General features: G+C 39.3%; 4 protein-coding genes across 7 annotated transcripts; 1 reads left to right on the forward strand and 3 right to left on the reverse strand.

Moving 5' to 3' along the window:
* Window positions 1-19,757: 19,757 nt before the first annotated feature.
* On the reverse strand, window positions 19,758-98,554 carry IPO11 (importin 11). Of its 2 annotated transcripts, XM_062513079.1 has the most exons (32): window positions 98,531-98,554; window positions 97,978-98,044; window positions 90,862-90,946; window positions 90,433-90,576; window positions 87,021-87,121; window positions 82,241-82,313; window positions 78,623-78,826; window positions 77,359-77,491; window positions 76,369-76,427; window positions 76,211-76,259; window positions 74,960-75,030; window positions 73,365-73,557; window positions 72,421-72,573; window positions 72,109-72,152; window positions 71,117-71,207; window positions 69,540-69,587; window positions 68,828-68,933; window positions 64,852-64,978; window positions 63,679-63,712; window positions 63,457-63,497; window positions 62,301-62,417; window positions 60,802-60,915; window positions 59,455-59,570; window positions 57,865-57,941; window positions 53,351-53,430; window positions 52,692-52,772; window positions 50,243-50,338; window positions 48,632-48,745; window positions 47,570-47,691; window positions 28,491-28,586; window positions 24,991-25,075; window positions 19,758-20,033 (listed from the first exon to the last, which is right to left on the reverse strand). In XM_062513079.1, exons 4-32 carry the CDS (start codon window positions 90,568-90,570, stop codon window positions 19,869-19,871), a joined length of 2,928 nt encoding a protein of 975 aa, XP_062369063.1. In that variant the 5' UTR covers window positions 90,571-90,576; window positions 90,862-90,946; window positions 97,978-98,044; window positions 98,531-98,554; the 3' UTR covers window positions 19,758-19,868. The 2 variants fall into 2 exon arrangements, with proteins under 2 accessions (XP_062369063.1, XP_062369064.1); XM_062513080.1 differs by lacking the exon at window positions 69,540-69,587.
* Window positions 35,001-38,104, reverse strand: LRRC70 (leucine rich repeat containing 70). The gene is made up of 2 exons (XM_062513082.1): window positions 37,966-38,104; window positions 35,001-37,467 (listed from the first exon to the last, which is right to left on the reverse strand). The coding sequence occupies exon 2, from the start codon at window positions 37,455-37,457 to the stop codon at window positions 35,529-35,531; it is 1,929 nt and encodes a 642-aa protein (XP_062369066.1). The 5' UTR covers window positions 37,458-37,467; window positions 37,966-38,104; the 3' UTR covers window positions 35,001-35,528.
* Window positions 98,555-99,684: 1,130 nt separating the features above from the next.
* Window positions 99,685-105,738, forward strand: DIMT1 (DIM1 rRNA methyltransferase and ribosome maturation factor). The gene is made up of 12 exons (XM_062512916.1): window positions 99,685-99,797; window positions 99,934-100,007; window positions 100,680-100,766; window positions 101,279-101,340; window positions 101,451-101,544; window positions 101,643-101,692; window positions 102,504-102,627; window positions 102,738-102,830; window positions 103,541-103,605; window positions 103,888-103,951; window positions 104,444-104,550; window positions 105,251-105,738. The coding sequence occupies exons 1-12, from the start codon at window positions 99,743-99,745 to the stop codon at window positions 105,291-105,293; spliced, it is 918 nt and encodes a 305-aa protein (XP_062368900.1). The 5' UTR covers window positions 99,685-99,742; the 3' UTR covers window positions 105,294-105,738.
* Window positions 105,739-108,771: 3,033 nt separating this feature from the next.
* On the reverse strand, window positions 108,772-171,482 carry KIF2A (kinesin family member 2A). Of its 3 annotated transcripts, XM_062514001.1 has the most exons (21): window positions 171,419-171,482; window positions 154,218-154,312; window positions 146,902-147,021; window positions 146,411-146,465; window positions 144,266-144,388; window positions 143,615-143,715; window positions 135,609-135,704; window positions 134,780-134,834; window positions 131,650-131,812; window positions 128,226-128,316; window positions 128,010-128,073; window positions 127,513-127,604; window positions 127,135-127,277; window positions 126,217-126,421; window positions 123,381-123,491; window positions 119,104-119,171; window positions 117,312-117,425; window positions 115,977-116,127; window positions 112,706-112,807; window positions 110,697-110,832; window positions 108,772-108,893 (listed from the first exon to the last, which is right to left on the reverse strand). In XM_062514001.1, exons 1-21 carry the CDS (start codon window positions 171,480-171,482, stop codon window positions 108,808-108,810), a joined length of 2,235 nt encoding a protein of 744 aa, XP_062369985.1. In that variant the 3' UTR covers window positions 108,772-108,807. The 3 variants fall into 3 exon arrangements, with proteins under 3 accessions (XP_062369985.1, XP_062369987.1, XP_062369986.1); XM_062514003.1 differs by lacking the exon at window positions 117,312-117,425 and having other exon boundaries at window positions 144,323-144,388; XM_062514002.1 differs by lacking the exon at window positions 117,312-117,425.
* Between the last annotated feature and the right edge of the window lie 116,876 nt (window positions 171,483-288,358).

A 288,358-nucleotide genomic window follows, 5' to 3' on the forward strand; every position in this document is an offset into this window, starting at 1 on the left:
GTTCTTCTTGTGCTATGGGATTTTCCACTTCTTTTTGTACCTGTTCCCGAAGGAGATCAATAAACTGTAAAAAAAACTCAGAAGCAAACTGTTTAATATCGGTATAACTACCCATGGTCTCTGAGGTAGGCAGCTGGTTAAAAATCTTTTCTGCTTCACAGATTTTTGCTAGAATAAATTATGTTAGTACTCCAGCTTGATCATCAGGGTTAGACCACTCCCTTTCCCCACATAAATGTTCTAAAGTTATGGGACTTCCATCTGTGTCTAGTGCACTTTGGCTATTTTGTAAAAGTTCTTCTAGTAGTCCCTTCAGAGATCTCTTCCAAGTGTTTTCCCACAGATCAAACTCTGAGTGGCTCAGGAGACACTTGGAGAGATCTTGAAGATCAGCTGGGACTAGTTCGTTGGATGTTAGGGTAGCTTTCAACATCCCTTTAAAGATTTCACTATTATGGCCAAATTATTTTTGAACTTTGCAGAGTTCCCTAAAATTCTGGCATGAAAAATTTTGGACTTTTCTAATGTCATTTCTTCTTCCTGTACATATAACAGGAGCAATTGATGGTATGGTTTCTAGTTCCAGGTTCTGATCCCTGGGTTCCCGATTCCCAGGATTTCCCCGTGGCACACGCCCCCCTCTGGCCCTCCCTAGACAATCGGGACCAGGGCCACCCCCTCCCCCGCAGGGGCCGGCTGGGTGGACAATGTCCATTGCCAGCACCCCCGGGGCAGCTCAGAGCAAGGCTACTCCCTGCCCCGCAGCCACAGCAGCCCGGGGGTGAAAGGCTTCCCTCCCCTGGGAAGCGGGAAAGGTTTAACCCCACCCCGCATGGCAGCCGGGGGATGGGAACCCCCCTCGCCCGTCCCCACACTCGCGGCAGCTCGGAGGAGGACCCGTTCCCCCCCACCCTCGTGGGGTTCCGGGAGCTGCTGGCCATTCCCCCCTACACCGCACCCGGGAGGCTGCGGGACCCCCGCCTGCCGTGTGGACCGGGAATGGGTTTGTTTCCCCCGCTTGGGAATCCGGAGGCACAATCCCCCCCACCCCGCAAGGTCTGTGAGGGGTGATGGCCCCACCCCTCTCCCCGCTCCCGCAGCATCTCAGAGGGCAGGCTCCCTCTGCCCTGCCCCCGTTCCTGTAGCAATCCTGAGGGAAGGCATAGGAAACCTGAGCAGAGGAGGGGCCGGAGCCACCCAGGTGGGAGGGGGGATGGTGGGAACTGGGATTGCAACACCTGGGGGCGAGGTTGCCGGGTGATGCCATGCAGAGCGGGCACTTGGAGGAGGGAGGGGCCGGGTCTGAGGGACGGAAAGGGTTATTGGAGGAGAAAGGGTTAGGGGTGGGTACGAGCGGGAAATAGGAATTTTGGGAACAAGTAAGGTAACCTGGGGGATCAAACACGTGGCCACTGCCATTGTGGACCCTTCCCCCCCCTCCCCCCCCCCCCCTCGGTGGCCAGCGACCCCCAGGGGCTCGGCCACATGGCCTGGATACTGTTCTGGAAACCACGGCTATGGCAGGCTTCCTGAACATTCTGGGGAGACCCATGTGTCCTTTTCAATTCAGGGGCAGAGGGGGAGAGAGGAGAAGGGGTAGAGGAAGTCAGAGGAGTTTCCTGTGGCTGTCTTTTCAGTTCTCTCTTAATTCTTTGCGAACTTTCAGGAATATTGGGAGGAACTGAGAAAGTGTTTCCATTTTCTATTTTTGATGCTAAAAGATCCCAAATTTTGTCCCAAGAAGAGCTCAAATTTACATTCTGCAGGGTAAACTGAGGGAACTGAATAGACAGCCAACACACAAAATGTTTTAAACATCTTTTAGAGGTCCTAACATTTCCACTATGCAAAATTTCCCGAATCTGGAATATAAGTTCCTCTGTTGCGCACAAAGCTTACAGCCCATATTGATAAATGCAAACTACGTAAGCAATCTACTTTTTCTTGCAGTCAGAAAAACCGGAAAACAGGCAGCTGTTCCCCCCTGACCCCGGGTTAGAAGGGGTCACACACTGGCTATGCTGCCACACCCGTGTTCCAGCTCCTTTTGGGGTCCCTGGCTGCTGCAAAGGTCACTCACCCCTTCCTGGAGGCTTGGGTCGTCCAAACTGCTGCAAAGAAAAGTCCTTTGTCCCAAACTGACTTGCTGTGGGCTGAGAAAAAGCTACCAGTTTGTCTCTTTTTAGCAGGATTTTGTGCAAAAAGCAATTTCGTGCTAGAAAGGTGCTGAGCAATCCAAAAGGCTTAATGAGTCCTTAGATAGGACTCCAGCCAGAGCATGAGGCTCTCAAACTTCTGTGAGAAAGCCCCACATTGGGTGCCAGCTCCTGGAGTCCCCAAGGGTCTCTCTGACCTACCCCGGCTAGCTTTGGGTCAGAGATGGAGGATTTTTCCAGCAAGGACAAAGATAAAAGATTAGAGAAGGCTCTCCTTCCTGGCATAATCCAAATTTATTATACTGAAGGGTTCCAGGGAGAGAGAGAGAGAGTATGGGAAACATGGGACTTTTTCAGACGTCGGTAAGAGGCGGAGGAACCCCAGGTCACAGCAATCAGATCTGGCCGGCGGGGGGAAAAGGGACGGATTAAAGGGAGAGAAGAACCACACTACAAAGTGAGAGGGGAAACAGAACAAACCATTTCCAGTGCAATATAAAACCCTGAATGTGCATTACAACAACTATCAAGAACAACTGTATGTTATTAGTACATTCTGTCCAAAGTTCTGGGATAAACAATGACCCTGCAGTAGCTCAGACACTGGAGGAGACCTGAAGCAAGAGCAGTGTTAATTTGAACTTGAAAATTTAAGTTGTATTTCATAGAATCATATGTCTGGGTTGGAATAGGCTTTAAAGATCATCTATTTCCAACCCCCTTCCATGGGCAGGGACATCTCCTACTACAGCAGGTTGGTCAGAGCCCCATCCAGTCTGGCCTTGAACACTGTCAAGGATGGGGAATCCACAGCTTCTCTGAGCATCCTATGCCAGTGCCTCAGTGCCACCCTCCTTCAGTAAAGAATTTCTTCCTAATATCTCATGTAAGCCTATCCTTTTATAGTTGTGTTGAGGGTTAGTTCTCTCCCTTTTTTTTCCCTCTGTGGAATTTTCCCCATTGTCATGCTAAGATACCTGTTGACTGGGCCCTGGTGACAAGGGGGAGGGGACGGGAGGGAAGAGGGAAAGCCCGCGAGATTCAAACAGCCAGAAGAGGAAGCGGAAGGCTGGGCCTCGGCCCATTTCCCCCGCGGAGTTCGGATGAGAAGGACGATCGCCGCCTGTGTCTCATCCCTGCCATCCCAGTGCCAGGAAACTACTATCGGACCCTGCCCTGCTGCCTTCTCGCTGTGAACTACCACCATCCAGCACTCTGCTGAGCACCAGGACCCACACCGTGAGCAGAGGGCTCTCTCTCCATCTCTCTCTCCCCCTGGGACAGCTCTGCCATCACCCCCAGCCCTCCTGCGGCTCTGCGGGACCCGCCCGCCCCCAGCACCGGGAACTGCAGCTCAGGGAAAAGGTGCCTGCAGCCAAAAAACACTGGGACTGAGTTACTGTTCTGTTTGTGGGTAATTTCATAGCTGTTGTTGTTCCTGTTTGTCTTGTTAGATATACTAGTAAAGAACTGTTATTCCTACCCCCATATCTTTGCCTGAGAGCTCTCTTAATTCCGAAATTATAATAATCGGAAGAATCACCTTTTTTTTCAGTCCAAAGGGAAGCTTCTGCTTTCCTTAGCAAACACCTGTCTTTCAAACCAGGACAAGTTGAAAGCCATTGTACCTAGTCCTGTCACTGCCTGCCCATATTAAAAGCCTCCTTCCAGCTTTTTTTGTAGGCCACCTTAGGTACAGAAAGACTGTTAGGAGATCTCCCCAGAACCTTTGTTTTTCCTCTGATTACATGACTCAGCCTACCTCAGGTAACACATTGGTGTTGGAAACATATATATGCTAGAGCATGTATATATATCTCTGCAACCCTTCTCTCATTGCTCACAGCAGATACTTTTTAATGCATAAAACTCCAGTCCAAGGATATATGTGGAACTCACATAATTCTGTTTTGAAAGAGAAATAAATTTAAAATTGAGTGTCATGCCATTTGTCAGAAATTAAAAACCCAAACTATGATACTTCATGTGAAACACAGAGCTTGATTTTTGTCCCAAAATATCAATTCCTAAGGTCATTACATCACTACAGAAAGAAAAGAAGCAATAAGAAACCCAGCTGAAACACTTGAACTGTTGAAGTTATATCAGGTAATATATCTGACCTTCTGAAAAACACCCCTAAACCAAGTACATATATTCTGCAATATAATTTGCATAATACTTGCCTTTTTCAGATATTAATTCCAGAAAAAACAGTAATTTTGGTACTTATAGAGCCAAACCAAAACCTCACCCATGAAATCTCCATGAGACAATTTTTCACCATGTACATTTCCCACATATGAAAAAATTACTAATTTGTGACACAAAATATTACATAGAGGAAAGTATGCATAGGATTCTGATACTGAAGCTTTTAAGGGGTTGGTAGGGTGTTTGTTTAATTAGCAGAACTTCAGCTCTGCCAACAGCTTCTATATTTCTGCAGAAGCACCACAGCAGCAGTGCAGTGGAACATATGATGGATTGGTGATACTTGAGGTTAATGGAATTGACCATATTCAGCTGCAGAGTTGAATAACAAGGCCTGGTAAAGCCTGCTAAAGTAAGCAAATCCATAAGATTTATCCCCTATCCTCCTTCCTGAACACCAAAGAAATAACCTCTCGGGTAAAATTTTTATTTTGTATTTGGAAAGATTCCACCCGAAAAAAGAGCATTTTTCAGTTACATAGACAGAAAACCTTATTATGCTGTTAGGGCATGCATTCATCTGCTATGATAATATATTTAATATAGGATTATACCTTCTCTTCCTGTGTGCTACCATTAAAAACTAACATTATCCCATTTTTACTGCATTTTTTCTTTTCTTCTTCTGGTCCCTTAGAAGAAAAATTTGCTCAAATGAGGCTCTCCTGCCAAAAGAGAGGTTGTTCTCTGATTATGCGTAGTGTGAGTAGGCAAACATGCTTTCAGCAAATTGTACAGCGTCTTGCTAAATCCAGGACAAATGCATATGTCACCCCTAAATCAAACACTCTCTATGTAATTTACAGTCTGCTTCCAATTATAGCAATTCAACCGAAAGAGGAATTTGCCTTAGGACTTCTGGGATTTTATGGTAGACATAATTAGTGCAACATCATTTAATAGATCGCGTTAAGGCAATCCAGTTCATTTTTGCTTGTCAGTTTAATGTGATAATAAGCAAATATCTGATGATAAGCTTATCCTGTAGAAGAGAAGGCTCAGGAAGGACCTTATTGACCTCTACAACTGCCTGAAAGGAGGATGTAGCCTGGTGGGGCTCTTGTCACAGGTAACAAGATGCAAGACAAAAAGAAGTAGCCTCAAGTTGCACCAGAGGAGGTATAGATTGGATATCTGGGAAAATTTCTTCACATAAAGGGCTGCCAAGCATTGCCTAGGGAAGTGGTGATGTCACTGCCCTCGGAAGTGTTCAAAAAACATATGGATGTGGCACATGGAAACATGGTTTGGTGGTGACACAATGGTGATATGGTTGGACTTGATGACCTTAGAGGCATTTTCCAACCTTAAAAATTCTATGATTCTATGAAAGCAAGAAGCATCATCAGTCTCGTAGTTTTAGTTATATTTCTTGAGCAGTAATGACCCTTACTATGAAGTATGACACAGAGAAGAGCACACCATACTATTCCCAGGAACAGTTATGAGGTCCAAAAAGAATCTCAAGCCAAATAAAAAGATGGGGAAAGTGGCATTTCTGTCTTCTGTGCCTTAACCACCACCTGTCACCACAGTGAGGATGAACCATATGGTGCATTACATCAAGGCCCTGCAGCTGCCTAGCCTCAGACAGCAGTGCCCAACACGTCTTTCGTCAGCAGTGGCTAAAATACTAAAAAAAAATTCTCCACACAGTACGAGTATGAGTGAGCATAAAGCAGTGTTCTAATTATCTGCCCTGTCCATCCAATGCATCCTGCTTGGGTTTCTCCAGGAAGGGTGTCTCCCCTTAGGGCATGAGTCATGGTTGCATTTCACAAACCACCTACTCAGCTCAACATCTTCCAGCAGCCACAGTACAGAACTGGTCTTCTAAATTTCACTGTGCTTTCTGGGAAAAAAAAAATAGATCCCAAACATAATTGGGCTGACTACAAATGAAAGGATTACACTACATATTATCTGGACCCCTGTTCCCTACAAGTGCAGGTCAATTGTGGACAAGTTAGACCTCTCCAGGCACTTTTAACTGGGCTTTAGTGTTGTTGAGTCACCTCTGAGATATTCAGGCTACCTGTTAAGAAGGCAACAGGTAGTAGAAACACCCTAATTGCCATACTGTTGGCTGAACATGGTTTGACAAAGGTTTATTAGCTCAAATATGGACTAATTTGAGCATAATTTATAAATTACAGGCCGATTTAGACAGATAAGTGTGGCTGATGCATCAGTGCTATGATGAGCCAGAACTAAGAGGACCTGTCTCAGCCTGTGCAAGCAGATATAAACACAGTATTTCTGGTATTCTCGCACTTGAAAATGCTGCATGCAACAGCACAAGGGCATTCGTGGCAAAGCCAGCTCTGGTTTCAACAAATACCATCAGTTTTGGCTCAGCTAGAGCTGAATTAATTTTTGCAGAGTCTGTTCATATGAGCCAGGTTCCAGAAAAGCACAAAGCAGTGGAGACTGCATCCAGCATGGACAGGGAGCTATCAGAACTCCAGAAATCAAGCCCTAGAAGGACAGCATGTGAAGCGGCTCTGCAGAAGAAAGAACAGCCAGCTTTGACTTGGAGCCTTAACAACCTGATAAAGCTCCACATGGTATAAGAAAACATTTCTGCACCATTTCTCACTATGTTCTCTAATAGTAACATTATCTAAGCAGTAAACTACAACTGTTCTGCAGTATGGGGCCCCTAAACAACTCTATGGGGAAAAAAATCAAATCCTCCCATCTCTTACCCCAAGACCACACAATTTGTCTGTTCCTGACCTATGCTTTGTAATTTCACATCATAAAAGACTGGAGAGGAATGGATGCCCTGGGTTAGGTATAATTTATCTCTACTACAGTACTTAAACATCTTATAGTAGGGATGTATGTTAGCTTAATAATGTCACAGCCTTTTCACTTTAAATTGTGTCTCTAGAGCCTCAACTGAAAGGTTTTGTATTTATGGGCACTAAAGATTACATTAGTTACTTTATCCAAATTTACTGCAAAATGAAGTTGAGTTAAAATTTCAATTTAACCTGAAGCAGCACACAAAGTCCCTTGTACTTGCCTGAATGTAAGATTGCTTAGGATTTTATTGCTGTAGATTTTATTGACTTTGAAGTGTAAACATAACTGTGGGCAAAGGGAAATAATATAGATTTTAATATAATTTCTACTGAAAGGAGAGTTAAAGTAATAACTTTGAGCAAATTTAGTATTTGGTCGACTGACAACTCCAGAGATAAGACTACACAAAAAATCCCACTCTCTGAAGGGGAGGCAAATGTAACTCTGGGGTTTGTTTGTATTTTCTTAATCATAGTTTCAGAGTCATATTTTTCATTGGAGATGCCTAGAGTAAGGCTTTACATCCATATTTGGGGGTGCAAATCAGGTGAAATTGTGTTGTTGCCGCTTGGTGACTGATCACTGATCTGCTGCTGTTAAGCTCCGAAGCTTCAAACCTACACATATTTAGTAGGACCTTATAGTGTTTCAAGCAATTGTATTGTTTCTTATTTAAAACAGGAGGACAACTTACACCAACAGCATACCAATTCTGCCATGATTTCTACTGCTTCTCTAAACTATGGCTGCAAGCAACAAATAGCTTCTTGCTCCAAAACAGGAGAAGTTCTAGCAAAAGTTGAAGGTCCAAGATACAAGCTCAAAGGACTTATTTCACTGGGCAAGCTCTGAGAAATAAAATAATCCTGGTAACTATGACAGAAACACAGGTCAGTGCACGCACACTGAACAGAACATTACTACCCTGACACTGTTACCTGTGTTTTTCCTGTTTTCCATCCCATTGTGTTTATCATTTTCATAATTTAGTATCATTCACTTCTTTTGTCTTTTCCCATGTAAACTCTCATTACCTTCCTTTTTCCTTTTCTTTTCCATTACATTTTTTTCTCCTAAACACACCTTTTCTACCCTCTTCCACCCTAAGGCAGTCCATTGCTCTTCGGCTCCCACTGAGGAAATCTTGTACTCACCTGTTTTCTGTAAGCAGGCAGTTAAAATTGTCCTATCCCAAAGGTATGAAGAGAAATCACACAGCAGACAATATAAGCTGGCTGTGGTCAAACTCTGCTGAGTCACTGGGAGTAATGTGCAATTCAGACAAAATTAATCTGCATGGGCAACACTGTGAGGACCATGCTATCATCCTAATCTCCAGGCCAGGGAGAATTAGATTTAAAATACAGTGAATACAAAGGTACACTGGAAATCTTAGAACCATAGAATCATAAAATGGTTTGGGTTGGAAGGGACATTAAAAGCCATCTAGTTCCAACCCCCTTCCATGGACATAGAAACCTTCCACTATACCTGGTCACTCAAAGCTTCATCCAGACAGGTCTTGAACACTTCCATGGATGGGGTATCCACAGCTTCTCTGAACAATCTGTTTCACCCTCACAGCAAATAATTTCTTTCTAATATTTAATCCGAACCTACCCGATTTTAACTGAAACATATTTTCCTTTGTCCTTTGACTACGTGCCCATGTAAAATGTCTCTCTTCATCTCTCCTACAGGCTTCCTTCAGGTACTGGAAACCTCCAGTTAGGTCATCCTGAAGACTTCTCTTTTCCTGACTGAACTATCCCAATCATTTCCTCACAGGAGAGGTTCTCCATTCCTCTAATCAACTTGTTGCCCCCCTCTGCACTCTCTCCAGCAGGTCCACGTCCTTCCTGTGCTGGGACCCCAGAGCTGGGTGCAGCACTGCAGGTGGGGTCTCAGCAGAGCAGAGCAGAGCAGAGCAGAGGGGCAGAATCCCCTCCCTGCCCTGCTGCCCACACTTCTCTGGATGCAGCCCAGCACACCTTTGGCTCTCTGGGCTGGGAGTGCCCATGGCTGGGTCATGTCCAGCCTCTCACACACCAGCACCCCAAGTCCTTCTGGGCAGGGCTGCTCTGATCTGTTCAGATTGATACTGGGGTTTGCTCTGACCTAGGTGCAGCACCTTGTACTTATTCTTGTTAAATCTCATTAAGTTCCCATAGGCCACTTCTCCAGCTTGCCCAGGACCGTCTTGATGGCATCCCATCCTTCAGGAATGTGAGCTATACCACTCAGTTTGGGGTCATATGGAAATCTGCTGCAGCACCTGTTAGGGTGCACTTGATCTCTCTATGCCATTAAAGAACATATTAAATAACACTTGTCCCAATGCAAACCAATGGTCACCACTTTTCACTGATGTCCATTGGGACTGAGCGGCTGACCACTGCCTGCTGGATGTCACCATCCAACTAATTCCTTATCCACCAAACACCTCTCCTATTGAATTCTTCTCTCTCCAGCTTAGAGAGAAAGATGTTGTAGGGGACTGTGTCAAAGGCTTTACAGAATTCCAGATAAATGACATCCACAGCCCTCATCTTTTCCACTAATATGGAAAAGTCACTCCATCACAGAAGGGCATTGGGTTGGTCAGGTGGGACTTGCCTGTGGTGAAGCTAAACTGGATGTCCTGAATCACCTCTCTGTTCGCCATGTGCACAGCTTCCAGGAGGAGCTGTTCCATCATCTTCCCAGGCACAGAAGTGAGCTGACTGGCTGGCAGGTCCCAGGGTCTTCCTTTTACCCTTTTCTAAGATTGGTGCCTTGTTTCCCTTTTTCCAGTCACCTGGGACTTCACCTGACCCACATCACTAACTTCCTCAAGTGTCAGCTGAAGTAAACACAGAATATTTCTAAAAGTCTGAGAAAATCTTCTCAATTTCTACCTAACAGTTCAAAGTCTTCCAAGATTTAGGGCCAGCAGAATTTTCTAATGCCACTTAGTTTTATTTAGTCGCAGGTTGTGACTAACCTGCATATTCTATATGTCAGTAAAGATAACACAGCATATTAACAATGGCCTAAGAAATTCACATTGAAGATAACTCTTTAAGAAAAAAACCCTTTTGAATCTGGTAAATAGAATAGGAAAATGCCTAACATAGTGGTCAATTAGGAGCAGCATCCCAGAATTCTTCACAATAAATAGTAAAAGAGGTTAAAAATAAAATATAGAAATAGACAGCCTCTGATATGGTCTGCTAGGTCTATGTGTTCTGTACTACTCTAATGTTATTTCAAAACAGTGAAGTGACTCAACACACTAAAACTGATAAGTTTCTAAAGCCAGATTATATCATTACTTTTCTATTTACAAAGTGATTTGGCATAAAGTGCAAATTAAAATAATTCCACTCAATGCCTGTGGGCAATAAGACATTAATGACTTCATTATGTCTGCTTAACTCCCACTTATATGCTTATGTATTAAAACAAGAGCCTTGAACTCCAGAGAGCATGCTGTCATGAAAAACAGTCAACATCTCCATCTCAAATGAAGGTAAATGTCTTCCTTGCTGTTTTACAAATGGGCCAAGCCAACACTGCTGGTTTTTGTAGTGATGAAATATGCTCATGTCTGGGAATATGTGATGCCTCCAAACAAATTCAGGGTTCATGTGTCTTCAGTTGTGCAAGTTCACCTAAAAAATGGGTCAAAATTATTATGTTCTTCATTTTTCCATCTCAGGGCAGATTTTGAAGGCAAATTCAATGCTAGACATTACAAGATCGGATCACTCCTTCCACAATTAATTTGCCAGCTCTAGGTGTCAAGGCAAAAAGTCTTTTCAAATTTTGCCTTTCCCCAAATTAGTCCTTCCTCCCTTTACAAGAAAACAAAATAAAATGCAACCTCATCTCTCCTGAAGAGGTTCTCACCTCCTTCTGGTCTTGCTCCTGACATATCCTCATTGTGAATGTTCAGATATTTCTCCTTCCTAATGACAAGAACACCTCTAAGACCCCTCCACTGTGTGGAAATTAATATCCTCTTCTTATTATGTGTCCATGCAGTCTCCAACCCAAACACTGACCAGTTGTCCTGAGTTACAATGTAGAGATGTGCCCAAAAGTATGTATTCTATCACCATCTTGAAATCAGGTGGGGCAGTGATCCTTATCTCTGTGGGAGATATCCTCTGTTAATGGGCCAGCTGTTAAAACCAGGTGGGGCAGTGTTCTTTATCTCTTCCATGAACCATCCCTCATCACTCCAAGGGGAATATCTTCTGTTAATGCACCAGGTGTTAAAACCAGGTGGGGCAGTGTTCTTTATCTTTTCCACAACCCATCCTTCCTCCAGGGAGATATCTTCTGTTAATGGTCCATTGAGTCCCACTGCATGACTGATAAAATTACATCATCCCCTTGGGAGATGCTCCATCCAAGGGGAGGAGCCAAGCCTTTCCTACCTAGATAAAAACTGGGATTTGGAACACCAAGGTGGCCCTTACCCACTGGTTTCCAGAGGACAAGAGCTACCAGACTGTTCTACAGGATCACTACTTCAGCAAGACCACTTCATCTGGTCTGCTACCACTGCCCTAACTAGCGGGGTGTCAGGTTGTATTCTGACTCTGTCAGTGGTTTTTCTTTCATACTATTGCATGTATTTTTTTTTAAATCTTTTTTAACCTTTTTAATCTTTATTGTATTTCTGACTTGGAGTGTCTCACTGGTTTTGATTCCAAACCAGCACACCACCCTTCTGCTCCAGCCCATGAAAAATCCTGTTTCTTTTTCACACCAAGTAACATTAGGACCCACTGCGTTTCACCATTTTATCTTCCTTGAGAGAATTTTTCCCCCAAACATGCTCCACAGAAAGAGATTGTCAAATTTTGAGGGGTCTTGGCAGTATGTATAAATACCCAACAAGAAAGATGAAGAAAAGGGAGTTGAATTCCTCTCAGGCACGCTCACTGACAGCACAAGATGCAGTAGACAAAAACTGAAATGTGAGATTTTGCTTGAATACAAGATGCGAGCATGGTCAAAGAGGCTGCTCAGTGGGCTGTGGAGCCTTCATGTGTGGACATATTCAAGAAACAACTGGACATGGTTCTGGGCAATCTGCTGCAGGAGGGTAAACTAGAAGATCTCAAAAGAATATTCCAACCTGGATGATTCTGTGAAATCCAATTTAAAGCTGTGTGAGTTTGTCCAGATGCTTTCCATCAACAATGGGACCCTCTAGATTTTCATTTCACATGGCCTGAAGCAAAGCATGACATACAAGGACTGACTGAACCTCAGTATCCTATAATCTGTCACCAGGCAAAACAGCATTTTCTAGCTCTAGAGCTACATCCACCTTTGTGTTACTACATGCATTGGTTTTGCACAACCTTTTTTTTTTTTTTTTTTTTTTTTGTAGCAGGGGGGCCCCAGAGGCAGCTTCTGTGAGAAACTGCCAGAAACTTCCACCATGTCCACCAGAGTCATCCCTGATGACTCTAAGGATGGACATGCTGCTGGTCAAAGCTGGGCCAATTAGACGTGATGGCAACATCTCTGTATTAACATGTTTAACAAGGAAGTAAAACAAAAGTAGTGGCACAGTTTTAATTCCAGCCAGAGAAGAGGAGGAGGAGGAGGTGAGAATGTGTAAGGGAAACAACATAGGGATACCACGGTCAGTGCAGAAGAAGGGGAGGAGGTGCTCCAGGTGCTGGAACCAAGATTCCTCTGCAGACTGTGGTGAGACCATGGTGAAGCAGCAGTGACCCTGCAGCCATGGGGATCCACGGGGAATGCAGAGATCCACCCACAGCCTATGGGGATCCATGGGGAATGCAGTGATCCACCCACAGCCCATGGGGGAGGTGGCCATGCTGGAGCAGGTGGATGCCTGGAGGAGGCTGTGATCCAGTTGGTGACCCAGTAGAGAGAGCCCTGCTTCCAGTCTGGAGCAGCCTGTCCTTGGAGGACTGCATCCCATGGAAGAGTGACCCACACTGCAGCAGTTTTGGGAGGAGTGCTGCTCGTGAGATTGGAACCATGCTGGGAAGTTCATGGCGAGCTCTGTCCCTTGGGAGGAACCCCACAGTCTCACAGGGGAAGGACTGCTCTCCCTGGGCAGTGAACAAGAATCTCAGGTGATGAACTGACCAACCCCTGTGCCCTTTCTTCCTGAGCAATTGGTGGGAAGGAGGGAGGGGTTGGGGAAAGTGGTTTTAAGGGCTTATTTTATTTCTCATCATCCTCCTGTGATTTTGTTATAATAAACTTACTTTGCACCTCAAAGTTGAGCCTATTTTGTCCTTGAAGTGTTTTCTGGTCCTTATCTCAACTTATGAAGCCTTCCCAGCTGTGGGAGTTTGGCCAGCGTCATACCACAACACTACTCTATCCTGCTCAGTTACATTTTTTGCCATTTCTATTTCACTGGCAGTTTTTTTCATCAGTTCTCCTAAACCATCCATAAAGTTTGATACAACTTCCCAATATAGAAGCTTTGCGGGATCTTTCTTCAGCGAGGTTGAAAACTGCTTATTCACTTTCTTGATTTCTGCCTGTTACTTAGATGTTAGCACTTCAGGTCTGACTGCACCACCACCCAGCTTCCCCAGGAGCCTCTGTGCTGCAGCCTTCCGAAAGACCAGCTCCTTTCACTCAGCCATGCATTTGACACTGTGACACTGCGCTTGCAGAATCTCCAGAAAGAGGCTGAGATAAATTTGTTAGTTTCTTCACAAATACTTCAGGAGGTGGAAGATGAAAAGGAAGTTCTGCAGAGCAGAACAATTCTGCTTGCAAGGCTCTCAGAGGGATTCTCAGGAGAGAGACAATTATACATCAAAATGCTTCAACAAATGGGTATGGCTAGCAGCAAAAACTACATGAGGACTCCTGGGATCCAGGGTCTATCCACACATGAGGCATTACAGTACTATTGAATAAAATGCTTAAATAGTTTTAAAGCCAGGTAGGATGGGAGTCTGACCACTTCCTTCACCCACAGCTGTTAGACAAACCAATCTGCATATTTTATTCCTCACCAGAGTGCTTGATGACAAGCACACAAGGATTTCATTTATGTATTTAAGAACTGAAAAACACAAGTGCTTGTGAAACATGTAGTAAACCAAAAAGCTACACTTGATAGTGTGAAGTATGGGAAAATACAGGACAGAACATTTCAACAACTGAACAAGGTGAAAAGCTGTTCGTGCATGTAGTTTTTGCCTGTACGCTTCCTTGCATACCTGCCTGATGTTTAAACTTGGGTTGGTGAAGCATCACAGTGAAGGAAATTTTTAAGTCTCTATTCTCTTGAAAGCTCAGTTAGTGAGTCAGGAGTCATTCCCACAACCTAGAGGTATGAGAATTACTAGATTTTCTCAGTATCCTATACAAAAATATCTGCAATGTATCTCATTTTAGTTAAAATAAAAATCAAACTAACAATTAATAAATATATTATTTGCTATTAAAATAAAGATTACTTGGTTTAAAATACTTTTGAAATTACTCATGGTGTATCTTCGAAACACTGCTAAGCAACAAAATAATAAGGTGTACACTTTCTCTGCTCAGAATTCACCTATAAGCAACTTCCATTTTCTCAAGGTGGTAAGTTATTGGGTGTTTGTTAGACTGTATTTGTATGACTGATTCAGTTTTTTGTCATCTTTTTAAGCATTATCTCTTCATTAGCACTACAGTCCATTACAGAATTGGATAAGCTTTTGAGAGATTAATATAACAAATAAAACCTGAAAACTTTCATACTACTTGAACCAATATGCACATTCAGCAAATTGTTTTGTCGAAGAACATTTATTGTGAACGTTTTGGGCTTTTCACAGGTTTTGAAGGGACAGCTTGACCCCGAAATTGTATTTTATTAAAAGCAGGTTAAGAAGTCTTCAAAAAGAAGGAAAGACAGCATTAAACCTTAGGTAAGGTAATACACTTCTATTGAGCATTTTCCCTTCTTCAGAAAGGGAATGAAAAGTCAACTGATTGCTCATCTCAAGCACAGGTAAACTTCTTTGCCACCTGCTAACATCCGCCGCTTACTTCAGAAATGACACACACCTTGATGTGGGTTGTGATTTTATTCCCTATAATCAACTTCTAAGAGGCATGTTCTAGTTACATTTATGTATTGCTGGTGGAAATTACTTGTTTGCAGAAAATTCTTTTAATCCTTTTCACTACATTTTAGACCAAAACTGATCATCCATTCTGTGTAAAGTTGAAAACTAACACCTTCATAATCAGTATTTTCAAGCATGCCATATATACTAGTTAGTGCAGTAGTACACACAGCCTAACAAACTGCTGCCTGGCCACTGTGAGGAGGTGAGGATGTAACATTTGTAAGCACTCCTTATTACATTTTTAATAGCACACCCAATTAAATTTTTAAGGGGGTTGTCTCCACTTAATTTGATTTCATTTTCCCAGTAGTCAGCAAAATGTGTTATGAACAAGCTATTGAACCTTATGAAATGTTTTTACAGAAGTAGTTGAATCTGACTACCTGGTGATTAGTCATCATTATTAATCATCGTTAGCAGTTAAGATGGAAATTGTGAACATTTTAAAATTAGTAATCATTTATTTTTTGAAGCAGCGGCATTGAAGTGAGACAAGTATATGAGTTTGAAGAGCCTTCAAAATGTGTATTTTAGTTACAAAGATGCTGCTTCTGTAACGTGAAGATGTGGCATTGAAGATGCCACATGAAGATGTTCACTGTTCTAACACTGTGATCTGCAATTTAGGACCATTACTGGAGTTTGGAATTTATTAAAAACTAGGGGAAAAAAGTCAAGCATACTAAACAGTATTGAATATTAACTGCAAACCTGTGTTAATATGATGTAAAGAAGTGATTTTATCATTGCTGAATCATCAGAGAAAAGAGCATATCTGTTACAATTTATAGCTATGAGCTATGATTCTGCTTAGGACTTTACCCTCACTCCAGATATCCTCGGAGAACGTCTGAACACCTGAGTTTCCCTTCTGCAAATCCTCTAAGGCTTAGAATCGTGGAATCATAGAATGGTTTGGGTTGGAAGGGACCTTAAAACCATCTAGTTCCAACCTCTCTGCCATGGGTTGACACCTTCCACTAGACCAGGGTGCTCAGACTCCCATCTGAAATAGTCTCAGTAATTTAGGGAAAATACACTGGAAAAGCTGATGAATTATATTTGTGTATGCAAAGATCCTGAAGAGAATGAAGTAGACATGAATGGCCTTTGTAGAGTGTTCTTCCCTGGAATCATGGAACCCCATCTCAGTGAAGGCACAGTGGACAGAACACCCCCAGCCAATCTGCCAGCTATGCTGCAATCAGTGCTATTCTTGCAGCGATGCTGGCAAGGAGCAGGGCTCTCAGCAGCAGCCCTGCTCTTGAGAGGCACCCCGCACTCCCTCTGCACCTCCTGGGACACAACCATGGCTGAGGTCTCTAGCACACAGCCTGATTCTGGCACTTGCTCACAAATGATGCCAAACCCTCCACCACTTCACTGCAGGGAGGGTGGGAGGCCATGGCCTCACTGCTGGCAAGGCAAAGAGCACTGTGAGAACACAAGACCCTGTCCACAGGGTCTAACCTGAAAACATCCTTAGAAGTTATTCCAGTCATAGTTTTTATTAGACAAACAACTCAACTATTAAATAGAACTAAGTTAGAGCTTGGACAAATTTAGTTTCTAAAGCTGAACAAGATTTAACAGACTGCAAAGAGAGCACATGATTTATTAACACTTCATTTTGGCCAGGGACCTAAAAATGGTCATCATCAATACACCAAAGCTAATATTTTGAAGGTGGAAGCAACAGAATTAGTCCTCTCATTTAACTCTATAATCAGAAGCAGAAAGTTTCACCTTAATCATTGTCTTTTCTGAAAAGTAAACTGATAGCATTTTTAAGTATTCAGATGTTACGCATCAGGAAATAAAAAAACCAAAAAACCCTCCAATTATTATTTTCAAGACAAAAATTATTTTTGTCTTGAAAGTCAAAGCCTAGAGAACAAGAGAACCCAAGATCCTTCCTCATGAGAATTCCAGGAACTGTATTATACTGCTTTGGTGTGAGGCCAATTGCTATATTTGGTTTCCATTTTTTCCCTAGAGACTGGAGTTAAAATTTCTCCATCAAATTCAAAAAGGCTATAGCTTGCTGCAGTCCTAATCCATACTCTTCCAGTGAAAATTTAATCCTATGTACTCTTCCAGTGAAAATTTAATCCTATGTATAAGGATTTAATGTATAATGATAGTATGTAAGAGATTTTCTGTTGTTTCATGCTGAAATTTCTCCACATCAAGTACTAGATTGTTGCTGGCTGCAGATGGCCACTTGTTTGGCATTGCACTCATTGACAATGGCTGTCATATAAACAGTTAACAGATAATGATGATTGCTATCAATTATAGTCTGAGCCTCAAAGTAAAATATTCCAAGACCACAAGCCAAACACCCAGTAACCAATTTAGCTCGTTCCCTAACACATATGAAAACAAACACATGCAGTTATACAGAGACATTACTCAGAAAGTTAATCACAATTTACTGTGCTGTTATTAGCTGAAAGTATGTCCATCATTCTCCACAGGGTCTCTGCCACCACCATGCATTAACATAAACTGCAGTTAACACTCCACCACATGAGGCAACAGGGGAGGAGCTGCTCTGAGAATGATGCAGGCAGGCAGGTCTGTCTCAGCCACGATGACAGATCTGACCTGTGAGATGCTGCACAGGGAGCTGGGTGGCTTGGGCACACAGCAGAGAGCAGCCTTTAGGCCAGGCTGGACTACAGCAGGTAGGACCTGCCTCCTTCTGAAACTTCAGGGAGCGCCATTTGGCGCTGCACAAGGGATTTTACAGAATGGTGGAAGGACAGTACTGCTTCCTTCCAGGATGTGTTTCTGGGCGCTAGGCAGTCATGCCAGGTGGGGTCAAAGCTAGCAAGGGTGACCAGATCTGCATAGATTTTATACTGCGCTAGAAGCTTAGGATGTCTGCAGATTAACTGTGCAACAAATCCAAATTTAGACAAAAGCCAATAGGTTCTGGTGATTGTGGTTCACAGCTGAATGGGACCATCAGCACACTGAGTCTCCTCCCTTGCAAGTACTAAATGTAACCAGATAAGCCTCTTAATTATGAGATTATGATGGTGGATGATTGAGAAATTACATACACATAACACACAAATAGTAGCAATTCTGGCAATCCTCCCTATGCCAAAGTAAAATGCAGGAAACAATGAGTTGAGTTCTCACACAACACCTCCTGACAGACACTGGCAGCAGGGGACAAGGGGAGGTTTTACATTCATAACTTGGAGAGCCCTACCAGTCTCTGACACTAATGCCAAAGGAGGAGATGAAAGAGGAGTCTTCCTCTGCAAGCAGAGGGAAGGTTTCAAACAAGATTACTCCCCAGAAGATCAGTAAAAAAAGGCTCATATTTTTAAAAGCATCTGGTAAGACTGTCAAAAGCTTGTAGGTGTCTTTAAAGAGCTAATCCCCTCTGGAAAAAAAAATAAATCAAAATAAACTGGATTTAATAGCTGAATCATCCCTTAGTGAAACAAAGTTAATTTCAACTTTGAAGATGGAAGATCAGTACTTAAAAGGAAAAATCTGAAAACAGAAATTTCTTCCTGCTACCACCTGCAAGGTACAAAAGACAAAGGTACATAGAAAGGAGCAGCTTTACCCTGCAGGTAAGTAATAAATAATTAAAAGTAAGCCCCATGTTTGTAAATAATTGTTTTTACTGTGACCATTTGGGCTTAAACCCTTTATCAACAATTATCCTCATGAGGATACATCCTCCTGAAGTATCCTCATGACATGTCTTTGATGAAAAAACACAAAGAATTGAGATACAAGGTAATTTTAAGCAGTCCAGGTATGGCCATTAATTAATTAATTAATTAATTAATTACTTGTCTACCTCCAATGAGTTTCTCTATATAGAAGGAACGCAAACTAATGTTTTGGTAACAGAAATAAAAAAGACTTGGTGATAAAAATGAGAACTCACATCTCTGGACAGAAATATATACTGATGTTCTCTAACAATTCAAATACAATTTAAGTGTTACAATCAAAGTTTCTTTTTCTCTGAGACAATTCAAATGGGAATTATCTTTCTCTTATGAGGGACTATTTCTGTTCAGTCTTAATGCTTTCCTAAATCCTTCTGTTTGTAAAGTCAAACATACAGGCTAAAAAGAACAATAGAAAGGGAGCAAGTTACAGATCTACAGTATTAAAGGAAGCAGCTTCTGATACTGAATTACAGTGTTGATTTAACAGATACTTCCCATTAATATACATAAGTAAGTTCCTTCAGACCTCTGACTTTGTGACATACCTTTGTGAATGAAAACCACGATTAAGGGTACCAAAAAATGGTACTACCTAGGGCAGCATATACCATGCTAGGAATCATGGAAATGCTAGTTAATGATAAAACCATTAATTAACCCTTTATTATTAAAAAAAAAACCCCAAAAAACAACAAACCAAAAGAGAATAGTTTAAGAGCAACAGCAGAAACTTCTTTTTATTCCTTGTCACAAGTTATTTTCACCTTTCATTAGACTCATTCATACAAGATAAAAGGCAAGAGTTCTTCCATATTTTTGAAATAAAAATTTGACATAGAAATTTTTTTTCTGCTTATTTAGAAGCCCTGTAAAAATTCTTGTAGTTGGGCAACTATTTCTGTATCCACGGTTTCCATAAGGGCATGAAAACCTTGCTCTCCCAGTAATTCCTGCTGTGCCTTTAACTTCTCATAGATGAACTGGTGCAGTGACACAGTGTGTACTGGGTCCTTCAGTGCAAGCTGTGGAAAACATGCAGAAGAAAAATGTATAACAATGCAATAAAAAGTACTCTTTGACTTACGCATTTTTATTATAACCTCAGCTCAAGAAAGAAATCTGTTTTTGCTTTCTTTCTACTTACCTGAGAAACAAGAGAAAACACTTTTGCAAAACAAAGATCAAATTAATTATTATCAAGGCAAATATCACTTTAAAACTATTTGAAACAGTGTCAAATCCTGAGTCTTATACCTTGCTCTAAGGTGTCATGCTTCTGCAAGATTAAACCATTTCAAAGCTGCTTTATTAGTTACCACTGAACTGTAACTTCTAAAAATCAGATCAGATCTTACCAAGGACTTTAGTGATGGTATGTACTATAGTCAGTTTTATTTTGTGAGTAAGAAAAAAACCCATCAAAAATGTCAAATTTGTTTAGACTATATAACAAACAAAATAAACTGTCCACATGTATAAAGAATAGACACACTTCAGTACTGATACCTATAAACCTTATAAATCCAGCTGGATTATACAATTTTCTTTTGGGCAGGAAAGGAGAGGATATTTGTCTATTTCCCCACATTAGATGCCTTTTAATGAAAGCAAAAATAGGTAAAAGAAGAGGCTACATTGACAGAAGATGTATTGCAAATTTCAGTGTCAGAGACACACTGGCAAGCTCAGGATATTGACAGTTATGCCACATTTGTCCCTCAGTCCACCAGGCTGGACAGAAGGGGAAGGGAGATGGGGACACCTGACATTTGCTGCATCATAAAGAAGTAGGATGCTGAAATCAATGGCAATTAATGCAGATCTGTTCATCTCAGTATCAAACCCAAACAACAGCACTGTTTATGCTGGAAGGAAACTATTTTGCTATTTCAAGGTAAGACTTGATCATTTTATTATCTATTATTATCATTACACTCTTTAAAAAGGGGAAGTAATTGCAGTAACAGTTTGGTACTCTCTAGGAGACCTTTTCTTCAGTAAAAGTAATTTTAATCTCTAGAATATAATAGATTGTTCTAATGAAATTTCTAAATCACAACTACTCTTATCAATATTTGCTGAAGTTGGTGGCATTTTTTTCCTGCCTTGCCAAGCAAAGAATCTACCAGTTTCTGAATGATTGGCATTTTTTCATATAACATTGTAGTCTGGGACATATAATACATTTATAGTTAGTTTAAGATCATAGCTCTGAATTGTCATGTATAACATTACTATAGGGAATTTTGCACAGAAAAAACAGTTATTTAAATACAAGTGTTCTCATCCTTGTAACCCTCACCAAAGCTACTCAATCATATCCTCCACAACTGGGAGGGGGGACAGGGGGAGAGAAAATACAAAGAAAGGCTTATGTGCTGAGGTAAGAATAGGGAGAGATCACTCAACAATTTCTCAAGGAGCAAAACAGATTCGACTCAGAAATTAATTTTACCACCAACCAGATCAGGGTAATGAGAAATGAAACAATCTCAAAACACCTTCCTCCTACCTCTTCCTTCTTCCTGGGTTCAACTTGAACCCTAAATTCTGTACCTCCTCTGGACTTGCTTGAGGGAAAGGGGAATGGGGATTGCAGTCAATTTATCATCACTTTATGCACAATTTATCATGCTGTCTGTGGTGCTCTATCTTCCTCACTCTCTTACCCTTCATCATGGGGCCCCACCCACAGAAGACAGTACTCCATTAATTTATCCCATATGAGTGCATCATCGGAGTGCAGTCCTTCACTAACTGTTCCAGTGTGGATCCCTTTTTTTTCCATAGGGTACAGTCCTTCAGGAACAGGTTGTTCCAGCATGGGGTCCTCTCTGCACATGGCCAAAGATCCTGACAGCAGCCTGCTCCAGTGTGGGCATTCCACAGGGTCAGACTCCTTCAAGCATCCACCTGCTCCAACATGGGCTGCAGGTGGATCTCTGTTCCACCACTGACCTCCATGGCTGCAGGGGCACAGCTGCCTCACCATGGGCTGCACCACAGGCTGCAGGGGAACCTCAGCTCTGCCCCCTGAAGCACCTTCTCCCCTTCCTTTCTCACTGACCTTGGCTGCCGATTTGTGCTCTCACTTCTCCCTAGCTGCCTCATCATTCAAAGTAGCAGCACTCGAAGCCAGTAGAGACTTCTGTAGCATGACTGATGCTTGCTGCTAGAAGCATCATCTACCATCCCTAAGTCAAATGAGACTTTAGAGTCTTCAGACTTAATTAAGTAGTTAATACACTAACTTGTTTTCATTCAAATAGTCACATCAAAAGTATTTCAAGTAAATGGAAGTGTTCCCTGCAACAAGAAGTTGATTTTCTTTTGCGCTACTTTTTTTGGAACTTGTATTCAGAACTAACAAAACAAAGGCAATAGTTTGATACAATGAGTTTGTCAACAATATTCCACAGACAGCTGCAGTCTTCACTGACTAAGCAAACAAAATCGTAAGTTTGGAAGAAAAGCAAGCACAGCTGGCAAAGGACTATATATTAACTATGCATTCTGAGTTCCTAGGTGTGTGGCCATAGCTGTTCTATTGAAAAGTGCCTGACCCTGATAAGGCAAAACAAATCTATTTTCCAGTTTAAAAAAAAAAAAAAACACTAGTAATTTCCAACAGCGTTTTAATCAAAACAGATACAGAGAGGAAACAAAAATTTGGCCAGTAACTATTATTGAAATGTATTTTATACTGCTCAGTGAAAAACATGGATTTGACTAGTTTTTCAATCTCACTACTTTACAAATTGATCTTGAAACTGGATACAGGTGCCCACATTGAGAATGGACTGAAGAAACTAATCTTCCACCTCACTGGCTGTAAACACTAGCTTGAAGCAGATGAATAGTTCAGAGGTTTTGCTGATTCCCTTTAGGTTGCTCTTGATTTTCTTATCACATTATATATTTATTCCCTCTTTTACTTTATCAGTGGTATCGGCTCCTATCCTACAGAGAGGGGGAAACTTCTATCACATGTAGGTAAGAATGGGCCCAGGTAATGTTTGTTTTTAATCCAGCTTCTAAAACCAAATGCTAGCTGTGCTTTCAAAGCCATGATTAAAAATTCTGATTATTATCAGACACTTCTGCTATTAGTGACCTACCCAAAGGACCTGTACAATTTTGAAATAAATAGCCAGGTGTCATGTCTCAATTTCTGCACCATCTGCAAAGTTATATATCAAGCTATTTCAGCTGGGATTCAGAATATATGTATAGCAAGCATTCATAACAACTACAGTTCACTTGCTTTCACAGCTGCAAGAAATTACATTGAACAGAATAAGAATATAGTGTCCACTAAAGGTAGTTGGAAAAATGACAGCATAGAAGGCTTAAGTCAGAAATGTATCAGGGAAAATTAAATATAAGAATATATAAGAATAAGAAGACTAAAATGGACAGCTATTCTTACAAAGAAGGCTTGAAAGGAGAAAAACAAAGGATTTCCATAATCCTTAGGAATCTAGAAAACACAGCAACCATGGAAATAGTTAAATTTAGACTATGAGACTCAAAACAAAACTGAAACTTTGACATTCATGTATGATAATTTACTCTCCATAAACATTCCAAGAAAACAATATATTTAAGGTTAACATTAAAGAGAAGATGAGGATCAAACCTCAAGCAATTCCTTAGAGAAAGAAGAAAAGTGATATGCAAAGGAAGATATACAAAAGTGAAGATACAGGCAAGGGAAGTAAACCAAGACCTTTGATGTGGTGTTACTAGTTTGGTGAAGCTCCTCCTTATCAAAGCACATTTATCTTTATTCAAATGACCAATGACACTGTATCACGTGTGACCCCAGAACAGTACCCTCACTATACCTGTGTTCATCAGCAACATATTGGTGTGCTGTACCATGTAATGACACAGGATAATTCAATGTGTCCTGCTTTTCATTTTGCGTGACATATCCACACTGAATGTAGTCCATTACAAATCTAACAAGTCTAAATTCATCAACATATATCTAAATTATTAAACTTAATCTGCAAGAAAAAGATTAAGGTCTGACACAAAGCTATTAAAACTTTAGCCAGACAGCACTGTAGTCTGAGTATACTCAAAAGTAAGAACATAAAAGCATTGTAGATTTAAATTTACTTTTGCTTTTTACATCTGATTATCAAACAAAACATGTCTCTTTCCCTGCTGATCTACAGACAAACCAACCCCTATTGATAATGATATGTACATATATATATATATGTCTAGAGAAAGAGAGAGAGATTATACAAAACTGCTAAGAATAGACACTACCACTCTGCAACAGACAGCTAGAATTTAAACCCACAGGCAAGAAGGAAATTTAACAGAATCTAGAGTTACTTTTAAGAATAACAATTACAGAACTGTATAATACATTTTTGGCACCACAGAAAATTATATTTCTGCTTAAAATTTTGTTCAAATCTGAAATTGCAAGACACTAGGAATTTCTCTTAGGCATTTCTAATAGCAGAAGAATATGCAAAGGTTTTTGCATTTTTTTAAAAAAAGATGTATTATATTACTTTTATAAATAAATCCTTAATTTAGTATTTAAGAGAAAAGTTATACAAATATACACTGGTCTCTCTGTAAGAGTTCTTTACACTACAAAAAAATTCTATGCAGGCACATTGATTCTTTTAAATATGAGAAATTTGGCCTGCCATGACATTTCAATAAAGTTTAGCTCTCTGCTTTTTTCAGTAAATTCCTTCTATATTGTGCCAGTATTGTGATGCCCAGATTTTGCAAACAGATGATGTTTATTTTGATAACAGTTGCCAAGATGAAAAAAGCAAGCAGAAGTGTGTTGTGGTTGCAAGGTTTAGCATCAAATGTTCTTTTTTTCATTCAAAACATGAATTTTCCAAGAACAATAGATCAACCAAACCTAAAAAGAATTTAATGTGACAGAAGTGAAGCACATAATCAGGTCTACGACTGAAAAACAGATCTAAAACTTACAATTTTTTTCCTTTTGTCTTGTTCTGTGGGAGGTTCTTCATCTTCTGTAGCCTTGGGCTCTTCAAAATGAGACATTAACATGCAGCTAAAAATGGGAATAAGAACAATTTTAACATACCTTATCATTAAAAATTATTTTAAAGCACTTTTGAAAACACAGAACAGATATAGGAGTTTGCTGAAAGTCAGGCAATCTAATCACCAGTAAATTTTTTTCTGAGAACAGTGAATCTAATGAAGTGTGAATGCATGTTCTCTGTCACCTCTACCCATGTAACAATCTCAGTTATCCTCTATATTTTAGCTTAAGTTGTGGGTTAAAACACATTTGTGCGCATAGAAAATAGACTACATGGCTTTTAAGAAAAAATAGAAAAACCTACTGATCCTTACAAGAATTTCCCACTCTTTTCAAGAAAGCGTTATACAAGCACTCCTTACTAAGTCAAAGTGGCACATATACAAAGATTGCAAGATGTCTCATGGCATTCATGTTTTTCTCTGAGATCTTTGACAAAAGGACCTGAAATTAAGTACGAACAGTGCAACTGGTTCCACAACAAAATCTGCAAGACACTGAACAAAATTTTTTGTTTTGCTGAAACCCAGCCATATTTTAACTTTTATTTTTGAAGTAAGTATAGAACCAGAAAATATGAAGAAAAAAAAGCCAGTTTAAAAGTCAGAGGTTTCCCTGCCTGCTGAAATGGTTTGAATAGACTTTCTAGAGACATTAATGAAAGCTATCCTATAGAAAACACGTCTTTCACTCATGTTGCATGCTCTATGCTGAAACAATAGACTCACTTTATCAAATCTTTTCCTGGAATTTCTGCCTTAAAAACCAAAATGATTTAAAAAACACCCAGGTGATGACAATTTGCCACCATGTATCAGGTATGACTTAAGACACGAAGGACACAATTCATATATTTCAAAGCACCAAGGCAGATGCAGATTATTTTCAGACCTGCACTACTGTGCATTTTTAATTGCTGCATTCCACTAGCATGCGAAATGCTCCATTAACTAAAAGGAATAACCCATTTTAATGAATAACCCATTTTAATGTTACTAAAATGAAAAAAGGGTTGTGATTTTATGTGTTTTCATATGATTCTATACCACTTTGTGAAAATGTTCAGACTTGCTCTGTTTACATATTCCATTTCCTATTAATGTGTTTAGAGGTGTATGAAACACTTGCTAAACAGTATGGCAAGCAGGGCCAAATACTAACACAGAAGACATTTTCAAAAAAGGGGTTAGTTATTTCAAAATAATACAGCAAATTGCATATCTCCTCTGCTCACAAAAGGCTGCTTGCATCTCAGTTTATTAAAAGAAAAGGAGATAAAAGTCTCAATTATCAAAACATACAAGACTGAATTAACTTTTTCAGACCTTCCTCAAGTTTAGGTACCACAAAATTCCAAACACAATGAGAGCAGAGAATAAAAGAAGAGAGAGTGATAAAATTGGGGAAAACCTGACTATTGGTGAAACAAGTCTAGAGCAATGGAATGCTTCCCTTTCCAGAAAATCTGAGGTTTGTAAAGCTCTCTAATAATTATCACTACAATGTGAAATACAAATTCTAGGAAACCTTGCTGGGTATAACCCATTTGTATCTTAAGACAGCACAAACATTTCCATAACCTGATTAAAATTCAATATAAATCTAAAAAATGACAAGGTTTTTACCATTTCCAACTCCCACTGCTCTAGCTAGAACAGTTTCTTTAAAATTCCAGTTTAAATTTATTCATTAAGTGGTTAAGCCACTTAAGCCATTTCCATTGTTTACCCTTTGCGATTTTCCCTGTACATATTTACCCTCTCTTCATCCTTCAGTGGCTCAAGTTCTATAGTGTTTCAGGTTTGATTTCACTGTGTTAAACATGAATGTAATTTTACTTTCTGCACTACAACAATTACCTAATATGACAATCAGTGGACTACATATTATCCCTTTTCTGAACCAGTTCAGAGTTAAGCCATTCTTCTTCAGTCTGAAGAGCCCGAACAATGCACATGATTTCAGATGACTGCTCTCACTTTACCTTCCAGAAGATGTCAAAATATATTACGCAAAAATAAAAATCTTTCAAACAGCTCTTTCAGAACCTGTCAACATAAATATGTCCTTGGTTCAATGTGACTATACTTTATGAAGTAAAAACAATGCCCAGAGTTTTGGAAAGTTCTACAAGTTCTACAAGCCTTCAGGCTTAAAATATGAAACTAGGATAAAGTTTATTTATTTCTCAGTGAGAACTCTCTTCAACAAGTACTAGCAAAGCAACATGTTTAGAAATGGAAGGGCTCTGCAATGTTGCCTCCAACAGTAAACAAAACACAGTGCCAGACATTGTGCATATTGCCAGACTTTGGAGTTACACCTTCTTTACTGAGTTTGGTGGGAAGTACTTTGGCAAGCAATTCTTTGGCATAGTTCAGGCTCAGTGTGAGTGTGGACTGTTCTCAACACAGACTTGTGCGCATACCACCCGTTTTAAGAAAAGAATTTAACAGACTGCATTCTGGTTGCTCTGTGCCACCTAGTTTCAATGGCAGCAAACACCCCCTTAAGTAGTTAATATTAGTTAATATACAGTCTGTTCCATCACCATGAAATGATTTGAAAGAAAATGTTTGATTCTTAGCATCAGAGCATCAGTAAATTCTGTTATTAGGTTGGTCTGTAAGAATATCCTGCAGAGCACCTGTTTTTAATGTCTTACAACTAGATTCTAAAAGTAAGTAATCATTACAGAGATAAAAATGACACTAGTATCTCTGTCCAAAAGATAGCTTCTTTTCATTAGGGTGGGTTTCTCACCTGTCCCCCAGCTTTGATGTACTACAACCAGTAACCAGGGAGCCATCAGGAGATGAATGAGTGTGGTGCTGGGTAGCAGCATACTCTGGACACCTCCAACACCCAGATTCCTGCCACAAGCAAGCCCTTGCTCCTAGCTCTGTAAACTGTCTTTTGAGATATATTGTGTAACAGTACATGTGTTAAACAGAACAACTGGAGAACTGTCCTCCTGGGATACGTTTTCAAGTTCTCTAGGCTGTGAAATATTTTACACTAGGTAAACTCACATGAGGTTCATGTCACACTTAAAGAAACTCTGAGCTACATGTGAGCTAGGGTGGTCCCTTATCAACACACAAGCTTGTTGTATTGAAATTTTAGATATAACAGTCAAGTAAGCAAAAAACAAATCTAAGCATATGAATATTTTGAGACATCATCTAGTAAGTAACATAATGAACAATATAAAATTATACTACCATTTTAAGCTCTTTCCCCATTGGAAGTATTTTCTTTTAAGACCAAAAGTTTTCTGTCTTCCTAAAACACTCACTCATGAGAAAATAGAACTCCAACAACCATGTCTTAACTGCCTACAGATTTTTCAAATGAAAATACTTCATATAAAACAGTACTGCTACTGTTAAACCCAGTTTAAATTAGATTTTCCACTTACTCTTTGTATGTTCCTGTTTCAGAATCTTCAGTCATAACATCATGTAGTCCTTCCACTGAAATGTTGATGATACCACAAAATTTATCTTGGACAACACTGTAAAAGAACAGAATTTATTTTGGCTAACATTGGGAAAGAACAGGAAAGTGACTTAGCTAAAGGAACTGCACAGGAAATTTGCTCAGTTGTAGAGTACATTTACTGAGAGATATTTTCCTTGCTTACTGCTTAGCTGAGCATGCTATGAAGCAAGCAATTCAGCATTTTTTTAAATTACCAAATGGCTTCAAAATATCCAAGGAACATTATTTTTAAATATAACAAAACTTAATATGCCACTGAAAACCTAGAATTAAATTGCAAATGGAATAGAAGAAAATATACATAAACAGAAGTCAAGAACTGAGTGGGAAGGGCGTGCCCCTGATAGCAGGGAAGAGAGTAGTGGCTTCTATTCTGAACACATTTACACCTATTGTACCGTCACTATTCAATGCATAAACCTACACAACTCTTCGAGCAATGGCTGCTTGTAAAGAAGGTACACTCCCCTACTTACCTGCATTTCTTCACCCTCCTGGGTAGCCAGCTGCCCAGAGTGGGTAGAGAAATCCTGCACTCAGTTCTGCAAGAATGTGACTTTCCTAACTGTACAAAGAAAGGGCAACAGGATTTATCTGTTTAAACATGGGCACCTTCTGCCATTTGACACATAAGGCTATTTTATACCAACGCAAAGGGCTGCTTGATATCACTTGGGAGTTAAAACACATGAGTACCTTTAGTTAATGTGACCTGAAGGCTTGACTAGATAGGCCCTCAATGCCCAAAACTACACTGAACACATTTACATTTGCCCCTGCCTTGCCCTGCCCCTGTAGGGTAAGGGCACAGAAACATGATCTCCCCGTGATGGATAAAGTAGGTGTCACCAGTTAATCAATCTAGTTAAGGGAGAGCAGCCAACTGCTGCTTCTGCTCCACTTCCTGCTACTGTAGATCTAATGCCAGAGACATGCTATTGTAGAACCTGGGTTCTCAGACTCCTACTCCATGAACTGTGAAAGTGCAAACACAAACTGCAAATGAAAATATGTTCATCTCAGGAGTACCTTGAGCTATACTCAGCAAAGAAAAAGAACCTAACTGGTGACAGTAAACTACAACCCTTTTCCTGTGACTGACACTGACTGAAGCAATTCATTGCTCTCTGTTTGGAATTTCATCCTAAAAAAGATGCTGCTGGTACTGCTCCATAAGAGGCAGAGGCAGAAGCAGACACATTCCATTTATTTACAGGTACCAAACATGAAGTTCATATATTGTACTTTGATTGTAGTTGATCATTGTTTTAACACAGAGAAATTTACTTCCTAATATCCTTTCATTTCCTTTTTCTTTTTTGGGATGAAAACTCAAGACATGGATCAACTGTAGCTCCTTATACAATAGCAACTGCTTTTGAGAAACTTCTTGTCAGACACACAACAAAGTTCTACACATATGACAAACAGTTAAACAGCAACAGATACCTCAGAAAAAATGCTTATCAAGTTAGAACACTAAGCATAGAAAATATTTCTTTTATATTTGTTCTGGTAAAAGTATAATTTCATTCACAATCCCTGTTTCAAAGGGATTAGTTTCTGTTCCCATTTTTAAATTCAGATACTGTTATATGCCAGAATCTGAAGTGTATTTTGTATCATCAGACTTGAAACTCCTGAATTCCACAAAATGAAAACTGATGTAATTTTTACTGCCTGACTGACAGCAGTCTATTTTAAAAGACACTTATTCTTTTGCCAAAAGGCTTTCCCATCACATTCAGAACAGCAAAGCATTACATGTTGTGAAACATTCTCTGTGAAGCTCTGCAGACAGCAAGCAAACAACCTACTGACCTCATAGCACAGCTGAGAAAGTGAACACTGCCTCAGCCACCTGTACAATGAGCCCTCTGAGACAGAGCAGGTTTCCCCAGGTCAGAGGTCCTGCCTACCACACCCCCATTAAGACTCTTGCCTCATCCTTGCTTTTGAAACACATTTCTAGGAAAACGCCATTAACACGGTTAATATTTTCCAGTATAAGTAAGGTTAGTGTTTTCCAACAAGTGCCCTCAGATTTATGTCAATAGTAGACAACAGATATTCAACAAAGAACAAACATGAACACTTTGAGCCCTGGAGAAGCAACCTATGCCCTGTTCATACAACACCATTTAATTAATAATACAGGATGCTGTCCAACAGCTTTATTATTCCTTCATTCCAAGCTGCATGCATCCCAGAATGGTTTGGGTTGAAAAGGACCTCAAAGGTCATCTAGTTCTGACCCTTCTGCTACAGGCAGGTCACCTTCCAATGGCCCTGGCTGCCCAAAGTCCCATCCAACTTGGCCTTAAACACTTCCAGGGATGGAGCATCCACAGCTTTTCTAGGCAGCGCGTCACCACCCTCACAGTGAAGAATTTTGTTCTAACATCTAATTAAAACCTACTTCTCACTTTTAAGCCATTCCCCCTCATCCTGTCACTGCAGTTCCTGATGAACACAGTCCCTCCCTGGCTTCCCTGCAGGCCTTTTCAGATACTGGGAGGTTAAGTCAGGTCTCCACACAACCTTCTCCAGGCTGAACAGCCACAAATTTCTCAGCCTGTCTTCATAGCGGAGGTGCTCCACTCCTCTTATTAACCTTGTGGGTTCTGAACTTGCTCTGGAAGTATCAGATCCTTCTTATATTGAGGGCCCCAGAGCTGGATGCAGCACTCCAGCTGGGGTCTTGTCAGCACAGAGCAGCAAAAACATTTTTCTTGACAGTTACTGCAAAAGCACATAGAGAAATCATTAACTTCTTGGAAAGGATATTCTTACTTTATGACATCAATGAGAAACAGTATTTAACTTCTTTCTTTAGTGGAAGATTCATGAGAGTTTTTTGTTTTGTTTTTTTTTTTTTAAGGAAACAAAGAATGTAGAACACCTTTCAAAATGTTATTTGCCTGCAGCTTTCAGTAAATATAATACCTTTTCTTTTTCCCCCCTTTATATAGGACATACAGTTTCTTCCTACCAAAGACCCACTGAAATATTTACCAAGTACGGAGCCAATGAACAGTGCAACTGTTTCTAGAACACAAGACGCATGCTGGTGAAAAATAAAGACACCACAGACTCATGCTTCAAAAAAAAAACTTCAAAGTTCAGCAGCAATATAAAATGCAGCAGGACTTATTTTCACAGATGAGAAAGCAAGCCATGCCACTCAATGTAATAGCTTTTCAAAGAGACTAAAATTAGCCTGCTTATTTCAAGAAATAGAGAAGTCATGAGCGGATTCAAAGAAGACAATGCTGTATTCACATGAATTTTCAAAACAGAACACTTAATATGTTTCATACTAAAATCTTACACCTGGAGGAAGGCAATTCCCCCCTTGAATTACATACAATCCAGATTAGCAATGAAATAAACAAATGCATCAGGCTATGAGTGGTTTTGTATCTACCCAGTCTTTCTAAATTATTGAGACAAAACCCCTTTTGGTTTTCTTAAAGGCCCACAGTCAGGACCTAAAACACTCCATAATCCAGTTTCAAAGATATAATAATAAGACTACATTTTTATTACAGAAAGGATGTTTTATGCTACCTGTTAATAAAATTCACCTTACCAATAAAAGAAACAAAATATAGCATTCAGGGCAGCTTCCATATGAATAATCCCAAAACTTCTATTTCAAAGTTTGCGTAAGTTTTTAGATAAAAGAATAAAAGCTTTGCAAAGGACAAAACAGACCTCGTATGTTCAGAAAGTGAAAAAGGTAAGGGTTTGGGGTTTTTTTCATTCTATAATTTCTAATGCACATAGCTATCTACACAACTTACTATCCTGAGGTTTTATGTGAAAATCCACAATTTTTACTTCAATTATATAGCCAACTACTGTAGACAGAACTCTATCAGCATGTTAAAACATGTCTTGACATAGTTTTAGTGGTGCTTAAATAAAAAGGACCCCGTATCTACTTTGCATATCCCTGAGAGAAAAAAAAAATTATGTGAGAAAAAACACTTTTTCAGAGATTAAATTTAAGATAAAACATTTTTTTTGCTTTTCTACATTCACCAGGATGAAGCAATGAACACTAAAAAGAGTTTGATTTCATATCTTTACCAGTGTACATACTGAGAAAGCTTAATTAATTCTTTATTCTAATCTCATTAGGCAAGGAAAGAGGTGGAGTAGGACAAATAGAGATGACTCTGCACATACTGTGACATAAATGATTATTACACACACAGCCCTTAGGAGCTGCACAGTTCTAGGGAGTTCCTAAAGCAGTGAAGTAGCAGCTAAGACAATCTTTCCAGGGGAGTCCTGTGACTGACCATAAACCTGATCTTCATGAAGCACCACTTTGCTTCATGAGGGCAGACTCAACTAAGGCTTCTAAAGTATTCCCTAATGATTTTAATACACAAATGAACCACACATGTACATGAAAGAGTTAGTTTCCTGATGTGAACATTTAAATACAAAAGACACCGACTGCTAAAAAAAGTAATTTCCCTCACAACTGCATAATAAATCTCTCAGTGCCATGTTAGTCTAATCCCTGCATTGGAGAGCTGAATATTAGAGGATGTCTTCACTCCAAAGGATGGCTTTCAACTGCTCTAACTCTCTGCAGCACAAACAGCTGCAACACCAGTTTCCTAACATGTTCCACCACTACAGATGGTGAGACACACCTGGCAAACAACTCCCACAGCACCTTGTCAGTGAAAAAGATGCACCTACTGAGAGAACCTCTCATGCCTTTCTGTAAAGAGCAGCTGCGGAAACCAGAGCCTAAAATAACAGAGCTGTTCCCTGCCAGATTTGAGAATTAGGTTTATTCAGTTTTTAACCTTTGTGCACTACCAAAACTCCTCTGTAACAAAGGCACAGCAGCATTTCTAGCAAGAAAAACTTAACTAGTTTCTACTGCATTTGAAGTCCATTATTTCTGAAGGTGTCCATGTAAAATTAAAAATTTAGAAATATAGCACATAAAATTGCTGAACCTATTACTGTGCCATCATTGATTGTGCAATTGTTACTAAGTGAAAACAAAATTAAAATTTATCACAACGTGTTATGCAGGGGAGACAAAGTAACAAAAATGGGTTAAAGAGGAAGAGACTGCAGTGGATTAGCCTCTGGAAGAAAGTGCATAAATTACAGCCAGTGTTTGCCCTTCTTAAAAGATATTTGCCATTTATATTTAACATCTTATCTTAAGTTAGAAAATTATTTAAAAAAATAGTTTCTACTCAAGCAATACCAAACAGTTTAAGTTTTTGTCCAAGAAGCTGAATTGTGTGTTCTTTAGAAGTATTTGATCTGTGCTACAGTAAATTACAGTCAAATATAGCATTATTTCATTACATTAATAACAAAAAAAAATGAAGTCACATTTGCACATTCTTACCCACTAGGTGCAGTCAAGATTTATGTATGTCCTGGTAGCAGATTACAGATTTTTCCCTTTTGGAAAAGAACTGCAGATGGACAAACAGGACAACTGGGACCTGCGCAGCTGGGATATGCACAGGAGTTACACCAGCAGGAAAGAGGAGGATAGAACAAGAATGCTGAGGGCAGCTCTGGCTCAGCTGGAAAATAATACGGACTCCATGCTGGAGCCTGGAACAGCAACATACTTCTACACAAATTAAATCAACACCATGGAGAAAAGTCTATCAAAGCATTGTTCCTCATTTTTCCCTGAATCTAGCTGTAAACTGTGTAACTTATAAACAACACGGCTGAAATCTCTAGAGCTGTACATGATAAACAGTATCTACAAGACTAAGTCCCATTAGTTGGAAACTCTACAATATTGGACTATTTGGAACATAGTTTTATGACTTTTAATTCCTGAATAAACTCTGAATTATTTAAGTAACAAAGAGAAAAACAAAAATTGCAGGAATTCAGCTTGAAAACAATGGTACAACATACTAGACATAACATGACAACAACAAAACACCAACATCTGAAATGTAAATAAAAAGTTAAATGCAAACCATATAGGGAAATATCCCTATTTTGAAGATGAAGCCTTCACTAAGAACACATATCTAGACATGACACATCCAAATATAAACCAAGTATGTAAATTTTTTCAGCCATTAATTTAGCATTATGTATTTACAGTGTACTGTATTTCTTAAATTTGTACCTCTTACCTAGATAAAAAGTCCCTCAAAATATTACTACATAGATGACATAGATGATGATCTTTTACTGACAATAATTAACCAGCTCTATTATCTTAGACATAATAGATTTGGTTGTTAAACTTTGGTAAATTTCAACAGAAATTTAGTTTTTCTTAACTCAAATTTGGGTTGTTTCATAAAATGACACAGATACACACTAATAAAAAAGTAACTTTAATATATTCATTATACAGACTGAACATACAACTTTGTATATTACAATATGTTACAGGTATGAATAGAATTTGTATAGTTAGAATTTTTTCTCTAACTTGAGAGGTTGAACATACTAGTTATAAATGTGCTTTTTTCCATTGTGCTTTATTTAATAGAGGAAGAGTAGAAACTCTATTACAATAAACACACAAAACACTGTTTTCTGATTTCCCAAGATTTCTTGGCTTCATGATCCTACTAAGAACTGATGTTTGATTGCTTCACAACAGCTATGGAATTTTTATAGGAACTTACTTCATTAAATACTGCAAAATAAATTAAAGTGTACTTTATATTTCATGTATACTTGAGCAGAGGCGAACAATTACTACAAACAGGGACTGAGGCCATGTTAGATTGAAATGCCATATAATGAAATAATCAATTCCAAAACATTCAGTAAGCAAATGGTGATGCAGAACCCAAATTGTGCTGTTTTCCACAGTTTTATTAAGCAGTTGATATTAATTGGTGGAGGTATTTCTACAGAATTGAATTCTTGATTCCTTGACCTTTCATAGCACAGTTAACATCAAATAAAACGAGGTAAATTACAATGATGAATGTTCAAACAAGATGACCTGTGCCTGACTTTCTGATGCTGCTCGCTTGAGCAGCCTTATTTGGTCCAGTTCTGAATGTTCCACTGATTTCTGAGTTAGAGACTGCACTGAGTCACTTATGTTGTATCTGCTAGGCTGATAAAAGCCATAATATTCTATACTCTTTTCCCCTGAGTTTTCCAGCACCTTTAGTTTCTGCCTAAACTGAATAATTTTACAGGTTAAGAACAGTATAACAGCACAAGCCAGAATGAAAAAGGCTAGTAAAATGTCAAAAGCTTGATTCAGCTTTTCAACCTGTTGTGTACAAATCAAGGCTGTTTTTAATGATACAGGAGCAGGATCTGTTGTAAACAACCATTCTTCTTCTACATTTCTATTAGTAGGTGTAATTTTGGCTGGCATTTGCACTGGTAACGTTGATAACACTGTAGCTGCCTGTGATGGCATTTCAACAGCATATTCCTCCTCATAAGGTGATGGGGTAGAAGATGCAGCTGTAGCTCCTTCCCAGAAATCAAAATACTTAGCTTCTGCAGTGACAAACTGTTCCAACATGTTATGCCTGTTCCCTTCATGCCAGGCCATCAGCACAGTGGTATTGCTGCGGTGGACCCCAACGGATCCCAGACTTGGGCCAGAGCCAGGGCTGGCAGTGGGGCCAACGCAGCTTGGAAACCAAGCCAACTTCATATAATGCACAGGTCTACCACGCATACTCTGGGGATTCTGACAGTGGATTTTTGCAGAAATGGAAGATGATGCTAGCCAATTAAGTAATGCAAGCATTTTGCAGCTGCAGTTCCAAGGATTAGAATGTACCTGCAGATGGGTTAAAGATACTAAGGGCTTGAGCACTTCAGGATGTAACTCTGTGATATTATTAAATGCTAAACTGAGTACTTTAAGTGACTGCCCCATTTTTTCAAAGGTACCATCACCAATACTGGCTATTTTATTTCTGTCTAGCTGTAGATACATTAAATTGTTCAATAAAGTAAAAGTGCTGGAATTTATATTTTCTAAATCATTATAACTCAAGATGAGCTGACTAAGGCTGTTTAATCCAAAAAATCCATTTACAGCAACACATTTTAGCTTGACATTTTTCAAAGACAGATATCTAAGCTTGTTAAGTCCCTTAAATGCAAAAGGCTGAATTGATCCAATGGGATTGTGAGATAAAGAAAGTCTTTCAAGATTTTTGAGCCTTCCAATAGCATTTGATGGCACTAGTGTTAAGTTGTTACCTTCAAGAAACAAATACACAAGATTTTCAAGATGATGAAATGCTGAATCTGATATCCGTGAAATCTTATTATTCGATAGGTTTAGTGTCTGGAGACTTATCATGCCCCAGAAAGTCCCACTTCCAAGGACACTGAGACGATTTCTTTGAAGTGTTAAATATCTAACAGAAAGAAGCTCACTAAATAATCCTCTAGGGAGAAAAGCTATTTGATTATTCTGAAGGTATAAACAATGAAGATTGGAAAGGCCTTCAAAGATTCCGGGATCCAGGCGTTTAATATTATTGCTATTAAGATGCAAGTAACTGAGTCTGGGGACTTCCACAAAAGCTCTTGGGTGCACATACAAAATACTTGAGTTATCCATGTAGAGTGCAACAAGCTTCTGAAGGCCTCTTAGATCATTTGGAGTGACATGTGATATATTATTTCCACTGAGGTAAACAAGAATTGTTGTTTTTGGAAGATCCCAAGGGATGCTCGAAAGCCCTGCATTACGACAGCTAACTTGTGTCCCCGTGCAGAGCTGACAAGCAGATGGACAGCCAAAAACCTCTTTCTGGAGCAGCAACAAAAGAAAACAATTAAATATGTACAGGAATGCTCCTGGGCAGCGTGGAGAACTCTGCAGAACACACATATCCCTGTCTTTGGCCTTCTTACTCATCCTGACTTCACTAGTAGAGATAAAAAAGAAGTATATAAATATTACTATTAATTCAAATATATTCATTATATACATTAATTATTAATAATTCCGTGAATCTCTATGTACAGTCTTAAAAATACCAGCATTTCTCTCAAGATTGGTATTTTACATATTATTCTCTCATGCCAAACAAGCAGTTTAAAACTCCAACTTACTAACTGGATTCCACTGCAAACAATTTTTGCAAGTAAATAGACAATTAAATATAGTGCTAACATAGCCAGAAAATATTTAATTAGCTGTAGCATAAAAGCATCTAAGGTGCTGAAAATAACAGCTTCTATTAAACTAAAAATACTATATATTAACTACTTGTTATAGTTAACCATCACTAAGAAATGTTTCCAAAGCATTCAAGAAGTGCCAACAGTAAACAAGTTACCTTTTACTGGCAGCTTACTTATAATTTGAATTTTACTTTTATAAAGCTGAGTTACATTTAAAATAAATAGAAGCATTTCCTTACCCCTAATCTGAAGTTCATTATTTCCGTTATTTTGCAGTCTGCAGTCCACTGGACTATGTTATAAACTGACCAACTACACTCATCTGTGAAACCTTTGGAAAAGCAGTATTGCTGTGTATTACAGCACTCACATTTTTGCTTCAGGGTTTGAACAGTTTGCTCAGGAAACTAAGAAAGAAGTGCCTAAAGTCAGGTTGCCATGGATACAGGAAACCCTGGGACAGGAAGCCATTTTATCTGTGCTTCAGAAGTATTGTTGGAAAGGAAATCTCAATGATTTGCTTCTAGAAAACCAAGCACTATCTTGGTCTGTAACTGCTGGGTTTTCCCTGGTTTTTTTTTTTTTTTACTGTTGTTGTTTTGTTTGTTTGGGTTTTTACTTGTTTTACATCTACTGATTTATCTAGGAGAGCTCAGAAGAGTTTTATCTTAGTTAAGCATAACTTTTAGAGTAAACCGCAAGTATTTGTAACAGCACTGTTGCATTACCTGCAATTCCCTTATCTTTCAGCCCGAACCTGAAATGCTTTATTAAATTGGAAGCAACACTAACACAGTTCTCTGTCTACAGAGACAAATTGCTGCCATATGCACACACATCCCAGTGGTCTGGCCGAGAGGGAAAAAGACTTACACTCTGGAGAGAAGAGTTTATTGTCTCCTGCCCTCTGGCAAGGCATAACCTGCCAGCCATCCCAGAGAAAACTATGAAATCTTAGGACATGAGACCCACATGATGTGGCACTAAGCTGCTATGTCCTTGTATTTCAGCCCTGACACAAGCACTTTGTTAAGTCTCACTTTAGGGCACCCTTTTTAAAGCAAATTTATCCACAGAGGACTGTGAGATGGTTTCTGGTTCTGAGAGCCACACCTTTCATGCACAGCTTTTGCTTCCTGCAGTGCTCCCTGTCTTTTGTTTCCTGCAGTGTCCCCAGTGCAGAAAAACACTACATGGGCTATAAATATCCCTCTTGCTTAAGTACCAAAGATTACTCACTCAGTTTATCCATCACAGGGAAGAAATACTTGCAAAGCTCAGTCACATCATCAAAGGGGGAAAGGGGAGATTAAGCCTACAAATAGCAAAGTAACTAAAACCCCATGATTTTACTGCAACAAGACCTTCTGCTCAGCAAAAGAAAGATGACAAAGCCCATCAGTAGCCAGAGCCAGAAAGGAGGTGCAACAGCAGGAACATCAAGTCCCTTCAGCTACAGTGATCTCACGCAGGAAGCATGAGTTCACATAAGCAGTAAAATGTAACACAAATGTCTTTCTCCATATAATCCAATCTGAAATGCAGGACACACACTAGAAATGGAAGCAGAATAGACAAGGACATGCTTTTGAAGCAGCTTTCTCCCAAATATCTAGTCTAAAATAAGAAAGCAGCAAGTATAATTGGTCCATGGGCCATTTTAGACAAAGCCTGTATCAGTTACAACCCAGAATGAGGACTGCATTTGTTTATTTTTTGCTGAGACCAACAGATCAACAGGAAAACTAATTCTTCTTCAGATCTGAATATTTATTTTCACGCTTATATTTTTTCACAGTATTTAACATAATTGTTGACATAGAGAAAAGTAAAATAAAATGTCATGTCATTTACTTAAAAGGAAAACACAGTATAGTTCACAGGAAGGCTGGTGAAGTATCCTGGATGTGGAGGACAGAACAGTAAGAGTAATGGAAAAAGATTATCAATAGAGTCAGATGAGGAAAAAATGAGAGAATGGCCAAAAATGGAAAGTGACTTAAAACAGGAAATTGTCTTCTACCTAAACTTCACTACCTATAGTCTCTTTATATTGAAACCTATACGTGTACAAAAAAAACCCAACAAAAAAAATTATTCTTCCAAGGTGTGCTGTATGGAACAACCCTTTATAGCTACAAGAAGCCAGTCAAATTTAAAAAAAAAGTCTTAAAAGGCAAATGCTCATAGACCTCTTCTTTTGCAAAATGTCAGAAGCAACACATTTTGAAAAACTAAAGGAATAAATGAAGCTCTGTACAGTATATCAGACAGCATCAGACTTTAGAAGAATCAGTAGAGCAGTGACCAGATAAGAGAAAGCTGATGACCAGCAAGTGGCTGAATGCCTCTGTGGTCTTGCACTGAAAGTACCTTATGAACACTCACAAAATTTTGGCATGAACCCTAGCTCAACTGTGGTTCTGAGCACACTGAAGACTCTCCTGATAGTTGAATCCCATGCCCAAAACGGGGGGGAAAAAAAAATCTTAATCCAGATCATGGCTCCTTCCATTATGCATTAGGAAATCTAGAGAAAGTGCTGCTTTACACTTTGTCGATACTGCACCCGAAGGCTTGCAGATCTCATTGCAATGTAATTTAAAGCTGTTATTTCATTAATACCATATATTGTTAAAGTATCTGAAAGCAGTATCTGTTAATAACAAGATGCAACATTATGTGCCACATAAATTATACCATTTTGGGGAAAACCATAAAAATGTCTGGGTGGGATGCTGTGTAACTTGGATCAGCATTACTTAAACTGGCTCGTACCTAAACAGTAACATCACTTTTTGAAAACTGTATGAAAAAAATACAGGAAACACTAACAAGCTTAGGCAGCTCTCATATTTTATTCACGGCAAATTTTCTTCTGCAGCAAGAGAACTACTAGGTTTGTACCTGAATACAGCTTCACATGGTAAAAGAAAAAAATTATTTTTTGAACACACAAGTGAATTTGATTTTAATATACTACTATTGATGAAGTTACTAATGCTATTGGCTTTTTAACATTAAAATCTAGGTCAACAATGACTCCTTGTAAATACAAATCATGAAGCCTGAGTAACAGCAATTTGTCAAATTGTGCACAAAATAACAGGTCAAAGTAATTGAAAGAACATAGATGCACTGTACCCATGTTACACTAAAGCCAATATAATGAATATTAGGTGGCACAAAGCAGTCATCCAAATCCCACTTATGTATAGCAGAAAACATGCAGTAAGTTCAAAACCAGGGTCTAAAGTCAATTTTTGAGAAGGGATTTAATTCTCATAATCTCTACAGAATTATGTTAAAGCCCACAGACTAGGACAACCAATTTTTAGCATTGTAATTATTATTTTAAGTTTATAGGAGTGAAACAATTTATTGCCTTCCCATTGTGTACTTAGCAACAATCTGCTCTTGCAGGGCTTTCTTCCTTCTACTTTTATTCTCCACAGGTAGGCTATTGTACAACTTTACTTTTCCTAATACCTACTTCCTTCTGCCCACATCATCTCTAGATATGACCATAAATCAAAGCAATTCAGGAACTAAACTACTGCCTAGGTAGCACAGACATAAACATTCAATTAACATGCAGTAGGCAGGGGAACTGTTGATACCTTATTAACTTATCAGATCCCAAAATATTTTTCTGTTTTTCTCATTATTTAATTTACGTAAACATTTCTGACTGTCTCAAATATTGTAGATTCCTTCTAGTATTTGACAATTCTGTTTCAGTAAGAATCCTAACTTGCTGCTCCATGTACCAAAAATTTCTCTCTTCTACAGCATGAAAACTAAAGAATTATTTTTCCCATTGAGGATAGGAAAATAAGTTTCTATTCTACAAACCTAATTTGACCTTACATACCAGTAAAATGATAGAAAGCTTTTGTGCAAGTAAAAGCTCACTTTGAGAAATTGTTAGAATTAGTTTCCTCTCTCTATTCAGAAATCTAAGTCTTCTATGGAGCAACCAAGTTTGTGAACAAAACAGTAACATTAAAAAGGTTGGCCATGAATGTAATGCACAGATGGGACATGCTGACAATAACACTACAGCTTTAGCCTTCACTTTTCACTGCAATATTTAGCAATTCTGTTCAAAATATGAAAGAATTAATGTACTCAATATGAATGCAATTCAAACCAAAGGGTCTAAAGAACTTTAATTTCCCAACTTTCAACTTCCAGAAATTTAATCAAAACTAAATTCTATTGCAAAACCACAGTCTGCCTGCTAGTTTAGGAGATAGGATTGGCATACAGTTGGCATTAGCAACTGATAGCTCCAATATTGAACAGAAAGAGAAAACTTCAACAGTTCTTAACAATACTACAGAGAATACCCACACACAAATACAACAGCTATTTCTTAAAGATACAAGCTTTCTTCACAGTTAGGCATTTTTTAATACCAAAACCTGATGTTTTGTTTTAAATACTCACTTTCTCATTAAATTGTTTGAATGTGAAACATTATTTTTAAGACAGAATTTATTTGCAGAAGGTCTTGTAGAGACATGGGTTGTGGTGTTTATTATTTCTGGTATCTTATCATAATAGTCTGGCACAGTTAAAGAAAGTCACTGGAAAACCTCAGCTCCTCTCTGGTAGTCACAGAGTACAGCACAGAGAGATAAGCAGATGCACCAAAACAGCTCAAACAAACCCAGGTGCAAAAATAGCTGTAAATCTATGTTTTGGGTTTGGGCTTTTTTTTCTCTTCTGTCAAAATCTTGTGATTTTTCCCACATTTTTAGTAAAATGCTATACTTCAGTCATACTTAAGTATCTTATTTGCAAGAATGTAAACCATATATTGCAAACAGTTTGAAGGAACCTAGTTAGTCTGTTACCTTTGGCTATCTTTTATATAATTAAAATCTTAAATTTTACAGTAAATCGTAATTAGAATAGTTTCAGGAAAGTCTTCTGAAATATTTTATATAGACCATAAACAAAAACAAGGTATCAGCAGCAACCAAATCCTTATGACTGCAGGTTATTTTTTTGCAGCAGTTTAGCTGCAGTTAGTGACATAATTCCTTGCTATCACTTGGGACATTTTCCCTTGAAATCAAGCGTTAAGGGTCTTAGGGAAAAGATAAAATACTCCTGACCAGGCCATACTAGCAATCAAGTGTAGGAGAAAAATTGATGGAGACTGTGAACAAGGAAAGTTTAATGAGTGCATCCTTTTGCCAATGCCATGATGTGACATGCAATTAAAAAAGCTGGCAGTGCTCTCTGTAACCTTCTGAATATGCAGACTCTGATAGCCAGACTAAGACCAAAGCCACATTTTTCACTCATCATTAAAACTGTGCTGTTACCTGTCAGGCAAGCTAAATAAATCCAAGGCCAAACACTGATGACAGCTGCAAAATCATAATTTGCAGAGCTCCTTTAAATGCTAATAGTCTGTTAGAGGTGTGGGTGAGCATACCTTTAAATAGAGAGATTAAAAAAAATGGAGCAGTAGATGAAATATCTTCAGAGTATCATCCCTATAAAGAAAGGAGGATGTACAAGTAATTATGTAAGAAATTCTGACTTTATAACTGAGGACATAGCTATCCTGAGGAGAACATGACATTTTATTAGGCACTTTCTTGCCATTTACTAACATTACATATAGACAATTTGAGAGGAAAATTAAAATTTCTAACTAAGTAATTTTAAAAAATGACAGAGGCAAAACTCTATAATAACCTAATGAAGATTTATAATCGCATACTGTAAGTACTTACACTCATAAAATGCCAATTATCTAACTGGCAGAACTCATACTGGCTGACATATCAGACTTGATACACAATGAAGAAAAGCAGACATTCATTCACATAATGATTAGAAACCTGGAGAATCTCTTAACCCTTTCCCCACAATATAGAAACATATTTGACTCAAAGGGGCAAAATGAACACTACTCATGTACCAGAAACCAAAATGATGAAAAATAAATTAAAATACTTCATATTTTAAGCTTAGTAGAGTCTCCTCTACTTAAGAATAGTACCACTCTACACAGGTAGGTCCACCAAACTGAGCCTATGCTCAAGGACCACAGTTAGTGGCCTGTTTTGGAAAGCTGACTTTAAGTACAATTAAACTTGACAATCTCCCATTCAAGAGTGACAGGCGTAGCAGAAATAACACTCACCTGCAGAACAGGAGTGCTTAGTTTTCAACATGGTGTTAAATGCTACCTAACTGTGCATACAGTTAGGTACCACCCCAAATCAGGCTGATCATTGACACTATAATCATTCCAAAACCTGTTTCCATTTCCTTAATGGAGAATAAACGTTCCTATCATTGTACAGCATCTTTCAGTTTGTTTGTGTTCTACTAAAATACATGCAACTGTAGGAATAAAAGAGATATCTACTTTGCTAAATAAACCATTAAAAGCTTTCAATATCACCAGAGAAGGACATTCCAAAACACTGTAATACTGACATCACACTGCAATTAAGCAAGCTAATTATTTCCAGACAGACAGATATAGGTAGGAGAAGGGGACACAGTACTGCTTTAGCATCAAAAACTACAAAGCATGCTAAAGAGCTCAAAATGCAGAACCTTACATAGTGGTGGAGGCCCACACATTTTCCACAACAAATAAGTGGTAGAATGCTGCTATTGACCATATTCACTAGGGACTAAGAGTACATCTAATAAAACTCAACTCAGTCTTGAAGAGTACTCTTGCAGCTGTATGTTCACAAACAAGCCATTAAGGTGGAAGACAAGCACAAACACGACTGAACTATGACAGTAGGAAAATCACAACATTTGTGAATTTACTTATCCAGGTTGCTGTCACATGTCATGTCTCACACTCTAGCTCAAATACAGTTTTCCTCCAAGAAACTTCAAGTCCTTGCATGTTCTGCAAAAAGCCATTCCTGTTAGAGCTACTGTGTGTCTATCCACACTTTCCTCATGTACTGAACATGGAGACACTGTAACTCCACAAGTGCATCCTTACTGCCTGAATGTTAGTGGTTCCCACTGCTATACAGAACAGTTTAAAGACAGAAGTCTTTCACCTATTTTATGAAATAGTAAGATTTTTTAGAAAATGAATAAAAACGCACGTGGATGGAAGAGTGATAAACAGTAAGTTTATCAGCAGTAAGAATACAAAATACAGAAAATATTGCCAATGTATATATTTGTCAAACACACACACACACAAAAAAATCTATCAATTGACCACACTTGGATAACAAAAGCAGACAATTGTATCACATTTAATTTGGGCAAACTCCTAAGTAATACCAGGAAATTACTGTTCTGTGAAAAGGTGCTGCAACATACTAATCAGGAAAGCAGCACTTATTGTTCTTTTTTAAATATGAATTTCTAAGCACTAACACGATGTGCAGCTGTGGGAAGATAAACAGGATGCTAGATTGAAGGATATGCATACATGAATAAAATGCAGCACTACTGTTGATACCAGAAGCATGCCATTACGTCTGTCAGTGGATGGTACTGCCTACATGAGAAAATTATAATGTGGCTAACAATTTTTCACTTTATAACCTGCTTACTAGTCAGCCCAAGAGCCACTGTGAACAACTGCTCTGCAGTGAATCCCATCTTATCTGCTCTAAAATCCTTCACTCATGATGAAATAGAAAATTATTTGTGCCAAACTAGCTTTAAATTAGTAATGAAGTTTAACCGTCTTCTAAAATGCAGAAAGTCCAGAGTTCCACATATTTGTAATTATAAACCTGATCACTAACTAGAGAAATATTTAAATTTGTGAAGTAATACTATAGAGTCTACATGGAGAACAAAAAAGGTCACTGTTTAGTACTTTCCCCAGCATTTTATCCATAAACAACTCTGAGGGAGAATGAAAACATGTTACCTTCATTTTCCCCCTACTATTTTTGTCTACTACTCTCCTTTCTCTCATTTCAAAAGAAAAAAAATCTCAGAGAATGTTAGACACAGCACAGGTGCCTGTTTTCTTTATAGAAGAACCTTGAAAATCTGAGCTTGCTACTGAGCAATCTCACCCTCACCTTGGCCTTCCCAAGACAGCCCATCAGTCATGCACAGGAGACTAAATTCTTTCATGCCTCTGCAGTTGAGAAATCTTGAACTGATCTTGGATACCAAAAGTACAATCTAATCAGGAAACTGGTTAGTGAGAGATTCCAACAGGAAAAATTACTTTACGTTTTCTTGGAAATAGTTATATTAATCAAAAGGTTTTCTTTAAATACTGTATTATATTTAAAACTTTTTTTTTTTGCCTCAACTGTGCAAATGGACCTGTACAAGAAGCCTACAGATATAGGATGCAGCAAGCCTGTGTAGTATAATCCCTGAGATACAGGAAAACCAGAATGACTCATATTGTTGTAATAAAAGAAAAAATCAATTGACAGAATCCGTTTCACATACTCTGTCTGAAGGTAAGTTTGGCAGTCTGTCAATTGTATAAGTGAAATTTTCATAGCTTTGACACAAATACATCCACTAAAGAGAGTCTTTTTATTTGAGAAGCAGCTTTTTTAAGTGATATGAGTAACTGAAAAATAAAGCTGTCATTTGCAGAAGGCTTTATTATGTTAAGGATTGCCAGAAATAATTGGCTTTTACAGCAGGAAATCTGGAGCAGCTGAACATAGTTTAAAATAACACGGCTATCTAAAGGAATTTTTTTTTCCTTCCTCTAACAGAAACTTCACAGGAAGACAGATGTAGTTCAGCACCTTAAATTTTAGCTAACACATCTTTGAAAAACATTTCAAATATACTTACAAACAACATAATACTGTTATATTTACTGGGAAAAAAACCTTTTATAAAGCAGCTGCTTGGTTCACCTTTAGCTGGATGGCTATCCTGACTATCCACCTGACAAAAGAAGGAAAATTTTCCTTGCATATAAAAAGCAATGAAGCTGCTAAAGTACACCTAAGTGTTCCCTCCTTTTTTATTTTATTTTTTTTTAAAAAAATGACTACATAGTCTACAGCTTTGACAGATACTAACATAGCTTTTAGGATTTGGGAGCAACATCTAAATTCCCAACAGACAGACAATACTTAAGGACTGCTCAGGAAACACAGCAGACTAAATGTAAACTCATGCAGTGTTGTCTTCCTGTATGTCAAATAGATAAAAATAATCTGAAGGTAACTATGGACTGAAGCCTCACCTAAACGTGTTATACATGACATCTAGTATTGACAACTTAGAAGTCAGTGCATTCAGCATTTTCATCTAAAACTTCCATTTTCTATGTATATCCAGCAATGATGTTGGCTACTGAAAGGATAATAGTAAAATCTGCTTGCTACAATATCTATACTGCAAAAACTGTTCCACAGCAACAACACGGTCTTTCACAGCAAGTCTTTATTCCATTTAATGTCATAAAGGAGAAAACCAGGATTAAAGTTCAGATCACCTACAACAGGAAAGAAAACTTAACATTGTTCCCTGAAGAGACACCAAAATAGTAACATGTGAACCAAAGCAATTACTTAATCACATATGAGAGAAGCAGACAGTTCTAAGTTAACATGAGAATCAACAATAAAATCTGCAGTGCTGGTTCCTCACTTTTACTTCATATAATGGAAGAAAGGTTACTGTAATGCTATGAGTTAATGCTAGTTAATGCTATAAGTTATTATAATGTAGCACGGAAGTTCTATCTTTTTAAGGCTCTTTTGGGGGAGAAAAGTGAGTAAACAAAGCTACTCATATTGGAGTATTTAGCTGAAGAATTGTGAAATACTTTAAAAATAATTTCCAGAGCCATTGAAACACTCTTATTTAAGGCACTGCATGTTTGCTTACCCATTCAATGATGGCAGAAGAGACAGCAATGCCAAAGCAGAAAGTTTTCTTCTTTCTGGTTGAGTGATGTTATCCATCCGATCAACCCACATTTCAATCATGTTAGCAAGAATTTGGTCCAACTGCATTGGGAAACACAACAGTCCTTTTCAGTTATGACTACATCAGTATGTTTAGAAAATAACTTATTTTTTCTTGCAACTGAATACATTATTTAGTCTTGGAAAGACTCCATACAGTTGTATACCCAATAGAAGTAACAAGCAGCAGGTACTTTTAAAAATCTTCTGTGACAATGCTTCCAGACCCTGAACCCTCCATTCCATTAGTTGTAACCTAGATGGTTGAAATGCCCTTCATTTATGAAGAGGGAACTAATTCAGGACCGCAGATTATTCAGTTTTCCCCAAACAGTCTCACAGAAACCAAGCACATGGACTTACTTTGTTCTATCTACACAGTGACAAATTAAAAAACAACAACAACAAAAGAACCCCAAAAAATACTTGTCCTTATCTGTTTGAAAACTGTATTACACACCAGAAAAGCAAATTACTAAAATTTCACTTAAATATGTAATAGAACACCTGTAGCAAAAGATCCACACTATAGCAAAAGTAACTTCATCAGTGAAACTGAAGCATACCACCCGATACTCTAGAAACTCCAGAGAATGTTTAGAACATTCTCCATGTGCAAGACCCATCAAGATGACACAGGGAAAGAAATTTTCACCCTACAATGGCATGTCAACTAAGGGGCTAATTTTTACACAGCTTATTGTGGGATGCAGCAAAAAGAGAATTTAAGGACTACATAAAAATTTTAATGGGATGTTGTAAGTAATTATGGCAACATGTAAAAGATGCTACAAGGCATTCAGGGAAAGGAGAAAAAGAAGGGGAAGAGACCCTTTTCAAGATTAAATGAGCAGGACCAAGCATGGGTAACAGAGGGGAAAGTTTCTTCACATCAAAAGAAAGCAAGACTTCCTAATGTAACACTGCTGAAATACCAAGACACAAAAAACCCAAAAGGACACAAAAGGACAATAAACCTTACCTCCTGACCCAATTCACATGCCATCTGGCTCAAAAGTAATGAAAAAAACCTTGCATTTTGTAGCAGAACTCTACCCATGATCCCCAGATAAGTAGACATCACCACTGGGTACCTCTGAAACAGAAATAAACCAAAACAAATTGTGCTTATTTTAAATAAAAGGAAAATATTTGACACATACAGCAATATGTGCTTGTATGTGAAAATACTTGTACGCGTCCCTTATGATTTTACTGGTTTTTAATAAATAAATTGCAATTTAAGAGGCTCTAGGATCAGAAGACTGAATAAGCAATCTTCACCAGAGTTCTCAGTCCTTACAACAGGAAAACTATGTCAATTTCAAAGTCAATTTCATTCAAACAGCCAAGACAACTTGCAAGGTGACTTTAAAATCTGTATCTTAAGGAACTAACAGTCTACTGTACTGTTAAAAATTACTTTTGAAGTTGATTATGGTTTCAAGTTACTGCTTACAATTTCAGTAACATTAAGAATACTTAGTATTTCCGAAGTTATTTTTTCAGATAGAAACTATAATACATTTGCCAATAACTAATCCACAGGTGTCTCAAAATTAACTGGACACAGTAATAAGTTCGTTAGTTTATCTCTGGTTATTATTTTTAAAAGAAGCTATATATTTTTTCACATTAAATTCAGCAAGTAACAACATAACTGTATTTTGTAAAATAGCCTACTTGAAAAACAAAATGCCAACATTTACCTGAAAATGCTAACCCACATTAACACATTGTGAATTGGGTATAATGAATTTATTAGTCTTAAATCAGAAGATATTTTAATAACCCACTCTCTGTCTTTGTGCTTTGAACAGCAAAAAGTACTTTGCTATATAGTACTACTTGGCTTAAATTTGGAAATCTTATTCAACTCAGTAATTGGAGCCACATATTGATATCTGAAAGTCTTCAAATGGGAAAAAAACCAAAGTTTTTGATAAAAGAAATCAAAAAAGCTTGGAGAATTCCACCCACTGATTCCTGCTAGAACTGAAAGGTTCAACACAATTAAAGCATATTTGATTTTACTAATTTTTATCCAACATAGAAGTTTGTTGAATACAAAGAGAAAAGTGAGAAGACATATAAGCCAGCAAAATCCTAAAGACTCTGTCTCACACAAACCGTCCTTCACACCCTTCAACTCTTAGATATGTTAATCAGGAAAAGAAAGTCAAGTTGATCTTCCCCTGGTTCAGTTTGTTTTTCTCTGGTCCAGGTAGAATTAAAAATGAATAGTATGTGTCTTCACAAAAATACCCAACAAAAACTCCAACACAAACTAAGGATTAAACTAGGCCTAACCTAACGTTATAGCTCTTAAAGGTGTTGATAGTGAAGGAATGGTGGAACAGCAGAATAAAATTTGTGCTATTTTATTAAAACAAATATTAAAACACTACATGACAAAACAAGTGATAGGTTGCTTTTTCTTGTGTTACTTTTAAAGACTTTTAAACTGGGTGTCAAAAATCTATCACATGCTCTTAAAACAAGAGAAAATACAACAATATGAAAAATATGGAGATGATGGAAAGTACTGTCATTTTCCACAGGAAAAGCAGAGACTAGTTAAATTAACTCTTACCTCCCCTTCTATAATCCCCCTGAATACTGATGGCAGAAGGGGTTGAAACATTTGAGGACCCAACACAGGGTTGACTTTCAAGACATTTTCTACAACCTTAAGAACAAAAGCAAATTAGACCATTAGCAAAGTACATTCATAAATCTTAACCACAGCTTTAAAAACATGTGTACTGGTGTGCACATAAAAAATGCTCACAGGATGCTTACTATTAAATACCAGCAAACCCCAGATTGCTGAAACTATATTCTAGCAAAATATTCTGCAAATCTGAGCTGCATAAATGCACCTCATGAAAGCTGACAGGTCAATGAAACCCACCTAGCCAAGCACCTCAGAAGCCCTCCCATGGCCCAGGCAGTGATGAGGTGGTTTGGAAAAAAAGGATCTTGTTATGGTTCCAGGAAAAGCAGCAGACTGAGGTGGTTGGTAGGGTGAAGTACTAGCAGTTTAGGGCTTATTTCCATAGCTGTGTCATGTTACTTTTTTGACAAACCACTATTTAAGACCTACCAGCTCTTTACAGGTGTGTTCTCAGAGGTCTTATTCTGGGTACCTTGCTCTGGTTCCCAATGTTTAAACTCTTTACCCTTTGTTATTCGTTTTCCCCCCATGTGCTGTTCCCTGAAGTAACTTGTTTTCCTGCCTTCTTCAGTTTTTCTTTTGTCCAGATGTGCCCTACCCTTGCACCAAGAGAGTTGTGAAGAGGCTGTGAGAATTAATGGGATGAGGGCTCCTCACTCCTACTTCCATGTAAAGACAGTGATGTCAAATGCATTAACACGCTGATGTATTTATAAAGCACACAAAGGTATCATAATGGTACCTCACTCAAACACACCTCATCTCCATTTACTTCCACCTCACAGGAATTTCAACAAGGACCAACCCTTCTGTGCTCTTGACCAATCTCTCCTTAATATTTTTTCTCCTTTTTGAACCTTGTTACCAATAGTTTCATTTAATACTCTATTTTTTTGCATTGAGGAAAGTGTTAAGCAGTTGACCTTTCTCAATGCCTCTCAGTTTTGTAGACCTCTAACATGTGTAGATATAAAAAAGGTTTATCATACACAAAGGTAAACATAACTCTTCCCCCACTCATCTTTCTGAGTACTGGAAGTTTTGGCCAACTCCTTTGCTCCCACAGTCTTTTTAAACCTTTTATTGTCTGTGTCAGATAATTAGAAAATCAAGTCACATCAAGCCTCAGCAATCTCACAACAAAGTGTCTTATCAGCCCAAATTAGTATTTTTCAACCTTATTAATTTAATTACTGTTCTAATGTCTTTTTACAATCCAGCCAAAGCTGTTTGCAAGAAACTATTTCAGAGAACACCTCCGGGTGTTTCTGTTCCCAATGCTTATCTAGATTTTGGCTTTTTTTTTTTTTTTTAACAAGTCAGCATAGTGAAGCCTGACAGAACTTTTACTAAAAATATTTACAAGGATGATAGCTCAGTTATCCCTCTGGAATCAAGAGGGCATACTAGGAAAGTGTTCCAAGTATACCAGACAAATCTTGTAGCTAATGCAGGGCCACACTGGGACCCAAGTGCATAAATTATTCCGTATTAACAGTACAATTCCATTTTAGAAATCTGATTAAAAGCTGCTGCATAAAATGTTTGCCCAACTACAGACTTTAAATAATATCACTGATAGACTGGAATCGACATTTTAAATTTCAGAATTAGAAACATTAAGCTTCTTACAGCAGTAACTACAAACAGGGAAGATTATCAATTTCACCAGTTGTTTTCTGTCCTGGATTCTGGAAGCAGTGGTGCGATCAACCACAGAGACAGGTGGGATCCAATTTATATCCTCCATCATACTTACAATTAATTTAATTCAAGTCCAAGTTTTCATAAGCAACACAGAGTCCCCTGCTAGTGCAACCACTAGAAATGTTAGAAGTAATACACTACAGCTACTACTCAGTTATCTTTCAATGTATATTCCAACTTAATTTCCTGAAATTCTTCAAAAGACACATTCAAATTAATGTTATTAATATTTCAAAAGCTTATGAGCTACACAACACCATTTGAAGGCTGGGTGAAAATATAACATTCTGGTGCTTTGAAAAGCCTTTAGCAACTCTATTTAAGCACTTATGGCCATTACAACAACTTACACCAAAGGCAGACAAAGACTGTTTGAACTCTGGTACAAATGGAAGTATGTACACAAAGGAATTTCATGGAGACCGCATATATACATACTACATTCAGTGAAGACTGGAAACGTTTGCTCTACACTCAGTAGGTCTCTACACACAAGCACAGGCTTCAAATAAATAGTTAAACCACCACTGATGGTTTAACTCCAATGTCAAATTCTGCTAAATACATTTGTCTTTATGTTCTACATGTTCTAAATTCTACTTGAAAAGATTACATGTACAGAGCTGAGCCTCTGGATATTACTTTCATTACACTCCACCTTTAAAACTTGAACTTGACCTTCAGTAGTTATGTCCTTCAAAAGCTCACAAAATGACCGACATAAATCAGCAGCATACATCTGAAATAAAATGAAAAACAAGGCATTATGCAATGCATTTGTATATATTTCAAAACTCAGTTCCTTAGAGTCTGCATATTCCTAAAGACCCAGCTTCTCTTCAATAATCAAATCTGCTAAAATGTTCATCATTCTAAGCTAATTAAAATCTAACCTAAGCATTTTGTTGTGTTTTTAATGTTGAAGGACATTTAAACAATCAATCTTAAAGAATTTTCTAATGAAGAAGGTGTAACAACACAGCATAATATCTCTAGTTGAGCTCTCTCTGGAATGTACATTCATAATTATAATCTGGTAGGATAATAAGAGTAAATATTATTACCCAACATAGGAGCTTTTCAGCTATCAAACTACTAAATCAATCTGCAAAGCATTAATTCTAAATAATATTTGTCAAATCTGGGCGTCCACTATGCACCATAAAGAGCTAACATTAGAACAGTATGTTTGTATACCCATAAATGAATAAGAGTATAAATGTTTGTGTGTATGGTATGTTCCAAGATGAGAGAAAAGCCAGTTTGCCAGTAAGGAACTGAGGTGGTCATATGGATCTTTATGTTATGGTAACATACCTGCAAAAATTCAGACGATGATAAGAAAATATAAGCATTGATGATCTTAAAGCAATTTTTGAGGTTTTCTGAGCTTAGCTCTGGAAAAAAAAACAGAAATTACAATCAGAACGTGACCACCAAACTGAAGTACAGGCAAGATGATTTGCTTCTAGAAGTCTTTTTCCTCTTGCAGCTTGTAATGCCAGATGCCAACAAGTAGAAAAAAGATCTTAGATCCAGTGCCAATCAGGTTCTCTCTCCCTGCAGAGACAATTACAGAAGTGGGATGAGAGCTCTCATGGCTCAAATGGAAGCACAAGAAATCCTACAACCTCAAAAGCCCATGCTAACTAAAAACAAAAAACAAACAAAAGTCAGGTATGGATGTAATGCTGGGCTAAGAAGATATTTAAGACAGAAAAAATGAAACACGTACTTTAGAGACTTGCAATTATGCATAAATGGTCTCTCTCACACTGAGTCAGTAAAAGCTGAGCAGAAAGAATGAAATACAGATTGCAGTTCTGCACTACTGACCCAGGTGCCATATCAAATGGCATTGAGCTGACACACACTGAGCTGTAGGGCATAGCTTGAGTATTTCAGTAAAGAGAGCATACCCATCTAAGAGATAGATACACACAGAGGACCATATACAGCAGCAGTTTGAAGAGAGAAAAAAAGATATATCTACAGGAACTACCTGTAGGACAGTTTAAGAAAAAAACAACACTCTGGAACATGTATAAGCAGATTTTCTTCTTTTGCCCACCCATTAGGTAGGACATTAATGTTCTGCCATTTGATATGGCCATAGGACAGCTTTTCATTTATGAGTATGTTCAGATGTCAGTACTCAGATCATATCTTGTAATCATTTATTATGATTATTTTTGTCTCTTGACTTGAAAAGAGATCACCTATCAATCCAACATGACTGATATCAATTATCAAAAGATTCCAAGATATCCATGAGTTTAGCTTTAGTAGCGTATTACTAGAGTTATACATGGCATTCTCCTCACAGGTCTGCATTTGTGTTTTTTTTCTTTACTGGATACAATCATATTTGAAGTTTCAGACATTGAAGCAAGTAGATAAATTCTAAATAAATGGCCATATAAACAGGAAGTACTACTAAGTTTTCCATAACTTTCCATTCTGTGATTCTGTGATAACTGATAAAAGGTAAAAAACTGTGTGTAGTAAAAATAGTACGGCAGGTTAAAATGAAAACAGGTATGTCAGATGCAATGGAAATGACAGAACTTTCATAACTCATCTGCAGCTCAATGTTTAGCAAAATTTTCTAGAAAGATCTTATGTTGGACTAACTACATTTAGAAACAATCAATTCTCTTGCCAGGTTTTCCTGAATCAAACATTTTTCTGAACTGTTAATGCTCTCCTTTGAGTTATGTTTGGATCAAAGGAGTTGGTCCAGTTCCAGTAACCTGGCTTTTGCCAGTAACTTTACAAATACAGCACATGCACGTTAAACTTGATGCTTCTTGGAACAGGTATGTCTAGATTCTGACCATATTCCCAACCGGAAATTGTATCAGATTCAACTGTCATTTTAAGTAGCCTCAGTGCAGAAATGCGTCCATCCTCAGACAATTAATCCATTTCTTCATTCTGCATTATTTAATACATTGCAAGAGATGTATTAAAGAGACTGTGCAACCCCTCCGCAGGGCAGTTACACTTCAACAGAGTTTAAACCATAACAGCAGTGCTGAACTGCAAACCAAGTATGACAATTATGCTGTAAATAATCACTGTACATCAGTGATAGTGCCATAATCTTTGAAGGTCGGTCACTTATGCATGTGAAATAAAGCCTTTACATCAAATGTAACATTCTGCTCCTGAAGGCAAATCTAATTGATGTATATAACTCTTCTGACATCTACTTCCAACAACAGCACTATCCTGAAATAGGTACAAAAAGATTTTTTCATAAGGACAGGGAAGGGAACAACTACATGTTATTTTCAGATTAGTTAACAAAGGAAAATCAAAAACCTATCTTTCCCCTTCAAAAATCTCACATATTAATTCTCCTCTCCCTGCCCTCCAGCCCTATTCTAGCTCATCCATGTTGACCTCTGACATATTTTCTGAATGACTTACATGCTGATGTAGAACCAAATATAACAGAAAAATAGTTACATTACCTGTATATTACAGCAATTCCATTCAGTAAAAAAAAAAAAAACTCAGAAAACAAAGGTCAGGTGGTTAATATTCCTTACACTATATTTTCAAGAACTAGTTTTCTGGAGCATCTTGTTGCTAGTTTTCCACCCTACTCCAAAAGACATAAGCATGGTAGTTACTTTTTTAGAACTTCTCTTCATCTCATCTGTCCTTTGACTTTTACTGTGATGACTTGAGACTGAATTGAAAACCAGACAATCTTATCTCAGACTGTTAAAGCACACAAGACTTTGCAATTTTAACTTCTCAGTTAAAACCCCTTGTTCTGACAGCTACATCACCATGCTAAGAAGGACAGAGGAGTCCGACTAAGTGCTGGAAGTTTCACTGCTACTGGTGTACTGGAAAAACTCTGCTACGGGTTTAAGAACAGTTATTTAATAAACTAGCACAGTTGATCATGACTGATCAGTACTTTTTCTTTTGCAGCATGCTGTACCTTAAACTATACTGCTGCACTTGATTTAAGTGAAGAATCTCTTTGTGAAGTGTCCTGAATGAAGTAGCTTCCTGAGGGGTAGTGGATAGCAGTATTGTACAGGCTTTCTAACTACCATGTTTTAAAATAAGGTTAGTACTACTCCAGAATTCCAGCTCTATTTAAACATCATAATACCATGTCTATGTCATGTGGAGGCTGTCTAGTCAGATGCTCCTCATGTAAACAGATAGAATTTGTAGGCAAAGCATGTACCAGAATGGTTTCCACTTCCTGACAAAATATCTGTCATTTTGCAGCAATCAGAATTTTTAACAAACATGACACTCAGAAAAACAGTTTCTCAGAAAAATGCTCAGGAAGCATAGTACAGAAGCCTATAGGATGAAATCACTCTGATTACACATCAGCTGCTGTGTTTTTGCCACTCACTCCCAAACCTGATAAAAAAAAAGATTGACATAAGCATGTTTGAAGGCTTGTGTTAAGGAAACTCTACACAGCTTTACTGTACTATTTACTCTACAAGCACCATACAGCTTTCATTATTTAGAATAAATAAGTTTTTTTGAGAATGTAAATTGTTTCAAAACGAGAGCATCAGTATTCTTCATGATTCGTTCATAAAAGATAGAAATCATTACAAATATAGAATATTCCAGAATACCTCCACTTTTTCTAAGAAGAGTATGCCAAGATTTCCATTTCTGCTCATCTCTACTCTGAAAAGCATCACAGGAGGACTGGGGAGAAAGTATCAGCTAACAAACAAGCCACAAATACAGAGTATTTCTGAATTTAACTCAAGAAGATGAGCAGTGTGACAAACCATGAGAACCACAGCCATTCATGCAGTGCAGGCTTCCTGCAGCAGATATCACCTCTGATTGACACAGAACAAGAAGGTGGAAGGGTAGGTGTGTAGTTATGAATGATGACAACAGTAAGGACTCAGCAGCTACAGAATTTTAGTGGTAGCTGTGGAGTATTTAACCATAAAGCCACTACTAAACAGAGCAGTTTTGTCATTAGACATCTTGTATACAAGGACAAAACTGAAGACATCACCATGCACCTACCTACCATGATGAAACTTTCTACTGACCAGTAGAAATAGAATAAAATATTAAGTCCTGAAAACAATTATAAATTAAAAAACTAACTTCTGTGATTCTGTGAAGACATTTCTCTAAAAAAATAAACCGTTTGCTACATTAGTGTTGAAATCTCAAAAGCCCAGCTAAATATAGCTCAAGCATATGTCTGATTACACAAACATATTAACATAAAATTAAACCACAGCATTTTTATACTCCCTTTAATTACGAAGCAAAAGCACTTGAAATATTGTTATTTCCTAAGCATTGAATCTTAATTTTCATTATTAAATTTATATTTTGCCAACAAACTGCTGTTTTTAATTTCAGTGCTTGACCTAAATGTTTATAGACATGTTTAGGTAGTTTGAAAATAACCTACATTGTTATTAACTAAATAAGGGAAAAACTAGTAATTTCATTCTGATTATAAGCATAACAGGCAAGTATTCCATATAATCAATATCAATAAAACTTGGCACATTTGGTGTTAAAGTTCAGAAACTTCCTACAATAACCTCTGAAATGATAAACTGAAATTTGTCTTATCATTCATGTACAGCAGCTCCAATTTATTAAAAAAAGAGAACCAGGGCAAGTAGATCATAAATATTTATAAAAATGACAAAGTCAGACAATAAAAACCTGTTCCTCAATTTTTGTTACAATTTTGCAATCTCCCTTAGTACCTGCAGCCACAGGAGCATTGCTTATTGCAAGAACAACAAGCAGCAGTGAAAAAAACCCTGACATTTTATTAGTAAAAGACTTACCAAGAAGGGCAGACATATTCTGAAATATTCTCAGGAGTTCTGGTGTAAGACATGGACTATTCTCCAATGTCACTAACCTAAGAACAGATTAAGCAAAGTATTTCAGATGATGTATGAATAACACTGAGCAATCATTTTGACAGATGTAAACATTTTAACTTCCAGAAACCATCTATATTATCAACTATGTGTAACAATTACCAGAAGCATACTTCAAGCAGAGCAATAGTCCTTACAGTACACTCATCAATATAGGCACAGGTCTTGCCAAGGTAGGAAAACTAAGAAAAATATGCTACTGTCTTTTTATAGAGAACATAAGCTCTAAAATGCAACAGCGAGCACGTCAAAGTAGCCAGCCAGGAAACTTGGAGAAGGTGGGTAGAGTGGGGTATTTGCAGTGCAAGGACAACACATGTTGTGTTCTAAACTTCAAAGGAGAAGCTGTGATGGACCAGCTCACACGTTTATGTTTTTTTATGTCTGGAATGATGCATTGTCTTCCATACATTGTTTCTAACAATTTAAAATTCCTGGGATTTGAAAGCAGGAGTTATAAATTAAGCTTGCATTCAAAGACACAGCAACAAATTCCATTTTTTTCCTAGAACTTAGGCCTGGGATTACCATATTTCAATATGTCTGGTTATGTGAATTATCTTAGTAGTTTTCCTGCTCTTGGTTCAAGAAGCCCTCAGAATCCTAACTGTCTCTGCCAGCCCCCTATATTTCTCTGATGCTCTAGGACACCTTAAAATATTCTTCTGCACAGACATCAGAAAAGTAACCTCAAGATCAGTTTTATTAAGAAGATATAAAAATTCTGAACTGTTACATGTAAAAGGCCACTATGCTAAATTTTAAGAAGCTCTTGAGAAGCACTTTGATTTGCTGCCACCAGCATTATAAAACTTAGATTTGCTGTACATATAACAGATTGTTTGTAGGTTAAGTATTTGTAATTGAAACGCTAATTTATGGTTTAGATCAAAAGAATCACTCACTATTTTAAGACAAACTCTATGTAATTCCTATTCTTCAGAATTTAGTCCAGGTAACTATTCTCCTCTCTTTTAGCATCAGTTGCACCAGAAACAAATAAACCGGGGCCATGTCAAACTGAGCACAGGGTCACTTCTCTTTTATGTTCAGACACCATATAAACTGAGATATAGAAAGTAACTTCTACATTTTAACCTTGTAACTATGACATTTCTTCCTGCAACCAGCTCTGATCCATTGGCTCACTGTTCTCCCAAAGTCAACGACACCAAATTGTTACATCAGCATGTAACATACACATTATAGTGAGTCTATACTTCTTGTCTTGCTGTTAGTTATCACTACAGAATGGTATCTTCAGTATCAACTGGCTGAAAAATGAGTAATAGAAGAAACACAACAACCAATAGCTAAGTATATAGATTTCCTAACACCCTGTCTTCTGAGAAAAGTTGCAATATAGGTGATGTCAAGGCAAGGTAACAAGAACATATCAATTTTAATATTCAAAGCTTTTTACAATTTCTTTCTGCTGGGGATACAATAATAACTGTTTTGAAATTAGAAACAGAAAGAAAACATTCTTACCACAGCTCTAAACCATCTTCCAGAAGATAGACATGTGGAGGCTGAGAAACATCTGTACTTAGCTGGATAACTGGAAGCAAAAAAGGGTAGAGATTTTTGCTGTCTGCTCCCAATCCCTACAAAATAAGTAAGAAATGTAAAATATACCAGAAGCCTTGAATCAAGCATTTCAAAAATAGCACAGAAAAGATCTACACTGCTGTTACATTCATATATAAACATGCATTCAAGAAATCGAAGATTGAACTTGCGTCCATTTCATAAAACAACAGTCTGATATTCCTAGGTTTTCTCTCAACATGTCTTGAGAAGGTCATGTTTTTTGAAAACAATCCACTTTTTAATAATCTGCAAAAAAATATTATAAAGAACATATACTCCTAAAAACATTCACTGGCCATTTTCTTTCTTGGAGAATTTGCAAGTCGAACAAACCAAATGACTAAAAGCTGCATGTTTTACTGGTTAAGAAAATAATTACTCCCTGGTTCTTAAAATTCACAAAATCATTTGACATATTCCAATATTCAGGAGAAGGGTTTGTTTTATTACTACACAAAGATTCACAGACTGATGACAGTGATTCAGTTTTTAAATGATCCATGAGTCTTTTGAATAATGAGGAGTAAATTAGGAATGACTGCCAGTCATTACAAAACATTGTAATATTACTACTTAAGAAAATTGTGACTAGTGGAATGCAGAACTTGCATAATTCCTGTAATATGATAATGGAAAATTTTAAATTACTATTTCTAAGTTGCAGTTTCTTTCTGGATTTATCTACTTGTTTACAATAAACATGCCTTTAAAGAAAAAGACTGTTCTACAAATTTGTCTCAACTTTTTGTGCCTGTGTACACCAAGAAATACACTTTTGTAAAAAATACTCATATTTTGGCCTCCGCAGGGGACAGGAAGAAGAATTTCCACAATTTCTTTATGGTAAAAATCTATTGCCTCTTCGTTTAAAGTTATACCACGTTGGAAAGAACACTTATTTCCCCTTTTAAATATCTGTCATTTTCCTTTCACTTTCTCTCCACTGTTAACCTCTACAATACCATCCTTTTAAGTCATGCATTTCCGCAAGTTCAAGACTGCCTGCATATTAAGTCTGTTCGTGTATAGACACTGTCATAAGAGCACTTCTCTTGGTCTCTGCTAGTCCTACTATATTTTCTTTGAGATGCAGCAGGGGTTGTAGAAGGTAGTGTGGCATATAGTGTGTATTAAATAAGTAGTTAGTACCACAGATTCTGCAGACAATAGAAGCACGTACTGGTTTATTATCAAGAAAGAACCGTAGGAGGTACTGACAATGTTTATGTGACTCAGATTCCTTACCTGGACAAGATGGATTAGGGTGGTTAGAATGGCACATCGTAGCATATTGTGCTCCTCGCTCTGCTTCCAAAGGAGTGGTAAATACTGAACCAAACATCCTACATATGGTCGTATCTAAAGTTCAGAACAAAAACTGGTTCCTTAATATGTGAAACAAGACTAATAATTCATGCCAAGCATAGTTTTTGAAAAATACAGGAGCTTTTATCTCAGTAAAATCAGTTTGCTTAAATATTTCTAAAACACAGTAGTCTTTACTTGGTGACTAAAGTAACTCCTGACTGCAGAGTAGTTTGAAAAGAACATATTACTTACAGTGACATTTGTGCACAGGCAATCAAGTTTATGCAATACATAGGACACAAACAATATTTAAAACTTGATATGCATAGATATTTTTATATTAGTATATTCTTCACTTAGACAGAATTCCTAAACAACAGCGTTCTTTAAAACCAGAAACAGTCCCAGGGAAAAAAAAACAACCAACAAACAACCAACAAACAACCAACAAACAACCAAACCCAAAAAGCAGCTGAATATCCTCTGGAGTCATCTAGCCTTTGAGCAGGAGTTAGACTATGCAACTTGAAGAGATTTGTCCTAGCGTTTATTTTTTTTCTATTATGGTCTTCAATACTAAAAGGTTAATCTGTCTTTGAAAGTATTTAATTAGGAATTAACCTTAACATAATTCAAGGGTTCTTCCTCTATTTGTTTTTAATGCTGCTTCTCTAAAACTGCAAGGAAATCTGCTGTCATGTTGACTTTTTCTGCAAGGGAAAATTATGAAAGCTTCATCTGATTCTCAGACAGGATTACTTGTAGAAAGATGAGATAAAAAACATGCATTATCTTTGTCCTTAATACAGTAATGCTGAAAAAAAACCCAAACCAAACACACCACAACAAAACCTAAGACAAAAGCAGTCAAATATTCATTGTTTAATTCTGCAAAACCATTTTCAACTCCTTTATGCAAAAGCCAAAGCACATACTTTAACACTATAGTACTGAATTCATAATGTGAATGTGAAACCCATCAGGCAATTAAAGTGAGTGCTGTAGAGGCAACTGTGACCCATATCAGTATCAATAAGAAATTACAAACTTAACTGCACACTCCTGATGAGTGCAAAGCATTTTTTGCCAAAAATGCCTTTTTAATATGTATGGTAGATTAAAATATTAGTATAGATTTGAGACAATTAGAATAAATCACAAATATAAAAAATTACAAGAAATGTCACAGAATCTAAAAATCCTTTGAATTTCTAAAAGCTGACTCAGTACACAAAGACATAGTAACATAAGAAAAGCAAGTTAACACTTCACACGAAAGATAAATGAGAACTGAAAAGAGTACCAAGCAGTGCCAACAGTGCAGGCATCTTTGACAACAGCCAGTCTATTAATTGATGACATTTTCCTTCCACAACAAGTCCTCCTCTGTGTGCTCAGGACAAAGCTAAAACTGAAATATATACATAAAAAAATACCTGTATATTGACTCTTTCGATCACACAGGACAGAACATGAAGAACATGCATTTTGGTGTCACACTGTGTTACTTCCTGAAGCAGCTGAAAGAGCAGTGTAAACATGGACTCCAGGTACTAAAAGAAAAATAAAGAACTACAGATTAGACCATACAACTGGTCACATGAACAGGTTATTTTCCTGTATATTTTCCCATTTCCTTAAAACTCTAAGGCATCCACAAAATTTGAAAGACACTTACAGAGTGTGCAAAATGTTACTCTTTCACTTGGAAAAAAGCACATTAACCAATTACTGTCTAAGCAAGGTCAAAAAATTCAGATTAAAAATGACCAGCTTAAATGTATATAATTTTCACATTCTGGTAAGTGTAAATATGATTTCATAGGTAAAATAGGCTGTCTCTCCAGAAGGAACACTTTGTTAGAGTCAAACCAAAGGTTCAGTCTTCAGCTTTTGGCCCAGTCGTTAAAAGTTATATATTGAACTGAAAAAGGCAACTTAGAAAATGCCAGTGTTTACAGTCTAGATGAACTCTGCATTTTTGGTCTGTTTGTTCTCAGGTGAGTTGAAATTAACATGGAAGTAAAAATGAAATGAGAAAAAACATCTGCTAAATTTGAATAACCAAAATGAAACTTTGGTGTACTTTTTTCTTTCCACTGTTTACTTAATGACAACAGTAATGACCATGATAAAGAAGACAAACATAGAAGCACCAGAAAGTAGTGCCTTTTTAAGGCACTACTGTAACCACATACTTGTATTTAATATTTTTAAGTAGCATGCATCAAACAGGCATGTGGGAAAGGCACAGTGATGTGGAGATGTATTTGTTAGATACAGTTTTAACATTTTCTTATCATAAAGTAGCTCACTATCTGGTAACACTGAAGTATAGAGAGCACTAAACACACTGCTATGAAGTTATAATAGCATAACACTAAAATGCTTTGAATTATGTAACTACACATTAGCAACCTTAACAGCAGCAGTATGAGTATGTATTTTGGTCTCTGAAGACTGAACATACAACACAGACATGCACACACATAGATTACTAAACAGTGTCATTCAAAATCAAATTGGAAAATATTTTTCTTCTGCTTTTCTCTACAGATTTATCTACTCTTCAGAAAATATAAATGCTCTTACTGGTAAGAATTGGTCAGTTCTGAACTCAAAGTCATCTACAGGTAAACAAGCATTAAGGAAAAACGATACAGACTGCAGATAGATACCATGCCTCAAATGAGCAAATATTACATGGATACTCAAAGAAGAAAACATGAAGAATTTGATAGTAAGTTTTAAATTAATTATTTTTCAGTAATTCAGAATTAATAACTAATCAAAGAGGTTTGCAAATAAGGATATTTAACTTCAGTGTCGTAGCTGTCTCAATACGGACCTGAAAGAAAAAAATCAAGAATCATGCATACGTCCCTCAAACATTCTGAATATCCACAGTGTACCTGACAATATCATATCACTTGATGTTTTGGCAATTGAATCATTCTCTGTTCTATCATCCTCTAAGAAATCCACTTAGTTCACTTTCATTCACTTTCATTTTAGTATACTTGACATTTTATTTGTCATTGCTAAGGTGGTAGAAATTGAAAAAGCTACTCAGGCAAAACCTTAAAGAACAAGAAATAATTAAATAAGAAGATATCTACCTAGACTGATAAAAACTCTTGCAATAGAGGAGGAGTTTTATTTATTTGGAATTATGTCACTGCTTGCTGTCAACTGAGAAGCACAGAATAAACAAACTCCCTAAGTTAGACTGTTCTTCCTGTAGATGCTTAGAAATGCCTTAGAGAGCACTAAATAAAACAGCTGACACAGAAACACAAGCTGCTCTGCTAAAGCTGTTTGGAATCACAGAAATTACTGTTATGACTGGCAGTTATTAACTAATATGTACCTACCAAACTAGCAAAGTTCAGATTGTTTTTTCTTTTGTTGGGCTGCTACCCTAGTTTGTTTAAAAACAAAAACAAAATAAACAATAACAAAACCAGCATCTTAACTTTGTCTCACCTGCTGGTAAACTGAAGTTGTAGATAAAAACTTTTTAGGGTTAAGTGCATGTTTGGGTTTTGCACTTATAAAAAAAAAAACCCTTTAAAAACTTACATGCACTTACCCTAAAACTACTCTGCTGTATAGTAAAAGGACTAGTCACAGAATAACTTTGTTCTATCTACACAAAGTAACCATTCATTTATAAATTACTGTAAGACATTTCATAATTTTATTCCTATAAAAAACAGATTGCTGCTCTTGCAATTCATTTTCCCACCACAGCCATCACCTATTGAACATCTTCAAGCCTCATTTAATTTCTTTGACATTATTGTTCAGCATCTCCACAATTAAACATCACTCCATCTTCCCAATGGTTTATTTTTGCAAGACACAATAGACTTCAAAGCATGGTGTTGTGAAATTCTCAATCAAGTTTACACAAAGTGAGCTATTTCTGTCTCATCCGTGGTTACAACAAATGTGGAGTCCAAAAGATCAGTTATTTATACTTACCACTAAATCACGGTCTTGAAGCAAATTACGAATTGCTTCATATAAAATAGGTCTCAAATCTGATTTGAATTTTACAGAAATCCACTGTCCAATCAGCCATATTACTCGTCGGCGTATTGGTTTATACCTTTAAAAGTAGAAGGAAAAGAATTACACTTGTTAACTCACTTCACTAGTTGTTATAGAATACTTTGATGAAAAAGAAATCCAAGAATCATGATGAAAATGTATAGCCCAAAATAATTAAAAGGTTTAGTTTGTCAAGATCAACTTCAGCGCAAAAAACTTTTCCATGAAAATTTTTCACAAGAAGGCTCAGGAAAAACCAGCTTAGTCTGAAAAAGATAATTTTCATTCCAAATGACTGAATCTTAAATGTCTCTCTGGAGATACAGTTCATTCTGCACTCAGCACATCAATTTCAAAATGAATGTTACATTACTGCAATCATGTATCTACTCCTTTCACTCTAACTCCCAGCAATTCCCTTGACATTCTGTTTATGCTCAAAAATTTTAAGTCAGATACAATTTAAAAATGCTAACTTAAGGATAGCACTACAGAAACTGTCAGAGTAGTTCACTTCATCAGTCTAAAGCTATTCTACGAACAGACACTACCTAATTTTGCAATAGTGCCACAACAAGGGCACAAATCCAACAGCTTTAGAGTTGATGGGAAGAACAAACCAGAACAATGACTGAGAAAAGCATTTCACAGTGTGGCTACTTTTCTCCACTGATGAAATAACTCAGATTCATGTTTAACTTACAGATGTATAAAGTCAAAAAAGATAAACCATATCTAGAGAATTTTAACTAATATATTGTTATTATAAATGTATTTTTCACTTTTTTCATTTGATGAATTACTGCCTTGCAAACCACCAAGAAGCCATTTAAACTGAAGTTATTGAGGTTTCTCTACATTTAGTAAGTGTGTTTTATTAAACATTGTCATAACACTAAGACCATAAAAAAAGTACATCTTCAGAGAACATGAAAGTTAAGACTGGAACACATATCTAATGAAGTGTAACAGTCCAGTGTTTCTTGATGTTTACTGAGTAGCAGTGGAGCACAAATAATGCATGCTGAAGTATGACTTACACAAAACATTGCCTTATTAATACACCCTTCAATTTGTTCAAGAAGCTGTGATGATACAACTTTTCCTACTCTTAGAAGGCCTGTATCTGACACCTTATCTTGTAAACATCAGAGTCATCAGACTATTTTAAAAAAAAGTGATTTTCTTGACATTAGAATTGGATAGTTTTCAAACCATTATTACATAAAGAAAAGTTTTAAATGACACAATGTAAATACACAGCTGTCTGCTGACAGCAAAGATTTTCAAGTTTAGTGGTATCTATTGTTCAATAGATACATCCTACCTCTGCATTTCAATACTATTTTTCTCTCACTCCATGGCAGAGAAAATACAGCATGCTTTTGAGATTTTTAGGGTAAGTGCATGTCTGGGTTTTGTCTGGGTTGAGTTTTGTTGTCTGGGGTTTTTTTGGTGGTTTTTTGTGGGTTTGTTTTTTAATTCTGAAGTTTCTCATAGATGCTCATTTTTAAGGTGCTATTTTTTCTACATTCACTACTTTTGGGAAAAGTACCCCTCAGAAGATTAGCTTTTACAGAAAGAGCACACAGTGACTGAACACAGGTCCACCAATAAGCATAGTGGACCTAAGGCTCACACATGAAAAGTGAGCATATTCCAAAACAAAGCAACCTCTGCTGCATTAGTCATAGGACAGTACCTTTAAGCAGTCTGGACTACATTAGATACTCAAGTCAAAAGTACTTTACTTTCTCTCTCAGCAGGAAATGTTGCTCTACAAATGAGTTATTTCAACAAAAAAAAAAAAAAAAAAAAAAAAGGTACTTAGTAAACTACTTTCACATTACGGAGAAGTTTCTCATGAATCAGTACAGAACTAAGCATCATGGCAAGTGATAAATTTGGCAATGTACTCTTTCTAAAAATCTTTTAGAACTTATTTTATGAATTTCATATTTCTTCTATTGCTATGGTCATCATTGAAGGGTTTACTATCAATGGGTAATGAAATACTCAGAGAAAACAAAACACTGCAAATTCCACACTCACTGCTGACAACACATAGCTTTGTGTTTCCAAACATCAACCAGTTCTGAACAAGCATACTAGTGACCATGGGACATTCTGTGGGACAGCAGAGGGCACCCTCCAACCCACTTTAACTTACATGCATGTGTATTCCCAAAGCTGCTGTTAAAGCAGTACTCCATTCAAGCCACTAACCCTGCCTTCCCTTAGTGCCACGGTGATCTCCAATGATGAAGGCAGTAGAAGCAGTTCAAGCTAACAGGGCTTCAAAATTTCAGATAACTTCTACTCCAAGCTTCTGTCCCCATAAGAATTACATTCTGGGATATCACAAATGCCAACCAAATGGTTAGATCAGGTGTCTTCCAGTAATACAACTGTATCAACAACACAAAACCTGTCAGTTTTACTTACGCTATTGGATGAATAGCATAAAAATGCCATAGCCAGCATGAGCTGCAAATATCATGGCAACTTTATTTAGAGACTGCTGCTGGTAGAGCACAACAGCAAATGAACCTTATACAAGATCTCCCATTTTTTCCTGCTCCTCTAATATTTAGCCTAATCATTGGAGTACTTGGCCACTAGTAAATACTAAGTGAAATCTTAGTTAAAAAAATAGTCTAAAGCGAAAAGGAATAAAAACATCAGGAGACAGCAGGTAAACAACTGCGGCAATCATTATTTGACACTAACACAAGGTTATATATCCAAAAGTAAGTAATTTTTTTTTCAAAGTTTACTGTAGTGGAAAGAAGCCTTTTAATATTTTAAGTTCCACTCTGCAGAAAACTGAAATCTCTTTGTAAACAGAGCATTCGGAAATAAAAGAGCTGACTAGCAACCCATTATGGAAAATAATTTAGAATTTATAGTAGCTCCTAAGGGTATAAGGAAACAAATTAGTTCATGTTTCACATAAAAATTGCCACTGGTAATATGAATTGCAAACGTAGAAGAAAAACATAGTAACAGTCTTCAAAGGACATTCGGGTCACTGCTAATGACTACATTGAGAAAAACAGGACATACTTATTGAGAGTGAAAGGCTGATTTGAACTTGTCTGATAACAATTAGCATGCACAATAGTGGTCACTGTCCTTCCCCTGGGGAAGAGTGAGCTTGAGGGAAAGGGAGGAACACAGTCCTCCAGATAGTTATGAGGAACGACACATCTGTCTATACTAAGATGCCAAAAACTATCTTTCAAAATGCCCCATGATATCCACTAAACAATAGGAGGTACCCGTGTGAAGCCCATCCAAGTGAGGGTGACCTTGGTGAGAAGGAAACACTGTGGCAGGATGGATTGTATAAAACTCTTAATGTAGAACAAACTGCAATCATTCAGACTTTACAACACAACCCAAACCCTTATTTCCCCTCTACTGCAGCAAAATAAACTGAACAGAATTACAGAGGACTTGTATTTAAACTTAGAGAAGAACAAATCGCTGTCTTGGCTAAGCTACAGTTTAACAGGGATTATTTCCACAGATTTCAGTTAGACTCTGCTGCCTACAGGACTCCAGGGTCTCTGGAGGTCTAAATATCTTCTTTCAAATGAGCAAAGGTGGTTATCATGGGACGGTTTAGTCAACTCTAAAGCATGCAACAAGACAGACAATATACTTTTACAGAACCATGGAAGAATTCACCCCACAGTAATTTAAGCATGAACTGTCAAGAACACTGTCACTTCTGTGACTGCTATCAGTTATCTGTATGCATTTCATACCTTTCCTCATTTAGTGGGTATATTTCAAGGTTGAGTATTTTTCAGCTCGGCAATTATTATGCGTTATATATCATCAGATTTGTATCAACAGTTTGTATTTAAATGACGAAGTTATAACAAACCAAAGTGTTTACCTGTCATGAGAAACCTGTAGTTCTGCTAATAGTTGATTTTTAAACCATTGATCAAAATCCACACTATCAAATAGTTCATAAGCAGCCAGTCCAACCGCATTATACACTGGGGAAAAACAATAGTTATGCTTACTGTTTGCTTAAGTGCTAGTTTTTTAATGCTAAATAATCAGATTAGTCTAATATTCAAACCACATTTTGGTAACCTGAACATAATAAAGAAAAGAAAACAAAAGCATATCTTTCTTTAGAAACTTTTATCAGACCATGGTGAAAGGAGTTGAGGTGGAAATTATTAGTAAAAGAAAGACACTACAGATGAAAATAGCTAGAAGCCAAAAGAACAATGAAGATCTTATTCTATCATCAAAGAGAGTTCCATAAGAAACAATTATCTTCTTTTCTCATAAAATCTCCTCACTTGTAAAATGGACAGAGTATCTCCATGAAAATACTGAAGGTAAATATTTGGTACAGCAGAAAGAACAGGACAGTAAAAGAGATTGCTTGTTTCAGAAAAAAGCCAAAAAGCAGTGCATTTTTACATAAACATTTTCAAAACTGAAGGCCAACAGCAATTAAAGGAGAATTAGGATTTAGGTCCCACTTTCCAAATGACTTTAAAAACATCTTGCAAATTCTTCATGCAATTTTTGAGAGGTAAAACACATACACAAATGCTCTGTTAAAGATAAATTAAAACTTAATTTACCAGCATCTTTAATCAGTATAGCATTGGTATTTTCCATGTTGGTAGATCCTACAAGCCAAAGTTAAATAAAAAAGTGTCACTAAAACCAGGAATGAAAGCAACTTTGCACTTAAATGCTTTAAGAAAAGAAGACATGAATTAAGACTGCTTTCACTGCTTTTACTCAATTTACAAATTCAGTCATTTCAGTTTTGATACTTTGCTCAGTGAATATATCAAAATCAAATCTCTGCTTTCACATCCTATTTCTGACTTACTTCTTTGGATAACATTTTTAATAACAAATAATGAACATTTTTCATACCAACATACACGTAAGTCAGAAGCAAGTATTTTAAATGAACACTCAAAAACTGAAAAATGCAGACAACTGTCAGCCTCAGAGTACTACATCCAAAAGGGTCCTAGACCTAATTCCATTATTTTTTATATACGTGTGCCTAAAGGTTAGTATTTTCTAAATTTTTTAGAATTAATGGATTGTTCATAACATCTAGTACCTTAACAATAAATTTCTAATTGAAAACATGAAGACAAGAAGAAAACTGCTTCGGGCCCCAGGATAATAAAAAAAAAGTACTGGTATACCTTTTAGCATAGTAATATTAACTTATGCAATTTTTGGAAAACAAAACCACACTAACTGTCAAATTGTTTACTACTCCCCATATTACAGCACAACAAGCCATCCCAAAACCTATGTACACAAAGTACTTTATGAACAGGTTTGTGAAGTCAGAAACCACTCTCAAAAAAATGAACATTTATTTTATTTTAATAAAAAGTAATGATCTTTTCTGATAAGCTTGAGTACAAAATATTGTAGTTCAACTAATTCTAATTCAACCAGGGGAAACAACCTGAGCTGAAATGACAGGGAAAAAAGCCACTCCCACTTATGATCTTTCCTGGCCATTATAAAACTTAGTTTATGGGCAAAGAATCATGAAGTAAAACAAAGAAAATATTAATCATTCCTCAACCTATGAATAATTCAGTCTTCATACAGAAAACCTTTAATTTTAAAGCAGATTCTTCAGATCTGGAAAGTCATGTTGTCATTTTGGAGAGTCTAGATGACTTAAACCTTTTCTTTTAAAGTTTTTTTTTTTCCCCTCAAGATTTGGGCAGAGACACAGCATGAACTGCCTTGCAACATTTGAACAGGAAGTTCCCAACTAAAAACAACCCAATAAAATTAATTAAGCTAGCGGATCACTCCCAAGAAGGCCTGAAACCTCATGATATTAGAAATGCCACAACATTTGTCAATCATCTAGAATAGTTAAGATGAAAAACAAACAGCCTTTACAACCTCCTCCTCCTCCTAGATCCACAATGCATTCTGTTATGGTAGGTTTAGAAATAGTTTTAGAATATTAACATGTCCTTTGAAAAATACATCAAGAATGCACTATATAAAATTAGATGTTACAAGATCAAATTGTTTAATAGTTGACAAGAGTATGTTATGTATTTGTCCTGGTTTAGGGCAAATTTGGGAAGAAACTTCCAAAGGTGTCCCTCTAAACAATTCTACATTTTATACTTCCCTCTTTTTTTTCATAAGAGCTTACCTTGTAGACTGTGAACCATTTCTAAGAGAACTGGGGTAAGAGTCTGATTATATTCATGAAAAATATCAATAAAAAGAACTTCTGTGCATGGCTGAAAAATCAAAAGATCTGGTTAGAATCTATTAAAATAAAGGCAATTAAAATACATTTTATGCTACAATTTAAAGCGCTGAATACCTTGCACTGAAGGTCACAATTTAAAACACTATATATTGTAGCAAAATTAATACTGGAAGAAATACTACTCTTTCTATTATATATTGTGCGCAACTCTAGCAAGAGTTTGATGGCTCCATCTATATCAACCAGTTCTGAGGCAGAAGAGTAATGCCTCTGTGGAGTGAAACAGATGGTGCTGTGCCACCAGTGACCACATTGTAGCTATGTCACAAGCTGTTTTTGTGTTGGCCTATTGGTTGTAGGTCAAGGATTTGGACTGAACACCCTTTTACAACTGGAACAGGCTATATGTACCACTCTTGAGTTTTTCAGTTCTAAAATAAAAGTAATCCAGCAAATAAACTTTGAGATCTCCCTGCACAGCAAACCGCACCAGTTACAGTAGGGAGATACACTACAACACCATAATTCTGTTCTGAGCTAAATTAACTAATATAGCAACTAATTAATGAATATAATTAACTAATAAAGATGCATCTGGAACTTCCTTCACTAGTCTTGTCTACTAACAAAGTCATAAGTGGTTACATCAGTTATCATTTTAAAAAAGAGAGAGCTTCTGCTGGCTTTAACCAGATGCTACATAATTCAAATGGTGAAGCAAATACTTTTCCCTTCTTCCTAAAATACTAAGTGCACAGATTCCCATGTATTTCAGCAAGTTTGAACACTGAAAAAAAAGCAATGTTAAACTTTGCTAAATCTGAAGAAACATAAGGATTTTATTTCAAATATTATCTGTCTTGGTTACAAAACTATCAAGAATTGCATTCAGGAATGTTTAATGGGTTTCTTTAAAATTGAACACTTACTCTGAGACTGTATTTCCAGGAATCTCCCCCAGTCTCTTCTACAGCTATTATTTCCCAAAGAAAAGAAAAAAAAGTATTATTTCCACTATGGATCAAACACAGTTTAGTGTTAGGATAAGAGGGTATCACAGACTACAGAGAAATCTTTAATTACAAAAAGAATGTCTAGAGGGAATATTTGTCCATGTAAGAAGGCTGCAGGAAATAAAATGGCCAATATGGCAGCAGGCAATTTGTGGAGAAAATATAGATATGAAGCACTTATACAAACATCTCATTACACTACAACCAACTATACAGCATGTTTCTTACTGAAGCTTTCTGGATCCTCTTCCCACATGGTCAATTCTTCCTTTGTCAGCAGGAAATAGTGAGTGACTAATCTCCTACATATTTCCATTAGTGTTGGGTAAGTGAAAAAAGCTGTCTTTATCTTATGTGCTTCAAGGGTTTCAGGACTGCTGTCTGAAATAAAACGTGAAGATTTCAGATTACACTTAAGTGACTTAATGATCAAAGACTAGTCTAGTAAAATCAGAAAAAAGTCATTAAACAAAAAACTCTTATCCTCTAAGAAAAACAGAAAAAATGCATTTTCATAGCAGACATTAACTGACTTTCAGCTGATAAGATAGGTTTTTAAGCAATTAATCCCTTCTGACACATATCAGTATGTATATAAAACTTCTTCACAAATTCATAGAGAATGCTAATTGTTATCTTGTCACTGCCACATGTAAAACCAATGTGAAAGGTTGAGGTATTTTTTAATTCACACATACAGCAGTGTAAGAAGTTTCAAAATGAAACACAGTCTTACAAAGCAAAACAAATGAACTCCTTTATTGGACTGCATCTCCAATCCACTGTGTTTCTGTATTTCATCGTACTGGTATTAGTTAATTACAGAAAATACAGCATTTTATTAGATGTATCTCATGGGAAAGATGGAACAAACTAGTTGATGAAAATAAATCAAACTCTATACCTCAGCATTTTTTAAAATTAGTTGAATGGAAACTAAAACAACCAAAAAAGAAAATATGTTTGTGCTCCTTTTGCATTTAAAATTCCTTTGGAATGTCATTATTTATATACATTAATACTTTAAAAGTTAAAACAATTGTCAATAAGGAGGCAGAACCATACATTTTCAACAATTATTAAAACATTAACAAAGGAGTATTAACCATTGAGAATAGCTAGCAAAATGTTTCTCAAGACAAAAAAATAATTTTAGTAAATAGTAACAGTACCTTCAATATTTTTGGATGGCTTGTATGCATAATTTTTTACAATCATCTTAATGAGATTCATGCATTGTACAATAAACTGCTCAAATACAACTCCTTCACCAGCTTCTGTGAAAACATAGCTTACAGAGAACTCCAGTGATCTCTGAATCAAAGCAGTGAATGAGAAAGGATGTTGATCCAAGAAGTCCAAAAGCTTTAAAAATTGAAGCACAAAAAGAGAAATCAAAACACTTTAAGTGAAGTCTTATTAAATGCTTCAGTAAACTAGTTATCAAAAACAGGTGCCAATTTATACAAAATTTTAGAAAACTGAACATGGACAGGAAATTAGGAAGAGATCAGTATCAATTGGTAATAAAGCATAATTTAAGACCAAATTCTTGATTTGGGTTCAAATTTTTTTTTTTTTTTTAAGTATGAGGAACAATGCCCATTTTCAAATGGACCAGCTTCCTAGTAGTAAATAAAATGTATCAGCCACACTTAAAACAGTGAGTATTTCAGCAGATAATTCATCCCTGTTAGTATTAGTGTAAGCAAAAAAGGATATATAAATTCCCACCCAACACCACCACTGCAGTACAAGCACTTTTTTCCTCAATTTGTCTTTTCCAATTAGTGATCTAAAATACACTGGCGGATTCCTTTAACCTCCTTTATCGCTGCAAAAACGCCTGTGTATGCTTGCATGTGAATTTCTATAGGTGGTAGATTACCTATTACTCAAGTTTTCTTTCTCTTCAGGTCTGTGAAAAAAATAGGCACATATGGAATCAAAATACTATGACAAAAATAATGTGTCAGAGCATCTTCAGCTCAATTTTGGTGAAGCTGATAGGTGTTTTTTACCTCTGATAACTAGGCTGAATATTTAAATTACACCCATGGTCTCTAGATAGAATCTGAAAACAATGGGAACTCTCTAGATTTTGTAATTTCAAAAAACCAACCAGCCAACCAGACAACAAACAAAACTAAACAAAATAAAACAAAAAACCACAAAAAAACCCCAAAAAAACAAACAAACAAACAAACAAAACCAGACCAAGTGCCTATGTTAAAATTACCTTCAATACAATATGCATTTAACAGAGAATCAGCTGGCAAGTCCAATTATCACACTACACAAGCATCACCTCATAACAGAATATGTTCTTCATTTTCTTTTGATTAATTCGTGGCCAGTAATCCCAAAGAACTAACAAAGCCACTGAAACAGTGATCTAACTACCTATAAAAGATAAGATGAAAAGCCTATCTCTTTATTCCTTAATGCCATTATCGTTGTTTTACCAATGCTTCCAGAACTCCTCTTTAAACAAATTCTAGCTAAATAATTTACTTACAGAATGCACTTAATTTTGTTTGAGCTAAGAAAATGTATTCTTCGCTGCTGCAACTTACATGAGCATGAGTAAGCAGATAATGTTTTGTTCAAAAATATGACTTATAGTAAAGAAGCTTTAAGTTGCAGTTCCCTTCATTTCTTTGAAAGGTCTGAAACAGATTCACTTTAAGGCACATTATGTGTCTGGATGGGGACTGCTCCTCCAGAACTAGAAACTATACATTAACTGACAGGAGATTTTACTTACCACTTTAGTGAACAGAATTATGGTCTTTTCTAGACGATCTCTGCATATGCTTTCTGCTCTTATACTTCTACCTGGTAAATCAGATATTTCACGACTATTATTTTTTAGACTTTCATTTTCTTTCTGGATAGCTAAGTTTAAAATAATAAACACTGGAGAACAACTTATTTTTACCGTAGTTAAGGGAACAAGTTAAGCCTGAAAGTTCTAGGGCAAAATAAATTCCAAGTCAAATTCAAGGTAATGAGTACTTGGAATAAAAAAATCTTAAACTGTTTCTCTCAACTACAGTTGAGAAATTATTTGATCAGGCTATAACAATTGTAGCATCATTACAGAAAATTCAATTATAAAAGGCAGTTAAAATAATGCAAGCAAATGCAATATAGACAAAAATAATAATACATTGAAAATATAGAGATGTTGTTTTAATAAAACTATTACCGCATACTATTATGTGCTTTTCTAACAACTCTATCTTAAAGAATAATTTATTATGGACATCAGAAAATATTCTGAAATGGGAAAAAAAAAACAGACAAAACTTTTATAAAGCAAAAGAAAACCACAAAGGGCCATATTGAAGGCATACAGGCAGAAACATGATATAACAAATGTAACCACTAATCCTGTAAGGTAGTTGTACCTGCTTTTGCAAAACAATTTACTGATTAGAGAAGTGGAAATGGGAAGGTTCAGATCAGTCCTTGTCTTAAGACACAGAAACCCCAAAGTTTTCATACTCTAGAGGACAATAAACATCAAACTTCAGTATAGGAGGGCCTTCAATTTCTTCTATTCAAACTCTGCACCTTTCTTGTCAAAAATGAAAGAAGAGCCAGAAGGAGATTGACTGTAGTACAGTGAAAGTGGCAAATGGGGGCAGTTTCCATCTCTTTTACAAATGAGCATCAAAGCCCAGATAAGCCCTCTTACCGAAGTACAGGCTCCTGAACCCAGGAACTTCATCAAAATTCCATATAAATTATTTTTTAAAAATTCTTCCTATTCACTTTAAAAATCTGCTCTCATAAAAAAGTGTTGTTGAAGTATGACACCAAATACAATTTTAGCCCATTGATACAAAAAGACACTTTTTCTTCTTCTTTGATCGTTTCAGCAGCATTTAAAGAAATAGTTTCCACTTCCACAAAAAATACCTTGCACCTAAATGATTACTGATGATGTATTACCCTGTATATTTGCATTCAGCTTCCGATCTTTAACAATGAAAAATACTCAGATACTTACTACACTCCAGAAACTGTTTCAGCCGTTCAAATACAGCATGTAGAAAACCCTGAAAAACAAACATGTCTTTGAAAGATGAAGCTTATTTGGCATTATACTATAAGAACATCTGAAATCATCACAGAAGATTTCTAATCTAGAACTAGAAATGCACTTACCATCACCTCTGCATTCCAATGAGGTTCTACAAAGCCATGGACCGTTAGTTTCCGAAGCACTGGGAAAAAAAAATTACTTGCGTAGCTATTTATTAGCTCTTATTTCTACAAATTTCAGAATGCAATTGCAACTTCTCTTTCCATGCCTTTCTTTCAACTCAACACTTTAAAACATACACATAGTTTTAGGTCCTGGATGCCTCATCTGTACCTAACATTCACCTTGTGAAATTACTTTAAAATACACTTTGTATAAAATAATGAAGAGAACTCCAAGAATTACTCAATCCGGAAGAATTCTGCCAAAACTCTAAGTAATCAAGTCCCAAAAGATCCTGAAGTAGGAAAAGAGCCAAGTACAGTCAAGCAAGACACATAAGCCACTTGTAAATTCTCTCAGGTTTATCACTGCCAGTAAGCCAGAAAAGCTACAGGCTTCATCTTCTGAAACAATTCAGGACATGTACAATCTACATTGCGTACAAAAATCTCAGTTGCTCAAAGCAGCAAAGTAGTCAGGATATGCATTTATTCCACCCATAAGCCTTTGAGCATCAACCTAAAACATGAACTAACTGTTAAGGCTGGCTTCTTACTGGACACAGGGTGAACTTAATGGAATGAAACTTGTAGCTCATCTTCCTCAATTAAGTGCTAAAGACATGCAAGCCTAAATTCCAACACAGGTAAGAAAGCATCCTGTTTTGCCACCCACTTTCCAACCTCCTAGACATTGCCTTCTTACAACATGCACAGTGGAATGCACAGCTTCTCACGTAGTGAGAAACAAGACTACTCTCTTACCCTTCTACATGAGCAATCCTCCTTCTGACTTGCTAACAGTACAGGTAGAATAAACCAAGAATACAGTTATTCCCAATGGATATGGTTCTATTAGAGAATGGGAACTATTTACCAAAGAAGTTCTAAACATTCCCTGTGAAGAAAGTTATTTCATTCCTTACACTTAACATCATTCTCTATTATTACCTTTCAATGACAACAAGGTCCTTTCTAGTGAATTTGCAGCTGCAGCTTCATCCCCTGCACAAATCTGCTGTAGGAATGTATCTGTATGATGATTCCACAAGGAACAGGTAAAGCTATAAATACTTGATGTAAGCTGAAAAAGGAAGATCAAGAATAATAGTTTCTAATCAGGTAGATCTGAACAAATCGCAAACTTAATTCACATTACAGTTCACACAGTACTTAACTGATAAAGATATCTGAATTACAAACAGAATATAAAGGTTTTCTCAGTTATGGTAGTACTTGATGGCTTCGTAACTGTAGATTTCAGTACTTAGTCTGCTACACCTTGTATAAATGGAGTCAAAAGCACATCATCTGATTATTTAGTTACTTTGACTGAATAAAGGTTAATAAAGGTCCCATTTACAAATCAGTCTTCAATGCTTCAGTCTCCTGATGGTTAAAATTTCATCTTATTGATTACATAGACAGAAATTTCTACATAGATAAATAGGTAAATCTCCACAAACATTCTTAATTTTGGTGCTCACTCCTCTTTAAAATGAAGGAATAAACTAAAATTCAACACATTCAAAAGTAACAGATTGGAAAAAATGTTTAACTCACTAGATTCAGTTAACAGTATTACACTGTTGTCCAACTCCAATGGGTTTGGAGATGTACGGCCTGCAGCCAAAGTTAAATCTGTGCTCTAATCAGTGGATTTTTACAGTGAAGAATGTAAGCTGAATGACAGGAAATTTGACATTTGCCTTCACATTTTGCCTTTTAAGTAACCTGAAGAGATGGCCTGGAAAAAACCTCAAACACATTCCTGCTGATGATAAAAAACTGAAATATGGTAGTATAGAAGTGTAAATTCCAGTATTTCTTAAAGACTATATTGACTTAATAATTCAGGACACACTTCCAGAAGTACTCTGTAAATTCCTAGAAAGTGAGATCATGTACATCATAAGGCTGATAAGCAGATACTATGTTCTATGTTCTGTAGATGAAACTCTGTTTCATTACAAAAATTAAGATAATGTTCAAGCTGTATGCAAAATTAATAAAGGTCTCAAACATCTCACCCAGAAACTGACTTCCAGTTATTCCACAGTACACAGATACCACAACATAACAGCACTTCTGTTCCAAGGGCAGACATTTAAGTCCACAGACATGCCATTAATGCCCTGCCAGCTAAACTCAGGAAAAAGCAAGCATACACAACACAAAGGCTACATGCTCTACAACACTGCATCACATTACTTACATCATAGAAAAGCTTCCTATCTGCAGCAAGCCTTTTGGATGCCAGGGTCTTTGTAACATGGTAAAACGTAAGTAAAGCCCTGTGCTGCTGAAGATCATCCTGCACCTTCACGGACTCTACAAGAGTGGGTATAAGTTCTGGCCATTGCCTTGGGCAGTCCACTCTGGCAACTTTAGCAATCAGTACAGAGATCTGAGTCGCTATCTGCAAAAAATAAAAAAAAAAAAACCAAAAAAACAAAACAAAACAAAAAAAAAAAAAACCCACACCACAGACACCACTAAGTCAAAGGGCATTTAGAAAATTAATAATGATGAGATCCACAGCCAAAATAAAACCTGAACCAAAAAAACACTAGTATTGATAGCTAGGTTTTTGTGTGCTTTTTCCTAAGCTGTTTTTAAGTTTGCTGAATGCAAATAAATGCAGAGGAAAAGCATTCCATTTTATGTTTGTAGCAAGGATTTCCATAAAATACTAAACTTAATACCTTGTTTAAATTTTACATGAAGACAAGTAACTATATTTATTCTAGAAATCATATAAATGAAGAAACGACTACTTGGGAACCACTTTTTACTCAGTGATCTTTTCTATCACTTTGTATGAACATACACTGCTGAATACATATTACCCTTAATTCTGCTCTACCTGACTTTTAGATACAGCCATTCCCAGCCTCAGGCACCCTTATATGTAAGCCTAAGCCCCATCTCAGTAACTGGAACTGAGACTTTCTCTTGCTCCAGATCTTCAGAACCACATGCCAGGGGCACCTGCACTGCTCATGCCACCTGCCTTTGGTTGCTGGGCCCAAATCCCACTCGCACCAATGCTGTCAGCAGCTGGAACCTGGTCCTTGCAGTACACATGCATGATGAACAGAGTGAGATTGCACAGTAAGATGGGTAAGGGATGTAACCAGAACACAGGACAGGCAGTGTTCATCAGTCACAGCATTTGTTTTGACACAGGTACAGACCACCCGTGGTTTACAGGACTGGCCCTTCTTATGCCCTTTCTGTCTATTCCACACTTGGCTGCTGTGAAACTCCCTTCCCCGTAACATTCCTTAACACATTTTGCATGGTTCCTCAAAACCCTACCACAAATATACAAAAATTTCACATTCATGTCTTCCCTGTTCTTATCCCATTCTAATTGAAAAGGTCCTTGACTGGATTAGTGAAGCAGACTCTCTCCTTCAACACACTAGAACAACCACACTTCCAGCCTGGGGAAGAAGGCACCTTCTTAGGCTACCACAAGGAATCCAAGCAATTCACAAGCCTAAGGAAGATAGAGTTATGCCCTTCTCTTTCTTTTCTGCTTCCTGACCTGTTTCATTTAGAGTCTGATAACCCCACAAAGTCTTCTGTAATATTTATTTCTACCATGCTACTTAGTGAGAAGAATTGCTTCAGGAAAATGATGTCAATATTTGCAAGGAAGAGTTGGGAATCCTACTTATTACCAGACCAAATTATGTCAACTGACAGGGGAAATTCCTCAAATTCAAATAAATTCTTCTCCATATACAATACAAGAAGTAACCTCTAAGAAAGGCCAAAAGTAATTTTATCTTGAGGACCGGCTTTTTTAAATGGTGAGAAAGAAGAATAAGAATTTGCTGTCATACATCTGAGCAAGTATTTTGTTCCACTGTTCCCCCCATATGATAAATATCTTCAGAAGGCATGGAAATAATGCTCTTAGCAAATGGTATGTTCTCTTTTTCTCCTCCACCTCCCCTGGAAGTCAATTTATATCATCATATCTCTGTAATATGCCTATTTCTCACTTTTTGGTGTTGTTTTTCTTTCTATACAGAAATCATACTTTTTTCTGCCTTCAGGGATGCAAAAGGCACAAGCAGATAGCAACTGTGTTATGAACTATCTGTGACTGGAGAAGTGCAGTTATCAGGAACACAGGATATCAAAACTCAGACATATCAAGCAGGCTGGGAACTAAACGAAGATTCCTCTGAAAGGACACCTTAGGATACCTACAACACAGACTGGGGAACAAGGGGAAAGAAAGGGATATGGACTCTGTAAAAATATTTCAACATCACACCTAATTGTTTGGGCAATTACTTAGACTGCTGCCAAAAACAAAATTCTCCACATCTTAAAAAATGACATCCCAGAAACATCATAAGGACACACAAATCAAAGCATGAAGCTTCTAGTCTTTAAAATGTCCGTTGAAAAGGTTCCAATCTCAACTTCAACTATGGGCAGAGAGCTCCAGAAATGTTCATCAACAGTGGCATTTTTAATTACAAAACATGCTGTGCTAATCTTAGCAGGCAAATTGGTGAAATACTTATGAATGTATGGAAAAACTATTGATTAAAAGTTTTAATTGCTTTACAAACAATGTAATTAATCTCAGTTTTATAATTAATTTACCTATTTATATGTGCAAAAACATACAAACTTCAAAATTAAATATTTGATAAATTATATGCTGCCTAGTAGAAGCATAAAAGACACACACTATGGTTCAGCTTGACATACTTCATAGGGCTTTTTTTGTTTGTTAAAATACAGAAACAAGTAATATTTGGTCATGCTGTTTACATTGAAACTACACCTGCATAACAAATCTTGAAATACCTCATATGCTTTTTAAAAAGCTGCATTCGCAATGAAAATTTTTAACTCTAGTCAAAATTGTCACTTCACAATGTGCTCCTGCAAAGACTAAAATACCATAATTTTGATAAATTGCTCTAATCCTAGAAGTTACATTAATCCTGCCAAAAAATCCCAAAAAGTTAGAACTGAACTGTCTGCAGAACAGCAGTTTATTTGTAATGCCTTTTCTTTTTAATCTTTACCTTATGCCTATCATTTCTGCATTTCCTTGACAAAGTTTAATATCCAACTCAAAATGTTAGCAAATACTTCCTTGAAGAATCTTATACCTACATGATGAAGAAGTTAGCAGAAGTAAGATTGATTTGTCTAGTATGGGCATATTCTGTGCCCCTAATGTTACTTCTGTACTCAATATAACGATAAATTCTTACTCTAATCAAAATCATAGCTTACAACTTATGTAAGAAAAGACACTATCACAGTAAATCTTTATTAAACTGATTTAAATTCACTAATGATGTAACTAGACATGTGAGAGCAATACTGCTTAGGTGGATTTATGCAGCAGCAATCTCAAGAGCTCATTCCTGCTATGCCACTGCCACACTTCCTTGTATGGCCACACTGGGAATTGGGCAAGAGAATAGACACAACTGAAAAAAAAAAAAAACAAACCCAAAAATCACTCAGGGAAAGTTTATTTTTGAGCTACATCCTAACCCTGAACCATTTCACCAAACGGTTGGACAAACAGCAAGGCACAACAAACCACCACTGCAACACCAAGAGATACAAACCACAGAGACAAAACATGTTGTTTCCAACAAAAGTGGTTCCATAATTCAGCGCATTATGATCTATGGCAAAAGATCTAACTCCAATATCTGTCTGAATAGTAATATGTAAACTGCAACTTTATTACAATAAATACTTTGTAACAAAAGAAACCAAGCTATCTATCAATACAAGCATTTCTTGGGAAAGTAAGTAATAAACAATCACCACTAACCTGATTCACTGGCTCATTAAAGTTGGTGATAAGTCCAGCACGCAATGTAGTTTTTTCTTCTTCAGAAAGAGCACTGCCAGGATATATTTATAGAAATATTATTTATTTCCAATTAAAAACTACTATCAATTAATATGTAATTATCAAAAACACTATCAAAACTTAAAGAACATTATTTTTTCTTCCACTGTCTCAAGTATCTCTAAGAAGAGAGGGAACAGTGAAAAAAATACTTAAGGCATTTTAGTCTCATGATTTGAGACCAGAAATGACCTTTTTAAAGATAAATGGCAAAAGAGAGTTGAGAGAGTGAGATACAGAGAAACACAGTGAAAAAATGCAGAGCATACTAAGTACAAATGGATTTCTCATATGCAATTGTTATAGAGTTATTACTGCCAGCATTGAGGATCTGAACATGAATTTCCCCATGTATACTAATGGACAATGGCCAAAAAATTTCCAGAATAAGGTAATCACCATATCACATGACAGCTCTTCTTGTCAAAGGCGTAAGTCTTCTCTATTGGAAATCCTTTTCTACAAGCAAGTAATATATTTACACTTAAAAGTACAGAACCTTTGAAAATTACACCTTTGTGTGAAAGGTATGTTGATACACTCTCGATAAAAAGCAGGGGAAAATAGCAAGCAGGGCAGATTCTAAGCCATAAAGGTTAATTTTTATTCAAGTGCAGCATTGTGGTATCTTACTATTTCATTTTAAGTGACCTCTATCAGCTTAAGACTACAAGCTACAGTATGATATCACTTGTGTATTATTTCAGACTTTATATGATTCATGCAATCTTCTTGTTATTTCCAGGCAGGAAACACAACACACTGCTTTAAAAATGTTTTGCTGGTATTTATAGATTATACTATCAGGGAAAAAGAAAACCAAAACCAAACCAAAGCAAAAACACCAACACATTTTCATTTACTGATAGCACCTAAAAGCAGCTGCTTCTTCATAAAAAGCCTGTAAGTTATCACCCAAGGTTTCTCAGATGGAAGTTTCACCTAACACTGCCATGACTTATAAGCATGCATGCAAGCATCACATCTCAGTGAAGACCAGTGGCTGGATATTAAGAAGATAAAACACACCAACACAACCACTTCCTCTGTCTGACCTCAGGCACAGATATTAACCAGCTAGTTTTATATATTGAGATTTAAAATTATGTCTAAGCTCCCTAAAGCACAGGTTTTACACTAATCTAGACAAATACTAAATATAAATCTCAAAACAATAAAATAATAGAGGCAGGAATTGCCATAAGAACAAGCATTTCCAAAAATGTTCTAGTTTTCACTTTCCCTTCACCCTTGCACAAAACACAAGTACTCACCATTTCCTACATCAGACTTAGCTTTTGAAGTATATACAAAAGGGGAGCAATTCATTGTTTCACTGGTGACTCAGAACTGTACACTAAGTCTTATCCTCCAAGGCAAATGTAGCATCCAGAAGCCATGATTTTATTTTTTTAATCAAGACACTGGCTTTAAGATCTTTTCTGCATAAAATTAAATTATGTCCAAAACCAATTTGGTTAAAATTTAGAGTGATTTCTGCAACAGTAAAAACTTTCCTGTATGTTAACTATTTAATTAATTAAACTAAAGCCACAAGACGACATTCCAGAAAAATAAATTTCTGTGGGATTTTGGTTTTTATTTTTTAATAATGTGAAAATGCAGTATATAATTTCCACACATACAGGAATCCTCTAAGTAGTTTCTAAAACCTAAAAGCTCTTATTAATAATTTTTTTAAATCTATTCTTAATTAAATGTAGACTGTATAATACCTCCGTTTCAGAGACAACAGAAAACACCAAAAACCTAGTTTGTAAAGAAAAAAAATACTGTTTTACTATATTACTTAATTTACTTTGTGGGCTCATAAGACTCCTGGCCTTAAATAACTGATCATATGCACAGTCTAAGACCACCAAGGATTCAGTTCATTACCTAGTGTAAATAAAAATGATGTAATTAAGTTTTTGCCATTGCAGGCAAAAAAAAAGAAAGAAAATAGATTCACTAGGATGAACACCTCAAATACACAAGCTTGCGATAAGCAAAACTGGAAAATAGTAATGAAAAAAAATCCAGGAAATCAGTGCAGTGTCACACAGCACTGTGTGACAGAGTCCCTAAGGGTCTGCCTGGTGGAGGAATTCAGCGTTTAAACAACACGAGAGTGACATCTGCAGGAGAACAGGGACACCCTCAGCCCCTGACCGAGACACAGACCGCCACCACTGCCCTCAGCCTCCCTTAATGCCTTGCAAGAAAGCAAATTCCACAATTCCCTCCATAAAAGTTACAGGCAGGCAAGAAATTAGGAAGCATGTGCCTCACTCAGCCAGTTATTTTCCTTCAACATTGAACTATGCGTGCCCAAAAATTAAAACAACTTCATCTATGCACAAATTTCTAAGTACTATCTACTATGCTGCAGCCTTCCACAATTTGCAAGTACATTATTTTGATCTTTCTCTGTCTGTTTGTGGTATAGAGAAATACACATCCAAATACTTCAAAAAATTATTTTCTATTTTTATTCTATAAAGTCTGATATTCTGGATTTGGATTTCTGGCTTATGAGGAGTCATCACACAAGTAAAAACATATATCTGAAAAGTATTGCTGAAGTTGCTAACACAGTACTCAAGTAAGAGAACGAAGTCCACAAGAGACAAAAGCAATTGTCTGTAAAATCAAAAACATGCTCAACTCTTGAAATCAAGACAAACCATTTCTGAAGAAAATAAAAATAAATACAAAATCATCCTGTGAGACCAGCTTTTCAGGAGACTGACAGCAAATTTCAAAAGAAAAGGCCAAATTGTGCCTGAAAGAGTCTATGACAGCTCTAGACTTCACCAGAGCTATATGAAAAGCTGCCTGAAAAAGCAGAAAGGAGAAAGTTCACAGGCTCATCTTCAAAATCACTCACTGGAAAATGTCGTTTTTAGCCTGATCTGAATGTCATGACATGCTTTGACATACTACTATGGATGGAGAGCGGACAGCTGCTAAAGTGACACACAAGATGAAAGACAAGAATTTTGCAAACACAACAAAAATGCAGTAGCTACAACAAAGCCTTCAAAAAAATCATGCCATTCAAAATATGACTGGTTCACAAAATAATGAACTAAGAATTTAGTTTAAAATCACGATTTCTCAAAATGACCTCAACATACTCTAAGAGAAACGTGATCTGGGTGAGCTCTGACAAAAAAATCAAATCTAACAAATTTAGAAAGAAAAACAGTTGGACACAGACTAAAGATTTAGTATGCATTACTCCAGTGAATCCTTAACAGCAGCCAACAATTTTAAAAATTCATTTTATACTTTAATTACATTAAATTAGTGGCAGAAAAATTGCAAATAGAGAAAAATACGGTTGCACTGGAAATTTAATATAGATTTAACCCATGGAATCTTTAATAGCCAAGAAAAATCTACTTTCAAAATTACATTTCATTTAAAACTACAGGAAAACTACATTAAAATATTTTTATTTAATTTTTACCTCAAACAGTAAAATTCTAGTCTTTAGTTCTGCAAGAAATAAACTATGCTTTTTTACCAGAAATGCTACTAGTGTCTAAAAATATTAACAAATTGAAATGATGTTTGACTTCTTCCAACAGTTCTTGCTAAGTACCAGTATTGTAAGCAGAATCCTGTTAACCAGAAATGTCAAAGATGACATCTCTCATGAACAAGATGGTATTTTCCTTACACATAAAAAAGAATCCAAATGCTTGCAAATGTTTTGCAATTATATACTAATTCACACATAGACATACCCTATTTCTCATGCAATAATGAAGGAGTACTACACTACTTATGATGTACTGTGGATACAGAATTTTATAATTTTTCCCTCTTCTGGTACATCTTTGGAAAAGCTTACAATGCAAGGCAAAATACATTGAACTATCTCAAACAATGAAAATCATACTTTGTATCATAACACTAACTTAGATTTGTGATCCAGAAAAATTGTACCTAGAATTCCATTTAATACCCTGCATCTGACAGTGACAGTTCCACCTATTACTAGCATTTAAGAGAGACTGAATACTTGCAAGCCTTTATGAGTTCTGGAATTGAAACTCTTTGTGGAATCACAACTGTTTTTAAAAGAAAAATAAGCACTTCACATAAGAGACAGGAAAGTACATAATTCCACAGGTTACATATTAAAATGGCACTTTTTGTAATTTTTAAGTAACATATAGGGTGCTCATGAAAAGTGCTTATATTTCTCATCTTCTTTGTAGACCTATTTGTCATTTATTATCAGAACCCATGTATCAGAACAATAAAAAAGCAAAGACCAGAACTTTTTAGTATGATAACTACTGCCTCTTTCCCACACACACATTCAATACCAATCAGCTTAAACAAAATGAAATGTCTTTCACTCTCCAAGAGACTACCTTTCACTTCTGCCACTAACAGTAAATCCAGGTCGTGATGTTGTAACCCTTACTGCTTCGCTTCAAAACCAATTATCTGTGAAATAACCTTCTAACGCAGTTCTCAAAACTAAGCCATCAACAGAGTCATAAGAAGCAATACAGAGACAGAATGTTTTACCAATAAGTCCTCAAGTTTGAAGCATGTTGTCAGTTTCACCATAAATTCTGAAGTAAGTTCTGTGAACTAAGCATCTGCTGTTTTTCCAGCCTGACAACCACAACCAAGCCAACTTTAAGACACTTAAATGGAAGAACTCAAAACTTACTGTGGTGCAACCCGTCTCCAGTAGCGATCAATTCCATTTTTAAAGTACAGCACAGCCAACCATCTTACATTCACATCCAGGCTGTGATTTGTAAAGATATTCTGTTTACAAAAAAAAAAAAAGTTAAACACTGCTCAAGACACCACAAACAAGACAGAAATTATATCAACATATGCCCTTGCATATGTAGAAATACACACACCATGATATAGGGGTACATAAACAAAATGCCTTAATCATCATTTGATCATTTGACAGAAAAGAGAAAACTGTGTGCTAAACAAATTTTTAGTATTTAAAAAAAATGTTTACGACTAGCCAAATATCTTGATTTATTTACAAAAAATAATATATAAGGCAAACGTATTGCTAATCTTGTCTTGCAGAGAAGGAAATGTAAGGGTAATAATTACTAGAATCTAACAATTTTTACATTTTTTTAATGACATAGCCCTCAGAAGTTTGTGCCACTCCTTATTCTAGTCAGAATCCGGTCTTCAGGTTATTTATTCATTATGTTGTCATATGCCAAGCACCATCCTGTCTACCAATACTGTTTATAAAACAGTGACCTGGTAGCTCTGCAATTTTCAAATTCAACTATGCTTATTCTAGGAAATTAGTTTCTACCAATAAAGCACTACATATCTATAGATACATGCATATATATGTATGTATCCATATACGCTTTTATTAATCTGTATGTACATACAAACTCAGAGGAGTTATTTTGTACCATAATGTTGCAAAGTTAACCAACCAAGAGAAACAAAATTAGACTATTGAATCTGAGCATGTTCTGACTGCTCTGAACAGCACTTCTCCTGTCTTCTACTGCATCAGATGGATCCTTCTCAAGAGGTGACACATCATTACTGCCTCCTTTAGAGAGCAAGCATGTGTGAGTTCAGTGTTCTTACTATACAGTGCACTGCAGAAAGAGTGCACCACTTGCATTCATTGCTTTCAGAAGTCCAGTATGAAGGGACTGGAAAAATGCAGGGATTCTTATCAAAAGCATCTGCTACTTTTGGGCACCATGCCTGCAGATGTATAAACAAATCTTTGAAATGATTTAGCAGTGTAGAAGTCTGGGACCTCATTTTCACTACAAATTCAAAACCTAACTTTCTCTTGAAATCTATTTCTATTAATAGTAACATCTTTCTAAAGGTAATGGCCAACCAAAAAAAATAAAACCCTAACACACTCAAATCACTAGAAAGTAAACAGACTTACATGCCTACAATTATATCAACCTCAAAACTAGCCAATTGTACAAAAATATCAGAAAGGTGGTAACCCACCAATAAATACAACACAACATGAAAATGACCCATATCTAATATGCCCTCCTTTCCCAAAGCTCATTTAGGAATACAGACTAATTTCTAAAAGACTTGACTTTTCCCAAATGCAACTTCACAGCATATTAAAATACAAACAGGTAACTTCAAACACCACTTCCGTATCATGAAAAAAAAAAAAAAAAACCAAAATAAATGAAACACAGAAAATCCAAACTATTCATCCTGAAACTTCCATTGATCTTACAAACAAGTATTCCTCTCCTTGCTAAAATATTTAGCAGAAACAAAATTTCCACAGATAAAAAGACCTCAAAACTAGACCAGGCCTAGGTAAAAAAAGAAAATACAAAGAATCTACACAAAGACAAGTACAACTTCCCCTTATACTCTGTATCTTCATATGAACTTCCTAAAACATTAAGTATTTAATATAACACAATAATGCTGCCATAGAAATAACAGGAATAAAGCCAATATACAAACTGATGTAACTTGTGCAGAAGTTCTTTTCAAACCCTCCGATTTATCTCTGAATCAAAAGAGATACATGCAATACCTTCAAAGAGAAACATGGAAAAGTAATGATAGCAACACCACTAGATACTAAAAATGGTAGTATCAAAGATGCATGTCTCATGCTTCTTTATGATTTTCTCTGCTCTGATTGTCCCAGAAGCAAGTGTATCCCACAGTAAATAATAATATTACTTGCTACATCCCACAGATATCAGTTGTCTTACCGGTTCTCCATTTACATTTACCTGCTTTCCTGCACCCTTTTCTGCTCCACTAAGAAGCTGCCAACTACTTTCTCTCCCAGACAGCCCACCCATCATGACCATGTTAAACAAAGAAGCAGATACTTCACTTGTTTAGTTTGGAAAACTATGTTGATATTTCACACTTAAAGAAAGGCTGATGTGGCCCAAACAAATCCACCTAACCATATAGAAGGAATTATCAGCATTTGATCTTCTTTGATATGCATCTAAACCCCTGAATTTTTAGCCCTTAATTTTAAAATTAACTTGCATCTGTTCCAGTTACACCTGTGAATGCTCAACATGTCTACACCCTGAGGCATAAGGTCTCAAAGCAAACATCCAGAGAAAAAAAATGTCACTAGTGGCAATTTCTGCTGTTTACTATCAAGATCATTTACTACTGCAGCTATTCTACAGCAAAGGCAGCGCATAAAAGGAATTTTGACAACTCAAAGTATCTTCTTCTATCCCTTTCCCTAAATTCTTGGGCTTGCCTTCAACTTTCCAAATGAATGAGAGGGTCTACAGATCCTCAGAGAACAGAACGTAATCCTACAAATCTGAGTCATTCAATCTATGCACTGAGGACAGATGTTTGTAGAAAAAGCATTTTACCTGTGTTTTAAAGACTATTACGAACATGCATAGATACTGGAGAATAACAACAGAGTTAACTTTCAAGTGTCTTTGCTGAAACTGTTTCATTTCCTTTTTGTCATCACATTGACCATATTAATGTATCGATTTCACCAACAGTCATAGTACTTTCAGAAGTATTCACCTTCCCCATTTCAGGATCTTACTACCACAGCCAGGTCAGCTAACCTCCATGGGAGTCTCCCCCCACTAACAAAAAGGAAAGCAATCCCAGAGAGGTATCACACAATGCAATGGAAGATATGAGGGACCTTCTATTAAAATGCTCATAAAGCATCTCCTCCACTAAAAAGAGGAGGTTATTACTGCCTTGGTATATAAAAGGGTCCCTGCCTCTTGAGGTAGTAAAGGCAATTGCTTTGACAAGGGCACTCTTGGCCTTCTACCATCTACAATTCGTAACAGGTCAATAGAAGATTCAGCAATACTGCCCACTCATACTGCTAGAGGCTGTATTTCCACCTTCTGAATGCCTGGGAAAAGAGCTTACTTTGAGACACAGTGATGACAATGTCTATCACTGTTATACCCTACCTACCATATCCTACAGCATAAGGATTCTAGTGGTTGGACCATGACAACTCAGGGCTTCTCCCAGCCACAGGCCATGGCTCAACAGTGTTCTAGAGACCAGTACTCAAAATTATTCAGAGTTTACTTAGTAGCACTTTTCCTTCTTACCAACAAGACTGAATAAAAACCTGGCTGTGTCTCCCACTGCTTCAGTTGTTCCTCAGCTGGTTTCAACACTGCAGTATCTTGGCTAGTAGCTTGTGTCAAGACTTGCAAAACAACAGTGCTAGCACTGTTGAGATCCATGAAAATCTGAAAACATTTAAAAAGGAGAAAAAAATACGTAAGGAGAAAAAGATAGCAAATATAGACATATATATCATATCATATTATCCAAACACCCCATGCTCATTTGTCATTAGACTACACAGTGTAAAAACAGCATAACACCCACTCACAGGCAGTTGAGGTACAGCGATAGAACTATTTGCTTTCAGAAATCTCCCAGCAGAAGGAGCAAGCATTAAATCTATCATTACAAGCACATTTGCTAGATTTGAGGCATTTCAGGAAATATTTTGATTTTAAAACAGTTACCTCTCTTGTGAAACACAGCAGCAAAGAGCAAAACTGCAACTAGAGACAATCACTCAGCTGTAAGCAGAGTAAATCATGGGGTTGTCTGAAACAGGCAAAGATGCAGATTATTAACACTTTTGCATTTTATTTTTCCTTCAGGAGAGAAAATTACTCACATAGTTAAATTCCATAATTCAAATTCATCAAAACAATTCATATTAATTAAAAAAGAAAGCATTAAGTCCCATAATTAGTCCTATATGAAACAATTTTCCTCAACATATTTGGTTTCCTTCTTATTTAGCATATAAATACTAACCAGCTGAATGCATATTGCCACATTTCCAATGTATATACCATATATACCGTATTCCAAAGTATATGCACCCTTGTACTCTATGAAAGGAAAACAAAACACTGCTCTCCAGATGACAGAGATTACATTTATGTTTACATTATTACATTTATTTACATTACTGTTTAAAGTGTATGTTAATTTTTAACAACACATACACAGTTAAATATTCATATACTTAGGTCTTCTAAATAAACAACAAAGAACAGCTTCCCTTCAAAGAGGAGAGAGAGGGAAGTTCAGGTGGGCATGAGCAGGAATTCCATCATGGAAAAGATTGTTAATCATTGGAAAGGGCTGCCAATGGAAGTCATTGACCTGTCATCCCTGGATGTGGTAAAGAAATGACTGGATGTGGCACGTAGTGCTGCGGTGTAGCTGAAAAGGTAGTGATTGGTCAAAGGCTGGACTCAGTCTTGGAGACTCTGATTAATGACTCTGATTGGCTTTTGATCAATGGGAAAAAAAGGTTTATTTTTCCACCTTCAGGGCAAAAATTCAGACTAAAATTGTTACAGCAATGGTAAAAGTGGGAGAAATTAAATTCATTCTGACATAGGTTTAACATTTTGATTATTTTTAGAAAAATCACCCTAACAAAACTAGCCACAATACTGAAGACCTTTTATACCATTAACAGCATTGTCCAATTGAAAAAAAAAAATTCACCCCTAAAAAAAAAGTTCTTCATCTCCAAATCTCCAACCATCTTCAACAAAAGATGACTAAAATTTGAAGGTCCTAAGGTTAAAGAAAGTCTACTTGCAAACAAATTAAACAGAAAATAACATCTCTCTTTACAGCAATAATTGAATAGGTGACTCCATCTCTGCTTTATACTTCCAAGTATAGTGATGAATCTTCCAGTCCTTCTGCTTTAACCAGCTGTGCACAAGGTAGTTGTGGGGGGGGGAGTTATTACAGGGTTGTCTTCTGTGAAAAGGTTCAAGAACCTTTCCCCATGACTAACAGAGCCAGATGGCTCCAAGACACACCTGCCACTGGCCAAGGCTGAACGCAGCAGCAACTGTTGTAGCACCTCTAGGATAAGAGTGAGGAAAAGCCGGCAGGCTTCTGCTTCTACAGGAAATTTACATACTTTGCATAGAACAATTCTCATTAGAACATGTACTTACTTAAGTTAGTAAAATGCAAGCACAAAAAACCATATTTTTCTGTTCTTTATCTCAAAACAACTAGCTGGCAGTTCTAAGGACAACAACAAAGAATGACAACAAAAATCAAAGTGAAAGATTAGTTTCTTTTTTTAACAATGCTTAACAATGGTTTGTATTTCCATGTAAAAACTGGAGCAGCTACTGTTTGAGCTACTGCTAAAAAAAAATCTCAAGAAAAATAAAACTAAGATTAGTGGGTCAAACAAAAATTTATTTAACCCAATGCTCTTTCTCTGTCAAAACCACAGCCGATACCCAGGTCAGGACATTTTTACATAAAGATGGCCTGTCATCCAGAAAACTCTGGTTCAAGGATTTTCTATTAAGAGGCAGATAATTTAACAGCCCTCAAGATTCAGTCTTCAATGAATTTGCACAGCTGGTTTTTGATCCTATGTAAAGAACAGTCCTCAAACAATATTGGATGAGGCTGTCACAAGCCAAATAGCAAAAGTGAATTAGGAAATAAGAATCTCCATGAAAACTCAACTTTTAGACAAGATTTATAAATACTGTAAAAATATTTAGGAAGTGGTATATTCTGTATGATTTGGATAGCAAAAAAATAACTGGAAAAATGTCTAATAAATGTGTAGCAAATATAAATGGCAGAGGTGCAAAAAAACTCTGTCTATTGCAACTGATTTTTAAAACTTCCTCTGAACAGTTTCTGTTTTCTTCTAGTAAGTCACTAGTCTTACATGTATTAATTTCAATTTTTTAAAAAACAGAAAGAAAATAAAAATTAAAAAATATTTTACCAAACTAGTTTCAATCAATCCTTACTGCAAAAAACTCAAATTTGCAGTTTAAGCTAGGTACAAGTTAAGCTAAAACACAGAGCTATGTTCACCAAAATAAATAGTGTAACCCTCTACTTCCCCCTGGACTCCTTAAATACCCAAGGAAGGAAGGAGAGGGAAAAATACAGGTTTTGGTCTGGGTCAAGTTTTACAATCATTTTCACACCACACTGCTAGACAAGTAAATGTGCTAAGCATAAAAAAGCAGACAGAACAGCAAGCAGCTTTTATTTCACACTTTCTGGAACCCTGGTCACTGAGAATTTTAGAGTTTCTATGCTGACACGCACTGACCCCCAGGGGAACACTGCATTTGACCTGAGGCTGTGGAGAAGGTTCCAAAATTGAATGACAGAACTGGGTTTATGGGTGTGCAGTTTGAATAGAAGTGTGTAATATCACATGGTGGAAAACTTAAGAGTTTAAGGTTTTAGCATATAGTGATATATATAAAGCAAGATGGGAGGTTTTGGGGCAGAGGCTAGTCCTTCTTCACGGGTTTGGATGATATTGTATAACTGGATAAAAAAGTCCGCATTGCAGGCCATGGGTGTTTGAAAAAAGAAAAAATAATTTAGGTGTCATTTCTTAATTTATCCTTAGAAGGCCTTATAGAGAAAGACAGAGAGATCCATTTTTAGTTTATTAGCTTGAAGTGCTGTAGAACTCACAGTTCATGAGACTGTAATATAGATAAGGACTAATAAACATCTGAGTCCAAATAAGAAATACCATCTCTCTCATTTAATCCTGACCCTGGCAAAAAGAAGATAAAACTCAATACACACTCTTGTCAAAATGTGATGCAAAGTTAGAGCAGACTTACAAATTGTGACTAATCCATAACTGCCTGCCAAAAGGCAGGGTTTGGATACTGGGGGCACACACATACAAGCCAAAAAGTCGAGCCATCTAAGCACACGATTCCACAGACACCAGAGGACACTACAGGAGCAAGGAGGAATACCTGACTTCCAACAATGTCAAGCCATTATAGGCTCAGGTCCTAGCATGTAATTTCAACTCTGACAAAGTCCTCATTAACAGGATTTCTATAGGGAAATTATTCTCTGCATGCCCCCTGTAAAGACAATTGACTCAGGAAGGGCATCGGCTCCTATCTTAGTAGGATATGCTCAAAATAAAATTTTAATTACTGCCATGTACAGATGCACATATCAAAGTTATTCCTGAAGACAGACACAGCTGTACTTCAGAGTTTCAACCCAGATCTCTCCAATCTTGGTTTGTTGTGATACTGCCCTCCTTTTTTTTCTTTTTAAATTGATGAAGCAGGGCTCTTCAGACCCTAATTTACACGGAGGATATAACTGCAAAGGCTATGAATATTGACTCTAATACTATGGGATAGAGACAATCTTCACCTCTTACATATCTGACTTCACTGTCACATGGGAAAGGCAAAAAGGGACATGGGTTACACCCCACAGATTGGTTAAATCACAGGGACAAGGACTTTCTCCATAATTCATGGGACTTCTGCAGCTTTACTCACTACTGAGCTATTTCTACAAGACTGTCCTAGAGATGAAACTCAGGAGGTGAGCATTAAAGAACTATTGTCTTTTGGGTACTTTCAGAGACACAAGGCATGTACAGAAATTTTGGCACAATCTGTCAAAGTTAATAGCCACACATTCTTAGAAGGAAGGTAAGGTCTGCATTTTTGTCACAACAGTCAGAATTTCCAGGTTTGATTACTGAGTAAGGGTGCCATTTCCCTTTTTTGCTTACTAATGTCAGTCTGTGTCTTCGCAATAAAGACTGAACAGTATCAAGAATGTTTTTGCTTTCTCCTGCTTTTCTGTGGTCCACACTAATTGCTATAATAACCAAACTGTACACAAACATTTTGGAAGAAGTAAAAAAAAAAACCTTTCACTAGAAAGTGTCCAATGCCATCAGCTGTAAATCCAAGCATGACTCTTACTGCCATGCCAGAAGTCTGTCCCACAAAAGGAAAAAGAGACTATCCACACCCCACAAGAAAAAGCTTCTCTCCAGGATCCCACTGGATACAACAATACTGAACTTCTCAATTTCTCAGCTGGCAGGAAAAAAAAATAAGTGCAGTTACACCTAGAATAAAAACGACATATCAAATGCCACCCCTTAGCACAAATGAGTAAGTGTCATCAGAGACCACAAATACCAATTAGAGTTCCCCATTATCATCCAATGTCCCATACCTCTATTCCCACTTTCAAACTCCTTTATCTCCTTTAAGTGGCAAATATCCAAGCCTCATTTCTGTTCTGTACTTTATTCTTTAACTCCCTTTCTAAGGGGGTATCTGCAAACACATTTTACCTTTCAAGACTATTCCAAGTCTCTTAAATGTTCTAGTTTTATACCAGCCATGCCAGTTCAATGTTTTTTTTGAAGAGTCAATGCTCTGGATACAGATAGAAAGCTATCTAGGTACTTTTCCCATCACACTAAAATACATCCTAATTTTAAAATCACATCAGCTGTGAAAAGAAATCAGTGACTGCTAAATATCTGAAGGGGTACAAAATGAAGGATTTTGCCACTAAACACCTCCTTACTTTACTTTTTCTGAGAAAATGCAGTGTAACAACTCACTCTTATCTAGACAATTAATTCTGTGTATTTTTGTTCTCTTTTGTTAAGGTTTCCATTAATTCTTTCCCACTGTAAGAAGATGCAAGAATAAATTCAGTTAAGATCTTATGAAATCAGAGGAAGACAAAGCCATAAACTTATTACACAAAACACAGTGTGCTCTCACTGATCATAGTGCAAATACATACTGGGCTATTTCAAGAGCACAGCTAGCTCTATGGATGTTGTTACCCTTATCTATGCAGTGTCTGAGACAGCTTCTAGGACACCATTTCCAGTTTGGTTCTCACAGTTCTCCCTTTCCTCAGTTCAAGAAGGAATAAACTAAAGGAGAGAGGCCACAGCTACCAGGAGAGTCTGTGGTCTAAAGTAAATTATTTGTGAGGAGAGTTTGAGGACTCGTTTAAGACGGTGGAACCTAAGGAAGACTTTGCAGACACTAACTCCCTGAAGAGCACTTACAAAAGAACACATACCACTTCTCATTGGCAGATTATACAGCTAGCTAACAACTATAAAGCTACATCCTACAGCTCAGAAGGTTCAAGTAGAAAACTGGGACTGTCCTTTACAGCACATTTGTTTCAAAGAAAACAGGAAAAACAAAGTTTCCATGCTGAAAAGCCAGAGGAACTCCTGAAATAAGTAACACAAATGCTGACATTCAATCATATAGATATGACACATTCACAAGGATATTGTCACCTTCAGGAAAAGTTGGTAGTTACACTGATGTCTCTCCAGCTTTCTAAAAAGCTGGAGAGCTATCCATGAAGCTCTTTTCTCGCATTTTAGTGTCGGTATCAAACATGCCACATGTTAGTAGTCCTACCGAGTGCACCCAAAAGAACTAGAACTATTCTGGTTATTGAAGGTACTACTTAAACTCACTAATAACTGCAGCATCACCAAAACCAACACAATTACTAATGTTAAGCATTACTAGGATTTTTTCAAAACCTACGTATTATTCTTTTCCTTATATAGTTGAACCAGCTTATCTATAGTTTGCCCAATTAAGGCCACAGTAAAGAAGACAAAAATGTCTGAGAAGGAAAAAGTCAGAGGCATTTTTTTCCTCACACTGCTAGTGACAAGAACACAGGAACAGAATCTCCAAAATTTCATTTTTACAAAAATTTAACATAGAAACTAAAACGTAGGTCTGAAAAAAGCGTGCAGAAGACACGAAGGATACAAGAAATAAGAACAATGAGGACCACAGTAATAAAGGACAGCAACAAGCAAGGCTCACAACGTTTAGGAAAGTCAATCTTACTAAAAATTCTGAGAAGAATAACCTTTCACATTAAACAGAAACCACCAAAGAGAGAAAAATTCCCAAAAAAAACCAAACCAAACAAAAAAACCCAAACAAACAAGAAAAAACCTAAAAAAAACCCGAAAACAGGGGACAAAGAAATGAGTGAGACAACTCCAAGGATTAACTTAAAAAAGATTCTGTCACAGGATTCAGTACTGATGACATAGGAATAACCAAATGGGTACAGAGAGAATGTAAAAATATTTTTAATGTTTTATAGTAAATTTCTAGAATGACAAATACAAGGTCAATTTCATTCCTTTGACGTCTTAATTTACCTAATTTAATGTATTTTCAAGAAGAGCTGAGAGACCATTTAAGAACAAACTAGTGCCAAACAGCTGAGCTGGAAAGGCAAGTTTCAGCCCTCATGCTCTGGAACAGATTTAAACCCTTTCATTTAACTACGGTTAAATCCCACTTCTGATGATACAGTTTTGAAATGTTATATGCAAATTATGAGCGACAAAAACCTTTATTTTATCATTTATACACCTGACAGTAAATGCCCTTGATGAGAACAGCACAATGAAAGAATGAGAGAAGAAAATCACAGTGCAGTGACAAATTTGGTGTTGCTATCAAGTCTGAAGAAACCAAACACCGTAAGGAACATGCTATTAGCAAAAACTGAGGTTTATCTTATATACTATGAATGTAATTTGAATTTGGCAGCATTTCGCTCTGTGGGCTAATTTAAAAACCATGTCAAATATGTTACAGACATGACTTCATGTATGAGACGTGGGAAGCCAGGCACATGGAAGCATAAGTGGGAAGCAGCATCACTATTGCGCTTAGGGCCTTGTCCTTGTATTTTACACACACTGCTGTCTTCTACGGTAACAAACTGGAGAAATAACTCACCACTGCTCCACTGAGCCTATCTCTGATTAAGGGAAGACTCTGCTCAGCAGAAAAACTGTTCTTCAGCCTGCAGGAAGAAAACAACCACCTAGAATAAAGGCCAGTACGTACCCCTTCCCGCAAAAGCAAGATCCGTCAGGTTAACGCCTTATCCTCCTCCCATGCCTTCCTATTAATTCTATCCTGACTAAAAACAGTTTCAAGGAGAAAGCGGGAAACTGTACCCTGGAATTAGGTAAGTTATTTCGTTCCAGCTCCGAGCAGGCCCTTTGCCGCTACCAGTATAATACGTAAGGAAGGCCTCGCTGCCTTAACCCCGGGGGCAGTGCGCCGGAGCCGGCACCGTGGCGGGCACTCCACGCCGGAGCCGCGTTGGCTCGAGCAGCGCAAACGGGGGCACAGCCGGCGGAGCAGCAGCCGAAGCGAGTGAGTGGGAGCAGAGCTGCCCGCAGCGACGCAGCCCTGGGGCTCCGCGTTCTCGAGCGCTGCCTCGCTGGAAGCCGCGGGTGCCTTCCCCCCCCTCTCCCCCATCCCCTCCCGGCCTCCCACGAACCGGGAAACAGCGAGCGCTTCGGCGGCACCACCGCCTCCTCGGCGCGGCCCTGACGTCACTGCCCCGCGACACCAGAGCGCTGCTCGCGCTGCTCCGCCGGGAAAGGCGGGACGGGGGCGGGGCCTGAGGCGGAGGGGGCGGGGCCCCGGACGGCGCTGCCCGTGACGTCAGGCGGCGGTTGCGCGCGCGCAGGGCGGCTGGCGCGCGGGCCGCGGGGAATGCTGGCGTGCTTCGTTGATTGGGCTTCAGGGGCTTTCTGGGCGGCTGCCGCTGCGCAGAGCACGGCCGACATACTTGGGATTTATGTCAGAACATAACGCTAAAAATATATATGAGCAAGTAAAGGAGAAAATACAGAAAGTATGTAAAAAAGCAAAGTATATTTCACTGGCGTGCCAGCGGCTGGGAATGGCTGCACGGGCACTGCGACTCCGGGCCATGAGCGCAAAGGCGCTTTGTGCAGAGCCAGGGCTCTAAAGCGCCGCGTTACCTTAAAGGCGGAAATTGATAAGAGTCGCCCTGGAAAATCCTTTTTTTTTTTTTTTTTTCCCCCTCCCTCTCTCTTACCCTTTCTTTGTCTCTCGCCCCCTCTTTCATTCAACCTCTCGTTTTCTCTTACCCTTTCCACGCTGCCCCTTTGTCCACAGTCCACTGTCATGTGCTTAACGGACTAAGGCAGGGTACTAGAGACACCCATTTTTAGGCCCCGTGTCATTTACTAATAAACTTCGGAAAGCTTTTGTGGCCCTGTTGACCACTGTCACCTAGGCCTCGCGGCGGCTCCTATGCCTCGAAGGGCGGGACGATCCCGCTGTTCCCGGGAGGATCAAGCGCGCGCGCGAGGACCAGGGCACGCGCACTTCGTGCTGCCTCCGCCGCGGTCTGCCGGCCCGCCAGGGGGCGCTGCCCCGCACGCCGGCTGCACGCGGGGCCGCTCGCCGGCTGCAGTGCCGCGCGGCACGTGGGGCGCGGGGCCGAGCCGGGCCGAGCGGGGCCGAGCCGGGCCGAGCGGGGCCGAGCCGGGCCGAGCGGGGCCGAGCCGGGCCGAGCGGGGCCGAGCCGGGCCGAGCGGGGCCGAGCGGGGCCGAGCCGGGCCGAGCGGGGCCGAGCCGGGCCGAGCGGGGCCGAGCGGGGCCGAGCGGGGCCGAGCCGGGCCGAGCGGGGCCGAGCCGGGCCGAGCGGGGCCGAGCCGGGCCGAGCGGGGCCGCCGCTATGCCCAAGGCGCGGGCCGGGAAGCGGCAGGAGGGCCGGGAGGGCCGCGCCGGCGGTGAGTGTGAACCGGACCGGGCCGACCGGGCGGGCAGAATCACGGGAACCGAGGGCCGGCGCTCGCACCCGAGAGGGGCCGGAGGGGCGCCGGCGGATCGCGGCAGTCCGCGGTAACACGCCGATCTCTGCCCTAGGCATTCTCTTCAACACCGGGGCCGGGCAGCACATCTTGAAGAACCCTCTCGTGGTGAACAGCATCATCGATAAGGTGGGAGAGGCGGCGGGCCCGGGAAGCCGGGCTGACGGGACGTGCCGGGAAAGCGCGGTCCCGCTCCTGGCTCCGGCCTTCCCCGGCTGCTGCTGAACAGCGGCTACGGCCATCGTGCCGCCTTGTGTCTGGGGGTGTGTGTGTGTCTCTGTGTGTGTGTGTGTTTGTGTGTGTGTCTGTGTCCGTGTGTGTCTCTGTCTGTGTGTGTCTCTGTGTGTGTGTGTGTGTGTGTTTGTGAGTGTGTGTTTGTGTGTGTGTCTGTGTCTGTGTGTGTCTGTGTCTGTCTGTGTGTGTGTTTGTGTGTGTGTGTGTTTGTGTGTGTGTGTGTTTGTGTGTGTGTTTTTCTGTGTGTGTGTGTGTCTGTATGTCTGTCTGTGTCTGTGTGCATGTATGTTTATGTGTGTCTGTGTGGTGGCCTTTGTGTTTATTTTTCTCTTAAGGTGGCTGCTTGCTGGTTCTTTGCACGTAGCCAGCGATGCCACATAATCCAGCACCAGGACATTCTTGTTCTCCCCATTTCACACCTCGTTGCTTTCTAAACAACTCTCACGGGCCCCTGATTCCCAGTTCCAACTTTTTACTGTGTAAAAAGGTGCTTGCTTTCATCCTAAAGTTAAATGACTGCACGAAATCGGTGCTAGTTAAATACTCGAAATGCTGTTTGTCCTTTAGGCAGCCCTGCGCCGCACAGATGTCGTTCTGGAAGTGGGCCCGGGAACTGGGAACCTGACAGTAAAGATGCTGGAGAAAGTCAAAAAAGTAATTGCAAATTCTCTCACAATCCCCCCTTTCGGCAAGCTCGTGAGAACACTGTGGCTTAGACTATGGCAAACAGAAGGGTCTTCAAAGGCGTGATGCACATAAGTAGAATTACTCCACTGATACTTAACATTTAAATAATCCCAATGGGTTTTTAGCTGATCGTGTAAATTTTGTGTGGTTTTATCAAACTACATTGCAATTACCCATTTATGTGGTAAGGCTTGCTATATAAAATGGCACTTATAAAGTATGTATATATATATATATATATATATATATATATGTATATATATATATATATATATAGTATGTATGTGTGTATATACATACATTATAAAATGTATATATACATTATAAAATGTATTTGGAGAGGGAGGAAGGTGCATAGCCTAATAGGGATTTTTAAAGGATTCCTTATGCACATAGCAACAGGTACAGGGTTGGGGATTTTATGATTAAATTCCAGCTAGGAGTTGCATGGAGTTGCAAATACATACATTTTTTTTCAGGTTATTGCATGTGAAATTGACCCTAGACTTGTTGGTGAGCTTCAGAAGAGAGTCCAGGGCACGTAAGTATCAATTATGGAAACAGGGAGCACTTAAAGCAGTGGGGCTACTTTGGTACAAATTTTGGCTACCTGCCTATCTGAGGATAACTACAATGTATCTTTTCCCCCAGGTGTCTAGCAAACAAACTTGAAATCAGGGTTGGAGATGTCTTGAAAACAGACTTACCATTCTTCGATGCATGTGTGGCTAACTTGCCTTACCAGGTATGGGCCAAACAACATAGCATACAACAACATTAAAAATTATTTTCGAATGCTCATTTCCCAGAAATTATACTAACATTATTCATTTTTTTTCTCAGATTTCTTCACCTTTTGTTTTCAAGTTACTGCTTCATAGACCTTTTTTCAGGTATGTGGAAGAATAGAGCTCTGTATTACCTGGGAAGAAGGAAAATAGTTTTAAATATATTTTCAAATCCAGTATTTTTTACTTCCTAAAAATAGCAGTTTGATGGATCAGATCCGCACTAAATTTTTTCTTATATGCATAAATACATAGCCCTACAGTGCCTGGAAATTAAGTTTATGTTGATGTATTGAGCATGAGGAGAAAATTTAAACTTGGCAACAGTGAGTGCCCAGCAGATAAAAACAGGACTTACACCTTCTTAGTATTATAGCTAAGTATTATTCCAGGGATAAGCAGGGCATCATAGTATTTCAAATACCTTCCTACCTAAGTTAGGCTGGAAAGGGTAGAGTCAATGCCAAGTCACTTTCTTGTCGTCTGATCTAAAAATGTAACTGCCCTGTCTGTGGGTCACACAGCATTAGCAGCTCTTGATTTCTCTCAAACATTGGTAATGTTACTGGTCAATTTTTGGAAAGCCTGGATTTGAAGGACTCAGCGTAGAGTTATTCAAAATTATTTATTCAAGTCAGGCAACTCTGAGACTAGACTGTCTCTTTGATCCTGATCCATTTAGCAGTATAAATAATCAAATTATATAACAGCTTTAAGGAGACTTAGATGGCTTCACCAAGTTCTGTTATGTGTTTTGGGTTTTTTGCAACACACTAATCAAGGCAGAGTTGTTTATTATGAACGTTTGTTCTTCATAAGTGCTGAGGCAAATTCTGTGTTTTCTAAGTGTGTTAGTTGGCTTCTGACACAAAAATTGGTTACTTAGAATTTTTTTTCTCATTTCTGTTATTCTCAGGTGTGCAATCCTGATGTTCCAAAGGGAATTTGCACTTCGTTTGGTGGCAAAACCAGGAAGTAAACTGTACTGCAGACTGTCTATTAATACACAGTTATTGGCTCGAGTGGACCATCTGATGAAGGTATGTCATTCTGCACTTAGGTAACAGCTGTCAAACACAGAAGAGTGTTGCAAAGGATGTGAGGAATTTGCTGCTTATTCACACAGCTGCTGACTGCTCTTAATTAATAGGTTGGAAAGAACAACTTCAGGCCTCCTCCCAAAGTCGAATCCAGTGTTGTCAGAATAGAGCCAAAAAACCCACCACCACCTATCAATTTCCAGGTGAGCAGTGTATACTCAACATAACATTCTAGTGATAGTACTTAATTTCATTTTTCTTTCTCTTACTACTCAATTCCATGTTCTAACTCTAGTACAAACTACCAGCTATTCATTGGAGTTTCCAAAATGTTTATTTCTCTGTTGATCAGGCTTGTGTTAGGACAGTAACAGACCATGTCACCATCATCTGGGTGCAGCTTTGTGTACAGTATTTTTCATAAGATCAAGGTTGGTTGGAGAACTTCTAGTAATAATGTCCCTTTCGTAATGGTTCATATCTCCCAGAGATATTTCTGGCTGATGACTTTGCAGGTTTTGATCAAAGGAATATAGGAGATTTATGTTCAGATGAGTGTGTGTAATCTCAGAAGACAGATGTTACAGAAAAGTAGTCCTAATTTTTAGAACACTTCAAGACCATTTCAGCCTTGCCCAGGGTTAGCCAGATTTTCTTCAAGTATCTGACTTTTCTGCATGTAATAGCACCTAGGCACAAAAAAGTACAGTTCAAAGGGTTTTGGGAGTGAAGTATTTCCTCCTCTTTTGTATTGCTTTGTCCAAGACACAACTGGTTTTGTGTTGTTTAGAAAGATATTTTCATGAAGGATTTTCCTTTGTGTTCAGTACTATTCTTAAGTTGTCAGTAGTGACTGTTGTTGTTTGCAGTAGCTGTATATTACTTTCTAAAATTCTGAAATTTTTAATTTCAGGAGTGGGATGGCTTGGTAAGGATAGCCTTTGTTAGGAAAAACAAGACACTCTCTGCAGCATTTAAGTAAGTAACTTCTGTCAAAGGAAATATTTTTAAAGTTTGAAAGCCTATCCAGTTAACCATTTCTTTTGTGCAAATGCATAGCAGTGTTATGTAGTCAGTGATACACTGTGCAGAAGATTTATATTAATGTCACAAGCCTTTTCTCTTAGAAGAAAACTAGGTAGCTGTTTAAAAAGAACAGTTCTATGTAATCATTACATTTTTTTGTAATAGATATTAATAGCCAATGAAGTGAACATTAGTTACAGCTCAGTTTTCATGCTAAACATGTATTTGTTTCAGGTCAAGTGCTGTAGAACAGTTGCTGGATCATAATTACCGAATTCATTGTTCCTTACATAATACAGTAAGTTTCTTCTTAATCTATTACATTCTATTTCTTTGTACTGTGACCTACATACTGACTTTTATAAAAGTAAAAAATTAACATTCAAAAGCTCAACATATCAAAGGTTTTACAAAAGAGTTTGAAGGTGGAGGAACTTGCCTCTTTTCGTAGAGAAAAATCTGAAACAGTTATTAAATCTTAGTGAAAAATCTTAAAATTAAGTATATTATTACTATGTTGTCTGTATTTAATATATATAGGTCTTTTACTAATTTAATAAAGAATGTCTGCTTTTCAATACTGTTGTGATTCATATATAATGAGTTAACTGAGATAAAAAATTCAGCTACAATAGAATAATACAATAATCCATAATAGAAAAAGTATAACTTACTTTTTATCACTTGAAACAAGAACTGTTCTAAGAGCAAGAAAGAATTAGATTATTTAAATGAACCTCTTTCTGTGTTATAAGTAGAAAATAATTTCTCTCCCATTTTTCATTGACAGGAAATCCCTGAAAACTTCAAAATTGCAGAGAAAATACAGACAGTTCTAAAAGATACAGGTTACTCTGAAAAAAGAGCCCGCTCAATGGATATAGATGATTTCATTCGGTATTATTTTTTTTCTTTTTGCCTTCCTTTTAAGCTTCTTTAAATTCTGACTGCATCTGTACCTGCATAGCAGATTAGCATTAGGTTGCACAGGAATAGCACAGTTTCCCCACACACTCCTTGCTTCTAGTCCTGAACATGAGCAAACATTTATGGCCTATTTATATATTTTAAATGCTCTTTATAATATTGAAGAGCAACTAGCTGAGTATCCCTATTTCAGGTGTTTGTGTACTAGACCTTTCTGTGTCTCCTTTCAAAATGGCCATAGTGTAAACTGGTTATTAAAATTTCCTTGGAGTCTTATACAGCCTTTCTCTGCCTTGAGGATTAGGCCATAGTCTGTAGCATAATTTTAAATATGAATTATTAACTGCTGTATTCCGCTCTTACTTCCCATGGCATCTCTAATGCCCTCGTAATTCAAGATAAAAGTTCCTAGGTGTTTCTCATTCTGAGAACTAAGACAGGTAATGCTCTCTGAAGAAACACAGTGAGGCTGGTAGGATGCAACATAAGTAACTGCATCTCTAAAATGGAAAATTTGCTGATAACTTCTAGTGTCAGATTTGTAAAAATTCGTCCTTTGCAGTTTATCAGTGATGGCTGCTTTCATGCTATTTTCTTTGCACATCTTAAAAGTGCCTCAAGCTGAAGTTTTAATTGCTAGAATTCTAATAGACTTATTTCACTTTTTCAGATTGCTACATGGCTTCAATTCAGAAGGCATCCATTTTTCATAGATTCTGCTAGAAAGATGCTGTATTTTTCCACCAAAGTTTTACCCAAGCAAGAGTGAGTGCAATGGGATAAGCTCCTCATAAAAACAATGAACAGAATACAGCATGTATGCTTGGACTCAAAATAAAATGTCAGATGTGGTTTTATCACAGGTAATAGGCAAGAAGCTGCTGCTCAGTATTTTAAAAGCAGTAATGTCTTTCAGAGCTGGAATGAGGTGCTGGTCTACCTCATGACTGTTTTTCTATGTATATCCAAAACACAGATTGATGCTAATTGAAATCTCTGTTTTCCAATGATGGACTTCACTTCAGTATATTCATGCACAAGACTCAACAGTACAACCCCTAAGGGCTCTGGACAAGGAAGTTGGAGTAATTAATTATTTTTCTTATCAATCTGTATGTTTGTTTTAAAAGTATATTTAAACACTTCCTTTTGATTTGAGATGCCTGTCTCTCTCATCCCTCTGGTAACTACCAGCACTCCAAGCCTTTTAGTAATCTGCTTCGCTTAGAGAATCCCAGTGAGTGTTTCTCAGAAAACAAAAGAATTTACCTTGTGGTCTTGATATAATTTAGAGAACTGCCTTTACCCTCTCCTCCAGTAGGAACTGGAAAAAAACTACCAGTACGTCAGGGCTCATAAACACAAACGGTAGGCAGGGTTGGGATTTTTGTTAACTAAAGGTAACTACTTCATTGTTAAGGCAGGGAATAGTTCTAGCACAGATCATAGCTTTCAGTGAGATTTAGAGCAATGCATGCAAATTAGCAAAACCTCCTCCAAGAAAAACATTATACACGTTATTGAATCATTAAGGTTGGAAAAGGTGTCCTGAGTCCGGCTGGCAGCCCATGACATGCTTTTGGTTTTTTAAGTCATTGATTCAGAAGAATAGATATAGGCACTCAGATTTACAGGTATCCTGAAGCATTGACTTCAAAAATTGAATTGCACATTTATTTCACAATTTAATAATTCAGTAATTCTAGTGCTGCTTCACTTCATGCAGAATCAAATGATGGGTTAGATAAATAGCCACAAGAAATATGGTTGGACTAATACAGAAAGAACAAGTGCTGAAGATAATGCGTCACACTTCCTTAATACTTTTGTTTTACTGGAGAGGAATAGAGAACAAGCTTATTCAAATCCTGTTCAAGTAATTTCAGTCTGTTATGGCAGTGGGGCTGCAGAAATTCAAGTGCCACAACCAGCTCTATCAATTTATTTTTATTCTAACTGCTTCAGTATCAGTGTAGGTCTGACTTAAAGCAGGCTCTGGCACAAGGACTGGCAATAGACAGTTTCAGCTTGCATGTGCTACTTGGCAGGACATGTGTAATTTACAAGACTTTTTAAAAAGGTGCTGAAAGCTGACTGTCCTTTCTGGACCCACTGTAAGCCACAGCCTGGTTGAGGTGCTAGGCTTGCATGGACGAATAATATGGAATTTTACTGTTACTCCTGTAGGATGTCTGTCTCCAGAAGATTTTTAGAAAGTAAGAATTGTCTAGAACACCATCAGGGGAAACCTTGGATATTATATGATAACTGTACTATCACCTGCTAACAGAAGCTGTTGCCTTCCATTCCACTGATTTTTTTCTTTTAGCTGTGATGGGTGATGATCTTAAAAAAATGCTCAGAAAGAGGTGTGATTCTTTTTAAAATCTGCTGGAAAACTAAACTTGGGACAGTATTCTGGGGACTTCTTTCTATATAACAAACTTGTACAGAAGAGTTTGCTTTATTTTGAAATCAGAGGTATTTTCAAAAATGTAAGTGATGCGCTTACAAATTGAAATCCTTCCCAAAGCATAACAGAAATTCTCAGATGTAATGCATTTAATAGCTTTATTTATTAAACACATTATGTAAAATCTACATTGTTTCAGTTTTCATGTTTACACACAGGAGGATTTTTTATTTTAAACCATGATGCGACAAGAGCTTCCCATAGCCTACCTTTCTATGGGAGATACAAACATTAAACACTACAAGAAGTTCTGGCTCATTTAACTCTCTTTTCATTGCCTTCCCTTTATTCCCCCACTCCAGGCCTGGCACAAACAAACAGGCTTGTATTCCAAAAGTAATCTTAAAACATTTCCAATGGAAAGTCTGCTGATACAAACTCCTGGAAAGAGGGAGAACTGCTAAAGAGGTCTACAGTTCTTCATTTGACAAGAAGTTCTTACATGAAAGGTCAATCTTTTTTGGATACTGACTTGCAAAAATAACTTGAGTGCCACCACCTAAAAAGTGCTGATACGCATGGCGCCACTTGTGAGAATTCAGGTATTTGTGGGATTTCTATTAGCGCTAGGTAGAGGTATTGTGCAAAATCATCAAATGATGCAATTTCACCCCACTTTTCAGCTGCTGGCACTGTACAAAGGGAAAAATAGGTATTAGCTACTTCTTAAAGCAACAGAATTACTCAAGCTACCTGCAAACTACAGTTAATGTACATGTAACTTTGTCATGCATCAAAATCCAAGTTTTTAAAACAGTATGTGAAAGGCCAGTATGGACATATTTATCCCCAAAGTTTCATAGTTAACTTATCCATACATAGCATTATCACACCATACCACATATCATATTAATCTGCATTATCCTAAGATACAACTCTCCTCAGTACTTAAAACATTACCCTTTAATATACACCAACTAGTTTATATTTTTGTAGGTTTTTGTTGATTTGTTGTTTTTTTTGGTTTTTTTTTAATTGTTACAGATGAAATGTTAAAATTATATAATCATTCTTTATGGTACTCAAATCAAGATTCCAGATTTTCACAACAAAAATGGAATGTCCAGCTGTTCATCCACTCTTAAAAGCCTGCAGTTCTTCTCAAAATGATATGGCACATCCTGTGAAATGAATCTAGCCACCAAAAAATAAGTCTTCTGGAAACACATCAAGGATGTACACACATTAAAGTAATTTATATTGACAAATAAGGAATGTATTTTTAGGCTGTGCTTCAGAAAGAGGATATTTAGGGTCAAGTAGCCTTCATCAAGGCACAGAATGGGAAGAGTTAAGCACAGCTGTCTGTGGAAGAGAAATTACGTAAAACCACTAGAGAAGTGCATGCATGCCACAGAACTGCACAGCTGGTCTTTTGTCATAAAACTGAACATGGTCAGAAGGAAGTGCTGTGACTTTTTAATGGCCACAGTTTTACTTTATTGAAAATATGGCAAGTATTTCCAAACATTTCACTATTTGAGTAAATGAAATATTTAAAACAAAGTGCTTCACAGATCTGAACCCTGCATGGTTGTGCTGTCTGGTCTAGAAGCATTTTGTAGACATCATAGGAGCATTTCACATAAAACTGAAAATGTCATTCAGGTGAATAAGAAACAGGACATTTCCACAAACATTTCTAACATTTTTATGCTTTCAAGTAGTTGAGTTCTCTCGGTCACTAGGTTTTATAACAAATGTGTGCTACAGCAGTACAGGTTCGTGAATTTCTTTAGCAGCAGAGGCCGTTTTCAAAGGGCACGTGGTCTTTTCGGGTTGATCTGTTTACTGGCCTGCTCCTCTTCTTGCAGAGCTGCCCGGAAAGATTTCACTTTGTCTTTAAGGTAAAAACAAAAGAATGAGTACTGATGTTGCCTGTGCTCAACAGATCCTGAAACTAAGCCCTGATCTTCTACATCCCAGCACTAACAACAAAGAACATTCCTCCACAAAAACAGCTGATGCTACAAATTACAAGAAGATTGAGCTAAGCTTGCATTCAAAACCATACAAACAAGTTACTTAGCAACTTAATCCATTCTTGGGTACTACCCTTGTCTCTAGGCAGGACAGGTTTGTAAACTGCACAACTGTATTCCCAGCATGTTCACACTTCCATTCTCCTGTCTTAGAGAGTCTGGGGAAGACATACACCTACTATATCCTTTTCCTTCCCAGCACCTTCCAAACCATTCTTAGGGACATACAAAATTATATTTAGTGTACAGTCTCCCATTTCTGTACATTCCAAAACTCAGAAGAGTAAATTCTAGCTCCCTCTATTTTCTTATGAATGTGGAAAACAATTCTAAGTTTTGGAACTTACTCACTGTAAATATTTAAATGCATCATTCACTGGTTTAATTGCAATTCAGTAAGAATGGGAGAAACCTAAGGAAGCAAGTGTGGAATCCTCATTTTTCTATTCCTGTCCCTTCCATTCCCCAGTAATATGCCCAAGAATTGGAAGAAGGAAACCAAAATGGTGGCAAAAATATGTCAATCCCACAGGGACAGAAGTAAAGGCTGAATGATTCAGTGACCATTACGTGCCACGAGCAGAACACAGATGATGCCAAGACAACATTTTTTACTTTATATGTGTTACCTCCTGTAGAACTACAGTTACATTAAGCTGGCTGTAAAGATGTGACATCTCTTAGCATTTTACCTCCAATACCCTTTTCAAAATCACTATCTAAGTTTTTGAAGAACAGGTAGTCACCTAAACTGCATTTTTTGCACTTCTGGTATCTGAAACTGTTGTCCTCTGCAGAGAAAGCCATCATCCATAAAAACAAAAGTAAACTCCCAACTCCTAGCAAAAGTGTAGCTGGCATACTCAGGAGGCATGCAGGCCACATCTGATCTTGTTGTATTCTGAGCAGATACTCAGACTGGGTAAAAGGTGAGATTTTAACTTAAAAGTCAGCTTTTTAAAATAGATCAAGAAAGCTGTTCCATCAGTCCTCAAACCCACCCTTGAGGTTTTGCCACTACAGCAGTATGTCTCCTGGAGTCTAAACAGTTAATGAAAAGGAAAATTTATTTCCAGGATGTACCCAACTGACAAGCTGATTTTAGAAGACAAGTGGATGAGCTAATTTTGGGCATGAAGAATTAGTTGCAGTTTGTTTTTCAACAAAGACATGCTGACAAAATTCAAACAAAGGCTGTTGAAAAAAAAAGTAAACTAACAACTAAAATACCCAGAGCTTGATGGCACTCTTAACCACAGTCTTAAAAGTAACAGCAGGCTCCCAGCTACATTACACAACACAACAGCAGGGACTGGGAGTACCTACTACTTTTTCCTCACTGCATGGCCTTCTGTTCTTTTTCATACAGTTGGCTTGTATTTCTTTACCTTAATTTAATGTTTTGGAAAAAAAAAAGTTGCAAGACTGAGTTTATACTTCCTGCAGGTAAGCATAGACTCTTCCTTTACATTAAGATGAACTCATCATAGATGTGAACTTGTTCTTAGACTGCAGAATAAATGTTCCTTCTACTGAAGGCCAGCATAAGCAGGGAAAAAAGACCCTAGAATATAATCACTTCTTTTTTACTCCTTGTTTTTATTGCAAGTCTCCATGGCACATGCTAATAATGCACAGACAAGTCATTAGAAGCAACTTACCTCTAAGTTCGGTCAGAATATCAATTTTTTGCTCTAGAATTGCTTCAAGTTGGGTAGCGTAAGAATCCACATCATAGTCTACTTCTTCTGTCATCTCAAGAAGTTGTTTTTCAATTTCCAACCATCTAATGGATTCCTAGATAAAAGTTTAAAAACACAATAAAATACATCAGCAAAGTGTCAAGACAAAGACCTGATTAAGACTTTTGCACAATGACAACACATTTTACTATCTAGTCACCCCAATAAAACAGATTTGAATCCAAAAATGAAACATTCTTCCTAATTCAGTAAAACTGCATTTTTTTCTACATTGTTTTTTTAATTTCAGTGGTCATATCATCAACAGGCAAACCCCAGTTACCCAGTTCTCTCCAAATTCAGAACATCAGATGGTTGTAAAGCTGAGAAATCTAGGGAACAGAACTTTGTCATGTTTGTGTCCTCTTGACAAGAGTCAAACTTTGAAGTCAGGCTTTTCACAGGAACACAATAAAGGCTGGTTAAAGAAGTTCATCATTGCACTCTGAGCATTACAAAAAATAAGAGGGAAAAGAAAAAGCTTGTAGCAAAGAATGCAGCCAGGAGTTTAAATCTTACAGAACCATGCAGAATTGTGATCAGAAGAACTGACCCCATTGGAAATGGTTTGGTTTAAAAAAAAAACAAGCAGCTGAGAGTTCTAGGAATCCTAGAAAGCTCAGTTTGACATATTAAGATGACGTCTTTCCCTCTGTGCTCTATAGCCCAAACAAAACTGGAAATGTAGTCCAAACCCCTTGTCTGTTTTTTTTGCTTTCAGGAGAGATGGAGCTTACACTGGGATAAGATTGATCTCCTCTAACATAACCTTGTATATCAAAGACAGACTCCTGGACATGTAGAGCACGGTTAGTTGCATTAGTGTATTTTAGCCATTTTCCTTAGTAAAGGATGTTGTGAATCAGCTGCTTTCAGGAGAATGCTGACAGAAGAAGACTAGTACAGCATACACACAGCATAAACTAACAAGCCATGCTGTGAACAAAGGGACCTGAGGCTCGGACACACTTTCTCTCAGGGACTGCCAGAAGGAGCAGTAATCTCCAGCAGAAGGCCAGATGGATACACAGAGGCAATTACATCTTAAACTAATGCAGCTTGTCTCTCCAGAAGCTGCATCAGCATACAGCCATAGCATATGGCACATGACTTTCATGCTTCTGTATGTTTTGCTCCAGGGCTAATGTTCCATTAATAACTAGAACTCTAAATCCACTGAAAGATGTTTTATTTAGCATCTTGCTTTATTATGAACACATATCAATGTTCCACTAACTTAGATACCTAAGCTGAGGAGATAATGTGTATTCCCTACAGGTTTGATGGTCTGCTGTTCTCTAGGAATAGATGTGCCAAACAGACAGCTTGCCTAAGGGCTTTAAGGTTATGAACAGAAGCAATCCAAATTTCCTTCTGAAAAGAAGTAACTCATATTTATTGCTGCGATTTTGTGAGTGTAAAAGGTTACATAGCACTGACCAGCACTACATAGTCAGTATTCCTTCTCAAAGTTGTGACTAACAGCAAGTGAAATCTTTAAGCACCTGTAACATGGAAGCTAACAGGCAGTTTGAAACACATGTGTCTCTTCTGGATCTTAGAAGGAGATGTCACAAAAGAATACTCAGATTCAGACACAATACTTGGAGGGAGAGGACCAAACAGAAATGGTGCTGACAGAGACATAACTGTTAATAACCAGCCCTGCAAAGGCAATTTTTACTAAATTTCTGGAGTAACACAGAAATGTACTTCTCTTTAATCATGGGGACAAAGATCAGGTGTTAATGGAATCTGTTCCTATTTGTTTGATACAATCAGCTTAACATAATAAATCAGTTTAGGATTCTTTGACAGACAGAATGGCTATAGATCAGATGCTTCACCATCTTCAAGAGTATGCACTTCCACTGAGAAAACCTGAATTCCTGAATTAGGATAAAACAAAGTGGAACTCCATCTTTTACCTGGAAGACAGTCCTGTGGTCTTCTACTACTTGCTCTTCCATTTCTACCATCTGTGACACAGCTTCATGGAAACTAAACAACTGCGGAGAAACTTCTTCTTCCTAAAAACAATAGTTAACTTTGTTAGCCTGGAAAGAACTGTGGCTACACAAAAATGTTGAATGTAACCCATTTCATCACGGAACATGGCAAAAAATAGGCAGAATGCAAAACCTGTCAAAAATAGAATTGAGTACTTCTAAGAAGTATTAAGAAAATCTCCAGGAATTAATAGAAGGGGCAATAAATTAAAAATATTTACAAAATTAAATTTAATTAATATTCACAAAAAATTTCCAGTCACTAATCCCAGCAAGTACTGGAAATCAGAATATTCCCCACTAAAATAACAAGTTAAAATAAAAGGGAAGGGTAAGTCTCAAGGGAAGAATTATAATTTTTAATAATTTCTGATGGGTTTTAATGCCCACAGAAAACTTTGGGCAGGACTTTTTGTTGCACACGCATGCAGGTTTTACCTTGAAAGCACTTGAGGGGAGGGGATACTAGAAAGTTTTTCACCATGAGAACTTCCTCTGTGAATTGATGGGACCGATTGGAGGCTGGTTTAGTTGTTGACAGCCTGAGAAACCACTTGGAGAAGTCGGTTTGCTCCATGAATCACATTGAAGCAAGTAAATCCCCGGAATGCTCTCTTACATTTCCATCCTCTCACAAGGTAACACTGACCAGGCCGGGTCCCTCTCATGTGGGGCCAGGCAGGGCTGGGCTCGGGAGGCTGCCGGGCCCCGTTTCCAACCAGGAGCCCCGATAACCAAAAGAAGTCGAGCCCATTGCTGAGATCCTGGCCCTTTTCCCGGTGTGTCCGTGGCTCGGGGGGCCCTGCCCTGCCCTGCCCCGGCTCGGAGCAGCCCTGGGGTGGCCGAGCCCGCCCGGCCGCCCTCAGGGGCTGGGGGGAGGCAGCCGGGCCCGGTTCGGGAGAGCCCCCAGGGCTTTGTGTGCTGGGCAGGGCAGAGGGAGAACCCCCGGGCTGCGGCTGGAGCTGGGGGCGGGCAGCGCCGGGGGAAAGCCATGGACACACGGCCTTGGCACCCATTTCTCCTCTGCGTGCGCTTTGCAGTTTCCATCCGGCCCCCCCAGCACGGCCTGGGCACCCTGAGATCCTGACACAGCTCCGGCATGGCCTGGCACAGCCCCTGCAACTTCTGGGTGAGATTTTAACTTTTCCAATGCTCAGATAAGACTGACAGACTTTCCATCCTTCCTTGGGTGAGAGGGAGAAGAACAGAAAGGATGCACCAAAGTCAATGAAGCAAAAGCTAAGTTTCTAGATGGAAGGAAAATGAGTAGATGCCATGAAGGTTGGCTGAAATATCTTTTTGTAAGTTATAAGGGTGGACTGTACTACATGGAAAAATTCCTTTAAACCATGAAAAAAAGACATTGGAGGTGGGGTGGGTGGAATGAAGTATAAAGTGTTTAGAAGATCCTTTGCCCCGAGGGAAAAAGGGGATCTCTGTTCCTGGGAATGAAGTATGAACAGAGAGAAAAGAGCTGAAGAGAACTTTTGCCTTTGAGTAGCTCATCCTTAAAAGTAATACCCCATGACTGACAATGGCCCACAAGCACAGCTCTGGGAAGGCTGTGAAAGTGGGAGGAGTTTCATAATGGCAGATCCCGGGTGGCTGTTATTCATGAAAAAAGTAAAGTCAGGAGAGAACTGGTTATTTCTTCTCTTGAAAGAGATCCTTATAGCTGAACAAAAAGAAATTCCTCTCCTTAAAGTGACCTGAAAAAGATTATTTAAGTAAGGAATTGGCTGAAGTGTCTCTGTATGTTATTAAGCTGTGACAAAGGGTAAAGAAGGACTGGTCTGAAGATCTGTTCTGAATTTGGTTTTTTTTTTTCTTTGTGTTGTTAATAAAGTTTTTCTTTATTCCCTTTTAAGTTTTAGGTCTGCTTTACTTTTATTCCTATTTCACTACAGAAAGTGAATATACTACCAATTGGCAAACCCAAACTATAACATTTTAGTGTGTTGGCCGGAAAACAAACAAACTAAACCAAAACAGCATGCTGCAACAGACAGGAAAAAAAATTCAAAAAACCAGAATAGCAATTACATTCAATACATTCCAAGAAATCAAAATTAAATTAAACCTTTGGAAAAAAACGTTAAATAAACACAAAGGGAGACATCTAAAATGTACATAGTGATTGATAAATTAGAAGAATGCACACATGGATTTACAAACTGGGACAAAGAAGGCTTCTTTAAAAATGAATTGTCAACAATAGAAGAGGAAAATACTGTAGGCTGTAATGAATGCTTAGCAAGACAGCGTAGTTCCTTACACAATGCCTTTGAAATATTTTTTAAAACCCTGAGTAAGTCTTAAATTTATTCAATATGACTAATGAACAAGTGATACGATAGGATATCTGGTTGGAAGGAACATCCAATGGGAAGCTCTAGAAATCACTACCATGTTCTTATGAAACAGAGCCCTGGAAAAATAGTTATTTAGTTAAAGTGAGACATACTGCAGATATCAAAAAGAGATGTCTGATAAGACTGAGAGTCTTGTGAAAAACGTTAGGATTGTAAGAATTTTTCCTTTTTCTATTTTTCATGGGCATTTTCACAAGGAGCTTTAATCCCTTTTGAATATTTAAGGACCAGGACTAAAGTGGTAATGGCAATGAGGGAGAATGCCCTTCAGAAGACATCTTTCAGCTACCTAGTCCTCCAGCCCAGGGAGACATACAGGGAACATCATGTGGCTGTCTTCCCAAACAGAGCAGTAGCGTTTCACCCTAGGAAAAACAGGATGCTAGGAGGATGAATGATTGGTAGCCATATTTCTACATGCAGGGAAAGGCAAACTCAATTGAAACAGGGTTTGCATGCAGGGAAAATAATGCTCAAAACCACAAAGGGTGTTAAGTAAAAGACATGAGTTTTAGGATACTTCCAACTGCCTAAAAAGATGTCATGCTATTGTGGAAAAAAATGCATACTACAGATCATCACCACAGCCTGCCTAGATATTAAAAGCCCTAATCAGCAAGGAAGGTAAAGCAACCATTCAAGAAACATTTTTGGGTTCCATTTTTCTTTTGTAAGGAATAGAATGTAATACAATAAAGAGAAAAGGTGAAGAGGTATGCTGTATGTATTTAAGATCTTACTAACAGGTTGTTGATCTGGATTTGCTCTGCCCACTGTATGTCATCATCTCTTTCCATGTAATTCTGTAAACCACTCACATTTTGTTCACAAAGCAGTTTGAGATCATCTCTCTGAGGAGAGCTTCCCACACCCCACTGTGTCTCCAAGTCATCCATCTGATTGGGAGTATGGTGTATAATGGAACGGATATCTCCTGCAGCACTAGGATCAACCGTCAGCTCCTTCACCCTGTGGGCAGAAAATATTTCATTTGAAAATTAGTAACCTCCTGTGCAAAAGAGTCAGAACCAAAAATAAAGCTCTATGGGTTTATGTGCAATCAATTCATTTAATTAGGAAAATGATGATGTCAGCTTCACAAATTTAATGTACTTGCAGTGACAAAAATAAGTTAGTCCAGTTCCTAAAACGCATGGACTCTTGAATTTTTACTACTTGCATGTGGATTAAAGTAAATCTAGCAAGAAGTATTTTCTGACTGAAATCTTACTACTTGTTAAGAGTTAGGAGGGCAACAATTTCAAACCCCTCAACATTAACTCTTAGACAACGGGTGATATTGCAAAGAAAAGGTCATTTAGCACCCTAGACCTGACAGCTTTCTTTTTCTGCATACACAATTGTGCTTTAAAAAAGTTAGTCAATCAGCTCTGCACTAGCTATCATAAGCAAATCAACCAAGAAATTGTGAAGAAAATAATAACTTGCAACTGAGTATTTCCGAGAATAAATAGATTGTTTCCTGAATTTCAAAGGTGAAAATATTTTAATAAAATGGTAGGCTCTCACAGCATGTAAATAGCTTAAAGACTGATCATGATTCTGTCAAAAAAAGCCTATTTAAAAGCAAGTTTATGGAAGATGCATGAAAGTCTAAAAGCAAGTTTTAGATCACATTCTTAATTTCTTTAATGGGAAAAATGTTTTTTCAAGTAGATCTTATTTACTGCATTGGAAAATATTTTTTCATTTATCTTCAGAGTGCTCAAAAGCTTTAATAACATATACATATGTGTGTATATATGTATACATGTATATATATATATAGATACACACACACATATATGTTAGAAAATTTTTTGGTTTTTGAGATAGTCAAATTACTGTAAACACAGAATTGTTAGATTTGGTCCACTAAATGTACAAAGGTGACATCACCATTACTTTTTTTTTTTTTTTAATTGTATGAAGGAGACTAGCAAGCCTGGATACAGAATGTGGATGTTTAAGGAGGGTAAACAAAATACTGGGAAGATGATTGCATATCATGCAGAACCATCACCTGCCAAACCAAAATAAAAACAAAGTATGTGTGACTCAAGGCAAGGGGACTAATGAAAGGTTGGTCTGTAAAATTACATAGCCAAAAAGAAAACTTAAAAATAAAGTTCCATGTATAGAATGAAGTAGACCTGGTGTTTGAAGGAGAAAAGTCGTCATACTCATAGGAAGGAGAGAGATCAGAGCGACTGCCACTACCCTGTGAGAAGGGAATGTCCGAAGGACTAATTCCAAATTCCTTTACTCTGCAGCAGCAAAATACAGTGGCAAATTAAAAGAAAATGTTCTCATAAACACAGTTAAAATGACAACTCTTTGTTTAGCATACTTGTTTAATAGTTTAACTACAAAATTATTTGTATAACACAAGTGTTTCAATATATTTAAACTCTCTGCAAACAGTTCAGATCACTAACAAAGCTGAACAAAACCAGTGCTGCTAATATGCAGGGGACTATAACAGCAGTGTTTTGAGAAGAGTAATTCCAGGTTTGAGTTTGTATAGTTAATATGATTTCATCTGCATTCAATATTCTACTAAATTACTCCTTTTAAAATATCAAATTACTACAGCTACAAAAGTGTAGCTTCTATTTCACCTCCTGTTGTTACTGCCCACACACTAGTGTCCAGCACCTAAAACTAACTACTATGCAAATGATGCAGTTAGGAAAAAATAAAAATTCAATAGAAAAACACATGAAGCAACATTATAGTAATAGGTATATACTCCATAACAACATACAATTTTAACACTTAGAGGAAGAAACAATTTCAGCACAACTATTTAGGCCACTAGAAAGCGGTGCTTAATTTGTTTTGTAGGGACATTTTGTGGAGTCAGTTCAGCAACGTAAGTTGTACAAGGGGTAGAAGTTCCAACAAGTCTTGAATGTGCAAGGTCCTGCATCATGTTACTCTAAGCACATGAGTAGATGCCTCATTCTCTTCAGGGAGGAAATGAGACAGACTGGTCCAAGCTAGGCAGGTTTACCACTAGCTCCATAAACCCAGACACAGAGACATTTGGAGATTGAGAGAAGCAGGCAGTAAGCCTTCCTAGCAGACCTCTGTGGCTAGCCAAGCGGAAGCAGTTGTGGTTCTGCCTGACCTCTCACTGAGGCAAACAGACATCCAGATGGTGGCCTTTTCTAGCAAAGCCAGGGCTTCTGATGGCCCAGGGGCTGTCTGCCACCTTTGTGGCAAAGTTTGGAGTGTCTCTGAGTCACAGGTCTGGCTGCAGGGACACAAAGGACCTGACTGCACCATCACCACAGATTTTAAACAGAGAACTGCAGCAGGTGAGGGCTCCTTTCACACTCACTGGAGAGAGTTGACCCCTTCTTAGAGCAGTACAGGTCTCAAGTGATGTATATGCCTCTCAAGGTGCTAATTCCTCTAGAGCGATCATAAAGACTGTTGGATTTTCTGCGTTTTTCAGACTTTACTTGGGGTTCTCAGGTATTTGCTTGAAGTTGGGAAGCATGAAATTATATATGTACATATAATACAGACTGGCAAAGGGATGGGAAAAAAAAATCACATCACAGAAAGGTAATTTAGCCAACAACACTCCAGGGAATCATCATGAATACCAACTATCCCTAATGCAAGAGATGATCCTTTCAAAGCAAGGGCAAGACTAACAGTAGCATGTCCCACATACCTTGCAATCCACATTATCCATCTCTGGATAATGGCATAGATGCAGTTTTAATAGATTATTTTGTAATGGTTGTACAAAGTTACAATTTAAATGAAATGTGAGCCTGATCAGTAATTTGGTTTTAATCTTATTAAAAAACACAACTACCATTGAATTATTCAAGTAGCTAAAATAATCACACATTATAGAACAACACTATTTCAGACATCAGTAATCAACAGCCAGTATAGCTTTAAGAAATATAATGCTTTTCATACCTATTTGCATATCTCAGTGTATTTAGAGTGTTTTCACATGATGCCATCCCTGGAGAAATTGTAGCAATCTGGAGAAAACAAGCCACATGTTGGTAAATCACTTTATACAGATGAAAGGGTAGATAAATTTAAATGTATGTATTTTTTAATCTCGTTTAATTTCTGATCTTCTACAAAAAAGTCTGCTATGTACAGCTATCCTTTTACAACAAGATCTCAGGGACACAGATGTCCACTCAAAGCTCCAATTTAACTTTTTTTAACCCTACAAGGAACATCCACAATTCATAGAAATTCAATTTCCTCAACCATCTTGGTAACACATTGTGTAAATGTGAAATTGTAACTTAAAAAATGCATTCCTCAAAAAAGGAAATATGCAACTCAATAGACCCTAAATCTAATATATCCTCTAGACAACTACCACATAATTTTTTGTGTGTATCTTGTGAGACTCTCCTCTGTTCAAGGAGATTCTATGCTGATTTTGGCCACATCAGAAACTGAACTTAATAGTGGTAAAGAGAAGCCTGAGTCTGACTATTTTCCTAAGTAGAGACACATTCTTTTCCATTAGAAATTATCTGTAAACAATTCTTTATGGCAAACCTTCCACGAGACCAATCTGGAATCTAAAGGTCTTTCTTTATCCAGTTTAATTAATTACTCTGAAGATACCACCACCTTTCCCAAAAATCAGCAAAAATTAAAATTGTGATTGGGAAAAGTGGGACATTATTTGTCCCAGTTTCTCTAAGCAGTCCAATTTTTCTGCCTGTGCTCTTTCCTAAACAGTCATAAAGGCTCTACCCAGAACAAACACCTTTATGATCCTACACACTAAATTTTCATGGCATCACAGACTTAGGAGACTGAAACTGATGGTGATTATATAATTCTGGTCTTCTCTTTCATCCTGCTGCTGACATTCCTGTATAAAAGCAGAGTAGTCATCCCAAGAGGAATTTCTCCTTCTGGGAAGAAGGGAAAAAATATGTGGTGGAAGTGACCATACAGACCTAAGTTTAAGCCTCTAATACTGGTACACATCAATTACTAAGGAAAACAAGAAGCTTATATTTGAGATCACACAACTCCATGTCTATGGTTCTTGGTGCTAATTAACAAAAACCTAAAAGTTCCTAAAGCTATTCCAAACTCAAATAATGTGAAAAATGCATACATCTCTTCCACCAGCTTAATGTTCAGAGCATGCCACAGACAGTGATGTTTTGATTGATGGCATTTTTATTCTCATGTCATTGTTACATGTGATGCAGCCTGGGGACAGCTGAACTATCCTGACAATTGGAAGTGGTGAATGAATTCCATGTTTTCCTTTGCTCTGTGTGTGTGGCTTTTGCTTTACCTGTTTACTACCATTCCTGTAACACTAGGGGACTGCTCCAACATTTTAAAGAGCATAAGGTACAGCTGCCCTAGGAAAATGCCATTGTAGGTGCCTTGGTCTGTGTGAATACCCTGTTCTGGACACATGAACTTGTGCACAAGTCTTGGCGTATAACCTCTCCTCAGGCTCCAAAAAGCCCACTCCAGGCAGGACAGGAGGACTCAGACCTCTCTGTTGCTCACTTTCTTGTTCCTAATTCCAAATGAGGATGGCAAAAGCTGCACTACTTATGGACAGGAATATCTTTAAGACTTGTAATAACCATTCTTACTAATTTGAATCTATATACACTGCTTGTAAGCCATCACAGTGTGATCCATGGCCCTAATGGGACACAGAAGTCTGCAGGCTCCTACTCCCATCCTCGAGGGCTGAGGGATCTAAGCACTTCAGCTATGACTGCACAGCATAAAGGATGCAATGTGTCAAGGAGCAGCACTGGTTAAAGAATGAGACTGTTCTATGCAGTCACACTGTAACTTTCAAATGACGATTCAATACCCTACAATGCAACTCTTCAAAAACTTTAAATGGTTTCTCAAACTATTTCAAGGCAAGAATAGTAAAACTGCAATGACTGATAAAATTTAAAAAAAAATCTGTGCTGACTCTTAAGTCTCTGGATTTCTTTTGAAGGAAGCAAATCCTAGTCATAAATGTCCACATTATGAAGTTATTTTCAAAATATTATTCTGAAATTTGAAAAAACAAAGAGTTTCCAGATAATGGTTTAATGTTACATAGAGAGAATACTCCACCCTTAGAGGTGCTACTTTTTCAATTGCAACATATACATAAACAATAAAAGGAAAAGTCACATAAAAATGAAGTGCAGAAACTACTCAACGAGTTTTACTCAAATAACCTCCTTCCAGATTTGTATATCAGAAAGCAAATGGAAAACATAGCAGGTATTTTATTATTTCAAATCCTTTAGTAAGTTAAAAATCACAAGATTTTACTATGTCATTTTATACACATTCCATATTGAAAAGTACCACATAGTTACAAAATGTCTTATTCAAACAGCACATTTGTTCCATTTGAACATTGGGTCAAATCTGCCTTGTTGAGAAAGTCCTCGGTGATAACACCCACTGCTGGCTGGGGTTAAAACATGACAGTATCTGACGATGAAACTCTGCTGATCACATTTTTAATTTAAAAATTTATGTAAACAAACACTAAAACCAGAATGTCACAAGTGGTCCTACTACTAAGAAAAATAGCAGAAGAATTAATTTGAAAGCAGAATCTTACCCTCAAAGAGGTTTCTTAAGCTTAATTGTGAAGAGACTGTTGTTATATGAATGAAAAAATTAAAAAGTAATAATTCAAGCATATTTCCAGTTTCAGAGGGGATCCTTTTAATTAATTAAAAACTCCCACAAAATATTCACAAACACTAATTACTTGATGTGCAGAGAGTAACTTCCAACCGGCTTATTTTCCAAATCTCCTTCAGCAGTGTGGATACACCTGCTAGAATTGCACCATCTAGATATCTTATCCTGCACAGGATTCATGAAGTTAAAGAGTCATACAATGATTTGAGTTGGAAGAGAACTCTAAAGGCCATTTAGTTCAACCCCTTGGAATGAGCAGGGACATCTTCCGCTTGGTCAGCTGAAGGTCAGGTGTGTCTCAGCAGGAAAGAAAACTATCCTTTTGTTTCATTAGAAAACTAATTTGAAGGAAAAAAAGTTAATAAAAATGCTATTTTACCACCATTTTCAAATTAGAACCATACTTAACAACTAAAGGGAAGACTAAGGTTTCCTAAGACCATAGTGTTTGCATTGTGGTTTACAGACTTCTCTAGCCTCTAGACTAATTAATTCAAAGGAGCCCATGAAAAGTAAACAACACAAACAAGCCTAGTTATCAGTATGCACTGCAGAGAGTTTGTATTCTCATAGAGAGAAATGTTAAGGATGCACAAGCTGTAAATGAACATTTACAGCTACTCAACAATAACTTATATAATTATGTATCTATATATACTTATATATTAATAATAGTTAACAATTTAGAGTACTTACAGTAACTTTGATTTATGTTCTATTTATATATGTATATATTCTTATATATATTTTATGCATTTACAATAGCTATTCATCCCATCTATCCCAACTCCCCACTCAACAGCCTGAAGCAAATTCTGATGACCTTGATACCAACTTTTAGTTTAATCTTTGTAATTTAAAAATCATAACTCATGACTGTATTTCAAGCCTACACCCTACTTTCCAGAATTCTGCAAAACAAACAAGACTCTTTTATCATTAAGGCACTACTAAAAACAAACAAGCAAACAAACAAACAAACAAACTAACTAACTAACTAACTAACTAACTAACTAACTAACTAACTAACTAACTTCTCAAGCTAGAAGTGTTTCTAGCTGCCAGCCTAGCTAGAAAACTAGAATGAGCAATAAGAAAGGTCAATAAAAAAGTGAGAAGGAAGTAAGTTATCCAGTATGGCAGAATCACAGAACCACTTGGAAAACACCTCTAAAATAATTTAGTCCAACCATTAACCCAGTCAAGCCCACCACCATGTCCCTAACTACCACATTTACACATCCTTTAGAGATCTCTAAAGACTGTGACCAGACCACTTTCCTGAGCAGCTGGTTCCAATGCCTGATAACCCCTTTGGTGAAGAAATTTCTCCTAACATTCAATCTAAACCATTAAGAAATGTCTCCTTTTGAAATCCCCCTCCACATGTAATGTGAATTAGTGAAGAAATTCAAGTCCAACACACTACCAGTAACAAGCAACCACTTTTAAACGTAAAAGCCTAAATTTGCAGTGTCTTTTCTTTGTAATTGTTAGAACAGTTAACCAAATTGACTTACCATACAGGTACGTGAGTTTTCTCCAATGAATGAATCTCTTAGCACCTGAGTTAGTTTACTTGCTCTGAAGGGTGTGTGAGGTTTATTTCGACCTAAGGCTCTAATACACTCCTGAAAGAACAAGAAGATTCTTTATTATGGGTTAAATAAACACAATAAAAATGCAATTCAGAATCAGAAAATGCATGCCTTGTATTTGATGCACTCCCCCAAAAATATCATTGAAATTTACAACAAAACTAAACAGTGTTGATGTGAAATGTTCAGGCTAACAATTATTCCAGATTATCAGCTACAAAAGCCTGAATGAACTACAACCTCTGCCAGCATCAGCAGTACAGACGGAAACATGACTTAACTGTACCAGTTAAAAGCATTGGCTTTGATTCTGATTTTACCATTGTCTTTCTTTACAGCTCTGAAGATAACAAACTTTCTGAAGCTTCCACAGGTCACAAACGAAGTCGGCATAGCTCTCTACTGGAAGCAAGCTCTCTACTCAGCATTGGCAGACACTTTAAAACATTAGGTCACTCTCTGTTTTAAAATATTCTTTATGTGAAGAAACAGGGATAAGATCTTCTTTACCTCCATTCCTAGAGGCAAGGGTCTACACTAATATTTGCGACAGATTGGGTTCCAGTGAGCAGTACTGTACAGATGTAAATATTATGAAATTATTACAGAAGTTATAGCAGCAACTAAGTACAACAGTGACACCAAGATACCATTATCTAACCATCACTTCTGTCCATCAGTGCTCTAATATTGTCTAACAACTTATTCTTATGCAAAGAAATATCAATTTTTAATTTTTGCATTGTTGTCATAATAATATTTTGACAGTTAATTCCAGACTCTGGAATTGCAGATACTTTTAAAGTATCTGCAAACAGACCTTCTACAACCAACCATACTTCAAATGTATTTCAAATTAGAACTTTGCGTTTAGCTGCACTAATAGATGGAATAGCCTTTGTGTTACATGAATAATTCTACAGAAGTTCAATTAATCCTCCAGCTGCTGACATATCCTATATTGAATTACTGATATGGGAATTAGCAAGTTTTTAATTGATAATTTACAATAATGATTTTTAGTTTGCTTATTTGTAATTTTAAGAGTTTTGAACTACATTTGGTTTTCATTACATCTCTGAAAACTAGGTAACAAAATGACAACACTACTTCCATGTTCAGACATTACAGAAATAACTTCCTGTGCCAAAATCCTGAACAGGTCAGGACTGATAGTCCTATAGGACTGATATCCAGATGGAAACAGCAAATCTTGGATTTCCAACAGAGACCACTTTGTCAGAATGTACCAGTTTAATTGGAACTTGAAAATAACATCATGGCTCCTGAATACAAATGGAAAAGGCTGTGGACTGTTTTTGGGATAAAAAAGTGCCTAAATGAAAAATGGCAGACACATCATTGAGAAACTTCTATTTTTTTGTACCACCTTTTAGACCTCTGCATCTCTATTTATTTTTATTTCCTTCTTCCCCATATAATATGGATGAACATCACTAGTACAGCATTGGGAGAACCTTTTGCTGTAATGAAAAGGACAAGTTGCATAAAAATTAACTAAATATGTTGTATGAGCACTATCCAGTACAAAATAAAGGAACTGAAAAAAAAAAAAAAGAAACTCAAACCAAACCCCCAGAACAAAATAGTTTTATTCAATTGCATTTGGAAATGAGTAGTAACATCAACCCAACAGTCCCTGGAATGCTTACTTTGATGTTAAATCAAAATAGGCCAAAGTTTTGGAACTGCTGCTTCCAATTTTTCAACATTCTGTAGAATTTTTTAATGACATATTGCACATCACAATTTTATGGTGTGTTGTGAGATCTGTTTAGTCAGATGCCAATCTCTCAAGTTTATACTGGGAATATAAAAGTAACCACACAGATCCTGGGGTTCAGATTTTTATATAAAACCAGTGTGGATGTTGAGAGTAATAAACCTAAGCAAAACTAACCAAAACCAGAGATAAATTCTAAGACAGTCAAAACGACTGTTTCTCCAGTTTGAAATAAAAACATTACTTCCCCTATTTAGGCTGAACCTCTTTTAATCACTATAAAACATCAAACAAAAAAGGCAGATGAATATTTAAGTAGCATTTCTTGGTCCTGTTTATATGTCCTGGATTGGATGTACGAAAATCTCTAAAGTGACTGTATCAGAAAATTTGCTATGAAGAGGAGTTGACCAAAATGGATTTCACCTTTCAAGGTTTATTTTAACTATTTGCTATTTTTTTCTGGACATGCTGCTGTTGTTTTGCTTTAGTCAATATATTAACAGCAATAAATAAGTTGTCAGTGTAGTTTTATCTTTTATTTAAAAGAAGAAACAAATAGCCGGATCAGTAAGAATACTTCCTATTAGTATTTCATATCTTTAGTACCAAAGTAAGTAATTTGCCTTCCTATTTTAGATATATACAAGAAATGTCTGCAAATTCAACCACTGGAGATTTTTTGTGAACTTGGTTTATTGGGGTGTTTTCTTGGTGTTTGGGGGTTTTGTTTTGTTTTTCATCTGGTAGGTTGGTTGGTTTTGCTGGGGTGTTTTGATTTTATTTTATAAAAACTACATGTAAGTTGATAGCACAATGTTTCTGCATTGTTTCTACTTGGGATTTACTAAGTGCTCCCTCAAGCATTTAGAGGAAAAATCAATACATTGTTTTATCTGTCATATCAACAGACAAAGTAGACAAGCAAAGAGTGCAAAAACACTAATTTTACTTGTCACGGCTATTGTATATAGGCTTCCACCTACTCCAAGGCAATAGAAACATATCAGTTACCTTGAGTGCTAAAAGGCTCTTGTTAATTTCCGCACCTTCCAGTCGTGTCTGCCTATCTGCACTCGAAGTATCTGCTCCTCTTTCATTGCCAGCCAAATCAATCAGAGAAAATTTACCATGCAATTTCCCTTTCCTTCTGAGAATAATCTGAAACACTGCATGGCTTCGAGATGAGTGTGCATTTGCAGATGTCTGGCCAGATGTCCTTTAAACAGCAGAAAAGCAGAGAAAGACATTAACCGGTGGAGGACCATAAGTATTAAACATTAACTTCACGATAATAGGTTTCCAGGGCAGATTCCTGTATTTTCTTACATGTTGATAGCATGGAACTCTTTTGGACACTAGACATAGAACACTAATAACTGGATATACATAAATTACACCTCTTTTTCCATCTCTCTGAATGGAAATGGAAGATTAGTAATACTTTGCCTCCATTTTAAAATCAGATCTTCATATATTTCAGATAAATAAAGAGCTCACACAAAAAATGTTGACGACACTTTTATCTGATCATGCAGCAGTCCATGTTCAAGGCTAATTTAAAAAAAATTAAGCTTAAGTCTTAAAAAAAAGTTTTAAAAATTGTGTTTAACCTCTGCCAGTATGCATCAGGGCCTTTTAGAGATGAAGAACCTGGCAGCATTCCAGTTTTTAAATTATGTGAATTTAAGTCAGTAAGATGCTTACATAATGCATGTGATTCACATCCTCTTGAAAAATTAGTTATTTTTCTCTGGGAGACAGAGAAACTCTAAATGTCTCTATTTAAAATGTAGGTACATTCCTTACCTGCAGAAAACATAATCAAAAAATCCCTTGCATAATAAAAGGCATCACTACAAAGACACCCCCAAAAATCTTGTTCTGATTTTTAACATACAATGGAAGAATGGTCTAAGCTATGGAAGGTACCTGCAGCTGTTGCCTACTTCAATAAGCTTAAGAACATCTTCAACACATTTGACTTCCCGCTCCTGTAATCCCACCACCTGGACTTGTTGTTTACCATCTTCTAACACTCTTAATTTTGTCTTCCTGTTCAACAAGTCAAAAACCTTAGGGAAGGAGGAAAACAGAACAGTAAAAAGATCAGCTATAAATAAAAAACCTGTTTTGAGTTCCATTTCAAATAATGCAAAACATTCCATGGAAATACATGACTGGAAGGAAAATGTAAAGAATTCTTTGAAATACAGCTTTTAATGCAAAGAGGGAACAAATCTTTTATGTGACAAGCTCAAAATTTTCTGTATAAGAAATTCCTTCCTCAGTAAAAGAGCAGGTACTTACCTTACCACTGTAGATCTCAAAAAATGTTGCATATACTTGAAGTTCTAACTTCTTATAGTTTGGCTTCTTTAGCATTAAAAAGACATCTCGAGCTGTGAATACATTTCCGGAATAAGAAGAATCTCATCATGTGTTTCCATTTAGTGAAGATTCATTCATGTGTAAGAGTCTCTTTTAGAGCAACTCATATTTTGTAAGAATGACAGATATGGTCAGTCAACCAAGCCTAAAACAACACAATCTAAACTGCCAAGTTACACTGGAAGATGCAGAAGACACCAAAACGGTAAACTTAAATAATCTGTTATCGCATTTTTGTTAAGTAATCTATATTTACATTACTGTGTAAAGGATACACATCTAGGGACATCTTTCGATGTTACCAAAGCTCTACTGCAACGCAAAGTATGTAAACTATTATATTTTTATGACAAAGAGTAGAAAATGTACTGATCTCAACTGGTCTGCCCAAAGTGAGCTGATCAATGAAGTCTCACCTGCAAGTGCATATATGCCTTTAGAACAATCTTGGTTCTTTCCCGAAAAGTCACCACCCATGGTCTAAATTAAAAAAAGAAGAAAAAAAAGCAAAGAAAAAAGAAAAGCACAATAAAAACCATAGAACTGTAGTTTACATATTCTTTATTTACTAGAATTCATCTAAGTGTGTCACATAAAAAATAGTATTGCTGACTTGCAGAAGAACTACTTACATGGGTTTTCCCACTGCCTGTTTGTCCATATGCAAAACAAGTGGCCATTCCCCTTTCAAATATGGTCTCCACTAATGGTCGAGCTGTAAACCTTAAATGCAAAAAAAGCCATACTTAAAAAACTGAAGTACTTTAAGATGCCACTATCACAAGGAAAATTAAACTGTTAAGGCCAAAAGTGATAGAATTGATCCTTTTTGTACTTTGCCATTTGTACTTTGTCAAATAGTACTTTGACAGATCAAAGGATATTTATACATCAATTTCTGAAGTAAGGAGACTACCAGCTATAAGGTTCTAAAATTTTCCAAACTATCACAAGCTATGAGGTCTCTCTCACTTGTTTTACAACAATATTATCTTCCTTTAATCCCTAAAACATTGATCTCCTTGTTTCAATGATCCAACATGAGACACTAAATGGAGTCTGGAGGCCCCTCAAGATGCCAGAATAAGAAGATGTTGAAGTAGGACAGTGTAGCAGATAGGAGTTTTGTCAATACTAAAATTCTGCTGTAGTTTTTTCCTCCCCAAATCAACTTCCAAGATTAAATTTGAAAGACAAGAGGCCAAAACAACATTGCACATCTCAATTTTTAAGAACATGCATACATTAAGAAAGGGCTCAAGATAATAGCTACCCAAGCTCTTAAGAATGAAAAAAAATCTACTTATCCCTGAAGTACTATTCGCTGTATAAGTATTAGCTATAGTATCATTTCTTTTTTTAGATAATTTTTTTTTTAAGAAACACAGAGCTGTTGTTCCTATTTCAGCTGCTTATCACCATTATTTCATTCTAAACTCCAAAAGCAAAGGGTAAACTCATGGAGAGTTACATATGGAGATGATTCCCTCTGCAAAACTCTTTCTAAACTTCTTCCAGTTGTTAACACATAAATAACCTGTAAGTGGCCAATAAAGGAAAAAAATTAATTAGAGAAACACTGAGATGCTACAACCTTCTTTCCTTCTGCTTTCAAACACAAAATCACTTACAAAAATAATGGGGCAAGACTGAGCCATTCAGCAGCAACCCAGGGTTATGTAAAGAATCTATATCTAGCTGAATCATGAATTTTCATCAAGAATATACCAGATGATTCCTCAACAGCCTTAGTCTTTCCTTCTTTGCTTCTTCTAAGTATATACCTTCTGTCCTCTCAAGAGGATATTCCCATATTTTGATGTTTTCTCTTTCTACACATAAAAATTGAAAAATTCATGAAGTCTAAGGTGGACACCTTAAAAGCACGCTCCATTACTTCTGTTTGATTGAATTTGAAACTTTATTTTGCTGATTTATTAAAAAGGGACTTAAATGCATCTATTTTAAAGTAAGACAAAATACCTTAAATTTGTTTTCATAAAGGATTACACAATTCCAAATGATACTGTGTTAAAAAGTACATCTTTTACTAGAACTTTTATTTGCAATCTTAGTCTTTCGGAAATGTAAACTGGCTCTCCTTTAAAACTCGTAAGGCATATCCCAACCAGTGGGTGTTTTTTTAATATTAACAGAAGATTTGCTACGCTGTGCTGTGGTTTGTGGATTAAAAATACTTAAAATACAGGTTAAGCAAAATAATAACAGTACTAATAATGGTAAAAATAATGGTAGTAGTAGTAGTAATAACAGAGTAGGTACTTTTCTACCTTGGTCTGAACATTTTTTCAGTATTGAAATACAGTAAATTTAGCCTATTGGAGAAAACTGGAGCATCTTGACACAGTATTTTTTCCCCAGTATGACCCTGAGGGTCTGATGAGAGCACATGATGACACCTATCTTGCTGTTACTTCTGTTATTACAGAAGACCTTAGAACAGATTGCCCTTCAAGTAATTAACATTATTGTGCCATATGAGAGAGAAGGAGAAAGACTAGAGATCTACCATTTTAGTATTAATACAATAATCTTAAAATATATTCCTGTATTGCCATTAATGTATTACATAACTAATAAAAACTCTGAAAAAACCCAGTACAAAAACAAAACAACATTGTATACCAAAACCACCCCTCACATTAAGCACTATGTTCAAACAGATAAATAAAGGAAGGAGGGAGATAAGAAAAATGGATTGTCAAGCAATAGAATTATTTCACGCACCATCAACAAGTTGGCTCTCCCACAGCTCTTTAGGATCAAGGAAAGGAAAAAAGCTACCAGCAGGCAACCAGCAATGACAGAAATCTCCAAGGACACAGCTTTGCTGTTTACAACTCTTTTGTTAGCATTAGTTTTATAAAATTTTCCTTTTATCCCCTTCTCTAATTATAACAAGCGTAAGACAGAAGTTTTTATTTTCAGAATCTTTTAAGAATTCTTTTACTATGATTTTTTTTTTTTTGTTATCCACTATCAATCAGAGCATGATCTTAACTTTCACTTCCTAGCTGTGGATTATAAACAAGAAAAAATATATTTCTCTGTCAATATTCTTAAAGATTATGGGAAGCACTTCCCAAGCATAAGAAAAATTATCTTCATCAAATTCCTTTTTAATATCAGTATTTCCTGCAAAAAGCTTCACAGTATTTAGACGCATACTAAGATTATGACTAAGATTATGTCACAATGTGTAACCCTGCCCACTACTGTATGTACTTCATTTAGTTACTTGTTTAAGGGAAATAGCTACTTCTAAACATTCTTTTAGAAGTTCTGTGTGAATTACTCCATATCAACAGTGGAACTGAGACAGAAGAGCGAAGAACAAAATGGAGATCCAAAAACCTTGGGCCTAAAAGAGGATATGTGTCTTTGTTGCTGTTTGTTTTTAAATTTGAAAGCTTTAGCATTTTCAGCAAGATAACAGCTCCATACACTTCCACATTACATCAGCCAGATTGTTTCCAGAAGATAAGTTAGCTCAGGTATCTTGACAATACTGCAATATGCACTCTCTCCCTTTATTTGTACTCTTTTCTCACCCTCTACTGATTTGTTTCCATCTCTTAATTATCCTATTTTCAGACTGCAAGCTCTTTGGTGCTAGGGCTCTCCTTTTCCTCCAGGTTTCCTGATGACCAAAAGCCATGACTCAGGTTTCTCAGGTGCTGTACACACACTAATAATAAGACAATAACCTGGAAGCAAATGGAGAACTGATTACATGGCTCAAGTAATCAGCAGCTGAGGAGGCAAGCGATACTTGCTAGACCCTGAAATGCAGCAGGGTTTGGAGAAGGACTTGGAGTAGGACTGAGGTCAACAGAGGTGGAAATGACATTGCAGGTGAAGAATTAGGGATAAAGAGTTAAAACAAAAGTAAACAGGTAAAATAATGGAGATAGCAATATACAGCTGGTAACAGAGAGAATAGGAATAAAGTCTAAGACCAGTGTAAGTGCAACAGTTATTAGTATGTTCAAAACATAAGAAAAAAGATTCACCAAAAAAAGCATATACACATACCTGTAAACCATTTCATTAGGAGCCGTGTCATCAAAGGCATAATCAAAACGAAAAGTTTGGTTTTCTAGGTACCTTGTTAAATCCACCTTTTGTTTTGGTTCATGTACCATCACAACATCTTTACTAGGAATTGTTATTACATCAAGGTCTTTCATTAAAGTTTCTATAAAATAAGCGAAATATATATTTAACTAACAATACATCATTATTTTTTACATTTTCCCATTGTTTACACTCTTATAACATCTCAGATAACACAGCTCCTTCAAGTAACAACACTGCAATGGATTTGGGCCTCTGACGCCTAGACAGTAATCTGCTAAGCAAGAGATTTCATTTTGGAAATTTAGTCTTCCTATCCAACCAATTGCTAGAAATTAAAAAGAGATACAAAACTGTTAAGACATACTATGATCATTAATTACAGCACTATCATTGTAACTTGTTATGTCTTCTATAACACTTCTCTTGGATGTGAGGTCTTATTCCTCAGGGACTGTATAGTCTTCTACAGCTCACTGCCACATCCTTTGAGCTTTTATAAATATCTCCTCTAGTGGAGAAACTACGTGCTAGTACTATACTCCTTAGACTGTCAAACTTGAGAACAATAAGAAATTAACATACTTGATAATACATTTAATACTTTATCTTGATTTTTTTTTAATTTTGCTTTCATTCCTCATAGATATTTTCATTTGTGTATTCCTCCTGGAACCTATAGTACCTATCTTTAATATATAATTCCTCCAAAGTAAAATCCTTTCTAAAGATTATCTTGTAAGCAGAATAAAATGAAAGTTATAATGATCCTTCCTATCACTGTGACTTCAACAGTGAGATCCTAGATTATAATTACTATACAGCACTGAAATTTACTGCCAATTGTTGTATGGTATATGAGTCAGCAAAACAGAGAACCCAGTGATCCATAATATGTACAAGAATAAAGACCCTTTGTGCGTACAGTGAGGATTCACTAATGTGTCCTACTTACATTCCTATGTAAAATTTCTTAAGGCATGCAGTTCAACAATTTGATGTGACTTTATACAAGACAGAAACCGTTTCATGAGTTAACATCCTGATCAAATAGTACAATGGTTATTACTATTGCATTACACTGCACACCAATGGAAACATACATTCCAGTCAATTTTTCAACTGCACTGCAATAAAATGAAATGCAATTATTCTGCAGCAATCACAGATAAAAAGTAAGGAACAGTGAAAAAAGAAAAGTATGATGGGACAATTCTTCACAAGAAAAACTTTTTAGCTTAACCAGTCAGAAAAGGATTTTTTAAAAAAAATGATTTGGAGTAAGACATTTACTTCCTCCCAGCTGTTTGGTATAAGAACCTGCATTCTTTGCTGATGAAAATTAGGAATAATGTCTCTGAAATCCATCATACAATTTTAAATACATGTCACTGAACTAAAATCTCAAAGTGTCACTGTGAACACCTACTTCCACAAAGTCAATCCACAGAACAATTGATGCTGAGAACACCTAATGTTTTTGGTGATAATTCTGCATTTTTGAGATGACAAAACAAATTAATTTCTTTTTCCTAACAATAGGGTTACAGTCTAGCATCTTTAATTCTTTCATACTGTTTTATGATTTTATGAGAAATACTGTTTCTTATGAACTGAGTGTTTTCAGGAGATTATGTCATTATCATTACGTATGATAATGATTGTATTATCATCCCCTGCATAGATTATTTAGTTAACACCTTTTATACTACAGTTTATTCTTAAAAATGCAGAACAGCTTTAAGCATCAATCTCATTTTTACTTAGACATTCACCTTTCTACAAACCTCTGATCCACTTTTTTAATAGCTCCCAACCACTAACACCAAAGATATGCAACTTTCACAAAATTGAATCCCACTTCTGAATCCAAACTCATGTCCTATAACAACTTGTTTTCATTTACTCCAATTTCACTTTGTCCACCTTCAGCAGAGGTAGAAAGCGACATTTTTCCCAACAATAAAAGTAAAAATGAAAAGAAAAAAATAGAAGCAGCAATGTGAAGGGAAAAAATAAGACAAAACCTAACTATATGTTGGTATCAAAATATGTATGGGAAAAGGAAAATATTTCTCTTGTTTTCCTCTGGGTATACTTCACATAATCCTAAATGTGTGCCTCTAACAGTGCAAAAGCAATAAATGGCATCTCATGTTGCTTCAGCATCAGAGGGATGATCTTTTGAGTCCTTCAGCTGAACAGAATATAAGAGAAAGAAAAGGAAAGAAACATCTTGCAGCACTGGATTCAGACAGGCTGCAATCCAGTAGGCACTTATGTTCCTAAATTCCCACTGAAAGTAAAAGAACATCCTAAGAAGATTTGGATTTAACTGGAATTGAAAGCTGAACAGTTTTTTGTTGTTTGCTTTTAGTTTTCTTTGAATACAGACTCTATAGTCTGATGAGCAGGCAGAAAAAAGACAATTCAAACACTCATCAAATTAAAAGTCATTAGGGAGTTCTTTTAGTACCTTTTTAGTACCACAGCTTTTTAGTGGCATTTGATATACTCTGGGGTAACTTTGCCAGCCCTGAGCAACAACTCCAAGGTGTACAAGTCTTCTGTTAGCCTGTAATCCACTAATCCTGTGAGGATGTCTTGGACATGTTTAGGCACCAACCCTGTCATATGATAACTTCCTTGAAGTCTGATCCAAGACCAACTGGAAGTATGAAAATATATGTACAAAAACATGTATGAAAGTTTTCACTGTGTAAGTCTCTGCTCAGGAGATCACTTCAAGGATGCTTTAAAATAACAGTGATCCTAATACAATGTTAGAATACTGAAGTGATTACAGTAGAATTCATTCCCACGTCAACTAAATACATCCTAGATGACCTTGGGAAAAAAACACACTCTTCCTGTGCCTCGGCTCCTAATACATAAAATTGTGGCAGGTAAACTACTTCTCTCCCCAGGTTATGACAAGTCTGTAAATTTTCTAGGTTCATCACACATATTGTCTAATATAAGAGTTTCACCTTTGATCAGTATTTCTAGAGTAGTTTAACACAAATAATGTTACTATCAGAAGCAGCTTTTCAGATAAAAAAATAAACAAAATCTTCAAAAATCATACCTTTTTTATTGAGTGGTCGTTTTCGTACACAAACACAAATCCTGTGCTCATCAATCTGAAAAAGAAAGTTTCTCGGTGAACTATACCCCAGTTCCAGTTACAAAATATTTAACTTTATTTGACTTCTCTTTTTGAATTAAATAACCAACCATTTAAATAAAGAGAAATTTCCAAGACAGTGAGTCATCTGGACATGTAAAAACCCCTTGTGTCTGCGCAGTAGCTAAGAACCCAAAAGGGAGAACCATACGTTAACAAAACTCCCTGCAGACAGTCATCTAATCCAACAGAGCAACAGGTATTATTGGACTATCCAAAGAAATCCAGCTTTAACAGGGTAGATATGCTATTGCAGAAATGGTCAAATTCTCTGATTTCCACAGAATTTGACTTTTGATCATTTAAGGATTCCACTCCTCTGACTTGTCTGCAAACCAACACATCACCTTCGAACATCAAATAGTAATCATTATGTTGAAGAGGGTTTTTCAAGTAAGTTTCATGGTTTTGTGTGCACATCCCTTAGCATCCCAGGAAAATTCACCATACAAAGACTGAGTGACTACTTAGTACATATTGATGTTATTTAATAGTAAAAAGATATTTAAATGACTTAACTGTTGTTTAGTAAACTATGACTTCCAAAACCTACTCATTTCAGTATCAACAAATTACTGGAAAAATAAACCCATACTATACTGAGTACTAATATATATTAAAATACCTATTTTTCACATTAACAGACAGAAGTATACATTGGAAAAAAAAAATGAAAACACACAGAAAAACACAGAAGGATAACACATTTCCATGCTGCTGGCATACTTACCGGATCTGCAGTTGTCAGTGGTCTATAATCCAAACTTCCCCTGAAATCTCTTATCATACACATAATTTCATAATTTGGGTTTGTAGCATCAACATCCTAGGAAAAAGTAAGCAATAGAATTTCTGTTACACTTTTTGTTTCCAGGAAAGGCCTACATTAATTATCTATTAAAAAATACATATTAACTGAAGTATTTTTTTTGCAAAACACCAAAATGTCTCTTGCAAATTTATTGTATGTTTAATGCCTTTTTCCACTCTGATGTAGCTAATTTACTGACCATAAAGGAAACAGTTATATGCTTCCCATGTCATTTTGGTTGGCATATAATAGAAAATACCTATTAACTGAGGACTCATTAATAGTCTACTCAAGAAAGAGAAATTACTCCTGCGTTTGCCAGCACCTTCACACTGAAAAAATATATAGTCAACGCTTCCTTATCTCAGATATGGCACTCTGACAGATGCCCAAATACTCCACTACACAAGTACAACACACACCACAGAGGACAGTGCAGGAACCCCAGCTGCTCTAAACACAATCCTGCTGGATACAAGCCAGTTAACGTAGCTTGGTCCTAAGTATTGGTCCTGTGTTAATTTATATACATATCTGGGTGCATTGCAAACACTTCCAAGTGTGTCCCAGACCCCCAGCAAAGCAGAAATAATCCCAAGGATACTCGATAGGCTACATCCATGGTGATGGTTTTGGCTGGGATAGTTAATTTTCTCCACAGAAGAATGTGGTAAGCAGCACTGTTTTGGATTTGTGCTGGAGACAGGGTTGATAATAAATGGATGTTTTAGCTACTCCTGAGAAGCACTTGCACAGCAAAGTCCTTTCTTGGTCCTCACCCCACCAGCAAGGGGGTCAACACAGGCAGGACAGCTGACCCCACAACACAGACAAAAAGATAACCCATCCTTAAACCTGGAGCCATCAGTACCAGAGTGAATGGATGTGTAAGAGGCCATGCATGGAAGACCAATAAGCTGAGCCTGAGCCTACCATGTTTTCTGCAGAACTGATTAAACAACTTCCTGTCACTCCTCCCTGCAAACACTTGTTTTACAACACTTCAGAACATGCTGCTGATGCCAAGCATAGCCAACTTTGGTGCTCAGACCCTACTAAGGCTTGCACAGCTACCCCCATATGATAAAAATTTTCTGAACCACAGCTGGCTATGGACACAGTGCAGGCACTCTCAGAAAGCACTGCGTTGGGGTTGCTAAGCTGAAAGGGATCCAGCTCATTCTTTGCATTTGTGACACAGCCAATCCTCACCTCAGAAGAAACTGTGTCCTGGTGAGTGCAAGCTGACTGTACCTTGATGTCATTCACTCTGACTACACTGAACTAAAAAGTGCTGACAGCAAGTATTCATAAAATGTTTCTTTAAAATATTCAGAAAAGAGTATTGTTTATCATGGAGAAAGCATTTACCTAATATTCTTCAAGCCCTGTTTAAAGGTCCTACATACTAGAAGTCAGTGCTTGAATTATTGCTGCATTTCACAACAACTGCCCCATACAGAAGTTTAAGACACAGATGCAAGACAAGTGTTCACAGGAAAAACAAAAATAAAATTTTACAAATAACACTACTTCAAAATATTTTAATATATAAAGCAAAAAATGGCAATTCCTCACACATAAAGACATGTTTTGTGTAAACAGATGTAAATTATAAAAGACAAATTTAACAAAGCTGATTTTAGGTCAACCTAGAAACATCATTAAACCATGAAAAGTAAATTGTATGAATGATTTATTTAATGGTGGTAATTCTCATGTCAGCAGCAGACAGGTACTATCTCTTTAGAGACTAAAACATACACACATGGCTGCCAACAAGATTACACTTCTAGCTTTGCTAAAGCAAAACTTCCCCATTGTGACAGGAAGTCATATAACATTAAGAGATTTTTCTCAAAGGATTAGCTACTTTATTTCTTTCACACAAGTTTTTTAACAACTGGCTGCCAAGCTGCTTGCATTATGAAATTACAAATGTACAGAGTAGTTTAAAGAAAGAAACATTAGAATTAAATTAGAATTAAATATAGTTGGGGGTTGGTTCTTTCCCTTTTCCCTCTGTGGAATTTTCCCCATTGTCATGCTAAGATACCTGTTGGTTAGGCTCTAATGACAGGGGGCAGGGGGGAGGGGACAGAAGAGGGGAACCCCTCAATATCCAAACATCCAGAAGAGCAGACAGAAGGCTCTGGCTCGGCCCACTTCCCCAAGGAATTCGGACAAGAAGGACGATCGCCACCTCAGCTCCATCCCAGCCACCCAGCATCGGGAGCCATCCTCACTGCTGTCGGACCCTGCCCTGCTCCCTTCTCACTGTAACCTGCCACCATCCAGCACTCTGCTGAGCACCAGGACCCACACCGTGAGCGGAGAGCTCTCTCTCCATCTCTCTCTCCCCCTGGGACAGCGCTGCCATCACCCCCAGCCCTCCTGCAGCTCTGCGGGACCTGCCCACCCTGCAGCAGCTGCCTCCATAAAAACTAGAAAGTCTAAGGTGAAAACAAAGCACCTGGATAATAAGGATCAGAAAGCAGGGCCCTCACAACCAGCAGGGGAGCCAGAGGTTGAGATCATCACCAAGTCCCTGTCATACGAGAGTCTCCGTAATCTGCGTAAAGATGTTGTACGAAGGGGCCATGAGGCTTTTACAACGTGGTTACTGCGGGTCTGGGACCTTATGGGTACAGGTGTGCAACTGGATGGTACAGAGGCAAGGAATTTGGGACCCCTGATCCAGGACTCAGGGTAAATCAAGTATTCGTAAGGGAGCCAAGCCTCCTTTCCCTCTGGGAGCAGCTTTTAATATGTGTAAAAGAAAAGTTTGTCCATAAAAAAAAAAAATGCATGAGCACCACCATAGAATGCACTGGAAGACCGCTGAGGAGGGGATCCAACAGCTGAGAGAAGTGGCAGTACGGGAAATACTCTTTGGGAGGGGTGGACAACATGACAATGACCCTGACAAGGTCAGGTGCACAGGGCAGATGTTGTGGAATCTGGCACACCTGGGGCCATCTCAATACACCACATTCATTGCAGCCATTAATGCTGACACCAACCACGAGACAGTGGGTTCTGTCGCCAGTAAGATCAGAAATTTTCAAAGTATGATGAACAGCTCAATACAGGTTCAAGTCTCTGCCGCGATTAAAGAACTCGAAAAGAAAATAAGAAGGATGAGGAAGGAAATAAGGTCAATGCAGCACCAGTGCAAGTCACAAATCCCAAAGTTAAAGCACAATGTCCCTCAACTAAGAAAAAAAAGTACACCCCACAAGCTGACCTGTGGTTCTTTCTGCGTGACCACAGAAAAGACACAAAAAGATAGAATGAGAAACCCCCTTCTGCCCTGGCAGCACAAATACATCAACTCAGGGAGGGAAACACTAACAAGAGAGCTCCACTAAAGTGAAGGTAGCCTCAACTTCCCATAACCAAAGTGCAAGGTATTATACAAGAAAAAATGATTTGTCAGATCCTCTTAAAAAACCTCCAATATGTATGCCCAGAAAAAAAATAATAACCAGGACTAAAGAGGCCCCACCTCTAACCAAAAAAGAGACACAGAAAAACCAAATCTTTTGGATGGTGTAAACCCAATAGCCTAGCACATCAAAGCCACAAAAACATAAAACATTAGTTGATACTAGTTCACAGTGCACCCTAATACCATCAGGACACGTAAGGAAAGAACCTGTTTCTACTGCTAAAGTGATGGGGAGATCACAAAAATTGACTTTGCTGGAGGCTGAGGTGAGCCTGACTGGAAAAGAGTGGAAAAACATCCAATTGTAACTGACCCAAAGACACCATATATTCTAAGGATAGACCTCCTCAAGAATGGCTATTACAAAGACCCAAAAGGACTCAAGTAAGCTTTTAAAATAACTGCTGTAAAAACAAAAAGCATTAATCAATTCAACACCGTACTTAAACTGTCAAAAAACACATCTGCAAAAGAACTCCTAAAAGTGAAAAAACAGCAAGTGCCAATTACCACCTCGACAGTGCAGCGCCAGCAGTATAAAACAAATCAAATGCCATCATCCCCATCCACAAAATGATCCGTAAGCTAGAAAGCCAAGAAGTAGGCAGCAAAACCCACTCACTTTTCAACAGCCCCATCTGACCTGTGCACAAGCCTTAATAGAAAATAGAAATTGACTGTGAACTATCGTGCATTGAATGAAGTGACTCCACCGCTAAGCGCTGCCGTGCCAAACATACTAAAACTCCAATACAAGCTAAAATCCAAAGCAGCAAAGTGGTACGCCACCATTGACATTGCCAATGCATTTTTCTCCATCCCTGTGGCAGCAGAGTGCAGGCCTCAGTTTGCTTTCACCTGGAGGGGCAGGCAGTACACCTGGAACCGACTGCCCCAGGGGTGGAAACACAGCCCCACCATCTGCCATGGACTGATCCAGGCTGCACTGGAAAAAAGTAAAGCTCCAAGACATCTACAATACAACAATAACATCATTGTGTGAGAAAACATGGCAATGAAAGTATTTTAAAAAAAAGAGAAGATCATCCAGATTCTGCTGGGAACCGGTTTTGCCATCAAGAGGAGCAAAGTCAAAGGTCCTGCCTGAAAAATCCAGTTCCTGGAAGTAAAATAGCAAGACAGACAGCACCAAATCCCCACTGAGGTCATCAATAAAATCACCACAATGTCTCCACCAACCAACAAAAAAATCCCATAAGCTTTCCTAAGTGCCATACGCTTTTAAAAAATGCACATTCCTAAATACAACCAAATCGTAAGCCCTCTCTCCCTAGTCACCTGAAAAAAGAATAATTTCCACTGGGGTCCTAAACAACAGCAAACCTTGGCCCAAATCAAACAAAAAATCACTCATGCTGTAGCCCTCGGCCCAGTCAGAACTGGACCAAAAGTAAAAAATGTGCTTTACTCTGCAACCAGGAACAAAAACTTGTCCTGAAGTCTTTAACAAAAAAATACCTAGTAAGACTCAAAACCAACCTCTAGAATTTTAAAGCCAAAGTTACAAAAAGTCTTACAACCAACTACACCCCCCAAAAAAAAAAAAATCTTCACTGCTTATAAAAAAGTTCAAGCTGCCTCAAAAATAATTAACACAAAAGCACAACTCCCCTTGGCACCCCGACTACCAGTACTAAAGTGAATGTTTAAAAAAAGTCCCCTCTACCCACCACGCCCCCAATGCCACATAAAGCAAGAAAATCACCCTCATCACACAGCGTGCCCATATTGAAAACCCAAATCGTCCTAGAATTTTGAGAATAATTACAAACTGGGCAAAAAGTAAAAATTTTGGTCTTACCAATAAAAAAAAACAAAAAACAAGTAACCCAAGCTAATAAAACCCCACCATACAACCAACTACCAGCAAAAAAAACTCGCTACGCTCTTTTCACCAATAGTTTCTGTCACATCATGAAAATAAACCAAGAGTGAAAAACAACCATATAAAGCCCCACACAACAAGTTACACAAGCTACCAAAAAAAAAAAAAGTCAACTTGCTGAACTCAAAGCCATTCAGCGGGCCCTAAACATTGCTAAAAAAAAAATGGCCAAAGCTTTACCTTTACAGTGATTCATAAATAGTAACCAATACTCTGTAAAATTGGCTAAAGAAATTTAAAAAGCTAACTAGCAACGTAAACAAAAAAACAATCTAAGCTGCTAATAAGTAAAAAGACATTGCCACTCGGGTAAAAAAACTACCCGTAAAAGTCCGTCATGTAAATGCCCATATCCCCAGAAGTCGGGCTAATAAAAAACACCGACACAACAAACAAGTAAATCAAACTGCAAAAATAAAGGTGTCACAAATAAACTAACAACACAAAAAAAATTGTTCCTGGCTCAATAAACCCATGATGCCTCAAGTCATCAAAACAAAAATACTACCTATAAATAAGCACAAAACCAGAAAGTAAATCTAACCATAAACAATATTTCCCAAGTTATCCATAACTATAAAATATGTACTGCCATCAAGCAAGCCAAACAAATAAAACCCCTCTAGTATAAGAGGCAATAATCCAAATATAAATATAAAAAAATCTGGCAAATTAACTACATCACTACCTCAAACATGCCAAGGCAAGCGCTATATACTAACCATGGTAAAAACCACCACTAAATAGTTAAAAACCTACCCTGTACCTCATGCCACTGCCCGAAACACCATCCTAGGCCTGAAAAAACAAGTCCTTTAAAAACATAGTACCCCTAAAAAAATTAAATCAAACAATAAAACTCATTTCAAAAATGACGTCATAAACACCTCAACCAAAAAACACAACATTAAATATGTGTACCACATTCCTTATCACACAACAACAACTAAAAAAATTAAACAGTACAATAAACTGCTTAAAAGCACTAAGTAAAAAGACTTTCAGAAACTAAAAAATTAATCTACCAAAGGCCACATAGTTAATAAACACCCAAATTACCCCTAATCAAGCAGGCCCTACCCAGTCTAAACCCTTAAAAACACCAAATAAAAATAAAGTTCCAATAGTACACATAAAAAGTATGCTTAAAAAAACTGTTTAAGTAAACTCTACCTCCAGCAAAAACAATCCAATTCATAAAAGAGTTTTCACTCAAAAACCAAACTGTACCTAGTGAATAATACAAAAAAATGAAAAAACCCAAGACATACTCCAAGAAAACCTTGTTTTAAAGTAAACTATCTATAATACTGTACCTGTATCTGTAACTACATGTATGTCTACAATTTAAAAATTTTAATTTAATATAGTATAATAATATGGAAAAATTCAGGGTAAATAATGTTGGGGGTTGGCTCTTTCCCTTTTCCCTCTGTGGAATTTTCCCCATTGTCATGCTAAGATACCTGTTAACTAAGCCCTAGTAGCAAAAAAGAAAAAAAACCAAAAAAAAACACCAAAAAAAAAAAACAAAAAAAAAACCCCTCCATATTTAAACAGCCAAAAAAACAAACAAAAAGCTCTAACTCAGCCCATTTCCCCCTTGCAAAGTTCAAACAAAAAAAACAATCGCCGCCTCAGTCCCATCCCTGCCATCCCAGCGTTGGGAGCCATCCTCACTGCTGTCAGACCCTGCCCTGCTGCCTTCTCTCTGTAACCTGCCACCATCCAGCACTCTGCTGAGCACCAGGACCCACACCGTGAGTGGAGGGCTCTCTCTCCATCTCTCTCTCCCCCTGGGACAGCGCTGCCACCACCCCCAGCCCTCCTGCAGCTCTACGGGACCTGCCCGCCCCCAGCACCGGGAACTGCAGCTCAGGGAAAAGGTGCCTGCAGCCAAAAAACACTGGGACTGAGTTACTGTTCTGTTTGTGGGTAATTTCATAACTATTATTGTTCTTGTTTCTCTTATTAAATATACTAATAAAAAACTGTTATTCTTATCCCCGTATCTTTGCCTGAGAGCTCCCTTAATTTCAACATCATAATAATTTGTAAAAAAGAAAAATTACATTTTTCAGTTCGAAAGAAAACTTCTGCTTTTCTTAACAAACAGCTGTCTTTCAAACTAAAACAAATATTAAAACCTGAGCTTCAAACAGATCAATAAAGCATCAAAAATCACAATGAACTATTTATCATAAGGTTGTATTACCTCCCATAGAATAACAGACCTCTCTAAAAAGTCAAAACGTTGGTTATTGTCAAAATACATTTTCCCTAAGAAATACTATCATCAGTAGTTGTTCTCTGAAGAACATGCAGCAAGAGAGCAATTGAAAGCAATGATTTCTGTAGAAGGAAAAAGAGGGGGAAAATCATCTAAAAATAGTAATTGTGAGAGCAGTCCTACCAAACACCAACATATTTGTCAAATCAGTATACAGAATGAAAACACTTAATTTCAAGATTATCACAATTCATAAAATTATTAAAGACTGAAAAAGGTACAATTTTGCAAATTTCTCTTGCTGACAGATGATTTCCAGTAGAGCTAAAAATACTAACCTGAGCTCTCTTTTCTCTAAGTTCCTGCTGCTGTAACCTTCTTTTTTCACGCTTCTCTTGCAATTTTTCAACCTCTTTTACACAGTTAGATTTTCTACGTGCTTAATGAAAAAGATGCAAATTTAAAATACTTTCCATATTTACTGTAAACTTCAATTAAATTAATGTATCAATAATTAGAATACATCAACTATCAAGTATATTTTCAAGCAAATCTGACTAGTATACAATCATTATGGCATTTAAATTTCTAAAATGTGTAAAAATTATTAGAAAAAAGCCATGGGAATAGGACAGTAATTAAACAAACAAAAATATATGATCTTGAAAAAATATTTGGACAGATACATGTGATCTCTTGGTTTGAATTAAAAGTAAGCCCAGACAAATTAAAAAAAATTGGAAAAAATAGAAGCTAAACAACACCACCATGATTAAAAGAAAATAAAGGAAAAACCAATTCCAAACACTAGTACAATTACAACAAAAATGAATATATGTTTAGCCACAAGCTTTCTGAAAAGCTCCTCAAGGAAGCTCACAGACAACTGAGCATGTAGACCATTTGTAATTTATGGATAATAACATAATCCAAGAGAATGTACATGTAATGCCAAGAATTAATGAGTTCTTGATACACTGTTTACATACAAGGGGGTCCAAATTCCTTTTTTGCAGCTTGAACTGGAGATATATCTGAAACACTACCATTCTGTTGAGAAGAGGAAGGCTGCTCAGGAAGTTGAGTAGGTCGTGCACGTGCAGAACCAACCACTGCAAAGGAAAAGCAAAAAGCTCATATAGACATGAAGGAATAACCTTTCTACCCACTTCTGAAATGCTTTGTTAAGGTGAGATAAAATGAGGCCCCATTCAAAACACAACAATTTACTGGATGAGGAAGAAATACTCCCATACTTTCCATACACATGGAAAGTCTACAAATAAAAACATCTGGTATGCAGACTTTTTTATCTTAGTGCTGTGCACTAACACAACATGATTATTAAGTACCAATGCTGAACATGCATATTTTTATATACTACAGAATTAGTACAACTTACTACGTGCACAGAATGAAGTCTTTACTCAGAGATATGCAGTCCTGAAGCATAAAGTGCTTCAATTTTATTTATATTGTAATTATATCCAAAAAACTAATAAGAAAAGAAGCCCCACTGTTTCACATTGTCTAGATTCTACAAAATGCCCCAACCCCATTCAGTATATGATCACTGGAGAAGCAAAGCAATAGAAAATTAAGCCAGTGAAGTGCAGCACAATCTATAAGTGGAAGAAATGAGCCTTTTTGCCTCTATACCAGAAGGGATAGAGATACAATCAATATGTCTAAACTTATGCATTGATTCTATACATGCTAAGAATGCCAGGTTCTGAAGATTCTATGATGTCTTTTTCCAGTGAATGCAGTGGGAGTGGTGAGCATGCAAGCCTGTGTGATTGAGCTGAATGCTTTAAATTGTTTTTCAGATAGTTGCTTCAATCAGCTCTGCTTCAGCTGGCCCATTTCCTGTACACACTTCTAACAGAGTGTGTCAGAAGAGTACTACAGAGAAGGTATCAGCTTTTATCTGTAGCCAGAGATGAGATTCCAAACAAAGGCCAGCTCACTGTACAACACAGAAACAACTACAGAAACAGGTTTTGAACAGGACAGACAAGACAAAAGCCCAGATCATTCCACATATCATATGATAGAGATCTATCTTACAGGATAACCTGACTACACAGAATAAGACAGTGTGCCGAGAAAAGCTGAATTGTAAGACCAAAAAGCAAAATATTTAGGCCAACAGTAAATAGGCATGGTACTCATTAAAATAAAAGTTGCAGGGTTATTTCATAAAAAACAGGTAATTTACTACAAATGATAAAATGCATGGATGTGAGGACAGTCCATCATTAAAACATCTCATATTTAAACCACACTAGGTAGGAATACCAAAACACTCTAGTATTTTCAATCTGCTTAATACCACCAGAGCCAAGGGCAAAAGTGGCCCCAATCAGAAGAGTCTGATCACTTGTAAAGATATGCAAGCCCACTTGTTTTCCAAGTTTAAACAGATGGACTGGAATCTAGTCTGGAGAAATGTTCTCAGATTAATGTTTGGAAGAAGAATCATCATCACCATCATCCCCACCATCAGAACAAGTTAATTAAGTTGAACATAGGAGAGGAAGTGAAAACAACAAGCAGTAACTATTCTTTCACACGTTGTAGATGCATTACATCTGTATTCATCCAATGCATACTTTTCACTTATTCTCCTGTGGTATTTCAGCCATTTTTTTCAGTTTTTTTCCACTGTTAAGTGTAGAGTGATAAACAAACCTGTAGGACGTAAGTATTCTTATATTATGCCTGTTCACACACAGACTTTTACAAAACAACAGGCTGTTAACAAAAAATGTTTAAAAAGTGAAAAAGTTAAGAATTCAAAGTGTATATTGAAATGTTCAGATAAGCTGAGGACACTTTTATATGAAAAGTCCATGCATGATTTAACATTGCATAATTAATTATCTTCAAATTTTTGCACCATCATTTAATTCAGCTTAACTTTTATAATGATATATGGCTTAAACTTGCCTATAAATATTATTTGTACAAAATGAATTCCTAAGTATACATAGGAATAATTCTAGGAATTTTATACCATATCTTTTATATGTCACAGGCATACATACCAAATGAGAAACGCATAGTAAGGAATACTAGATAAACAAGAGGTAAAAATGCTACCGTATTTACTTCATTGAAATAACACTTACCTCTATTATCTCTTGCAGGAGGGTCATTCTTAGAAGGTAACACAGTTCGTCGACTCTATAAAGAAAGAAGTCTCTCTTATTTGATTACTACACTACTGGACACATAAACTGCAGCCCCACTTCTGCTTCTTTCCAGTGAATGAAAATAACATGACATGAACAAAAGAGATCTTATTGCTGCCAAATCCCACCATGAAAAGTGAAGGGGTGAAGGCTGATTGAACTATAAGTAGTGTTTCAGAAAAGTCCAAACCCTTTTCTTTATCCTTCCTTAAGACATTTAGTTACACAAATACTGGCTCCCAACTCCCTCTCTGCCAAACCTGCTCTTAAAAAAAATTTAGAAATTCTTATTCACCACAGGAAAAAGAAAAGAACACAGTTATGAAATGGCACCACAGACACAAAAGTTTACTTAAAAATTCTAGCATAACATCCTGTATAGAGCTGCTGCAAATTTACCATGCACATGTTGCACAGATATCACCAACCTTCACAATTTTGTTTACTTTAGCTGATGAAGCAGGTGGTGGCATTGTCTCTGGGTTAGGTTCAATATCTTCATCAGGTCCAAGATCCGGGTTAAGTGAAAATATGCTCTCCAAATCAATCTGTGAAAAAGAACATAAAACACATTAATGACACTTGATATAAATCCTCTATCTCAGGTTGACAGAAAACAGCAAATATATTTAGTGTTTATCCCCACAATATTTCATTCTAAGATCTGAATTCATTTTCTATTCACTAAAACTAGACATATCTTTGGTCCTTTGTATTGTGTGAAAACACATCATTCAGAAAAGGGATGAATTAAAAATGACCAATAGATAGCATCATTTTGTAAGGTGATCAAACTAAAGGAGAAATAGCTAGTATTATTACGGTAATTAGACAATTACTGCAAAATACATAAGACATTCTGTAAAATAAAAAGAAGGAGATCTCAGTTCTCTAAAATTTCCCACACAGTGCAAAAAAAATCAAATTCACAAGAAATCAAAATCAAACCACAGCTGAAACAATGTGTTGGGGATTGGTTCTTTCCCTTTTCCCTCTGTGGAATTTTCCCCATTGTCATGCTAAGATACCTGTTGACTGGGCCCTGGTGACAAGGGGGAGGGGAGAGCAGAGGGAAACCCCTCGATATCCAAACAGCCAGAAGAGCAGACAGAAGGCTCTGGCTCGGCCCATTTCCCCGCGGAGTTCGGACAAGAAGGACGATCGCCACCTCAGCCCAAACCCAGCCACCCAGCACCAGGAGCCATCCTCACTGCTGTCAGACCCTGCCCTGCTCCCTTCTCACTGTAACCTGCCACCATCCAGCACTCTGCTGAGCACCAGGACCCACACCGTGAGCAGAGAGCTCTCTCTCCATCTCTCTCTCTCCCTGGGACAGCGCTGCCATCACCCCCAGCCCTCCTGCAGCTCTGCGGGACCCGCCCGCCCCCAGCACCGGGAACTGCAGCTCAGGGAAAAGGTGCCTGCAGCCAAAAAACACTGGGACTGAGTTACTGTTCTCTTTGTGGGTAATTTCATAGCTGGTGTTGTTCTTGTTTGTCTTGTTAGATATACTAGCAAAGAACTGTTATTCCTACCCCCATATCTTTGCCTGAGATCTCTCTTAAATTCAAAATCATAATAATCTGTAGGAAGGAAAAATAATGTTTTTCAGTTCAAAGGGAGGCTTCTGCTTTTCTTAGCAAACACCTGTCTTTCAAACAAAAACAGATTTTGGTGCCAAAGTGGGGCCTGACGGCATTTAGAGAAAAGGGTGAAAAAGGAATAACAGCTCTTGAGTTCCCTCAGTTTTGTGTTAGGTGGCATCATGTTGTCCAGCTTACCGTGGTTTGAGCTCCATGAGGCCACAGCTTTATCTCTCCCATTTGCAATCCCTTACTTGAACATGGGTCCTATAACTCAGGCTGCTGTAACTATTATCAAGTTCCTTATGTGGGCTGATAACGTGAGAAATTAATGGATTTTTAACTTCCTCTGGAAGGTGGGCACATGGATTCACGGCTATCACACTCTAACTGTATGTTTTTGGGGTTACTTTAATAATGCTACATACTGTGAGAATATGACACCAGAAAAAATTTTGTCCCAACCCCTTACACAGTCTTTTGGGTCCACTCCACCAGTTTTTGAAAGATTCAAATCTCTTCTAAGTAGTAATGATATCATACAGTGGCTGGTATTGCTCAGGCGTGGATCAGGTATTCATAAGGGAACCAGGCCCCCTTTCCCTCTGGGAGCGGCTTTTAATGAGTGTAAGAGAGAGGTTTGTCCATAGAGAGAGAATGCAGGAGCACCACCATAGAATGCACTGGAAGACCGCTGAGGAGGGGATCCAACAGCTGAGAGAAATGGCAGTACTGGAAATACTCTTTGGGAGGGGTGGACAACATGACAATGACCCCGACAAGGTCAGGTGCACAGGGCAGATGTTGTGGAATCTGGCACACCTGGGGCCATCTCAATACACCACATTCATTGCAGCCATTAATGCTGACACCAACCACGAGACAGTGGGTTCTGTTGCCAATAGGCTCAGAAATTTTGAGAGTATAATGAACGGCCCAATGCAGGCTCAGGTCTCTGCTGTGATTAGGGAACTCAAAGAGGAGATGAGAGAGATGAGGGAGGAGATGAAGAAGGTCAGTACAGCACCAGTGCGAGTCACAGATGCCACAGTTAGAGCCCAACGTCCCCCAGCTAGGGAGAGAGGATACACCCCATGAGCTGACCTGTGGTTCTTTCTGCGTGACCATGGGGAAGACATGAGGAGGTGGGATGGGAAACCCACTTCTGCCCTGGCAGCGCGGGTGCGTCAACTCAAGGAGGGAAACACTAACCAAAGGAGCTCCACTAAAGTGAAGGTAGCCTCAACTTCCCATAAGCAAGATGCAGGGTACTACAAAAGGGAAGATGATTTGTCAGATCCCCTTGAGGGAACCTCCAACATGTATGCCCAGGAAGGAAATAATAACCAGTGCTAGAGGGGCCCTGCCTCTAGCCAGGGAGAGGCACGGGAAAACCGGGTCTTTTGGACGGTGTGGATCCGATGGCCTGGCACATCAGAGCCACAAAAACATAGGGCATTAGTTGACACTGGTTCACAGGTCACCCTAATACCATCAGAACATGTGGGGGAAGAACCTGTTTCTATTGCTGGGGTGACAGGGGGATCACAGGAATTGACTTTGCTGGAGGCTGAGGTGAGCCTGACTGGGAAGGAGTGGCAGAAGCATCCAATTGTGACTGGCCCAGAGGCACCGTGTATTCTAGGCATAGACTTCCTCAGGAATGGCTATTACAAAGACCCAAAGGGACTCAGGTGGGCTTTTGGAATAGCTGCTGTAGAGGCAGAAAACATTAAGCAATTGAACACCTTGCTTGGACTGTCAGAGAACCCATCTGTAGTGGGACTCCTGAAGGTGAAGGAGCAGCAAGTGCCAATTGCCACCTCGACAGTGCACCACAGGCAGTACAGGACAAATCGAGATGCTGTGATCCCCATCCACAAGATGATCTGTGAGCTGGAGGGCCAAGGGGTGGTCAGCAAAACCCACTCACCCTTCAACAGCCCCATCTGGCCTGTGCGTAAGTCTGATGGAGAATGGAGATTGACTGTGGACTATCGTGCACTGAATGAAGTGACTCCACCGCTGAGCGCTGCCGTGCCGGACATGCTGGAACTCCAGTACGAGCTGGAGTCCAAGGCAGCAAAGTGGTACGCCACCATTGACATTGCCAATGCATTTTTCTCCATTCCTCTGGCAGAAGAGTGCAGGCCTCAGTTTGCTTTCACCTGGAGGGGCAGGCAGTACACCTGGAACCGACTGCCCCAGGGGTGGAAACACAGCCCCACCATCTGCCATGGACTGATCCAGGCTGCACTGGAAAAGGGTGAAGCTCCAGAACATCTGCAATACATCGATGACATCATTGTGTGGGGGAACACGGCAATGGAAGTATTTGAGAAAGGACAAAAGATCATCCAGATTCTGCTGGGAACCGGTTTTGCCATCAAGAGGAGCAAAGTCAGGTCCTGCCCAAGAGATCCAGTTCCTGGGAGTAAAGTGGCAAGACGGGCGGCGCCAAATCCCCACTGAGGTCATCAATAAGATCACCGCGATGTCTCCACCAACCAACAAGAAGGAAACACAAGCTTTCCTAGGTGCTATAGGCTTTTGGAGAATGCACATTCCTGAGTACAGCCAGATCGTGACCCCTCTCTACCTGGCCACCGGGAAGAAGAACGAATTCCACTGGGGCCCTGACAGCAGCAAGCCTTTGCCCAGATCAAGCAGGAGATCGCTCATGCTGTAGCCCTCGGCCCAGTCAGGACAGGACCAGAGGTGAAGAATGTGCTTTACTCTGCAGCCGGGAACAAGGGCTTGTCCTGGAGCCTTTGGCAGAAGGTACCTGGTGAGACCCGAGGCCGACCTCTGGGATTCTGGAGCCAAAGTTACAGAGGGTCTGAAGCCAACTACACCCCAACAGAGAAGGAAATCTTGGCTGCTTATGAAGGAGTTCAAGCTGCCTCAGAGGTGATTGGCACAGAAGCACAGCTCCTCCTGGCACCCCAACTACCAGTGCTGGGGTGGATGTTTAAAGGGAAGGTCCCCTCTACCCACCACGCCACCAATGCTACATGGAGCAAGTGGATTGCCCTCATCACACAGCGCGCCCGTATCGGAAACCCAAATCGCCCTGGGATTTTGGAAATAATTACAAACTGGCCAGAAGGTGAAAATTTTGGTCTTGCCGATGAAGAGGAGCAAGAACAAGTGACCCGGGCTGATGAAGCCCCGCCATACAACCAACTGCCAGCAGATGAAACTCGCTCCACTCTATTCACTGACGGTTCCTGTCGCATCGTGGGGATGAACCGGAAGTGGAAAGCAGCCGTATGGAGCCCCACACGACAGGTTGCACAAGCTACTGAAGGAGAAGGTGGATCAAGTCAACTTGCTGAACTCAAAGCCGTTCAGCTGGCCCTGGACATTGCTGAAAGAGAGTAGTGGCCAAAGCTTTACCTTTACACTGATTCATGGATGGTAGCCAATGCTCTGTGGGGCTGGCTGGAAAGATGGAAAAAAGCTAACTGGCAACGTAGGGGAAAACCAATCTGGGCTGCTGATGAGTAGAAAGACCTTGCCAGTCAGGTAGAGAAGCTACCCGTAAAGGTCCGTCATGTAGATGCCCATGTCCCCAAGAGTCGGGCTAATGAGGAGCACCGACACAATGAGCAAGTAGATCAGGCTGCAAGGATAGAGGTGTCACAGATAGACTTAGACTGGCAACACAAGGGAGAATTGTTCCTGGCTTGATGAGGCCACGATGCCTCAGGTCACCAAGGCAGAGATGCTACCTATAAGTGGGCACAAGACCGAGGGGTGGATCTCACCATGGACAGTATTTCCCAGGTTATCCATGACTGTGAGACGTGTGCTGCCATCAAGAAAGCCAAGCGAGTGAAGCCCCTCTGGTATGGGGGGCGGTGGTCCAAATGTAAGTATGGGGAGGCCTGGCAGATTGACTACATCACACTGCCTCAGACACGCCAAGGCAAGCGCTACGTGCTGACCATGGTAGAAGCCACCACTGGATGGTTGGAGACCTACCCTGTGCCTCATGCCACTGCCTGCAACACCATCCTGGGCCTGGAAAAACAAGTCCTTTGGAGGCATGGTACCCCTGAGAGAATTGAGTCAGACAATGGGACTCATTTCAAGAACAGCCTCATAAGCACCTGGGCCAGAGAACACGGCATTGAGTGGGTGTACCACATGCCTTATCACGCACCAGCGGCTGGGAAAGTGGAACGGTGCAATGGGCTGCTTAAAACCACCTTGAAGGCACTGGGTGGGGGGACTTTCAAAAACTGGGAGATTAATCTACCAAAGGCCACATGGTTAGTGAACACCCGAGGTTCCACTAATCGAGCAGGCCCTGCCCAGTCTGAGCCCTTGAGAACACCAGATGGGGACAAGGTTCCAGTGGTGCATATGAGAGGTATGCTAGGAAAAATTGTTTAGGCGAACTCTGCCTCCAGCAAAGACAATCCAATTTGTGGGGTGGTTTTTGCTCAAGGGCCAGGGTGTACCTGGTAGGTGATGCAAAGGGATGGAAAGACCCAATGCATACCCCAAGGAGACCTTGTTTTAGGGTGAACTACCTACAATACTGTGCCTGTATCTGTAACTGTATGGATGTCTATAATTTGAAGATTTTAATTTGATTTGGCATGATGGTAGGGGAAAATTCGGGGTGGATAATGATGAGGGTTAGTTCTCTCCCTTTTCCCTCTGTGGAATTTTCCCCATTGTCATGCTAAGATTCCTGTTGACTGGGCCCTGGTGACAAGGGGGAGGGGACGGAAGAGGGAACCCCGCGAGATTCAAACAGCCAGAAGAGGAAGTGGAAGGCTGGGTCTCGGCCCATTTCCCCCACGGAGTTCGGACGAGAAGGACGATCGCTGCCTCCTGCCTCTCTGTCCCATCCCAGCATCGGGAAACCACTATCAGACCCTGCCCGGCTGTCTTCTCGCTGTGAACTACCACCATCCAGCACTCTGCTGAGCACCAGGACCCACACCATGAGCAGAGGGCTCTCTCCATCTCTCTCTCCCCCTGGGACAGCGCTGCCATCACCCCCAGCCCTCCTGCAGCTCTGCGGGACCCGCCCGCCCCCAGCACCGGGAACTGCAGCTCAGGGAAAAGGTGCCTGCAGCCAAAAAACACTGGGACTGAGTTACTGTTCTCTTTGTGGGTAATTTCATAGCTGGTGTTGTTCTTGTTTGTCCTGTTAAATATATTAATAAAAATTGTTATTCCTATCCCCATATCTTTGCCTAAAAGCTCCCTTAATTTCCAAATCATAATAATTTGCAGGAAGGATGGATCACATTTTTTAGTTCAAAGGGAGGCTTCTGCTTTTCTTAGCAAACACCTGTTTTTCAAACTAGGACACAATGTTAAATTTATCATTTTTTTCTTTTAAAGTATTACTGGGTGTCATTCAAACTCCTGTGAAAGGTAAGGGAAGAGAGGCAGAATCTTAAAAATATGATTTTGTAAAAATGTTGAAGGGCTTTGGTCTCTATAGACTTCTATTTCTCTTAGCTTAAGCTTTCAAAGACCTCAGTGCTGCACAGATTCTGTGTGCCTTCAGATGATGCAATCTCCAGGACTTTCTCACAGCTTCTTTTTTTTTTCTTTTTCTTATGTTTTCACAAAACCAGTAAAGTTTAAAGCACAATTATTTCTGATATCTTTTTCCAAACTGAAACTGGCTAACATGGTCCAAAACTTAAAGAAAGATGCCGTAGGAAAGTGATACACAAAAAGACAAAAGTTTCATGAGGAAATCAAGGCTGGAAAATTGCTGCCAAGTGAATAAGCAAACAAACTGAAAGTGAAATTCCTCAAGAATACAAATACAATAAAAATTATAGTTTAGCTGTCCTTCTAGTTTCCTGCCTGAACTGTATGTCATTCCCCCTCTTAAAAATTTGATTTTTCTACTTGTAAAAATTGGATAACATAGGCTTTGCAATCTGGTTCAAAATCAATTGATGAAAACAACTGCCTAAAAGCTATGACACAGAGCTCAAGAATTCAAATTTACAACAGAAAACAGAATTTGCCCAACACTTTCTGTACAAAAGAGTCTGTAACCAAAGAGCCATGAAGTAAATTCAGATTTATGTCTTATTTTTGTTTTCAGCAGAAATTCCAAGTAATAGTCACATAGATTACACACTTTTTTTTTTAAAGTTCTAAATAAACAAGCTTACCTCTTTCCCTTTAGTATCCCCATTTTCAATCCATTCAACAGTTACGCTTTCATTATCTTCATTTAGCGATGTTACCATGGCTTGATGAATTCGGCCTAAAAAGCAAACACAAGTGATCATTTATTATTAACTGGTGGAAAAAATTTTCAGAACGTATTTTTATCCCTGCACTGAGACATAAAGAGAGAGGTAGGAAGAAGATGGCTGAAAAAAATGTGGTGATAAATAGAAGGTGATTGCAGGCCACACAGTGTGAAGTGGCTCAGACCTGACCCACCAGTGGAGGCTCCAATGGGATAGTCAGCATCCAAGTGAAAAGCACAAGGAACAGAAAATTGAGTGGTAAGTAAACAGGACCTCTGGGGAAAGTCATGCCACTTAGACTGTCTCTCCTTGACAACAGAAAACTCCAGTCCCAGAAGATTCCTGCAAGTGTCAAAGGCCCCTTAGGTGCACTTCACAAAGGCTTGCTTGTGAAGTTTCAGCTTCAACACTTAAATTAAGCCCTTTGAAATTGTGTTCAGATACGCATTTTTTATAGGCACCAATCAGTTGGCAGTCCAAGTTGGTTCTTTCCCTTTTCCCTCTGTGGAATTTTCCCCATTGTCATGCTAAGATACCTGTTGACTGGGCCCTGGTGACAAGGGGGAGGGGATGGGAGGGAAGAAGTAAGCCCCGCGAGATTCAAACAGCCAGAAGAGGAAGTGGAAGGCTGGGCCTCGCCCCATTTCCCCCACGGAGTTCGGACGAGAAGGACGATCGCCGCCTTTGTCCCATCCCTGCCATCCCAGCGCCGGGAAACCACTATCAGACCCTGCCCGGCTGTCTTCTCACTGTAACCTGCCACCATCCAGCACTCTGCTGAGCACCAGGCCCCACACCGTGAGCAGAGGGCTCTCTCTCCATCTCTCTCTCCCCCTGGGACAGCTCTGCCATCACCCCCAGCCCTCCTGCAGCTCTGCGGGACCCGCCCGCCCCCAGCACCGGGAACTGCAGCTCAGGGAAAAGGTGCCTGCAGCCAAAAAACACTGGGACTGAGTTACTGTTCTCTTTGTGGGTAATTTCATAGCTGGTATTGTTCATGTTTGTCTTGTTAGATATACTAGTAAAGAACTGTTATTCCTATCCCCATATCTTTGCCTGAGAGCTCTCTTAATTCCAAAATTATAATAATCGGAAGAATCACATTTTTTTTTTCAGTCCAAAGGGAAGCTTCTGCTTTCCTTAGCAAACACCTGTCTTTCAAACCAGGACAAACACTTAAATTAAGCCCTTTGAAATTGTGTTCAGATACTCATTTTTTATAGGCACCAATCAGTTGGCAGTCCAAGTAAAATTAAACTGCCTGTGACAACACAAATCATTATTTTATAAAGAGCTACTTATACAGACTGCTGAGCTTGAGTTAAGGTGGTTTTGCATTGACTTCCCCCTTGCAAGACCCAAAGGAAGCAAGCCCCCACAGAGTAACATAAAATCAGTAAATTTTCAGTAGGAATAAGGATTTTTCTTCTAAAATATACAGTATAACACAATGTTTTATGTCCTCTTTCCTATGCACAGTACAGAAGAGCAACTGGAAGATCAGGACAGCCATGCACTGACAAAGAATTATCAAGACCCAAGTGTCACACTGATTTCACATCCATGCTTTGCTCTAAAGTACCAAGAACTGAGGTTTCTAAAGAACACGAATCCAAAGCAACTGATCCTCACACACCCTCCTGTAGTGAGGATCCATGCTATGAAGAAGCAGTCCTTTGCTCCACCTGCCATAAGCCACCCCCTAGGACTACATGCAGCTCCCAAAGCATGAGTGATCATCCTGGAGCAGTTGTGCATCTGCTGCTGGGTACCTGCCTGGGGTAAAACACAGCATAATCAGCACACATGCTTCAGTCTTTTTCTTCAGGCCTCTTCTCTTCTTTTCTAAAGCTATTGGCCTCACAAATCCCCTTTAATTTCCTGCTCCATTGATTGTTCCAACCTTTTGTTTTAGCCACTTCCGTCACAATTCGACAGTTTTCCAGGAACTTTTCCTGTTTTTACAGTCTCAGCCTTCTAAGGACTGCAGAGGGACAGAAAGAAAAACCCTTAATGATATCCCAAATTACTTCAAATAATAGTGAAAGTAACAATATTTCTTTTATTACAAAGGCTGCCTAAACAGTCACATCTAGTTAAGATTCAGTAAGAAGGAAGAATACACGGAACTATCACAGAAGGTAACAGTAAATCCCTGTCCTGTCACAGTGTGTGGAGGAAGAAACTAGCTGCAGTTCAGGTGAGGTGTAACTCTCAGGGAACTCGCAGGCAGCCCTGGGCAGCATAGCTTTCACATCTGCAGCACTTGTCTCACCGGCAACATTTTGCTTCACTTAGTTTCTGCCCCTGGCAATCTCTTGCTTCTATTTCCCTGACCCATGCTTTTTTTTGAACAAACCCTTCCATTTGTGCTTCCTAAGCACCATTCTCACCATCCTGAATATATCTCTCCATTAATATTTCAGCATTTAATAACCTCTAGGGACTTAATTTTGCGCAAGAACACTGTTGTAGAACCGTTTCAATGAATTATCTGGTCGTTCAGCAAAGTAGCATCAGTAATAGCATGCTCACTTTGTGCCACTTTTACCCCAGTTGTTTTGCTCCACACCTCTTAATCTTCCAGCATGATATACATCTCCAGTTAGATAATAATCACACTCTAATGAAGTAATGAAGCTTCCCAAAAGCAGTATTACTTTCTGTGTTACGACCAGGAATTAATTAACTTTAATGGATGAGAAAAACTAGCCAGCCAGTCCTAAAAATTTGTTTAAAATTACTAGGTATACCATCATCACCTGTCTTAAGCACATCACTTTTCTTGTGTTAAACTTCATCTGAATCATTTTTCATACTCTACTAAACAGTTTATTAAATTCAGATCAACTTATGGCTTACCCTTAAAAAGGTAAAAAAACTGCAATGCTGGCAGTGCTGCACAAAACCTCTCCTACCCTGATAGCCTGGCAGGGCCAAACTCAGGTCACTCCACACTCAGCTCCAGGATTCAACATCATGCTAACCTGCTTCATCTCTATCACACTAGTTTGGGACACAGAGACTAGAAGCACTCCAGTATCTGTCCTCCACTGTTTACTACTATTTTTAGTCAAGGTACTGTCCATTCCTAGGATGATTTTATTAGATTTGTAATTTTTCCATTTATTCTAGTGCAAGATCAAGCTGGATAAGCTGTAATTCCCCTGAAACTGATATTAGTGAGGTAGCAAGTTGCTCCATGGCCTAAAACCTTTTTATTCATTTGTGCTGGTTTTGTTGTTGGGGCACCACAACAGTCTTTGTGATGGAGAGGGGAAGGAACTCAGATGAGGATCTAGCATTTGCTGTAAAGGTAGATTGTGTCGTAGTCTTACTGAACCATGGCATAAACCACGACCAATATCTTCATTCCCACACATCAGACAGTACCAGGATATAAGAGAAAATGCCCTGAGAATCCCTTCTGTGCCCTTCTTTCAGACCATGCTATGGACAGAAACCTTAAGACAACTGGTACGGAGGTTGGTTCGTGTTCACAACTGCCCTGAAATATCATATTTCATGGCATATTGCTCAGATGTACAGCACTTTAGTGCTCAGCTCAGGTCCCTCAGATGTGCCTGCGGTAGCAAGTAGCACACAGCTGCAACAGGTGCAGAGAGGTCTGCAGAGCAAAGCTGGTGGTGCTTGGGATCAGCCATTCATACCATGTGTTTTGTACAGGACTGGGTCTAGCACCACAGTCTGAACACCCTTTGCCAGAATGCATCATGCACTATCTTCAATGTATCCTCCAGTTACATTTCATCCCAAAGGAATTTTGTGTCAACTTAAGCACAGCAAAAGAAAGTAAATCATGATCAGAAGATATCTGTCCATATTTTCTATATGAACTGAATTCTTGTTACAGATGTACACGTGGTTCCAAACGGCACATCTAGAATATCAAGATCTCTTAAATTCAGCTTGACCTACAGAAAAATGAGAAAACAGCATTGCAATTTCCCACTATGATGCCTTTAAGAGCATGAATAGGTGCATATGCTGCATGCCCATGAACACAAGAACATGAAATTATGATGCTTACTAAAATAAAGGACTGTCCAAGCAGTGACAGACAAAACTATGTAATTCAGGCCTCTCCTCAAGAACCAGACACAGGAGTTCAGACTTTCTGTAGGAGGCAGGTCATCTGGTTCACTCCAGGTGGGAGCAGTGAGAATTATCACTGTACCAGGACAGTAGACTAAAATGAGAAAAACTCCCAGCCAAAACAGTGCAAATTGTGAAATATTTTAATCCTCTGTACAAGAAGATTGCATGTAAACAAGTATTAATGTAGTAGGGCACAGAGAAAGAAAAGCATGTTTTCTTTTATTATACAGGTCTTTCACAACATTAACTACAAATTTACAGAACATCTTGAGCCTGGGGTTCAGTAACACTGTATTACACTAAATTTGCCATCTTATTCTTTGACAAGACAGTTTTTTGGGTACGTAGATGACTCCAAAATAGTCATCCCAAAAATATGGGAGTACAGAAAAAAAGTGGCAAATGTGCTTCAACATTGCTGGGGTTTAGGATTCTTCCTTTTGTTTTCTTTCTCTTAAGGAATTTTCTCCCATTTTTGTTGTTAAGAAACAATAACGACCAATGCTTAAGAGAGATAAAAGAAGAAACTACTCAGAAGCAGGAGGAGTGCAGCTGGCTTTACTGTGAGGGCTGAGGAGTTTCTCATGGAGGGGCAGAGTTAAGGTGGGAATTAGGCTGGGGAAAACAGGGCTAGGCACAGCTCCTAGATCGATCTCTCGCTCCCTCCTCCCTTGGCCTCAGACAGGGACGGCCAAGTTGCTGCCTCGGGGGGAACTCACGGGAGCCCAGCCCCGCCCCGCTTCTTGTGCTGTGGGTGAGCCTTTGCATCCTGCCGAACTACAACACAAGGATCCTTCACCATCTGCTGCGGTGCCTCAGGGCAAATCCCGGGATCCTCGAGCTCCTTTGCCCTGCCAGGGAGCCTCTCCCTGCAGTGTTCAGAGCCGGGCTGCCTACGTCCAGTTCCCCCGCCGGCGCTCCAGGCTTTTCACCACACGGGAGCCACGGGCCCCTTGCCTGCCAGGATGCCCTGTGGTTCCAGCTAAGCCTCGGAGTTTCAGCTGCCTCTCGCTCGCTGCCCGGGGTGAGCCCGCCCTGCCGTTCCAGCCGCCGCTCTGACATTCTCCCGCGGCTCTTCTCGCTATCCGGAGGGGCACCGGGACCTTGGGCCACCGGGGCTTTGTGAAGGAAGCCCCTCCCCATCCCTGCCGCCGGCTGCGTCCGCCATCGCGGCGTGAGGGAGCGGGCCGGGCCCGCGGCACAGCGCCCCCTGCAGCCCGGGGGAGTCATGGCAGCCCCGCCCGGCCGGGAGCCGGCAGCGCCCCTGCCGGCCGTGAGCGGAAGCGCAGCCAAGGGGAAGCGCCGGGGCCCAGAGCAGGCCGGAGCTGGGCCTGTGGCTCTGTCCGTCGGTGACGCCGCTGTGGTTGTTCGTCTGCCTTGTCACACACACACACGCGTAAAGAACTGTTACTCCTTTTCTCATCTCTTTGCCTGAAAGCCCCTTAATTTCAAAGGTAGAATAACTCAGAGGGAAGGGAGGGGGGGTCATATTCTCAAGTCCAAGGGAGGCTCCTGCTTTCCTTAGCAGACACCTGTCTTTCAATCTTAGACAAAAGCTAAAGGAAAGAGAACATATCCAGAGAAAACAAATCTTAATTACAACTTTATAATGCTGAATTGGGAACTAGAAGTTACAGTTCTAGAGATCCTTTACTTGACACAGCTATCTCAAAATATCATTGCTAAACATGCACCTGCAATGACAAAAGAAGCTGTTGAAACTTAGAGGCAAGTATCCTTTTCAAACTATAAATAAAACTTTGGTACATCCAAATCTTAAGTACTATTGTACCCCTCAAAAAAGATGTAGTGGAATTAGAGGAGGTTAAGAGAAGGACAACTAAGAAAACAAAGAGAATGAGAATATTAAGCAGGTAAAGACTGCGCACTTTTAAGAAGCACATTGAGGATGGATATGGTTGCACTTTAAAACCATAAAGGTCAAAATGAGTGAGAACTATTATCAACAATATTCTGCAAGACTAGAACTAGGACTGGTCTCTTAAGATGTAGGTTACAGACAGATGTGAGCAGTAATATACTTTCATATGCAGAAAGCAGGGAACTTTTCGATCTTGCGTCTGCAAGAGGCAGGCAGTGTAAGTCTGGTCACAAAGGTATTCAATAAATTCACAGGCAACTGGTCTATAAATGGCTAGGAACAGACAAAGTTGTACTTTTAACATCCTGGACATAATTCTGGATAGTGGGGCAAGACAAAGATTTTGGAAAGAGACAAGGCTGATTTGCTTCCTCTAAATAGCCTCTAGTTGCTGGGTTAGATGAACCACCCATCTGATTCATTAGTGTACTTCATATATAAGTGGTGAGCTTACAGGAAGTATTGCAAGCAGTAAGGAGACTGATTAATAGCCTCCAAAAGCAAAAACACTTAAGAAGATTTAAAAAAACACCAACTTTCTCCTTATAAGACTTACTGAAATTGGAAAGAAGAAGAAAGTTTTCATTCACCTTTCCATAAAAAAAAATCGTCACATATTTACACAGGAGTATCCCTTTCAAAGTGTACCAAAAAATCCCAAAATGAAACAATAAAAATCAACGCATTTCCAAAATTCTTGCAAGGTTTTCCAGCACCTGCTGGTCCCCTCCATTGCCCATACTAACCTCTTCCACTTCACAAATTTAAGAAAGATTAAGCAGTCAGACATGCAAACTTTATTCAAATGAGAACAAGACATCAGTGTGTAACAGGATCATATTTGCTGTCCTCTAGCAAATTTTGCTTTTACTGATGATGCAAAAGTGAAGGCTTCCATTCAATTCCTGATAACACTTCTACCTGTCCCATGAGTTCATAACTTGTAAACACGTTGCAGGAACAGTTCAGTATCTTTTTTTTCCCCATGGTTTTGTAAAACTGAATATAATTTGGCATATTTTTGTGTATTTAGTCAGCAGTTCTTTCAAGACCAATTAGAACAATTTGGCAGACAGCTTCTGTAAACTTCTAAAACTGCTTCTCAAAGTTACTCACAGAATACGTTTTCATATATTTTTGCAGATCCAGGCCCTCTGTTCAGTATAAATTTCATTATATTTCTGATGTGTATGCAAACTTGAATTCAGTTCAAGTATGTCCTGGTACAGCACTGATTGGGATAGTTATCTTTCTTCCTAGCAGCCAGTGTTGCTATGTTTTTGACATAGCAAGAGAATAATGTTAACAGAATAATGATAACACACCTATGCTTTGGTTGTTGCTAGTTAGTGCTTACCCCAAAAAAAGGGCATTTTAGTGTTCCATGCTCTGCAAGTGAGTAGGTGCACAAGAGCCTGGGAGGAAGCCTAACCCGGAGAGTTGACCTGAACTAGCTAAATAGATACTTTATATTTTTACAATAGCATGTAGGGACAGGACTAGGGTAACAGCCTTTTACTTACAGAAAGTAGGTTTAGACTTGATATTCGGAAAAAATTCTTTGTTGTGAGAGTGGGCGCTGCAAATGGTTGTTGAGAGAAGCCATGAATGCCCCATTCCTGGAAGCTTTCAAGGCCAGATGGGGTAAGGCTCTGAGCAACCAGGTCTAGTAAATGACCCATAGCAGGAGTGATGAGGTGGTGGCAGTGGATAATTTTTTGGCTCCTTTTCAATCCAAATCATTCTATGATACTGTCACTTCATACCTAAAACATCATACCCAGTATATAAACCGGGGCAAGTTGGCTGGGAGGGTCCAATTCACATCATGGGGACAGGCTGGATATTGGTCAGCAGGTGATGGGAACTTACTCTATCCATCACTTGCCTTTTCTGGCATTTATTTATCTTTCTCCCATTGCTGTCTCCCTTTTCATTACAATTATGTTACTGTTTTTACCACTACTACAATTATTATTCTTCAATCATTAAACCATTCTTTATTCAACCTACAGGCTTTAATTTTTTTTTTTTCTAATTCTCCTCATCCCACCAGGGATGGAGATGTGCGGACTAAGCAAACAGCTCAATGGTACATAGTTGCTGGCTGGTATTAAACATGGACATTCTTTCAAATAGCATTTGGGTTCAGTGGTTGTTGAAATTTGTTTAGTAACAGGATTTAAGATTGTGGTAGATTAAAATAGTTTAGTGAGTATCATCTGCAAAGGATAGACGTGGCTTGTCCAGTCGTCTCTCTCCTCCTTTTTCATTTAGTTTGTTGTTTGAATAAATAGCAGAGACCTCTTTTGGTGATTTTCTCTACTTTCTCTGAAACTGACCATACCTGCCTAAAAACAGTAGCTTCTTGTATCACATAGAAAATTTTTAGCAGCACCTTCTACAGATATTTTCAAATGGTACTCTTTGCTTTTCATGACCCATCCCATCAAACAGTTGTTTGTTGGACCGTTTTTTTCCCCTTCACTTCACAAAATTGTATTTAGTAAGAGCATGTGCTGTCAGGTAATTCATTATAGAGCTGACAACTGTTGCTCTAGTTTAAAAGTGAGAAGACTTCATAGTTTGTATTTTAGATTAATAAAGTTCTGACAGTTCAACAATAAAACTTTAAGTAGTATTTTAATTCTTCTTAGATGAAAGCTTATCATAACTTAAAAATCATCTGGTTGTGAGCAAAATATTGACATTGTTCATCACCACCTGAATTTCAATTGTACTAAAATGCCAAAATTTACAAGTTCATATCATAAAAATACAGAAGTACAAGAAAATACAACCCATAGTAGAATTAGAAATGTTCAGTATTCAAAAACCTAAGTGTTCCTGTGCTTTTCAAGCCAAATTTACTTCCACCACCCTCTTCCTTGAGAGCCTCATTAGTACATCACTAGGCATTCCTGCATATCTATAGATGAAACACTTCTACAGATCAGTTGTGCAAACATTTCTACAGATCAGCTGGAAATGCTCCTCAAACTCCATATGTACTTTAGTCACAGAATAAAATAATACATTTGAGTGACTGCAAAATGTGCAACCCTGTGCATCAAAATTTCTAGAGCCAAACTCTGCAAGGGCACAATGTGGGATACCATGCTTCTAAAGAGAAAATTTTAGACAAAGCTCACTGTCCACCTCCCTCCACCCACACATCCAGTGTGCTCTCCACTGAAGGCAATTCCTAAATAAACAGTTCTGTAATTAACAGAAAGACTAAAATTATACTTCTGATACCTGGGATTGCACAAATTTGCGAGTGCCTGATGAGAGCCAAGAGAACATCAAACTTAGAAAATCAGGCAAAGCTTCAGTGAGATTTTTGATAATTTGAAAGTAAATAACATTCCAGTAGGTGAACAGAATTACCACATACTCCTAAAAATGAAAACAAAGTGAAAGACTTTTTGTTATTCACAAGTCACTTTGTTACTGATTGGCACTGGCCAATTAGTTTAACACCATGCTGGTGTTGCATCAGTGGCAGAAAATGCAGCAGATTGTACCCCTTTACATGGGGGAAACCCAAAAGCAGCTTATGCTTGATGCAACAAGAACTGCCACTAAATAAAAACTGAGCTATTCTGAAAGCATATTTATTTGAATAAAGCAAAATAAAAAACTCTACTACCAACATTCAAGCCCTCAAAGCAACAAAATCCCTCATTCATCTTTCAAGAGTCAAAAATCAGATCCGGTGTTGTTGAACAAGATCCAATTAGGAAAAGGAAAAAAGGAAAAAAGAAACAGAAAAAAACGGATCAGGTGGCTTAGTTAAATTAAATCTAATTGATAACTCACATTTTGAAAACCATTGTTAGAAGTTTTGGTTAGACATAGTTTTACAAAGTTGTGTTTAAGAGCCACTACCTACTCCCTTTAAGAAATTCTAAAATTAACTTGGGCTCCTAGCAACAGGAAACAACTGAATTTAGATGGTAATAGTAGAGTTATCACAAGTCTTCCAGGCACGTGCTGTTCACATACGTGGTTCTGCGCACTACACACATTAAAAAAAAACCTGATAAATTCATACTCTTATCCAAGAAAACTTAATCTAAAGCATTTTTACACACAGCTTTATTACCTTTTGTCTAACAAATGTAAAACCTAGTTTTACATACTTAGCAATGACCAAATTCAAATGCAGCAAAATCAGCTTTGCAAAACACTTTTTAATGAGGAAACAGTAATGCCATGCTTGTAACACCCTCCCCGAGAACTATTACCTGCAGCTGCACCATTCCCTTCGAGCAATTGCCAGGTGTAGAGAAGAGCGGCGTAAGAGACCAATATCAAGACCCCTGTTCCACCTCCACAAGGGACTCCACATCAGGAAAGCTTTAACAACGGTAGATGAATTTACTGACTTCTACCAAATCAATGGTATGTGAATGTTCCAAGGTTAAAATTGACCTTACCATGATAACTCTTGGGGACATGAACAAAGCGTGTTTCCAGGTTATCACACATTGGCAACACTATCTCATGGCTAAACACAGAATTCAAAGGATCCCTTTACAGAAGCCAAACGTCTAGGAAAGTCGTGTCAATAACCTATATCACTACAGAAAATACATACCGTTTAATTCTTTAAATGAAAATTTTAAAAAAATTGTACCCACAAGCAATATAAAAATGCAAATGTTTTTAGGAAAGGAATTAGGGCAGGAAAAGGAAACAGCACATGTGCCCATACATACACAATATGAACGGGTTTGAGAATATAGCTAATAGCAGTTTTAGACAACCTCTATCTAAATTACTTACTTAAATCATAGTTTCAGTTTCATGCCTTCCCTTCCTCATTTCCCTGCATCTAACTAAAAGACATCTAACTAAAAGCTAACCCCATTGCAGCAGGCAGAGAAAAGCAGTCTAAAGTTAAACATCCCACCAGTCAAAACTAACTGTAGCTAATTTAATTATGAAAGTGTCTAACCGTCACAGGGAAACATCTGCACAAATGCAAAAGAATTGCTCCAAACACTATAGCTAGGAATATCTGGTTTTATGTCTCTATTCAATCCATTACTGATAAGGATTTAAATAAAAGCCCAAATACCAAGTCACAACAAACCTAAAGGTTTGGAATATACAACTACAAGCAAAAGTTTTAAAATTTTGTTAGAAGACTTCTGAAAAGGCAGAAGTTGTAAATCTGGAAAACACACACAAGATTTCACGCTATAAAAAAAGAACTGTTCGTATGTCTGAAACCTTTTTTGTGTTTTTGAAATAGATGGAGAGATATAACAGAGTACGTATTGCAAAAATCATCTATCCTACATTTGGAGATACACACTGAAAGTATATATACCTCCAAATAGTTTTATCTATGCTACAGAGACATAATGAGAAATTGACTATTAAAATCCAACGTCTTCTTAAAAACTCCTCAGTTTTAGATCACAAACACCATCATGCCTGACCATATATTATATTTTGCATACATTCTCACAACTGGACAATGTAAAGACTGCTCAGCAGTCCTTCGTGTAAACTTCCGAAGTTAACATAAACCTTTAATGTATCAAAAGTAAATTAACTTCTTCTCTGTGGAATACACATAATGGGAACAATTATAATGAATACACTTCAGTGGTCACCAAGGGTTTTTACTGCAGCATTCTCCTTGTGATCCCAAATCCTGTCATACAGTATGGTGAGGAAAACAAGATAACCCAACAAAATACAGGATGGGAAGAAAAGTTGGGGGAAAAAGATTCCACTTTAAGATATAACCAGTAAATGTTTACAAAGGAAGAACCTAAAAAGTAACAGAAAAACGAAGTTACTTTACTCCATTCTAATACATTCTACATACTTATTCCTCAAGCACCAAAAAAAAAAAAAAAAAAACCCTAAAAAACACAGTAGCACACTTCACAAGTCACAACAATAAATATGCTGCAGATTTTGTGCTCCAAGAAAAGAGCTTACCTGGTAAATACTTCACACTCGTTTCTCTACCTTGTTCCACAGTAAGTGAGTGTTTGAAAAAAAAAAAAAACCTCAAAAGGTTAGTTTATCTCCTATAGCTAAAACAGACACTTTTGCAAGTCAATAGTAAAAACAATTATAAAACAAAGATGAAAAGATTCTCTGAAGAATAGGACTCAACTCTTGTTATTCATCTTGCAAAAAAGCTATTCCCACAAAATACAGAAGGCCTACATAAATATCTGAGAATCTGTGACTAACAACGAAAATTCATGGCTTTATGAAAGCTGAATGCATAAAAAGTGATTCAAAAACGAGACAGAAAAATTAACATATCCTCCTGGTCAATTTTTCTGAGGGAACAATCCCCAGAAACTTTGGATGTCACAATGAAAACCTACATGGGATAACCCTAAATGTTGGACCTATTAGCTGGACCAGCAACAGCAGACTTGAAACCATGGGTGTGTTCTGGCTATTATGGAAGCACAAAGACACATTGTGTCTGTATAGGGATTAGGTAATTGAATCAAATTATTTAAATGTGGTAACAAAAACCTTAATCATAGGGAACAAATAGATGTATGTCACCAAAGGAAAGAGTAAAAACACATTACCATTTAAATCTGTCCTCAAGAGCTTGTAAAATAAGGTGAGTATCCAAACCTGAACAGAAATTTTACAGCATCATTAAATCTTCTCTCCTGCCATAAAATCATTCGTGCTACTGGGAGTTGTACATGAAGATACAAGATTACTCAGAACACAGAGGATGCTACTGACATCTCAACTAGGAGAAACATGAGTTTCACAGAAGTTGGGTTTTAAAGAAGCAAAGTTTAGCCCTGACTGTTGCTAAAATGTACTCTCATTTGTGTCTGAAGGTGGAAACAGTTACCAAGATGTTTTAGCAAGACAAATGACAGAGGAGCTCCCAGTAGGTTTTTAGACTGAATGTATTATCCTTTACCATGACCAGTTCCAGCTGCTCCAGACACAAATGGAGAAAATTCTTAAGTAGGCAATTAAAAACATTACAGCCATGGGCAAGACTTCTTCCTACTTCACATCAGTAACAGGTTATTTAAACTACAGACTCAGGAAGAAAAGAAACCGTTTACAGATGCTGCTGTATTTTTTCAGTTTTTATTGTAAAACTGGATATTCCTATCATCCTTCCTAAAATTCTGCTGTGCTTCTAGATTTAATCTCCTCTGGTAACAAGCCCCATGCAATAGCTGTACCCAGTCCTTTCTTCTTTTAACAATTTCAAGTTTTCCTTTTCAAACAGACAGCTCTCCTATTCTTGTATTATGAAAAACATGGGCATAAAGTCATGATATTTCCTTTTTACACCATTTGATGGTTATTCCTTAAAAAGTCAGCATTTCTTCTTTCCTGAAAGTTCAGTCAAATCTTAAGTCAGTCTCCTAATTACAAGAGTGTCCATTCTCCTCATGCCTGTACATTATTTCTGACACAGTGAGGTCAGAACTGTATTTGCCTCTCCATCCCTCCCATAGCGCTTTCAAAATGAGCAAATATATAATTAATTTCTATGCCTTTCTAGGTAGTATTTCAGATATGCAAAGACAGAGAGAACAAGAACAGTCTGAGTAGGAAATGGACAGAAAAAAAAATAACCAACCTACTAAAGGGCTGCAGGGCAGAAGTGATTTGTCTTGTTTCAGGAAAAGATTGCATTTATGGAGAAAAAATGTGAAAGGTTCTTTCTATAAGCACTTAAACAGTCCTTTGTCAACATTAATGGGACAGTACACAGGAAGTGTAGATACAGGTGTAAGTTCACGTGTAAAACAGCAGGCTATTATTTGTGTAATGGGAATTCATCAATAGAGAAATGCTTATCTTTAGAACTAACAAGGGACATCTTCTGGATAGGATCATTACTGTGAGTCTGGCAGGTACCTTCTGATTTCCCATCAACTGCCTTAAGCTTCCGTGTGATAAGGCACGTTTTTCAAACATGGATATGCCATCCATTCTTAGCAAAGTGGAACCTAAAACAATGTAGTTCTTTCCCATTTCCAAGACAGACTACCAAGTCATATTTCAAGCAATATGCATAAATTAAACCAAGCAGTAAATTTCAGTATCAGAAGTTATATAAAAACCTGAACTAGGTGACCACCTAGTACCTCTTATGATACACGAATATAACTAGTTATTCTGGTTGTAACTGGAAATACTATCTGCAGCTGTAGGTAACAGTTACAAGGATGTTTACTCACTGAGGAAAAATACCAAGAACTCTGCAAGTCCTTGAAAATGCAGGGGTTTATCCAAACTGTTTTTCATGTGGTTTTGGCCATGACTTCTAACAATGCCTTTCTTTTGTACAACATTCATTTTCTATTCAGTCCTACAATAAATCTCTCAGTTCAGGCTAATTAGAACTTGTCAAAATGACAGAATATGTGACTTATTTTTTCCAGAATGTTCTGGTCTTACTTGTAACAATCATGTTCCACAAAAAGATGCATTTCTTTTAGCTTTCTCTACTTCAAGAAAAATAGTTCTCTGGAATCAATAAAACTCCGTATTCAGAAAAAAAAGAAATGTTTAAGATTACTGGCAAATAGATGAAAAAATGCACACACTTTTTCACTGACCCCACTAATGAAGTAAAACTATTATTCTCTGGATTCAGTAAATAAACAGGTAAGTAACAAAAACTTAAAGAATTACTGTATCTACCTCTTAAAACAATATTTTAAGAAAGGACTCACTACAGATAAGATACTATGTAAAAAGAAAAGTGCACATGAGCACATTCCTTTCTCCAAAAATTTCCTAAACCATTTTAATGGTGCTTTCTCAGCCAACAGCAGCTGATTTGATAGACAGCCCTGATTCTTCCTAGTATACAGCCCTGGGGAGAGCAGCTCCAGAAGATCACATGTAAAGACTTCCATGTCATCCTGACTATGACTATGTATATTTCCTACATATTGATACTGTAAGTTATCAGCATACACTAATTGTGCAGAAAACCAGAACATCCAAAAGTTTTTAGTTAATCAAATCATCAATTAACATATTAAATAATCAGAAGAAAATAACACACTGGATGGGAGAGTCTGTAGGAACAACTCAGCTGACAGAGGGACAAGCAGCAAAACCCTCGCCTTGCTAGCAGCAACAAGACCAATTCCACTGCTGTGGAACCACAGCTGAGGTTAGAAAACAACCTTCTATGAGGCAATCTAATCTGCTGGCTGTCCTTCCATATCTCCCTCAAAATGCTCCCTTCCACATGCCTAGGACAGTTTCTCACAGTTTAATGAAAATAAATGACACCAAGCTGCAGCTGCCTGAGCCAGAACAGGATATCTCTCCCAGTCCCAAAGAAAAACAAGGACATCTCACATTTATCAGGACCCGCCTGACATTTTAACACTGCAGTCTTGCTCACACATGGACCAACTTAACACAAATACTCAAAACCCTACAGTTTGAGTGTGAAGACATCCCCCCAATATTAGATGAGCAATATGTGCTGCATCACCTTTTTCAGTGACACAGCAAAACACATAAGCCACTAATAGTAAGGAAAATAAGTATTGTCATATTTGAGAGTTACCAAAATCTCTTCTGAAATTGTGAAGTGTGTAGAACCCTACAGAGTGAAAAACAAGAGCAACAAAGCATTTTCACGCCTAATTTCCAAAGGCATACAAACCAAACAGTAACGTTTCTCAGGAGTTCCCATAGACATCAGTAAAAGTTTTATAAGTCACTGCTGTGAAGCTTTCTGAAACCTGGGACAAGAGATCCACAGGAGTTATGCAAATAATTGCCAGACCGATCAGATTCTTTACATGCTAAACAAGGCATTTGGCACAAATTGAGGGGTTGGGTGCAGTCATGTTCAGCCAACACCAACCATTTTGTATTGTAGTGTTGAATTGCAGCATGGAACACAAGGAAAAAAGCTGCATAAGGCTTGTTGGTGGCTTTTTTCGGGCCTCATGATAGAACCATCATAGCTTCAGAGCCTTGGACCTCCACATTCCTCTTCCCTCTCTTCCCATCTGTTTACTCTTTAGCAACCCTCTGGATCCCAGGGAGAAAAAGAAAAACAAAACAAAACAAAAAAACAGCAACATCAACAAAACCCTTCCGAGAAATCCCAGCAGAACCCCACTCCTGTTTAGCAGGTTTCAAAGACCTCACAGAGGCTGAGAACAGATTACATATACCCCTTCAAATCCAAGAGCTGAAGTCATGAGTGACCTGCCATTGATTCAGGCAACTTCCCATGTCAGTTGTCTCCTAACAGACAGAATCACTGAATTGTTGATATTGGAAGGGACCTCTGTAGATCATACAGTACAACACTCCTGCCAAAGGGTCACCTAGAGCAGGTTACACAAGAACAAGTCCTGGTGGGCTTTTAATATCTCCAGAGACCCATATGAAGAGTTAGCACCCTAAACCTGTCACACACGCCTTCTTGGTTCACATGTATTTTCAGATAGCATCACACATCCTCCCACCAGGAAAAGCTGGGCAAGACGAGAAACACTGGATCCCTGATGGAGAAATTACAACTCACGGGCATAAATAGCAAGTACTCTTCCAACATTTTAATCACAAAGAACATCTGAAATAATAACATCATGCTTTCTGCCAAGTGATGGGAAATGTCCAAAGGCATTCTTGTCAGGGCACTACCGCTGTGCCATTTTTCAGAGCACCGGAGCAGACAAGAAGTTACCTCTTTCCAGCGAAAGGCCTTTCTTTCCTTCCTTCCTTCCTTCCTCCCTCCCTCCATCACCTCATCCCCTCCCCGAAGGCCCTCCTCCCTCTCTGCCAGAAGCTCCTCGGCTCCCCTCCCACCGACCCACGCCCGGAACCCCGCTCCACCACCCCGCCCAAGGCCACCCCGCACGACTCGGTGCCCGCCGCACCCGCGGGTCCCCTCGGGTCCCCCCCGGCCCCGCCCGTGCTCCCCTGACAACCGCAGCGCGCGCCGGGCGTGGCCCCGCCCCGGCCCCGCGCACACAATGGGCCCCGGCGCGCGCGGCCCCGCCCGCGCCCCGCGCGCGCCGCACCGCCCGGCCGGGATGCGGGAACGCGGAGGGGGGGAGGGTGTCTGCGGCCGCCCCCCCCCCTCCCGCCCGCTCACCATCGCTGCGCTTGATCTCCACGTAGATCCCTATCTGGATCTTGCCGAAGTTGGCCGCTGCCATCGCTTCATGAGGCGCACGGGGGTGATCGGAGGTGTTGCCGGCCGGGCACACCGCCGGGAGGGAGGGGAGGCCGAGCACGGCAGAAGCGGCGGCGGCGGCTCTGTGCGGGTGCGACGGGCGGCCGGGGAGGAGGAGGAGGCGGGGAGCGGAGAAAAGGCGCCGGCCGGATACAACTGGAGCTGTGGGCGCTTCTGCGCCTGCGCGGCCGCCGCGGCGTCACGGCGACACCGGCTCGCGGGAGGGGGCGGGGGCGCCGCGCGGCCGCAGCACGCGCGCCCCGCCCCTAGGCCCCGCCCCTCGCCGCGGGAGCGCGCCTTGGGCGCGGGCAGCCCGGGAGGCGCAGGGGGCGAGTCGGGCCCGGGCCTGGCCGCGGTGCCGGTGGCACCCCGGGACGGTGTGCGGACCTGCCGCGCACGGACACGCGCGCCCGCAGACAGACGGACACACACGCAGACAGACGCGCACGCGCTCCCTGCGGCGCCAGATGGTGGCCGAGCTGCTCTGGAGCGTTAATGTAATAGCTTTATCTACCTGCTGCCTGCTCATGCGGCTCCCATGTGTTCAGTGCAGCAGCTTAGGAGCAGTCGTCCTGCACTCCAGCCTTCCTGCAGCTCTTGTGTCCAAGGAAGGCACATGGTGTGTTTCCCGGGGATGTGCTGTGCAGAGCTCACGGTTGGAGTAGATAATCCTTGTGGATCTCTTCTAACTCAGAATATTTCATTAATCGATGAAGGTCATCCCCTCAACAACATCCATCCATCTCGGGAGCCTACCAGGAAGCCAGAGAGGGGCTCTTTGTCAGGAACTGTAATGGGTACAAATTGAAAGAGGGGAAATTTAGGTAAGATTCTTGAAAGAAATTCTGTGTGAGAGTGGTGAGATACTGGAACAGTTATCCAGGGAGGCTGTAGGTAAAGTCCCAACCCAGGTGGTGATCCAGGCCATGTGTAATAACCTTGAGCTACTTGGTCTTGTGATATGTGTCTCGCGTCTCTGTCATGTGGAAGAGGGTTTGGAACCAGATGTTCTTTAAGGCCCATTCCTAACCCTTAACATTCTATGATTCTATGACCTTTGCCTCATGCCCCGTGTCTTTATACAGCTTAAATGAAAATAAAACAATGTTCGTGTTCCACATTTCCCTATTGTGACTTCTTCATCCCAGGCAAGTCACTGTGTTGCACATTGCTCCTTGGGTTTCTCCTCTGAGGGCAGTTCCTGACATGATGAATTTGCCACTGGCTTAAAATTGTCCTTCCTGCACAGCTTCTGGTGACCTTGAGCAGCATCGCAATAAACTCCCTAAATACTTGCCAAGCAAAAACTAGTCTAGTAAAAATAATCCCCCAATCCACACATCAACTGGTTATATGGAATGATGGCTGACACCCTGGCACACTACTGAGAGCTGTGCCCTCGCAGCCAGCCTGTCACTCCCCTCACCTGCCAGCCTCCACTGTGAGTTTTGTTCTGAAATCAGTATGACACCTGGAAAGTCAGAGTCCAGAAAGCAGGTTCCCCAGTTCCTACTACCTTTCTACATGTAGAGTAGCAGCTGTGGTGGCACAGCTTTCCCCCACCACGCTATGATCTCAGAAATACTCATTAGGCCTTGATGACAGCACCTGAGCTAAGCAGCTCTTGAGCTTATCAGAAATACTGTCTGCTCTCAGGAACTTACCTTGTCTAATGAGCTCCTGTGTTTTAACCAATAAGTCTGGAAACTTACTTGTATTGCCTGGAAAACAACCCAAGTCAAACAACATTTTTGTCATTGAACCTTCAAGGAAAGTTACAGACCTGAATTGTGGTGAGGGTGGAAAGTTGCTGTGTCTAAAGCCCACTCTCTTGTGACCCAATGCACTGCAGTCTTGAGATCCTTTGTGCTCACCTGCACTGTTTTATTTATGATTAGTTTGTTTTAACTGTGCCTGATATTTTTATATTGAAAATAAAAACATTCAGATTCTCAGGTCAGATGCAGAGTAATGGAAAAGCAACTCATTTCAAATAGTTAAATAAGAAATGAGATATTATTTTTCATATTATTTGCTCTGTGTTAATGGAAATGTCTCCATAACTCCATAAATGTTAACATAAGAGTGGTAAACTATATAAGCTTTTCTGGAAAATTATTTGACTCCTGTAATTGCAGAAAGAGATGACTACTTTTACAAACAAATCATCCTATTGAGCTAACAAAGGTTTATCTCAGTAAAATATACACAGCCTTCAGTGTTCACAAAATCAGGTTCTGCTCTAAAATAAAATAGGTCTTAACCACACACAGATCTGGAGGTAACCCTGAAATCTCTGAAACATATTGGCCTTAGTCCAGCAAATAATTTTAAAACATTCTAAACTTTAAACACATATTTGAAGTTGACTTATGAAAATAAGACCCACAATTATTCTTTTGCTGTGTATGCTATCTGAGATTTTTTTGTTATTGTCATGAAATACACATAGAAGCATTAATAAAGTCAGCCAGAAAACTCCTTGTTTGTGCCTGGAAAATGAACAGTGCTGATAGTAAATAAATTTAAAATATTTAAAATATATGAACAAGCATTATAGAAAGTTTAGTTATGAAATTAAAGGTCCCTAACTGGTTGGGGTTTTGTAAGAATGTATTATTTTTATTTTTTTCAAGAAAACGCTTGCAAAGCTTACTCTTAATTACCAGGTCTTAACTAGTATTCTAAACATATATCTCTTCACAATTTTCATTAATATTAATGTTACTATGTATTCAATACAGTTTTAAAGAGAATAATAAAGTTTGAGTTCCAAAATCTAGTCACACATTTTTTTCCTGAGGTACAGGAATTTTTTTTTTTATCGGATATAGTGGTTTTTTGGCTCCCAACATAGAATTATTCTGATCATTTCTTATAAAACATATTCATGGCTTCTAAAGCAATGTTTACAAAATTCCAAGACCTGTATGTGTCTACTTTTTATGCATCAAGAGCATCAATACATATTGCTCTTGCCAATACAGAAAAATAATACAGTTGCTGAAGCTTTGGCATTTAGTTGAACACTGCTGTTGGATTAGTCATCCAAAACACTGGAAAAAAAGATCATGCACCAGTTATGCTTCAATTGACAAGAGGAATTCTTCGGTCTTTAGCAAACACTAGCATCTGCTTGTGTTTCACACAGACACAATCATATTAATTAAAACTTTCCATTTACTGTATTTCAGTATAAAAATTGAGTTATTAATATCAGTCTACCAGCTTGATAACTTAGAATTCATTTATTATTAAGTATTTTAACTATCTCACAGCCCTAGTGAACAAATATGATTAATCACAATACATGTTTATAATCATACTGATAGGAAATTATTTATTTGTAAAGCTCAAATCTGAAAACATATTTCTGTTTCTATGAATGCATCTGGTATCAAATGTGTAAACAGGTGTCCTGGTTTGAAAGACAGGTGTTTGCTAAGGGAAGCAGAAGCTTCCCTTTGGACTGAAAAAAAACGTGATGCTTCCGATTATTATAATTTCGGAATTAAGAGAGCTCTCAGGCAAAGATATGGGGTAGGAATAACAGTTCTTTACTAATATATCTAACACGACAAACAAGAACAACAACAGCTATGAAATTACCCACAAACAGAACAGTAACTCAGTCCCAGTGTTTTTTGGCTGCAGGCACCTTTTCCCTGAGCTGCAGTTCCCGGTGCTGGGGGCGGGCGGGTCCTGCAGAGCCACAGGAGGGCTGGGGGTGATGGCAGCGCTGTCCCAGGGGGAGAGAGAGATGGAGAGAGAGCCCTCCACTCACGGTGTCGGTCCCGGTGATCAGTAGAGTGCTGGATGGTGGTAGTTCACAGCGAGAAGGCAGCCGGGCAGGGTCCGATGGTGGTTTCCCGACGCTGGGATGGGACACAGACGGCGATCGTCCTTCTCGTCCGAACTCCACGGGGGAAAAATGGGGCCGAGGCCCAGCCTTCCGCTTCCTCTTCTGGCTGTTTGAATCTCGCGGGGCTTACTTCTTCCCTCCCGTCCCCTCCCCCTTGTCACCAGGGCCCAGTCAACAGGTATCTTAGCATGACAATGGGGAAAATTCCACAGAGGGAAAAGGGAGAGAACTAACCCTCAACATTATCCACCCCAAATTTTCCCCTACCATCATGCCAAATCAAATTAAAATCTTCAAATTATAGACATCCATACAGTTACAGATACAGGCACAGTATTGTAGGTAGTTCACCCTAAAACAAGGTCTCCTTGGGGTATGCATCAGGTCTTTCCATCCCTTTGCATCACCTACCAGGTACAACCTGGCCCTTGAGCAAAGACCACCCCACGAATTGGATTGTCTTTGCTGGAGGCAGGGTTCACCCAAACAGTTTTTCCTAGCATACCTCTCATATGCACCACTGGAACCTTGTCCCCATCTGGTGTTCTCAAGGGCTCAGACTGGGCAGGGCCTGCTCGATTAGTGGAACCTCGGGTGTTCACTAACCATGTGGCCTTTGGTAGATTAATCTCCCAGTTTTTGAAAGTCCACCCACCCAGTGCCTTCAAGGTGGTTTTAAGCAGCCCATTGCACCGTTCCACTTTCCCAGCCGCTGGTGTGTGATAAGGAATGTGGTACACCCACTCAATGCCGTGTTCTCTGGCCCAGGTGCTTAGGAGGCTGTTCTTGAAATGAGTCCCATTGTCTGACTCAATTCTCTCAGGGGTACCATGCCTCCAAAGGACTTGTTTTTCCAGGCCCAGGATGGTGTTGCAGGCAGTGGCATGAGGCACAGGGTAGGTCTCCAACCATCCAGTGGTAGCTTCTACCATGGTCAGCACGTAAGGCAGTGTGATGTAGTCAATCTGCCAGGCCTCCCCATACTTATATTTGGACCACTGCCCCCCATACCAGAGGGGCTTCACTCGCTTGGCTTGCTTGATGGCAGCACACGTCTCACAGTCATGGATAACCTGGGAAATACTGTCCATGGTGAGATCCACCCCTCGGTCTCGTGCCCACTTATAGGTAGCATCTCTGCCTTGGTGACCTGAGGCATCGTGGGCCCATCGAGCCAGGAACAACTCTCCCTTCTGTTGCCAGTCTAAGTCTATCTGTGACACCTCTATCCTTGCAGCCTGATCTACTTGCTCATTGTGTCGGTGCTCCTCATTAGCCCGACTCTTGGGGACATGGGCATCTACATGACGGACCTTTACGGGTAGCTTCTCTACCTGACTGGCAAGGTCTTTCTACTCATCAGCAGCCCAGATTGGTTTTCCCCTACGTTGCCAGTTAGCTTTTTTCCATCTTTCCAGCCAGCCCCACAGAGCATTGGCTACCATCCATGAATCAGTGTAAAGGTAAAGCTTTGGCCACTACTCTCTTTCAGCAATGTCCAGGGCCAGCTGAACGGCTTTGAGTTCAGCAAGTTGACTTGATCCACCTTCTCCTTCAGTAGCTTGTGCAACCTGTCGTGTGGGGCTCCATACGGCTGCTTTCCACTTCCGGTTCATCCCCACGATGCGACAGGAACCGTCAGTGAAAAGAGCGGAGCGAGTTTCATCTGCTGGCAGTTGGTTGTATGGCGGGGCTTCATCAGCCCGGGTCACTTGTTCTTGCTCCTCTTCATCGGCAAGACCAAAATTTTCACCTTCTGGCCAGTTTGTAATTATTTCCAAAATCCCAGGGCGATTTGGGTTTCCGATACGGGCGCGCTGTGTGATGAGGGCAATCCACTTGCTCCATGTGGCATCAGTGGCGTGGTGGGTAGAGGGGACCTTCCCTTTGAACATCCACCCCAGCACTGGTAGTCGGGGTGACAGGAGGAGCTGTGCTTCTGTGCCAATCACCTCTGAGGCAGCTTGAACTCCTTCATAAGCAGCCAAGATCTCCTTCTCTGTTGGTGTGTAGTTGGCTTCAGACCCTCTGTAACTTCGGCTCCAGAATCCCAGACGTTGGCCTCGGGTCTCACCAGGTACCTTCTGCCAAAGGCTCCAGGACAAGCCCTTGTTCCCGGCTGCAGAGTAGAGCACATTCTTCACCTCTGGTCCTGTCCTGACTGGGCCGAGGGCTACAGCATGAGCGATCTCCTGCTTGATCTGGGCAAAGGCTTGCTGCTGTCAGGGCCCCAGTGGAATTCGTTCTTCTTCCCGGTGGCCAGGTAGAGAGGGCTCACGATCTGGCTGTACTCAGGAATGTGCATTCTCCAAAAGCCTATGGCACCTAGGAAAGCTTGTGTTTCCTTCTTGTTGGTTGGTGGAGACATCGCGGTGATCTTATTGATGACCTCAGTGGGGATTTGGCGCCGCCCGTCTTGCCACTTTACTCCCAGGAACTGGATCTCTCGGGCAGGACTTTTGACTTTGCTCCTCTTGATGGCAAAACCGGTTCCCAGCAGAATCTGGATGATCTTTTCTCCTTTCTCAAATACTTCCATTGCTGTGTTCCCCCACACAATGATGTCATCGATGTATTGCAGATGTTCTGGAGCTTCACCCTTTTCCAGTGCAGCCTGGATCAGTCCATGGCAGATGGTGGGGCTGTGTTTCCACCCCTGGGGCAGTCGGTTCCAGGTGTACTGCCTGCCCCTCCAGGTGAAAGCAAACTGAGGCCTGCACTCTTCTGCCAGAGGAATGGAGAAAAATGCATTGGCAATGTCAATGGTGGCGTACCACTTTGCTGCCTTGGACTCCAGCTCGTACTGGAGTTCCAGCATGTTTGGCACGGCAGCGCTCAGCGGTGGAGTCACTTCATTCAATGCACGATAGTCCACAGTCAATCTCCATTCTCCGTCAGACTTACGCACAGGCCAGATGGGGCTGTTGAAGGGTGAGTGGGTTTTGCTGACCACCCCTTGGCCCTCCAGCTCACGGATCATCTTGTGGATGGGGATCACGGCATCTCGATTTGTCCTGTACTGCCTGTGGTGCACTGTGGAGGTGGCAATTGGCACTTGCTGCTCCTTCACCTTCAGGAGTCCTACTACAGATGGGTTCTCTGACAGTCCAAGCAAGGTGTTCAATTGCTTAATGTTTTCTGCCTCTACAGCAGCTATTCCAAAAGCCCACCTGAGTCCCTTTGGGTCTTTGTAATAGCCATTCCTGAGGAAGTCTATGCCTAGAATACACGGTGCCTCTGAGCCTGTCACAATTGGATGCTTCTGCCACTCCTTCCCAGTCAGGCTCACCTCAGCCTCCAGCAAAGTCAATTCCTGTGATCCCCCTGTCACCCCAGCAATAGAAACAGGCTCCTCCCCCACATGTTCTGATGGTATTAGGGTGACCTGTGAACCAGTGTCAACTAATGCCCTATGTTTTTGTGGCTCTGATGTGCCAGGCCATCGGATCCACACCGTCCAAAAGACCCGGTTTTCCCGTGCCTCTCCCTGGCTAGAGGCAGGGCCCCTCTAGCACTGGTTATTATTTCCTTCCTGGGCATACATGTTGGAGGTTCCCTCAAGGGGATCTGACAAATCATCCTCCCTTTTGTAATACCCTGCATCTTGGTTATTGGAAGTTGAGGCTACCTTCACTTTAGTGGAGCTCCTTTGGTTAGTGTTTCCCTCCCTGAGTTGATGCACCCGTGCTGCCAGGGCAGAAGTGGGTTTCCCATCCCACCTCCTCATGTCTTCCCCATGGTCACGCAGAAAGAACCACAGGTCAGCTCATGGGGTGTATCCTCTATCCCTAACTGGGGGACGTTGGGCTCTAACTGTGGCATCTGTGATTCGCACTGGTGCTGCATTGACCTTCCTCATCTCCTCCCTCACCCCTCTTATCTCCTCCTTGAACTCCTCTTTGAGTTCCCTAATCACAGCAGAGACCTGAGCCTGCATTGGGCCGTTCATTATACTCTCAAAATTTCTGAGCTTACTGGCAACAGAACCCACTGTCTCGTGGTTGGTGTCAGCATTAATGGCTGCAATGCATGTGGTGTATTGAGATGGCCCCAGGTGTGCCAGATTCCACAACATCTGCCCTGTGCACCTGACCTTGTCGGGGTCATTGTCATGTTGTCCACCCCTCCCAAAGAGTACTTCCAGTATTGCTACTTCTCTCAGCTGTTGGATCCCCTCCTCAGCTGTTTTCCAGCGCATTCTATGGTGGTGCTCCTGCATTCTCTCTCTATGGACAAACCTCTCTCTTACACTCATTAAAAGCCGCTCCCAGAGGGAAAGGGGGCCTGGTTCCCTTATGAATATGTGATCCACACCTGAGTCCTGGGTCAGGGGTCCCAAATTCCTTGCCTCAGTACCATCCAGCTGCACACCTGTACCCATAAGGTCCCAGACCCGCAGTAACCACGTTGTAAAAGCCTCACGGCCCCTTCATACAACATCTTTATGCAGATTATGGAGACCCTCGTATGACAGGGACTCTGTGATGATCTCAACCTCTGGCTCCCCTGCTGGTTTTGAGGGCCCTGCTTTCTGATCATTATTATCTAGGTGCTTTGTTTTCACCTTAGACTTTCTAGTTTCCACGGGGGCAACTACTTCTGGCTGTGAGTGCCCTTGCAGTTCAGCTGGAGCCTGGAGAGATGTAACATTTGTGGGTTCCACTGCTGCACCATCAGGTTCTCCCTCTTTAAGGCAGAGGCAGAGTTTCTCAAGAGCTGGGGAAAGGTACTCCTTCAGCATTTGGCCCATCTCCTTCACTAGAAACCCCACCCACTCTGGATGGTTCCTTTCTGAGGTGAGCTCTGGGGCAGAATCAGGCTCAGGGGCAACATCCTTAACCTCTGGGGCAGAATCCTTAATCTCTAGGGCAGAATCTTTAGTCTCTGTGGGAGAATCCTTAGTCTCTGGGGGAGAATCCTTAGTCTCTGGGGCAGGGGCAGGGTCAGGCTCTGGGGCAGAGTCCTTAGTCTCTGGGGCAGAGCCAGGCTCTGGGGCAGGGCCAGGCTCTGGGGCAGGATCCCTATTCCTTGGGGGACGTATCAGGGTTGTCATCCAAGTCAATCTCCCCTCATCTCGGAATGTTAAATAGAACAGGTTTACAAGGCCTATTAGCAATGTCAGCCACTGTATGATATCATTACTGCTTAGAAGAGATTTGAACCCCTCAAAAGCCGGTGGAGCAGACCCAAAAAACTGTGTAAGGGTTTGGGACAAAATTTTCCCTGGTCTCATATCCTCACAGTATCTACCATTATTAAAGTAACCCCAAAAACATACAGTTAGAGTGTGATAGCTCTGAATCCATGTGCCCACCTTCCAGAGGAAGTTAAAAATCCATTAATTTCTCACGTTATCAGCCCACATAAGGAACTTGATAATAGTTACAGCAGCCTGAGTTATAGGACCCATGTTCAAGTAAGGGATTGCAAATGGGAGAGATAAAGCTGTGGCCACATGGAGCCCAAACCACGGTAAGCTGGACAACATGATGCCACCTAACACAAAACTGAGGGAACTCAAGAACTGTTACTCCTTTTTCACCCTTTTCTCTCAATGCCCTCGGGCCTCATGTTGGGCGCCAAAATCTGTCCTGGTTTGAAAGACAGGTGTTTGCTAAGGGAAGCAGAAGCTTCCCTTAGCAGAAGCTAGGGGAAGCAGAAGCAGAAGCAGAAGCAGAAGCAGAAGCAGAAGCAGAAGCTTCCCTTTGGACTGAAAAAAAAATGTGATTCTTCCGATTATTATAATTTCGGAATTAAGAGAGCTCTCAGGCAAAGATATGGGGTAGGAATAACAGTTCTTTACTAGTATATCTAACAAGACAAACAAGAACAACAACAGCTATGAAATTACCCACAAACAGAACAGTAACTCAGTCCCAGTGTTTTTTGGCTGCAGGCACCTTTTCCCTGAGCTGCAGTTCCCGGTGCTGGGGGCGGGCGGGTCCCGCAGAGCTGCAGGAGGGCTGGGGGTGATGGCAGAGCTGTCCCAGGGAGAGAGAGAGATGGAGAGAGAGCCCTCCACTCACGGTGTGGGTCCTGGTGCTCAGCAGAGTGCTGGATGGTGGTAGTTCACAGCGAGAAGGCAGCCGGGCAGGGTCCGATAGTGTTTTCCCGACGCTGGGATGGGACAGAGAGGCAGGAGGCAGCGATCGTCCTTCTCGTCCGAACTCCGCGGGGGAAAAATGGGCCGAGGCCCAGCCTTCCGCTTCCTCTTCTGGCTGTTTGAATCTCGCGGGGCTTGATTCTTCCCTCCCGTCCCCTCCCCCTTGTCACCAGGGCCCAGTCAACAGGTATCTTAGCATGACAATGGGGAAAATTCCACAGAGGGAAAAAAAAGGGAGAGAACTAACCCTCAACAACATGTCAGCCAACAGTCAGGTAAATGGACCATGTTGTCACTTGCAAGATTAAAAAAGTAAGTCATCATATTTATTATATAGAAACAAATGTTAAAAGAAGACATTATATATTCTAGAACTATATCTTCTCAGGTCATCATGAGAACCTCTTACCAACAAAAAAAAAAAATAAAGGAAATAGCGAATTTCATAATAATAGATGATTTTTTTCACTTAAGGTTAAGAAAATATGCAGGAAGGGCCTGAATTTGTTTGACATCCTTGTTTCCCACGTACGCTGATAGACTTGTCTTGTCCACTTCAGTACCTTGGTGAAAACAGTTCAGCTTTCAGCTGAGCTTTCTCAGATCCCATCCTGTTCTTTTTTGCTTTTATGTTTCTCTTCATCTGTATTTTGTGGCTGTTTAAAGCTACCCCCTGATGGACACAACACTTCCTGAGTAATTGCACTAGACAAGAGTGTCAGAAAGTAATAATAAGAGAATTGTCTTACTTGAAGATAAAATACCTTAATGTATTTCCCACTGTATAAAAATCTGATTTTGGTGTAATTACCTCTGAATAATGAACTATTTTAATATTTATAATTTTGCATAGCTGCCTTATCTGAGAGTCAAAATGTTTTCATCTGGACACTCCAAGTTTAATAACTGACCTTTTATTTTCCACACATACAGTCTAGATTTCGTTGTTTTAAATGTCTACAAATCTGTTTATAATCCTCAACAATTAAGAGATGACTCAAGTAACAATGCTTTGTGGATTATAACTAACTAATTATATATTAGAAACAACATAGATTATTAGATTTTCAGATTTAAACAAATATGTCTAAAGCATAATAGCTTTCTCTGTATAGAGAATGTAGGTGCTGAAACTGTTGCTGTAAAGCTCAAACATGCTTGTCATATGTCTAATTTAATAGAGCTGTCAGTGAGCTACCCAGGAACATTGATCTCTGCTCTTACAGGCACCATCACTCCATGTGTTAAAAGACCAACACTCCACAAATTTTAGTATGCTTCTACTGGTTTGAATGGTCAGCCATTCAATGGTTTCCAAAAGTGTGGAGAAGGGTATTCACTGAGAAAGTTGTACCCAAAACAAATGCAACTATAAAAATAAAATTGTTATTTCATTTACTGCATTATTATTCCAGGATGAGCTGCACTCTAAAGAGCTTCTGCTTGCATAAAATCAGAGCACTTTTGGGTAGATGAAGGAGTCAAGAAGTGAAAAGAGTGTGAATGTATTTTAGTCCTTTCAAACCAGGAGACATGAGAGAAAAAAAGTGCTTTTTGGAAAAGCACACCTCCCTCTCTTACCATGCCCTTCACTCCAGCTCTGCATTTGTAGTAGTGGTGTCAACATCTTTTGCTCTTCTCTGTATTCATAGCTACTTCTGTGCTTGATGGGATTAGTTATAATATGTCCTTAAGGTGAAAATGGCAGTCCAAGAAAAACTACACAAGTTCAAAAGTCGCAGAATAATGGGGGAAGCACTGAAGAATAAGAAAGCTGGGTGTGCTTACTGCAGTAGACAGTAATGTGGTCACTATAGGTCTGGCACATATGTTACATATGCTCTTACTCATTCCAGATGCTTCTGCTGAGTATTTGGCCCAGGGCAGCTGTGTATCTGGAGTCATGTTTCATTGTGCTTCTCTATTGATTGTACTAAAACAGGCAGAATTTCTACTGGGTAGCAAGCTACTTAGGAGAACAACTGAGGAGAAGATGAACCTCCGTCCAAGCTTCTTGCTGCCTACAGGTTAGCCCAGAACAGCTAAATTGTGGATACTTATATTTAACCTTCACTGTCCTCTTCCTTCTGCCTTTTCTCTCTTCACACTCCTCTCCAAGTCTTTATGGAAAATCTCAAAGGGATTGTGGTAAAACATTGTTCTAGTCAGGCAGTTTGACTGTGTGATAAACATACATTTCTTGCATCCTTCTACTATCTAATTTCACTTTTCTGTCAGAAGGAAATATCCAGTGCCATATTACCTGTGAAAGTAACTTTGGCATGTATGCATCTATTTTAGAGCTTAATCTAATATTTTCATCCCATCTTTGAACCACCAGTAAGACTTCTGCAATAAATCGTGTAGAACTATTTATGGTATAAACTGAGGAGTTTCATTACTTGTCCTAAATCTTATTCTATAGCTGTCTGTATGTTTCTATTCTAGTAGTACACAGTGTTAGCAAAACCAGGTATTCATACATAAAGTATTTTGTCTTAACACATGTCACTTTAGCACATTATTATGTTGAAATTTGAATTAATATAGATTGTCAATGTGCTTGTTCTGTGGTTTCCCATCTTTTTGATATCCTTTCACACATCCAGTGTAACATTTGTGGAACTAGCTAAAACTGCATGGCATCATACTGTGTCAACATCCAGACACTAGGCTTGGTAATATGCCCGGAGTACACGGAGCTCTATCCTGAAAATGCCTTCTTCTTAACAAACTAGTGAAAAAATTGCAAAAAGACATTTTTGCAGTTCCTCAATCATGCAATAGTCAGGGCCTAAATTCAAGCTAAAAGGACATTTATTATAAAGGAAGACAAGCAGTGCATTTGGTTAGACAAATCCTGGAAGACAGAAACATCAAAATGAGTATGATGGCACAGCAATCCCAAGGTTTCTTCCAATTACTAGCATAGACCTCTGATAGTAGATATCCTTCTACTAGTACCTTGATTGTGCAACTGTAGCCCACTTGTAACTATAATGAGGCATAATTTTATGAAATAAAAATAATGAGAAAACTTTTTTTAAAATCACAGTAATTAAAACAGCACTTTTCATCCATAGTCTCCTACAAAATAATGAGATAGTTTTGTTCCTTGTGATTTTTAAAAAAGCAAACTTTCATAATGTCTTCTAAAAAGAAAAAAATAGCCGAAGTTGTCTTATAAAAAATCACTGCTACATAAAATTATTTTCTTAAAATGCATTTGTTGTCTAATAATTTGACAGTCATTGGAAAAATTAATAAATTTGCATGTAAATGGATTCATGCATGTTTTTGCCTTCATTTATGTCAGAGGAAAAATAAATTTGAAAATATTTATCAACTTCTATACCATCACAAATCTCACTATATTTCCTATTTATTAATCTTGGAAACTAGAGAGAAATTATACATGCAGACCATTCTGATCAATTGGGCCTTTGAAAAATTAAGTTTCCTGTCTGTATCAAAATGAAAACTTTTAAGAGTATTGCAACAAATGTTATTTGTGTTTAGGTAGCTCTCAAAATTTATAAGCACAGCAAGTATAATGTTTTCATATTTAAAGTTAAAAAAGAATCTTAGACATTGTAACTATTGTAACAACAGCAATAGCTGAAAATTATTTAAACCATACCTTTTTTTTTTTCTGTAAAACAACCCGTATGTAATTTTTTCTGTATCAAAGGATTATGGTCAAATAGTGTTCCTTTTTCATGGGTTTCAGAAATGATGAAACTTTTAAAGTTTAAAAACCCTGCTGTCTTCCCGTCACTAGGCAAACATCTTACCACTTCTTACTTTGCCAAAGCAATGAGAATGAAATGTTATGACTTGAACTTATTGCAGCAACTTCCCATTCAAAGCAGATGTTTACCTCAGTACAGTTGCAGCTGAACTGCTATTTTGACATCATTTGACATCAAGGATTCCTTTAGATTCAGCGTGTAGGAGTGAAAACCTGAAAGAGCAGGAATTTTATGGCAGTGAAATCCTACCCATTTTCTAAGAAATAAACTTTACCAGAATGGATTCTGTGGCACAGACATCTCTCAGGATCAAAATATAAATGTGGAGAAGCTACACTTTTGTGTGGAAGGACTCCAGCAGGCATCAGTGTTTGGGCAAGCCTTTTTCTTGTGGATGAGGTGGCGGGAGGTCTCCATATCTCTCAAGCTGGAGGCATAAAATCTGTCTTATTGACAGAGACACCTTTGAAGAAGATCCAGTGGCTGGCTGAAAGGCCTGGCATGGCTACAGTCACAGGCAGCTGCAGGTAGCACAGGAGAGCAGTTATTTGAAAATATCAGCATGCCTCCATACAGTGGGAATATAGTGTAAAGTTTTTCACCTAAATATTCATAACCGAGTTCCAATCAACTTGTGGTTTCCAAGCTCACTACATAAAGTGCATGAAGGAAAAAACACTTGGCATATTCTTGGGTCCACCCAGTGAAATACATTTAAATACATTTAAGCTTTTAATACTTGTACTAAGTAGTATACTGACAGTGAAAATATGCTGGGGAGAAAACTGCTATTTATGTTTAGCTCTGAATGTGGGTAGGAAATGTTTTGAAATTGTGCTCTGCTGTCAGCTTAAAAAAATATATTTGTATTAAGTTCTGGTTACTAAAGTTCTGAGACATACTTGTAAAGTGCTGTAAAATACCAGCTGAGTCACAGAGCTTACCCTAAAAAAGACGCTTTTTTATTTTTATTATCTCCTCTGGCAAAAGTATAACTGATTTTCTCCCTTTTTAGGGCAGCATTGCCATCCAGGCAAATGACAGAAAGCTTCTGAAAGATAAGCAAGTTTCATTTCATCTCCTTTGGACTTTCTAACAATGAGATGCTCTGTAGAGTGCTCTCAAAAGCTCATCTCTGGACTTTTTTTTCCTAAGTTTCATTTTAAAAGAGACATTCTTCCTCCTTCCTAACTTGCTGTTAAGAAGATATACTGGGCATGGAGAAGAAAGTAGAGAGAATTAAATGATAATTAAAATAGTGAAATGTGCAATAATTGTGCCTTGAAAATTCCCATAATATATACAATAATTACGTTTAATACAACCTCATCTCAGGCTGCTCTTGCAGAAACAGAGGCTGGATGTATTCTTGAAGAATAGCTCAGGGTATGTTGCAGATTTAAAAGAATATCCTTTCTGTTACATGTAGTTAAACCCTGGATCAGATTATACAAAGTGTTTGTCATAATTCTCCAGTGAAGGTGATTCAAGAAGAGATTAAGTATCTCTTAGAGATGGTATATACCTCTGAGCAGGGGGATGGGCTAGATGACCTCTTTCATATCCTTGTAGCCTTACATTTCTATTGTAATCATGACAAATCTTTTTTCTCCTGCTTAAATTTCTCCCCCACCTGGATTAAGAGATTTCATTTGAACTTCGTAGCTGTTATAATTTTAGCAACAAGTTTAATGCTGTGTGTTCAACCACCACACAAATGATTTACCTGGTAGTTTGAGCATGCAGCTAAGGAATTTGAAGAAAGAATCCCTGCCTTTCAGTATGCTGGCAGAAGAGGTGGGGAGGTTGTTTCTCTATATAATTATATACAAAACCCTCTAAGTGCCCTTCAGTGATATTAAAATGAACTCACTTAGTAATTATTCAGGTTGTTAGAGTTACTAGCATTTTTTTCATTTATAATTCTGAGGTTATAATGTCTTCTAATGAAATCAGAAACAACAGACAAAAGCAGGCTGACCCAGACAATTCCAGGATATGTAATACATGCACACCTGTATTAGAAATTTCCCAAATTGTTTTCTGTTGCTCGGATGTTAACAGCCATCAATACAAAGCAAATTTAAAAGTAACAAGACCTAGTTATGATGAGAATAAAATCCCTGTCCTGTAACTTTTCTGTCTTCATAACTTAAAAATTGTTATATTAATCTCCTTCTGAAACAAAAAGAGGTTTATTAAAACAGGAGATTTTTACACAAATTGTTCATCCTTAGAGTAAAATAAATTAGTGAAATAACCTAACATATTGAAAAACTGAAATGGGGGACACACTACACTGTACAAATAAAGTATTGTAGTTAGAGATTCAATTTGTGTGCCCCAGAGATAAAAGATCATCTCATAACTTCATTCTGTGACTGTCTAACAGATTGTCACATATTTATTAAGCCGGCTTCCCATGATTTCCCAGTATTCACCAAGTAAGAGGCAAACAGGATGACTCTGGGTGATGATGGCACATGGCAGACCCATGATGAACAATGTATAGATATTTTTGCATGCAGTTTTACTGTGTTCACAGAAACCTCTTTAATTTGTCATAATCCTTGACATAGACCTTGTGTGACACTATACACACAAGTGTTCACGTCAGAATAATTGGTAAAGAAAACTTGTGTCACTGCAGAATACCTATCATGCTGGAAGACTGATAATAATTGTGTAAGACTGTGGGAAAAGCTTACTTAGAATAAGCAACAAAATGACATATTGAAGCAAATTTTGTCAAGAGGGCGGTTCAGTATTACCATATTCAAGAAACTGCCGGGTAGATAAGTCTAGATATTGTTGCTAGGCAGAAAAAGAGTTCTCCTGAGGCCTGGCTAAAATATATTATTAACACATTATTGGGATTAAGACATCCTCTATATGTTGATTTTTACTTAGACCAATGGCACTTAGATACCCTATACACTGGGAATATGTAGAGTTATATCCCCCCCAAACAAGACCATCAACATTCAGAAGACTTCCATGAAGGCAAAAACAAAACCATGAACCCTAGTGGTATCTCTGCTGTCCTATTTCTGCTACAAAAGCTTCCAACCTAAACTGATGTGAGAAAACAAAGATAATTATTGAATATTTTTCTGTGGTCCAGATTTGATTCTTGTATCCCAGGAAACTGGAGGTATGAGGAGTTCTCCAATCTAAATATACTAAGAAAAAATCACAAGTACATGCAGAAGCATTTCACATATTCCCTATTTTATGGAAATTTTTTCTGAGGGCTGAACAACCACAGCCATTCATCTAACAGTTGAGACGTCTTTTGGTGTGAAATTGGTGCTACATATGAAGGTATATGTTAAAGACCTACTGACAACATAAACCTCCTATTGCTGTGCAATCAATAACACAGATGGGACAGTGCAGTATTATTTGCTGAGATAAATATTCAGAGATCATATTCTAGTGCTTTACTAAAGAATCGCACTAGTTCAAGTGGACAAACATAATACCCGTGTTGGCTCAAGGATGTGATTTATTACCTGAGAACTTTTCCACATTTTTATCTCTTCTTTTGCCATTTACAAAGCTCAGCAGTTTGCATTGATAATATTGTAATTATATAATATATATTATATCACTTAGGTAAGATGAGATCCTTCTTTTTAATGAAACTCCATCAATATTTAAAAGATTTCTCTGAAAAATATATTTCTGTTGGATTGCAATTTCTGACATTCTTTCTTAGCCCCTTTGTGGGTATAAATCTTCAGCTTGGTTTTCATCTGAGCTGTTTCTTTGTGGCTTTCATTTTTCACTCTGCTTATAGAGTACATCAACAGGAACACATTTCCAAATGATAGCACTTTTCTGCAGAAGATGTAGATTTCAACCAGATAGAAAAATAATGTGATTTCTCCCTTGTAAGAAACTCTCTGGGCTTGCCCAAGATATATATGATTCTATGGCATGTTACTCCCCAGCTTTTAGATCTGTATTTCATAATTTGTAGATCATATCTATCCAAAATAAAGTGCAAACACTTATCAACCCTTACAAAGCTGTTGGAATTAGACGGGAGAATAAGTATTCTATGTAATACCAATAATAAAATTATTATTAAAGATTAATTATATTCTTCTAACAGATGAAAACATATGATCAGAAATTCAGTACATAGGAATTCTCATAGGTACTCATTCTTTCTTGTCTGCCACCTTACAAGGCCCCTGCAGTGTGAAGTGCAGCAGGCTCACCCTCATCCTGAAGTGTTCTGAAGTGCCCTGTCCAGAAGTCAACCCAATCATTTTATGTGATGCCCACCAGGAGCAATTCTGCATATTCATTGTAACCTCCTTAGAGTCTGTAATTATTCCACATGTATTTAGAGCCTTCTCTCTCCCTTAAAAAGTGTAACCTGTTCTTTTAAAAACTTACTATATCACCTTATCACCTTCTCAGGCAATTTTGCCTTAATTAGGGAAATACAGTCACTTACCAAGCATGTATTATCCAGGAACTCTACTGGGGTGACTGGTGTGCATTGTGTGTATGCTGTCATAGGCCAGCTCAGAGTTTTCCACCTCAGCCACAGAGCTCCCCTTTCCAGCGCTTACCAGGTGTCTTTGAATCCCTCTTTGCACAATGGGCCTGTGCACAGTGAAGCTTGGTCTGGGGGAGCTGGACCACTATATATCTCCTCTCCTCAGAGAATAATACAGTGTTTGAGTTGTGAGGGACCTTTGAAGGTCAGCTAGTCCCTTCAATGAGCAGGGAGATTTTCAATTGGATCAGGTTGCTCACAGCCTGGTCCAGCCTAATCTTGAATAAGCCCCAAGGATGAGGTATCTTCTGCCTGTCTGAGAAACCTGTTCCAGTGTCTCACAACACTCATGGTAAAAAGTTCCTTTCTTGTGTCTAATCTGAATCTGCCCATTTTAAATACCAGGAGAGTAAGATCTTCCCAGAACCTTCTATTCTCCAAGCTGAACAACCCCAGGTGTCTCAGCTTTTCTTCACAGGAGATGTGCTCCATTCTTCTTGTCATCCTCATACTACTCTTCTGTAACTACTGCAATGGGTCCATGTCCTTGCTGTGCTGGGACCCCAGAGCTGGGTGCAACCCTGCAGGTGGGGTCTCAGCAGAGCAGAGCAGAGCAGAGGGGCAGAATCCCCTCCCTGCCCTGCTGCCCACACTGCTCTGGATGCAGCCCAGCACACCTTTGGCTCTCTGGGCTGGGAGTGCCCATGGCTGGGTCATGTCCAGCCTCTCACCCACCAGCACTCCCAAGTCCTTCTCTCAGGACCACTCTGGATCTGTTCATCCCCAGGCTGTGCTGATACTGGGGCTTGCCCCAGCCCAGGTGCAGCGCCTTGCACGTGGTCTCACTGGACCTCATGAGATTCCCATGGCTCCACTTCTCAAACTCTTCCAGGTTGCTCTGAATGGCCCCGCATTGCATTTTCTGTGATGTGGCTCCAGCTATTGCCCAGACAAACCCCTCTGAAAATCCTGGTGGTAGTGCTAGTCAAAAATCTGTTGAAATAAATGTAATAAATGCTTTTTATTGTGTCATATGTCATAATGTTCTTCAGTAATTTCATTTTTAAAGACCAGAACAGATTTCTATTTCCTCTCATTTCAGAATTTTTCCATTTCAAACCTAGCTGCTCAAAGTGAAAAATATTTTTATTAGTTTCAGCTAGGCCACCATAAAAGATGCTTTTTTGGAATGGGAGTCTTCCTGGTTAATCTCTAACATGATGATGAAAGTGATACGTCATCCATGTATCACATTCAAAATGGAGATGTCCAGTCCCCAGAATCAATAAAAACTTTAAAGTCTGATTTCCTGTATGACTGCATGTTTCTGAAATACCCTAAATTGGTTCCTAAAAATGCATGTGGAGAAACTTATTTCTAGTATTTCTTATAGATTCTCTTGAATTAGATGGAAAATTTCTCATGGTATAAGTAACCATACATAGAAAGCAATGCCAGGTTTGCAGCTGTATGTGGAATTTTCCTGACAATATTTTTGAAACTGGGTCACTTTTATGCAAAGTGTTAAATATTTAAATTCAAACTTAATCCTTGAAGTGTGCTAATTCTGTCTTTTTAAGAATTGATAGAACTTGCAAGGCAAATTCTAAGGACTGTTAAAGCTAAAAACTACCAGAATTGAGGGGGGAAAAAAGAGAGAAAATAGATCCCTAATATAACAATAAATGGAATTATGCCAAACTGAATAGCATCTTTTTACTCCAGTATGGAGTTACACTCAGTAAGCAGTATTTTCATATTTGAAATCAACAGTGAATTCCATGCACAAGGAGAGATTAAGGATGAATTGTTGCTGTTCTTCATTTGCTCAGGTTAAAACAGCAACATATTCATAAATAAGTATTCCTTGAGCATCATACACTGAAAGTAATTGTTTAGATTAGTTAGATTTGACTTCAGAGTACTATAAAATCTGAAATCACAGTAGTTGAAGACAATTTATTTCTTGTGTTACATACCATTTTTCTGTCACTAAAAGGCAAGGATCATGAAAGATGAAAGTAAGGTGATGGGCTCAAAGAGGAAGAAAAAAAGGGATTACAGCAGAATTAAGGTCCTTGTTCATACAATCTATTGTAGTAATCTCTTGTAGTAATTTTGTTCAGTAGAAAGGTGATAGAGTGATGACTTCTCAATAAAACGCATAAATAGATGAAATATGTAGAAGAGTTTACTGAATGTATTTCTAAACAATTTTAGGAAATAAATAAAAATTCCTCTTAAAAACAATATATCTTTAATATTTTAATAATAATATTAATATTACTCAATTAATATTAATTTTAAAATATTTTAATATTTTAATATTTATGTATAATCAGGGGTTTTAAAATATTTAAATTGCAGTATACTAGATTGACCAAAGTTATAACATTTACTGTGGCAATGATAAATTTTGACAAAATGCCATTCCTGACAGTGAATACCAGTTCTCCTTTCACTTGGCAAAAATATTTGGCAGCAGTGTAACTGAGGAAGACATGACATCTCCCAAGAGATGATTCAGAGAACCTTAAGACAATCCACTTACTAGTTAATATTTTAGAAAAGGACTTGAGAGGTTTATTCTTTTTTATAAGAAAAAACTGTTGAACTTTAAAGATGAAAAGTAGGGTATGATCTTGGATACATGAAAATAAATCCTCTTTTGTAGATGGAGAAGAAACTGTCATTGCCTTGTAGCTTAAAGTTATTCTGAACATTCTTGTGCCCTAGATTTTTTTTCAACACTCGGTATATGTCTTGAGATTTAAGTTGTTCTTTCTGATAATCAGAAATAATGAATGTATCTGCAGTAACCTTATACTATGCAATTATATGAGTTTCAATGGTACTTTGACACTCCAAACACTAAAACTATTAAAAGACATAGGGGAAAAAACCATGAAAGACACAGACAAAGATTACTTTCTTCCCTTTGCATTTTGCCTGATAGCTGGCTACATAGACTTAGTTTTGTTTACTTCTCTACAGGAATGGTAAAAATGGTACAAAGCATAATTATTGGTGCCTGAATATTACTCATGTCTATAAAAGTGTCTTGTTCAGCAGAGACACCTAGAATCCTGTGCTCTTTCAACTGTTTTTATGAAAGTTGTCATAAGGTTTTCAGCTGAGGGTGGCATGGTGAACGGGGAGCCTTCTGGGCTGGGTGGTTATGCCAGCAGTGTTTCCAGCAGGCACACTGGAAACACTGGAATCCTGGAGAACACCCAGGAGAGCAGACCCTGGTAGGTACTTTAGGGTTTAGCAGAGAACCCAGCTCATAGCCATCCTCTCTGAGACAGAAGGACTGTATTTAGACATCTCCCTTGCTGCAGGGCAAGACTGATGTCAAGGCAAGCTGTCTCCTGGAGACACTTACTCAGAGAGTCCCTTAGGGCATCCAAATTTTTGTGATGCTATGGGGATCATGTTATATAAAATGATCACTGTACCAGAAAATGTGTATTGACTTGTAATCCATGCAAACCAGCACTAACTAGCCTGTCCACTTTATGTATTATTGCTGTCTATTTTACAGGTATTTATGCTTACTTGTACCTAAAATCTATATCATTTATTTATGGATCCTATTTTTAACATGTTTTATAAAAATACAAACAAACTTGGCCAATGCATTACACATGTAAAATGCAGTAATATATTCTATGTCACCGTCACAACTCACCAGATAAAGGTGTTAGTCACTACTATTTCAACAAATTTGCAAAAAAATATATAATATGTTAAACAAGTGTTTCATTTGTTTAACACAAGATGTGATTCTCTAACCAAGTTACAATTATATCACAATAATAAATGGATTACACAGAAGTGTTCATTAAAAGAAAAAGGTAATCTCCTCCTAAATTCCTTTTTATCCTGACCTTTTGACAGATTTGGAGCAAGTCTTTGGAGTACACATATCATCAATGTTTTAGGAAAGCTTTTGATGTTCTGTGGTGCTAGAGCTTTCTTCTTGCTTTGAGAACAGCCTAATGAAATGAAGATATGTGGTGTTCTAACAGTCCTGTACATAGGTCATGGGTCTTTGTGTCTTCGTGGTGACTGCAGAGAGGGCATGTCACATTCTTGACAATTTTTTTTGCAGACACATCTTTCAACTGAGATACAATTCTACTGTGGCTAAAATGGATTTCTAATTGTCTTCTCTGAGGAATGAATTGATGTTAACAGTAGGGACTGTCAATATTGCCTAAATCAAGCACAGCATTAAGATTATTCTTTGCTAAAGAGACACTCAAGGAAGCTGTGATGCTTTCAGAAATTCTGAATATGCAGGTTTGTGTTCTGTTCTCATCAGTATAAATCCCACTCTGTTGTGTTGGTAGATTAACACTGTGAACATTACCCGTGTAATAAAGTACAGAGTCTGACACAAAATTCATAGAACCATTGTATTGCTAACATCTGTTGAAGGTCTGGTCAACTGTATGTGAAAGGAGAATTGGACAGATGCTTATGTGTCCAATATTAAGTGTTTCAAGTTTGGTACTTAAGCTGCTCTACAGGTTTTGAGATAAATTGGTCTGTGTAAAAGACTAAATGGTGCAACTTGGGCAAGAGAAAGGAGAGGATTAAGCAAAGGTCGTTGGAATAGGGAAGCAGAAGCTGCAGAAACTGTTTGGATATCTTCTAGCAGTCCTGCAGACTGGATTTCTGCAGTTTGTTGTCTCCAGAAAACTGCAACCCAAAAGAGTCCTTGTTGAAGTCTGATGCTTTTTTATGGTAAACCACAAAAAGTGTCTTTGATATTTACAGTGGGAATTAAGATCAGAGCTGTTCAGACAGCTGCTGACAAGCTCCCCTGAAAGCACAGCGCAATGAGGTTGCTATAGTCAAGAGGGTATTTTTGCTTCTGTTGGAATGAACCTATTTTGTTTTGTACAATATAAGGAAAAAGAAATATATATAGTGGAGCAGAAAGTTCCATTTCCTGCTTTCTGCCCTTGGTTAGATATTCCATAATAATAAGTAACATTACTTGTGAATAAATAACTATCTCCCCAATATACCATTAATGTACTTTCCATTAATTGTATCTTATTGAAGTGTAATAAAAAATTTTCTGAGAAGCTTGCTTCTATCACATTCTTTGCTTAGAGTAAATGAGGAGAATTAAACAATGAGCCTATAAAACCTTTGAAAGCTTCCCTTTATTTTCTAAAGCTTTGTAGATAATCACTCAGTGGACACAAGAATTTCAAAACAAATTAACAAAGCACCCAAAACAAGTATCATTGTAATAAAACCATCATTGTGATTGACTTGGATTTTCCTGTTACAATAGGTCTAATATTAGTCAAAACCCAATCTTTTTGTAGAATATGAAGAAAAACCTATAATTTTACCCTTGCCAGAACTAATCAGGAGTTACACAATGTCAGTGCATAGATTTTTAAATATCTAGGGATAATTGTCTGGAAAAAGATGGACTTGCTGCAAAATTCTGGAGCCATTTAGGGTGAGAGTGTTCTCTTCAGACCATGGCAGGAATCCATGCAGTAGATGGTAGAGGCCACTGAGTTATTCCAATGTATTTTGATGCAAGTAACAACTTAGTGAAAGAAATTGCAATGACAGATTAATGTCAAGAATGTATCACTCTTGTTAATGCATTCATTTTTTGAAAAATGCTACTTTTTCTCTTTCAACTTTGAAAAACATAATTTGTTATTCACAAATACCAGTTATAAAACCTTCAAATCTTATTTGCAAAATAAGTAGGACCACACTATTTCAATAGGTATTGAAATACTTTTGGGGCAGGAAGGAGGGTGATTTAACTTCTAGGTGCATGAAATATACAGATGGCCCTGGTTATATAGATGGGTTTTTGCAATGACTTTTCTGTTTTGCATGGTCTCAGTTAGAATACTTAAACCTGGCAGGTATTTTTTAGGCCAAGAATTACAAAAATATGCTGGTGTGCTCATATCTCAGTGGATCTTTGTTGGCTAAGAATCTTTTAATTAAAAGGTCTTTATTTCCTGCTGTGATTGCGAATTTTTTTAGGTGTTCCACTTTTTTTCACTTAGAAGTCTGTAGCATTCTTGAAGATTTGTAGGAATGAAGCATGACAGTATCGGTTTAAATATAGCCATATAAACACGTAAGTCAGCTTGTTGAAATGATGCTATTTCTTTTGAATTCTTGATAAAAACATTGTCACAGAATAGAGCTATAGAAAGTGTTTTTGCAGCTGCAGCAGTAAAATTTGAAGCATCTTCATAATTATTGTTATCTACAGCTTATTTATTATTTAGATTCACTGAAATTTGCTGCCAAATTAACAACTTTTGCTCTCTTGGGACTTTTAAAATAACATGGTCCAGGACACAATTTTAGCCCTTTTTTTTTTTTCTTTAATGTATGTAATGAGGCTGATTATTTTCCTATGTCTTTCAGGCTTTTTTTCTTTCTGATTTTTTTTTTTTAATGAGAAATGTGGGCAGATTTGGGATTAATATGGAAAAAGTCCACAGTCATGAATAAATATAAGGGAATGAAGAAGAAATCTATGATGCTTAATCTATTTGAGTACTATATTACTGTTGCCTTTCTTGGACTGAACTTTCACCTCACAGCTGAGGCGAACTGCTAGAAGGAGACATTATTGATACATGAAACCTCATTTATTACCACAAGCACAGTCTTTTTTTTTTTTTTTAATAAATGAAGATTTATTTTTTGAAGAGGGGGTAGAGCAGAGCAATACCTTTTTGGTAAATGCCAAAAAATACAGCTGCTGCTTCATAACAAAGGTAAAAGGACTCCAAAATTGTTGCTGACAGACAGGATTTGCAGTAGAGAGAGGATTAAGCTATGAGTTTACCAACTTACTTCTTAGTCCTATATGGTTAAAAAGATGGAAGTTGTTCCCTCCCAGTTAATTTCTGCATTTTCTCTCAGTTGGGAGTAACAGTATAGGTATGCTGTCTGTTTCTGTACTTTGGCTGGGAGAGAACAATTCATTAAAAAGGTTGGTATTCAGCTTCTCTTTCCCAGCTTCAGCACTAGCCAGAAGAGGTGAAGTTCCTAGTGCCAGAGAACAGGCACCATGTGCTGAAACATTTGTCTGTGGTTACAGACAAGTAATTACACTCAGTGTAATTAGCAGAAGTGTTCTCCTTTAACTGAAGTGACCTGTGGGTTGGGGTATCCAAGGAGGAAAGCTTTACCTGCTGGATTATGCCTTATTTGGAGAGTATGAACCAGCCACAGGAAATGGCAGGACTTTCTGTTATCACTGTCTATTAGTGTACCTCTCCTGTTCCTAATGAAGAAAGATTTGACAGCAGGGCCATACCTTGATTCTGGCTGGTCAGCACTGGAGTTAGGCAGCAGTAGAACGGATCACATTCCTCTTCCTTGAACTGCCATGAGGAGCTGAGCCAGAAGGATGCTCCTCTACGTTACATTCTGCAGAGTTGATTGCATGTGAGAAGCTGTAGTGAGATCTGCTGTTATTTTGCAAATCTTAAATAGCCACATTGTAAAATATAAGTCTTGTGGAGCCAGTGGCTGAAATCAGGCTCCTTTTAATCCTTTGTACTTGATGTACAGACTTTGACCTCGCTGGTGTGTTGTGGAGTACCATTTCAGAGATAGTCCATAAAAATAAAATGTGCATTACAGGTACTGGTAGGTTTTCAGATTTTTTAATGCTCTGAGTGGAATACTTTTGAAGTTTCTTGAGATTTTCTCATGGAGGTTTGTTTCCATCTGAGCTTTGATAATGTAAATCTGTGGAGTGCTTGAAGTTTTCTTGTGATTTGATAGTAGAAACAAAGGAATACTAAATATATTTTTCCCCTGACTAAAAAAAACATTTTTTATGGTATCCACAGAGTGCCATGTCAGTGTGATAGAGCCATTTAAAACAAGGTTAAAAACCTGTGAGTCTTTGAATTCCTCTCCTTTCAGTGTGCTTTGCTTGATGTCACCAGGCTGCATATGGGTCTTGGTGTACCTCAGCTAATAGAAAGCTGGTGTGGAGATGCTGAACACAGACCAGTGATAGACAGCTGCATTTCAGAAGGGTTTTCTTTCTTGTGCCCTACACATGTCAGGGCACAATAGGGGTTAGCAGCTTCCCAGGGCCAGCACCATGGGAAATACTCAGGGCAGCAAGACAGGACTTCACAACCAGGGCTCACTCCTGTTGCTTTAAGGGTATAGGAAACTCAGCAGAAAATAAACCGTCTTGTGTTCCAGCTGGTCTTCAGATACCAGAAGAGCTGGGTGTGTCTGGGCTAAATTTCTAACTATAGCCATGTGGCTTGCAAAGCAGAATGTAACCAAAAGTACTTATTCTATCACCATCTGTTAAAACCAGGTGTGGCAGTGGTTTTTGTGTTTTCCACAACCCACCCTTCTTCCAGGAAGATATCTTCTATTAATGGGACATTGAGTCCCACTGTGTGACTGATAAAATTACATCATCCCACTGTAAAATGCTCCACCCAGGGGGAGGGGCCAAACATTTCCTACCTAGATAAAATCTGATATTTGGAACATCAAAGCATCTTTTGTTTCCACTGGATTCCAGAGGAAAACACCTTTGGAGGGAAACTGCACCCTTCTCCAGGACCACTGCTCCAGTTGAACCCCATCTATCACTCCAGGAGGACTGCAGCCACCATTTAATCAGACTGCTACCAATGCACTGACTGACAGGATCTCAGGTTATATTCTGACTGTCAGTGTTTTGGGTTTGGTTTTTCTTTTCTGTAATACTGTATTTTGATTTTAATTTCCTAGTAAAGAACTGTTATTTCTATTCCCATATCTTTGCCTGAGAGCTCATTAATTTCAAAATTGCATTAATTTGGAGGGTGGGGTTTACATTGTCCATTTTGAGAAGGGCTCCTGCCTTTCTTAACAAACACCTGTCTTTCAAACCAAGACAAGCCAGTTTAGTGCTGTAAGTCTAGTTGAGCTCAAAAGAAAAGATTGCATGAGCACAGATGCACAAATAGTCCAATTTAGTGCTACAGATATGATCACATTCAGTATGTATTTGCCTCATCCAGATTCATGAATAGTGTGGTTTATTGTAGCAACAGGCAAGCAAGTTCAGGATTGTAGGTGATACATGTTGATACACTAATTAAAGTGTTAATGTGGCACAACAGAAAGTATAGTGAGGGAGATATGTTAGTGGTATATATAAATATGCAAAAATGAATGTTCATGGATCTACATGAACACAGAGGCAAAAAGCTCACCTAGAGGAGCCTCTTCAGGAATGAAGGAGAGACAGAGTACATTGAGAGATCTCAAGCAGGCAGAGATGTTTACCTCCTCCAGTGGTGTTCTCTCCTTCCAGCACATTCTGCTCTCTTTTTTACACCATAGATTCTGGCCTGTCCCACAGGAATGGAACTGTATGTTACAGCTGTGGTTTTGAGACATATGATGTGCATGCTTTGCATGCCCCATATTCTCCCTGATGCATCCTGAGAGGTATGTAAAATGATATCTAAATGGGGATTAATGAGCATGACTTTTACTTCGAGTCAGGATTCGTAGCTGACAAAAAATGTAAAACAAACACTGCTCCACTTTCTGAAGCGGCAATAAAGACTTTCTCATCGGGGGTCATTGCACCTTCATTTTCTTCTTTATCAACTAGACTTCCAACGGGGCTTGTTTTTCATGGTGAGAGGAGTGTGGCCACTGACTGGTACAGAGAGGCAGGTGAAATGACCTTGGGTCATGAGACCTCAGCTGCAGTCCAGACATAATTCATTTGATAGTTCTCGCTCAAGCCAGGTGCAAAATAAGCAAGGCATCCAGCTAATATTTTCCCAGTCAGTCTCTTCAATTCTTCTCTGTCTTAAAGTGATACTGTACAATTCTGACCCTGAACTACAATTTCTCAACCAAAGAGCTAGGCAGGATGAGGGGACAGCAAGGCAACCTTCTCCCTGGGCCTTGGGCATTTTCCTGGGGATGGGTTGGTATCCACAGAGGGCTGCTGTGCCTTTATGTATATAATGCATGTGCTTCACATGCATTATTTGAAAGTAAAAAGTCTCAGTTAAATTTTAGGTGTGCTATTTGCCCACTTTTACTGGACATCACCATTACTGCCACAGGGAAAAAATCCCTACAACAACACTTTTGTAGCTTTACTGAAAGTAAACTGCATCTTTTTGGACTTTTTGAATAACTTACTCTAGGGATTGCCTGACTTCAGAGATTCTCTTCTTCAGAGACCATCAGGCCATGAACAAAGCAAACTGTACATTAACAAATCAAGTCTGTTCCCATTCCCTGTGACCATGTATCCCCTCTAAAACCCCTTGGGAACTCTGCAATTGGTAAGAATTCATTCTTGTTCTCTCAAAGGTTCTGAAGGTTCAGTGACCAATCAGCAACTCTGAAATAGAGAAATGATGCTTATGGTGATAATAACAGAAAATACAAAAACTCGTAATTCAAAAAACCAAGATATAACTAACAGCAGTGTGTTGGTTTTACATGGCCTGGTTTTGGTAGCAGGGGGTCTACAGAGGTGTGTTCTGTGAGAAGCTGCAAGCTTCTGCCATGTCCAGCAGAGTCAATCCCTGATGGCTCTGGGGATAGACATGCTGGTGGCCAAGCCTGGGCCAATTAGAGATGTTGGTAATGCCTTTATGATAATAAATTTAAGAAGAAAATTAAAACAAAGTGGGGCACAGCTTTTCCCAGACAGAGAAGAGGAGAAGGTGAGAACATGTGAGGAATACAACATGGAGACACCAAGGTCAGTGCAGAAGGAGGGCAGGAGGTGCTCCAGGTGCTGGAACCAAGATTCCTCTGCAGGCTGTGGTGAGACCATGGTGAAGCAGCAGTGACCCTGCAGCCATGGGGATCCATGGGGGATGCAGAAATCCAGCCACAGCCCCTGCTGGAGCAGGTGGATGCCTGGAGGAGGCTGTGATCCAGTTGGTGACCCAGTAGAGAGAGCCCTGCTTCCAGTCTGGAGCAGCCTGTCCTTGGAGGACTGCATCCCATGGAAGAGTGACCCACACTGCAGCAGTTTTGGGAGGAGTGCTGCTCGTGAGATTGGAACCATGCTGGGAAGTTCATGGCAAGCTCTGTCCCTTGGGAGGAACCCCACAGTCTCACAGGGGAAGGACTGCTCTCCCTGGGCAGTGAACAAGAACCTCAGGTGATGAACTGACCAACCCCTGTGCCCTTTCTTCCTGAGCAGTTGGTGGGAAGGAGGGAGGGATTGGGGGAAGAAAAGTGATTTTAAGGGCTTATTTTACTTCTTATTATCCTCTGTTTTTGTTGTAATAAACCCACTTTGCACCCTTAAGATGAGCCTGTTTTGCCCTTGAAGTGTTTTCTCCTGGTCCTTATCTCAACTCATGAAGACCTTGTTTAACATTTTTCTCTCCTCTGCCTAGCTGTGGCAGGGGAGGGTGAGTGAGTGATTTCTGTGGGTGCCTGGCATTTGGCCAGTGTCCAAACACAACAAGCAGCAGTGGCCTGATAGGGAACAAGAACCCAGGAGTGCACTGAACCCATTGGAATTGGTAACAAAACCCCTCTGACTTGTAGCAAACCGAGGTTTTAGCACTCATATTTAGCAATTCAGCTGCAGAGTTAGTAGCAAAAAACAAGGTATTTGTATGCAGCACTGACTACCCAAGAGATGGGACAACACCCCTGGCAGTGAGCACAGAACAAAGGAGTGTTGAGCTGGATCCACAGGCACTGCACAATACACTGGCTGTATTTGTACAATTAACCAGTCATGACGTGAGTCACGGATAATAAAGACCGTTCTGTAATCCCACTCAGCAGCAGCAAGGCGTATGAGGAGCTGTGGCTCTGCAGGCAGGATTCCTTAAAGAAGAATAACTGGGTCACTTGACAAGTGTTTAGTATCTGTATGGTCCAGTAAATAACTCAGCCAAACACCTGGAAACATCATCAGAATGGTAAAACAGTTGTGTGACTAACAGGAAAATCCTGCAAGCCCAGTTTCCTTTTCATTGCTTTCAAAAGGACCCATCATTTTCCCAATGCATTAACTGGTGCAGATAGGCCCATATAAATTATTTTTTGTAATTAAACTAATTTTTTTTAAAAAAAGTGAAGTATTGTGTTACTCTCACTGAAGGCCAGATGTGTGTGGATAAATGTGAGCAAGAAGTTTATCAGGAAATGTTATCTCATCAGGCCTTCAGTCTTAGCCAGCATATATTATCCCTTCATACATCTATGAAAATGCTTTTTTTGTTTTAGATACATGGTTTTGTTCTTTTGTTAATCCTTAAAGAGACAGATGTAATTTTGGCTAGCTTGATAAAAAAACAACTGTTCCCTCCTCTCCTCCACTCCTATGACAGCTCAGTGGTTTGCTGCAGGGTGACAGGCAGGAGGCCATGGAAAACAGAACAACAGAATTTTAGTTTCAAGTCCGGGAGACTGCTGTCAATATCTTGAAGCTCCCTGGGAAATCTTGAGTATTGGTAGTTCTCCATAGGTTGGAAGAGATTGGAAATCACTGATCTGAAGGATTTAAACCCAGCAAAATCTAGAACCTAAGATGTTGTTCTCTTTCTAGGTCCATGTATAAGTAGCTTGGTTACTTCAAACTCATAGTCTCTTCTGTAAAACTAGTTTGTGAAAGAGATCATCATTCCTTCAGCACACAGTGTTTTCAGAGATGGCTGAAACATTTCAGCACAATGTTTTTTGAACAATCCTACTTCCAGGAAATAACTGATTCTATGACTAGGTTTGTATTAATTCTCATAAGGAAACAATAATTTCACTGAACTGCTAATTGAACAGCCATCATCCCTGCTGTCATTTGACATTGTGTTTTAAGTTGTTTTGATGGGACCTGTAGTGATGACTGCTGATATATAAAAATCCTGAATTCGCTTGTCTTTTGTTTCATGCAAAGATTTTTAAATGAACAAGGAAAGATCTTTCCCTTATAAAAATGCTGGCAAAAATACCCAAAAATATTGAAGTGTATTAGGCTTATCTCTCATTTTGTACTTGTCAGCTAAATTTGTTTTATAGGAATTTGCTTAAATAAAGAACATATGAGGAAGTTAATTCCTAGAAATTTCCTGTGCTCAGCATCAAGAAAATATCTGCAAGTCCAGACAAGTCAGGCTAGAATTTTTATTGCTCACTCTTATCAGACACAGATTAGAAAATGTTTTGGAAAGAAGTACATGAGCTTCCCAGATTCTTGTTGTGCCAGGCACACTCCACTCCCATTCCATGGGGAGCAGAGACCATATCAGCTCTGGGATTAGAGAGCCTGACTTGGTATGTCTGTATTTTGTTGAAACTGAGGATATTTCCAAAATATATACATTCCATATGAGACAAAAAGTAAAATAAAATTTCCTCCTAGAATAAGATTTCTTCAAGTCATACACCTAAAAATAAAAGGTACTCTTCTGTTTTGATTTAAACTTTTTAATAATATGTATCTCATCCTTCAAATGTATTATTTTGCTTTGAATAGAAGCATTAGTGCTTGAAATCCTAGTGCTGCTGGGTAAAAATAATTTGTGAATTAGAGTGAATAGTACAACTGAGTGAGAAAGGAGATAGGTCACTAATGGATACTTAAGAGCAACTCCAGCATTTATAAATTGCATCTGCTTGGAAAATCCATCATGTGACATGTCTCTTCTGACCATGACAAAAAATCATTCCTTTCTTTTCCTGCACATCTATGGCTTATTAATCAAATGGCAATACCCCATTTGTGGACTCATTGTTATCCCTTCCAGCCTTACTCATTCTGTGATTCTATGATGTACAGTGGTAGATCTCTTCAAGAGAAATAAATTAGTTATTTTCCTTCTGAACAAGAAAATAAAAGCTGTATCCTTTTCTATCCATGAGCCAGGGATGCATGACTGGGGACTCAAAAGAGTCCCATTAAGAGACTTCTTCAATGCTCGGCAGTGTAATCACCTTTGGTTTGGGAGATGCTCCTGGTGCTGAGTCTGACATGCAGAGCTGCTTTTAGAGGAGGTAGCAGTTTTAGTCAGATTCTTCAATTAACACATCTTTACTTGCATCAAACTCAAGCTTTTGTCCATGATCACTGATAGTTTTACATGTCTGCAATTGTAGTTCATGCAGTGTGAGTCACTGACTCCCTGGCTGTGAAACTTGGCTTTTTGGACTTTTTCCCCTTCCCATATGCCCTTATACTGACTGTGTTTCAGGGCTCAAAATCTTAACATTGTACAGAACAGTCTTCTCATAGGAGAACTGCAAGGGAAGGATCAGCAAACTGCAAAAGACTGGAAACCTGTCCTGTTTAAGTCCTTTGGGTTTAAACAAGGGACAAGAGCCTTCTATTTGGTTTTGTTTGGTCCTGAGGAAAATGAAGAGCCTCTATGGGATCTTACCTGACCTATTAAAGGCAAGTTCATGCTATTCATGTATGTACATGTTGTTTACTTGTTCTGCTGTAGTAGATAATATGTGGCCTCTCCAATCCTGACAACATACCATCTGTAGCCTGGGCTCCTCATGGAAAGGGATAGGGCTTATTGACCTAGAAAATGTTTGTTTCCTTGCTTCCTAAGGGATGTCATTTTCATCTTCTGGCCTTGTTGCTAATACTTTGCCATGATGGCTTGTAATCTGCACATGACCTCAACATTTCTTTATTATTTGTCTCTTGGTGTAGACCAGAAAAGGTCAGTTTGGCAATGTTCTTGAAGAAATTAGTAGAATTGTGCTGTCAGAAACATCTGTGACCTCTTGGCCCTCAAGACATTACTGGGGCCTTTTCCCCTCCACTATCAGTCCTACCTCCTGAAGGACTCCAGACATACAATAGGAAGGCACACAAGTAATGTGAAATATAGGCAAGAAGAGGAAATGCTGGGGAATTTGTGAAATTGTACTTCTGAAGATAGTCTGTTGCAGGTGGAGTGATGCACTTCACTTGTAAGAGAAGACACAATATGCTTTGTTGATGTAGTAAATTACAGCAGTAGATGTGACTGTGTTTTTACAAGACCCAGTGGCAAGGTACAGTAGACTATTTACAGCAGAGAGGGCATAGTCAGACAGAGCTGTCAGGGAGGCCCATTCATTGAGCCACGAGTTTCAGACAGGGCCCCCTTGCCTCTAAACTTCTCAGAGAGGAGTTTAGGTGGGGCTGGATCCAATCCTAGCAGCGCAGACTTGGACAGTGGTTTATGTCTGAAGGATTATATGTACACAAACAGTCCTTTGTGTCACTCAGCTGAGATGTCAAAGCTTGCATGCAGTTAATCCCTTCCTGAGAACGTGCTGCTGCAAGGAATCGCTCGCCCTCGAGGCATAACCTGGACAGACATTCCTGCTCAGGAGGAGATCCTGGTGTGCAGCTCAGCATCCCCGGGCCCTGGGCTGCCCATGTTTGTGGGTCACTGCCACACAGTCACAGTTGTGCAGCAGCAAGATGTGTGGGTCACTGGTCCAGACAGCCCTTGGCTGCCAGGTTTCATCCATGCCCCAAAGTCAGAGCAACCTGGATGCAGCCATCACAGCCCTCACTGGTGATTATGGCTTTGGCTGGGGCTGGTGCTGGGGAGAGCACACCACCGCATAGCCCAGGCAAAAGAATGGCTTTTGGAAAAGGATGAACATGGGGGCTTGAGCAGACCCATTCAGAGGAACAACCTTAATGACATATAGGCTTAGAAATCATGCACTGTGCTGCTGTGCAGTGGAAATACAGCTAGTTCCAGGCATGGTCTTCCCTCATCCTCACAGAAGCTCTGATGTCTGGAGTGATGGTTTCAGGTTGGATTCACAAGATCCCGAGTATTCTCTTGGTGACAGGGTTTCTCACCAGCATCAGATAGGTGACAAGCTGTGATGATGCACAGTGCTTGGGGGATGCTGACAGTAGGCAGACAACCCATGGCTCTGGTGAGTGCCTGGAGATGTGCTCCATACCCACCCTGCAGCAGCTGGGTGGGCTGTGGATGAGGACTGGTGGCTGGTGAGCAGGAGCGTGAGGGTGGACTGAGTTTGTAATGTCACCCATTGCGTAGACTCCTCTTTGTGACGAGACCTGTATGTCCTGTTTTTTAACCCTCTGGATGTACTTTCTTCTGGAATTTTAATCTTAGTGAAATCACTATTTATTCTTAGGAAGAAAATATACTCAAATAAACCTTTTTCATTTCTATAAGCCTATGTTACTTGCCAATTCAAACCCATCCTACAAGTTCAAGCTTAATAAGTATTTTTGTGGCTTTTAAAATAAAGTCTTCAGGAACTGGTTGCATAAACCCTTTGGTCATTTTTCCCCTCAATGAGTATTTTCTCCCCAGTGAGTATATTCGAAGCCAAAGAATTGTGGGGCTGAAGCGATGCTGAATGATACCAATTAAACTCGAGATGTGACAACCTTTTAAAAAGTAGAGTAATAGATTTGGCTCAAAGGTTCTCCAAGTTGTTTCCTCTTACAGGCTGGTACTTGCAATAAAAACTGAATGTGCTATTTCAATTGCTTTGTACAGACCTGGTGTCAAAGCAGCTGTCAGACCTCTCTTGCTTTGGTTTTATATCTGGAAAGAGGTGTCTGTTGTTGAGCATGTGCTTGCTTGTGACATTCTACACTGGAGCTGAGAGAGGTACTGATTTGAGCTCTCAGAAACTCTTCCATATTTCTTTTAGGATAAGCCATTTTAAACATCTGAATTCAACATTTGGAAGGATAGATTTATAGACAGTTCAAAGCATTTAGTTATATCTCAAAAAAGCATTACAGTGGGAATTGAAATATTTCATGGTCATACAATTTGCTGTGTTTTAGGGCCAAGTTTATTAATTCAGGTTTCATTTCTTGACATATGGCATAATCATAAATGTCCTTATTAAAATAAATTTGTTGAAGCCAGAAACATAATTTATGGGGATATATTTATGCAAAATTAATCTCATTTTCAGAGGTTCATTTCTCAAATTTATTAATTTTTACTAAAATAAATTAAAAACATATTTTAAATGTTAATAATCTAAATGCTCATGAGCACTACTATTATAAATCAGCCCTTTAGCAGGCTGCAGATGCTTACTTCGGTGAAGGAATATATTTAAGCTTTGAGTCTCCAGCAGACCACATGGAAAAAAAGAAAAAATGGTCAGACTCAGTGCTGATTTGGATATGTTTTCATGGCATTCACCCTCACAGAATCTAAGCACTGATTTATATTGCATGGAATTTCACAAGGTATTTTTTTCTGCACAAACCAAAGCTTTACCACCAACCTTAGGCAGAACCTAATATCATAGGAGGGCAATGGTCTTCCCTGGGGAGGAAGGTGGTACAGGAAAACTGTTGCATGCACATCAAGGCAAATACTGACTGAAAAAAAGACAGGCAAGCAATCCTGCCTGCATGCAGTGCAGGAGCTCTTGGCAGTGACTGTGTGCTGTGCCCACATAAATCTGTGCCTGGCAGTGCAAAGTGCAGACAGTTTAAATTAAAGGACTCTGAGCAATGATTAAACAAAGGTGGAAGTCTAATTGTGTGGATGTCTGTGTGGGTGACTCAGAGCAAGTGGAAGCAACCAAGGGCGGGGAGAGTGTGAAGAGGTCTGGGCACACTGAGCAACTTATGAGTGTGGAGAGGGGTCCAGCCAGGCTGGGCTGGCATCCTCTGCACAGGGGACACTCAACTTTTTGTCCATGCTCAGCAATAAGCCAAGGCTGTTGATCTGGGTTTGTGAAAACGGCGTGGCAGACATTGCTGTGATGTGAAAGGAAACATCTTTACAAAGCAGTCAGGGTGGGAATCTAGGGGACAAAAATGCTGAAAAAGTAAAAAGTTATTTTGATTATACACATAAACTTCTTTGAGGAAAAAGTCTTTGTTTCCCTCTATCCATCTTAAAAGATCAGACATCCACTTAACACAGACACCCACTGCACTGATGAGGATAATATGATCATTAAGAAATATTCAATGTTTTCTGAGATGGGAACCTCTGTTACTACACTAGAGAGGTCTCAGATCTGGATGACATATAAATACTCATTCTCCAAACCACACATCAACTACAGAGTGCCAAAGTGGTGAAGAAGGGTCTATAAAAAGTGACTCCCTAATTGGCTAGTACAGACTTATTGATAATCCAGATCCCCTCTCTGGAAATGGGTGAGATTATGTCCATCCTGACATTCTTGTTTCTGAGCTGCAAGAGTATTGTCATCACCAGACTGCTACCCAGCAGGGCTAATTACAGCAGGCTCTGCAAATTGGCCATTGAGTAACCTCAGGAGATTGAAATCCTAGAAAATAATACTACTAGTAAGACAAAAAAAAAAATATCCCAAACCAAAAGTCAACAGATGCAAGCTAAGCATCTTTTAAAATACTAAAATTAAATTTGCATAAAGCTGAATAGACTTTCATCTCATTCTAGAGGAAATACATATCAGTATTCCTAATAAAAATATTCATACTTTTTTTTTCTTTCTTCAAATTAAAAGGTCATGACTAGTTCTTTTTCTGTATCCTTTCTGAGGAACATTATCACATCATACTTCTTGATAACAGCACAATAACTGAAAGTATATTGGTCACAGAACCTTCAATAATTCTAACATTTTTTCATTAGAAATCCTCCTATTTCTATATTGTTCTTCATTCCATATTGTAAATTCAGATATTATGAACATATATCAGTAGTAGTTCTAAGCACATCCAAAAGTCCTTTATAGGCAGTCCATTTATTAAATCACTGAGAGTTTATCTTAGTATGTTGTCACTCTCTAGACCTTTTGGTGTTGTATTTAGCAATTTGAGCTGTTTTCTTTCATACTGTGCACCTGTATGTGTGACACTGAAAAGTCTAACTGCTTGTGTAGTGTCCTGTGGAAAAAAAAACTAATCAGGATCAACTGTTACAAACTCCACTGCATGAGGATGAATTTCAAGGTTGGAATAAATTCACATTAATATGGTAGGTGTATCTGAAATGACCAGGTTTCCTTTGCTGCAGAAAGTGGTGTAGCTATTGCAGGTTATTGATTCTTCCATTTGTACCTACTGAGAAAGACTATTTTCTACCATAGCTGAAACACCACATTCAGTGACATCCTTATGAATTTGGATAATAGTGACGTCATTACTTTGGGCTCTTCTATATTTAAGATTTATTATATATTAAAGGAGGACATGGCATTTTTAGCTTTATAGATTAGTCTTCCTGTCAGATATGGCTAAATTGCTGGAAGATGAAAAGAGGAAAATGTTCCACTTCATAGCTAGTTCTTTACCCCAGAGTTCAAATCCATAATTTCCATACCATACTGTGCTGATTTTGGCTGTGCTGGAGTTAATTTTCTTCACAATGGGCAGTATAAGACTGTGTTTTGGACTTGTGCTTGTGGTAGTTTGACCCTGGCTGGAAGCCAGGTGTCCACCAAAGCCACTCTATCACTGTCTTCCTCACCTGGACAGGGTAGAGAAACTATAATGAAATTCTCATGATTTGAGAAAAGGACAGGGAGATGTCACTCACTCACCACTCTCATGTGGAAAACAGAACTAAATTGGCAAAATTAATTGTATTTATTACCAATTAAATCAGAGTAGGATAATGTGAAGTGAAATACATCTTAAAAACATCTTCCCCTATCATTTCCTGGGGGTGCATGGGAAGCTGGGAGATGACACAGCAGGGACAGCTGACCACAAGGATATTCCATATCATATAGTATCATTCCCAGCATATAAAGATGGTAAAAGAAGAAGAGGGAAGAAGCAGATATTCAGAGGGATGCTGATTGTCTTCCGTAGTCATCAATACATGTGATGGGGCTCTGCCTTTCCAGCAAAGGCTGAGCACTTGCAGCCCAAGCAAAATGCTGAATTAATTTCCTGTTCTACTTGCATGCATGTTGTATGCATGGCTCTTGCTTTACCTAAAAAATATTTATCTCAATACACAAGTTTTCTAGCTTTTACTCTTCTGATTCTTTTCCTCTTCTCACCAGGGGGACTAAATGTTGTGTTTAGTTGCTCGCTGAGGTTAAATCACAACATATCCCTTCACAAATATCCACTATTTAATCATCTTGGCTCTCCACATGAGCTGTACGAGTAGGACCTTGCAAAAGGTTACATACTGTAATCCTCATTCTACAGATAAAAACAATGCTAGCAAATAAATAAATTACCCCTCTGATGAAGCTGAGGAATAAAAAAAATTGCTATGAAGAGCCAGCTCTCAGCGGACTACCCCCCCTGGGCTGTTCTCTTGTGATCTGCCCATGAAGGCAGGCTGGCTTGTATGATGTTGGGCCATGCCAGCCAAGACACCTCTCACACTCTGGGTAGGAAGAGATGTGGGACAGCAATGCCCAGATCAGGTGCAGGTGGGAAGGACCAGCTGAGATACTCATCATGGTGGCAGTCGGGATGGCTGAACCTGCTCCAGGAACCCTTTAGGAGGATCTGGGCTGGTCCATGTCAGAAGCACTGCAGGGGCTCTTGTAACAGCTAATAACGGCTGTGATGAACATGTTTTGAGGTACTTCTGACTCCAGAACCATGCCATGCAACTCATCCTTCAGAATCATCCCATACAAAGGCATTTGGACACCATAATGGTACATGACTGGCACTCTGAAGATTGCTTAAAAAATTAAGACCATAGAGGTTTATTTTCTTGATAAAGGGTTTAAAGCCCTAGCAAACTGGTCCTTGAAAATTTTGGATTATCAGAAGATAGAGAACTCATGCATGTTGGTGGCACAATCTCCTGAAGGAATCCTTGTGATAGCTGGGTGGCTGCATTGCTATTTGTGAGCAGCTGCTGAAGGCTGTGGGGTTTAGACTTAATAGATAATGGACATATACAAAATTAGAGCACATGTAGGGTTTGTTTAAGGAGGTTAATCTTAAAATTTTGTGAACAGATTAAAGACTATGCATGCTCGATACATTAGACCAATAATTGAAAGAAATTTGTTGTGGTTTTCCATTACATACAAAAGCAGTAGGCTTCCTTTAGTGGACTAGTAAGGACAACTAACCTTGCATGACATTGATGTGCTAGGGTTGAAATGTTTGCAAACTATGAAATGGGACTGTTTAAACGCCAAGTGTACTTACAAGATACTAATGAAATTAGGTTGTGCATTAAACTAATCAGTGTTGTCAGACAGTAATTCCCCTCATGTCTGGTGGTCTTATAATGGGAGCATTACAAGGAAAGTGATAAACAGGAGGATTAGCTGCAGGAAGTGCAGAGTAGTTATGACTAATAATACTGTATAACTAATTATTACTAATTACTAAGAACTACTAACTTATGTATGTATATGCCTCCAGTGGGAATAAAAGCAACATCTTGACCAATTTGGCTAGAGAACTGTTTTCCTCCAATGATGTACCTGAAATTCACACATGTACCACTCATTCATTAAAATTCTGTTGTACAATATAGAGAAATTGCTTCCACTAGGTTTATATCATCCTTTTTAAATTTTTTTAAAAAATATTTATTTATTTTTGGTTAGAAACAGGGTGAAGCACAATCACCAGGCATTTGCCTATCTGCAAGTTGAGTTATCTGCTGGGTGAAGAGTGTGCAGGCTGTGTCTACGGTTGGTGAGGACAGATGGGCTTTTCCAGAGGTTAGTTTGTTGCATGAGGTTTAGGAAATTGTTGCAGGGGAAAGGATTTCAGCAGTGTCTCCCTGTCCCCAGTGATTAAGGAGGATCTTACCTGATGAGCTTAGACTAGATGCATACTTACCAGTGGCCTAGGTTAGATAGGACAATATTAAGCTTTGATCTTGTGTTACTTGTTGCACAAACATATACTGTTTCCTATAATAACTTAATGGCTTATATAGGACAGTTTAGGAGGAAGAAGCTAATGATCAACAGATATTTAACTGTTCTGTCTTTATCTCTAGCTCAGTTCCTCAACTGAAGTTAACTATCAACAGATATTTGACACTCTTATCATTATCTCTAGTTTACACTATGCTGTACATTCAAATTGAATAAGAACAATTATAAATAATAATAACATGCTGAACAGACGCAAGCCCTTCATACATAATGTAGGTTATAGCTGAAATGTATTCTGTTCCCTAAATGCATACCATAACTTCTAGCTGGGTTTTCTTTTAAATCAATAAAAGCTAATAAAATAATCTCAAATACATTCTGTAAAATCTGGCCAATGGTACAAAGTAATGTAGCTGTGGACATACATTCCACCTGTTAGTTTTGGTTTTGAGAATAGATAATTATCGTCATGTGGCTCAGAGATAAAAGTTGCAGGAAAAGGCCAGTCCTTATAATTTTAAACAGAGTTTTGCCCCCAAAACTCAGCTGTAAATTTGTGTATTCAGTCCCAGCAGCTCTCAGAAACTTGATCTACAGACAAAATTGCTGCAGCTCCCCAGGTGGTGGCACCACAACCCTGCTTTTCTCTAAGGAAAAGTAGTGCCCTGAAAAAGCTAAGGGAAGCAAGCATTTTGTTCCATAATATTTGTTCTGTTTTTAAATAAGCATTTAAACTTCATTTTAAGAGTCACACTTAAATAATTAGTAAAATGCAAAAAAAAAAAAAAGCTTCTAATCGTTGTTAACTATGGTGCTTCCTTTCTCTTCTTCAAGCTTTTAAAAATATTCTGCCATTCTGTGCATAAAGGCTGTTTAATATTTCATGCACTATTTGCTCATGTTAAAAAATGAAGTGACAAAGAATAGAGGCAAAGGTCTCTACTTGCAAGCAACAGTGGAGAAATATATTTGTTTGTAGTATGGGACTGCTGTTCCATGAGAAGGAACACTTGACATGTTGATTAGTGTCTCCAGGGAAAATAGGTACTAACTTCAGAATGTAACTTTAATTATACTATGGAGATTAAATTATTCAAAAGCATCCCACTGGTAAGGTGCAGCATCTTCTGAAACAGTTTAGTGGAAAATGCCTCTTTAATCAGTTCAGTATTTCACACAAATGGCTTAATGATGGGAAGAAATGCAAAACACTGTAGTATGGCAAAAAAAAAGGCAGAATGTTCATGTAAGGGAGTACGATCATGTTTCAACTTCCTCTTTCAAAATTTTATGGAGTGGAATAGCAGTGGGGAGAAGGCAGTACTGATTTTATTCTTGTTGGAGTGCTGGTACTCACAGTGGCTCTTGGTACTGTGCTCAACTGGGCAAAAACAAGATGTACCTGAGAAGCTCAGAACCCCACAAGTTGTGCTAATGGCTTTTTACTGACTAGAAGCAGAATAAATAGAATCCACTGTTCACATGTTGGCATTTATGCTGGTGGGATTAGGGTACAACATTTTTTAAATCAACAAAGAAATGAACATAAGTATGAGTTAAGTGTTTGCTGCACTTCTGCAGTTTACACACAGATCTGGCCATTTTTGTCTTCTCCTGTGCCTTCCACAGGCATTTGTGATATCTCTCTTTATGATGCACATTACCCATGTGTGTTACACATTGCTCTGCCTAAACATGTTATTATCCTGTCCTTTCTCCTCATGCTTCCTCTTTCCCATCCTTATCCCCAGACCACCCGAAAAGAATTGGCACAGCTGGTTCAATGCCAACCGACATGAAGTGAAATAAAGTTGTCAGTCAAACTATTAACCTTATAAACATTGGAGTGTAGCTGCAATTTTTCTGAAGCAGTGACACACAAAGTTGTCTCAGCACAGAATGGCTTTAGTAGAGATGTCCTTAGTGGTACAAGTGACCCGTGTGTGGGCAAGCATATTCAGCTAATAAAAGGAGGAGTCAAATTAAAATTTTTGGCCACATGGCTTTGTCCATTCTTCTTCAAACAGAGAGGGGGGACTGCAGTCATGAGGATTTTTGAGTCATGGTATTAGTAGAGATGACAAATACAGAAAAACAGAAGGGTGATGGAGGTCCTCTCTTGACTTTCTGCCACTGAGATATAACCGAGTTGTGCTATCAGAATTTTACTAAAGTACACATTCTGGAACAGTGCCAAGAAGTTCATCAAATGGTAAGTAACTGGCAACATGGATTTGCCAAGAATAGATCATGTCAGACCAGTCTGATTTCCTTCAATGACAGTGTAAATAGCTTCGTGGTAAAGAGATAGAGATGTAATATTTCAGCTTTAGTATGTTTATTTTTACTGTCCCCATGACATGTTCATAGGCAGACTAGAGCAATGTTTTCCAATGGAAACTACCAAAACCTATGACATAGGTCTTGAGAAAACCACCCACAGGGAATAGCAATCACTGGCTCACCTGAAGCTTGATAAGACACATTGTATGAGTGGCAGAGCATGGGCTTCAGTCTTGTGTTTCCTACCACTGGAAAAAAGATTCGGTTGAAAAATGAGGGAGGATGTCTGATGTATTTTCGTAAGAGTCTAAGCCAGGAAGAACTGAAAATGCTTTAGATAAGAGGGGTGGCATTCAAAAGGATCTCAGTGAAAATGAGATCTAAATGAGTTTAGATGGACTGAAATAAATAGGCTGTGACTCAATGAGGATAAATGAAAATCTCTACCCACTGACTGAAAAAATGAACTGCAGTGTTGTTAGGGGGCTGGGGCAATGAAACAGGCAGCAATAGCACAGATAAGAATAATCAGCTTTTAACAGGCCAAAAAACCACCACAAATTAAGCATATTGATGTTGTAGAGCACTTGAAGCAATTCTTCCTTTCTGCCAAAGCCTCAGCTGGACTTCCACTTCTACATTATTGAAATACAGATATAGATTGAGAGAAATATTTCTCAGTCTGAAAAACCAAATGCAAAAGCAGAAGCAGTACAGAGATTTTACATTACTAGGACTCCTACAGTCAGAAATGTGTTGCAGAGTATTACTGCATGATCTGAAATAGTTGAAATTGTAAGGGGTGACGTAAGAAGAAATGGAGGCAGAAGTGCTGGAGATTTTCAGGCAAGATTAGTGGAGGTAAACATGTATGGTTTGTTTAGGCAATGATTACAAACAAAAAAACGGTGAAATGTATCGTCTACAAGTCCTTTACTTCTACCCTTCAGTGTCTCAGTAGGGAACAATCCCATTTTCATAGTTAGTGAGAAAGATAATACTTATGGCCATTTTTTTCTAGCTTTTAAGATGCTATGAAAAAAATAACAAACAACAAAAAACAGTCCCAACCCAAACCTGTGTGTTTGTTTGTTTTTCAGTCATGTTATTTACAAATTCTGTGATATCCAGTGGGTCTTTTACTTGTTTACTTACTGACTTGATACATGCACCTTTAAATAGATAAAAACTACCTAATTTTTCTGGGTTAGTCCCCACTCCTTTCTCATAATTTCTGGCATTTCTAGTTCATTGTTGAAAAAGAGTGTAGAGCTCCTTTTTGAAGGGAGGAGACCATGCACACAAACATCACCAGTCAGAAGGCAAACTGTGCCCATGGGGTGTAGAAGCTGATGTGACATACTACTGCTGTCAGTATTAGACAATTCCTCTCATGGCAGTGTAAGTGCTGTGGTTGCTGAGACACCAGTGTACCATCCAGAACATCATTCCAGACACCTCTTTGGAGGTGAAAATATGGTCACTTCTATCAAAAGCAGAATAGCCTTGGTGTCTCTGAACCCTAATAAAGATTGAGTCAAACAACAGATTGAGATGGTGAGTGAGTATTGCACTGCATGCTCAAAGGTATTCAGCCACTTGTGACTTTCCAATATTTCTTCCTCTTTCTTCCTGATTTTACTCTTGAGTTCTGCAGCTGAGAGCATTGGAAGATTTTCCTTCCTTTGCCACTTGCTAACTCAGTGCACACAACATGCTTGGCAGTGATTTACTGTTGAGATTTAACCCTATTATATGTGTAGGATATCTTATCTGCTAGAGTTTAACTTTTGAGGATAATACCCAGTTTGATCTGGTTTGTGTTCTCTTTATAACTCCAGTTACTGTTGGCTTTAGTGCTGTAGCTACTTCTTCAGTGGCAGAGAAATATAAGAAAGATATTTTGAAATAGCATTCCAAAATTGGAGAAGTCAGGGTTTTGCCTATTTCTTCCTCCTCTCTTTTTTAATACTTCAAATCTTTTCTTCAAGCATTCTCTCAGTGTCTAGAAAAGAAGTCCTCACTTTTACCCTTAAAAAAAATATTAAAAGGACAATAATCAAATTCCTGCCAGCTGTTTCTCTGGCACTGAGCATTGTCTGAGTTGAGCCATACCGGCACTGGGTGTCCCCTGGGTGGCTCCTGTCTGGAACTATGGTTCCAACCACAACCAGAGTTGCTCATTCTTCATGCAGCTTTACTGCCTGGAGACTAAGTTCACCTCAAGGATTATATATCTTATCCTTCAGCTTATTTTCTGGACACTTGAAAACATAAGGTTTAATTTCTTTTTTATTTCAGCCACTTCTAATGTGCTCAAATGTGTGTTGTAATTATGAACCCTTCAGACCACTAAAAATCTATTTTGTGGTAACAGATTTTTTTCTAAAGCTTTTCAACTAAAACTCTGTACATGTCTCTCTAGTCCTGACTTCTGGCATGGCAGTTTACTCTAATTATTCCTGTGGGTACCAATAGACAGCTACACTGTTGCCACCAATTGTGCTTGGCTGCCACTGCTTTTTCTTGGTTATTTAATTTAAAAACTCACATGAGCAAAAGTAGACATTCTTTCTTCTGAAAGTGTTGACAGTCAGAGGTTTAGCCACTGCAGCTACTTTGTAATGAGTATGTCTGCCTCCTGCCGCTTCAAGTAGTGACCTAAACTCTCCTGACAGTTTTCTTTGGAAAACTCCCCAGATTCTTCTATCTGACATGTTTTTAGGAGAGAGCAGGCTTTCCTCCACATTCCTTTTCATGAATCCCAGCTGGATAAAACCTGTGAGGGTACTGATGACAGAATATTGACAGAACTGATGGGAAATGAAAGCAAAATAAGATCCAAGAAAGGATGCTTTACACAGCTCAGTCTCTCACTTTAGTATAAACTTGTAACACAGTGCTTGGTGTGAAACTACTACAGAGTCACAGAATGAAACCTGAGGATTTCACCTGGCCTCTGCAAGCAGACATTAACAGAACAAGAGATAAACATGAAGGTTTGGGTTTTTTTCTTAATGCTGGATCTGGGTTATAATTATAGTTTTTGTTGATTCAGTTGCCATTAAGGATTGCAGGGAAGACAGCAGACAAAAGATAGAAAGACAGACAGGAAGCGGTGATGGGGAAAGAAAAAAAGAATAACAGAGAAACATATGAAGTTGAAAAAATATCACGACTCTGTAGATTCCAACAGCATCCTGTTGGTCCTCTTCCAGTCTTCTCAGGGACTGCAGTCTTGTCAAGTTGGTGGTTGTACCCTATATCCATCAAGTGGTGGAGGAAAAGTCTGCGAAACACCCTGTCCATGGGGTTTATTATGCTGAGGCTAGGTGGGCATGCCCCCTGTTCCTCCCCTGGATGAGATCATACTGGAACACTGGATGCTTCCTGCATATTTTATATCTTCCTGGATGCTGCTGCTGTCTCTGAAGTTTGTGTAGTTGAGTCAACCATGGCCCATCAGCCAAGGTGAATCCTTCATCCTACTAGTGAATGTCCCAACACTTGGGAAGGGAGTTTTCACAGCTGAGTCCTCATGTAAGAGAGGACATTGGCATGATAGGAAGGATTTATCTCACCTGGAAGGATTTGCCGCTTATCAGCCTTTCCCTTATCTGGAAACCCTGTTTGTAGTCACTGGCCCTTTTGCACTGGGGCGGTCACTCTGTGCATCACTCATAAAGCACCCAGCTGATTGTTTGAACCATTAGCACCAATATTCCAGTCTCTTACAGCAGCTGTGTGGTTACTGCAAGTGGTTGGATGTTTGAGTCATTAACTATGACCAGGCTATCCCACAATGGGCAAACGACGTCCAGTCTCTCTGACTTCAGGGACTTCAGGGACTTCAGATCTCTTAGCCTGAGTTTGACAGTGAACTGGATAAAATGCAAAACCACACAAACCCCAATGAATGAACAAAGCCAACACTCTCACCTACCAGTAACGTACCTTTTCTGCAGTGCTACAGGACAGAAGATACTCTCTGCAGGTCAGAAACTTCTTTATGGTTTGCTCATGGTGCAGTTACTGAGGGTGGGGGGTGCTATTGGAAAGCAAGCAATAGTAAAAATCTCCCTCATGTCAAGGAGAATACCTTCAAGGACAATGGCATCTAGCAGGAGGTGAAGAGAACACCAAGGCTCAAAAGTAGCTATTACAGACAAGTTTTTTTTTTTAAAGAGAATAGAGAGAAACAACACAAGAAGGCTGACCCAGACAGAGAGGCCTGTGACTTTTTTCTTTTTTAATACTCCATTTTAATGTTTATGAAGCAAATGCTTAAACAAGCACTACTGCTGTTGTCAGCAATACTGAAACATTTACCTTGAGTTCCTTTGTTGTTCAAGGAACATGTAATATTTTCAATACATTTAGCCTCACTATTTCCTTCACAAATCATTGCTGCAGAATGGTGCAACCACACTAATTTAGCTAGAAATTAAGTGCAGAGAAAATTATATTTCTTCAGTGCTGTTTCCAGGTATTCTGCAGTGCAATCTTTTCATTAATTTGGTTCAGCAAAAATCTAAGCTATAAAAACATAATATTACTGTAGGATTAAATAATAAAGATCAGCAGTGAGATACAAAAAAGTACTCTTGTGGATTCTAGTGCAAAGTTGTGTCAATGGAATATTTTTCAGAATATAAGCACACAGTATTATCAAGGAGGTTAACAGGAGATAAAAGTAAGACAAAAAACATTGAAGCCCTCAGTAACTTCACAAGCTGGTGTTTGAACTAAAATTAAATGCCCTGTGCTATATGAAATGCCTTCGATCAAGGTATTTCTTAATAGAAATATTTTGTGTTGGATAGTAATGACCAGCTTTATTTGTAAGGCATCTCTGTGATCTCTAAGGCAGACAGTGGAAGGAAGCTGGTTGCACTGATTGAAATGCTGTTGTTGAATTCCAGATGAGGGACACAGACATCTCATGCAGTTGTCTCAGCTAATCCAGCAACTAGAAAGAATGCTATGTGAATGCACCATATTTTACCCAATGAGAATTTAATTCCATATGTTTCTTTTCTAAAGGTTAAGGAGCTCAAGGGAGAGGAATATTAGAGAGGAATCTTATTTTCTTCTTCATGGGTGAGAACTGGAAGTCATTGTAATAAACTTTACCAGGGACCTCATAGCAGAGTAGTAGTCATGGACAAAAGTATTACTAAGTCACAGTGGTTCTTCAATGAGATTGAGTCATTTGGAGACAGACTTGACTTTTTTGTTGTCTTACTGAAAAGGAGGTTCCTTTAGGTATTTCACTCTTGATCAAAATTTGATTTGGAAGGCACTAGGAAACAAAGGTGGTGAGTGACAATGTAAATCCTTCAGGTCTTTGTGTGTGTAGTGAAGGAAATAGCAGAGTTGAGGTACAGTGTTTTGTAAATCCATTTGAATTTTTCCAGTGTCTTCTATGGAATAAGAATTTTGCCCTTCCTCACAGTATGAGTAAGCATCTTGGCAAAAGATGCCAAGATGACTGAAAAATCAGTCCTTATTTGTGAGTATGACTTTGTGTGTTTTTGATGCTGCATGAAAGCTTGCACAATGTTAGGCTTATTTTAAAGTGCTCATGTTTTTGAAATGAAGTGTAGGTTACAGTATGAGAGAATCACTGTTATAGTCTCTATTCCGTAAAACTCGAAGCTTGAATTCAGATAAGGATACACAATGAAATTTGGCCAGCCAAGCAACTAATTAAGCCAATTTAGATAGTGTCTCCCTGGTCATTATTCTGTTAATTGGCCTATAGTAATGGGTTTTATGCAACAGAGGAAGTAATTTTGAAGTAATAAATTTATGATATGTCATCTGAATGCTCAAGTGTAGGGTGAATCCGTATATGTCCTTTTGATACTGTGGATCATCTGTTTTCATAGAAACATAAGCATTCAAGAAGTAAATTTGGAACAATATGTTAGTAAATTACTTTATTGTTTCATAAAATGTTTATATGATAATATCTGTTATTATAAAGAACAATAATGTCTGTTGGCAAAATTTATGTTTTGAAATATCTGTCTTTTTTTGTTTTCCTGTTTTTCCAGTCTTATTGCACTGTGAGACACATTTGCCTTTACATTATCTTATAGTGCTTCTTCAGTTTAATCTTTATCTCAAATACACTGGTATCATTTTGCCATTTCTTTGTTGACTGAGCAGGAGAAAATGCAGGAAAGTAGTAATTAAGAGTAAATCAAGTTCTGCTACATCCTACTTTTTCCTGTTAATTTCTTTCTAGGTCACCACCTCTTTTCATAAAACGACACACAAGTGCTCCCATCCACAGAACAGAAAATTAGTGGAAAACAGTTTCCAAGACATATATTTTCTCCTTTTGCCACTGTCTGCAATAAATGTGTCTGGAAATGCATCTTATTTTCTCTGTAAATGAACAGGTGTTTTGCTGTTGAGTTCAGCAAGATCCATGGCCTAGCTCAGCTTTTTCCACATCTCCTACTCCGAATTATTACTCTGAACAGTGAACTGCTCTAGAAAGCAGAATGATGCGTACATAACTGGGGAACCTCCTGCTTTAATAAGGCTCTGGAATGTCAAACTTCAAGCCTCCCAGTGTCAGAGCATTTCAGAAACACTTCTTGGTCTGAGCTTAGTCTTAGTCCCTTTCATGGCAAGGCTGGATCTCCTCATCATCAGCTTTAGCTGCTTGCACACTGATTCTGTAGCCATGGATAAACACATCATCTTGCATATGAGGTGTTCTTTTGCATCAGTGATCTGTTCACAAGTTGTTGAATTATGAAGTGACACATCTAATTCACTTGACAGTTCCTTTTACAGCTGGGCAAATTTTGGGAAATGTAAGGAAGAGCACTAGCTGATGACAAAGGTAGTAAGGAGAAAAAGGGCATTGTAAGGCAACAGAAAGAACTTAAGCAAATTGACTATAAATTTATAACCCCACAGCTCAGTAGAAGACCTTCTAAATGATCAATATGTTGACATCTTCAAGGTGAATATCTGCAAAAACACTCTTTGATATATAAATGTGGTACTCAAGATTGTTCCATACTGTTGAAAATACATTACAGAAGCTGAAAGAATAGACACTTTCTGCCAAAGAGTGAATTCATGTAACGTAGACTACAATATTTCTTACTGAAGTTGCCAAATTATGTACAGTTAATTAAGCGATGTCAATGAGTGAGATTTCAAAATACAACCAAGCTACCAGTGAAACACATCTGTTTCCAAATGACTTTAACAGAAAGCAGTGGCAAAAATGGTAGATACTGCTACATGATCATGTTGGACAATGGAGTATCCATCAGAACATGAGGGCTCTGACCCTGGCAGGTCCCGTGTATAATTCTGACAGCAGGAGCAAGAGCAAGAAGAGTACAGGTAATGGTACAACAAATGCATTTATAAAGGCCTTTTGGAGCTATGAGTGCAACACCTGAGTGCAGCATTTTGTCCTTAAAAATAGAGAAGCATGAAGTGTACAATGTCAGCAGAAAGCAAGCTTTACAAAGTGCTTGTTCAGTGCTTCACAGCCTCCCTGCCACTAGATGACACCTTACTGAAAGACTGCACCCTGCCTAGCATTGTGAAGATTCTACTTTTATATTCATCTCTAGCCCTCATTCTGTCCTTCCTCCTCTGACTAAGGTCTGCATCAATCACCTCACAGACAAACACTTTATCCTCTACCTTTCTGATGTTGCTGAGTATACTCCACACCTGAAGCTCTTGCTGACCTTCCTTGCTGTGCTGTTGTCTTCTCTTTTGTCGATTCATCCTCCCTAACACCAATTCAAAATGTCTTTTAGGTAATTTCCCCCTTTTCTCCTTTGAAGAACAGTTCTTGGTCCCTGTCTATCCTATGACCTTTCTTTGATTATATCCTCTGCCTGATATGCTTAAACTACTATATTTAAACTTAAAAAAACCAAGCACCTATTTTATACTATTCTGTCACCCATAAGTAATCTCATTCGATCAATTAAAATATTTCTGTCTTTTCTTCAGGTATCTGATGTTTAGCTTAAAAATAACTTGGCCAAAACTGAGCTCCTTTCAATCTTTTGCCAACTTCCATGCTTTTCTTCAGCTCCAATCACACCAGAGTTATTATTTTCTGTTAGCTCTGGTTCACAGTTGAACTGCAATTTTTAACACTTCTTTCTCACTCTCTTTGCATACCTACCTTCAGCCATGTTTATCCTCTGAGCACTTTCTAGACTCTAGTCCTGCCCATCTGCTTTTCTTCTTCAACAATTTCAGTCAGATCATTACCTATCTGCATGCATCTTGGACATATTAGCCTTCTTCTGGCCTTTCCCAGACTTGTGGCATAATACTTCAGCACTCAAAGAACAGAATAATTAATTTTCCTCAGCTGCAGTGAATATTTTGCTAATTCTGCAATTCACCATCATACAAAAGTTCTTTTTTAAAGTTTCTTTTTTAACATCTATATTATATTCATTGTGTCTGTGATGATTTATTTGAAAATCTAATTTCCCAATGACACACAGACACCTTTACTTTCTTAGCCTCTACTGCTCCTTGTGCTCAAAGTGCTGCCTTAAATTAAAAAGGAAAGCATAGCAGATACATGGATCAAGATTTAGTTCAGTCAAATAAAAAAATCCAGAAAAAATAACAAAATAATGAAGTCACCTGCAATGGCTGCATGGGGTTATAAGGTTTATTTATTTTATTTACCAAGGGATATAGGGTTTAGAGATTACTTTAGAGATTTTAAATTATTCAGAGTGATGAGTTTACGGCCAAGGTTTTATTACTTTCTTTTAAAGGCCATGTATTCTCCCACTCTCTGATGTGCCCCTCAAGTGTTCAATTTCCGAACTTCACAACATACCCAATTGTGTGACCACCTATTGATAAAATTAATTTTATTGGAAGTGGGTTTTGAGTTAAAACAGGGAGGCACAATTTGCGTCTGATTGTTAAAACTGTGGTAATAATGAAGCAGTAGGGGCTGAGGATGAAATGTTGCTGTTTCAATTAGGCTTTGGGTTGTATCCCTTCCATTCCTCTACAGTTTAAAGTATGTCAAGAATATTAGCAGCATTTTCTAAATAAAGGCATCCATATAAATAAGGAGTCTCATTCTCATTAATACAGTCTCTTCTAGTTTCTAATACAGTCTCTTCTGGTTTCTAGTAAACTGAAACAACAACCAGGAAAATAAAGGGAAAGATAAGCCCTTATTTGAAGGGTTTATACCCTTAAGGTAAGCAAAGACATGGCAGTTCAAACAAATAAAAAGAGGCTCAGGAGTTAAGGGATAGCCAGAAGTCTTCAGTAGTCACACAGTTTTTGAAAAGGCTGATTATTATACCAGATAAAGGGTTTTTATGGTGTTTTTAGCAGAATAAAGAAACATGCTAAACATAGCTATTTTAGTTTATCACTGCCCAATTCAGAATATGGAAGTTGTTGTTGAAGGTCATCATGCTATGTGAATCATAGGGGAAGATTTGAAGGAATATCACCATGGATTTGGGTAAAATTGCTCTTTGAAATGTTATCTCAGACCCTTTCTCCTCACATGCTTTTATATGCACTTGTATATGTTTCTTCCTCTGAGATTGTCATATTTACCAATTTCTCATGAGGAGAGGCTGTATCCCTCTTCATGTCTACACAGTCCTTAATACAAGGGAGGACTAAATAGGGTGCAGCCCATGGTTACTAGGAAAACTATCATCACACCTTTTCTAAATTTCTGCGCCCTTTGCTTTTCTTGCAAAGTTTAAGAAGAAATAAATAAATCAACATTCAGAGCAATGAGATCTTGAAACCCTGTCTGCATATCCCTTGTGCATGATGAATGGGGCAGAAGCTGACAGAAAGGTTTTATCTGAGTATATATGATGAACAAGACCCAGGTTCTTAGTAACTCAAATAGGTTTAATCCTTGTATCTTGACCCTATAGGCAATGCACCTAAATATTCATATTGGCACCACTGCACCCTCTTGTGGTTTAGGAATGGTACTCCCCAGTTTAGTTCTCCCACTGAGAATCTCCAAACCATGTGCCATTTGCTTGCCCCCTTCTCCTCTCCCTCCCTCCTCTCTGTGGAGGTCTGGAGATGAGAACTGGAGGCACAAAAAGTAAAGATTGTGGGTTGGGATAAAATCAGTTTACTGGAAAGGGCACTGCACAGTGGACACTACACACCCTGCACCACCCAGTGCATACTTGTGCTGCACAAACCACGGGCTGCTTCCAGCACACCTGTGCCATGTTCTCACTGTCTGCCCTCCCTGAAACACCTGTCTCAAAGGATAACACTGCACGACTACCTTCAATCAGGCATTTCACAATGTTAAACCTCTTCACTTCACACATCTGAATCATATCCACTTTGTCTATGATTTCCTTTTTATCTAAGAGGTTGGAAACAAATTCTATCAAGTATACCAGGGCCACTGACACTTATCTTCACTGTGTGTTGGACCACAAGCTTTCAGTAGAGAGCTCCTGGTACTCTACAGAACAAATAGATTTTGTTTCCAACTGATGGCTGTTACCTTAAGGGGATGACTGGATGCTGGGAGCATGTGCTTGGTCCATGGGCTGATCATGGTTACCCAGCATAATTTCCCCCTATTCTACTGTGTTTCTGTTTCCATTTCATCTCAGCAGGCTGTCAAGATTTTCTTGTGCCAAATGAGCCAGAAGAGGGAAATTGTGACTTCTCAAAGTCTGTATGGTATCAAAAAGAAAACATATTTCCTGAGGTGAAGTAGATGACCTTTGTAATCTTGGGCTTTCTCCTCAGTCAATAATGTGATGCCTGTAATGATATAAGTGGCTCAGAAGCAGGAAATTTTTGAAGTTAATGAACAAATTAATTGAATTGTATAGTCAGGGAGCCAGAACATAAGAGTTAATCTAGACAATCACAACAGTAGATCAAACAACTCATGGTTTGGCTAATTAACATCTTCTCAGTCAAGAATGCAAGAAGAGCCCTTGAACTTTGAACAGCTACCTCCATTCCTCCATCAGTTCCTAGATAATGCACTGGCACTGTATTGAGAATAAAAAAAAAATCAGAAGAAATCTGAACAGAACAGGATCCTTTACTAGATGTTTGCAAGTCATTTAAGAGGAAGCAATCAATATCTCTTTCCTAATATGAAATATGTACTATTCCATCAAGTCAACATATTGCAGGGGAGTATGGCTACATACCTCAACTAACAATTATTTAAAACAGAAAACATAAAAATATTTTAAATAGTAAGAAAATTATGTGGTTGGGTGCTACAAGTAAACAACTATTACATCACTATGAGAGTAGGTATTCTGTTTTCTTTTATATTACTAATGTGGAGGAAAGAATATGTAGTCTGTAGAGAGAAAGGGAGAGTCTGTATTTCAAAGGATAAAAGAGTTTAAATGTTTGAAGGGAGTAATCCCATTTCAGACCAGCATTCTGTAGATGAGCGCTACTATTAAGTAAAAGGGGAAAATTTGGAGTGAACTGTACTCACATAGAAGTTATGCAGTAAACACTGGGATGAATATAAATCTATAGGACTTTCCAGATGGACTGAACAGCTTCCTGATTGGGTCTCTCTTCTCCTTCAACAACCTCAATGTTTTTGAAATTTCTTTTTATGTATTGTGCTACTTTTGTGCTTTACAGAAATGCACTTTTCCTTGTAGCTTGCCCTTATCAAATATTCTTTTTTAATGGAAGTTTCTTTAATGGAAGACAGATATAATTTCAACCCTCTGAGGTCATGCTGCACTTTTCAAAGTTTAGGACATATGCTGAAGTTAGGCTGCTTTTCTTCACCTAGTTACATTTTTGCCTTTTAAGAAAGACTTGTAATGGGCAACATGTTCCTGAAGAAGTACCATATAATCTTAAAAAATTCTGCAAGAAATTTAATTTTATAGATAATTTATGAAGTATAATCTATCTCTGCTTAGAGGTGGGTCAGGAAAAACTTTATTCTTTCTCACATTTATAACAAGTGGCTTATAGTAAACACATTAATACTAACAAGTCAGCAATTAACAACTACACAGAATATACCTGGCTTTTCTGAAAGCTACAAAAACAGAGACTGGTGGGTAAACTGAAATTAAAACAAGAACAAAAACAAGTCTAGAGCTGATTAAAGCAAAATTTGAGTGGCTCTAGAGGACTGCTCAGGACCCAGCAGCACCAGCACTGCTAATGCTCTTGGGGAAGTGGCCTCTTGAGTCATGGCCTTTGCCAAGAATAGGAAGGCTTAAGAGCATTTCCTGTTTGTTTAGTTCTGGGTTGTTGGCTTGTTTGATTTTACTTTACTTTGGTTGGTCAGATTTTTGGTTTTGGGATTTTTTTATAATTGTGCCTCTTTTCCATTTCTTTATTCATTTCCATATAGGTCTTTATGCCCACCCCCAAGGGCTCAAGTGGGAAATAGAAATTCCATGTCCAATATTAAGTAATAAAAGTAATCTATTAACAAAGATATAAGTAATTTCTATTATTTAATACTGTTTTATGAAGGCTTTAATATCTCACACTTGAGAAAGACCTAATGAATTAATATCTAGAATCTCTTGTAATGTGTCACAATTTGCTGTGATAGGATGTGGTTAGGCAAGTGCTCTTCCAGGATGTCAAATTTTAATTGGCCTGCAAGGCTAGGTATAATCCCTCTTAGAAATTCCAGTAAATATGTAAACTAAAATGTATAGGTAGAGAAGATTTATCTGGATTTTAACTCTAGATCATGCCAGTGGGAATTTCTCCATTTTGTCCTAGATTATATTTCTAAGTAATTTTCTCCTGCAGCCCAGAAATGAGTACATTGAGTCCATCCAGAGTGGAGGTAAAAATAAAGATAATTTTTAAGATCTTTATATACATGTATATATATATATATATATATATATATATATATATATATATACACAGTAGTTTAACACCAGCTTTGAAATACAGTTCTTTTCTTAAGGACATAGGTATTTCAGAAACAAGCAGATTTTTACAAGTTTCTGGATCTTCACATCATGGATTTCCCTAGGGCAACTATGCAGGAATCAGGATTATGCCTGACCTGTTGATTGTTTTTCTTGATCAGCTGCAGGTAGATCTAGCATTACAACAATCTAAAATCTGTAGAAGGCAAAATAAGAAATTATAAAACTGTGTCCAGGACAGATAAAAAATGAGGTCTCTCAGCCTGAGCTGTCCTTTCATGCAAGCATAGAAGTACCAGATAGGAGGAAGAGGATTAACCAAACTGACAGTGTGGCATTGCTGGGGCTGGTTGCATTCCTTTGAGAAGAACATTAGCAATCTGGATGCAGAAATAGGTCCAACAAATGCACACAGGAAATGCTGCAAAAAATAAGATCAGGAGCTTGAGATATTTGTCTTACCAAAATCAATAATGAAAATTGCTTGGTGTATTACTTGGTACAAGGGAGAAAATATAAAACATTAAAGGTCCCTTATATTTCCCAGAGAAAGATCCAGTTAAAAGATACAATTATCTTTAAACCAATTAAATACAAATTAATTTCTGATTTTAATAGTTAACAAAAGAGTGGGATGGCTGCAAAATTTTTGCTTCTCTACATTTTAGAATCACAGAATTTTCTGGGTTGGAAATTACTCATGAAGATCACCAGAGTCCAGCTGCTGACCCTGCACAGGACAGCCCCATGACTTACACCATTTGACCAGGAGTGTTGTGCAGATGCTTCTTGAGCTGTGTCAGGCTTGATGCTATAACCCTTTCCCTGGGAACCTGTTCCAGTGCCCAACCACCCTCAGCGTGAGGAACCTTTTCCTAATGCTGAACCTAAACGTCCCCTGGCACACCTTCAGGTCATTCCCTCAGTCACTGTCGTGGCAGGCAGAGATCAGTGCCTGCCCCTGCTCTTCCCCTCCTAAGGAAGTGGGAACTGCAGTGAGTCTCCCCTCAGTCTCCTCCAGGCTGCACAGACCAAGAAGTTCAGAGGAGGGATTTCACCAAGGGCTGCCCACACACTGCTGGAGATTGGGGAAAGGTGATCCAGAGGTCTTGGGGAGGGTGAATGACCCAGGCCCAGGTACTGAGGAGAGAGCCAGGAGTCTGCTGAATCTGAGCTGAGTCACTCCAGCCCCAAAAGAGTACATCACTGGTCTATGATCTGAAATTTGAAAGCTGCACAAGGTATAAAAGGTTTCTTATTTAAGCAACTCTGTATGAAGATGTTTTCTATTCAGCAAAATAATTCAATATTCCGGGCTGAATTTTCTCAAACTGGGTTCATCTTGCTATACGATCCTGAGTTTATTCCAATAAAAATTGGTTTGTTTTTTTACTCAAAGAAAATTGAAGGGGAATATTGTAGACAGTGTTGTCTATTTTTTTTCATAATTACTATTTGTATTGTTATAGTTGTTATTATTATGATATTTTTATTATCTTTTGTTAAATGCTCACAATGTCCTCCAGATTGTAGAAGATGCAGTAGATAACACTTGCCCCATGTGCATACAATTTCAGTCTCTGATTTGGCAATTTAGAATGCATGGCTGGGACCCATATTAAAGTTAATAGTGCTCCACTTGAGCACAGTGGTCTGCCTGAACATTATAAAATGCAGGATTGGGGATGTGAGGATTTGCATGTGGATATAAGATTCCCATCTGTCTCTTAATCAAAGCTTATGGCTGATATAGACAGTGATTTTCATACCTTGGAAGAATACTAGTACTGTCCTGAAACCAGGTGTGCAGCTTTATGCACTTGGAGTTGTTTTAAGTATTTTGGAAGGAAATCTTTTTCTGACACAAATGTCACATGAGCCAGAGGCTCCTTCAACCCAGCAGCCTGCCATTGGAATGGCTGCCACTGTCAGCTTTGCCTGGGGCAGTGGCTCTGAAAATCACCTGTGGCTCTGGGGCAAAGCTGGGAGCTGCTGTTGGGAGGCACAGGACACATCCATCAACCCTCTGTGGGGAGGGGCAGGCCAGCAGCACCTGCTGCAGAACTTGGAGCCTGGCCCCTGACTAGGGACACCTACACTGCTCCAGGCTTCCTCACAGGAGCTGTTAGGAACATCAACCCTGTTTCTGGGACCAGCAAAAGGATCAAGATGGGATGTTTGAAGGAAGCTGGGTTCAGTTAACTAGAATTTTAAGTGGAAATTGTGTTCATCAGTACACATCTGATTCATCCTTGGATCCTCAGTCATTTTAATTACAAGTCTGTCTGAGTCCTAATTTACTTGTATGCTTGAAATTGAAAAACTGAATGAAAAAGAACATAGCTGGGGAAATGAATTCACTGTTGCAATTTTGTCTGTCTATTAAAGAAGAGGAAACTGATGCAGCTGATGATGAGGAAGGCTGTAGGAGTGATTTAGACACAAGGCATTTGGGAAGGTCACTGCTCCCACACATCACCATTAATCTGAACTGCGTGCAGCATGTACCAAACATGTACTGGTATATTTAGAGGACCCTAGCAAATACTATTGAGTATAGGATGTTGAACAGAAACAGTAATTTTCATCAGTGTATTATCTTTCCCCTTTTTACATTGATTCTTCAAGAGAAAACAGCCAGCTGAACTCTAGCTGAGATTAGCAAAAATAGCAGCAATCCAACTGGAAGTAATTTCACTGTTGACTGCATTGCAGTGTATACAACAAATTTCATTCCAGATTCAGAAGAGAGCAATAGCATCATAGTTATGCTGTCTTTGACCTCTGTGAGCTGCAGCTAGTCAGCATAATGCAGAAATATCTTTTTTCCTTCTCTGAAACAACGAGAAGCTATTTTAACTTTCTTTCAGGTTACATGTGAATTTTCAAGACAGCTTCAGAAGCTTAGTGGAGCTGAGCTAATTAATTGGGTGATCTTACCTCTAGTGCAAGGCTGCCTCCCTTCTCTACTTCAATTTCCATCTTGGACCAGAAAATAACCTTCAAAGTTGTTGAACACTTCTGTTAAAGATCATGAAAGTTAAAGCTGGAGGAGAGCACACTGCCCTCTTAAATGTTAGGTGAGTAGAGCACAGGGTCAGGTGTTGCCCTCAATTACAGAAGTATTCATCCAGAGACATTTTGTTTTCTTCAATGGCGTTAATCCTGTTAACTGAAAGTCAAGAACACTACCTTCACATTTCCATTTGTACCCCTTCCTCAGCTCCACTTAGTTTAGAAATTATTTCTGTCAAAAAGGATTTGGGGATATTCTGTAGAGCAGAAGGTTTATAAATCTCAATGGTATAATTGCCTGCATGATGTGAGATGCTAGTCAGGTAGTCTGTTTAGAAAAAGCTCGTTTATCCTCTGTGCCTCTGTTTATCCTCTTGTTTAACCACAAGCATGACCAATCTGACACACCTTGAATTTATGAGGTGCAGAGATTTCAGGGAAACAGAGCACCAGCTATTAATTTCTTCTGCAAATCTACAACTGTCCTGATTCAACATAGTTCTTGATGTCCCATGATAAATTCATGCTCTGTTCAAGGAAATATTTTCATCAGAATTTTTAAAGATTAAGGATGTGCTTTACCTCTTGCTTATCTTCACCTCTTCCCTCTTGGTGTCCTTCTGTTCTGTGTTTTTCCCTTCTGGTCTCAGCCCGTTCTCCCTGTACCATTCCTCTCCCTGTTCTCCTAATTTACTCAGACCCTTTCTTCATTTCATTCTCTCTCATTTCTCTGCACACTAAAGAAAACCCATGTCTTATACATGTTTTCAGGTTTTGGAGAAGAGAGGTTTATGTTAGATTGTTGTGTAATTAATTCACCTCTTTTGGAATAAGAGCTTGGAAAAATTATTCTAATTTGTGTATTTTTTTCTGGAATCATTCTAGCACAAAATTTGAGTAATTGGATTATGCTTGTCAACTAAAATGCTGAAACACGGGATGTTTCTTCAACAGTTTTTGTTTATATTTGGATAATTGCCATTATCTTTACTCTTACCTCAGTTCTGCTGCAGAGTGGTTTCTGAGTAAAATTTCCCTGGAAACTTTTTTTGAGTGCGCAAATAGCTGCAGGACTCTTCCTGAATGCTTGATGCCTGTGCAAGACCACTAGTGGTGTTCTTATAAAGTGAATTACTTCTTCATGGCAGGTGCCTCCCTTGCATCTTCAACCTGCAACAAAAATTCACCTAATAAAAAACAGTGAAGGTACAGCTATAATTAATGTCTGTAGTCTTCAGCAGAGCTGATCCTGAATGGGAAAAGTAGGATGTTATCTCCCATTCCTAATAAACCAGCATTAAACACAAAGTTTCTGGAATAACACTCTGTGGCTTTGGTAATAGTCTGTGACCCATGAGTGCACAAAAATAAAGGTAACTGCTTCTAAGACTTTGATTTTTCTCAAAAGAAAAGCACCATCTTCAATCCACAAATACTCTTTGTCCATATTTTGTATTTCCTCATGCTATTTTTCAAGCATATGCAATTTCTTCTTGGAGAGATAAAATTCTGTTCATTGTAGCAGGAGACAAGGGTCAATATTTGTCAGAGGACCAAAGTCTACCGTTTCCTAGATCAAAACAAGTAACCTTAGAATAAGCACTAAAATATCCAGAAAAAGTGCAGAATTTCTTGGTCTCTAGATTTGATGCTGGTTCAGCTGTATTTTCCCTAAAGTTAATCCTGATATATTTTAATAGCCCAACTTAACGCCAGTTTTACTTGTCTAAACCAGGGACATTCCATTTTATGTTAAAAACTCTCCTGAAGCCTGCTCCATGGCAAGTTGAACATGAGCCAGCAGTGCCCTGGCAGCCAGGAGGGCCAAGCGTGTCCTGGGGCCATCAGGGACAGCATCACCAGCCAGGCAAGGGAGGGGATTGTCCTGCTGTGCTCTGCTCTGGGGCAGCCTCACCTCCAGTGCTGGGGGCAGTTCTGGGTGCTGCAGTATAAGAAGGACAAAAATCTGTTAGAAAGTGTCTAAAGGAAGGCATGAAGATGGTGATGGGTCTTGTGGTGAAGCCTTATGAGGAACATTTGGTGTGTTCAGTCTGGGGAAGAGGAGATTGAGGGGAGACCTCATTGCTGTGGGCAACTTCCTTGCAAGGGAAAGAGAAGGGGCTCTCTTGTCCGTCATCACCAGTGACAGAACCCAGGGAAACAGCATGGAGCTGTGTCAGGGTAGGTGTGTGTTGCCTGTCAGGAAAATGTTCTTGCAGAACATCTTCTCGTTCTTCTTGGGCACTGCAACAGGCTCCCCAGGGAAGTGGTCACAGCACCATTTTGACAGAGTTCAAGGAGCATTTGAACAATGTTCCCAGGAACATGGTGTGATTTCTGGGACTTTGCTGTGTAGCGCCAGGAGCTGGACTTAATGCTCCTTGCAGGTCCCTTTCAGCTCAGGATGTTCCATGATTAAATCTCCCTTTCAGTTTCTGACTTTTTGCTAGGTGATGGAGATATTGAAGGGAGGTGGGGTTGCCTGTGCAGAGGAGCCTCACTGGAGGAATAGCTGGACATTATTTGGTCCCTCTCACCTTTCCGAAATGGCTAAAAACAACCCACACAAGGGGCAACAGTTATCAAAGTATAAAAACTGTATAATCACACTCAGAGAAATGACCCACCCTAGAATTTAAGGAGCACAGTAGTGTTTTACTCCAAATAAATAGATTTGTATTCTGGTAAGGACTTCGCAAAAATGAATACAGCTGGCAGTTGGATAGCATTTTCCTTCTGCATTGGGATTCCAGGCACATCCTTGAGAATGACAGGGCTTTTCACAGTAGCTGGGTGGTAGACACAGCTGAAATCTGCATAACACGTCAAGAGAAACAACAAATTTTATTTAAAAATCACGTTGATTGCTTTTAAAAAAAGATACCCTAAAAGTATTTTAAGACTAGTGCTTCCTTTAGCATTCCCATTTAATTCAGTAAGACAATTCCTGAAAATTATGGACACTTACTAGATTTATATAGTATTTTACTAATTAAAGGGAATATCTCTATCCAATTGAAAGGTACTCTGAAGCTACTGAGAAATGTAGTGCCTCATTGCAACAGTTCCCTAGGAACTTCTCTCATGTCTCTTGCATAAAAGGCAACTGCTTTGTTTACTGTATATATTTATGTACAGTATGCTGCATTTTAAATATAAACCAATGCGGCAGGGTTGTTTTTCTTTTTAGTTCTTGTTTGCTTTGAGATGACAGAACACATACTAGCTTGCTATTGGAAATCAGATGTGCATTTAGAGAAAATAGTCCTTTCAGTAAGCAAAAGACTTAGAAATAAGTGAAGGACAAAGTCTTCTAAAGCGTTGGTCTCATTCACTATTTGGTTTAAGGGTACAATGATTTTGTCACTAATGAAGCTGTTTGTGCATCAGTTTATTTTTCAGTTTATATATCTGAAAGATATGATCTGATTTACCAATAAATGCCTTTTTGCTTTGCTTTCCCATAAATTAAGGAGTCCTTGAGTGTTATTCTTGCACACACACACACGAAAAAAATTGTCTTCACGCTCAGGCAATTATCACAACTATGCCATGAAACAACTTATGTAGAATGTTTTAGACTGATCAGCCTTGGGAGAAATATTGAGATAGCACTTAAGTAATGCAAATTTAGGGAAATTCCCAACTATTTTACATAAAATAACATATTGTTTTAAAATATACATTGTGATATCTCCACTGATCTGCTTCTGCTTAGAAGATAGTCAAAATCCAACAAAGGACCAGAATAAAATCACTGCAATACAGTGGCATGGTATGCATCCAGAAAATGATGGTCTGGACAATGCAAGGTAAAATGATTAACAAAGTGGATGTTAATTGAATACTCAGCTGTTTGGAGATTTATCAGATGGATTCTGCCTTAATATTTCTCAAAGGATTTTTACTGTCTTGTCAGATACTTTTCACTCCCATCTCTGAAATCAATACTGGTGCTACTGATCCCTCTACCAATCATCCCAGGGCTCTGAATCTCTCCTGATTTCCCTCTGACTTATCTTTGTTATTTAATTGCTGCCAGATTAAACAGCTAATAACACATAGTAATAAGAAGGCCTTAGTAGACTGGAAGGTTTTTCAGTAATGTCCCTTACCACAGCTCCTGGGGGACACAAGACTTTATTGTGAGTTGAGTCTGGCCCCCATTCCCCTTAGAAGAGAGATTCCTATTATAACTACTTTTATTTTCTTTTCAACAAAGGAGGCCTTGATGCAAAGCATGGGTAGTGTTGTTTCTTGGTGCAGGGTACAGCTGATGTTGTTTTGGGACACCCCACTATCTCAAGGTTGCAGCAGAATTCTCTGTAAATGCTGTGAGGGAAATGATACTGGGTACTGCTCACATGGGAAATTTTGAGTAAAGGGAGTTCCTGGATTTTTTATGCTTCTTCCTAGAGTTTTAGAGGGTCCTTGCTTTAGCAAGGGGAGTTACCACAACCTCAATTCCTGCTGTTCCTGCATAGCAGGAGGCCAGCCAGAGTAATGATGCTGGAATGTGACACCAGCATTCAGAGGAGACACAGCCTGAACCACAGGGTGAAGTCTCTCCAACAGTCCATTGTAATGGGCTGTCACAGTGCTGAATTATTTTTAATCTGCATCTGTTCCTCAAAACAAGGACTCTGGACTTATTTCTATAGTATATAAATATGGAGTAACTCCATGCCTATCAGTGGAGTTATTCCTCACTTACTTTCTTCCATAGAAAATAAGAATTTGACCCAGAAAAATGGGTGAAAAAGTGACAAGATTGGCAATAGGTTGTCAAACTCCATCATTCCATACGGAACATGGCCTTCTCATTAATTAAAAAATAAAACAGTTAATTAGCTCTAATTTGATTCCATGCTTAAGTCTCTTCTGTGGGAAACAGAATTTGGGTAGGAAAAAGTGAGAGTAAAGGAGATTTTGTTGTGTGTGGAAGTTCCATCTGTTATGGATGTTCTGTGTTTTAATTGTATAAGGACAAGCCTACCCGGGAAGTGACATTTGCAGAGTTAGCCCACCCCAGGATGTTAAATTTTTTTAAACACAGAATAAAAACCATAAAAAACTTAAGAAGGAAGATATAATGGACTCCAAAGACCTTTTTCCATTTAATCTATTGAAAAACTCAGTCTTCTCCCTAGTCAATCTACATTTTATACTGTTCTCAAACAAGCAGTAAATTGTGTCTGTAGTTTTGCCATATTATTATCATCAGGCTGAAACAATCTTCAAAATCCTTAACAATATGTCAGTGAAAAATATATTATTCTCACTTGAATATATTATTCACACTGTTTCTATGGCAGGTGACAGATGTCAGAATTGAAACACATTGCTTTTTGAGTGACGTAACTCAGACTTTGTATATTTATTACAAAGAGTTTAATAAGTCCCGTACAGTCTAGGGTGTGGGAGTACAGTGAACTTTTCAGGAGTCTATGAAAAATCACATCTGAAAACTGGTTCACAGCTAGGAATTGGTTACTTGGGAGATGTTGATCCAGCCTGTTGCTGGATGCAAAGGAGTCCAGTCATGAGCCAGGCCCTTCCTATTCTCCAGAGCCTTGTTTTCCCTTCCCTGGATATCATCAGAATCACCCAAACAGTTAAAGATGAGGGAAAGGATCCCAAGATGTTTGAATTATGGAAAATTCCTGTTAAATTTTCTTGTGCACACTCTCATGCAGCCACAGGTCATTTTCTCAGTATCTCCCATTCCAGCCCATGAGTGGGAGGAGCTGGAAACCAAACCAAGCCTGCTTGCTTGGGTTACATTTGCAGAGATTCTTACACAAATGCCCTTCTATTCCTAGGCATGTGAGCAGCCTCAGTGACGTAAATGGGATGAAGCACATAAGATCTAAGAGTTGCATGTGTGTAAAGGACAGCAGCAAGAGACAGAGAGAGAGGATTTTTTTCCACCAAGAAAATTCCAAATTTTTAAAATACCCAAAAGACAGCTTACCTTGTCTCAGTCCATATATTTGTACACAACTCATGTAATTACAGTAAAATTTGGAGCTAACTGTGTTGCTCTTTGTCACTAGTTGCTGACTTCCTAACAGGCTTTTTCTTTCCATGAAAAATTTGAACTTCAGATCTACATTGCCCACTACAACAAAGTACACTGGAAAATTAATGAAAAGCTTACAGCCACATTGTTAACTTGGCAGCATTATATCTTCTGGATAAATGCTAGTAAACCATATTTCCACGTCTTGGTCTAGAAGCACAAGCTACAAAGACTGGCATTTTATGTATAAAAACTTTCTGCAGTGATGGCACATAGACTGGTAAATATGGGAAATTATTTGGGCCTAAGATGTGGGACTGTAATTATACGTAGTGACTCCTCCCTGTCTCTTCCCAGGAGAGCAAAGGAGAAAGTCTGACACAATTTTAAATTTTATTTTAGTGTGAAGCTTTCCTAAGGTGTTTCTAGCATCTTCAAAGAAAGAAAGTATAGCTTTTTCCAGCAAAAAAATATTGCATTATTGATATTTGTCATCCTCTGTAAAAATTATGTTTATAGTAAGGGCCCAATTTTGTTTTAGTGCAGCAACATCAACTCAGAACATGGAGATGTAATTTAACATTGAAAGCTGGCTCAACTGGACTTGTTGCAGATATAGTAAGTGGTAATAGTGTAAAGAACTCGGCCTTCAAGGTATGTGTTATGTGGGTGCCTCTGCATGTCTTTGCCTTTTTTCTGAGAGTGACAGATGCCTGGGATAACCTAAATAGAATAGTTATCCCTGTGGCCTTCCCATGGAGTGACAAGGCTCAGAATAAGGCTCTGGAAGCATGTCTGTTCTGAATCCCTACCCATCACCGTAAGCATCTGGAGACTCCCTTGCTTCAGTAGCTGCAGGATGAGTAGTAAGCATGAAAAGGATGGGTGGTAGAAGACACCTTGGATGGATCCCTTTGGACAACAGAACATATAACTTATGCAAATGTAACCTCAGAAGCATTCTGCAAAATGTCTCCTCTTCCCGAGAAACAAACAAAAAACAAAAAACAAACAAACAAAAAAAAAAAAACCAAAACCAAAACCAAGCCAAAACAAAAAAAAATTGCTGTTTTGCTTGTTGAAGACTCTTTTGGTAGCTAAGAAAAATTCACTGCCTTATCTATATTATATTATGTTATTCTCAGAAGAGGTTGCTCACTACTTTATTAATTGTTTGGTAAAAGCTGTTAGCAAATATGCACGATCTGTGGTTAGAACAATGTTTTGCATATGGCAGTACTGAAGTGACAATGAAATCTGTGGGTTGGGGTGAAAACACCAGACCATTCCAGGATGTGAAAGGCTTGCACTGCTAAATGCATTTAGAGAATGTAGGTGAAAGCATGTCAAAGGAAGCACCACCTTTTTTCCTTTGTAGTAAGGAGGTAGCAAGTGTAAGAAACCATCTGCATGTTTGCTTTCCAGTTTTCAGTCCACCAGGGACAGCCTCCTTATTGTACACCCTGGACAGAATTGTGAAAGCTGCTCAGCTGCATGAGCCCCTGCACTTACGGAAGAACCATTTCATAGTTTTCCCTCTGGCCTCCAGTCTTTCTCTTTAGCCAAGGGCAACCTTTCCAGCCAGTGCATCTTTATGGGAGGAGAGGGCTCCTGACTGACAGGTGCTGTGCTCTGCTGCAGCACACTGCACACACTCCTGCTCTGTCTGCAGAGATGGCAGCTCTGTGCTAATTAAGGAACAGTGCCAATTAGCTGCATCTGTTCTCTGAGTCAGAGCAGATTATAGAGTGTGTTCCAGAGCCTAGTTCCTAGTGCATCATTTGCTGTAAGAAGTGCCTTTCTGTTTAATCTCTTCTGTTTCACCTTGACTGGCCTCAGATGCACAGGTGGACAGAGGAACAGACAGTGAAGAAGCTTCTTTCTCCATTTCTCCAGATTTATACCTGGCTTCTTTGAGACATTTGTGTTTCCACCTCCCTCACATAGGCTCTGACCTATCCTAGACACGCAGCATCATTGAAAGGCAGACTGTGTTTGTTGATATCACTACCACAACAAGGCAAACAACTTGCTTCTTATTTAAAATGTGCAGAAATCTGATCTCTAAGCTGCATGAGTGGCAGTGGACCCTGGCGCTCAGCATCTGCAAAATAAATTGGATTAAGTTTTTTATTTCCTGCAGGTGTTCAGCAGTATTTTTTGCCAAGTAGTAGCTAAATTGTAAAGAAATACCTTTTGGGGAATGGAATAATGAAATAACATTGTTGCTAGTGTCATGTCATCAGACTGTCATTCTAGTGGTGATGCTAGTGGTGGTGCTAATACTCTGTGATGAAATGATGCTAATGATATTGAGACTTCTTGCAGGGGTGGATAAGGCAATTTCAGTTCTTGGTCTTGGTGGAGAGAGAGAATGGATTTAGAAAGTTAAAAGTACGTAAATGTAAATAGACATGCAGATAACATTGTGAACTTATATGTAACCTGTTTATAAATATGTTATACAAAGGAAAACTCAGGCTGAAATTCCTGGCATGTGATATGGTTTAGACAAATCCTTAGGCATTCAGGCTTTTAAAGTCCATATGGAAGTGATCTTCCTTTTTGGGTTTTTTTTAGTGAAGATTTGTCAGAGAAACTATTTTCTTTCCTAGAAAACCTATCAGGTCTCCTTATGTTCAAGCCCCTGTGGAAGTCTTGTCATTCAGAGTTCAAAAACACATTTACAACTGACACCTTGATTGAGCTTTTTATCCACCATTATAAATATAGGCTTCCCTCCCATAAAACTTGATATCTTCTGGACTGTATTTTCTGTCTGAGGGTTAGATCAAGCAGCTGAGACCAGAGCTGCCTTTTTCACTGTTCTCATCCAGCCAGTTTGCACTGAGTCTGTCTCCCACAAGGGGATTTATTCCCATTAGGACACTACTACAGAAGGCTTCCAGTGACAAAATTCCTTCAGGCAGGCTGAAAACTCAGCAGCTGAAGGTTCTGCTAAGTGCTGTGCTGGCTAAGCCACAGAGAAGGCATCCAGGCACCGGCTTTTCAGCAGTGCCCTGGGAATGGGAGCACCTGGGTGAGAGGCAGCTGCCTTAGCATCACAGTTGGAAGCATGCATGCTGGCAGGGTGGGGTGGGGCTAAGGTTAGAAGAGGAAACAATTTGGGTAACTCTGTCAGGATCCCAACTTTAGCTTAAATGAAAGGCAGCAGACTACCAGCTGTGAAGGTTAGTAGTCCTCTTCAGGCTTAGTAATTTAGGAGTATAAAATTTTCTCTTAAATGAAGCAAATTCCTTCCTCTGGTGCCACGAGGGAGTGAATTTGATGTTTCTCTCAAATAAGGACCTGTGATCCTCCAAAGATAATTTTAGTTCACTGCAGGCATTTATTTTAACCACTATAGAGGAAGGGCATGAGGCTCACACTGGCCTGTTTCTGAAGAGGGAGGATCTTACATAGTCTATTAGGGGCTTTGGGATTATTTAGAGATGTGAATACTTACACAGATTTCATCTACATTGCTAAGTCATGCATCCAGTATTTATCTGACAGGCCAGTAATACATGGACTGCATCAGAAAATCTCTTTCTAGCCCTGGGATGATTTTATCAAGGTACAGGTGAGTCAGTGTGGCAAGGTTATTGCATATATAGCTGTCACGTCTTTGATCTAGGACTGGAGAGTCCCACCTCCAGTGCTGTCAGTCAGAAGCCTTTAAATATACAAAATGGTCTTAGGAAAAAAAGATTTTTAAAAATATAGTTTTATAGAAAAAATCAATTTCCCTGCTGTGAATTGAATAATTCTTTTATAATATACTAAGCCATAAAAAAATTAAGCTTCTTTCTTTAACATCAAAGTAAGGCAAGTGCACTTTATTTGGAGAACATGAATGCCTAAAGCTGCACTTTCTTTTTCACCAGCACTCAGCAAGTGGCCGTTTAGTCTTAATTGCTACTTACAGGGTAGTCCAATTAAGAATGGCATTAGAAGGCCAAGAACTATCTGTTAAAGTTACAGGTATGACAGACAGCTCCTGTTTTGCCTGAGGTTTGATTCACATTTTTGTGTGAAAATCTAACCAGCTGGATCAGTCTTTAAGATATACAAGAATATTGTCAAGCTGTCAGTTATAAACAAAATAAATGTACTTACATAACTGAGAATTGCAAAATTTTATAAAACACTTATTTATATTTTGAAAGACACATGTTGCTAAACTGATAGAGCCAAATGACAGTGTTGACATTTAACTTGAGAAATGCTTCCAAGCTTCCTTGAACTGAAGGTGACTTGTAGGAAGACACTTTATGGTCTGACACTTCAGGCTGCTTGTCCAGACAAAACAGGTGGTCTTTTACTGCTGGAAGACTACTTTTTTTTTCCAGCACGGGAATATGAGGTGAATTGTGGAATTCCTATGGAAACTTTCTCCTATACCTGAAGGGAGCAGTTCAGAAGTCACACTTATCAATCCAGTTATTTCCTGTTATTACTGACCCTTGCAGTGGCAGCTTCAGTAAAGTACATTTATGTAGTATTTTTTCTCAGAAAAATACTACACTCTGCATGGCTACTTTGTGGTTATAATTTCAAATCAACATGTGCTTTGGTTGTGCCTCTATAAATGAATGGCATACTTGGTGCTGTTTTTCAGTCTGACATTAAGGTGTTACATGCAATTTGGTCTGAAGTCACTGTATTTATAATACCAGAAAAGGGAGATAAAGTGGGCAGGTAGAAAAGTGCACAGACCTGAATGCATTAATTATTTCAGGATGTGGGGGAATGTACACGTGACACAGAAGCCTGCAGTGGGATCACTTTTGTGGGCCTGCACAAGTGTTAACCATACCCTTTTCCACAGCAAACTCAATCCACTCTCCCTTGATGGGAGTGGCAGGGGTAAGCAAGAAGAGGTTCTGCCTATAAAACAGAAATCTTTGTAGAGGGACCCACTTTAGGAAAATGAACTTGGATGAAAACAATGCAGAAATGTCTCTAATCACATGGTTGAAAGGCAGCCTTACCCACTGAATTTTATGAAACTTGACAGATTTCAGTAATTCTGAGTCTCAGGCAAAACTCATGTTTACTTGATACATTGCTAATGAAGACAGACTCTTTATTCCTACAAGAAAAGTGTTTAATTTTATCCACTCTCTATTCTTAAGAGAGAACAAGATGGGTATTTTTTTTTATATCACGAGCATATACTCTCTCAACCAAGAGTTCTGCAGTTTCATACATGTTCCCTTGTTCTTTCACCTGCTTTCTTTCTCTCTGAGAGCTTCACTTGTGAGAGGGTGTGCGGGGATCCACAGGCCAGGCTCCAGGTGCTCATGGGGGAAGCTGATCTGATGGATGGACTTGTGCCCTTCACTGAGTGATGCATTCAGCTTATTTTTCAAAGGACTTTTATTGTCTGTCTAACAGATAGATCTGAAATTCAGTGTTACAGAAGAAAATATGCTGTGTTCTTGTCCTGCAGTACATATGTCACTAGTGGACCTTTAATTTAATGATCTTAATGCAAGTCATTATTTTTGTCATTAAAAGACAGATAATTTTCAACAGGCTCTCAATAGAGAGCTTGACTCTTGTCAATCTCAGGTGAAACCCATGGGTCCTTCCTAAATCTGAAGTTAAGTCTATTACATTCCTGCTCTCTTTGGTGCAAGAGTTATTTGCACTGATGCCCTGGCCCAGGGTGTTACAATGCCAGCTGTATCTGTCCTGGGTTTTTCCACCCCTATTGGTGTGTAGGTCTTTAAAAAGTAATTACATATAGAATTAGCTGATGACTTGTCATGAATCACAAATATTAGCAACTTTCTAAAGCTGAAGTTAATGCAATATTCATAAGATAAACAACAATAGGATTGAAATGATGAAACAGGTATGGAATAATCCCCCCACAATGTGTGCTGCAGTCCCATCAAGCAGCCTCACTTGTAAGCAGCTTTGTGAGATTAATAAACATATCAATCCAGAATCCAATTCAGGAGTACTATAAATCACTGGAAACACCAGGTGAAATTGTGCCTCAAGTGCAGTTAACAGGGGTTTTTTTCAGTTAACAGAGGATCAACTTCACTACGGCCAGGATTTCATGTCTGGTCTCAGGAGGAACTTTTTACTGATTTACCTCAAGTGAGAAACTGGTGTTGAGCAGACCCTGGAGTTCCCCACTGCCTGGTCTGCCTGCAGGCTACCTCACCCTGTCTAGAGAAAACTGCTGTGCTTCTGCCCATTTCCAAACCCAAGTGACAGTGTGTTTAATTTTGTCTATCTGTGGGTCCTTTCCTGCTTCGTTGATGGTACTGAAAGTACCATCACACAAAGTGTGGGCATGGGATCACCTGCTCAGAATAGAGTGACTGGATGGTTGTGAAGAATAAGCATCATTTTTATGCTACTTATAATTGAAAAGTTTATTGTACAGCTTATAAAAATAATGTCTAATGATTTTTCAGTGGAACATTTTCCAATTAAAATGTTCACAATACGATAGGATTTATTTTCTTTTGAGTTGTGATCTCACTGTCTAAGTAATGATTTGCCATGTCTGGAGACATCTCCATCCAGAGATTTTTCTTTTGTGCACTTTCCACTTGAAAGCCCAACAACATTTCATGGCAAAAGATCCAGAAGAATATGGTATTCAACTGAGTTCTAAGGACAATGCACAAGTCAAACAGTTCTAGGATTACCACACAGAAAACAGGATTTCTCTTACTACATTATCAGCTCTCCTGATTCAGCAGAAAACATAGTTATGGTTTTTCCCTTAATTTAACTTAATTTCATCTGAGCTGCTGGACACCCAGAAATGTTCATCTAATGGACCAGTGGTGTGTAGCAGCACTGACCTTAAAAACACTGGTCTTGTTGTACATACTTGACTGCAATATTTTGTATGTACCTCTCTGATTCTGTAACATCTATTATCTAGTTTCCTTCCCTGCTGTAGCATATATCAGCATCATACTCAGGTGGTCCAGAACCACTGAAATTTTTTAGAAACTCTTCACCATATGAATATGGGTTTTAGGCATACAGCATGAAAAAGGCTAATGAATTTAAACCCTCACAAAGAGAAATCCAAAATAATTGCACACCTGGTTAAGAGGATCTTTGTCACAGAATGTGTGTATTATTTCAATCAGAAATAATACATTGAAATCCCATATCTTTGCCACTAGGTGGTACACACATTATGTTTCTCAGTTGCATATGCACTTGTTTGCAGATCAGGTTTGGTCTGAATGCACTGATAGTTTACATAAATGCTGAGGTCTCCAGGTTTTCCCTGGTATAGAGTTTTGATATGCTTGTTAAACCTCTGACAAACAAACCTCTGTTGGATACTTAGTTATCAGATAATCACTCCAGTGGTTTAATGAACTTTTTTTTTCTTAATTCAGTGTTGCTGTGGTTAAATGATCCTTTCAAACTGGAACATACCAGTTCTTCTGCCAGAGGAGGTGGTGCTCCCTCTACCACCACCCCTAGCACCCGGTTTCTTCCAGCTGCCTGCCTAGCCATGTGTAGGTAAAAGGTCCAAATAACCATATGATTGCAGGTCCCAACACCAGGGTCATGGTGAAGACCATCTTCTAGAAGAGGGGGAGGTGACATTCCTTTTGGTGACAACAAGGACTTCTGCTGAATTCAAGAGACTCTGCAGTGGGAACTGTGAGAGTAAAGATGGTCCAAATCTCAGAGGATCCCACATGCATTAACTATATTCATTAAGGACTCAATTCAACAAAATTCTTAAGAACACAACTCATTTTAAGTATCTGAACTGTACCATTGACTTTAATCAAGCTGCTAATATGCTTAAAATGAGGTGAGTGCTAAACCAATTGAGGGATGAAACCACACAACCTATTGCAGCTACCCCAGAAATAAACTGCAAAATGTTCATTGATTTAACCAGGCCGAGCTGTGCTGCCACTCTGCACTGAAATCACAGCATCCTAGAGTGTCTCTCTGGCCATGGCCCCCTGGATCTAACTGAGAGCACATGCTCCTCTCCCTCTGCTCTTACCCTCTCATCCTGGCACCTGGGCAGTGGTGCTGCCTGGGTTCCTGGGGGGGCTCATCCCAGCCACTTCAGGTACTTGGGAGCTGAGATGAAGCATGCTGGCCCTGAACTTAAGAGTTAGCTTCTGTATCTGGTCCCAAATCCTCCATGTCAGCAAGATTTCTCTAAAATCATCATGAGTTTTCAGTAGTGAAAACATTTAGGGTCGAGCTCAGAGCAGTGCTCAGGATTTAGAGGTTTTCATTCCCCTGCTGAAATTCTAGCAGAGATTGATTATTTCATCTATTCTCTAAGTAAGTATGAAATCTTGTAAGTAACATGTCCAAAATAATTATTAAAACAAAACTTATTTTTAGCTCTGCAGATTATACAGAGGTATTGAAAAATTGTAACAGTCCTGAATTTCTAGCAGGAGAGTTGAGTAGTGTGTTTCAGTAGAAGGTGTACTGTGAGACCAAATCACTCAGCTGCACTCACACTAGGTGTGTGGAACCATCACTGCAAGCATCGGCAATGACAGCTGCTTCTCAAATGGGAAAAGTTTTTGAAACACATATTTTATGCTATTGTGCTATGGGATTTAGGTGTTGATGATAAGCCTAACTTTGACTTCAGCTGATTTGATATAAAGCCAAACTCAGGTCATGGCTGAAGGATCTTTATGCCAATATTCAAAATCAGATATTATCATATACATCTATATTATCAATGGAGAAAAAAAAATGCATCCTGTAATAGAGAAGTTAGGCAGTTCTCCTGCCTGGCCTTCTACCTTATATATGCAAATCTCCTTTCTCCATAGACTTCTCTGAGTACATGGAAAAGGACCTCAAGTGAACCAAGGTCTTCTCTCCTTGGGAAAATTTTGACTGAAAATGAATGAGGCAGAGATTCAACTTCATTGTTCTTATGCTTTGAGTTTGGCTCAATATTTTTTCACCTAATGGCCAAATATAACCAGTAACTTGTGGTTTTGGAAGTCTTTTGTTAATGTTATATTCCTGCAGAAATTTATTTCCCTCTCATCCCCAGGGATCCCATCTCTATCTCCAGCTTTTCCTTTGGTCTGCCTACAGTGGAGTTTGACCTACAAGAACTGGCAATTCTATCCTTTTTCTGAAGTGGAGGCTGTGTGCCCTGTCTGAGTTTTATGAACATTGCAAAGCAAAAGGGCATCCAAGAGAGCAAAGAGTGGAGATGCTGGTCCCCACATGGCTGTGAGCTGCCATGTGCTGTTCAGGGAAATCTGGCATGGAGCTGAATTTGAGCTTTAAATCTCTTTAGATAACATGCTGATCTCTTCTGCAGCTGCAATGAAGGTGTTGATAGCAAGATTTCATTCTCACCTCTCACTCATGCAAATTTCTTACTACCTGTTCTGTGCCAAATAAAATTATTTAGGAGACAACACTATTATAAATCTTCCATCTCTGTTGATGTAAAACGAGATGTTAATGGAATACAAAAGTGTGCTGTATGTGAGAACTATACATATACAGCCAAAAATGTCTTCTATATTTCTGCAAAAATTCATAGGTGTTATAGAATGCAAAGATCCACATTATCTGCTCCATTGCTAATAGTTCTTTAAGTATTGTAGTCAAAAGTTATCAGATGTGTTCTAGAGTATGATTTATGTATAGAAATAAAATATGACAATGCTTAATTCAGTGTCATTCAACAATATATTTCATGGCAAAACTTCACAATCTGTTAAGCCAAAGATGTATACTGAGAATTGACTTAAATTCTTAGGAGATTGAATGTATCTTCAGTTGGATTAATGGCTTAAAGTTAATTGTTTTTGCTAATGTTTTATTTGAAATGTTCTGCTCAGCAAAGGTAATGTGACATTTTGCTCACCAGGGATGTGGAGCCAAACTCACTGCTGACATAGGCAGGTGTAACCTCATTGACTTAATTAGAAGCTGCACCTGCTTACATCAGTGAGTTTGGTATCTTGCCTTTATGTAGAAACAGGGAAGATGTTAAGGCTGGTGCTTAGAAACCTGGAAGTAGAGCACAGAAGACAAAAAAAAGGAAATACCAGTGTCTGAAATGAGTTGGCCAGTTACTATAGGAAAGTAACTAATAAAAACAGCCAAAGCTGACTTCGCCCTCTCTAGGAAGGACTGTGTGTTAAATCTTGCTGAATAAATGGTATGGAAATAAACGGAGGTTTTAATAACAACTTGAAAGAAACAAACATATAATTATTTCTGGAGCAAAGAATATCCATTGCCCTTTGGTGAGGAAGAAATCTGGTCATTAGAAAGAAAATAAAGCTAGTGAAAAAATCCTGATGACCTGGATCAGGAGGGAGTGATTCACATTTATAAGCCCATATTAAGCCCTGAAATGATGGAAGAGATAATGGAGAAGTGGAAGACAATTAAGGAGGTGCCTGGCCACTTGTCTCTACAAGACAAAAACAGTGTCCCTAGGAGGTGCCAGGTGGTCCCTTCTCAGCCACTGCAATAGGATTTCCCTTGTGCAGAACAGAGCTGCAGGCCTGATTCCTTCCAGTGGAAAATCTACTAGCATTGCATGTGTAGGACTCAGACTCTTGAGGACAGACTTGATTTGTAATTTTTACACTATCTTTATTTCCTTCAGAGGACTTTGAGGCCTCTCATTACAACATTACAACTGCATTCAGGAAAGGAAATCTGAAGGGTGGATCCATGATCACTCTAAGTCCTCATTATATGCACAGTGAGGGAAAGAAAGAGATAATCCTTTGAACAGAAACAGATGGATCATATCAATTTCATTTGATGATGGAGACCATACATTCCCTGGCAAAATCTACAGGCCTTACCAAAGCTGTGGATGTGGTTGGAGTGTAGCTAGTGCAGCCTCACCTCAAGTCCTGTGTGGGGTTTTAGACACTCAATGTAAAAAAGACATACAACTATAAGAGAGTGTCCAAAGAAGGGCCAGAAAAATGGTGAAGAGGTGAAGCTGTATGAGGAGTGATTGACGTCTGTTCAGCCTGGAGAAGAGGAGACTGAGGGGAGACATCATTGCAGTTGACAACTTCCTTGTGAGGGGAAGAAGAGAGCCAGGCACTGGTCACTCCTGTGAGAAAGAAATGGTATGAAACTCAGTCAGGGGATGTTCAGGTTGGATATCAGGAAAATATTCTTCACCCAGAGGGTGGTTAGGCACTGGAACAGGCTCCCCAGGGAAGTGGTCACAGCACAGTTATCCTCTAGCCTTGGTTTTCCTGAGCCAATTTATTTTAGATGTCATGGAGAGCATCAGCAAATCCCATGAGTCTCCAGCAAGATTAGGATAGATGATAAGGATTGTCCTGGAAGAACTAGAATTTTGTGCTGCATGCAGTCTGTGGCTATGTGGTTTCTTGATCCTGACTCCACTCCTGGCCCAACCACAAGCTGGCAAAGCTGATCTTGGAAGTGCTGTTGGAAGCATTGATGTCAACTGGTCGGAAGTTTATCACTTGTCCCAGGATGTCTGAAATGTTTCCTAAAATTTTGACTACTCACAGCAGGTGAAAAGCTCAGTAGAAAAGGAGAAAAAACCCTTGAGAATGCAGAAATTGGAATATCTCCCACAAAATCTTAAAAAAAAAAAAAGAAAAAGATTTGTGGGTATTTCAGAGAGATTAATCAAAGGTTTATTGCCCTTACACCAGGTCCTTGAAAGGACATTCACAATGTTTGAAAAAATGTGTATTCTCATCCTCAGCCCACCACCTCCCCCTTCCCCATGATCTGTGGGAAAATCAAAGAATGGAGAGCTACCATATGATAGAGGTGAGGCTCACCCTGCTATGTGCAGAGCATGCTGCTGGGTAAGGTAACACTCCAAGCTTTTTAATCCGTGTTTGAATTCCTGATACATGGGGCACTGCACACAATTCAGGAACTAGACTTCAGCCCAGGAATGCTATTGCCAATGCAATTGGCTCTGAATGTAATTTCAAAGCTTGCTAACTGTCTTTGTTTTCAGTGCATAAGCATTCTTGCTGATAATTAAAGGGACTGTGCTCAAAAGCTATAAAATATATATATATGTATATTTTCTTGAAAAGAGTGGTCAATTCATTAAGATGAAACTCATGTAAGCTGAGAATCCTGTTCCAGTAGCTCATATAGCTGGGAAGAAGAGGTTGAAGCAGCATATTATATAAAAATAATTAGATTTTGAAGCATTTTATGAATGGGAAGTAATTTTTTATTAAGCAGTAAGAAACAACCTAATGCAATGTCTTGTCCTTTAGCCTTGGTCATGTTGACACTCATATGTCATCATTGTAACCCTTTCAAATGCCTTACTGCATCAAGAGTTCTACATTTAGAATACATGTATGATTTTTATTGGGTGACTCTTCTGCATACATTTTCAAAATTCTCTGAGCTTTGCTCCAACACAAATGCCTTTCTGTAAAATAGGCAACAAGATAAGATGGTCTGATGTACTATTCCCTGTTCAGAAATGCCATTTCCTAGTTTATATAAAACCAGGGAATAAACATTTCTATATCTATATATAGATATAAAGTATCTATATATAGATATTTTATAGATTGTTACAGTATTGAAAATTTTATGAACACAGGAAATCCATGAATTAATTATTTTTCTAAACTATCCAGAAAGTGTATATTACTGGTCAGATTCTTTTTTCAGACATGGTGCAGAGGAACAATCAGATTTAGGTGTTAGATGCCTAGTAATGTACTCAATACAGAGGGAACTCAATTTGAGCATGGAAACAGCAAGTCACTTGAAGTAAATAATAATGTTTGACCATTGGATTTGAATTCTAGTGACCTGCATATACAGGGTAAAGGTGAAGTGATGAATATTCTTTATGGTAGTTTTAAAATTGTATCATTGCATTATATTATGATTATTATGTTAGTATTCCAGGAAGACATTACAGGAGTTACCAAAATAGAAAGAGAGACTGTCACAGTCATGTAACCTTATAACTCTACAAAGCTGCACAGGGAACTGAGTGATGTTCTCCTAAGAGCTCAACATAAAGGCTTTGTTATTTGCTCAAGAAGTAGAGGCTTTCCTTTATTTGCAATTTACGTGAGATTTGTCAATTCTTCCAGATGTATTTAGGTGAAAGTCAAGGTAAGTTCAGCCATCAAAAAAAAAACCCCAACCAAACAAAAAAACCCAACAAACAAACAAACAAACAAACCAACAAAACAGTTTACAAACTAAGCCTAGAGATGTGAATGACTGAAGAAGAGGTCACAAAGGTGTGCATCTTTTTAGAAACTCACTTTATGATTTTAGAAGAAGGTTTAAAGATCTTTCTCAACAAGGAAACTTCTAAAATGGGTTTTAGTCTCTCCTGTACCCCCTCTCACCACTGTAAGTCTTGGCAAGGGAGAGAGAGAAGAGATGAGACGTGAAGGACTGTTTATCATCCCAGACTAGTAGTTTATGTAGAAAGTTCTTTCTATCCCTTTTATCCACAAATATCCTCCCCATTCAACACAACTTGAACTTTCACTGTCTTCATAGAGTGCCTCTGATACTCCCAACACTGTTTTTGATTTGCCCAGACAGCCAACATCCCATGAGGTCATTTGTGCATCTCCCCTTCTCACCTGCAGCAGGTGCTGGGTCAGGCAGCTGTTCTCCCCTGCCAGCTGCTGTCAGGGCTCAGAGCCTGGGGGAGCCTCCCCTTGGTGCCACAGCACTGCAAATGGCAGGGGGTTTTTATCTGAATATGGCTTAAATATTTGTAACATCTGTACTTTCTAAGAGGTTCCTTTGGGTGCACTGACTAAAGGGAGGGTTCAAAAGAGCCACGTGCACTGTGGTGTGACAGAGACTGTCACAGTGATATTTATCTGTGAGCTGTCATTTCAGAAGGTAGAAGTGCTATCTTGCAAGATAGGCTTTGCAACAGTGCATTATTTATTAATTAATAACTGGTATGTTGTTTATTAGAATTGGCTCTGTCATCCTTTGTTCACAATCTTTAATTTAGACTATGGGTTTTGGCTTACTAATTTCACAGCATCAGTAAAATTCTGAGTTTTTAAATTTGGAAAAAATTGTGTTAGAAATTGTGAGCTCTGTGCAGAGAGAAAGCTGGAGTGCAGAACCATATTATATTGAAGACTGAAACTGGATTATGCAGCCACACCAACTCCCAAAATAGAGAATAAAAACCCATGGTATCCCACACTGAATTGCAGAGGACAGGACCATGGTCAGTGAAAACAATAGATCAGATCCTAGAAGCAACAGTACAGAGGCATCAATTCTCTAATTTACTAATGAGCTCTGCCCTGCCATGTTGTTGGTTTTATGTTTCTTCTGGAGGTAGCTCAGATGTTGCTGGCTTAAGGTTTTCTCCTGCACTCCTTATGCAGGACAGGCCCTTGGCTCTGCAACATAGCACAGCATGGCCTGAGGGCCTGGAGTGACTGTGAAAATATTCTTTATAAAATAACTAGACATAACCAAATCACTATACATAATATGTGTGTTCATGTGTGCACTGATGCCAAAAAGATTTTTGCTTTTCATACAATTTTCATATAGTCGTAGCTCTGCAAACTACTATTATATAATTATATAATCTCCTTAATTAACTCTGGGATGTTTCTTATCCTTTCTCTTAGATTTTAGAACTATCAGCTGACCTTCTAAGCATATTCCTCAAATATTGTATAGTCTTATTGTCAGGAAGAGGACCTACAAGAAGAACATTTTTTTTTTCCCAACCAGAATCTGAGAAGTCATAAAAAAGTGGGGAAAAGAAGTGCTCGGACCAACTCCAAGGGTTTGATCCATGGCTGGGTTACTGGAACAGCTGAATCTCTTATTGGATGTTCCTGTTAGATATCCAAATTAATCAACCTTATAAAAACTGTGGAAATCAGGTGCTGTGCCATCATCATCATCAGGTGTGCCCCATCACCACCAGGACACCTGGAAGCTTCCAATAGAAGGTCTGTTTTTTGCTTTATTATTCTAACACTGTTGCAAGGGGTTTTTTTCTCTTTTGGTTAAAGGTAACAGCTCAACAGAGCCAACATTCTTCTCTACCACCAGCACCTTGTCCTTTCAGCCCCACAGGTACATTTAAAGGAATTTCATCTTTAAAGGCAGCTTTGGAATGTTTCGTTAAGAGTAAGCTGAAGTTCTGCTTCCAGAATCCAAGAGTTGCCTATGCACACCTGGGTTTCCTCAGCAGATCTCCAATGAAAAGTCTCTGTGGCTGTTAACATAGCAGCAATTCCAGCTGTAAGCCAGCCTGTGAAATCACATCCACAGGCCACATTCACAGTCCACATATAAATCCCTGTTTAGGGGATACTGTGTTTAGATTCAAAGTCTTAACAGGACAGGGAATAACAAAGAGTGGAAAATTGGATTGGAATTGCCCCAGATGGTTTATTTTTGGTGTTCCAGAGACATTTTAATCATTATTTTACAGTCAAATCCCTTTGCTTCAGCGATCCCATTTTTTGTGGTCTCTTGGCATTCCTAGTCTCTTCAAGATACGGGATTCCAAAAAAAAAAGATAAATATCTACTTCACTCTTATTAACAAGCTACCAGCCATCTGTTGGAGTGATTAACTTCTGGAGCACCATAATTCGCATGCATTTTTAATTGTTTTGAGGCTTGGATGCAATGTGTTTCCAGATTATTTTTTTTTTACTATTCACTCCCCAAGCAGTGAACAAGAGTGGTGGTGGTGATGTATTGGGAATATAAATACTGTAATTACTGTTTATCAATTTATAAAAGCAATAAAATACTTAGAGTTACATCTGCACCAACCCTCAACATTTAAGTGGTATAGGATGGCCATCTGTGCCCTGGGGGCATCAGGCACAGCATCTCCAACTGGGCAAGGGAGGGGATTGTCCTACTCTGCTCTGCACTGAGGTGGCTTCAGCATGGGTCCTGGGGGCAGTTTTGGGTGCCACAATATAGGAAAGACATTAAAATACTGGAAAGTGTCCAAAGGTGGGCATGGGAATGGTGAAGGGCCTTGACAGGAGGCTGCATGAAGTGTGGCTGAGGCCACTTGGTCTGTTCAGCCTGGAGGAGGATGAGGGGAGACCTGACTGAGCTCTTCAACACCCTCCTGAGGGGAAGCAGAGGGGCAGGTACTGATCTCTCCACTCTCATGGCTAGTGGCAGGACTTGAGGACATGGCCTGAATGACAGGAGAGGTTTAGCTTGGATATCAAGAAAAATGATTTTTGCCCAGAGGGTGGTTGGATACTGGCACAGGCTCCCCAGGGCAGCGGTCACAGCACCAAGCCTGACAGAGTTCAAGAAGCATTTGGACAGTGCTCTCAGGCACAGGTGTGATTATTGGGGTGTCTTGCACAGGGACAGGAGCTAGATTTTGATGATCCTTGTGAATCCCTTTCAACACAGCATATTCTGTTATTCTATGGTTCTACAATTCTTTGAATTGTTCTCTGGTGCTTAACATCTATTTTTGTGCAAAGAATTATTTTAATATTCATTACAAATTATTTGTTTTCTAAAATTTTGCTAGTATTTCACATGTTCAAAATAATATATCAGAGCATAATCAGAAAAAAGAAGCCATACAGTGTATGACTTAAAAAACCACCAGCCTAATCTCAGTTAGATGCTGCTATTCATAAAGTTCCAACAATGCTCATGAGAATTGTAATAAATCACAATGGAAACTGTTTGCTGGATTTGTGTCTTGTGATTCATCATGTAAAAGCATATACATCTGTGCTGCATGAAAGAAAATAGCAGGTACAGAAAGATGTACAAAGTCATAAAAACCACTAAGAAGGAAACTACATGTGCTTTTTGTACTAACACAACATCTGGATCAAAAAGGGCAAGGATAATTAAGATTTGAATTATTATCCCAGTCATTTGGATTCTTACTAATGTTGGCTGCAGTTTGCAGTTTAGCTGTGGTGCTGAAATTTTAGAATCAGTGGGCCAAAGATCTCAGGTTTTTTTCTCATTCATGAATGGGGAGAATCAGGTTACAAGAGGCTCGCTCTGTTTGGTTTAGATTATGCAGACTATAGAACAGAAAATTGACCTAATTTTGTATGCACCAGGCTTGGCAGGATTTGTGTACCACTTTAGGATATTGGCTCCTCTCTAACTGTGGAGAACTGACTCTTATTTAGAGTAGACAGCTTTTCAGTTTTTTTTTCTTCTTCTTCTCTTTGTTTCTAGATAATTATTAGAGCCTTAAATGGGAACCCCATGAATTTTACATCACTTCAGTGCTTCTCTAGTATATAGTGGAACAGACTATTTCAATTGGAAGTGACATAAAACATTCATCCAGTCCAATTGTCTAACCACTTCAGGGCTGACCAAAAGCTACAGTATTGTCCAAATTACATTGTCCAAAATACAGCACTATTAAGGTCATTGTGCAAATACCTCTTAAACGCTGACAAGCTGGGAGCATCAACCACCTCTCCAGGAATCTGTTGCAGTGTTTGACCACTCTCTTGGTAAAGAAATACTTCCTAGACCTCCCATGGCACATTCCTATGTGTCTCATCACTGGATAACCAGAGAGGAGATCAGTGTCTCCCTCTTCACCTCTCCTCCTCAAGAAGCCACAGAGAGCAATGATGTCACCCCTCACCCTCCTTCTCTCCAAACTAGACATGGCCAATGTCCTCAGACACTTCCCATAGGACATTCCTTCCAGCTCCTCTGACCAGTTTTGTTCCTGCATTTCTCCAGCTCTCTCACCAGTTTTGCTCCCCTCCTCTGGATATTTTCACCTCATTAGAGTCCTTGAACTGCAGTTGAACACAGGATTATACATTGGAGTAGCATCAATTTAGTGCAAAGGAAGACTGGAGGGCTCAGTCCCACATTTTAATGGATTCAGATTACTAAAGTGAGAAACACTGATCCCCATCTCCATGTCATGATAAAAGTTAAGAATTAAATTCTGACAGAAGTTGCCAGTAGCTGTGGGTTTTGCTCTTTTCTCTTTCTCTTCTGACTTTGGGTATGGAAAAAGCAGCTCCCAGTACAGACACTTCATGTATCTGGGCACCATCACATGTACAAGAAATTCTGTATAGGTGATATATGGCTCAAGAACTCAAGATGAAGCTGATGGGCAGAAGACTTGGTGACTGATGTCAAATGGGATGGCCAGCAGCCACTGTGGGCTGGAACAAGCTGGAGTGTAGTGTCAGTAAGGCTAAGATGTTCAGCCCTTGGCTGGAGAGGGTGTTTGCATGAGCCTGATTCTATCATATTTCTGAGGAAAAGCTGAAGTAATTTCTGTGCCTTCAGTGTATTACCTCTTCAGAGAGACTCTTGGAGGAGACTCACTCATGCCTTGGCATCCAAGGTTATTGTTCGAAGTAATGACGTATCTGTATAAAGAGAAGAAAAGTTATGGCTGGGGTCAATCTACCCTAACCTACTTAATAAGAATCTAATTGAGACTAAGCACTTTCTATAGCATCCATTTGCCCAACCTTTTATTCAAGGACTGCACTGGGTACTTTTGGTTCTTCCTGCATTTTCAAAGTCTGTGATCTGCCAGTGTTCCTCTGAGAAAATACTTGAACAGGAAAGAACATGAGTTCATACAGCCAGTGATATGTCCAGATATGGAAGAGACCCACAAGTATCATTGATATTCAACACCTGGCCCTGCACAGGACAGCCTTGAAAATCATAGCATGTGCCTGAATGCATTGTTCAAAACTTTGAACTCAGACAGACTTGGTGCTGTGACCACCTCACTCCCTGGGGAGCCTGTCCCAGTGCTCAGTCATCTTCTGGGTGTAAAATCTTTTCCTGATGTCCAACCTAAACCTCCTCTGACACAGCTTCAGGCCATTTCCTTGGGTCCTGTCACTGTTCACCAGAGACAAGAGACCACTGCCTGCCCCTGCTCTTCCCCTCACGAGGAAGTTGTGGTTGTGATGGGGTCTCCCCTCAGTCTCCTCCAGGCTGAACAGACCAAGTGACCTCAGCCACTTCTCACACGGCTTCCCCTCAAGGCCCTTCACCATCTTCATGCCCTCCACTGGACACTCTCTAGCACTGTCCTTCTTGCACTGCAGCACTGACAATCCCCTCCCTTGCCCCCAGGACACGCTTGGCCCTCCTGGCTGCCAGGGCACTGCTGGCTCATGTTCAACCTGCCACGGACCAGAACCCCAGGTCCTTTCCATGGCACTGCTCTCCAGCCTCTCATTCCCTTCTGTCTGTACATCCAAGGTTGTCCTATCCCAGGTGCAGAGCGTGGCACTTGCCCTAACTCTTGAACTTCCTAAGATTGGTGATTGCCCAGCCCTCTCTGCAGAACCTCCCAGCCTGGGGGGAGTCAACAGCTCATCCCAGTTTTGTACCATCCGTGACTTTTGTATCCCTCCCCGCCCTGCACTCAATCATTTATGAAATGTTGAAGACCACAGAGCCTAATGTGGAGCCCCGTGAACCCCCCTAGGGACAGGTCCCCATCCTGATGTCACCCCATTCACTGTCACCCCTTGTGTCTGACCCATGAGCCAGCTGCTCTCCCATCACACGATGTCCCAATCCAGCTGTGTGCTGGACAGTTTGTGTACATTTGGACACTGTGAGAGACAGCACTGAAAACTTTACTGAAATCCAAAATAATTGCATCAGCTGCCTTCCCTTGATCAGCTAGGTGAATTACTGTGTCATAAAATGAAATTAGTTTTGACAAGGAGCACTTCCTCTCATGAAGCTGTGCTGACTGTGACCAATGACTGTTGTTCTTCAGGTGTTTTTTCAACAGCTCCCAGAATAATTGTCTCTATAATTTTACCTGTCACTGAAGTGAGGCTGACAGGCCTGTAGTTTCCAAGGAATGCACTTAAACAGATGCAGTGAGATATCTGAGTATCAAGCTCATGTTTTCAGTCACTGCATGGAGCAGGTGCAGTCTGTCCAGCAGACTGTCAATGCAACTTCAGGAAACTGATTACTGTCCATGCACATCTAGTGCCATAGGACTGAAGCCCTAGGGGATAGCCATGTGCAATGACCATAGCAGGACAAAGTGACCCATGGCCCAGGCTCTGGAATAGAAGGCAGTGAGTTTCCAGGGCAGCCTAGCAAATCCCAAGCCAAAAGGCTGATTTTGTGTAATAGAAGGATGCTTCTGTATTAACATGTTCTTCATTCTGTCCCTGCATCCATCTCTCTGGTGGTATGACAGGAAGTTATTTTTGTACCTGTTTCAAGCAGAGAAAGAGACACACAAGACCTGCCTGTGCACATCAACCTTGCCATTGGGAAGACATCTGAGTGTCATATCCCGGAGAGTCCTGTCTTGCCGTATGTGTTTATGACCAATCAATGCTGACAGGTTTTGTCCATCCACCCAAGCCCTGGTCTGTCACAGCCCAACCCAGATTGTATTCCAGCTTTCAGCAGCCCTAGATGGATGCTGATGTCAGATGCTGGAGATGTTGCAGGGTCGAGCTAGAAATGGTATTTGGCAGGAGAATGCACTTAGGAACAACTGAGTAGCTGGGGAAAAATATGAGTTCTGGCACTAAGTGCCAAGCCTGAGCAATGATTGCAAGATCAGGCCTTCAACAGGCAAAGTGAAGCCGTGAGGAGACTGAAAAAGCCAGGTGTAGTGCAGTATAATTATTATAGTTAATAATCAAACCTAGCTGCACAGGAACTGCAAGCATTAGTTCCTTCTTTTGCTTTAGAGGCTGTGTTTCTTCACCGTTCTGACCCTTGCTGTCCAGCCAGAGAGACTTTGAGACCCACATCTTCCCAAATGCCCCTTGGGAGATATTATTCTGCAGGGATCAGCAGGGGAGGCCATTTCTCACAGTCCCTTGCCCTAGTCAACGTTCCATTAAGCTTCTTTGGTTCATTTTTTAAGACCTGCTGACATCACATTTTACCTCCTGTCAGCCTACAGCAAGGTGGTGACTGAACTTGTTCAGCAAGGTCCTTCCTCCCCAGTTAGCACATGCTGTGTGAAACTATTCCTTTAATTCCTATTCTTGTGCTGAGATGGGTCCCACATTCATATAATTTCTCTCCAGAATAATGTGCTTGTTCTGCCTGCTCCTCTGAGCAAAGATTTGTGCATGCAGGAGGGAAGGTCTGGAGCTCTGTTTCATGAGACTTCTACAGACATAGTCCTATAATGACAACTCTTCAGCTATGCAAGAGCAGGGAAGAGACAACTTGTAAGAGAAACATTCTTCTTTAAAGATGTCAACTCTCTGAAGAAATATCTGAAATTCTTTAATGGTTTAATTTTAATATCTGTGTTTGCCACATCTTGGTTTCAATTAGGAAATACAGGGATATTTTCTAATTACTTCTCTAGCTCTAAAAAGAAAAGTTCAGGGATAGCCATGCAATTAACTGTGACTTACATGTGTTTGTATAGTAACAAAAACCTGCTATGGAAAATTTAAATTTCTACCTGAAGGTGAGTGTTTGTATAAATGACTTATTCAAATGTGCTTATAAATTGTTTTGACATGTTTTGCAGGGAGGAATAGAAGTATATCACAATTAAAATAGCTCTGGGTACCACAAATGTATTCACATGTAATTGGATTACCTCATGTGTCTGGGACCAATAAAATAAAAAAGCAGACAAAAATAACTGAGCCTTAATTGATGGAACAGATTTACACTGAATTTGATCTCTCCACGTTCAGTAGTGCTGAATTCACCATGCTGCACAAAAGCTATCACAGGAAGGGGAGTAAGAGCAATGTGTATTAACAGGAATTGCTTTTCCAGCAATGGCATGCATTCCTCTGCCCAGGCCATGCCACAGTGCAGGAGCAAGGGGGATTGTTCCCATTTAGAACAAAGTATAAATCTCCTAAAAGCTGCCCTGCTTTGCACTGAAATGGTTCCAGTGCCAAAGTTTGGTGTCACTGACATATCCCATCCACCACTATGACAATGGGGACCTTCAGTGTGTTGCAGGAGTTATGTCCCTGTGGTCCAGGGGAGCACCCAATAGATGCCTGGAAGCTTGAAACCCTCAGCTCGTGACTGAATTTTCACTGTGGTCAAGTGCACTTGTGGCTACTATTTTTAATTACCTGTGCTTATCCCTACATTTTTGCCTACAGGACACTCTAATATTTTAATCTACTTTTTGTATTTCATTTACTCTGCCTCCATAGACCTGGGATCTAGCACAATTGGATGACGAGATGCCTTATTCAGCCAGACTCAAGGTTCATCTCCTCTCAGAGTCCATCTTTAATTATGGCTAATACCAGGTTTTCAAGAGAGGCAATAGGAACCTTTCACCTATGAAATCTGTATCTGAGACAGGAGATCCTGCTCACTCACAGTCTGGCTTGGAAGGCATGGTTTAAAAACATACTTGTCAGCAGTAACTGTAGCCACTCTATATAGCCTAATGTCCATATGATACCAAATCTCACTTTGAACTCTATTTCTTGAGACTACATTTTCTCTCTGTCACTGATAAAAGAGTCTGCAAACACTGGCCTTACTGTTTCCTCCATTTCTGCATTTACCAGGACTGGTAGGAGTTGAAAATTTTTTGAGTTTTTCAGAACAGATCCAAAGTCAGCAAGTGTATATGTGTGTTTCTGTGTAAGAAATTCATCTCCAATTAAAAGAACCACAAGTGCCATTCACATCATTGTGGACTGTCAATGACTCACCACACTGTTCAGAGCAAAAGAAACAGAACAGTCCTTGTTCCCTTCTGCTGCCAAGTCCGTACCTTTGCCCATAGGGAGAAGCCTAGTTAACTGCTGACACCAGCTCTTAGCTGAGGCAAACCACCATACCATGAACCCTTTGTTGGACATGTGGAAAAACCCATCAAGATACCTTGTTGCTTGTTTGTATTTGCACAAGCAGAAGGAAGACTTGGCGCCCCTTGTCTTCCCAGCCTTGCTTCCAAGTGGGGAGGAGAGAGGGAAAAGAAAGACATAAGGAGTATAGGAAGCAATTACATGTGTTCAGCTGAAGAATATAATTTACTTATCTTCTGACTCAGTGCAATGGGCCTGTTGTGCAGTTTTCTCCCCCTTTCCATTAACTGAGGGCTAAAACCAGAACTGCTGTTTCAATGAGCAAATCACTGACTTGCTCTCATGTGACAAGTGCTTGTCTTTCCCTGCTTTCTTTTTTCCCTGCCAGAGCTCCTGCTGCAGCACATACCCTTGAGACATCTTGTTGGTGCTGCACCTGCTCAACTGCCTGAGGACTATGCTGCACCTATTATTATTTCATAGCTTGCAGTGAAAATTGTGAATTATCCCTCTGGAAGTGTATGCATGGCAAGCCACACAGAAAATCAAACTGCTGAAAGAGAGACTGCTGTAAGTGGCACTGTGAGCCTGGGTATTCCCGCCCATGGGGAAGGAAAGGTACCATCCTTTGCAGCCATAATTTGGAACAAGACCAGACATTTGTCTTGGTCTGTGTGTCTGTGTGCACTCTAAGCATCAGGTCCTGCTGGTAAAGTTAATTAATTTGGGCTTTGACTGACCTACTGGCCTCAACAGTGGCATCAGTTGTGGTTAAGGTCTTCCACAGTGAGATCCTTCCCTCTTCTGCTACTTCTCCCTTGTACAAAGCCAAAACACTTGCATTTTTTTGTATCACAGCCAAGAAAAATAACTACAAACCTGGTGTGGTTCAGAGCTCAAAGTGACTATTGTGCAAGATTTCCTATGGCTGCACCTGCATCTTCACTGGACTGCTCTCAGCTGCCCCACAGCTCCTTCCTGGAGCAAAATGAGCACACAGGGAAAACACTGTCATCACTTTAGTCATAGGGTGCATTTAGATAGCATGGTAAATGCTTTAAGACTGGAAAGATCTCCATCTTTCCACTTCGATACTGAGAGAGTGAGTGCGAGAAATTATTTCATGGGCTGCCAAGTGCTGAATCACAGCTGTGGATGTACCTGCTAAAAGCTACTGGAGATGTCCTGTGAGCAGCCTATGAGTGCCCAAAGCACGCGCATGAACACATGTACACATGCAGACACTCTCACATGCACACAGACACAGCCCACCCACATCTGCCTGATGTGCCTTTCACAGCTGGCTACATGGGAAGAGAGAATGGATGGCTGTGCTTTACAACAAAGTCCAGAGATCAGGGTTTCTCTGTAGGAGCACCAGAGAACACCATCTCCCAAAGAAAGTAAGCTCCTCATTGCACAATGTGAAAAAGGAATTTGGAATAAAGAGTTCCGCACTCTGCAGTCTTCTCAGTGCACTTACCAAGTGTTTTCACTAGGGGAACTGATCCCTGTGTGCTTGTCCAAATGTCATGTCTCCCTCAGTCATGTAGTGTGCAGTGCAATATCAGCCACTCTTCAAGCCCAAGAAGGTGTCATTTCAGTGCTCTTTTGCTTTGGTTTGACAGGTGCCATGGAGAGATAAGCTGCTACAGTAATGTTAATGATAGTAGATATTAACTTTGCATAGCAGGAATTTTAAAGTGAGCTGCAATCTGAGGCAGTTAGAAATTGACTGTTAGTAGTGAAGTCACAAGAAGACATTAGGCTGGGAAAAGGCCAAAAATGACTTAGCAAAGTCACAGAGACAACTCCCCACCAAGCACAAGTGGAGAAAACAAACAAAAAGTGGAGAGGTGCTGGTCATATTGCCTGATGTGTGACCAGAAGGTGCTCAGTAATTTTGCTGATGTCTGAGGCAGAGGAGGTTATGCAGATGAGGGTCCTGCTTGGTACAGTCACAAAACTGGAGTAAATGTCTTTTATTTATTTATTTAGGGACTTCACTGTATTTCAAACAATCATCATAGATAAGTGAATAGCTGATAAGTGAGCTCAGGCTGCATTCTGCTTTGCAATAGCCAAGCTGTGGATAATTACAAGATTATGTAGGGGGGAGCTGCTCCTTTACTCAGATGGATTTGGAAGCCAAAGCTTTAGGCTATGGTATGATAACTTTTTAGGGACACAGTTAACCCTGTCTTGCTGTCACCCATAGTTTGGTCATATGAGGGTTGTTAGCTGCAAGAAGGGAGCACAGCAAGAACACTATCAAGTATTACCTACAGCTAAGATTCTGCTAGATCAGGTTTCTGTAGTATCTCTTATAAAGATGGCTATAAATAAAACATTAGTTTATTCATACTGAAAGAACACATGGCAAGATAATAAAAATATCTGAAGAGGGAGCCTGAGATCATGATAAAAAGGAAAAAAAGTCAGGAAATATCCAAGAATGACATCTCAAACAGTCAAAAAAATATTAGATGAAAGAATTTCCCCAGTTTCACCTGCTATTAGCAGGCTGCCCAGCAGCATGGCAGCCCCCGAGTTTGGGAGCGTGCCTGGAGCAGCCTCTGGCCCTGGTAGCCCCACAGGGGCTCGGTGGCTTGTGGTGGCCATCACCATCATCACCATAACCACCATCACAATCAACACCATCAGCAGTAGCCCAGTTCCAGGGGAGGGCACTCTCACTCCATGCAATCCTAGCCGCTGGAGCATTCGTCTTTCCTTTAAAAAGGCAGCTCAGCTGTGACAGGTAATTTGGCACATTTCTCCCTGAGACGTGCCAAATGATTTGGCAGATATTTCACATACTCCTGAAAATAGGAGCACCTGCTGCTGGCCTGCGGGGAGGCTGGGCATGAGGGGGATTTCATTAGTTGTGAGTCACAGGCTTTGTAACAAAATTCACTTTGGGTGTGCCAGCCAGGCCCTGCAAAGAGAGACCCGTCTGCCTGAAGATATACAGAGGCACTCATTCAAAAAAAAACCTTTCTTCCCAGGTGCCAGCATCTTTACAGCTGTCCTGGGTGATTCCATCACTTCGTAGTGATGAGGATTGTGATTGATCTGGTTTGTCAATCACACCACATGACTGTACTTGCATGGCAGGCAGGCAGATCTGGTGTTCTGGGGGTAAGGAAACTTGGGAAAACTCCTGCTCCAGGAACATAATTTTCCTTTTTATGGACTCCTAAAGGGTCTGCTGAAGTTTAAGCTGGAGACAGAGAAGACTCACTGACAAAAACTTTGTTAAAGTATGTGTAGAGGAAATACAAAGGAATTTATGACCGGACTTGATTGTGAGTGTACCAGACTTCTGCATTCAAACCAATTGATTGCCCCAGATTCATCTTAGGTAAGATTTTCAGACTAGGGAAAGAACTAGAGAGCTTTCAGGGGTTGAAAAAGTAATAATAATATGAAACATACGCAAAATGCTATGAAAATTATGCAATGAAATGTTTTTTTGCATGCCCCTTTTCCTGATGAAGACATCTTTGGTTTAAAATACTAATTAAAAATAGGACTTAATGTAGACAACAGTCTAGTCTATGTGTGAATAAGTATTTTGGCAACTGTAATCACATAAATTGGCAGAAAACCCTACTGATGTCAGTCCAAACACTGTGCAGAATATGAATGCAATAGCAGTTGACAAAGTTAGGCAGGTTTTGCTCCTTTCTTCCTGTCTGAAAATCTACAGGGCAGACAGATGGCCTAAGTTGGATTATGTTTTTAACTAGCTGACCTTCCCACTTTGAGTCAGTTTTGGTCCTGTAATAGGATCCTATTAACTTCACAAATGGCTTGGAGGAACATTTGATTTTCTCATAATTGCTATCAATCCCACCTATAGTAAAGTCTAATGTCTTTATTTAATTATAAATATTTATTAAAAAGCAAAGCAAAGCTAAGAATCAGCTGTACACAACACCAGGGAAAAGGCAAGCAGGAAGAACAAGACCTATGTTCATGTATGAGGTTACAGGTGGAGAGAGTCCTGGATGCAGCAGTCTCTGCAGGGACCAGACCCTGCAGGACCAAGCTAGGGTATTATTTATGCTCATAGTTCAAACAGGATCACTTTCAGCAGAATTCCTCATATTTTCATGCCACATCTGTTCTTTATAAATTGCCTGCTCACCCAAAATACCTTCTGAGAATATCTACAGAAGAAATTTTTAAAAATTAAGCAAGCATGCAAGATCAAATGAAGCATCTTTGCTCATTTCAAACATTTTTGTGTCCACTGGAAGTGATGAAGTCCTGTTCCAGCACAGACTCAAGCTCATTTTTGCATCTCACCCCAACACAATGAACACCTTGAATACTAGTGACAGAAGGGCTACAATGGATATGTTTGTCTGCTCTGAGTGTCTCTTGGGGTGCCAGAGCTGGCTCCAAGGGTGCCCTGACAGCTCTAGGAACAGGGCACCTTTTGGTGATTGTCTGGATGAAGGATGGGATGGGCAGGCATGGTAAATATTGGCAGTGCATTGTTGGCCCTGACAGTGCCTGATTATTTTTCTCTGGTTTCCCTCTGTCTGTTCTCCTTTTTACCCAGACAGCACAGAAAACCTGGACCTGTAAATCTTCCAAATCATATAGTAGCAAACCAGGTGCGATTTCAGACTGTAACAATTTTAAATAGTAAATATTATTCAGTTAAAAATTTGGGATTTCATGCTGTCTATGTGGAAAACCACATTCGCTTCAAAAATTTTACAAGATTTAGAGTTCACACAGTCTCAAGCCAGGCAAATGCCTTGAGCCAGTCACTGAAGAGATTAAAGGTGGTCCTGGTCACAGAAGTTAGATCTCCAGTTTGTCCAGACAAACTCTTGGAGCAAAAGGGATTCTTGGAGGAGTACATCAAATGAAGTTCACTTCTAGTTCAATAATAAGCTTCTAAGAAGATGCCAACTAGGTATATGCAGTCATTCTTAGCATCACTTGCCTATTCAATGCAGCAGATTAAAAGAAAAAGTCCACAGGTAGAAAAATTTCCCCTTGCTCTACTTCGTTTTTATCACAGTTGGTGTTTTGAGGAGATAGAAGTAATTTCCAAAGGCCACAGCAACAAAACTTGAATGTCTTGTCCAGTTTTGCCTTGGATGCAACCTGGTAATAACTCTTCATGCTCTGCTTCTCCCATAGGTTAGGTAAGTAAGGCAAGGTTGATATCCTGTACTTGTAGTAGACAAAATGCAGCAAGAAAAGACAGAAGTATGTTTTCCTGGTAGTTTGAGATTAGTATATATACATCAGTTACTAATGCAATCTATTGTTCTTTGAATATAACCTGTATATTTTATTTTTTATTTCAGGTTTTCATGATGAGCAGAATTTGATACATTTGTGAGGAATCTGAACGCCAGAGCTTTAATTTTTTCAAATACTATATTTTAAATAATTTTTTTCACTCTACCTGGGAAACAGTGAATGAATGAAAATTAGATCTTTTAATTATAGCATCTGAACAGGACTTGAGATTTTTGACCTTGAGACAGTCACAAGGACTGGGTCAACCGGCACCATTTTACTAATTTCCTTTCCATTCTCTCTCAAGCAGAATTAGACATTTTCTTACAATTTTTCTTCTGGGTAAAATTTCTAGACTGATACCAAAATAGCTAGAGAATACTGCCTGCTGAAGTTGCATAACCATTTTAATTTTTTTTCCTCAGGAAAAACTGTGAAAAGTGGCATTGAATTAATCCATTCTTGAGAACATCATTAAACTATAATGAGGACAAAGTAGTACAAAATGTATTCATTCTCACGAATCCTTCATGATTGTAACCAGAATAGCGAATGGCAGAATGTGTTGCTTTTTACAATAAAAATTTAATAATGGCAGAAGACGTTGTAACTTGAATTGATTGTTGTGGCAAACTTATAAATCACAAGGTCTTATTTAAATAACATACTGTGTTTTTGTAGAAAACAAGTATGATATGAAAACTACTGTTGAGGTACTAGAAAGATACTGATCTGGCCATGTTTTGTAGTGTAGTAATTCCCTTTTTAGAGACAGGGTGAATTAACAGATGTTAAAGAAACATTAATCTGTTTAGTAATTTTAATACTTTACAATCTTGTAAAAGCTGAAACAATAGTTCATCTGAAGGGGAAAGAAAATCTGTAATGATGGATGCTAATAAAGAAAACAATCAGCCTGGGAAATTGGTCCAGGGAAATGCTCAGTTTGTTCATCCATTCAGGATCTGTTTTGCTAGCTCCCCTGTGGAAGAAATGGTTGTGATCACCAACACCTTCCTTCCACTCTCATGGCTTCCCCAGTCAGAGCAGCTCCTGAGAGGAGCAACAGCCTTCAAGCTATTTCACCTTGGTTTAGCACAGCAGAGCTCCAGGCACAGCTCTGCCTGGATGGTGCAGCACCATGTCAGACAGCTCTCCTTGTCCCTGTGAGCCTTTGGGGCACCTGTGCAGGGACTAAAGCATCACACAAGGATGCTGATGTGAGCTGCCAGACTTCCTCATGGGGCAGCCACTAAGGACACCTCTCACTGGACTTAAACCATAATCATGTTACCCTGATGCCTGTGTGCATCCATGCTACTTCCAACCTCGGAGCTGGTTTGCAAACATGACCATGACCCAACAGTATGTGATAAAGAATCTCACATCACCATGATGAGAAAGGGGCCACATGGAGACAGAAGGAACTGGCAGTTGCCTGTTGGTATTGGGAGAGATGTCCTAGAATCATAATGAATATAGGAACAAATCCCCAAATGATCTACTTTCATGACAATTTATTATCCAGCACAGTCTTAAACCTCCTCACTGAGGGATGGGGGTAGGGGTTTAACATCAATAAGTCCACAAAGAGAAAAGGACTTAAAATTGTTGTCAGTGTCTCCTTCTAAGAGTTTGGAAGAAGAAGCACTTCTTACCCCAAACCATACAAGTAGAATTCATATATGTGTGCATATATATATGTGGTTTACAACTAGAATGGGAAGGTGATAACCACTTTATGGCAAAGGTAACGATTCTCTTATCATTGCTAAGTGGAAAGACAACCTGTCTGATGGTAAAAACCAAGTTATTCCTGGTTTTAATACTGTTTTGAGTAAAATCCGTAATGTTCAGCCACTTAAAATGAAGCAGGGAGCTCAGCTGGTAAAGATGGCTTAATGATAACAAGTGGCAAGCTGGCTTACAGTTACCCCTGCAGGGCTCCTTCAGTGCCAGTCTGGTAATGATCATTTTTCAGAGAGCTGGCCACCTCTAGAATTTGGCTGTGCTGCAAGAATGCCAGATGTAATTAAACAAGTTAAAAATACTTTTTCACATCTTGCTCAGGGTGACAAATACTTCCTGCTCTGTAAACCTGTGAAAACTAAAGCAGCAGTTCTCCCCGAAATATTGTTCAAAGAACTAGTTTCATTTTAATGAGTTGGAAGAATTTCGCACAATTTTCTTCAAACCTTTTCCACCAAAAAGGTTGCCCTTGCTGTCTGTGTTCTGCAGCAGGGCTTCACTCTGCTGAGTCACTGCAGCCTGATGACAGAGCCCACTCCTGCTCTCAACTTCACATCCAACTGAGCCAGCTGGTCCACAAAAACAACTTTTCGCAATTAGTGATCTCTACTGACAGGTAGAGGACAGTCCTGTTGTGAAAATGGTGCTAGACTAGGAAGGGCCAAATAATAGGAATAAAACAGTAAAGTAACGGTAAAAAGAGAGGAAGTTCACCCATCACAGGCCAGACTGTGAGTAAAACCTAATTTCCCTAGTGCGTATTTTGTCAGAGAAAGCATAAGCAGCTACAACCCCAGCTCAGCAGGAGGGTGGGCGCACATGTAGTGAAGGAGTCCTCACTCTGCCTTCAGTCACAAATGAGAAGTACCTGTGGGTCCTGTGAAGATGGGACTTGCAATGGGCCACATCAGACAGGTGGCAAGATGCCCCCAAGATATTTACCTGATCTGCTCTGCCAGGATGACCAGGCAGAGAAAATCAGATTTGGCTGACCATGAAACCCTAAACTTGCTGTATCACGTGAAAATTGATTTAATGGCTCTCAAAAGAGCCTTTTGAAGACAGTGTTTCTTGTGTACTTCTTAAACAAACTTTTATGGCACTGATGTGCAAATAGTTGGGAGACAGGCATAATATTCCTGATAGATCTGTTGGACTCATGCATTGTATGATAATATCATGACCATAAAAGCTGCTCTGTTTCTATTCCACTCTACATACGTGAATTATTTTGTCCTCATTCTCTTCATTCACCACTCTGCAGTAAATTCTCTCAATGAAGCTCTTGTGTTCTCTGTACTGTAAGTTAATGAGATGGTTTTGATGATGTCACTGCTTGTGATAGCATCAGGCTAGCCATGATGGCTGGTACTTCCCTCTCCCATCTCGTGTTCTGAGGTTGTTTTGTAATTTTTTGTGGTTTTTTTTTTTGTTGTTGTTTTTTTTGTTTGTGTGTGTGTGTGTGTGTGTGTGAGAGAGAGAGAGAGAAAGTCAGAATTCATAGGCTGTGAGGTGTGAGCATGGGTTAACTTCGGAAATGAGGTTTGATACTTGGTAAATTAAGGAGTTCCTCCTCACCATTGCCCTCAGAAATCACAGAGAACATGAACTGATACTATACAGCATTACATTTGAGAGCACTCATTAAAGCTAATGGGAAGCTGATGGCGATGTATAAAGGCAAATACTGATGCAATCTGCTCACGCAGTGATTTTACAGTCCCCTGCCCTGTTCCCAGAACTGCAGATTAAACTGTAAAGCAAGGTCTCAGGCCCTTCACACCTAGGGTGCAGAACTGTGCTTTGTCAGCATGTTTACTCATGTTTTTATGAGAACACTTAGAAAACTCTCTCAGTTTTCTGAGACTCATCACAACCAGTTTTTAATCACCTGTGATACTTCATTTACAGTACCAGTGTAGCAATGAGAGAATTAATTTTATTCCCAAGATATTTGTTAGTGTAATTAATGCCTTGCTTTTAGTTGCTGAATCAAATTACTTAGTGCATTTTTCATGTGTCACCCCATGACAGAGAAGCCCAGAAAGGTATGCCTGGCTTCTCCAAAAACAAAGGTGACTCAAAGATAATTTGCTAAATAAAATTTTTTTCTGTCCTGAAACTGTAAAGAAGCAGAGGGCTCAATAAGGACAGTGGGTTTGTGAATGCAGAGTGGGTAAAAAGGAATTGATTATGCCTATTTTACTTACAGAATGACTGGCCATCTTGTCTCTGATAAATCAAGTGACACTGTCTTTATTAATTAAGACTGGTGTTAACATTAAAAGGGAAAATACTGGAAAGTAATTAGGAGTTGGAAATTAGCCATCATGCAGGACAGAGAACAAAGGACAGGCTCTGCTGTCTTCTCACTCTGATGTCTCTGTCTCATGCCAATCTGGGTTCACTCCCCACAGCTTGCTTGTCCAGGCAAACACAAAGTTGAGCTTCAAACTGCCCCTGAGCAAAGCCTCCCACAAATGTCCTTGTTTCTGCTGCCATCTCTTGAGCTTCAAACTGCCCCTGAGCAAAGCCTCCCACAAATGTCCTTGTTTCTGCTGCCATCTCCCATGCAGGCTTAAAAGATCTAGCCTGCCACTTGCACCTAAGTATGAAGCAGCCTCACTGCTGGTTTCAGAGCTGCTGCAGGAGATGGAAATCACAGGGTGAGATAGGGAAGTGAGGGCAAAAGGAAAACAAAAAGGAATCTGGCACACACAGAGCAGGACTGGATGCAAGTTTTACCATGGAAGACCCCTGGATACCTCTGCGTGTTGCTCCCTGAGCTAAAGAACAGGACTCCAGAGATTCTCACACAAGAAAAAAAATGCAAGAAACAGCCAGACAGCTGTCCTGTCATGTGAGAACTGCAGAGCAGGTAGGAAGAGGTGGGAGGAAAGAAGTACATAGTGCCCATGTCTGTTTTCAGGCTATGAATTGGGAAGTAGAACACAAAGAGCTGGAAGATCAGCAGGGTGCTTTTGGAGCTATGATCTTTAAGTAGAATGTGCTTAAAAATTGGTGTTGGTCTACATGGTCTTTTGCAACAGCAGCTCCACTGGTTACAGGAGCCAGTGCAAAAAGACAAAAACAAGACAAAAAGGCCTGTCCTTGCTGCCAGACCTCTGCACCCCCCTCTCAGAGAGCTGACTGCTGCAGCTGCATTAGCCAATAGTTCCAGCTCATCTTGTTTAGAGCCACATCCATGAACGACTGTACCTGTGGTGAATGTTCCCAGGACATCCTGAGATAGAGATGACTCTCATGGAGCAGAAATCAGGATGTGAATAGGTTTGTTTCTCTTTACACCTTTGCCCCCCTGCCATGTTTCTGGCCTGACCTCCCCATGCTGTCAAGAAACAATAGCCTGACACCACAGCAAGGACCAGGAGAAAGCATATTGATCCTCTCTGCTAGCCATGCCCCTTCCTCCCTGCTGTGTCAGGACTGGGTGACTGGGTGGCATTTACAGTATTTACAGATCCTGTAAGCCCCATGAAGATGTTTGCTGGGTCAATTAACCCAGGCAGCTCACAGTGTGCTGCTGTCAAGGTCCCAGAGCTCTTGTGCCAAAAGCTGGCAGGACATGGCAGCATGAGACTGATTCTGCAATGACAAGCCCTGTCCTTGAGCTCTGAAAACTGCAGGCTTCCATCACATGGAGAGTCATCCTGATGCTGCTCTCATATTGTTGGGATGAAGCAGAAACCCTACCCTAAGAGACTCTAGTCCTTTAAGACAGCCCCTTAGATAAACACCTTAAACCTAAGTAATTAATTAATTTTAGAATGACCTGTTAAAATGTAAATAATGTTTTCACATTGCAGCTAAATATCATCCCCTGTAAAAACAAAGGTGTTTAACAAATAAAACCTTGCAAAAATAGCACTTGAAAGAGTGTATTTTTAACTTCCAATCATGCTTATTTTTGAAGCCCTGAATGTAATTCATGTGTTGAATACATACCCTTCCAATATTGTAATTATCATTCACATCACAAAGGATAATATATTCTCTTCTGTTCTTTAGCAACATCAAAATTACAAAATCCATCCCTTCACATGCTGATGGCAGCGTATCTCCCTCCAGAACAATGGGAGTGGAAAAGAGAAATACATGTCCCATCAGGGTTCAGAGAAGCTTGTGTCTTGCTGCCTGTTTCAGTGTTGCAGCATATTGAGTTCAAAGCAAATGGTTTCATAACAAAGGGACATTTGTGATGAATTGTTGCCATAATGTGTTACTGTAAGGTTTGCCAGGATTGGTGTGCTGTTAGTGGCTGTTAGTCATCCTACAAAATATATTCCAATTCTAGCGCATGGAAGAACTGTCTGTCACTGGTTAAATGGTGGCTCTATGAATAGATAAAAACATTGTTGCTGATAGAGAGCATTTGGGTAGCAGTAAATAAAGCAATCCCTTTAATCCTTCTACTTCCTAGATAAATAATATAAAAACCCATACGCATAAGCAACATTAAATATGTCTGTGGTACAAGAAGAGCAGCTTGACCACAGGGAAGTTCGCAAGAAAGGATAAAAAAGGAGCTGTGAAACAGGGGCAGCAGGAAGGAGTTGTGTAGACCAGTTAGCCAACTCTCCAATGAGTCCAGAGAGGTCAGTGGCTGTTGTTCATAACCCCCACAGCTCAAGTTACTGTCTCTTGGCCACCTCTCTGGAACACAAAATGAAAGCAGAGTTGCACTGTGAGGGTGCCATATCCTTGCTCCAGAGGTGCAAGGTGGCACCTCTACTCTGTGTAGCTGTGGAACTTCCAGCCAGCTTTGCAGAAAGCACCTCTGGTGATGCAGTTGTGGCAGTGAAGGATTTCATGTGTCTTGTGAAATCCATGCAGGAGAATTCCCATGAGGGAATACTCATGGGTCTGGTTTGTGTCAGTGGCATCCACACACAACTGCAATGTTTGCAAGAGCCAAGCTGGCTATTCTAAATCTGATTCAGGCCTGTCCACAGAAACAGAAGAACAAAGATAGCCTGCAGGTGGCTGTACTTTTAAGGTCTTTGTATGTCACTATTTTCCAGCTCATAGTCATATAGCAGAATGAATAGGAGGTTTTCTGACTCGGCTGAAAGGTCATCCATGTCACCATCCCCCATTTTAGTTATGTGCATTACAACTCAGCACTGTTCAATGTTGTTAGCAGAAGGGACCAACTTTAACATGAAGACCAAACAGAGGTATAAATCAATAGTAGTTATATATAAAAGAGGTAATTTCTGTCCTTCCAATGAATGTGGAGAGCAGCTCAGTGCCCTTACGGTCTGGAGGCAATGTCTGTCTTTTTCTTGAGGCATTAGTTCTTCCCACAGAAGACCACCCTCACTACCACACTGAACCCTCTCCATGGCACTCTCAGCAGAAAATTCAGTACAAGGATGCAGAACCCAATTCTGACTCACAAAGAAAAAGGCTATGCAGTGGGTAAGAGCTGAAAAGGAGTAGGAGGGGAACAGGGAAACAGAGAGTTGTATTTGGTAAAGCTGGGCATTGTCCTGGTGAGGATGGTGAGGTTGTGCCACCATTTTTCAGCCAACATGGGTAACAGATTGAAATGTGGCCCCTTGAAGCCCAGCCATGTGAAGGGTCTAGTTTCTGTGATACTGAAACTGTAGAGTATGTTAATCAGTAACCTGCATGATGACAGAGAAACCCCCTCTCCCAGCAAATCTGCAGGTGACACTAAATGAGGAAGATTAGCCAGGGAAGTGCTGCACTTCAGTCTATAACCACCTCAAAGGAAAGACACCTGAGGGTGTCAATCCAGAAAAAAATAGGTTCAAACCATCAGTAGCCTCCCATGAGGCTTAGCCATGAGAAGCAGAGGGTTTGTCCACTGGGTAGGAAGTCAGAAGCACAGCACAGCTGGGCAATGCCAGGCTACATCACCACCCTGCTGAAGTGTGGAATTGAAGGACTTGGAGTGGACTGCAGGTAGAGGCACTTGCTCTAAGCAAGGCAAGATGCCCACTGAAGTGCATCAGATGGAGTAAGGCTTTTGATCAAGGGATGCTTTCATTCTACTCAGTGATACTGCACTCCCAGGAGAGAGGCCAGCTAAGGAGGGATTTGGAAATGGGGTCTAGGAGAAGACTACCAGGATAGATATGACTCCCAAGGAGAGGCTTGAGGAGCTGATGTTCATCCACAAGAGAGCGGGGCAAAGGAGTTACCACCTACAACAACTCAAAGGGGATGTAGAAACATCTCAGAATCAAACTCTTCCCGAAAGATGACACAGGAAACAATAATGGCTGCAAGCTGTGCCTTGAGAAGGTCAGAGCAGACATTAGGAAAATTTCTTTGCTAGGTGTGGAGTTCAGCACAGAAGCATGCTATTCATGGAGGCTGGAAATCCTCCTTGAAGATTTTCAGGACTGGAAGGAGTCAGAGAAAATGGGTGGGTTAAATGCTAAATTAAGGCAACTCTACTGACAAAAAAAAAAAAAAAAGAGGTGTAAGAGTAACTTCTGAGTGTTACTTTTTAAAATTCAGCAATGGAAAACAGCTGTACTTGAAATTACTCTGTACAGCTGTGTGATTTCACAGCAGGGATGCTGTACTCTAAAAGAAGCATGTGCACACTGCGGCCACATCCAGCAAGGTGGAGATCTGTCACAGGGCATTCCACTATGCAGAGGCAAATTGCCCAGCTCCCTGAGTGACTCTGTTCCTCCTGCTCATGGGAAAGGGTGAAAAGGTGTCTGAGGCAAGGAGGAAAGGGCATCTTTAATGAGATTAGGGCTTGACTGCTGTAAGCCCTTTAATGAGGCACTGAGCATATGGTTCCCTCCTTCCACTGAAAGAACAAGAAAAACTTGTTGATCATTCTGCAGTGCTCCACATTTCTGCCACTGTGCTGCAAACTGAGCAAAGGTTTGATGGCAGTGGGGCACAAGGTGGAGCAAACAAATCTTTGCCTGCTCCTCCTTGTACCCTGCAGTGATCAAACCTCGGCCAAGGATGTAGTAAAGAAGTTGGGACCCACACCAGATACACAGCACATCAAGTCCCAGTATGTTTCCATCCCTGCCAGGGACCCTCTCCCAAGGTCTGAGAAATACCACTGAGAGGTTTCCTAGCAAGTGAGGGAGGGCACTCCCTATGCCTCATTTCTGAAACCTCTTCATGTATTCCACTGCAGAGTTTAAGGTGTAAAGAGTAAGCCTTGAGCACCAGTTTGTGTCATTTTGGTGTTTTTGCTGGGTAGATACACCATCCTACTGAAGCAAGGGACTGAAGCAAGCATTGTACCCTACCTACGCCATGTACAAGGAGCTCAGTTTCCATTTGACAAATCATTCATTCACTGGAGGTTTTTTCAAATTTTTCTGACTGGGGGGAAAAGTTACCCATTACAGTGTATTCTCCCACATATAATTTCCAGCAGCTTTCCTCAGCATTCCACATTATGAAATCAATTTCTATTTAAGTAAGAGAGGGATATTTATTTCTCTAATTTTTAATAATGTATTTTGTGATTTGTTATGGCTCTTGTTGTATTATTGATTTATTGTGCCTATATATGGTGCCCTGCTACATGGTAATAGAGGAGCTACAGAAATTAGAGACCTAAGCAAAACCAAGTTCAATAACTTTGCTACATCTAGGACTAGATCCAAAACTAACAAAGGAGAAAAACTGCAATGCAAGAGCAATACCATAATGTTTTTGCTCCTAAGTGTTAAAGAAACCAGTGGAAGAAAGCTACAATACTCAGAAAGATCAATCATCACTGGAAGAAAAATTAGAACTGGATCTTAACATATATCCCAAGGCATTTCAGAAATAAGTAATTTGCTGTGGAGCTCTTAAAAGTTAATTATAAATTTGCACACAGGCTTAAATGAAACAAATATCAAGGTTTTGTTTCCATCCCTTTCTTAACATTCTCCCTGCAAAGGTGTTTCCCTTTCAAAATACACTCAAAAGTCTTCAGATCAGGGAAAAAAAAGATAAATTTATCTCAAAAATGCCTGAATTCACTAGGTGACAGCTCCATTCATTTGATAGCAAAGTTCCCACGAACTTCAGTATACTACAGTTTACCTTAAGCAGCTGAATTAATTTATCACTGAAACATGAAAATGTGATAAACGGGGGTTATGGGCCTTGGTTGCAATTTATACTAACTCTTGGGGAAGTCATGGTTCTACCTGCTCAGGCACAACAGCTATGGCATACCTGCTTCCTCAGATTTTGGCTGCAAAGAACCCCATGGTCAGCCCAGGTCCACAGCCCCTGCTTTCCATGGGAACAGTGCAGTGACCACAGTCTTGAGTGGCAGGGGTGGAAGAAAGACAGACATAGTGTGTATGTACTCACAATGACCAAATGAATCCCCATCCTTCGTGATGTACGGGATCTGGTATCAAGAGAAGGTGGAGCTGCCAGGAATCAGCAGTGTAATGACTTTGGCTTCAAGAAACTAATACTGGACTAAACAAAACTGGTTCTGGTGGAGCTGGTTCAAATTTCTCATGCTTTGATCACTCAGTTTACAAACTTCAATACTTCTGACATCTTTCTACAAAACTCCATGTCTCATTCATTTCCCTCAAGATTGCATTGAAGAAATTTTCAGCTGTTGACCCTTCTTGCCACATTGCTTCTTCCCCAGTTCCACAAGCATTCCTGTTCTGCAGAAATACACCTTTTTGAGGGCTATTTTCCTGTTGCTCTGATGCCTGTCACTGCCTCTGAGTGGTGTCCTAGCTGCCAGGCCAGTCTTTGATGAATGTCATACCATGGCACTGTGCCCCCCACCCCACTGCCAGATGCCTGCCTGCTGGACTGCTCTAAGTCTGCACAGATGACAATTTATATGCTGACTATCAGGATATTTGGGATGTTGGTTGAGCCAGCAGCAGAGGTGATCATACTGAGCCTTCCCCCGCTTGCCTTTTGAGATGCTTTGCTTTCTCAGACACTAGAATAAGAGTAGGGCAAACTGCTTTGTGTAGCTAATGAAATGGAAAGGGTCTAGGCAAGAACTACAATTCCAGCAGGGAGAGACTCAGCAATCTCAAAGTCTACTTGGAATAGTTCCAGAGGGAAAAATGCCATTTTATTGCCCCCAGGGCTGGCTGTCTGAATCAGGCCTAAGAGGAAATTCCAAGAAAGCAATCTTCAGATCATGGGTTTCTGTGGATGGCACCTCTTTCATGCACTAAGTAATTGTCACTGGCCTTGGCATCAGAGTCTGGTTTTGACTCATACAAAATAGAAACTCTCCAGTTTTAATTAAGAGTGGCATACAGACAAGACAAAGCAATCCAAGTGAGCTTCTAATTTGGTAACTCACTGACTGACCTCAGTCAGCCAAGGTTGGTTAGAGCCAGCCACGGATGGCCCCAAAAGCTTTTCAACTCATCAGTGTGAGATCTGAGTCTTTGGTAGGGAGAGCCTGAGCCTGGCTCCCTTCAGAGGCAGCCCTTGCTATGTCCACACTAGCCAAGCCCCATGTGAACAGTGAAATGGAACTCCCACTGAGGCAGACCAGCACTGCCATTTATGCTCTGTCACATGAATTTGGGCTGGAAGTTGAGAGCCTGTTCTGTTTTGCAGTGAGAGCCCAGCAGCAGACCCAGAAGGTGATGAGTGCTCCAGCACTCAGGAGCAGAGCTCATGCTTCCTCCCCAGGTAGTGCAGCTTGCCTTCTGACACTGCAGTTCTCTCACCAAATTCTGCCACTGAATGAGGAGCTGTAGCACATGTAACCAGACACAACTGCTTCCTTCTTGCAGAGGAGCATGCTGGTGCTTCCTCTGCAGATCTGCCTTGCACCATGACTCAAGGCCATACGAAGTGTCCTGCTGGATCCAAGAGACCATCCAGCCCTCCCTGCATTGTGTCTTTTGTGAGCCTGGTCACAACCTGCCTGGCCCACCCCTGCCCCTGTATGCAGATTTCCACACACTTCCCCAGAAGAGAGAGCTTGGTGCTTGCTGTTCTAGCAGCAGTTTTGGGATCTTCCATCCTTTAATTTGCCCAACCCCATATGGGGCTGACAGGCACTGTCCACTTCTGCCATCTCTGGTGGCAACAAATTCCTATGCCCACCTTGCAGAGAAATGTTTTCCCTCATCTGCTTTAAACTGGTCTCTGTCTAGTGCTCCCTGTTTCTGATTTTATGGGATTTGAGATTCAGTGAATCACAGCACTGAAAGCACCTTATTGCTGCCTGGTTTGTAAAGAACATGGTTTTGTAAAGAACACTGCTTATTTCTATGGCTGTGAACTAAACACCCCAAAACAATACTGGAGATTTCCATTCCCTTTTCTGATTAGGAGAACTGGAAGTCACAGAATTCACTGCTCATTTAAGGGAGCAGCACATGTTTTAGACCTGGTTTTTGGTAACAAATGGTGGTTTCAGATGATTAGTTTCTGGGTTTTCACACAGGTCCTTTCCACAATTAACAGCTCTGCCTGAGGGAAAGAAATTGGCTACTTCCCTGTCTTACATGCTTGCAAAAATACTGCCAGTTACACACCTGCAATTTTAGCTGAACTGCCTTTGAAGAATCATAGGTCAGTTTTGAAAACTACCCATGATTGCTTTAAGCTACATAAATACTTTTCTTCTAGTGATGTCTTACTGTGGTTTTGAATTAATCATTCAGACACTATTCTCATTAGTGCTCCCCTGTGAGTTAGCCCTAAAAACTGCAGGGCACAACTTGCTGAAAAGTACAAAACATTTTGATGACAATCTTCAGAAAGTCTTGCCATAGATACAAAGGTTTCATTCCCCAGAAATCTACATACAAATTTCTCCCTCTGGAAACCAGAACAAATAAAACAGGCTGACCCTAGAGGGACTGCCTGCATATAAATTGGCCCAAATTTGTAAGGTGCCGTGAGATAAAAGGTGTTATGAGGACTCTGGGAATAGAGCCAAAGCATTTCTCCCTGATGTAGCCCTGAGTAATTCTGTGCAGCTCTATCACAGGAATGATCTTTCTATTCTCCTAAATCTACTGGCTGCATGTGTTGGTCTATTTCATCTTAGCTGTTAGAAAACAACTAGCTCAAGACCTTGAATCAGCAATAAATCAACTTTTTTAAACCAAAAAACATAGCACACCCAGTAGATGAACTGACCTTTAGCTCTGAATGTAAAACTGAGAAGTACATTAGTGTTTGTTTTGTGACACACCAGACAACTCTCTACTCCTTTGCATCCTCATGCGATGCTCCTGGTGTTACTCTTGGCTACACTTTCACAATGCCACAGTGATTCAGACTCCAAATAACCTGTAGGTTTCTACTCCTGGAGCATGTTAATAGCTTAAGCTCACAATTGCTAATTTAATAGTATTTAAAAAGATTATTTTCTATTTGTGCATTATTTAATGCACAAATCTAGCATGACATATAATTTACAGCAGGATTAAGAGTATTTATTATTTATTATGTTCCTATATTGATATATAGTATTTTAAGCAAGACTTTTAGCAGTATTGTTTGTTGATTTCATTTACTGGAGTTATTATTCTGCAGAGTAGACAGTACTGTCCTGTGGGCTGAGACTGCTGAAATCTAATTACCTTGGCCAAGAAATGCAATTCACTTTTGCCTGCAAATTCATCTTGGGGATGGATTGTGGTCAGCTCTGTCTGTGTATAAATGACCATGAAGAGGAATGCAAAGTATCTGCTCTTCTCACCTACGTGGTGTGCTAGTGCAGAGTCCCATAGACCAAATTTCTTTTTCTCTGCCTGAGAACATGGGCAGATCCACAGGCTGCTGCAACTGCTGCAGACATCCAGTGAGTGAGTTGTGAATACTGCTGTCCCATTCATTTTCCTCCCTTTGAGGGAAACCAGAATCATCGTAAATAGAAAACTGCACAAGCCTCAGCTGATACCGACACTGGCCAGTTAGGGAGGCGATTTCTGGAAATGACATTGGTATTACACTAAAAGCTCTAGCTTAGAGTTATTAGACCTTCACAAAAAGGCCTTGTTGAAATAAATTAATTTTGCTGGGGAACAGAACTGTACAACAAAGACATGTCCAGTCCTCTGTGGTTTAATCTCAGCAACTGACCTCTTGTCTTGGAAGAACAGAGCCTGAGTAGTCTGTGTCTGAGAAGAGCTGCTCTTGGGCAAATCAGAAAAAAATGTTGAAGATTGAAAAGGGCTGGAAAGCACCTTGTAGCAGAAATAGGAATCCAGTTTGAATACAAGTTTCAAAACTGTGGGGACCACAGACCCATCCCTCCTCAGGAGTGCTGGCAAGCTTCTCCTTTGAAGCATGCATAGAGGTTTCTTCTGAAGAGTGTTCAGCTTTGATTGGTCTTCAAGACCCATCTTCCATTCCCACCCTATCAAATGCACTGCCAGTCCACCTCTACATACCTAGAACCATGTCCAGTGGTCTGATTTGCTTACATGTAGTTTGGCTTATTCAAGAAGTACCTGTCCTACAGTTGGCCTCTCTCCTTCCAGCTCCACCACCTTGGTCCTCATTTGTCCAGGCTAGCATGCTTTACTTGCAACATCTTCCATCACTTGTCACTGCAAGAGGATCTGGAGTTTACTCAGACATTTTTCACTAAGCGGTGCCTATTTGCCATGCACCCCTTATTTCTATTAGGTGACGAGGACATCTAAATCTTAAAGAGAGTAGGTTAGGAGAGTCTTAACCTAACTAATGTTTAATCAGAACACTGTCCTAGGTGGGTTTGAGATGCTGTCTGAGGCTTCAATGTCTTTCGTAGCCTAAACTATTTGGTCATCATTATGTCAAATCTCTCTGAGTGACCCAGCTCCCTTTATGTCTATGGGGTTTGCTATTTGTGACCTGATTTTTCCAGTTACTCTGTCTTTTCCTCTTTGGTCCCCCATATTCTCTTCAGCTAACTCTCTGAACCAAGGCCTCTCCATTGTGCCACCTTGATTTTCCTCTCCTGGTCTACCCAGCTTGCCTCACTATTCTCCCTCCTTTGGTTTTCCTGTCTGCTCTGAAAACACTAAAACTGCCTCACTTCATCTCTGTTGACGAAACCGTTGTGCACACTCATTGATCTTCACACTTTTCCCAACTCACTCCTACTAGCAGTGGTGGAAAAACAGCTGTTTATCTCAATTAAATTTGGACTGGCAATTAGCATCTACCTGTCACTATTATTCAGTTTTCCCCAGTGTCCCCTTCAGCTACGTTATATGCTATTTTTTCACCTGGTTTCCATGAGAACCATCTCAGCGTATCTATCCTGCCAGACCTATATTTGGTTCCTGTCAGGAAAGAAAAAATAGTTTATTCTCAGGCAACATTTGAGGCTTCAGCTGTTCCAGTAACACTTAGAATATGGTGAGATGGTGAGAGTCACCTCATCAAAATGTATCCAGGACACTCCATGTGCTCCATATCCTGCTACACCATGATAAACGGAAGTCTAACACATAGCACACTGTTGTCTACAATCAGCTTCAGGTGCCGAAAGCTTTGCAGATGTACTTCAAAACTCCAAGGGTAGCAAGGAACAAGAACAAAGAGGATGCTCTGGTATCCTTTCCCTTGAGAAAACAGCTAGCTTCCTTTCAAATCCCACCAAACATCCTGTGTGATGGCAGCTGAACTTCAGATGTGATCTCTTCCTTCTGCTTTATTGACTGGCCTTCTGAGAGCTCCTTTTGGAAGTTCACTGGGCCATTCACTCACAGGTTCACTGAGAGAATGAGAGGAAAGGGATGGGGCTGCTCTCCTCCAAAGGGACTTGTAGCACCCTGGCATAATGAAGCAGAGGACCAATATTTGCAGAGGTGGCAGCTGAGTCAGCCAGGTGACTGGCAGCCCCTTAGGAGTCAGGGCAGGACATAAACCCTCATGAGTGTCAATAAAGCACAACACAGGAATCTCCCAGGGTCCTCAAGGCAAAGAAACTGTTACAAATTAAAGATGATGCACTTTGTATGAAAGACATTGCCAGATAATTCCATGCTACATACAGCCTCTGAGAAAACTATATTGAACTATACTATTTACTTCACAGAGATGTCTCTCACAACCTAGCAAGAGTATTTTTAAAAACCATTGTCTGGGCTTGGCATTTGTGAAAGCTCCTAAACAGTAATAGTTCATTTTTTTGTCAATGAGTGCATCAGATCTTGTCTACCTACAGCCTTATGACAGCACCAGTTACTATGTCTTTAAAACATGGTGTTCAGATGGTTGAGTATCCCTCTGTATGGAGGTGCTTGTTTCAGTTCAGCACCAGCTCCAGCTTAGGGAGATGCTCCTTACACTGTGGAGGGTAATAAACACCTGGCAGTCAGTATGTAATACTGCTCTATGCAGGTTTGTGAGAACACACCCTAATTCAATTTTATATCTAGTCTGAATGGGAGTGAATGACATGAGGACCAGGGGTGTTTGCACCAGCTGAATTGTCTCAGTGTAGCCTTGTAAAAACCCAAAGTTCAGGTTACATCCATGAAGACCTTGACATGCTTAGTCAGAGACTCATGCAGCACAGCTTGTTATTACTTATTCCACATGTGAGAGCAGTGTAAAGAAAAGAGTCAAACTCCAGTTCTTGAGGAAGACACTGGATGCATCATCTTCAGCTGTGTTGCAATGGCTAACATGAACACTAGATAAAACAAATGTTAAGTACTAAGTAAGAAAAACCATTATGTGCTGCAAATTTTTTAGGAAGTATCTCATTAAATTCCCAACTCCTTCACCATTTCTTACCCCACCTGGATCCAGAGATAAGGTCTCTGGTATTAATTCTCAAAATGTTTTATGACAAGAAGCAAAAAGACGGCCTGTGCCATTTTTGCTTATCCTTCTTTCACTCACTTGCATGTGAGTCTGACAGGAAGGAGCAGAGGCGGAAGAATTAATAAAATAGGCAAAGGTACTGAGAGGACAGAAGAAGCTGACTGATAGCCAGGGCAGAGAGGCTTGTCAGTTCCCAGGTGCAGAGAGTTAAATAATTTTTCTGCATTTGCAGAGAAGAGGAGGTTTGAGTAGGTGGGAAGTGAAGATGACTGAATAACTGCCTGGTGGAGTTTGACTTGTTTTTACTTGAAGGTTCTTACTGCTTGGTTGGACCAGGTGAAGGAAAGGCAAGTCCTAAAACCCGTCCACTCTCTGCATTATCTTGCCTAAGAAGAGATATTATTTCTCTCTTGAAAAGTGTTCATATTTCATCTTTAGCACCACTTTTCCATCAATCCATCACTGTTAGCTTAGCAATGCTGTTGAATGTTCTGCATCTTTTGCTGCCTTAAATTCTTGGTGTTTTTTAAAATGCTGTCAGCTAGTTGACCTGTAATCTGAAGATAAGAGGACCTGGTCTCCTACACATAGCCCATTAAACTGTCTAGAAAAACTCCAGATACAAGAATCTGGTAAAACAGACTTCTTAAATAACTTGGTACTGTGGACAAGAAACCATGAGAGTATGACACTTGTGCAAACTTTGGGGGTTTTATTTCCAGATTTTTACATCACTGGGTTTTCTTTGAAATTTCATTTGTTCTTTGCTCAATAACTTCCTGACTTTATGAGATTTGTGCCAAATTTGTACAAATTTATGTATTTGTGCCTCACATTACCAAAGAGATGGAAATGCCCACACAAATGAGGCAGATGTGAGAGAGAAAAACCGGGGTAGTGACAAGACACTACTGCTTCGTGGAGCTCCTGCCTGTCATTAAGAAGGTCTTGTCAAATATATTCTAATTCCAAACAAAGCTTATGGATGTTTATATTTGCTGTGATTCTGAAGTTAACATAGATGTATACACTGATGTCTGTCACTGACCTGATTTATTTGGTCCAGATGGTCAGCCGAGTAGGGAAAAACCTCTGCCTTGGGAAGATATTGCCATCACCTTCAGCAGAACTTTATCACAGAGAAGTGATCATCAAAAATACACTGAAAAGCCTGAGAGCATTGTTAAAAATCCTAAAATACCATTATGTTTGTCAAGTACAGTCAGGTCTGCTTAATCACAACTTGTTTGCCAACATCCAATTTTATCAGCTAAACAAAAATAAGACAAAAGTCAAATCTTGTTCACATGTCCTATTAAACAAGTTTCTGCTTTAATCTGTGTGATGCTGAGACAATGTCAATAAAACAAGCATGATTTCATCAGCTCTAACTGTTCTGATCTGACAAGCACCTTCATTTGGAGAATGATTTCTAGGCTATCCATAGAATATTCATGGACTCTACAGGATATTCAGCTCTGCCTCTATCCTTGCCAAAGATTTCTGCTGTAATTATAGGTCTTGTTGCCTAGCATGTAGAAGAACAGTATTAGCCATTCCAAATATATTTCAGAATAACAAATCAAAATGAAATTATGATATACATTCAAAAATGTTTTTCCAGACTTTTGCAGGCTGTTGCTTCTTCAACAATGGGAGAAAGATCCTCTCTCTCCAAGGGATGGCTGCTAGAGAGCTGTATGTGGGACACAGCTCTAAATATTCTTCTTATGTAGGATGCTAACTCGATAACCAAAGGCATTCGCGGTTGACAAATTTCAACTTTGCACCTCTCTCTAAAACCAGAAAACTTCATGAATGCCAGCAGTGCCAATCAGTATTTTTCTGCTACTCTTTTGCTTGCATATATCTTATGACCTTACCTATCCCAGGCTGTCTGGGCTGCGCACATTTTCAAATATCCTTTGAGTCTGCTTATTACACAAGAAATGCTAATTAAGGGGAAAGATAATCACTCCAGTTTACAGAAATATTAACAAATGCAGAACACCACTTTTTCCTGCAATTGGGAACTGTGTGGCAAAGTTTGATCACTTTGCATTTGACTGTTATAGTGTAATTAAATTAATTTATTTTGACTTCTGATTATTTCTAATAATTGAAAGATTCAGTGAATTCCAGAGTGGTTTGGGTTGGAAGGGTTCTTATAGACCATCTAATTCCATCTCCCTGATTATTAGCAGGAGTACCTTCCACTAGATGAGGTTTTTCAAAGAGCCACCCAACATGGCCTTTAATATTTCAAGCATGGTGTGTCCATGCCTCTGGTCAACCTGTTCCAATTTGCAAAAAATCCTTTACAGTAAAAAAAATCCTTCCTAACACGTAATCCAAATCTGTCTCCTTTTAGTGTAAAGCCTTACCCCATGTCCTATCGCTATCTGCCCACTTAAAAAGTCACTCTGCCCAGTTTTTATAAGGTGCCTTCAAGTACTGAAAAGCTGCAGAGGTCTCCATAGAGGCTTCTCCATGTAGAACAACCTCAGCTTTTTCAGTGTGACTTCACAAGAGAGGTTTTCCAGCTTTCTGATAATTTTTGTGGCATCCTCTGGACCTCCTCCAACACATCCACATCCTTCCTGTGCTGGGACCCCAGAGCTGGGTGCAGCCCTGCAGGTGGGGTCTCACCAGAGCAGAGCAGAGCAGAGGGGCAGAATCCCCTCCCTGCCCTGCTGCCCACACTGCTCTGGATGCAGCCCAGCACACCTTTGGCTCTCTGGGCTGGGAGTGCCCATGGCTGGGTCATGTCCAGCCTCTCACCCACCAGCACCCCCAAGTCCTTCTGGGCAGGGCTGCTCTCAATGAGTTCTTCTCCAGGCTGTACTTGTGTCTGGTATTGTCTCAACCCAGGTGCAGAACCTTGCCATTGGCCTTGAACTTTGAGTTTTCGTGGTCTCAGTTCTTGTCCTGATGCTTGTCCTAGTGCCCCTGGATGACATCCCATCTTTCTGTAGTGTCACCTGCACTGCTCAGCTTCCTGTCACCTGCAGAGGAGCTGAGGATGTCCTCAGTCCCACTGCCTCTGTCACTGATAAAGACACTGAACAGCATCAGTCCCAAGACAGCCCTGAGGGACACCACTCATCACTGGCCTCCTTCTGGGCACAGAGCCACTGACTGCAGCTCTCTGGCTGCATCCATACAGACAATTCCTTATCTACTGAACCATCCTTCAAATCCATGTCTCTCCAACTGAGATAAGGATGTCTTGTGGGATGATGTTGAAGGCCTTATGGAAGTCTAGGTATATGACAACACTTGGTCTTGCCTGGTTGACCTTGTACACTACTAGCTGTTGCCATGTCTGCTGTGGCACTAGTGTGTTTTAGATGGAACTGAGTCAACTTTATTTTGTTGACAGCTTTTTAGAGCATCAAAGCTGGTTGACTCAGTAGCTTCTAACATGCTAGCATTAAAGCAACTGCATGAGGTATGTGAATGGTGTTGTTGCTGGGACCCACAACTCATCTGGCAAGGCCTGGACTGAGAGAGGAGTGGGCTGTGCTGGGTAGTCCTCACCACAGCTGTGCCTCTGCAGCAGCTCTAGGCTTGAGACACCCTCACACAATCACATCCAACTGAGCTACATGTGTAAGAGTGGTTTTAACGTTTTTGCTGTTGTTGTTTTTCTTTTTTGTTTGTTTGTTTGTTGATTTTTTGCTTTTTGTTGAGAACTAGGTCGAGCACTAGGCTTACTATTGCATGATCAGGTGATTACAGTGCAAATAAACGAACTATTTTGTAGAGAACCTTACTGGGAAAACATTCTTCTCCTAGTCATATCACTCCAAAGAACTTGAATTCAGGAAGTATAGGTTTTTCCCAAAACTTGTTATGTCAGTTCTCTTTTAACTGAGAGATACCATTATAGATAGAAGAGTAAATGATCAGAAGATTACTGTCTACTGTTTTGAAATACATATTTGAAATGAAAGAATGTTTGTCAGTTGAATATGGACATATGAGCAAGCACCTTCACACTGGTACTGCAGGCAAAGTGAAGTGAAGTGAAGAGCTGGTGGGGTTTGGGAAGCTGACTCAGGGGATCTGTACTGCCTGGACACCAGGTTGTGTTAATCTGTCCCTCTAGGTGACAGCAATTAAGTAGTGATGCTGCTAAAAACATCTGTGTGAGGCCTGTAAGAGCTCAACCCCTGGAGCCATGTTGTACCAGCATCATCACTGGCAATGCCTCTGTTTTCATCAACCTGTGCCAGAAGGTAAGAGCTAATGCTCAGTGACAACATCTGACCAGAAATATGGGACTCATGAACCTCGCTGGAACTGTTCACAGAAACCAATGGGGCAGACAGACAGTCCAAAACCTTGTCATGGACTGTGTGTGGGACTTGCTGCTCATAACTAATACCACATCACAAAGCAAGTTGGATTTAATGATATGAACACTGTAAAGAGGTCCAAAATCCATCAAATGACAATCTCATCTCAGGAAGATGGTGGGCTATGTTTTGCATTTTATTTAGTATAGTGCAAGTCCTTAATTCATGATGAGTCATGTGTCACGCATCCTCTTGTGCCTGTTGCAGATAAGGAAAATGTGAGAGGAAAACTTCTCTGTTTAAGGCACCCTGTAACCAAAGGAAAGAAGTACTGGGCCAAAAGCCAGAATCTATTTGGCCAAAAGCCAGAATTTCTAAGAGAACCTTTTCCAAAGACTGTTGCTAATATTTCCACGAGGCACCATGGTCATTACTGAGCTAGACTTTTCATTCTTCTGCCAGGGAAGAGAACTCCAGTCTCCAAAGTGATGTATATAAATCAGTTTCCTCTGCATGCCAAATTGAAATTCCCGATTATACAATCTGCTTCTCTAAGTCTAATCATCAGACTGGGAATAACCAAGGTATCCTGACACCCAGCACTACTCTTGGCTCTCCTACAGCCGATTACTTCTAGGATGCTGCATATGTTCTGTGTGTCTCTCAGGGCTGCTCTATGCACAGCATAATCACCTAGGTCCTCCTCCATGTAGTATCTAGGCTGTTCTGGAAGCTCTGAGATCATTACTCACATTGGGTGGGCCTTGGAAATTAAGCTATTGCTATTTTTCTCCAGAGGAACAGTCCCTAACTTGAAGTAAAATCTGATCATGTCTGCATTTTAGACTAAGAAGTTCATTCAGCCAGGCTGTTACACCAGCATTTTGCGCTCTGCATCCTGTCACATCTGCGCAGCCAGACAGTGCTCACTGGATGCTCACCACCTTCCTCTACAGCTTCTGAGGAAAATGGATGCCAACCCAGGAGCAGTGCCATGCCCTTCTGTTGACAATGGGGTCAGAGAAGTTCAGGTCTCACTGTTCTTCATTTAGCATTAATGTTTCCTTAAAGTTGGAGATAAAATTTCCAGCAGTTGCAACTGTGGTGCAAAGTTTCACAAATACGTTAAGTTAGTTTCTTGAGTCATTGCATCAGACACAAAAACATGGAACTGCAGAGGAAGATTATCAGACCTTTCTTCAGATCAGGAAACATAGCAAGCATCTGCTTGTTTGATCCTGAGCACCAATAATATGCTAACAGAGGGTCCTGAAATTACCTGTCTCCAAATTCTCAGTGACAGAGCAGTTCAGTTTAAGTAGAGAGTGTCAGTTGAGATTCTCAGATTTGATAAGGAATTTCTTTGCTTTCACAGACCTAAAATAAATACAATTTTACAATGTAGACCTAAATATTGCTTTAATAACAATTTTGTGCATTAATTCCCTTCATGTACAGTCCTTGTCATTAATATCTTCTACTGGCAAACAAAGAATGTATTAGAAGAGAACCTTGCCAGCTGAAGAAAGTATTTGGCTTGTCTTGGTGTTGCCAAGCAGTTTTACTTGTAGTTTTCAAGGACATTTGAACAAAAAAGGAATAGATCTCCACAAGTTTTAAATTTAGTTTTATAGTCAGTGTCCCTGCTTGCAGTCTAATACTGCACTCATTAATTTCAGAGTCTGTAATTAAAAATTGCATGGAAAATGCACAGAATATTCCTAGCCTTCATTGATGAGTTCTGAACACTGATCAGCTAAAGGTTCACAGAAGTGGTTTTCCCTGTGCTTTGTTTTGCCTAATGTCAGATTTTGTCTGAAAACCTTTTTTAGCTTTGCACACACATTGATGTTCGTAACAGCTACACTGGCATGGGAAAGATATGTAGGTAGTGTTTCAGAATCCTGTGCCTTTACCCGAGAGTTGAGTGGTGTTTCGAGGTTAATTTTGTTGTGTCCAGCAAAAACAGGAGAGCTCGGGGGGGCATATAAATGAGACAGAGCTAAGTATCCAGAGCTGAACATATGGAGGCTGAAGGTAGGTGGAGGTGGAGGTGAACAAGGAGGCAGATATTGCCAGTAGAGGCTCTTCAGCACTAGCTCACCAGCTATTAGACATGTGCTGGAGTATGCCACTTTTGTCTCTTGGTTTGAACAACTTCTGTTACTCCTGGACAAACAACTTCTGTAACTGTCCTGACTGTGAGATGTCCCAGATGGATGGGATGACAAGTGTGATCTAGGTTGACCTGCAGTAGCCAGACTTTAACTGGTCCTGGAACAAGATGCAAGAACAGGCACATGGACCATATTTAATTCTCCCCTGCTTGGGTAATTCAACTATTATGCTCCTAGGAAAGGGCCCTGCTGTGCTGGATTGCATCTGGGATGTCCATGTCCTAAGGTTTAACCAGGCGACTGCAGAAGTGGTGAAAGAAGCCTTCAGCTGCCTGAGTCATGAAGTACTGCATTTGGTGCCCTGCTGATGCACTGGCTGACCATCTCTGATGAATAGCAAACAAAGAAACCAAAGCTGACTGGACACTGGATCTGGGAGAAAGGAGCTTGGTTTGCATGTTTAATTAATGATCTCCCTATGTCATTCCACTGGCAGTAAGATGTGTGAGAGAAATCCTGTCAGGGTCCTGAGATTGACTGCTGAGGCAAAGGGTTCACATGTGAAAAGCTTCAGCAGCTGAGACAAATGTTAATCTCCATAGTCAAAGGCAAACTGCTCAGAGGACAGGAAGCTTGTCTGCTCCTGACACAAAGCACACACTGCCTCATTGAGGGTTCTGCATATGGCTGTAGGCCCAGGATATGCACACATCCACATGCTACACATACGAAACACAGTTAATGGAAGATAACAGCAAGGCTTAATGAGATTTTCACATCTCTTGAAAGCATTTGCGTTTTTCTAAAGAAATTCCCATTTCTTTATGGAAAAGATTCCAAAGATTTCCTGTGTCAAACATTCATGGGAATGATATCTGCCAGCTGTGTAGTTGCAATATCTACAGAGGAACACGGAAGATCTGTGTTAGTTTGGGATTCACAAAAAGTAATTCATTATGCATAATGGCTATGTTGGCAGTGCATGCCAAATGGTTAAGTCTAATGTAGCATAGAGTTTCATTAAGCCACAACAAAATTAATCTATCCCTTCCCACCAGGAGGTTTAAACAAAAGCAATGGGGAAGAAGATGCATGGAAAAAACAGCAATTCATTAATTAAATGAAGACATGTAAAGTAATTAGGCTTATAACAATAGATTAGAGGACTAAATTAACCTTTTTATTTTCTGTCCAACATGCACAAGTCAAAACCCTAGCATTGGGTGTTATGTAAATGAAACTTTAAATGCCTTCCAATTTTCTTCCACGGAGGAGACGAACAAGAAGATCAAAAAGACGCCACTAGGTTCCTTTGAATAACTTTATTCTGGTTTGCAGAAACTGCCCATGGTGACTATTTGGATTCAAAGCCACACTTTGGATCTCCAGTGGGAAATTGCAAATTAATGAGTTAAAGAATAAAAAAGAAACACTTGTCACTAAATTGGTGTACAATAATTTGTGTAATTAATAATATTGAAACTAAGGGACCAACCTCAATTAATGGAGGTATACAGCCTTCTCTTGCTTTATCAGATATACCACTTAGAATGCACAATCTTCTTTCCTAT

This window comes from Cinclus cinclus, chromosome Z (assembly GCF_963662255.1).
Source record: "Cinclus cinclus chromosome Z, bCinCin1.1, whole genome shotgun sequence".
NCBI lineage: Eukaryota > Metazoa > Chordata > Aves > Passeriformes > Cinclidae > Cinclus > Cinclus cinclus.

Bases quoted from the DNA above. Each gene is read 5' to 3' on its own strand.
- LRRC70 (XM_062513082.1), bottom strand. From the start codon at position 37,457: ATGAGTAAGAAGGCCAAAGACAGGGATATGTGTGTTCTGCAGAGTTCT.
- IPO11 (XM_062513079.1), bottom strand. From the start codon at position 90,570: ATGGATCTCAACAGTGCTAGCACTGTTGTTTTGCAAGTCTTGACACAA. The intron at 73,558-74,959 runs GTAAGTAAAATC...CAATTTTTAAAG, and splicing joins TAATTCTGTTCACTAAAGTG to CTTTTGGACTTCTTGGATCA. The intron at 25,076-28,490 runs GTAAGTGGAAAA...TCCCATTTTTAG, and splicing joins GAAACAGGAACATACAAAGA to CTGCATGTTAATGTCTCATT.
- DIMT1 (XM_062512916.1), top strand. From the start codon at position 99,743: ATGCCCAAGGCGCGGGCCGGGAAGCGGCAGGAGGGCCGGGAGGGCCGC. The intron at 99,798-99,933 runs GTGAGTGTGAAC...TCTCTGCCCTAG, and splicing joins CCGGGAGGGCCGCGCCGGCG to GCATTCTCTTCAACACCGGG. The intron at 101,693-102,503 runs GTATGTGGAAGA...TGTTATTCTCAG, and splicing joins CTTCATAGACCTTTTTTCAG to GTGTGCAATCCTGATGTTCC.
- KIF2A (XM_062514001.1), bottom strand. From the start codon at position 171,482: ATGGCAGCGGCCAACTTCGGCAAGATCCAGATAGGGATCTACGTGGAG. The intron at 147,022-154,217 runs GTAAGCTTGTTT...TCTTTTTCACAG, and splicing joins GGGATACTAAAGGGAAAGAG to ATTGATTTGGAGAGCATATT. The intron at 126,422-127,134 runs GTACCTTCCATA...TGCTGTTTAAAG, and splicing joins GAAGTAGGCAACAGCTGCAG to GACATCTGGCCAGACATCTG.